At 47.1% G+C, this 288,358-nt stretch overlaps 1 protein-coding gene across 2 annotated transcripts; it reads right to left on the bottom strand.

Annotated features, from left to right (window-relative positions):
* Positions 1–86,331: 86,331 nt before the first annotated feature.
* On the bottom strand, positions 86,332–242,574 carry CHMP4B (charged multivesicular body protein 4B). Of its 2 annotated transcripts, XM_078652276.1 has the most exons (6): positions 242,333–242,405; positions 240,950–241,948; positions 175,354–175,531; positions 133,340–133,454; positions 105,029–105,155; positions 86,332–88,582 (listed from the first exon to the last, which is right to left on the bottom strand). In XM_078652276.1, exons 2-6 carry the CDS (start codon positions 241,131–241,133, stop codon positions 88,518–88,520), a joined length of 669 nt encoding a protein of 222 aa, XP_078508402.1. In that variant the 5' UTR covers positions 241,134–241,948; positions 242,333–242,405; the 3' UTR covers positions 86,332–88,517. The 2 variants fall into 2 exon arrangements, with proteins under 2 accessions (XP_078508402.1, XP_078508403.1); XM_078652277.1 differs by having other exon boundaries at positions 240,950–242,574.
* Positions 242,575–288,358: the final 45,784 nt, after the last annotated feature.

Raw genomic sequence — 288,358 nt, 5'->3', positions numbered from 1 at the left:
GACACCCTGAATCCTGTAATGCATTAATGGAGCTCATGGTTAAAAAAAGCCATTGACTACATGCGAGGAGGCGAGAAAAAGGATATTCTGAAAGTTATTTTGAAAGTTGTGTGTTCTGTTCAAAAAACGTATCCGATGTTTCTTTCCCTTGGTGATTGGAAATCCTGTTTTTGTGTTTGCATTACTTGATAGCTGGGAAAAAATATATATATATATATATATATATATATATATATATATATATATATATATATATATATATATATATATATATATATATATATATATATATATATATCATTACAACGTATATTACCTACTGGCGGTTGTCAGTAGGTAATTATAGTTAGGACCTAGTTTCCATAGGAAAAGCGTTTTTGTGTATGTATATGTAGAAGTACTTGGGCAGGATCTTTTTGAACCTATGGTGCCTTATTGACAGAGCCAGTGTGCAACCCAATTTTGCAGGCAGAAATGGAGTTAGTATGATCAGATGTACCACTGTGCCATCTAGGGGTTTTATGACAGATTTTTTTTAGTAGGATGCAAATTGTCCGCTAATCAATAGGAGATTTTGTATATATTGTTGTATGACCAATTTTATAACAATTTTATACTGATGCTTTTTATAACACCGTCAAAATCAACCAAACCTTAACTTATTTAATAATTTATTTATTTATTTGAGTTGTCATGCTGGTTTTAAATATTTATGACTACATGAACATTTATTGCGTATTTTGCACTTATGTAATGTACTCCCACAGTTGAGATTCAGCATTTACAGACTTTGTGGCATCAGGTTCACCATGGCAGTTTGTAGTGTAACTTCTATGTCTACTATGCACTTTTCACGTGTTCGCATTGCACTGTCACTTTAAAATTGAAAAAATGTTTCCGAAACGCGTCATGTGATCAAGGCCTTGGAGGAGGCTGAAACGCGTTATGGCGGTGGTGCGCGCGGGCGTTCCCTGAATAAACCCGTTTTCTGCACTATACCTGGGTCTGCCTTCTCGTCTTTGTATGCTGGTGACTTGAGGTGTTATGTTATGTTATATTGCATTTGTAGCACGCACTCTTACTCTAGAGTGTCCTGGCGCGGGGGAGAGCAGGGGTAGAAGCTGGAATCAAATTAGTGGATCATGCTGAACAGATGTGTTTTAAGCTGCTTCTTAAAGACTTGAAACTCCGAGATGAGTTGGAGATCAGTAGGGAGCGCATTCCATGCCTCCGCAGCCTTGACGGAGATAGACTGGCCTCCCATCCGCACTCTAAGGAAGCGCGGAACGACCATCCGGCAGAGATCCGCCGATCCCAGAGGGCGATTTGGCACATAGAAAGCTAAACGCTTCATAAGGTAGGGAGGGCCCTGCCTATGTAGAGCCCTGTGGGCCAGAGAAATCGCTTTGAACTGTACCCGCTGAGCCACTGACAGCCAGTGTAATTCCCGTAGGTACTGATGCGCGCTGGACCTTTTTGAGGCATTGAAGAGGAGCCTAGCTGTGGCGTTCTGAATAATTTGGAGCCTGCGCAGCAAGTAGGCAGGCAAACCTAGGAACAAAGCATTAGCATAATCCAGTCTAGACAAGATCAAAGCACGGGTGACCGCCTCCTTGGCTACTCTCGGGAGAAAAGGAAAAATTATTCTGAGTGCTTTGAGAGTGCCAAAACAGACCCGTCAGTTTTTTCACGTGGTCGCTGAAATGCAGGTCCTCACTAAACCAGATCCCCAGATTTTTTGCTGGCCCTCGCTCGGACTGCGGGCTGGGGTGGTCGGGAGGCCAAACACGGAATCGGAAGTCATCAGGGAACTGGCCATATAAGAGGACCTCCGATTTATCCTCGTTGCATTTGAGGGAAGCCTGGGCCAGCCAATGAAATACTGTGGCTAGACACGTCTGGGCAGCTCTCGTATTCAAATCAGAGCCACCCCAGGTAAAGAGCAGTTGCGTGTCGTCAGCGTACGCAATAACTTTAGCGCCCAGCTTCTCCGCCAAATAGACTAGCGGAGTCAGGTAGATAATAAATAGGAGGGGGCTTAGGGTGGAGCCCTGTGGCACCCCGGTAGCCAAGTTCCTGACAGATGAGGCACACGAAGCCATACAGACCTGTTGAGAGCGGGAATCCAGAAAGGATTTAATCAATTTCCAGACCAAGCCTGAAATCCCAACTGCAGATAACCTATCTAAGAGCCGCTGGTGGGGCACCGTGTCTAAGGCGGCAGAGAGGTCAAGTAGGATCAGGGCTGCCCTGCTGCCCCCATCTAGACACTCTCTGATGGCCTCTTTCATCTCCACCAATGCAGTCTCTGTGCTGTACGAAGTTCTGAATCTTGACTGAGCTGGGTGGAGCGCTCCTGATGTTTCCACAAATGCCTCAAGCTGCCGGAAGACCACCTTCTCACATACTTTGGCAAGGGCTGGAAAACATCAGGAAGGGTGCTGCTGATTTTTTATATATATATATATATATATTCACTAAAGTTTCAGGGACGTTATAGTTAGTTGGACATTTGACTCATATAAAACCAGAGAAATTCGCCTGTTCTAGTTAGTTGAGCTAACTATAACTTACGCGCCCGCAATGCACTGCTGATGATGTCACATATTACATCACTTATGACATGGTCAGTGACATCACTGATGACATCTCAAATGACATCACTCATGACATCACTCATGACATCATCCAGTGAATGTGTGTTTCTATAAAATGTAAATATGTTTTATATATATATATATATATATATATATATATATATATATATACTAAGGTGTATTGAAGAATGAATGCATTTAAAAGTGCCTAAAGGAATTATTTCGTATGTGCATGACTGACTGTATAAGTGAGTGATTGAACATGTTTTACTGAATGCATGGGTTAGGGACTAAACTGTGTAAAAATCTGTATTAGTCTCTCCATTGGTGTGTAAGCAACTGCATGGGTTGCTGAATACCTACATGAGCGTCTATATAGGTTATTCATTTGTTGTCTGAGTATCTGTATGGGGCCCTGAGTATCTCTGTGGGTGGGTATATGAGTCTGTGCATAGATGTCTGAGTGGGTGATGCAGTGGTTGTATGGATTAAAAAGTGCATCTGGAAAGGGCTGCATGGGTGAGTTATTGTGTCTATGGGTGTGTTGGTGAGTGAATAAATGTCTCAGTGGTATATCTGTGACTAACTACATATGTTTTAAGCCACTATATGTGAGTGATGGAGTATATAAATGAGCATACGTGAGACTAAGTTATTTCAAGAGTGGGTGTATAAATAAGGGTCTGCTTCTATCAGTGATTGTATAAGACAGTAAATATGTGTTCGGATCTGTATAAATAAGTGATGTGGTATGTAAAAATAACGAAGTTGGTGTGTATAACTGTATACATGATTAAATGGGTATGTGATTCATTCTTTGCATTACTGACTAGGCGTGTGAGTAACTCTATGGATGAGTAGCAGCGTGTGACTGCATGTATAGATGTATGAGTGCATATTATAGTCCTCTATTGATGAGTAACCTCATGTATAAGTGACTGGATGTGTGTGTAGACCTAGGAAATAGTGAGTGCTATGTAGTATATGGCATTCTTCTGTGTATGGTTTCAAAATTAGTAGTCAGCATTCTAGAATGGGTGTATCGAAGTTTATATTAGAGCATCAGTATGTGCATCAGATTGTCACGTGGATGATGTCATCAGTGATGTCATTTGAGATGTCATCAGTGATGTCACTGACCATGTCATGAGTGAATTAATATGTGACATCATCAGCAGTGCATTGCAGGCACGCGAGTTATAGTTAGCTCAACTAACTACAACAGGCGAATTTCTCTGGTTTTATGAGTCAAATGTTCAACTAACTATAACGTCCCTGAAACCTATGTCTTTTTTTAGTGAATTTCTATGGTTTTTTAAATGCTAATTCCTTACTATAACGTCTGTAAAACCTATGGGTTTTTTCAGTGAATTTTAAATGTTAATTTCATATTTTAATGTTTATAAAACCTATATTTTTTCTATTATATTTTGGAACTCTATTATACTTCTTTTTTTTTTTACTCTAAAAATCATGTAATGTTTTATATCTTCCCCAAAAAATATGTATATATTGTTTGCGGGGGGGAGAAAACTGCACTCCAATCCCGGTAGCGTGCCAAGCTCCATCACCACACGAATCCTATCCGCCATATTGCTAAACTCGTAAATGATGCGCATTTCGTAGCCGACGAGTTCGTGGCACCCCGTCCCACGTAACATCATATACGCATGAAGTAACCCCAAGTACTACTTTAGTATCCGACGGATACGCAGTACCAAGCCAAGCTTTACGTTATGTACGTATGGGGTCGCGCCTGCTGCGCGTTGCATATTCGATGAGTACACGCTGCCAGGCCGTGTTACATCACAGATGTATAGTATCACGCCGGGTACACCATTCCCTTTTTTTGTCTCAAAAGTATATCTAAATAACTTTAAACAGTGTATGAGAGCACGCGAAAATCTAAATTATTTTAAACATTTATATATTTCTAACTGTAATAAACTTATATTATGATCATATATTTTGTCAAAATTGCGTCAGGTGCGGCCTCCTTCCGCACTTGGTGTGCGATTGCCATGTGACCTTAAAAAAAGCATTTAATTGGTTCATAACATTTCCCATTGTAATAGTTGTACGACCCCACCCATTTTACTCATTCTCTACAGCGTTTGATGAGAGACACCTCTTCTGCTTAGAAAGCTTTTTTGAAAAGTGTTTTCCTGTATACACATATCTTATACTACACACAACATGCAACGATCATCTTGATCAATATTCATGCTCTGTACATTAGCCTTCCACCTGTGATTGCCATGCATCTCAAACGTTCCATCAAAAAACAAATATGTGTTACACGATGCCCCTGGTGTGTGTGTCTGCACATTATTGTGCTGCCTTTCGGCCTGGGTATTGGTGGCTCTAAGGTCCATCATCAGCCATGGGCAGACTGCACATCCTAGATCACATGTAATTTCATTAACGATAGTTTCCGCCCTCCGACACATGCTACACTAATCTAAATTGCACACTCTGGAAGGTCAAAACTACCAAAGAAACACACATAAGTACACTTCCTGGCCAGGCAGGAACTGAACAACGCCCAATTCCCCGGAATAATTATTCACACCCCTACGCTGGCCTGGTGTACGCAAGCCCAACCCACTTTGCATACGTATAAATAGGATAACCACAACGCCACACGTCCCTCTTCTTCCACACTACCTCAAATGATATGCCGCATCCACCTCGCATATCACAATGCGCAATAAAAAAAATCAATGGATCCATGAGGTGTACACCATCCTAGCAATCTACATGGGCTCTAAATTGTGAGCCCTACTGCCGGTCGTCTACGAAAAGGATCCATGAGGTGTACACTCTCCTGCAATCAACACTCCATCTGAATTGTGAGCACTGCTGCCCGTAGTGTTTGCTCATACAACAATGACAGCAGGTAAGCAAAGCGGCCTGGGTGCACAGGGCCTCCAACTGAGCATGGTGCGGTGAGAGGGGTGGGATGGGTGGGATGCATCAGCCAGACTGCGCACGTGCGAATAAGCGATATTGGCATGTGTTATGATGTGATCTTTGACCTAATTCAGTCACATCTCTGTCTCATTTTAAAGACCTGCTATACCATAAGGTAGGCCTGAGCCTATGGGCAGCACTGCCCTATAGACACCTGTTCAGGGCGGTTCTGCCGAAGGGGTGGGTTGCATCACTCTGAGTGCGCATGTGCGAAAAAGCGATGTTGCCGTGCACAATGATGTGATCTCTGACCTCATTCAGTCACCTCGGTCTAATTTTAAGGACCTGCTGGACAGAACTGTAGGCCTGAGCCAGCGGGCAGCGCTGCCCTTCAGACACATGGCGTTGGCTTTTAGGACACTGTAGTGAGCTCCTTACTAAGTGTACATGCACACAGGCTCCCGCCACTGCATTACAGGCGCACATTATGCTTCTAGCATGAGCTCTGTTCCTTTGTATTTAAACTTTGGCATAACATATTATTATTTAACCTTGTGTATTCTCGTGCACTCCAACTCCTCTTTGAACCACGATTACCACTAACAGTTGGTAGATCGCACTTGACTCCTATTTTCTATCAAGCTTGAAATATACCTTCATTTAACTCCAGACGTTTCCACCATTAAATTGTCTCCCTTTTCAGACATTCCATTATCTGCCACATGAAGGGCAGAGCGGGAGCTGACCCCACAATGATGCCCTGGCATTCTGACACCTTCCATCGTGGTATCAAGGCACCATCCCCGACCAGATGCCTGGTCTACCGTACAAACATACCCCGGACTAGGAGCTTGCACCAACACGTCGTGGGACACACCAGTTGTGGCAGGTGAGCAGTGACGCCTCGGTGTGCAAGACCTACAATTGAGCACAGTGCGGGGAAGGGGTTGGGGTGCAGCACCCTGGGTGCACAGGTGCATGCAAGCGATTTTCCCGTAGCTAATAATGTCGGACTATATTATCAAAGAACGGCGATAACATTATCACCACTTTAGCGACAGGAAACTGCCGCTAAAGCGATAAGGGGTTGATAATATGCCCTTGTGAATTCCCATAGAAGCCCAGGTTCACACCAGAACCTGGGCTTCTAAGGGAATTCACAAGGGCATATTATCAACCCCTTATGGCCGCTTTAGCAGCAGGTTCCTGCCGCTAAAGTGACGATAATGTTATCCCCCTTCCTTCATAATTTGGCCCATAATCTCTGGCCTCATGCATTTAATTTTAAGGACTTGCTGAACCACACTCTTTCTCGCAGACCCCTGCGTCCTAGACAAACGGGTGACGGAGGGTCAACGCTAAGGGCTGGGTGCAATAGGCCGACGCTCTGTCTCCTCATCCCTCTCTTCTTTTGACTCTCCCTCCCCTTCTTTTTTCTCCCTTCCACCCACTCCCCCTCCCTTCCATTCTCACTATGGTCTTTTCATTCAGACTACCTTTCTTTACCTCTTCCACATAGCACACATACTTATGTTTCATTTTTGTCTTGCAGGTTTCCTACGCTGTTTCCACTGGAGTCCAACCCACGCTTTTTTAATTATACTGTTCTATTAAAGTTATGTTTGTATTTATTTCTGTTTTAATAAAGGTTACTTTTTTTCAAATACATAACTGAGTGTATAGGTCTTATTTTTCTGACAACACTAGTCTATTATTTATTGTGAAAATCATCTGTTTATAGGAGATTTTAAAGGCAACATTATTTACTATTAGAGTGCACCTACCAAACATAATCTAACTGACTATTAGACAAATGAAGCCTGGGTAATTGTACAACTGCAAGAGTTCTATGAGTGTATCAGTTGATAACACCATAAGTACCGCCCATGTGATTACAGAACAAATAAGGCACTGCCTAGGACCACCGAGGCTTCAGGGACTGCCAAGGCCCACCCTGCATATTTAAATAAAGACCCGGAGTGTGGCAATCCCCGCACTTCAGTTAGCCTCGAACCCCCCAAACAATTAGTAAACAATACCCGGGAAGGTGGCGCTCCCCTAGGCTGCAAAACATCTCTGTGCCCTTCCGTGCCTAATTTACATGTGACATTAAGATCCCCAGTCATACAGAGACCCCGCAATGTAATAATTGGATTGGCCACGTAACATTACCCACCCACCAGGGGCCTCATTTAAAAGAACGGGCGAGACCCCGCTTTTTTTTTCTTTACTCTCCATTTTTACCATCCGCATCCCCTCTATTACAGCGATACGAGGTTTTCCTCCTCTCGCTTCAAGTAGTCGAACAAGTATTTGCTATCACAGTGTGGAAGTCATGCACCACCCTCTAATAGCAAACACAAATGTCCAGCGAATGCACACCCTGGGACATAGTACGAGCTGCACTTGAGAGGGCGCCCTCCCTACTACCATGATGCATTTGTTAGTATAAACGCATACTAACACTACTTACACACGTGTAGTACTTCGACCAGAATGTAGTGAAGAAGCAGAGGAAGCGCAAAATCTAAAAATATGAATCCTACCATAAGTCGGATGACCTAGTTCAATGAGCTGACGACCCTGGCTTGAGTAGAAACAGCTACACAAACAAAACGGGTCTTCAGCACACCGCAAGCAATTTTGAAATATTGGTGAGTGGTGCCTTCTTTTTGCCTTCTCCCACTCGTTTCCAAATTTATGCAGTGAAGAGGCAGACAGCAGTGGATCCAATAAGTAGATTTATTGCAAGTAAACAAGACACCTGAAACAAACAGAAGCAGAGAGCAAAGCAACTGTCTAGTCCAGCATATTTTGCACCGTGTACAAACTCCACAAGGTTCCCCTCATGACAGCCCTACATTTTAACATTACATACTGATGGCCATATTAAAATTAAAGTTCTGGTGTTAACATGGGCTTCTATTGGAATTCTCTATGGCATATTATCAAGCCCATTATCGCCATTTTAGCGGCAGTTTCCTGCGGCTAAAGTGGCAATAATTTTAACGCCGTTCCTTGATAATATGCCCCTTAGATTCTAGTAGAATTACATACTAACATTTCACTAAGACTTACAATGGAATACTACACAGAGCACATGACTTTACAGCAATGAGTTCATGGTTTCATCCACGAGTCTTGAGACCGGTAGGGGTAAGACTTTCGCTTCCAACTCCCTATATTGTATAAACGTATACTAACACTTCTTCAACAAGTATGCTACAGCACCCAGAGCACATCACTTTACAGCATTGAGCTCACAATTTAGGCTCATGGTTTAATCTTCACACTAGTAGGGATGAGTAATTCGCTTCCCACTCCCTATATACTATAAACGCATAATAACACTACTTACACACTTATACTACAGTGGCTAGTATCCTACAGCGCCCAGAGCCCATCACTTTACAGCAATCAGCTCTGTTTCATCCCCAAATCTTCACACCGGTAGGCGTAACTACTTCGCTTCCCGCTTCCGGTATACTATCAACACACAGTAGCGGTCAGTAGTTCGCTTCCCACTCCCTGTATGGTATAAACACCTACTAACACTACTTGCACAAGTATATTACAAGATATATATATATATATATATATATATATATATATATATATATGTTTTTTTAATATTCAAGTACACATCAAAGTCAGAAATGCAACATATTCCATCAACACACTTTCTAGAACATTCTACAACACGTGAAGGTTAAAAGTTCATCAATTTTTTAAACCTAACGATATTTTTTTGCAACATTTTCTCGAACATTTAACGGCACGTGCAGGTTAAAAGTTCACTATTGTTTTAAGTTCGAACAGTGCCTTCCAAATGCAAGTAGCAGGTGTGGTTGAGTTGAGCAAATTGTATCCTATAATATGTACTACACGTGCAAACTGCTTTTTCTTAACCAATCACAAACATACTTTTCCACAAAACGAATGTGCACCCTACTTTTAAAAAACAATGCTTTTCATCTCCCAATCACGTATCGTTTTGTATGCAAAAAGAAACTAGTTCCCCATCTTTAAATGTATCTCTTATTCTATGAGGAACTGCATGAGCTACCGACATCTTTCCATACCTTCCAGCCATACCTTCAAAATAATAGTGTGGATCATAGGACATAGCTATGTTTTCTGGTGCAAGAGGTATGCAGAACAGAGACGTATTGACTTAGACCTAGGTTTACAAAATGTGGACATTAAATGGTTTGGACAGAGAGGATTGAAGTGGCACAAATTGTTGCCTTTGGTTAAAACTTGTTTGCATCTCCAACACCCTGATCTCACGATTGTGCACTGTGGTGGAAACGACCTAGGCACATTGACTGGAGAAGATTTGGAAATGCTTATGAAGGACACCTTTGGACAACTGATGTTACTTTTGCATCAAACTGACTTTTTAAATTCCAATATATGCCAAAGACAGAAGTGGAAAATGGTCCAAACAATTTTGTTCTCAGATTGAAAAGTCTCGAAAAAAGTCAACAAAGCTGTCTCTGCATACCTCAGAGACCACAAAATGGGGTCCATATACAACAACAACAACACACATTTTGATATGGCGGATATATACAGAAGTGATGGAGTACACTTCACAGATCAGGGAAACCGGGCTTTCCTGAATAACTTGAAGCTGTGCATTCGCACTTATATAAAGCTCCAACTAATGAACACAAGGGCTCTTTTTAGAGCCACCCTATAACTTGCAACTTAGGCCTGCTGTTTTAGAGCCATATAACGCCAACTCCCGCACCCTCGCCAAAATGTATTCTCCACACAGCTGTGGCACAGAGGCCAGACCATTTCACTTTGCAGCACAGACCTCTCGCTTTGATCCCCAGCTCTACTCACCCATAGGGGTGAGTAGTTTGCGCTTTACAAATACCATATTGATTTACCTTCACGCTCCCTATACAACACCACCTAAGCACCATACACAAGCTACAATGTTCTAAACAAAAGTTCACCAAGTAGCTTTAACTACATGCTGACACTATTTGCCCAGATGTGGCACAGCGGCCAAAGCACATGACTTCACAGCATATGACACACAGTTTGGGCTAACGCTTTAATCCCCGACTCTGGCCTCAGTTTAGCAACATGAGACTCTAGACCAGAGGTCTTCAAACTTTTTTACTCTGAGCCCCCCTAACCAAAATGTTTGAGGTCGGGCCCCCCTCCAAAACTTTATGGGAAGGATTGGGGGAGCGGGAGGGACATGGCTGTGTGCAGGGAGCGGGCTTATGAGATGATTTCAGGAATACTTTTTCTATAGCTTATGAACCGCACCAAATATGAGACTTATAAAACAGCAAATGCATCAAACAAAAACAGATATCCCAAACAAACTACTCCCCATAATTGGGGTGTTGTGAGCCCCTCATACTCCTTGACCTCAATGCAACAATACCTGCTGCACTAATGATAACTGCATTCCTCAGTAGCAGGCTATCTCCTCTGCCTCTTTTACCTCGTCCCCACCATGATGGATCATCACCTCTGTCCTAATGCTTGAAAGAACAATAGGCTCTGATGCCCCTTTTTTTAAAGGTAGACAGTCATACTTGTGATGCAGTGGGCCCCCCAAATTCCTGGCCCCCAGTCCTGCTGCATCTGCTCCTTTATGATAACCAGCAGTGGCCACTTACACATTTGGCAGCAGTACCAGCTTCACTAATGAATGACCCTTTACAAAAAACAAAAACACTTATATTGTCACCTTCTTTGGGGTATCTCTCAGAAGAAGCGGTCTCTGGCCATTTGTAAACATAAAAATGAGTCTGCATATTCTGGCCCTTCTCTTTGACAATATCTTTGAACCTTGCTCCTTTCCTAGACCATTTCTGTGAGGCCCCAAGGATCGAGAGGATTAGGGCTCTGCATCTGAATGCAACCCTGCTGGCCTTCTACCTGCCACCCCAGAGACTCGGCTTTCACAAAAAAACTTCCCCTGAATGGTTAATACTGACTTTGAGATGCCGGTGCCTGAAACGAAGTGTGTGGCAATAGTGCAGAAAGTTAAAAAAAGAAACCGGCCTTCTTACCAGCCGTTAATTGATTGAGTCCCTTAAAGCCAGGGCCACTGGAATTATGAGTTTCTGCAGCAGCAGCTTTTTCCACATAATTATCAGTTTAGTGCATTTGCTACATGTTCCGGAGCAGTGGAAGGCCCTTTGCAAAGAGTGACTGGTAATCTTGTAGTTGCTTTCTGCTGTATTTGGGTTTTAAACTGGTACTAGTGAGGTGAAATATTTCCCATGACAGCGTTACCGTTAGTTATAATGACAAAATAATGAAGTAATGCTAACCACACAATGTAGCACATTGTGCCACATAATTTACCTTTTCTTGCCGCATAATTTAGTCAAACCTGCCACATAATGTTGTCCTCTTCTGCTGAATAATTCCAGTGGATCTGCTTAAATCTTTATGGTGGCAAAGATCTATCCTTTTTAAGATGTAATGTAAAGGAGTTATCAGCTGGGATCTGGAATAGTGGAGACACTTACAAAAATGTCTGCATTAGATACAGTTTGATTACTTATTACTAAAAAGTATATTTTGTAAGAACTTGTTTTATCTCAATCACTGCATCATTTTGCAGCAGTCTAGCTTAGAGTATTTAAATACTGTTTTAAAATAATGACGTACATATTCACAGTGCTTTCTGCTACAGTCTGGGACCTCATAGCACTATAAACAGGGCCATTGGAATTATGCGGCAGGAGAAGGCCAAATTATGCAGCATGGTTGACAATTCTGCAGCAAGCAAAGGCGAATTATGCTGCATATTTTGTGATAGCATTACTGCACTATTTTGCTATTTTTACACTTGTTAACATTGTCCTGGCCTTTATTGCCCCTCATAAGTACCACATTAACACCCACATATAGCAATAAGCAACAGAAAGGTGACCAGTCTACCTTTAGAAAGGGCCTTCCACTGCGAGGAAACATGTGTTGTTGCATTTTTAAATCTGCAAATTATGCTGCAGATGATGGATTATGTGGCAAATGAGGGAAAACCCTAACGATGTTTGTTTATTTATTTTTTATTATTATTTTTAAAGTTTTATATAGCGCTGGCTAGACCCGGAGGTATCAGAGCGCTTTACATGAGCATCAGATCATAGTTACAGGTTACATCGTTACAAAGGTTACACAGTTCTTAGAGCATGGCAACATAGTTACTTGTAAGGTCGAGATAAACAATAAGCACAAATACGTAAGGGGAAAAGAAGGCAAGGTGAGAGATTCAGGGGGGGTTGGAATAGGGGAAATAGACAGATAATGAAGGTGGGAAAGAGGAGGGGAGGGGAGGGTGAGAGTCACAGCATGGGGAGAAGAGGGGAAGGGTGACGGGGACACAAACCGGTAGACGAGTCAAGGCAACCTCCAAAGTCCAGTAAGCTGTGATCCTAGGGGAAGTGGTATCCCTTTCCTATCTCTATTGCGAGAGGCTCCCTTTACGCAGTGGACTCTCTCAGAGAGGTCTCTGAGACTCCAAGGCCTACATACTGGATCCTTCCCTAAAAAGGGGAGAGGGAGTGCTTTGGCAAGGGGTGCCATACCATACCTCAAGTGTGAGTGGCTCCCTTGGCGCAGTGGACTCACTCAGCGGGTTCGCTGAGACTCCAGAGTATAAATATTGGATCTTTCCCCAACAAGGGGAGAAGGAGTGCTTAGTCAAAGGGCACAAAGGACAGGGGGTAGGCAGAGTAGCAGGCAAGGGGAGAGATTCAGGGGAGAGAGGATAGGAGCTAGGGAGAGACAATAAGGAGAGACGAAAAGAAGTCTGCCTAAAGACCGACTGGGTAGGTGACGACCAAGGAGGGAATCAAATGCCCACCTCCCCAATAGCTAAACCAAGTAGCTCCATCGGGCATCAGACAAAATAGTTCAGTCTCAAAACATTGAGAGAGGAGGGAGGGAGAGACCTAAATAGAGGAAGGATGCGGTAGGAGACAATAGGAGAGACGATAGGAAGTGCAACAATGTTGTTCAACAATATACTAGATGAAAATCAACAAGTAAACATTAAATAAAACAATCAGCAATACAATTAGGGGAGGAGTGAAAGGCGAGAGAAAGTAGTGGGGGGTAGGGGACGAGAGGAAGTGAGGATAAGGGAAGAGACAACCATAGAGACGAAAGGAAGTCTGTCTAAGGTTCACAGAAAAGCAGGCTGGGGAACAAAGGGCAAGGGCATGTGAGGGCTGAGGACAGAGGACAGAAGCTGGAAAGAGTAGGAGCGGAGGGGGGGAAGGTTGCATGAGGTGCATAAGGTTTGAACAGAGGCACGTATCTCCTGCCTGGGGGCTATATTGTTGGGACCATGTTTAGATAGAGAAAGGTCCTGGGTGGGGGAAGGGAAATTGAGAGGAGGCGTATTGGGCAAAGAAAGAGAGGTAAATCAGATAGTCACGTGAGAAGTCAAGGGAGGGCAGTGTGTTGAAGCTGTGGAGGGAGAGACGTGGAAAGGGAGGAGTGGAAGGACGCTGTGTTGGGTAAGGGGAGGATTCGGCAGAGGAGAAGAAAAAAGAGAGGGAATGTGGTCACACGATGATATGAGAGAAAGAGGCCAGAGACATGAGATATGAGTCATGTAAATAGGTACAAAGGAAGCGGTAGTCAGACGGAGTTAGGAGGTAGTGGGAGAGACAGTAGTTGGGAGGTAGAAGGCAAAAGTTACCGGATGTGCGTTAGATTTGTCAAACAATTTTGTAGGGCCTGCCGTAGACAATCAGCAATACTGCTTTACATAATTGCTTGTGAACAAAGTAAAAAACATAGACCTAAGCAAAAAGAGAGAATAAAATTCCAAATCAATATATGAAGCATGGACCAGGGATCCCAAGGTGCAATAAACAGAGGTACTAGATGGTAAACAACAAAAGGACAAAGGTAAATAATATAAGCAAGTGGGAAACGGGGTAGTCAGGATAGCAAAGGTAAAGGAGACTAGGCAATAGTAGCAAAAGAAAAAGGGGGGGGGATTGACACAGTCCAGCGAAGCAAACAATTACAGCACAGCTACGTTTGGAGGGAGTTATAATAAAGCAATGTTGAAATAACCCTAGCAAAGCAAACAATCAATCCTCGCAAAGCTATAGAAGGAGAGGATCGCTAGGTTCAGGATCAAAAACATCGGGTCATCAATCAGCACAGATTTTCAAGGTGGGAGCATTGTTAAAAACAGGCCACAAGGTGGAGCTCCAGGCTAAGGAAGGGAGCAGTTTAAAATCTAAGGGAAAAGAGGCACTGTTATTCGAATGGCAACACGTCCATCTTGAGGGGCCTAGAAGTCGTCAGATCTCGGGTTTGGCACCATTTTGTAAGGCTAGTTGGATCACGCAATTTCGGTGCAGCAGGCCACTCGTTGCATCGTGGGGACGCGCTCCGTAGACTCCCTCAGCAATCAGAGGCGGGTGCCACAATGGGGGGCAGGGGGGGGGCAGAGACAAACAAACACAGAAGAGTAAAAGCAAAAACATGGGACGTTGCGTCGCTGGAGGACCGGCCGCCGGTATTCACCCTCAGACTAGGGATCATCGGTGTCCTGCTCCTGCTGAAGTCCTTCTTGAGTGTGATAGTGAAGGGTGAGAATGAGCAGTGAGTTGTTTGAATGCAGGGTGAATTCCCAGACACTTGAAGTTAATCAGCATGTTATTGATGTGGTGTAGGGTTTCAGATACAAGTTAATCTATTGCTATTATAGAATTAATCAGGGAATTTAGGGTGAAAGAAATAATGTGCTGATCTTGCAACATTTCCAGTCTTCTGATTAGGGTTGCCAGCTCATTATTTTGATGTTGCAGACATTACAAAAATAAACATTCACCTAAAGCCCTATTTTCAGCACTTACCTGTGCGTACTTTTAAAAGCAAATATAAAGCACGTTTAAATGTGTTCCTGGGCTGCCTGAAACCTAAAGCCCTATTTTCAGCACTTATCTGTGCGTACTTTTAAAAGCAAATATAAAGCACTTTAAAATGTGTTCTAGCTGCCTGAATGATTCATGTTATGTTATGTTATGTTATTTATTTTTTATATAGCGCACAGATGCCGCAGCCAAGTGGCGTCCCGGCGCTTAGGATATGGTAAAACACAACACAGTAACTAATGACCCAAAAAAGGAAGGAACTAGACTGTAGAAAATAGGAAGGTCTTCAAGGCCTTTCTGAAAGAAAGCAGATCAGGGATGGAACGGAGAGGGGCAGGCAAAGAGTTCCAGAGAGCTGCCGCCATGACGGAAAAAGAACGTCCACCCATTCTAGCTCTTTTAAAGCGTGGCACAATGGCGAGATTTAACCCCGAGGATCGAAGGGCTCTGGAAGGTACATAATGACAGATTATCTGCGAAAGAATAGGGGGGGAGGCTAACTTGAGAATTTTAAAAGTTAAACAGAGAGCCTTAAATTTAATCCTTTGCCCAACAGGCAGCCAATGAAGATCTTGAATAGTTCGGTGGGCAGAGACAAACTTCGGAAGGCCGACCAACATCCTGGCCGCCGCATTTTGCACCCTTTGAAGGCGGGCTAATTCAGCCTGATTAACGCCCAGAAACAGAGAGCTGGCGTAGTCTAATCTGGCCAGAACCAGAGCTTGGACAATGATCTGTCTGGTGTCCGCATCAAAAAACTTGAAGATGGGTCGAAGGCACTGCAGGGCACCAAAACAAGTACCAGCTACACGTTTAGTATGGGTGGTGAAGGAGAGTTTATCATCCAGCCATACCCCAAGGTTTCTGACTTCGGCCACTGGGGTGGGAACAGGGCCCAATTCAGGTGGCCACCATTGATCACCCCAGAGCCCACTTTCCCTGCCAAAGATAATGACCCCGGTCTTAGAGGCATTAAGTTGGAGTCGATTGTTCCCCATCCAGCCCGCCACAGCTTTAAGAGCGGACTGAAAAGTGGGAGCATCCATGTTGGACTCCCCATTGAGTGCCACCGCCAGCTGCGTGTCATCGGCGTATGACACCATGGTGAGACCAAAACTATGGGCGACCTCCGCCAGCGGTTGAACATATAAATTAAATAAGGTAGGGCTAAGGGCCGATCCCTGCGGGACACCCTGAGGAATAGGGCGAGGAGCAGAAACAAAACGAGGTGTGGACACTTTAAAGGTTCTATCAGTGAGAAAAGATCGAAACCACTCGAGTGCTCTCTCTCCAACTCCGGCCTCCTCCAGGCGGTGTAAAAGGATCTGGTGGGAGACCGTATCAAAGGCGGCACTAAGATCCAATAGGATCAGTGCCGCCGTTTGACCCTGATCCAGCATCTTCCTGATGTGCTCCACCACAACCAGGAGAGCCGTCTCGGTACTATGACCCGCACGGAACCCATTCTGCGAGTCATCCAGTATCTTAGCTTCCTGCAGATGGGATGACAGAATGCGATTAGCATGTGATTCTGCTAATTTAGCTAGCCAGGGGAGCAGGGAGATGGGTCGGTAGTGTTCAGATTTGGTGGGATCCAGAGCAGGCTTTTTGAGGATGGGAATGATGGTAGCCTGCTTCCATGCGCTGGGAACACTGCCGGTGTTAAAGGACAGCTCAATAAGACTGTGCATAGCAGGGTAGCAGCACTCAGCTAGTTCCCGGAATTGAATGGGTCTCATGGCGTCGTCCGGAGAACCGGATTTGACTTTCGTCGTCAAGGCTTTGAACTCCTCCAGAGTAGGACTGGGGATGATCAACAATGGTGTAGAGACCTTAGGTACAATAATATTCTCCCCGATAGAAGACTGAGAGAATGACCTGTAAATGGCCTCAACCTTTCCGACGAAAAACGAAGCCAGATCCTCACAATGAGCTAAGGAGGCTACAAGAGTAGTAGATTCGTTCTTTTTACTTGTAAGGTCCTTACATACCCTGAAGATAATCTTTGTGGGATTCGTGCTGTTCTTTATCTCCCGAGAGTAGAAGGCAGCCCTGGCAGAACAGATGGCCCGGTGGTACACTCTAGTGCAGGCCCTGTAGGCCGACTTGAGGTCCACGTCATAAGTTTTGCGCCATGCGCGTTCCGCTTTTTTGCAGGTAGATTTGAGCATTTTAAGGGATTCATCGTACCAAGGACTGGAAGGACTAGATCTGGTCTTACTCCACCTGGCCGGTATCAACGTATCTAAAGAGTGATTTAACCACTCGCAAAAGTTATCGTAGCCAAGAGAGACTTCAATGGGGGGGTGAGGATGGTGTTCCATCAGAAGCTGATGAAAATGCTCAAGATTCAAGTTTCTCCAGGGGCGTTTGAAAAGGACCGGAGTGTTGTTTCTAAGGGGAGGAGTGGAGATGTTAATATGGTTTTCGATCAGATGATGGTCTGTCCAGGCCATGGGTCTAGGTTGGAGCACTAAAATATGGGTAGCAAGATTCGTTAAAAAAGGATCTAACAGGTGTCCACCAGTATGAGTCGGTAGTTGCACCAATTGGTTTATTTGAAATGCTTCAAGATCCGCCAACAGGCTGAAAACTGGATTAGAGAGTGGAGCATCCATATGCAGGTTGAGGTCGCCAATAATCGTGAAATTAACTGTTCTCATGACTAAAGAGGAGACCATCTCCAAGAGACTATGACGAAAAGCGCCCTCGGGACCGGGTGGCCTGTAGATTAATAGTCCCGAGAAAATAAAATGGGGATTCACTGTGATGTTAAAGTGCGCTCTCTCACACCCTGCTATGGTGGTGGGCTTCCAAACACAGGGATAGCAAGTTTTCACCGCAACTGCGATACCTCCACCTCTAGCATTACGGTGGAGAGAGTGCATGGTGTATCCCAGAGGGAGGGCTAAATTCATAACAGCCATAGATTGATCGTGCAACCAAGTTTCGGTGAAAAAAAATATATCCGGATTATCATCTGTAATCAGAGAAAGTACTTCTTGATGATGGCAAGTCAGGGATCTAACATTCAGGTGAAATATTTTAAGAGTCGTTTGAGTGGCACCGCCTACCACCGAATCTGGCTTGCGGACACGGGGGGGTCTAGTTTGAAGACTTAAAATGGGCTGCGGCTTAGGAATAGTGAAGGAACAGGTGGGACACTGAAAAGGCCCACTTAGAGGGTCCAGGGCGCCATGGGGGCACTTTCTTACCTTAAGGCGCAGTAAACGCAGGGTCGCGGCCGATATCATCCTATGGGAGCCAGAGTCCCCTGCCATAGCCCTGCCTTAGCGCTGACGGGCGCAGACGGGCAGGACTCTGGCTTGACTGAAAATAAAAGGAACAGACAGAAAGTCACTTTCCAAATGAATACATACTTTTTTATTTAAGACCATATTTAGAGTCAAAGCAGGGTCTTTGCAGGCTCTTTAAACATACAAGGCTGGCATTTTTTCTATTGGCAACCCTTTTTTGTACTCCTTTTCATGAAATGCATTTTCTCACTACAGCAGTAAATGTATAATACAATTATAAGGAATAGGCAGAGTCGGGCCCAGGAAAAAGAAAAAAAACTAAGCTTCGGTAACCAGTTCCTGAAGGTATTTAAATGGTCTTTAAAGACCTGTGAAATACTCGGTTGTGCTGGAGTGTTAATAAGACTCCAGACACTGCCCGCCGAGCCCCCTCTGGCCTCACGGCAACTCTGAGGGCTTTGGAGTAAATGAAGACAGCCTGGAAATACAGCAAATAAACATCGCTGCACTTCCAGGCGTCTTCATTTACATGTGCTTGCAGAGGCCTTTGCGCCCCACTGGGAACCCATCCACGCCCCCCCATGGGGGCGCGCCCCACAGCTTGAAGAACTGTGCTCTAGACAATACCTCACATATATTCCGTACCCCAGGACTTTCATACCGGTACAGGTCAGTAGTTCGTCTTAGTAGTTATAAACACATCAGGACACTACTTCCACAACTACTGCAGCGGCCACAGCACATGACTTCACAGCATAAGACACACAATTTGTGCTCACGTTTTAATCCCTGAGTCCCGCACCAGCTCACCTTACCCGCATCAGATTCTATGCAATACCTCACTTAATTTCCATAGCCCACCACTTACACACCGGTAGGGGTAAATACTTCACTTTGCACCCTAAACACCCCACAGAGGTTACAGTGCTCCTACCCTCCTATTTCCCACTTTTTCCCCCCTTTTTCACCTTACTTGCTTCAACGGAATCACAAAATGGCGGCCAACACTTCCTAGTTGCAACCGCTTGCAGCCAATCAGCAACAAGCTTGTGCTTGTAACGCCTCAGCCAATCAAATGGTAGAATTCCCAAATATCGATATCTGTAAATTTCGATATTTCTCAAAAACTACTGAACAAATTTACACCAAATAAACAAAAGCGTGCTTTCTAGACCAAGACCCTTCTTCCTGACAAATTTGGGGTAATTCCGTAGTAGTAGACCTGTAGTCTTGTCTAAAGTATCCTTTGGAAATTAACATGGAGAAAACACATTTTGGGACCCTCCTTTTTTCTCAAACCCCCCCCCCCCCCCCTTTACGAATCACCACCAAACTTTCACCATAGGAGCTGATCTCGGGAATAGAATGTTGCCATTTTCCTATGGTAACTAGGTCGTAACTATAACTACCTACTGGCGACCGCCAGTGAGGGGGGGATGGAGGGAGGGAGGGAGGGAGGGAGGGATGGATGGATGGATGGATGGATGGATGGATGGATGGATGGATAGATGGATAGATATATGGATGGATATATGGATGGATATATGGATATATGGATGGATATATGGATGGATGGATGGATGGATATATCATTAGAACATCCTAAAAGGTACTTGCAATTTAGGTACATGGAGAAAATGTATTACCTTCGATATGGGTCATCCTAATTTATTGAATTGCCTAGGAATATGCCTGTAGATATTTATTTGAACGAGAAAAGAAACCTAATGAGTAGGCACAGGTCACTTAATAAATGTTTTTTAAACTATGACATGTGAGAGGGATTCCTCTTTGAAAACAGGAAACTTTAAGGTACATTTAAATAATGTATACACTTTTCACTTTTAGCAATCGAACGGGGATTACAGAAGGACTTTAAATGATGCAGTGGAACAAAATGGTAACCTAGAAAAATGGTGGTAAAAATGCACTGGTCAGAAAAAGTAATCCATGCTCTAGTAGCCAACTGGGCATAAAAAGAGTGGAAGGAAGGAATACATAGGAAGGAGGATGCCCAGGGAGATGTAAACGAAGGCCCAGTAGAAGCATAGCTACCAAGGTTTCAGATTGCTTATGTGTGGCATTTTCATAATTTAAGTGTAATTATGAGTGACATTCAACAACTATGAGTGACATTTTCTCACAAGCAAAATCAAGCAACGAAGAACTGCAAAACATATAAATAACAGACATTACACCCATTTGGGCAACGAAAAACTCAAAGTGACGTGAAAAGTTTCAAAGGACAATGTGGTCACACAACTCAATAGTTGACATCACATAGGCATTCTTTAGCCAAATCAATGGGGAAAAAAAAACTTTTCATGAACCTATCCCATACAATCAAACACAGTATTGATAATTCTGTTATTTCTCATATAAAGCTTTGTAGATTATTCTTTGTTCAAGAATGATTAGATTGTTATGTTCTTTTGAAACTACATGTACTAGGACCCCTCCCTTTTGCAACTTTAACTACCCAGGTCCTTGTACTTATTGGGTCAACCCTTATATGTAATAATGCCCCCACAACTATACGGCACAGGTGGCAGTGCAGCAATGAAAAGGGAAGATGCCGCCCACTGCCTCCATGACAGGGGCCAGTCAAGACACTACATTCTCGCTGCTACGTTTGTTTACCACGCACGGTTATGACGTGCCATGCTTTATGCCTGAGGGTCTGGCCGGGCAGGGCTTGAATAAATCAGTGTCAGAGATCAGCGCCAATAATTTTACAATCAGTCAGGAAGGAAAAATTGTGACTAAAGGTGACGTTAGTATCAGACAGCACTTCAGAGACTGGCAGAGGAGCACAGAGCAGAGCACACTCATTATCATTGCACGAGGCACTTAAATAAAGTTCCTAGGTGAGCATGCCTGGCACGCACCATGTGGTCACGGCGCTATAAACACGTGACTTTGTATTTCAGTGCGGCGAGTAGGATCACCACACTGAAATGCGTTAGTCTAAAACCTGATGCTTGGTACTTGGCAGGGCTGTAGAAGGCGTAAGCCGAAATGCGTTGGTCTGAGAGGAAGATAGTATCATTAGGGTGACCAACCATTCGTAAATTTAATGGACGGTCCGTTATTTTGGCATGTTGTCCGTTATCATTCCTTTAACGGACAGCATTTGTCCGTAATTTTGGGGATGGCAGCAAGCTGTGCTGTTCCCCTGGAGACGCCCTAGAAGTTTAATTTGCTCGCACTTCTCTCTTAGACTCTAAAGGCTGTGGCAGCCCTTCCTGACCTCGCAGAGACTGAGGACTGGCCCATTGTCATTCTGACTGAGGCTGATTGTCACATACAGACTGACAATGGGCCCTGGGGTAGTTACAGCAGGGGGTGTGCCTTTTCATGAATCTGCCTAGGGTTTGGCACTCTGCGTTTGTCCCTATGTGCTAGGTCCTGAATAAGAAATTGGATTTCACACTGATGGGCAAGCTGTGCATAAACTCCCTCAAAGTAAGCAACACCTTCCTCAAAGTAAATGTTCAGAAAGTATTTTTGTGGCACTAAAACAACTTTAAGGGTAAAACATGCAACGAATTAAATCCACAATCCACTTAAGTGAAAGGAATACTTTAATGATTAAAACAACAAAAACGTTTTTAAGGAGATCAAGATGTAAGATTATTAATATTTTTTTTAAAGAAAAACTAAAATGTGCCCATAGAAAGCAATGACGATCTCATCTGTCAATGTTGGACTATGTGGATTAGGTCACTGGGTTGTAGCCTGTAGGTACCTTTTCAGGTCAACCACAGTAATACACGGGTCCCAGCAGTTCACTGTAATCAACAGTTTTACTTTGGGGGGTCTTTTAAAGTATGGCTGGCAGCCCAGTGGGTCAGTGGAGGCCCTTCCTCCCCAACCATCAATTGTCGACCATGCTTACAGTGTACGCAGACATCATTTTGCCCTAAGAACTTCCACCAGTGCAGCAGAAGTACTTTTGTCAAAAGCAAAATGCCAGCTGACCTCCATGATATGGTGGCCAGTAGACATTTTATTTTGCAGACACAGACCCCCCTGACTGTTTTTTAGGTCTCGCGACCTATCGATGCGCGCATGCGCATCGAGCGGAGCGAGAATTCAAGTAGCGAAAATCATCATGAAACCACCAGCTTTTTGCTGGCGTTTTCATGAAGTTCACGTGAACCACGTGAACGCGCATCAGGCACTCCTCCCACACCTCACGGACATCTGCTCGCAAAAGGCTCTCCTCCCTCCCCACATCAAAGGCATCAATCACCCTCCCACAGGCTTCCCCAGCGCTGCCCCGCCCCCTGCTTCACGGCCAGGCCATCTGTTGGAGTTGGAATTGCCATTTTAATACGTGTGCCACTAGGAAACACTGCTAACAACGGAATCCTATTACCACGACGAAAGGCATAGTAACAGTTAGATATTAAAATACAATGTCGTCTCACTATTCCAGGCATGAAAACGCCCTGATTTTTTTTACTCTGAATACAGCATCAGCAAAGGCCATTCATGGGGAATGCAAAAACGCTCTGTTACATATTATATTTCTCTCTGCCATAAAGAGTAACTAAAGCAACTACTGTAAACAGACATGTAAAATTCAGCTTCTGTAAGACACAATATATTATTTAATTATATAGAGACTGATATTCGAAAACATGGTCAGATATGACATTTGTTTGCGATTTATTCAATCACCATTATTTCCGCATGCCTACACTATGTGCATAGAGAGCTCTCCAAGGCGAAGAGTTCACCTAGCGCTCAGGCATCTGTAGCACTATGTGCGTGCTGTGGTGCTAGGCATCTGCGGGTAATTACAACCCCTCCCCCGTGCACGGCCTCAGTTCACGCCGATGCGCTCATGTCACGCCAGACGGCCCGGAGCCACGCTGCTCCGAGCTGGGCGCAATCAAGCCTCTGTAGTCCAAGCTGAGCCCGGGCGCGCGCCGGAATGCGGAAACTGCGGTACCGAGATCAACACATGGTTCTTCCAGTCTGAGTGTGTGCCTCACAGAGGGTCCGAAGCCAGGAGGATCCTGCCTTCTCCCAACATCAGAACCAGAGGGAAATACATCACCGCATTCCTCTCCGAAAGTAAACACCACAAGAGCCATTTTACGTGCTCTAATCTCGGGGCTTACATCCAAACTAAACATCAGTGATTCTCTCCGCCTTATGGCTAAACCAGCAGCAAATTATTAAAACAAAGTGAAACTTTAATGTTCAGTGTTGTTATGGGAAATACGTTTCTTATGTCCTTAAACCGCTTGCCCCATGAGGAAAACAAGCATTGGCATTGCCAATAGGTCTCGCTTGTGGGACCTTATAAGTATTTAGTTTTGCAGCACAATATCCTTGTTGCATAATCGGATATTGTGCTGCAAAACTAAATACTTATAAGGTCCCACAAGCGAGACCTATTGGCAATGCCAATGCTTGTTATTTATGCAAAGTTAAACAACAGCAGCTCTAGCATGTAGGCAGAATTTTTTTTAAATAAATATTTTTTTTTATTTTTTTTGATATGTATAATAAACAGATATTCATCACAACTATAGCATCTGTCATGAAATGTACCTTCACAAAGGACATTGCTACATCAGCAAAGTCCATCCGAGCAGATCTTCCAGACTACTCTCACCAAACATGCCTGCTCAGAACCATGCACTGTAAACAAAATATCAGACTGGACAACCCAGTGCAGTAACTATATAAATAGATTATGATAATGTGAAATACCACAAAAACCTGCACAGTTGCTCAAAAATGTGCACATACTGAAAAACTGTGAGGTGCACGATTGTCAACCTAATCTAAACTTATTTTGACTTTTACTTATGTTGGTTGTCTATTTACTTAGTTATATACTATTGAGTGACCACCTCCAATGTGTCTGTAAAACGTACCTTTTGTCCCAAATTTTTGTCCTGTATTTTGATCTTCTGTCCAGAATTTTTGTCCTGAATTTTGACGCTTTGTCCTGGATTTTTACACTCACTGTCCTGAATTTGCACCCATGCCAGTTGTTCACCCTAAGTATCATATTGATTCTTGTAATGGATTTAATAAAATGAAGAAAAATTAAATAAACATCTATGGTGACGAGATCTACCATATGTTGAGTCGTGGAAGGTGACGACTCTTCGACTCTTCGTGTAAAAGATTTGGTGCACCCGAACCCTCGGGTGCCGGAGGGCGGGAACTGGAGCATTAGATGAGCGACAATACGGAGGAAGTCAGCGGAGAAGTTTGAGAAGAAGGGTCGCAGCACTCCGCCGAAGAAATTTCAAGAAGAAAACAGCTCGATAGGGAATCAGGAACTCCGGAGGTAAAGGGGTACAATCTGGGGCATCGTAGGGTGCTCGGATTATGTGCTATGCTATCTCTGCCTAGGGGAGGTCACATACCCGAATGCACACTCAAGCGATTGAAATGACATTTAAATGGCGTAGCTCCATACCAACAATAACCGCACTAGGAACTTTAATGAAGGAAGTGCGGGCCCCTTAAACAAATAGTAAGGGGATAGAATACCCACGACACCATCTCGCGATTCATTGAATTGGAAACAATTTAAAGAAACAACGAAAGAAACTAACACAAGATTCGAATAGCGAGAGATGCAAATACAATCAAAGGCACTAGAGGGCGCTAAAGACTTGGACATTAATTTACAAACTGAAAATTTAAACTAAAGCATGGCTAACGAGATTATTTATAACAAGCATTTGCAATGCAATAGGTCTCGCATTCACGCGAGTTTGAGCTATTGGCATTGTAAACAATGCCTTTTATTTATGTTTTGGGTTTTAAAACATAAATAAAAGGCATTGTCATTTACAATACTAATACCTTACACTCTCGCAAATGTGAGACCTATTTTTTTTTAAAGACTTTATTCAGCACCAAATACAATTCACAGAAGCTGTCAACAAACCAGAACAGTGGATGCGTACCAAGAAGCGACATAATATTTAACAAACTAAGGAGGTTAATGCAGGTGTGGAGAAGTTCTGACCTATTTCATTGCAATAAAGGGTCTTCACGACTGCTTGTTAGATATCAGAAAAAGAGACCAGCCTGCGACTTCTTCAAAGTAGTGAAGCAAACGTGTAAGTGTTGTAAATCACACAGACACAAAGTGTGAAGTGAAAGTTACATACGATACAAGCTATAAACACTAACAAAGCGCTCCAACACCTTTCGCTCTGTGATTACACTGTCGCGGCTCAGGAGGAAAAGCGGGCAAGGAGCTATTTCCTGCCCTCCCCGTAATTTGAGTGTACACTGTGGCATTGCGTAATGTCATTGCTATCTTTGGCCTAATAAAAAACACTCCAGCTGTAGTAGAGCCCTGGCTTCACCTCTTGGGGCAGGCTGTGCTTTATGGCAGGCATGGAGGAAGGGATGGATGGTCTTTCCTGCAGCTCCAACGTCATACAGTGCTGCTCCTGCTATTACTAGTGAGCGAGAGGCGCTGAGGTGGTGGTATTGGTGGTTTTGGGGGTGGGGTATTGGGGGAGGTGGTGGCATGTGTGTTATTGGTAGTGGTGGTATTGGTGTAGGTGGTCGTATTGGTGGTTGCGGTATTGGTGGTGGTACTGGTATTGGTGGTGGTGGTGGTAGTGGTGGTGGTATTGGTGGTAGTGGTGCCGGTGGGGCCCTGTGGATCCAGGCCTGGATCGGGATCAATGCCATTCGATCTTACCCAACCTTTCTCTGTGCCAGTCCGGGCGACGCCGTACCTGGCGTCGGCCTTGCCCCCTGCTGACGCTGTCACCATCCTCATACCCGAGAAGGACCCGGGGCCGGACCGACATCGTTCAACGTTGAATCAGACACCGGAGGGTACCTCTGTTCCCCTGTTCATCCATGGTGTTCCCTATTGCCCAGACAGTGGTGATGAGGATTAGGAGGGGTTGCTGGACAGTTTGGCAGATCAGCTTGAAGAGCTGGACTCGAGAGAGGACCTGGGTGACGCCAGTGGTCTAGACACTTCCCCAAACCTTGGCATGCTTTCTCCCCCTACTGTGTCTAGGGAGGAGAGAGCTTCCTATGCTGTGGTGGTGAGAAGGGCAGCCGAGGCCCTGGGCCAGGAGCTCCCTTCAGTGGCAGTCAGGACTAATCTCCTGACCGAGATGCTTCAGCCCACGGCAACCTCTTAGGAACCCCTTCTGCCCTTCAACAAAGCCCTAAAGATAGTTTTTATCACTAACAGTCTATTTCTCCACAGCAGCTATATTTGTTTTAAGATGGAGCTTAAGACAGGTTCCCACTCACTTTAAAAGAAAATTAGTATTCAATGTGCTAGTGATGTCCCATTGAACACCTTGCAATGCATGTAACCATTATAACTCCCATCATCTCCCTGGTCATCTCCCATGCTGCCTCAACACACATTTTTAGGTCAAAGCCTACCAGACAGTGCAGCTGTCTGGTTTACTGAAGGCATTTTATGGACACTATGATACTCCGCTCTGCAATTCTATGTTCCAAATTAAAATCCCTATTTATAGCTCATAGAGCAGTAAATGATAAAGGGCTCGAAAAACTTTGAAATCTGATATCCACTCACGTTACCCCACACCACCAAGGTCCTCCCATCTACACCTCCTCCACACCACCACAATCAAAAAATCTAGATGGGGAGGCAGGTCCTTTGCACACCTGATACCCAAACTGTGGAACGAGCTCCCTCTTGGCCTAAGAGCAACGCAAAATGAACTGTCCTTTAGGAAAAAGCTTAAAATCTGGTTGTTTCCCTTAGACCATTAACCCCTCCTGCGCTCATGACGAGCTGAGCTCGTCATGACCGCACCCGTTTGATGGAACGCTCGCACTCTGGGCTGATTCCCCTGCTGTGCTCAGTGTTCCATTAAAACGGGTGTGGTCATGACGAGCTGAGCTCGTCATGAGCACCGGGGCGCTGTGCGCGCCCCCCAGCACAGCGGGGGGAAACACCCCCACAGTGAAGGGGTTAATCTGCTTCATACCGATCTTTGCACTCATCATCAGCGTTGGGAAGCCTAAGGGCAGCCATGCGCTATACAAATTCCGTAATCTAATTCCACTTTGACACTCTACACTCCTCCATGCCACTCTACGACACTCCACAACACACAATACACTCCATCCCATTCTACTCTACGACACTCCCTGACAGTCTGGCCCCGGAGCCGCCAACATCGAAGGCCCAGGGCCCCCAACCAGCTCCATCAGGCCTGAGGGTGCGCCTGCAGATTCGGGCTACAGATACAGTGGAGGGCTTCGTAAAATGTACGAAGCTGGGCAGGGGACGCGCCGGCTCCCGGAAAGGGGGGAGGTGCGGAATCATCCCTGAAGTAGGCACTGGAGACGGAGCCTTAAAATGTCGATGCTCCGGATTCCACGCCGCGTCAGCCAACCGACGGGGAGAAGGTGAAGAGCTCTGGTGCTTCTTCACCGCCTTCTTGTGCTTTGACTTACTTGAAGATTTAGAAGACTTCGGATGGGACGAGGTGTAGGGGCTCTGCAAGCGATGTCAAGACCGCCCTCTCAAATGAGACCGGGAGCGATGCGGAACCGACCGCCAGGCCTCCAAGAGCTTTCGGGACCAATCCCGCAAAGACTTTGGATTCATGGTACGGCAGTCGGAGCACGAATTCTGGTTGTGGTCTTGCCCCAGACACCAAAGGCACATGAGGTGTGGGTCTATCACTGATATCAGCCGCTGACATGCCTCACAAGGCTTGAAGACAGTCCGATGATGGGACATTCCTCACACACAAGGAGTCGAAAACTCGAAAAGAAGTCAACAAAACTTTGAAAAAAGTTTTGTTAAAAAGTGATAAAGGGGTGGCGTGGCCTAGTGGTCCAACATGGCAGACGTGCTTCAGGCAAGCTCCCTTAGCCCACTCTATCATCCGTTAAATATCCTACCTTATTGGCCCTGTGCCTGCTTGGAAGACCTCCATCGACATCATTATTGTGGGAGGCAGCAGTGGAGGCTAACAGGGGTACCAGGAGGCGGGCTGGGCTGCAGCTGTGGCCTCCTGGTAGCGCGGCCTGGCGGAGACGCTGCGGCGGGAGCCAGGAGGTCATAACAAGACTTTGGCTGCTGCTAAAGGCTGGGGTCGCAGAAGAGAACCTGACGGGTGTGTCACCACAGAGAGGGTCCCCCAGGCGTATTGACAGCGCGGGGGACCTCGCCCCTAGAAAGGTCTACCGGTGGCTCTGGCTAGACCGTGAATGCAGCGATTGCATCGGAGGGGTGGAGACAGAGACAGCCTCATGAGCGAACCTCCACGGGGGAAACTGAAGGCATGCCCCCTGTAATCGGTGCCTAGATTGGGCCGCAGGAGTGGGCGGTGGCAGATGGCAATGCCGGGCCCGGCTTCCCGCAGGGTTGAGGAGTCTTGCCTGGCCCTGCGTCTGAAGATACTGCTGGAGGCGGGCCCTGTGGGACATTTTTTGCACAGTGGACCTGCTCCCCCTGGGGGGGGGAAATTGCGGAGGCCCGTCAAATGCACTCCCTGGCTCTGCTGGGTCACTGAATTGCTGCAACTGAAGACGGGGCCTGGGGGGCCCGAGCCTAGCCTACCTGAAGCGCATGTGGAGCGGGGGCCCACGAAGAGGATACTTTGATGCGATTGACCCTGGGGGGGGAGGCCATCTGCACTTATCAAAGAGAGAGCGATGTCTGGACCTGGGCTGGCGCCTGGGCCCAGCCTGAAGCAACAGAGGATTCAGATCAGAGGCTGGAAGGGGAGCGGGCACTCATTAGGCGTTGGATCAAGGTGGCTCGGCAGGCGCTAATCCTGATAATGCTGCGTTAATGGCTGCCATAACGCAAGCCAGAGATGCTCTGGACGCCAAGATTTGGGTGGTGGGCTCCGATGTCATGCTTATTAGGCAAGACCTCCGTAATGCTGTGCACCGGATCACAGAGACCGAAGTAAGACTGTGTGGGGTCAAGGATACCGCTACTACCCTGTAAAAGAAGGTGGCCACTCAGGAGACACTCACAAGAGGATTGGTGTCCCGTGTAGAAGATGCAGAGGACAGGGCTAGAAGGAACAATTTACGCTTTTTTGGATTTCCTGAGGGGTGCGAAGGCAATGATATGGTGCGCTTCTTAACCCAGTGGCTTACAGACTGGGTCCCTCAGACTCATTGTCACGATGCTTCATAATTGAGTGTGTCCCAGGGCATTACTACAGAAGTCACTCCCAGGCGCCAGGCCGAGGCCCGTCATCGATAAGATTTTGAACTATTATGACAGGGATGCGATATTAAAACAGGCCAGACAGAAGGAGTCCCATACATATGCCTCTAGCCATATCCTGATTTTATCAGACTACACCAGGCTAGTCCAACAGAGGCGACAATCCTTCACAGCGACTAAGGCCCGCTTGCGGATTTGAAACTCCTCTATGCGCTGCTGTTTCCGGCCCGGCTGAGAGTGGTATTTCGGTCTCGCACATTCTTCTCTGAGACTCCTACAGAAGTTTTTAGCTGGACGGATGAAACAGTGAAAACTCGGCTTAATGCAACGCCCCTCTTGGAATCAGATGCATCCTCTAGCGATGTAGTCCGCAGACAACCCAAAGTAAAGAGGAACAGAAGTTCGAGTTAAGAGGATGTTCCAAGTCCCACAGCAACTCAACAGTGAAATCCTGGCGCCCCAACATTAGATTGCAGCTTTTCTAGACAACTGACGCATAGGGAGACCACTTGAAATGCGGACACAGGCTAATGGGGACAGAAGAAGGGGGCTGGTACTCTTAATAGACTCGCCATAGTCTAAGGGAATGCCTGGTTATCAGGGAATTATTGGCGGGAATGGGTCGCAGGACCTCGTTGGGGTCAGCGTTTCGACCCTGCCACGATGGTTACTTCAACTGTTTGGAGGTATGGGGGGGGGGGAGGTGGGAAAATTATATTTGTTCTTTGTGCTGCACCAATATACCACCCTACAGTTACTTACTTAGCTCTAACTACACACTATGCTGCTGCTTGATCACCCACTGCTGGCCCCCTAGCTAAAACACATGCTCCCAGGGGTGGGCTGCGGACTGTCAACTGGAATGTGAGAGGGGTCTTGGAGAAAATAAAACAAGGCTCAATTCTCTGACAGGCCAAGCGATATCAAGCTGACATCCTGTTGCTCCAAGAGACCCATCTATTGGGTACGCAAACACTGTGCCTCTCTAGGTATGGATATATTCAGGTCTTCCATTTGGGCTTCACTAGGGGGTCCCGGGGAGTGGTGGTATTGATTCATCGCAGGTTCCATATGAGTACGATAGGTCATGGACAGATACACTGGGAAGGTACATTTTCATTAAGGTTACCCTATGTGGGGAACGATTGGTTCTGGGCAGTGTCTATGCCCCCCACCCTTGTTGTGGTCCCTGGTGGAGCTCCTGGCGATGCTTTGGTCAGAGAATCCGGAGGGTTTAGTGGTGGTGGGAGGGGACTGGAATGATGTAATGGACCCAACCAAGTAAAGATAGCGTGAGACAGGAATCCCATGCATGCAGAAGGACACAAGGTTGGGCTCTCTGGTGGAGGTGATGGGCCGGACAGACACGTGGAGGAGACTCCACCTGGAGGAACAGGGGTACACATATTATTCTGGGGTCTGTGATTCCTACTCCTGCGTTGATTATATATTTGTGCCTACCAGTGCTGCCACAGAGTGAGGACCACAAAGATCATACCAAGGGGTCTGTCAGATCACTCTTCGGTAGTGCTAGGAATACAGATGGGTCCAGAGAGACAGGCCTTCCGATGGCGCCTCCACCCTTGGTGGATGCGGGATGAACAATATCAGACACACATACAACAGGCAAACGAGCTATACTTGGAGGTTAATGTGGGTTTGGTGAATGCGGCCGGGACCCTGTGGGAGGCCATGAAGCTGAAGCTTCGGGCATAGATATCTCCTACTGCATGGTGTTGCGTAAATTCTGAGATCAGAAGCTCAACTGATAGATCTTTAGCAGCGCAGGTGAGAGGAAAACGGGGATCTAGCGCGTCAACAGCTATTACTTATGCAGCAGACTCACGCAAGTGAATTGCTGGACAAGGCCCAGCTGGCATGGCTGTCTTCTCGCAGTAGAATGTATCAATGGGGGAACAAATCTAGCAGACTACTACACCGCCTATGCCGAAGGGCTCTTCAACCCCAGTCTATACCCAGTATACTTGGCCCAGATGACAAGGCGCTAAGTGACCCCGCATTGATCGCCACTAGCTTTGCTTACTACTTTGCAGAGTTATACGCCCCCAAGGAGCTCCTACTGGAGGAAACAATACAACGCTTTATAAATGATCTTCTACCAAGTACTTTTTCCGATGAAGCTAGAGCGGACCTGGACACCCCCTTAACGACTGAGGAACTAGGCGCCGCATTGGGAGAATCAATTTCAGGTAAGGCGACGGGCCCAAATTAATTACCATGTGAATTCTTTGGGACCTACTTTGCCCAGCTGGGCCCTCATTTCTTAGCTGTCGCAAATGAAGCGTTGGAACAGGGCTGTCTCCTACGGGACTAGAGACATGCCAAGGTGGTTGTATTTCACAAGCCTGTATAACCTCCGGAGCCGCATACATCATATCGCCCCATATCACTATTAAATGTTGAAGCCAAAATACTAGCTAAGGCGCTGGCCAACTGCTTACAGCTAAATATAACAAAGTTGGTCCATCCGGATCAAGCCGGCTTTATGTCCCTGAGAGCCACGCGCCATAGTATTCGCCGAGCCCACAATGCCATAGCGGCTATTGATGCTTATGAGGGGCTAGCAGCGCTGCTGCTAGCGGATATCGACAGGGCATTTGATTCCCTCAGTTGGACATATCTGTTCTCTCTTTTGCGCTGTCTTAATATAGGGCCCAGCTTCCTATCATATCTCAAGTTACTATATACTGGCCTTCCGGCTGCGGTGCGGGTTGCGGGCTCCACCTCGCATACATTCCCATGGAAGACGTACCTGGCAGAGTTACCCCTTATCACCATATCTATTTGCTCTAGCGATGGAGCCTTTGACAGCATGAGTGGGAATTGATGCCCAGGTGTGGGGCGCATTGAGTGGTTGATCGGGGTCTCTGGCCCCATTGGGCTCTATGTGGACGACGTATTGTTTTTTGTAACATTCCTCTATAGGATGGGCCCGAGATTACTCCGTATTATGCACATTTTTTGAGAATCATTGTGCCTTTACATGAACCCCCGTAAGTCTACCCTATGGCTACTGAAAGGGGCTAGTGGATAGGGCCCCTGGGCGACGGCTGTAACAATTGCAACAGATAGAGTGAGGTATCTGGGTGTCTTTCTGTCGCCTTCACAACGCACGTCTTGGGATAGGTACCTCGCCCAATTCTGGGCACAGGTAAGGGAGGAGATCAGAACTTGGTCACACATGCCCCTATCTATTTATGGTAGATCAGCCATCTTTAAAATGGTCTCCCTTCCTTGTCTGCTCTACCAGCTGCAGAACCATCCCTATCTGATATTACAAGCCTGGCTTTGTCAAGTGAATGCAGCTCTGGACAGTTTTTGTGGGGGAGGGGGCACCGCCAGGGTTGCCTAGCAAACCTGTTTCCAGTCCACGTATTGCGGGGGACTTGCCACAGTCGATATTCAGTCCTATTATGCGGCCGAGCATCTATTGGTCTATTGGTACTTAACAAACTGTGGTATGGGGATAGGCGGGACCCAGCATATGGCGTGGAGCGATAGCTGATGGGAGACGTGACCCTCCACACACTCTTATATTCGGGATCGGTGCTTCGAGCCATGCTGTCTGCGACGCAAGTGGTGTTTAAATTATGGAAACAATCCCTCCGTAAAATGGGATGTGGGGTAGATTAACAGGTGAAACCCCTCTGGCTGGCTTCCAGGGATGGGATAATATTGGTATTTGGACATTGGGGGATGTCATGCGGGAATCGATCTTAAAAAATTTTCAGGATAGTCAAAAGGAGTATAATAAGCCTCAAACCCAATTGTTCAAGTGTCGGCAATTTCTACATGCCATCTCCTCCCACGTCTCGAATTTGGCTACCCTCCCTGAATTTAACCCAATTGAAGCCAAGGTGTTTATGGTAGACCTAGGAGATCACAAAATTGAAAAGATATACCATTCCCTTGTAACGAACAGCTCCACTACCCTAGACACACTTAGAAAGGCGTGGACGCTAGACCTAGGCCAATTAGATGGAGATAACTGGGCAGAGGCACTGGTGTCTCCGCGAGGTGCAGCGATAGCAACCCGGTTACGCAACCCGGTTACGCCTTATCCAGTTTAAGTCCCTACACTGGGTATATTACACCAGGCAGAGACTGTGGAAGGTGGGTCTGGTGGCATCTCCTGAATGCTTGATGTGATGTGGGCATGAGGATGGTTCTCTTATGCACAAGATATGGCATTGTACTGCACTCACAAAGTTTTGGCGAAGGTTATTGGTGTGCCTTTCAGAGGTCCTGGGGTGGGATGTCCCGACCTCACCACGATTAGGAATCCTACATATCACAGAGGGTATCAGAGGTAACATTTATAAGTGTCACTTACTGATGCTGGGTCTTACCCTGGCTAAAAGGGATATCGCAAGGCTGTGGAATGCCACTGCCCCACTGTCACTGATCACCTGGAAAAAGGGGCTAGACTTTTGTCTGGGCATGGAGCTGCTGGTGTTTAAGTCAGGGGATGCCTGCAGAAACATTCCAAAATCTAGAAGAGATGAGCCGAGTACCGGGGCCTTTGTCTGGAGCCTATACTCCCAACAGGAACACACGCATCAGTAGTGGTGCCGTGGGAGGCTAGATAATGGTGGGTATGAGAGGGCTATTTATGCATCTAATAGGGCAGCAATGTAACATAGACACAATGGAATGCGGCTTTGGTGCAATACACAGGGTATGGGTTCAAAATGTTCATGTTTTACTGTACAATATAACTCTCACGATCGGGGAATATAAATCAGATGTCAATATCAATAATATGTGGTGTAACATATGGCTTTCCCCCCCTGTGGTTGGGAGCTCCAAACTGTATTTGGCTATTGACACAATAACATTTGTTGATAAAAAAAAGTGATAAAGTGGTAGCTCTCTCAGGATCTGCATTAGGCTGGTGCGGAAAAAGAAGAACTGACATCCGCACGCAGAGACGGCAGCGAAGTAGGCACCTCGATGTCAACCCGATGACCACGATGCCGACAATGGATGTGGAGTTGACCGACGCCACCTATCGAAGTGCAGTGGTACTGCTAAGAAAAAAATCTCCAGATCCAGTCTGAAGCCTGGGGGTAATTCTGAGGTAAGAAATCTATAACTAACTGTTTCTTTCAGATACAAAGCATTATGTCCATGAAATGACATCAGTTTAGGTCTCTGCCTCTTTGCTGATTGCTGATTGGGAGTACCTGACCATCACCTCACCGCCTGCTTGACCTGCCCTGCTGCTTCGTAGTCCTCCCGCCGCTGCATCTCCCCTGAAAGCGGCCGCCAAGCGGAGGACTACAATCCCCAGGGGGCTGAGCGGCGCTACGTGTCTGCACGCGCCCGGAGGCGCCCTAAATCAAACCCCTCACCGAGGGAGCGGGTGTCTCTGCCTCTTTGCCGATTGCTGATTGGGAGTACCTGACCATCACCTCGCCGCCTGCTTGACCTGCCCTGCTGCTTCGTAGTCCTCCCACCGCCGCATCTCCACCGAAAGCGGCCGCCGAGCGGAGGACTACAATCCCCAGGGGGCTGAGCCGCGCTACGTGTCTGCACGCGCCCGGAGGCGCCATAAATCAAACCCCTCACCGGGGGAGCGGGTGTCTCTGCCTCTTTGCTGATTGCTGATTGGGAGTACCTGACCATCACCTCGCCGCCTGCTTGACCTGCCCTGCTGCTTCGTAGTCCTCCCGCCGCCGCATCTCCACCGAAAGCGGCCGCCGAGCGGAGGACTACAATCCCCAGGGGGCTGAGCGGCGCTACGTGTCTGCACGCGCCCGGAGGCGCCATAAATCAAACCCCTCACCGGGGGAGCGGGTGTCTCTGCCTCTTTGCTGATTGCTAGTACCTGACCATCACCTCGCCGCCTGCTTGACCTGCCCTGCTGCTTCGTAGTCCTCCCACCGCCGCATCTCCACCGAAAGCGGCCGCCGAGCGGATGACTACAATCCCCAGGGGGCTGAGCGGCGCTACGTGTCTGCACGCGCCCGGAGGCGCCATAAATCAAACCCCTCACCGGGGGAGCGGGTGTCTCTGCCTCTTTGCTGATTGCTGATTGGGAGTACCTGACCATCACCTCGCCGCCTGCTTGACCTGCCCTGCTGCTTCGTAGTCCTCCCGCCGCCGCATCTCCACCGAAAGCGGCCGCCGAGCGGTGGACTACAATCCCCATGGGGATGAGCGGCGCTACATGTCTGCATGCGCCCGGAGGCGCCATAAATCAAACCCCTCACCCGCATCGCGGGAGCGCCCGGGGCAAAGCCCGGGCCCTCTAAGGCCCTCCAGAGGCCGAAAGAGACCGGGCTGGGCCACCCCCCTTGGCTTTACCATTACACCGACAAAGGTAACCACTCCTCACGTTCTTGTATAAACTGGTAGCGGCCAACTATAGCACTGATGGAGGCCAAAAGCAGGGCTACGGCCAAAAAGACCCCTATGCATACACGATCAGAAACTAAGAAATTAACATTGGCGCCAACCCCACTACCCACCCTAACCGCAATTGACAGAATGTTGCAACAAACTATTGGGGTCGTAGTTAATGCAATTGAAAATACCGAGAGACGACTATCTCTACCACCAAGCATCTGCCTTATAACCCAATCCCCACAAGTAGTAAACTCACCTGCAAATACCTCAAATATAACAGATTTATTACATGACTCCATTCTGTTACAATCCTATGCAGGCCTGCCAGGGAATGAGTCGAATCAAGTTGATGCACTGCAACCGTTAGAACCTACTGTGTTTGCTGCCAGGGAGAGTAGATTGTCACTAATTTCGAACCTGCTAACAAGTGAGATACCCCAACCCTTAATAGTGAATGATGTTCTTAATGTCACAGCAGAGACGGATGGCTGTGGCATTAACGACATTATTCCTATAGCTGATTCATCTAACATCAGTCTGCTAAGTAGTGCGAGCGACCACGGGTCTAACCGGCCTAAACATAAATCCGCTCATAGTAGGAAACTGTTGGTCGTTAATAGGCTGGACAAGAGATATAGATATAAAAGAAAGAAAGTAATTCAAACACCACCAGAAAATGGAAGGGGGGGAGAGACACTGCAGCAGAGCGGAAACAAATGCCCAAAGGAAAATCATATAACCACTTAGCAAAACCTAACCCTAATTAACACAGATGGACTGGTACAACAACTAGAGAGCATGATAAAATCCCACATTGCACCAGTGGCTGAAAGATTAAAGGCCCTAAGTGGAAAAGTGGAGAATTTGGAAAAACTGGGTATAGCTAACTTAGATCTATTAGAACACCTTGGCACACAAGTCAAGTTATCTGCAATTAACGCACCAAATGGGAAACCCAGCAATAATAAGCCAAACAATGCAATCAGAGTACCTAGTATTCCAACCCCAGTAGCAACAGTAAGTGAACCGAAAAAGCTACTCACCATTGCCCCAAATATAACAATGGGCCAGAAAGCCGACGTGGGACAAAGGGAGACAGGAGGCCCCATTCATAACAACAAGAATTTGCCAGCACCTATGCGCCACATTAACAATATCATCCGTGCTACGATTAACCTCCCACCAGAATGTAGACCATATGTAGCTATCCTCGCTAATGTCCCTAAACTGAAGCCCACCCAATTCGAAAATCAGGAAACTTTGAAAAACAAAACCCTGTACTGGCTTGCCAAAAACTGTGGATTTCCAACACAAGGGGCAAATCAGATTATTTCCACGCAGAGAGTAGGATGGGTGGGACCGAGCAAAAAGGAGATAAATGGGGACTGTATAGTTATAACTTTCAGGGTTCCCGAATGGGCTAGAGACTCGATTTTAAATGCACCTATATCCTCTAATCACAAATATAATACTACCCTGTTTCCCCTAGATTATTTTTATAGGAATCAGTTAGGAAGACAAGTCACAATGCAGACTTTTAATCACCCTAGGGCTGTACATCTTAATCATTTCAATGTAGCCTATGAACCTGCACCATTGTATAATGTACGGGACAATTTCACAATCCCGATCTCCAACAGATTCCAGGTGTTTAGTTCACTAGAGGAGAATGAGTGACTGAAGGAATCATCTATAGTTTTGCATTCTGAAACTACTGTACCTGGTGGAATAGCCACAACTGAACAGGGGTTACGGGGTAAAATTGGGGCAGAAGGTGATAATGTGTTAAATATGACTAATAGTGATCAGTGTAAAAACGATGATATAATCATGCCCAATGCAACCATTATTACGGACATAAATTTGAATGTGAGTCTAGAAACACCACAAATGACTGATCATCTTGATCTTTTACAAGGCAGCCCGGTTGACTCCTTAAAAGTTATTACCTGGAACATAGCGGGAATTGCTGCTAAAGTAACTACTCCATTCTAGGATAATTTTATCATGTAGGGTTACGACATAATATGTCTACAAGAGACGTGGCATAGAGCACAAATTCAAGTCGAAGGATACACTACATATAGCGTGAATGCAGTAGCATCTTCGGCAGGCAGAGCAAAGGGTGGTTTATTGACTCTGGTATCTACTACCCTAACGGAGTTCAGCCCTGGTGGATATATGGAGGTGGGCCAGCATGCATCAGTCTTACGTCTGGTACATAGTAAAAGTAAGGATCTAGTTATAGTTAACTTCTATAACAATATTGTTGGTCCCAACCGGGGTATGATTGTATCGGACGTAGAGCGGGCAATAGAAGAAACACTTGCGTTATCAAGTAACCGCCCAGTAATACTCTGGGCAGGAGATTTTAATATTAAAGCATGTAGTCACGCTCAGAAGGGGATCTGTGGACATCGTGAGGAATACTCTGGTGGTGATAGCACACTTTTTAATCATTTTCCACACACTAATTATGGAAGTGCACTGAACAATCTAGTAGCCAAATTAGATCTGGAGCTACTAGAATGTACAAAGAATAAAAATAACGAGAAGTGCCCAACATTTAGAGGGAGAGATGCCCATTCAAACATCGTTCATATCCTGGTATCTAATGGATCCGTTTATTCTAATGTCTGGATTATAGAACAGCCAGTGAGTGATCATAACAGCATTACGCTGGAATTAATGGGTTGGGGCCCAAATACAAATGTGTATGGAAGACCTATTCAAGGGATTACGGCTGTAAGACCTAATGAATGGTATGAGGATCAAAATAGACCCTACACAATTTATGGTACATATAACTCTCAAATGCATTAGCAAGGTAGGCTATTGCCTAGCACCGTATCTGATCCCGTCCATTTTACTCTCCAACTTTCAGCAAATAACTAAAACAATTGAAAACTCCCTTGTAGCAAGAAATAGAAAGCCCAGGAGAATTAAAGCTATATGGTTTGATAAGCACTGTGCCCAGTCACTAAAAAAGCTAAAAAAAAGCGCTTGATGTTAAGCCCAGAGATACAGATAAAATTAGAGAAGAGCGCCTTAACTATAAGACTGCCTTAGCATTTAGAAAAAAAGAGTTGCAAAATTAAGCATGGATGAATTTGGATATGGCTGCAGAAACAAAAGATCATAAATTATTCTGGGAAACTTTAAACAGTCCCTTTTTAAAGAACGATAACATCCCTGAAATTACTTCTCATGTCAGTTGCCGCGCATGGATCGCCCACTTAACTGGGATTTTTAACTTCGATTTTAATCTAGATGGGCCAATTTTAATTGTAGACACAGTACCATGTTCTAAATGGCAGAAAATGCAGCTATCTGTGACCTTAATTGAGGTTACTGAGGCAATCAGAAATAGTAAGGGTGGCAAAGCCCCTGGACCTGATGGGGTGCCCATGGATTTTTATAAATATGAAATGACTCTATGGGCCCCAATATTGACACGTTACTTTAATGCGGCCATAGAAGATAGGCTTCCAGTAACATGGGGACAGTCAATTATTGTGCCGCTCTATAAAAAAGGTTCCAGGTCAGAAGCACGAAATTATCGTCCTATCTCACTCCTCGACTCGTCAGTTAAAATCCTCAGTCGAGTTCTATTAGTGAGACTGGAAGCCTGGGTTGAGGAAAATAACATCTTATCCCCAGTGCGGTACGGGTTTCGTAAGGGGATGGGAACAATGGAGCAGTGTGTGAACCTGGAACTTATAGTCAGCAAGTATACTAAAGCTAAAGATGGTAATCTATTCTTGTGCTTTGCTGACTTGAGTTCAGCATTCGATCTGGTGGAACACACACTGCTCTGGCCTGTTTTGATGACAATGGGTGCCCCCATTGAAATTATCCACCTTCTGGCCAGGTTGTATGAAAACTTGTCCAGTAAAGTCAGATTTGGATCAGATGGAGAGTGCAACCCCTTTTTTAAAATTAATAGAGGTATCCGACAAGGATGTGTACTTGCCCCACTCCTGTTTTCCCTTTTTATAAATCAGGTAGACCAAATTTTAAGACAAACTAATGCAGATGCACCTATTATTAATGGTAACCCAATTCCAATCCTTTTATACGTGGACGACGCGGTTCTTCTCTCCAGGACCCAAAATGGATTGCAACAATTGATTAATAGGTTTTACACATTCACTGAGAGTAGGAAGTTGAAAATCAATAAAGGAAAGACATTCACAATGACATGTGGCAAGAAACCAAGAAAATGTAGGTCCTTTTTTTTAGATGGGGAGAAATTAGAATTTGTTAGGAGTTTTTGTTACCTAGGCATCACTTTTTCAGGAGATGGGAGATGGGCCAATGAACAAGACAGTGTCCATTTTAAACTGGCTAGGAACACAAGTTGTGTTTTTAGATTTGCTGCTAAATTAGGGGGCCGCAGAATCCATGAGATGTTGTCAATATATAATTCAAGATGTATAACATCAGCCCTATACGGGGCCGGGATATGGGGATATCACGCCCAGAGTGCTAACTTGATTCAGCGTGGGGAGAATGCCTTCCTGAAACGATTACTTTGTGTCCCGGCTACGGCCTCAACTGAGATAGTACATAGGGAACTTGGCATAAATCATGTTAACGACTTAATTGCTTTACGCCCCTTGTTCCTATGGCGTTCAATCTGGGCAAAAGAAGAGACAAAATTCACTCAGGATGTGATTAATGATTGTTTAAAGGTCAACTGCCGCTCAAACATTCCTTGGTTATGTCACATACAACACTGGTATAAGACGCTGTATGGCTGTAACATCTTTAAAGACTCAACAACGAGGCCAGTGTTGTCTAAGCAGGAGCTTAAAGTCACATTCCTTAAATATATAGACGGGACCAGAATGAACAGATATGCAAAACAAAGTACGTTTAATTTCTATTTGGAATATAACATTAATGAAGGCTTTCAAACCTACCTTACCGTTGTTAGCACCAGTTCCCACCGTTTTGTACGAACCCGTTTGCGGTTGGGAATTGTGCATAATCTAGTGGCATTCCCTACAATTAAGAAACCCGGGACATGTTTGTGCCCATGTGATGGTAAATCTAAACAGAGTGGTTGTAATTTTTGGCTATTTTGTAATTTTTATACTTCTTTTAGAAAATGTTATCTGAAACCCATCTTTTTAAATGCGTAGTACAAAAACAGCGATGCAACTGATGTTTAATTTAGAGACCCCAGATGTATGTTTCTATGTGGCCACCTATATTTTAAAATGTATATCTGTACGGAAATCAATTATCGTATGAATTCAATCCATGACTGTGACTTTTATGCACTTTATCGTCGGTTTTGTACTTGATCAAATTGTTTTAACATAGCTAATTTTTGCACATGTGTCAGAAACTGAGTACCTCTACCACTTATAGCACTTTATATTGCGATTTTGCACATGTACTAATAGAAAAATGTACTGATAAACATTTTTAGATTGTTCGACATGTGCTGCTAAATATATGTTGTATTCTAGGAAGGATGGTATAGCTATTTTGCACTTTACTCTGCTAATTTGCACATGTACTATTAGACGTATGCACTAAATAAGCACTTTAAGAATGTCGGATATGTGCTGCTAAATTTATATTGTACATTAGTAAGGATGGTATAGTTAATTTTGCACTTTATACTGTTAACTTGCACATGAACTAGTAGACAAACGTACTAAAAAGCACTTTAAGACTGTCGGACATGTGCTGCTAAATGTATACCGTATTCGAGTAAGGACGGCAACCGGTAAACTAAAACTGATACAAATGTATGTTGTATTATAATTTTATTTTGCTTGTTGCTATATGGTTGTATTCATACACACCGAATAAAGCATTTTGAAATTGAAATTGACATCAGTTTAAAAAAATGAACTTCTTATGTGCAATGTGAAACGCTAAAAATGACGTTAACAGCTGTCAATCTTTTTAAGTGCTTATGCATCTGTCAGGAAATTACAGAAGCCAAGAAGAAGTTGGGTTCTGCTGTGCAGGAAGATTACATAATGGATACTCGAGTAGAACTCTGATAAGCTGCTGCTCTATTGAAAATTAGCCCTTGCACTATATTTTGTGATACCTTCACCCTGTGCTGACTTTTATATGGAATATCACATTGCATTTAGGGCTTGTAGTTTTGCTTTTGATATTGTTTATTGGCTACCAAAAACCAGTATTAAAAATGCGCACAGAGAGGAGGAGCTTCGCGCGCACCCAAGATGGTCGCGTGAGCACAGGGCTCCCGGACCCTCGCCACCTCCATCGACTATCCTGTACTTTATCCTGGTTCGGACGACGGGTGTTTATTGGCACAGTTCTACTGCTCATTTATTTGTTTCAGCGCACTTTTTTGGACTTCGGGGTCCAGAGCTACAGACTGTCGCAGTTTTCTGGCCTGCTCCATGGTGACGCCCCGCGCTATCTTGTCTCGCTTGCCGTCCAGTAAGTGAACAACAACGGACTGCCAGACTTGCGTGGGCTGGCGACCGCTTTCGGTTTCGATTCTTGTCCGGAGCTCAACCTGACTTTGTCGGCTCCGTGGACGGCCGGAGGCTCCTACACCCTTGGTCTCTCCGCTCCTACTGCCGATCTGTAGCGGCTTCCAGATCTGAGACTGGCACCACCTTCGCCCTTTTGGTCCTACATTTGCCACCACAGTCACCATTTTTACCCGTCAACAGGCGACCCGTACGGGTCCAGGATCCAAGATGGCCACCAAGCCTGAGAATGGGAAGCACGGGCCTAAACCGGGCGTTCAAGGGAGTGCTCTGCAAACGAACATTATGGACCGGTACACTCTAGCTAAGGGATCGCCGGGAGCAGCAGCTAAACCCTCGACGACAATGCCGGAGGACTCATCGATTGAGGACGAGCCCTCGCTGCGAGATCTCATGGGCGCCATCACCGGTATGAAGGCCTCATTGGGGCAACAATATGAGGCCTTGACTCTCAAACTGGATACGGTGTCGATTGATGTCAATCTGATCAGGGCGGACTTGGCGAAGACAAACGAAAAGGTCAAATCCCTGGATCTTAAGACCTCTAGCCTGGTCACCGACGTCTCTGACTTACAGGCTGAAGTCGGGAATCTGAGGAAAGCCAATGATTATTACTCTGGGCGCCTAGAGGACTATGAAAGCCGTGCCAGGCGCAATAACATCCGCCTGATTGGGGTCCCGGAATCATCGACTGCTGCCTCGACGGACCTATTGGTGGAAGACCTGGTGCTGAATCACTTGGCGCCCAAGGGTCTCAGCAAGTTTTTCGCTGTCGAACGTGCACATAGGATCCCCGGCGGCACACCTAAATCGGGTGCTAACCCTCGACCCATCATTGCGAGGATCTTTCATTTCCGGGACAGAGACGCTATCCTGCAGGCTTCGCGGCAGTCTGGTCCCATTGCCTTTGAGAACTCTACTGTCAGCTTCTATCCGGACTTTACACAACAGGTCCAGAAACAGAGGCTGGGGTTTCAAGGGGTCATGAAGAGACTCTGGGAAAGGTCTATGAAGTATGCCATACTCTTTCCGGCCCGTTTGCGGGTGGTACATAGGGATCGTACTTTTTTCTTCGACCATCCTGGGGTCGTGAGTGACTGGCTTGACACGCTGCCTACGGATCATGAACCTTTTGAGGACTCTGGCAAGTCGGAATTGGGCGGAAGGTGGCCCGACGGAGCAGGAGTAGCTGTTGACTTTGACCCCGTACCCTTCCCGTTGGCTTTGAACTGTGCTATGCTGTGTTCTTAATGTTTGCAAGTAATAGTCTTTTTGGGGGTGGGTGGGGGGTGAACGGGTCCTTTCTCCTCCTGGGTTTTCTTTTCGTAGACTAGTTGGGTGGTTGGGCGACAGGCACACTGCAAGTTTATGGGGCTCTTTGGTCTTCAGCAGGGGTGCGGGGTATAGTTGTTTTGACATTGTTGGGGGAACTGGGTTGTTTGTTTGAATTTTATTGTTACTTGCAAGGCGAAGGAAAGGCGCACTCCTGTTTTTTGCAGTTGCTCTGGGTGTGGGGCTGAACACGGGGATGGGGGGTAGGGGACTTCGGTTATTGTGTTGGAACGTGAACGGGTTGGGGGATGGGATTAAGAGGAGGGTGGTGTTGCAATTGCTGAAACGTTTGACTCCAGATGTTGTCTTACTGCAGGAGACTCATTTGCTCGGCAACAAGTGCTACGCTTTGAATAGGCGTGGTTATCGCCTTGTGGCGCACTCGGGTTTCACTTCGGGCTCTAGGGGGGCGGGCATTCTGGTTCGGACCTCCCTCCCCTTGGCCATTGATGATGTCATACTGGATGATAAGGGACGATACGCCGCCATTGTGGGGCGCTGGGAGGGGAAGGTTCTTATTCTGATTTCTGTGTACGTGCCCCCGGGCCTCCAGGCCACCACATTTGCTGATCTGAGTGGACTTATCCTGGGTCTCCCCGAGGGTCTGCTTTTGGTTGGGGTGACTTTAATGCGGTGGTCTCGGGGATGCGTGATCGTCACCCTTCCAGGGAACTGCCGAAGGCCCAGACTTGGTTGAGTGACTTCCAGGAGACGCTGGGGCTCACTGATTGCTGGCGGTTGCTTCACCCGGGACAGTTGCAATATACCTATCATTCTGGTGCTCATGGTAGTCTCTCGAGGTTAGATCACGTATTACTGCCCTCGGCCCATGCATCCCTCATACGGGAAGTTAAACATCTCGGACCATTCTCCGCTTTGGCTGGTGGTTGATGCACGGCAGGGTTCGGCGGGCCGAGTGGCTCCGATCAACCCCTGGTATTTGAAGGACCCCAGGGTCAGGGATGAGCTGGTTAAAGCACACGATTGTTATTTTGAGGAAAATGTGGGCTCTGTTTCCTCCCCTAGTTTACTTTGGGAAGCTTACAAGACGGTCATTCGTGGCCAGGCCCTCTCATTGATTGGTAGCGTGAAGTTGGCCAACCGTGCTGAGATGGTTCGACTTGAGGGGGAGGTCACGGCCCTGGAGGAGTGCTTGGAATCTGGGGTTACCGCTGAGGGGTTACATCTACTGGAGTTGAAACAACATGAATACAGAGCTCTGGTCACTGAAGCTGCTAAGGAAATGGGAAGGGAACAGCAGGGACGCCTGTATGATGTGGGTGATAAGGCTGGGAAACTGCTTGCTTGGTTGGATAAGAGGGAGAATGCAAGTCGTGTCGTCCCTGTGATTGTTGCGGAGAATGGAGAGTGTTGTACAGACCCTGTTGATATTGTTGCATGTTTTGCCGATTATTTCCGCGAGGTGTACTCCCAGGTGTCTGATCGATCAGAGCAGGACTCCCGCCTGCTATTGCGTGATATTGCACTTCCCCGATTGTCTGACATTGATAGAGATGCTCTGGATGCTCCGCCTACTGTGGACGAGATTGCCGCTGCTGTCCGTTCGGTCCGATCCGGCAAGGCCTCGGGCCCTAATGGGCTCCCCATTGAGCTATATAAATTGCGCCCGGATTCGCTAGCTCCTCATCTGCGCTCTATGTTTCTTGAGTCTTTGGAGGTGGGTTTTCTCCCGCCAGACCAGAGACTGGCCACTATTGTTGTCATCCACAAGGATGGTAAACCTCGGGATCGCTGTGCCTCTTTTCGACCCATTTCGTTGATTAATGCGGAACCTAAAATCTTGGCCAGGCTGCTGGCGACACGTTTGGCGACCGTTATTGGGGACCTGGTTCACCCTGATCAATCCGGCTTTATACCGCATCGTAACACGGCGCTTAACCTCCGAAGGTTGCATGGCGTCCTGGCACGGGCCGAGACGCTGCGTGATCCCGCCATCTTGGCGTCCTTAGACGCTACGATGGCGTTTGATACAATAGAATGGCCGTATTTGTGGGCGGTTCTTGCTAAGTTTGGTTTCGGTTCGGAGTTCGTTCGGTGGGTCAAATTGCTTTACGCCGGTCCCATGGCTCAGGTGGTGGTCAATGGTCGGGTCTCTGCGCCCTTTGCACTGAGCAGAGGGACGCGACAGGGCTGTCCCCTGTCCCCCTTGTTGTTTGCTCTCGCCTTGGAACCGCTGGCGGCCTGGTTGAGGTGGGAACCGTCCCTGAAGGGCATTAGATGGAATTCGGAGTTTGAGGACCGTGTATCTCTCTACGCTGATGATATTCTGCTTTATCTTACATCACCCCGTAAATCCCTCATTGTGCTGTTTGATGTCTTAACGTCCTTCCGCAAAAACTCGGGTCTTGTCATCAACTGGTCGAAGTCCTGTGTATACGTCCTGTCGGGTGCCGCCCCCCTTCTCCCAAGTGGTTGTCCTATCGCGATTGTGAAAGATGGATTTAAATACCTAGGCATTTTTATCACGCTGAGCCCTGCACTGCGGTTTGACCGTAATTTACTGCCCCCTCTTCAGCGCCTTCGGGCAGATGTGGTCGCCTGGGGGAAACTTCCTCTCTCTCCCCTGGGTAGAGCGGCATTGTTTAAGATGATGTCACTGCCCCGCTTCCTCTACGCATTGCAAAACACACTTGACGTTGTCCCGGCTACATACTTCCGTGAGGTTGAGAGTTTACAGAGACAACTGGTGTGGGGGGGTAGGCCCCGGATCGCCATTGCTAAATTGTCGCTCCCGTGGTACGACGGTGGAATTGCTTTGCCTGATATCCGTCGCTATTATTGGGCGTCTCAACTGGGGGCAATAAATCATTGCATGTATGGCCCTTTGCCGAATCCGGCCTTCGAGATGGACAAATGGTTGTTACCGGGGGGCGACTACAATAGAGCCCTCTACTCGAAACTCACCCCTCGCAACGTGACGGGCCCCACTAGGACGGCCGTCCAGGTGTGGCGACATGCTTCCATGGCGCTTGGGTGGACTGATAAATTGATTCGTGCCATCCCCCTGTACGCGTCTGATAGACTTGGCTCACTTTGGCAGTCCCGGGGGTTTGATAGGTGGGACTTGATTGGTATCAGCAGGATTGATGATGTTTGGACTAAGGGGAGAATGAAGACGTTTGAGGAATTGAAAACTGAGTACGCTTTGAGCGATCGCGAATTTTTTCGCTATGCGCAGGTCCGCCACGCGGTGCTCTCGGTCTTCCCTTCGGGTGTGGAGATTCCGGAGTCGTCCCCGCTTGAGGACAGGGTACTGGACGGACATGTTCCTGATAGTACGATTTCGCTTATTTATAAAAAATTAATCAACTCCAGGTCTGATCTCCTGTTTCGCCTTAGAGAGGTCTGGACTGGTGATGGGCTGGAGCTGGACGATGAGGACTGGCAGGCGGCGATCTCCTCCCCTAAAGAGGTGGCCATCCAGGCGCGCCTTAGATATGTGCAACTTAAAACCCTGCATAGAGTGTATGTCACTGGTCCCCGTTTGGTACACATGGGCTTTTCTGTGGATGGTTTGTGTCGGCGTGGATGTGGTCTCCTGGGCACCTTTTTACATATCATCTGGGAGTGCCCTGAGATAGTGCGATTCTGGACCCGTGTGCACGAGGTGATGAGTGAGGTTACGGGGGTGCAATCGATGCCGGAAGCTAGGAGATACCTGCTGAATGTATGGGAACCGAATGATTACTCCGTGTCGCAGCTTCGGTGGGTGACCTTGGGCAATATGATTGCCAAAAGAGACATTGCGCAACTGTGGGGCGCTCAGGGCCCGCCCGGGATTCGGAAATGGAAACAAAACATGGACTGGTGCATGTTCAGAGAAAAAACTGTATATATTTCTCGAGGTACCCCCCGAAAATGGGGGAAGATATGGACTCAGTGGAACACTTACCGTGGCGATATATGTGCCCCTCCTCTTCCTGACCCAGATGTTGCACCTACGTCCCCGTAACCCGAGGGTTCCTCCACATACTATTGTATACTGGTTGCAATTTGTTTCTTCTGCCCCCCCCCCCGTGAGACTCTTTCTCGATAGAACAAACGCTCATTGGATTGTCCTTCCCGCTCCAACACCATGTACTGCAACGTTGTGTATACTGATGTCTCTTTTTCTTCACTCCTTGCAAGTTGTTCGTGTTATAAAATCAATAAAAAGTTTTCAAAAAAAAAAAATTGCGCACAGACTAATTGCTTTAAAGGTCTGTGAAAGTGAGCTCTAGAGGAACATTCTGTTTTTGTCTTAAATGAGAGGTGCATCGCTTTCATTTCACAACGATTTTGCTGTGATGTGGGACAAAAAAGGCTGACTAGATTAAAGTTGCAGGCAGGACACAGGATAAGTGGATTGGTTTATTGGAGTGGCACTAATTTTTTTCACAACATAATTTTATTGTTGACAGCCATGACAACGAGAATGCCTCACAGGGCATCAGCAATATGCATAGAAGGCAACATATACTGATGTCAACATTTTTAACAATAGCATGATATCGGTCATTCAAATAATGAATTGCGAGGAAAAACTTTAACGAAACGACAAACAACTTTGCACATTACATCTGTTTGAAGAATAAGAGCGTCTCATATATACGGAGAGTTTTAGCCACCCATATTCACATCCAGCATGTGTACTATACATATTCCATCCAATACATTCATAGCAAGGATTCTTCAGTAGTAGGTGGGGAGGAAGGAGGCTCCAGATATAACTCCCTAAAATCTGCCCACCTTTTCCAAAATTTTAAGTGCTTCTGAGGGCACCCCCTTGCTTCGAAGACCGGGATGTTTATGTTCATACAAAAGTCTAAGCCCTTCTTCCATACCCCAATCAGCGGTGGGGATTGATCCTTCCAGGCCCGGGCAATGTCTCTTTTCACCAACATGAGGCAGAGAAACAAGAGGTGATGCTTGTACCTGTTTCCACCCAGATCCTCCGTAATATGTAGCATGGCTTATTTCGGGGAGGTTGGAATGTCCCATCCCAGAACCTCAGATAGACACGTAAACACCCCCCTCCAGAACCTTGACAGTGTAGGGCAGGACCACACAGTTTGCAGGAAAGTACCCTCCATAGACCCACATCGTAAACAATGCGGGGATGCGATTAAACCAGCACGCCCTAGTCGGTGCATAGTGTGATAGGCTCGATGTAACACACGTGCTTTTAATGCAGAAAGAGGGGTAGCAATGATAGATTTCAATACATGGATGCTTTGGAGACTTTTATAGACAGGTACGACTTGCAGCTGCATATAAGACTTTCCAGTAAACAAGTCTCCGGTTTTCTCCAGCTTGCACAATATTCACTTTAGACTGTTGTCTGTTTCATTTTGGATAACACTTTTGCGATTAAGGCTTGGAGGATGAAATTTGACAGTTCCCGGAGGGGCTATTTAAGTCTAATGTGCGGATGCCTGCACCCATTGTCACGGAAGCCATGGACCGCAGCCAGATCCATTCAAGACTGTTGGCACTAGTGCTCAAGTGCAGACAGTATATACCCCATGCTGCTCTAACACAGAAGTTGCTATACTGGGTAGTGCTGCCTAGAGTGCCGGACGCTTACTGGTCTAGAATTATGGATCTTAGACTGAGGTCTGATCATGCTAAGTAGCACACCGGTGGCTGTCTGTCGCCAGTACTCTCATCCTGTGTCTTATTTTTTCTTTCTCAAAGTTTTATATAGCGTGAACTTCGCCTGAAACAGGTATCAGAGCGGTTTACATGAGCACCAGTTGCAGTACATGAGGACACACTCTTTTTTGTTAGGCATGGGGAAATTACGTGATTTACCCAAAATCACAGGATGTTGAGCGTCGTTGCTGATTTTCGAACCCAGTTCCAGAGATTTTAAGTCCATCGCCCTAACCGTTAGGCTAAATGCTTGATTGTGCCACCTTTTGCATCTTTGTAACCGTTTTGAATCCAGTTTTGCAAGTATTCATTGTAAGATTGAACACAATAATACGAGTCGCACACTATGAGTGTGGGGAATTCGCGATCCGTACTCTAAAGTGCCATCTTGAAGGCTTGTAGTTCAGCTTGCTGAGCTGTACAATCTCCTAAGGATTGAGTTTTAGTGACCATTAGTCTAAATTTGCCATCGCGCCAATGACATTTAACGATCGCGCATGCCGCACTATAGGCTTGTTTACCTCCGTAGCGGGTTGAGCTGATCCGTCAGTATAAATTATACATTCATACTGTTATAGAGGCAGAATTTCAGTAGGCAGAGGACATTCCTGTTCGTATTGTTGAAATGCTTGTGTTTTCAAATATGGATCAAAAACGTATTCAACATCTGTTGCATTAAGAGAATTAACCCATTGTATCCATCTCAGATGTAAAGCTTTAGCATTTGGAATGCTTGCTTTTGTCACTGCCTCTAAGGCAGGTACAGGTGTAACGACCATAATCAGACCCTCCAGGATTTCGCGATTTGCAAAAAACCGCGAAATCGGCAGTTTTGTGAAAATGACGCGATTTTTTCAAAACTGCCCGCGAAATTTGCATTTCAGCCTCACAAGGCAGAATTTTGTGCTTCCCCAGTCGCTATTTTTATCTTTACGCCACAGCCTCCTCTCCAATTCCATGTAGTTAGAGCTACTAGGCCCGAGTACACTCTGCCCTCCCCCACCCATCCCCTTGCCCTTCTATAGAACGATCCTCACTCCACCCCACCCCTTAAATCCCTGATGTAGCACATGCCCGCCAAAAGATACTTAAAATTTAATAATTTTTGGTGATCACTAAGGGATATGAATCTTGTTTGTGCACAGCATTTAGACCATTGTGAGTCAGACAGAGGGTGCCCTAGATCCTGTTCCCAGGCAGCGCACAACTCAGCCTCCTGGGTAGGGAGCAAGGCCAGGCTTGTGTGATAGAGTTCAGAGATTAAATAATCACTATCAGTATTTTTATTAATCAATGTCAGGGGTGGGTAGTCATCTGGCTCAAAGAGGGATAACTGGGGATCTAGGCTATAAGTGCCCCCCACAGTCTCTGCAACACAAAATGGCCCAACAGGGGGGCGGTTTGAAAGAGTGCGTCTTCTGTTCGTTAGAACACACGTGCATTTGACCAGGATGTCTTGCGCGATAAGTAGCCAGGGTTACAGCTAATGGAAGAGCAGAATACAATAAATGGTCACCTGTCATACGTATCAACTGCTTCCAGGCCCAGGTACTTGTGGATAACATTTGGATATCTGTGGATCGAGCGGCAGACCAGCCAGCAGGATCTTTGCCAGGGGTGTCGGGCAGCCAGGTCAATTTCAGGCTTGGTGTAGGTTATCCAGGCATTGGGTGGTACCAGTGTCGGGCAAAACTACATTGTGCCACTAAAAAGTAAAGGTGGAAGTTTGGGACTCTGAAACCCCCATGCTTGTACGGAAGGACCATTGTGTCCCACTGATTCTCGGCTGCTTGCCCCTGCAGAGGAGACGTGATTTTGATAATGGCTATATGGCCCACCATTGAAAGAGGGAGTTGTATGTAGCATTCTATCGGACAGCTTATCCATAGCTGGGCCGTAGTTATGGGGTATTACTTATTCCCTGTCCCTATGGATATGTATCCCCAGGGATTTGGTAGAGGCGTTGCACCATAACAAAGGAAAGTCACTGTCAGTCCTAGTCGTCGCTGTTAGGGGGTCAGTTTATATCTAATCCTGATAGGGCTCCATACCATATTATTTCCTGTAGAATAGATGCCATGTTTTTGCTTGGGTGCAATACATAGAGGATGATATCATCTGCATAAAGTGTCATTAGAAGTGGACCAGGTTCAAACTGTTGTCCTCTGTGGATGGTGTGTGTCTGTAAGTGACATATCAGGGTGTCTAGAGCTATGATGAACAACAGGTGTGACAGTGGGCATCCCTGTTTAGTTCCCCGTGATAGGGGGAAAGGGGCGGTTAGTGTCCCCTTTAGTAGTGTAGAAAGAGCTGTGAAACCCAGAGGGAGGCTCATTTTGAGCAATATGTCTTGTAAGAACAGTGCTGGTAAATCAAATGACTTTTCAGCGTCTAACAGCCGCCATGGCTGGCACAGTGGGGGATATCCTGTGTAGCACCGCAGAGAGTGTACGTAGACTCAGGGCCATGGATCTGTGCGGGATGAATCCAGACTGGGCCGGAGATATTATTTGTTCAACTAGGAGAGAGAGTCAGGTCACTATAATCGTTGCTAAAATGTTGTTATCGAAGTTTAGCAGCGAAAGTGGCTTATAGGAACCACATTGGTGTGGGTCTTTCCCAGATTTGGGAAATAGTACAATCAAAGCTTCACGGAGAGTGGGAGGGAGTATGCAGCTTTACAGCGCTTCCCTATACAGTTCTATAAGATGCAGAGCTAACCGGTGTTTGCACGTTTTGTAAAAAATCCTAGAAAACCTGTAGAGGCCTGGCACATTTGAGTCATCCATGGTCTATTGCTTGGATTATTTCCTCTACTGTGAATGGTTCTCCTAGGAATTGCTGGCGCGTGGTATTGAGCCACACCATATCTATTTCTCCAGATATCTAGTCGTATCAGTGGCATCGTCCGTCACAGGGGAAGTGTACAGATCAGTATATAGGTAAGTATTTCACCCTGAAGGACCATTGCATTAGTGATGTAGGTACCATCGATCGTCAGAGGACAGTTATGCAAGATTGTCCCCTGGGGGGGTTGTAGCATCCTAGCCAGTATGCGACTGTCCTTTCCCACACACCTTATCTCCTGGCCATCAAGTACTTCCCCAGGCAATGGGCTTCTCTTTCGGCTAACTCATGAAAGTCAGCTAATAAGGAGGCTCGGCAGGGTAAGCGTGTCGAGGACTATTGTGATGTCTGGGACTGGTCAATCTCTGATAGTTTTTTCTCTATTTGGAACAGTGTGTTAAACAATTCTTTCAGAATCCCTGTATGTTTGGATATACAATTCCCCTCATATTCAACTTAAAGGCTTCCCACAGAGCGGCCCAAGAGTTTACAGTCCCTTTGCTTATTTCAAAATATTTTATGATAGTGCGGATCTTTGATTGAAATAGTTAATCTTGGCGCACCATCTTAAGGAATTTCCACTGTCGTTCAAAACCATCCGCTCTCAGTATATGTAGCTTCAGGAGGATTGGTGGGTGGTCCAGAAAGTGTCTAGCATGGATGGCAGCATTATGCGTCGTTTATTGCCAGGATTGTGAGGACACCGGTGGAGCTTAAATGCTATGTAGCCATCACGGTCCGCAGCTTGGCCACGCCCCGTGCAGCTCTTTCTTGACTCCATACCGCCCAAAAAGTGACGGAGCTGAGTCGCGTATACATCACAACCCTTGTGTGTTGAGGTCAGTTTATCTTTCCCCCTTCCGTGCCCTCAGACACGCAGCATAAACAACTGTTGGTTACAGTGTGCTAAGTGCAAACTTGGGACCCTTTCAGATGGTAAAGAACGGGGAAATTGAAGGGCAATGACGACTCTGCAGTTACATAGAGTATTTACCAGAAAGAGCATTGTCGGCGGCAAGTAACTTGTTCTACTCATTGATACCTCCAACTGCAGATTCCTCACTTTGGAACAGATACCAAAACAGTCCTTCCTCAAGGTAGAGGCTCTGAGAAATCGTATTGTACAACTGAGAGGGCAAAGTGTCCTTTTTGCCAGACTGGCCTGTCAAGGCAGCAGCACCTCATAACATGTGCACAGACACCCATGCGGTCTAGCTGGTATCAAGGATATTAAACTTCTTGCAACAATGCAGTGGTAGCAGCCATAAACCTGGTGAAATATGGCTCTCAGACCTTCCAGGAGAGCTTCTTGGCCAGTGCCTAGCAGATCTTAAAGAAGAGTACTATCCGCCTAGGCAAGGTTCTCCTATGTGTTTTTTTTTTAGTAATCAACAGGGAGGGAGGAGGGTATATGGTCCATTCTGTTCCCCAATCTAATATGCTATATTATCAAGTAGGAGAATGGACACTAGTAACTACAAAACCGTAGGTTCGTTGGAAACACCCTCATAAACGCTATGTCTATAGTGCGGTGTATATTGGTTCTCCGCCCGGCATACGCGTTATGGCATTATCATTGGGTGTCCAAATTAGTGTGGTATGCCAGCTTCAACCAGAGGCAACCTCTGGTTTAAGTAGTAGTGTCCAGAGATGAAGGGTGGCACCTCCAAAAAATAAGGTGAGAGGTATTGGCCAATTATAGTTAAAACACAAAACGTTCACAGTAAATGAACTTTAATAAAATGGTGAGGTTTTGCTGTTAAAAAATTCTTTGTGGGTATAACTCAAGATCGTGTTACTGGTTCTCTTTATATCACTTGTTTTACAAAGTCGACATGTTTCAGCTCCCTCGTGCCCAGCCGGGTCAGTGGAGCCTTCGTCAGGACAGACAATAACAAACAACAAAGGAAGTCCTTACACGACTTGTGCAGTAAACAAAAATGTGTTTTATATCTCAAAACACAATATTTCTGAAATTGTGAAGTTTCCTAAAATATAAAAGAAACAGTGAAAAGTATACATTTGTCAATGGAGGTGCACATATTAAACTATGTGCCAGGCTTTAAAATTGAATATACAAACCTTGAACCGATGCTACTAAATATGATGCGGGGTTCACCATTAACCAGCCATCACGCAAACATCCCTCTGAACGTATAGACCATAGTCGGTAACACGGGTCCAGCGCCGACCCTTTTTTAACTATGCAAGATCGGTAACGCGCTTGCAATACCGATTAGCGAGTCACGACTGAGCAAAGTGGAGTTATCATATATCAATCTATGCGAACCAAGGCAGACCAACACTTCTGTGTGCATGTAACCCACTGTCACTCCTTTGGCCTTACTTGTGAAAGGCATGAATACTATCAGAATGTATGCGGTACCTTTTGAAAATATGATTCGGTCTGGAACATAAGGAAGGACACAGTACTAGCTCAGTTGCCCGATACCATCTTCAGTAGCACAGAGACTAATTCACAGCCCGAATACGTTGGTAAATATAGCAAGAACAGAGAATTTTGAAGTATTAAACATTTATATCGCTCTCAAGTATAGCACCTCCCTTGGTGGTCCGATTTGGAACTGCTTTTCTGTTTAAGTGCTCAAATTAGGCACACCATATTCTAGATATTCCAAATGGGGAACTGTTAATATTGCCATATGTGCAACTCCATTAACAAATGTATACTTTTCACTGTTTCTTTTATATTTTAGGAAACTTCACAAATTCAGAAATAGTGTGTTTTGAGATATAAAATACATTTTTGTTTACTGCACAAGTCGTGTAAGTACTTCCTTTGTTGTTTGTTATTGTCTGTCCTGACGAAGGCTCCACAGACCCGGCTGGGCACGAGGGAGCTGAAACATGTCGACTTTGTAAAACAAGTGATATAAAGAGATCCAGTAACACGATCTTGAGTTATACCCACAAAGAATTTTTTAACAGCAAAACCTCACCATTTTATTAAAGTTCATTTACGGTGAACGTTTTGTGTTTTAACTATAATTGGCCAATACCTCTCACCTTATTTTTTTGGAGGTGCCACCCTTCACCTCTGGACACTACTACTTAAACCAGAGGTTGCCTCTGGTTGAGGCTGGCATACCACACTAATTTGGACACCCAATGATAATGCCATAACGCGTTTGCGGGGCGGAGAACCAATATACACCGCACTATAGACATAGCGTTTATGAGGGTGTTTCCAATGAACCTACGGTTTCGTAGTTACTAGTGTCCATTCTCCTACTTGATGATATAGCAAGGTTCTCCTATGCACAGCAGTCCCTTTCTTTGTTATAGAGAAGCCCCGAAAAAGCTCATCACCCACTCGATCTTTGGTACGGTCTATGTAAAAGCTTAGAGCTCTTTTGGGGTCCAACCAATGGAGCATCGTCTCATTCGGGGGTGAGCCTGAGCAAGGAGTGCTGGCACAGTGGTGGATTGCTCAACATGGAAAGAATTGACTGGGATCGACATGTACGCTTGCTTGATTCATTGGGCAGCGTTCATGAACTTCGAGTGGGCCGATCTGAGAGTTGCACCGGCACTTATGCGGGTACTGTGGATCTTACATGTGCTCTTTAACTTTTGTGGCTGGATTCCCGATTTCGTTAAATTATTCATGTGATAGTTTTGGTGTGATTTCGATTGAGTACATTTGATTCAGACAGTACAAACTACATCGATTAACTTCTCAAAAAGTCATATAGGGTCCTGAAGATGAGCTTATAAATCGAATAGGTAAAAACAAAGTAGACACTTGACCTTGGCATAATATTAAAGAGATAGCATTTATTGCAACTTTTGTTACTGTTATTTGTTGGACTTTCTTTTCTCTGCCATTGTTCCTTAGTTTACACTGTGAATTGTGTTATTAGTGATTTTTATTGTGTAATTGTGTGAGTACCCTTTGCTTATTCTATATTTATTCTGTTGGATATTATTTTTTTTAGTAAAAAGATGTTTTTGCAGTAATCATTGTTTTTTTATCTATTATGTTGGTTACCTTCTCAGACCTTTTCATGATCTTTGCCGGAGATTATGTATATTGTCTTAATTAAATCGTAGTTCATTTATTTAAAACTTTAGTAGCTGATTTTTTATATTTCTTGAACCATTGTAGCTGTTACAACGTGGAAAGAAGTCACAATTTCTAAGGAGGCTGCACGAATCACCAGCACCAATTTGTCTGGAAAAAAGGTGGTGTAGAACTGCTGCCATGAAAGTGCTTGTAGTTCACTTATTCAATGAGGTGGCATAATCGTAATGAGGAAGACAGTCTTCAAGGTTAAGAGATGCACCGAGCAGCTATGCAGCATCTTGAAGGGTGTACACATGATAAACATCATGGCCCAACGGTAGGATCACAAATGGCATGGGAGGAAACATGTCAAGTCTTTAAAGAACCTCTTCACAAGTGATCTGATCAAGGACAGTTGGTCTGGCATACACAGAAAGGCTGACAGGGCTGACAAATCTTTTAGTGGCAAATGCAAGCAAGACCTTGCTGGGCTAAAGGACAAAAAGGACATCCGACAAAGTAAGTCTGAATAGAGTCTGTATGTCAGACACAGCACCAGGTCACAAATGTGTTCCATCACCCAGCATAAATGGATTTAGTTTGTGGAGAGGTACCTGGCAGCAAGGACGAGAGCCACCACTTAAGGTGGCAAACAAAATGCAGTAAATTGCTGCCGCTGAATCTGTACACGAGGTATAAATTTGAAGGGGGACCTTGCCCTGCTGCTGAGAAAAGAGATCTTTCCAAAGTGACTGCCTGATTACAGGGCAGATTCTCAGGGTATGAAACTCTCTTGTCCCAATCCGGGGCCAAAAGGTCATTCCTGATCTTCTGCACTTTGTGCAGGAGAGGAAGTGGTGGGATAGAGAATAGAAGTTCCTTGTTCAATTTCAGCAAGAATGTGTTTCTTAATGCATGCACTTGCAGAAACTCCAAAGTGCCAAACGGTTGACACTGCATGTTACCAGATGTGCTGAAAGTGTCTAGTGCTTCTGCTGGCTAGGGAAAGACACTGTGCACCACCTCGAGATATCGCTGCCAACCCTGATCTGCCAGAATACATCTGCTTAGCTTGTGTGCCCTGACATTCAGGGAATCCACCAGTTGATTGTCAACCACAAAAACGCCTTGATGCTCCAACAATCTCCAAAGTTGTATGGCCTCCTGGCACAGGATTCAGGACCTCCACCCCACTCGGCTTGCAGTAGTACCACATGGTGGTGGTGTTGTCTGTGAGAACTTGTAACCAACCCCCCCTTCATGGCAGCAATAATGCCTCCTGTATAAGAAGAATGTATGCAGCTCCAAGAGACTGATGTGGAGCCAGGCCTCCACTAGAGATGAAAGACCTATATCTCCACTTCCGTCTGATGACCCACCCCCCCCCACCCCCACGAGCCATCTCCACAGCCTCCAGACTAAGTGTGATTGGTCAGGCACTACTGCAGATCTCGAGCTGTCTCTTTCAAAATGTGGATAGTGTTGGAAAGGCAGCCTTGCTGTTGGGCCAACTGGGATTTCAGGTTCTACTGCAGGCCATGCATGTTCCAGCTGGCAGGATTTGCAAGGAGCACATACGCACCTAAGAAGCTTCACAGACCATCACCTGGATCCAAGATCATGCCTGAGACATCAGCTGTTCTGGACTTATGGAGGAAAAGCACTGAACTTCAATGTGTCCCGGGTCACCCCTATGAATGTAAACCTCTGTGAGTGAGTCAGGTAGGGCTTTGGCTTGTTTATGGTGAAACACAACAATGTCAAGAAAAATCCAGAGGCGTTTGGAGGTAGTCGAGGACTGATTTCTCGAGCCTGCCTTCAGCAGCAAGTTGTTTGAGGTATACAAATACAAGAACAACCAACCTCTGAAATTGGGAAGCAACTAATGCCATCAATTTTGTGTACACTATAGGGGCATTGGTGAGGTTGAAAGGGAGCACGGCAAACTGAAAATTCGCCTGACCCACAGGTAACACCCTGTGGAAAACCAGAATGGTAATATGAAAATACGTGCCCTGCAAATCCAAGGACACCATTTAATCTCCTGGGTCCAAAGCAGATAGGGTCTCATCCTGTGTGAGCAATTATGAATTTACCCTTTTGTAAAAGCATTCAGGGATTCGTAAGTCCAAGATACGCTGGAGGCAACTGTCCTTTTTTGCAGCGTACAAATGAATAAAAGTGTAACAAACGCCATCTTTTTCAGAGTCTAGCGCCATAGCCATGGCACCCTTGGCAAGTAACAAGAGTACTTCTTGTAGCAGGATCGATAGATGTTGAAATTCGTTCTGGTGTGGAATTTTGGGCGGGGATAAGAGAAAAGGTAGGGCTTAGCATATCTGCAACAATTTGCAAGACCTTTCTGTCAGATGTGATGAACCGCCGATATGGAAGGATGTGTTCAATTCTGCCCCACACTAGTTGGGCATGTGCCGCTGATGGTTTGTTTTGTTAATCACTGTAGCAAGGGAAGAGGAGTTGGAAGACTTGTGAGCCTCCTGGTATGTCCGTTATCCACCAGATGCACAAGTTACTTACCTTCGGTAACAATATATCAGTAAGAAACAGGGTTTTGCGTAGCAGTACCCCTGCGCGTCGGTAGGCATCTTCTGCGGCTCCGCGTCCGTCGTTGGTGCCGGGATGACGTCACCGGAGTACTTGGACGCCGCCCTCGCGCGCCGACGTCAGTTCTTATACACAGCTTTTCCGCGCCAGAAACGCAGAGCCATGATAAAAACCGACACTGGTGCCATGAAACTAGGGCCCTCAAAGGGAAGAACCTTAACCCTACATATCGGTTCGCAGAACGGGGAGGATGGGTGGGGCGGTAAGGAATCTATCACTAACTACTGTTTCTAACAGATATATCGTTACCGAAGGTAAGTAACTTGTGCATCTGAAAGAAAAAGGTTAGTGTTAGATTCCTTACCTTACAATAGATACCCCAGCAATACCAACCCCGGTGGTGGGTCTGTGAACTAATGATCACACCAGAAAGTCCTGGAGAACAGAACGCCCGAAAAAGCCATCTCTCCGGACTTGGCTGTCCAGGCAATAGTGTCAAGCGAACGTGTGCAGCAAGGCCCACGTAGCTGCCTGACAGATGTCCTGCAAGGGGACTCCCCGAACCAGGGCAGTAGTAGCCGCCGTGGCCCGAGTGGAATGGGCACACAGCCCCACAGGAGGCTCCTTTTTAGCCAGTGAATAACAAGCCTTTATGCACAAAACGACCCATCGAGAAATGGTTCGTTTGTGCACAGCCCGTCCCTTCTTAGCACCCAGGTAACCAACAAAGAGCTGGTCATCCACACGGAACTGGCGTGTGTGATCCAGATAGAATGAAGTCATGGCTTGGCAGTTCGGGCTGGACTGTTCCCATGAGGCACAGGGTCAGACTGATTTGCATGTAGCCATGTCTGAACTGGGGTGGCAGAGTGGGCTAAAGAACGGTGATGGATTAAACCCAGATCTTTTGACTGGGTGTGTTTGATTGGTTCAGATGCTCCGTCCATTACCACCCCCTTTTGTACCAGATCGAATGAGAGCGCACGTTTTGGGTCCAGACGGTGAAGACTCTCTTCCTCTTTCGAGGGATGCGGAGACGAAAAGAAGGTGGGCAAGGTGATGAACTGCCCGATGTGGAAGGCTGTGACTACTTTGGGCAGGAAAGATGGACGCGTTCTCAAGACAACTTTGTCCAGATGGACAGAGAGGAAAGGAGGTTGAGAAGATAGAGCCTGGAGCTCACTCACTCTCCTGGCAGAGGTGATGGCAACCAGGAATGTAGTCTTAAGAGTTAGAAGACGAAGAGGGCAATTGTGAAGTGGCTCGAAAGGAGCGCAAATCAAATAAGTCAGAACAAGGTTCAAGTCCCACTGAGGCATCACGAAAGGGACAGGAGGAAACATGTGAGTGATGCCCTTCAAGAATCTATTTACAACAGGGGACTTGAAAAGAGAAGGCTGATCAGGAAGCCTCAAGAAGGCTGAAATTGCAGAGAGGTAGCCTTTGATAGTGCCCAGAGCAGAGCCATGCTGGGCAAGAGAAAGAAAGAGGAGAACCTCTGAAAGGGGGGCGGAAAGGGGATCCACAGCCTTTGCTGTGCACCATGCCACAAATTTGATCCACCTGCAAGCGTATACCGATTTTGTGGAGGGACGCCTGGCTGCCAGAATCAGATCACAGACTTCAGGAGGCAAGTTAAATGGCCTCAACTGTCGCCGCTCAATCTCCACGCATGGAGGTGAAGACTGGACAGGTTCGGGTGGAGGACCGTCCCCTGCTGCTGCGACAGAAGGCCCTCCTGAAGAGGCAGACGAATCGGGGGATCGACTGACATGCGGAGTAGCTCGGGACACCAGTATCTTCGTGCCCAGTCCTGAGCCACAAGGATGACTTGGGCCCGGTCGCGCCTGATCTTCTTCAGCACTCTGGGCAGAAGTGGTATAGGCGGAAAGGCGTACAATAGACTGCAGCTCCACTCGCAACGAAAAGCGTCTCCGAGCGAGTGCCGCCTTGGAAATTCCAAAACGCAGAACTGATGACATAGCGCATTCTCTTCTGTGGCTAATAGATCTAACCAAGGCTCTCCCCACTGCTGAAAGAGACCCTGCGCCGCGTTCGAGTTCAGACGCCATTCGTGATCCATCCTGCACCGATGGCTGAGTGTGTCCGCCCTGGAGTTCAGGGAACCTGCCAGGTGTTGAACCACCAGGGAGATGCCCTGGTGTTCCAGCCATTGCCAGAGGCGCAGAGCCTCCTGACAAAGGGTCCACGACGCCACCCCGCCCTGTTTGTTGCAGTGCCACATGGCGGTGGTGTTGTCCTTGAACACCCACCCTACACTTCCCCGAACAGAGGGAAGGAAGGCTTTCAGTGCAAGCCGGATCGCCCGCAGCTCCAGAAGGTTGATGTGGAGCCGGGACTCCGCCGGAGACCAGAGGCCTCTGATCTCCGCCTCTCCCATGTGGCCCCCCAAACCCAGGAGGGACGCATCCGTCACAACTACGTGCTCTAGTTGGGGTAGGGAGAGGGATCTGCCGCTGACCCAATCGCGGTCCGTGAGCCACCACTGCAACTGTCTCGCAGTGCCCTTTAAGATCAGGACGTGGTCGGACATGTTGCCCTGATGCTGGGCCCACTGAAACGTGAGGTCCCACTGCAGACCCAACATCCACCATCTGGCGTGATGCACCAGAAGGATGCAGGAGGCCATCAGCCGCAGCGTCAACCTGACCGAGACTCAGGATAAAGGCTGAAAGATCGAAATCAGAGCCTGAATATACCAAACCCGCTGTTTGGGAGGATAAACCCGAAACTGTGCCAAATCCAGAACCGCTCCAATGAAGAGGAGCTTCTGAGAGGGACACAGGTGTGACTTCAGCACATTGATGGAGAACCCCAGCAGGTGCAGGAGGTCGGCTGTAGTCTGGAGGTGGCTGACGACTGTCTGGGGCGAGCCGCCTTCAACAACCAGTCGTCGAGATAAGGGAAGACTGACACCCCTGATCTGCGCAGATGAGCTGCGACCACAGCCATCACTTTCGTGAACACCCGAGGGGCGCTGGTAAGGCCGAAGGGGAGCAGGTAAACTGAAAATGCTCGTGGCCTACCATGAACCGCAGGTAACGCTGGTGGGCCGGCAGGAAGGGGATGTGATAATATGCGTCCTGCAAGTCCAACGCTACCATCCAGTCTCCAGGGTCTAGGGCAGCTAACACCTGAGACAAAGTCAGCATCTTGAACTTCTCCTTCCGGAGGAAGCCGTTGACGTTCCGCAGGTCCAAGATAGGGCGTAGGCCCCCTTTGCCCTTCTTGGGAACCAGAAAGTAGTGGGAGTAACAACCACACCCTACTTCTGGCCCAGGAACGGGCTTGATGGCCCCCTTGGCCAAGAGGGCCGTAACTTCCTCTTGCAGGAGTTGCAAGTGATCCCCCGACACGCGGTGGTACTGCGGTGGCATGGCTGGAGGGGTCGCCTCGAAGGGGAGGGAGTAGCCACTTCGGACAATTTGCAGCACCCACCTGTCCGATGTGATGGTGCGCCAGAGGAGGAGGTGATGGGGAACCCTGCCCCCACTGGCGTCAAATGGGCCTGAAAGCTCGGACTAGGAAGGCTTTGAGGCGGATGCTGCGGGGGTGGATGTGGACTGGCCTCGCAGTTGTCCCCCTGGCACCTGACCACGTCCGCCACCACGCTGGATGTTGGTCTGCGGCCCGTGGCTGGCAGGACGTGAAGGGGCGCCCCTTCCTTGGCCACGAAAGGCAGAAGTTTGCTGGCGCTGGCCCGACAGGCCCAAGGACTTGGCCGTAGCCCTGGAGTCCTTGAAACACTCAAGCGCACTGTCTGCCTTGTCGCCAAAGAGGCCACGGCCATCAAACAGCATGTCCATGAGTGAGTTCTGAACATCAGCCGAAAAGTTGGCGGACCTCAGCCAGGCGTGGCGGCGAACCACCACAGTCGTGGAAATCGCCCTGCCCAGCGAGTCTGTGGTATCCAGCCCACATCGAATAGAGTACCGTGCTGCATCTCGACTTTCCGCAAGGGCTTGAGCGAGTTTTACCCGGGCCTCCTCCGGGCAATTTGGCAGCACGTCCACGACCGTGTCCCACAGAGAGTGGGTAGAACGGCTCAAAAGGCAAGCGGTGTTGACCGACCGCATCCACAAACTAAGTGAGGAGAACAGCTTCTTACCGAACTGCTCATACCTTTTGGATTCCCGATCCGGTGGAGCAGTCGGGAATGCGGTCTGGGAGTTAGAGGCCTGGACAACCAGGCTCTCGGGAGGGGTGGGTGGACAGGAAGCTAGGGTCGCCCAGGGCCGGGCGGTGGCGTCTGGCCACGTTCCGATCTACAGGGGGGCTTGTAGCGGGCCTGGACCAGGTGCCCAACAGAACGTCAGTAAGGGCCTCATTAAATGGCAGTAGAGGCTCCGAAGAGCTTGCCTGCGGTTTAAGGACATCGGTGAGGAGGTTAGTCCTCACAGCCGCGACCGGGAGCTCAAGAGCCAAGGCCTTGGCTGCCCTCATCAACACCACGCTGTGAGCAGACCCCTCCGCCGTAGCCACGGTAGGAGGGGAGACAAATCCAGTGTCAGATGAAGTGTCTAGACCACTGGCTTCCCCAAGTTCAACTGCCCAGTCCTGATACGACTGGCACTCCCGTGCCACAGGGTCCTCGGACCCCTCCCAATCCTCCTCGCCTTCCATCTCCTGATAGTCAGGGGCAAAGGATGGGGCTGGATCATAGAAGAATTGCTCTTCTCTTGGCGTCGAATGCGGCGTTGAGCGACGCCGGTCCGACGCCGGATCCGGACCGAGGGAAGGACCGGGGACGTCGTTGAGGGCGACACCCTGGGAGTCGGCGCCGGCATAGGGGTCCTAAGGTCGACCAAAGGCGACCCGGATCCGGATCCAGTGGGGCCCTGCAGCGTCGGGACCGAAGTCGTCGACAGTGCCGGGGCCGAACCACCCAACGGCGCCGGGGCCAAAGCCCCCGGCCCGCTTGGGCTCCCAGTTGGGGCCGCGGGGCCCGAAGGCGCCACAGCAGGACCCGACAGAGGAGAGAGCGACCTCATGGCCATGAGGAAGGCATCGATCTCCTCCGGCGTCGCGTTCAGCCCAGGGACCGGTGGGTATGGAGCTTGCCGCGGCGCCTGCGGCTCCGGTGGAGCCACGTGGGCGGTGTCGCCCGAACCCCCGGCCGCATTGCACGAGCTTTGGGGGGAGTCGGAAGAGCGATGTCGTCTCTTCGACTTCTTGTGCCTCTTACCTGAGGACTTGGAGCCCGACGAATGGTGTCAACTCGCCGAGCTGCGATGACTGTGGCCCCGCGACCGGTCCTTCGACCTCCTCCTCGACCAGGACCATGAACCGCACGGGGCCGACTGCCAGAGCTCGAGGCGCTTACGGGAACGCTCCCGCCTAGCCTTCGACGTCAAGGGCCGGCCGTCGGGGCGTGGTCGGCCCCAAGGCAATATAGGCACCGATGGTGGGGGTCGGTAACCGACATCAGGCAGTTACAATCGGCACATGGTTTGAACCCGGGCATCCCTATCGACACCGAGAGTCTACCAACTCGAAAAAGGATCCAAAAAGATCGAAAAAGTTAGTCAAAAAGTGACTAAGTACTGCTTTTTCCGGATCTGTGCTTGCTGGTGCGGAAAAAAGAACTGACGTCAGCGCGCGAAGGCGGCGTCTAAGTACTCCGGCGACGTCATCCCAGCGCCAATGGCGGACGCGGAGCCGCAGACGACGCCTACCGACGCACAGGGGTACTGCTACGCAAAACTTTCTGGATCCAGTCTGACGCCTGGGGATATTCTAAGGTAAGGAATCTAACACTAACCTGTTTCTTTCAGATCCGCATCCACTATCCCTAAAGAACTGGGCTATTTGCTGCATAACTGGATAGGAAGGAAGTCCCAGTATATATATCAGCTCTCTGAAGAACCGGGCCTTATGGGCCTGGCGGTGCAGGGCACGCCTTAAATCTCCGAGTTCACCTGCCTTGTCGGACAGAGACACAAGACACTCTGTTAGGTGTAGAAAACCAGGTTTATTAGCTGCAGCTAAGCACAGTTGTCCCAGAAGTACAGAGTAGGTTCTCAGGAGACTGCCACTTTACTACGTGGCGCACAATCATTTATAGCACACATATTTACAACGTATACTCCCAATGCATACAAGGCTGGCCAATAAGAAAAGTTGAAAAACAAGCTATCAAGTATCCCAAATACGCCCTTCTTTCAGACCCCATGTGTCAACCCTCACCACAAGTTAATCAGTGCTAGTGCCTTTAATCGAATTTGCAGGTGACAGGACATCTTTGTGTGCCTCAAAGGATAGTTGTGTAACAAGAGAATACAAGGGGAGAATAGCGAAGGCCAGTCAGATAAGATAAAGTAAGGAAAGAATAGAGAGAGACAAACAGTCAGTCGAGACAGGGATCAATCAGTCCAGACATGGATTAGTAGACTCGGCCAGACCCTGACATCGGCTTCGTAAACAAGGGCAGGGGGTTACTTTTTAACAAAACAGACACGTAGCAGCTCGAAACGGCAAAAACGCTCCGATCGCCGTGCTGCCTGAGTGAAGGCAATACAAAATGGCGACAAAACACAAAATGGCGGCCAAATGCGGAACGAAGTCGGAAACCAAAGAACCTCAGACCCTCCTTTTGCCATTACTCAGGCAAAACACAAAAGACTCAAGTTAGTCTGAGTCGATGTCAATGGCCATGAGGTCATCAAGCTGTTGCTGCAACATCATTTTAATGTGCTCTGTTCTCTGTGACACAGGTCTTGGGACCCGAATGGTGGTACAAAGACCACAGATGGCAGGGCCACACTGTACACACAGACAACAAGAGAAAAAGATGGCCAAAACCATTCCAAGGAAGTTTAATACCCTCCATCCCCATGTGGACAGTAGTCCCCAAAACCGTCCTATTACCGACCAATCTCCTGCATCCTGGTGAATCGACTCGGAAATTACGTGCAATTTAGAGATGGCTTGGTATACTGTAGGGGCATTATCAGGAATATAAATGCAGCAACTAGACCCAATCAATTTACAGACTCCTCCGCGATCTGCAAGAATAATGTCTAGAACCATCCGATTCTGCAAAGTCCGCCTGAAGTTCAGCTATTAGATTACTCAAGGCTCCAGAAGTCACATTTATGGTAGCCTGAACAACACGAACTGTCTAATGTTTCTGCTATTGGCCATTGGGCCCCAGAAAGGAAGGAACCCTTTGAAAAAGTACTCTCTCTCTTGTCCTGCTTTGTCTTTAGTATCAATAAGCCCTCTGCCATATCTATTTTTATGATGACCTGAAGGAGCAGTGTATGTCGGAGGGAGAAGAAAATCCACATAACATGTTGCTGAAAAGTTGGTGGGGAGCCACGTGTAGGCTCTGTCGTGGCAGACAAAATATGTGCCTTGAGATGGTACTAATGGTGAAGGAATCTGTGATGAATAGATGTATGTACGGGAACAAAAACTCTTTTCCTGTTGGTTTTTAATATTTTTACCATTTATCTGTAAACACAAATTTCCTCGATGAGGTATGGTCCAGATTGGTGATGATTTCCCTTGTCTAGCCTTATCTGTGAGGCTAGTAACATAACGAGTCACATTCCAACCATCATACACTCATTTCTCATCAACGGGAATCTTACCACTTTCGGCAACTCTAGCCATAGTCACTATTCCCTTTATCACAGAACTATGACTAAATCTGCTCCACCACCATATGGACCAACAAGAGGATGTCGAAGTTGATTCTCATATGCATTGGAAAACATAACCAGATAGGCCCAAGCAGAACCTTCATAAGAGAACGGAAGGACTAAATATGGCATCCCTTTCTCTGTGTTATGGGGCATGAGTCCACAAACCCAACAATCAGTAGTATTGACTGCCAGTTGATGCCGATGCAACAAATGGATGAATGAATTGTTGAAGTATTCTGTTCTTCTAATTTGTTCGTGTTCTGGGAGTGTATAAAACTGATGCGGAGAGGCAGTAGTAGAAAAAGACAAAGAGACAGAAGTAGGGACAGGTGCTTGCTGCATAGTGTAAACAACCCAACCCACACAAGCCAATAAAATACATCAACATATTAAAATGCACAAAGTTATGCCACATGGACTAAACAACAATTTTTTACATCCACTGTTCATTTTTCGCTTTTTATCATTCTTTTCAAATTCAATATCCATTCTCTAAGGCGTTGCTCATGGTAATCTTCCTAGATCACTTAGTTGTGGTTATTAGCCGTCCTATGACACTGCAAGTCCTGCAGACCTACTGTCACTACTCAGGTCACAGCCTAAGACTCCTACCGTGACCCTGTAACTTGATGGATGGTAAAAAGAATGTCTCTTAAAAGTGTAATCAGAAAAAGAAAAGGTTCAATTGTTCTTTATTAGTCTAGGTCTCAGGTTGTACCGAGTCTTGTCAGGTACCAATTGTTCACGAAACAAAGTTTCTGGGTTTGTCGTGTTCAATCGCAGATGTGACGGTACAGCTTCTTGCAACACATCATCGTCTTCTTTCTCAGATCTCATCCGATCCAGACGGGCACTACTGAAAGGTACCAACCGAGGGACCCTTTCGCCCTCACTATCACCTATACCCTTGCAGACCCACTGGTCAAAAGGCAAAGGCACCCTTTTGCAGTGCACGCCGTGGATCCAGTTCTTCTTTCCGACGACCTTTATTGCAGTACGTGTTACTAGAAGAACATGTCGAGGCGGCCCCCAGCGAGGTTCCAGATTCTTCTTCCGCTGAAAATTCTTCAGGCAGACCCAGTCTCCGGATTGGATGGAGTGGCCTGGGTCCGTGGAAGCCTCTGGCAAAGCGTTTTGCACCTGCTGATGAAGAACACGCTATTTAGTGGTGAGGTCATGCAAATAGTCAATCAACATAGGATACAGAATATCAGAGTACTTTTTAGGTCAAGGGACTCCCCAGACGTTAGCTGGGCGCCCAAAAACAACCTCGTATGGGCGGAGTCCCAAGCGAGAATGTACAGTTGTTCTCGTAGATAGGAATGCCAAAGGTAAAGCATCGGGCCAAGCAAGACCCGTGCTGGCCTGAATCTTTGCCAATTTGAGCTTGAGAGTGCCATTATAGCATTCTACCAATCCTGCGGACGGAGGGTGGTTTGACACATGGAATTTCGGCCTAATACCAAGGCCTGCACACACCTTCTGCATAATTTGGCCTACAAATTCACTTCCGTTGTCACTCCAGACAACTCGCGGCAAACCAAACCTCGGGAAGAATTCCCTCAAGAGGACTTTGGCAGTGGAAAAAGTAGTATTATCCTTTAGGGGGTAAGCCTCTATCCATCTGGAAAAGGCACACACCACCACCAGAACACACTTTAAATTATTACAACGTTCCATATGAATATAATCGATTTGTAATACCTCAAAAGGATACGTAGGGGGAGCAAAATGACCTGCCGGAGTTGGGGTTCCCTTTCCTGGATTATGCATCAAACAAACGATACAATGTTTCACCACATTTTCCGCACATTTAGGTATTCCTTCATTCTGCCATACTGGAGCCAGAAGTTTACATATCCCTTTCGCACTGATGTGGGCTGGACCATGCGACATAGTAACTACAGGCAATACATAGGCGTCTGGTAACAGCCAACGCTGGTGTTCTGACAATTCCGTCCAACACCCTGTCGCGTCCAACATTCCCGTACTTTCTCTCCACTTACTCAATTCCTTCTCTGTAGCTTCTTCTTGAATCATTCTCACACTTTCTATTGTGTCCTCACACATTCTTCCTTCTCTGACCCATCTTGCAGGGCCTGCAACATACATGCGACTTGTAGGATCTCTCGCTGGTCCTTTCGCTACCTCGTCCGCAAAAGCATTCCCGCGACCCACATCATCAGTGAACTTTTTATGGGCACTACACTTCACAATTGCTATCTGGGTAGGCAAAACAAGTGATTCTAAAAGATCATTCACTAACTGACCATGCTGTATTTTAGTACCATGTGAAGTAAAGAATCCGCTTTCTTTCCAAAGGCGGCCAAAACTATGGGCCACCCCGAATGCATATTGGCTGTCGGTGAACACATTCACTCTCTTCCCTTCAGCCAATACACAAGCTCTAGTCAAAGCTATCAATTAAGCTGCTTGGGCTAAATTCTGCCTAATACGTGCTGTCTCTACAACTGTATGCAAAGTGGTAACAGCATAGGCTGCAGTCGTTTTGCCATTAGGGAGCTTAAAACAAGACCCATCCACCCATAGGATCCCATCCGGGCCCACGAGTGTTGTATCTTTTAAGTCTATTCTGCCTTTCGTTTCCTCCTCCGTACGGAGAAAACAATCATGTTGTTCTTGGGTGTCTTTCTCTTCTGGAAGGGGTAACAGTGTTGCTGGATTCAAAGTATTACATCGCTTGATGTGTATGTGACTAGCCAAAGGCGTCAGCTAGTACCCAGACAAGCGAGCACTCGTGAGGTGTTGTGTTTTCGTTCTGTTCAAAAGACTATCCACTGCATGTGGTACCATAACCACGAGGGTGTTATCCAGTACCAATCCAGCAGATTGACGAATGGAGATCGCTGCTGCTGCTGTAGCTCTAAGACAACTAGGTAATGCCTTGGCTACTGGATCCAATGTAGCCGAAAAATAGGCACATGGCCGCTGTTTGTCTCCAAATTGTTGTGTTAAAACTGACAACGCACAACCTTCTCTTTCATGAACATAGAGTGTGAAAGGCTTACTGTAATCCGGAGTACCTAACACAGGGGCAGAACACAAGGCAGTACGTAAGTCAGAAAAACTCTTCTGACATTCATCAGTCCAAGGAAGAGGTTGGGGCGTGTCTTTCAAAGTAAGTGCCAGCAGAGGTTTAGCCAACAAAGAAAAATTTCAAATCCACTGCCTACAATAAGAGGTAATGCCCAAAAAGGCACGCACCTCCCTCTGTGTGGATGGTACAGACATTTGTGCAATTACTTGAATACGTTCTGGGGTCAATCCCCTTCCCTCCTTCGACAAGAGATGACCTAAGTAGGTAACCTCTTGGCGACAATATTGCAGTTTAGAGGGTGACACTTTGTGATGCATGTCAGACAAATAGCGCAACAACGAAACTGTCGCGTGCTTACAAACATCCTCTGAATCAGCAGCAATCAACAAATCATCCACATACTGAATAAGAGTGGCACCTGGGGGCAAAGTGAAAGCATCAAGCTGAGATTTCAAAGCCTGACTATAAATGGAAGGACTCTCACAATAGCCTTGGGGTGCACGTTTAAATTGGAAACTTCGGCCTCCGAGAGAGAAGCCAAAAAGATCTCTACTCTCCTCAGCAATAGGAATGCTGAAGAAAGCGTTCTTGAGATCGATAACTGAAAACCAGGCAGCCGAAGCAGGTATCATTGTGAGCAAGGCAGTGATATCTAGGACGACAGGAAACTGGGGCACAACAATCTTGTTCACCTCCCGAAGATCGATCACAAATCGCTATACAGGAGGCTGAGAAGAATCAGTGCGTTTAAGAACAGGTAGAACAGGACTATTGCAAACATTTCCTCTTGTTTCTTCAACCACACCCTTCTGAACCAAATCATAAATAATAGCCAACAGACCTCTTTCTCCGTCGCTAGAAATTTTATACTGAGGAATGCGTGGTAACTTAACATTAGGCTTGACAGTAACCACGTAAGGTGGAATTTGGAGCAAACCAACATCATTCGGACCTGTAGCCCAAAGCGTAGCAGGAAGGGAATGCAATTCAGGTGGGAATTGGTCCTTGGACAAATACATAGGAGAACCCGATTTCTCACCTAAAGTAAGATGTACACCAGAGGGGGAACAGTACAATGTTGCATGAAGACGTTTTAATAAACCCAACAGGTTCTCACCGCAACCAGTCGTTAAAATGAGCGGGCCTCCAAATCATAAGGACCAATTGAAATAGGCAAAGGGCAAGAAACCGGGTTACGAACTGGGGCGCCAGAGAATCCTACAGAAACATTTGTTAGGCCAGACAAAGGTGCCCCAGGGAGTTTGGAGTGAATAATAGAACTTATCATTGCACCAGTATCCAAAAGAAATGGCTCTGAAACACCCAATGCAACAACTTCAACATAAGGCCCATTCTGATCCACTGGAACTGATACGACTCCCTTACTTTGTCCATGGCTGTCCTAGCTAGAGTGAAAATCCTGATTCTCGCTCTCAACACAATAGTCGTCATTGTAGTATTGTGCAGATTGAGTATTCTGCTGGTCAAAATAATTCATAGAATTCTGGGGGGGAAATGAACGCTGTGTCTGAGACAATACACCTCACCCTCTACCTCTGGGCGCTGACTGAAAACTACCACGGCCTCGCGGCCCTGGCAATCCACCATTACGCTGCAATAAAACCGGACAACTATTCTGAAAATGACCTTCCTCTTTACAATAGGCACATTGATTAAGACCTAACGAAGGTCGTGGGACAAAATATTCAGGTTTTTGTAACAACCACTGAAACTGAGGAGGCTGTTGAAATTGGCGCTGAGCAGAGCGAGGAGGATAAGCCTGTTGCAAAAGAACCTTAGTTTTTAATTCTTTAGTCTTTTTCTCTACTTTATCCTTTTCCTCCTTATCCCTATTCTCGTAATATTGAGCAGTGGCTAATATCTGGGCAGATGAAGAAACAGCCCACGAACTTTCGGAATGTTTCAATTTATGCGACAATTCTGGAAGTAAATTGAATACAAATTTATCCACGAATAATCGCTGTCCACCCTCAGTACTCATATCTTGACCACTGTGGTCGATAAACGTCTCCTCGAAACGAGTAAAGAAATCGGAAAACCTCTCATCTTTCTTCTGTTTACATGCAGCCAACTTATCCCAGTTAACACGTAAGGCAGGCATCATCGTTTTCATTAAAGTGATGATTCTACCGGGCAATTCTGTAATCAGAGCATCGGGTTTAGCACCACCTACTTGTGCTGCATCCGCGGCAGCTATAGCAGCCCAATCACCGCCTAAAGCTTGATTGTGATCCTCCCTACGAATCCAAGCCCATAATGCTTGTGGGACTACATTTCCCATCAGCATATCAATATCGGCCAAATTCATGACGCACGCATCAACAGTCTGGGACAGTTCTTTATAATACCCAGCAGGGTTTTTACGAGGGTCCGGTAAAAACTGTTTAAGCGCCAAACTTCAGATCGTTTCCAGGGGACATGTACCGATATACGCTGGAAATGAGCAGGGACAGGCTGATTACCACCCTGAGCTGGAACTGCATCTCTCCATATCGGAGGAACTTCTCTCATAGGGTAATGTTTCACTTTTTGTCTAACTGCAGGATCAGGTTCAAGAAAAGCCTGAGAAGAAAATAAAGACCAAAAGTGATAAGTGTCCCTACGGCGTTCTCAATCTCAGAACCCACAATAAGTCCTTTATCGAATGTAGCCTGTACATCTAACAGACCCTGGGGAGCTAAACAAATTCCATATCCTTCCAACCTTTAACAAGAGTGTCACACATACCATTAAAAACATATCTCTGTCTGGGCGCATCCCACTGGTGAAAGGTGCTCATAATATCCTGCACACTATACTGTGGACCACTCATGATCCATTTGTGAGCAAGATTATCCAACACAATCCGCTCATCGGGACCTGGGAGTTGACTACGGGATTGTCTTCGAGAGAGAGCAGGAGTCAGGTTAAAAGATCCAAAGAGGGGGGAGAAAAGGCAGAAACAGTATCGACTAATCGTTTACGAGTTGTGGGAGAATCAGACAATAGAACGGGAGACAAGGTATTAGGCAAAGCAGAAGAGGGACTGTCAGTTACAAGAGGAACCGGGCGTAAAGGAGACTGAGGTACAGGAGTCGGAGGAACGGGAGTCGGTGGCAAAGGAGGCGGGGGTGGCAACACTGGAAGAGGCAATTGAGGAAGAGCCGGGACAAATGATGGAACGACAGGTGGCTGGACAAGTGGTAACAATGGGGGTGCATTAGCACCTTGTACATAGGGTGGAGGCAATCTCAACAAATGGGACATTAAGGGATCTTCGTCAAGATCCCTGCTCTGTGGGGAAGTAGGCAACACAGGGTAACATTTATCGATTGCCATACAATGCTGTCTGTCAGAGACTTCAATCGCCTGATCAATCTCATTATCTTTAAACTGTTGGGCAGCCTGTATAATCGTCATACCTTTCTCTTTCTTATCTCTTTTCGCCTGCTTAATTTCTCTCTGTTTGGCTTCCTTACCGCAGAGGCGGAAAGAATCAAACATTGCCGGTCGGGCTTTTCTTTTGAACAAAATTGCTTCTAGATTATCTAATATGTCAGACTCAAAGCTACCATTTCGTGGCCACTGCAAAACACCATCTTTCTTCGTGTATCGGACCCACGCTTCATTAAAGACAATGGGGCCAACACCATGTTTCGAATAGAGCTCATAAGTGGGAGTTCCAACCGGAGGAATCGGACAAGAATCCTCCAACCGGGAATCCTGATTACAATTAAAACAACAAAACTTCCTAAACTTACTAAGACCAGGCATGTTGTAAGTCACTGGTCTATTTACAAACTTCAAGGGGGTTAGAGCAAATCACACAGCACAAACGTACTTACCCCTTGGCTTCGGCTATTGCAATAGTCTAATAACAAACCCAAAGAAAAACAAATACTTAACTAAGTGTTCTCTCACGCCAACAGAGGTCCGTCTAACGTCTCGCAATACCAATCGTCACCAAAGGGACCAAGGCAGGGCGGAAGTCAGGGCAGCAGTCGTCTGCAGCCGTCGAGAAGGAGTAGCCGCGCTGCAAAAGACCTTCGGTCCACTTCGACATACAGGGGTCGCTTGACGTGGTTCGCGAATCCTCCAGAATTTTCTTGCGAGGCTCCTCACGACCCTCGGGCTGAACCGCTATCGCTGATCCCGCCCCACGTTGGGCGCCAGTTGAAGAACCGGGCCTTATGGGCCTGGCGGCGCAGGGCACGCCTTAAATCTCCGAGTTCACCTGCCTTGTCAGACAGAGACACGAGACACTCTGTTAGGCGTAGAAAACCAGGTTTATTAGCTGCAGCAAAGCACAGTTGTCCCAGAAGTACAGAGTAGGTTCTCAGGAGACTGCCACTTTACTACGTGGAGCACAATCTTTTATAGCACACATATTTACAACGTATACTCCCAATGCATACAAGGCTGGCCAATAAGAAAAGTTGAAAAACAGGCTATCAAGTATCCCAAATACGCCCTTCTTTCAGACCCCGTGTGTCAACCCTCCCCACAAGTTAATCAGTGCTAGTGCCTTTAATCGAATTTGCAGGTGACAGGACATCTTTGTGTGCCTCAAAGGATAGTTGTGTAACAAGAGAATACAAGGGGAGAATAGCGAAGGCCAGTCGGATAAGATAAAGTAAGGAAAGAATAGAGAGAGACAAACAGTCAGTCGAGACAGGGATCAATCAGTCCAGACATGGATTAATAGACTCGGCCAGACCCTGACATCGGCTTCGTAAACAAGGGCAGGGGGTTACTTTTTAACAAAACAGACACGTAGCAGCTAGAAACGGCAAAAACACTCCGATCGCCGTGCTGCCTGAGTGAAGGCAATACAAAATGGCGACAAGACACAAAATGGCGGCCAAATGCGGAACGAAGTCGGAAACCAAAGAACCTCATCTCTAGGATAGCCCCTAAGTTTCCAGAACCTGTCAGAAACTGTCTGGCAGTCCCAAACAATGCACTGTAGCTATGCAATCCTTAAAGTATTCCAAAGCGGAGTCCGTCTTATCTCTGAACAGGCAAGGCCCATTTAAGGGCATGTCATTTTGTGAAGCCTGTACATCACTGGAGAACCCTGGTGGACTTCATCCAGGCCTATATGCGAAGGACAACATTGTTACAGACTGCCCTATCAATTCAATCTGTGCTAGCCAGACCAATGCGGATAACATACTTGGCTGCACCCTTTCAGTTATGTATTATCTGAGCCAGAGAGTCCCAAGATCCTCCAGGACTCCTTGTAAGATCACACTAACCATGTCCAAAAGAGTATATATGTATTGACTCAACAAACTGCATTTAGTGATAACAGTGCCAGGCTGGCAGAGGAAAACATATGCTTGTGTGGCAATTCAGAAGGAGGGACACTGAGACTGGAGCGTGGTAGTGAAGGTTTTATTCTAATAAATGTCTTTTTTCTCCTCTGAGTGAGTCGTTCCCTGGCAAAGGCAGCGGGATCCAAGGTGTCAGCTAGGTTGGTAGACCTCCCGGGACTTGCACGTCTTCGCTTCCTTTCACTGGCGACCCGGTCGTCGTCTCTCGCGGTGTTCCAGCGCCACATGCGGGGAGAAAGAACACTCTTAGTATGGCGTTCGGGCTTAGCTTTCCCAGGGGTAACCAGGGTAGTGAGGACACCGGTGACTCTATTTACAAGTGAGCTGACTATATACAATGCAGTCGGACGGTGCATGTGAGGGAGCATGGTGAGGAGAGGTCGGGGAGGTAAGTGGTAGGGTTCAGGGAGGAGGAGAAAGGAAGGACGGGGAAACAAAAAGGAATGAAAAGGCAAGGAAAGTTATGTACAAATCTACAAGGAAGCGCCCCGCCTCCCCAGCCACTCTTCCACACGGTGGCGCACCTGGGAGAGCCACACTCCTCCGTGAGCGTGGTTGGGCGCTGTGTAGTATCGTTGGTCTCCTGGCTCTGCTACTCGCTCCTCCGCAATTCCTTCGGTCTTCTTCACTTCGTCTCGCTCTTCTCCTCCTCGGTGCCGGGACACCCCGCTCTTCCGACTTCCTGTCCTTTTAGCGAAGCCATTGGTTGCACGTCATCCGGGGGCTTGTCTGTGACTCCGAAGCTGATTGGCTGACACAGTAGTGACTCGACTGGTGGGTGGTCCTCTTCTACCTCGAAGCCGGCCCCGTAAAAGGAACAAGTCTCTCCTTTTGACTCGGATTGATTCCACCAGCTGTTGGATCCTGAGACGGCGAAAGAGAGGTAGGACGTGAGTCAGTGTTCCACCATTCTTGCACCGGGGAAGGGTTCGATTCCCGGCCCGCCTCCCCGCTACAGCTTGCCAAAGCATTAATCCGTTTGGATTCTCTGTCAGGATGAAGGGTCAGAAATAATGTAGGTTTTATCAGGATCTGACATGTGCATCGGCACTGTATCATACACTGGCGCTAGGGTGGCACAAACCACGTGGCTCTTGGCCAGGGTAGAAATCTGTACCAGAGTCAGTATGGGTGCAGTAACAAGTCCTGAGGGGACAGAGCACCGGTGAGGGACATGGTGGTGTTAACCGAATTGGAGCCCGCTGCTGTTCTATGGGGGAAAAGGTGCACCAGAGAGAGCCAGAAGTGAACTGAACATTTTCAGAATGGCCTATTTGATTACCTTGATCTGCTAAGAGGTCAATAACAGCTGGTGAAACTCAAAGTGAATCAGGATGAACTGAGGGTTTGGCTTCAAGGCTGGTGACCTCGACTAAGTTAAACTGACAGGTTGATGACCTCAAGCCTTCTCTTTGGAGTCAGACTGGTGGGATGGGGTTAAAGTCAGCTTCTCTTAATTATGCCTGCATTTGGACTTTACCTTATTGAAGGAATTTGAACAGGAAGAGGAGCGCTCACAGGAAAAGTTGTGATCAGAACTGCACGGAAAGCATGAACTGGATTTATGCAAAGGCTGCGATATACAACTTTGCCTCATGGTGTCCAACTTTCGTAGGGTGCATGAGGGCAAACTTCGTGTTATGTCCTGGGCCCAGGTACCAAAGGTTCACCATGTGATTCACATCTTCCTCCAGCAGTGATGGCATAGCATGCGTCCTGTTATTTTCTGGGGGGATATCATTTCCTAGCTGTTGGACTTGGCCTTTTCCCCCCAAAATTTTTCGCTTTTGACCCCCTAACTTGAATGTCTCCCCCATGGGATTAAACCTGTATAGGCCATGAGTGGTGTGAGACACCTTGTGAAAATGTAATTACCTGACCTAATGTGAGCACTTGTAAAATCCCCCATTTTAAAACTGCACTCCCATTTTGGAAATGTACCTGACTGAAATGTATTGTTTTTAAAATGGATGCCATGGCCATGGGTTTTGCCACTGGACTGACATAGGTCAGCAGTCTAGATAATATTACCCAGCTACCCCTAGTTTTGGAGGGAAAGCCTGGCACCCAGGGTGCTCACCCCCTCCCCTAGAACCAGTTTAGGCTAGATGTGCCAACATTCTAGAAGGTCCTGGCACTGCCTGGGAGGAGGGTATAAATAGGGAGAAGTGTCACCAGAGAGTCAGTCAGCGCTGGGACAAGGAAGGGAGGGGGACCTGCTGTGAGGTGCTACCGCCACATGGACCTGTGAGCTGGGCCCTGCACCCCTATAAACCCCCCCCGCTGCTGTCCCCATGGGCCCCTGACAAGGGAGGACTCTTCATAGGTCCCTGACGCTGTGGGACCTTGGACTACGCCAGCGCTGAGGGAAAAAGGTACCCAGAAGAGGAGGAATGCTGTGGGCTTGAACCCCCCAGGAGGTGAGGAGTGTGCCCCTGGGGCTGGCTGTGGAACTGTTCGCCCCCCCCTCCGTGAGGAGCCTACTTAGAAGCCCTGGTTTGCCTACCTAAGCGCTGTAAACTCCAAGACTGTTGCTGCCCTGACCTGAACTGTCCTGCCTGGAAAGCGCTATAATTTGGAAGCGCTAGAGAAGGACTGTGAGGAGCTGCGTGTCCCTAGAAGCCCTGAACTGCCTCTATTCTGTTGGGCAGAGGGAGGAGCAGTGCGCTGTGAATAGCGCCGTTTTCGCTGTTTTCTGAGGAGACTGGCAGCCTGTGAATAGCGCTGTTGTGGAGGCGCGCTTTGGGCCGATTTAAATAATTAATTAAAAAGGGAGCCTACCCCTTGTCGCAGCCGGAGATCACCGTCGCAGCCCGGGTGCTGAGGAGACTGTGAGGAGCCTACCCTCGCGTCATCGCGCTGTCGCTAAGTAAATAATTAATAAAAAGGGAGCCTACCCCTTGTGCCACCGGAATCACCGCCGCAACCCGGCGTCGTGAGGAGACCATCCCCCGCTGGGCAGCGCATCGTTGCAGCGACCCCCGGTGTCAGGAGGGGGCCGCCGAGGTGGAAAGAGGGCCGCGCTAGGCCCTGAGGCCGCTGTGTCCTGCATCACGTGACGGGGGCGTCCGGCCGCGTCATTGGCCCGCCCCCGCCAACGCTGCGCAGGGATTGGCTGCCGGCCGACAACCAGAGAAGAGGAGCCGAGTTTAAGCCCCGGGTCCCTGTGAGGAAGGAGGGGACCCGGGTGAAACCTGTGACTGGTGCGGGGCCCCCGTGGTCAGGAGGGAGCCCCGATTGGGAGCGACCGGAGCGGGAGGCCACCCCGCCGGTCTGTGCCCCGGAGTGAGGGGCCGGTGAGCTAGGCGGGGCCGGGGCACACTGTCGGTGCCAGCCCCGCCTCCCCAGAGGAAGCGACTCGCCGGCGTTGCGGGGCTCCCGGGAGATCGAAGGAGCCCCGTGTGAGGTGGGAGGAAAGCCGGGCGGCTTCCCCCACGTGTGCCAGGACACCGCGTGTGTCCCTTGAGGCCTCCCCGAGGCCGAGTTGAAACTCCGGGCCCCCGTGAGCAAGAGGGGCCCAGATGACTCCGCCTGGAAAGGAGTGCCTCGTGTGCTGCTGCAGGAGTACAGAGGGGTGAGCCTCGAGGCACGTGGTCGGTGCTTGGCCCCCCTCCACGGCAAGGAGAGTGAGCCCTGCAAGGGAAGAGGACAATCCAAGGAGCCCGGTGAGTGGGGCCTCAGCTGCGTGGTGGTTGGGGGGCTGGAGCCGGGGCACAGGGTCGGTGCCCGCCCCAATGACTGCACTAACTTTCTAGGTGCCCCGTCTGGCAGTGGGCACCTGCAACGTTGGGCCCCAGCGCAACGAGGGACCCCAGCAGACTGTGCCGGTTGTAGAGGGCCCTATATCTAGCCCATAGGGTCACCCAAGGAACTATGGGGGCCTATAGGGCGACTGTTAACTTTTGTGCCTAGGGGACTAGTCAGGTGTGTCCTGCCCCATGATACCTGTGTAGGCCTGATATTCCCCCTGCATGGGCACGCCCGAGGTTCTTAGGCCTGGCCTGATGAAAAGGTTTACGGTTGAGAAAATGTTCTACATCTGATGAAATGCTTTACATTGACCAAAATGTTATTTCCTCATGTAATTCCCTGCTTATTCCTGTTGAAGGAAGTGTTTTACCCTGTCTTATGTAGTTCTATTCCGGCCTGGTATTTTCAGGTTACCTGGTCAGGAGCGATGCATTTTTACGCCTAGTGTTCCTTGTAGGCGGATTATCCTACTAAGGAGTGTGCCGAATGTTAAATGCATTTAGGCTCTTGTGATATACCCACAAGGATGCCCCTAGTCACCTCCCCTGTTAAGGAGCAAGCCTTGCTGATTTGTTACAGGTGCTCCTGGCTATTATGTGCTATGATGCCCTGATGTTTCCTTTTACAGAGGTCGTGGTGGAGTGATAATGCAGGTTATGTGTATTCATACTGCTGGTATTTTGCATTACAGGGGTGGGGATTGGCGTTATAATGCCTGAGGTGTATTTATGCATAATGTTGTATCTTAGCTTTTCAGCCTACCCCCGAGGATGAAAGCCTGAGTTGGACCCGCCAGATTGGCCCCAGGTCTAATGTTAATTTAACCAACCATTCTTATTTCAGCATGGACTATGGACTCATCCCTTTTGTCCCATGTAAATAATTCCCCATGATGTACTTGGCTCTGGCGCCAGTTGGCGCCTTGTTGTGACTACCACTATTCTATTTCTTTTTACCTTGCAGGTTGGAGATAACACTAAACTTATTCTTTTCCAACCAAAGGTGGTGTCGTGACTCTTTTGTGGTGTGATTGGTGTGTCGTCTGTGGGTACTGCGTGAATGCTTCACATGTCCTCGAAGTTTGGCCTGCCCGCTTGATGCCATGCTACCCCCTTTGAGACGTGGGCAACCCCCATTTCCAACATTTGGTGGCAGAGCGGTGGGATAGGACTTGTGTTTGCGCAGTACCACAGCGGCCACGGGTTACACTGCAAATAGAGCTTTGGAGGTAATCCGAGCCTTGTTGTGGGGATTATTGTTGCTTCCTCCTGAAAGTGTTTGACAATTGTGTCCCCTTGTTCCACTGGGAGGGTGTGTCCCGGGTGTACCTCTCCACGATGGGGTTGATTTACCAGGAAGTGGAACTAATGGAGTACACCGAACAGGAGGTGATAGACTTCCTCCTGGAGAGAGGGATACCCCCAGTAGGGAACATTAGGAGGAATTTGTTTCTCTATGAGGCCCTCAAGAGGGGAGAGGCCTTAGAGGTTAATGGGGACTTGTCTGACTACCCCCCCGAAGTGTTGAAGGGTCAGTGGGTTAGAGACCAGAGTGAGGGCTCCCCATCCAGAACCCAGGGAGGTAGATGCTCCGATGAGGAGGAGGAAGAGTCTAGCAGGGCAGAGACGCCAGTAGCTGTGGAGGACACCGAAGATAGGGAGTCTCGCACTGGGTCCAGTCCCGGGGGCACTGCCCCATCCCTTTCCCTGTCCCCAGAAGAGTGGGTAGATAGGAGGGAGGAAAGGGAGTATCAGCTGGCGCTGGCAAAGCTCAGGCATGCCGAGGGCTTAGCGCAGCTGAGGGTAGAAGAGCAGCGACTAGAGACTGAAAAAGTCCTAGCGCTGGAGAGGATGGCAGAGGCGGAGAGGGCCTTCGCCAGAGAGAGATCAGCTCAGGTGGGTAGGTTGTCCCCTGAGAGTGGTTTTAGGAGTCTGGATTCACCGGAGAGGGTGGGATCCAGTGGTGGCAGCGAGTGTAGGTCCAGTGCAAGGAGTCCCACTCCCGAAGCCCAAGAGACTGTGCCTGATTCCCCGGAAGAGGAGGACGGGTTAGTGTTTAGGGGCAGGGGAAAGCTGTTCCATCAGTCCTGGGGAGAGTTCGAGGAGGAGTGTTGGACTGTACTGGAGGATTGGGTGGTGAGGAGAGCAGTGGAGGATTGGGAAGGGCTGTGCCATGCCGTTATCCGGGAGCACATGCTAAGGAGTTGTGTCCCAAGACTGCGTCACCATCTGTTGCAGTGCGGGTTCTCAGACCCCAGGGAACTTGCACGGGAGGCAGACCTCTGGGTAAGTGCCAGAGCGTCTGGGAAGACATTGGGGAGTGATCCAGGAAGGAGAGGTGCAGGGATCTTCCGACCCAGCGTGGCGGGAGAGGTGAGAAGCCCAGCTAGGTCCCAGGATAGTGGGCGGGTTGTAGGGCCTCACATCCCATCTAAAGGAGGGAGTGAGACGGGGAGGTGTCCCGAGATGCCCCAACTGCAGTCACAGGGACTGGAGAGTTCTTTTAGGGAACCCCAGGTTGGGAGTCTAGGCTGTCCCGGTGTGCCTTCTCGTGGAAAGGATCCCCTCATGTCAGGAGGACCCGGAGCATCATTAATTGGAGCTCCAGTGGTTCGGGGGTTTGACCAGTCACAGGGTTTAGATCCTGGACTGGGGTTCCAGGTTAAGGGGTTGCCTGACCTGGAGGGTGGGGTACCTGTAATTCAGGTCCCTACCAATTTGACTCCTAGGGGTACTACTCCCAGTGGGAGGGTGCGGAACTCTGGGAGGGGGTGCAGAGGGAGGAAGGTCTCTTCTCTGTCACCAGCTCAGCCACAGGGCGCAGATCCTGGGTTGGGTGGCCAGGGACAGGGTTTGCCTGCTCTGGTGGGAGGGACCTCTGTAACCAGAGTCCCCCCGGAAGTGACTCCCAGGGGTACTACTCCAGTTAGGAGGGTGCGGGACTCTGGGAGGGGGTGCAGGGAGAGGGAGGACTCGCCCCTGTCACCGGTTCAGCCTGTGGGTTTCGGCTCCAGGTTGGGGAGAGAGTTGTGTGAGGGTGTCCCCCAGCGTAGGAGATGGAGGAACCCTAGGAGGAGAAGTAGGGGGAGGAGAGCCTCGCCCCTAAGGGCTGGTCAGTCTGAGGGTGTAGACCCCAGATGGGTGGACCAGTGGCAGTTTGGAGAGAAGAGAGTGGTCCAAGGGAATTACAAGCCTGAGGCTAGAGCCTCCCACTCTAGGAAGGAGAGACATCCCACTAGGGAACACCAGTGGGGTGGTGATGTTGGTGAAAGGAGGGATGCGAAAAAGAACCATTGGGTTCCCGAGTGGAGGAGAGACTGCAGGTGCTCCTGTAGTTGCAGGCCTGCGTCCACCTTTTACCGCCCCAAGCAGGGAAGCCCATCAAGGCATTGATATGTCTACCCTGGCTTTTGGCTGGGGGGGAGTCGTGTTGGACTTGGCCTTTTCCCCCCAAAATTTTTCGCTTTTGACCCCCTAACTTGAATGTCTCCCCCATGGGATTAAACCTGTATAGGCCATGAGTGGTGTGAGACACCTTGTGAAAATGTAATTACCTGACCTAATGTGAGCACTTGTAAAATCCCCCATTTTAAAACTGCACTCCCATTTTGGAAATGTACCTGACTGAAATGTATTGTTTTTAAAATGGATGCCATGGCCATGGGTTTTGCCACTGGACTGACATAGGTCAGCAGTCTAGATAATATTACCCAGCTACCCCTAGTTTTGGAGGGAAAGCCTGGCACCCAGGGTGCTCACCCCCTCCCCTAGAACCAGTTTAGGCTAGATGTGCCAACATTCTAGAAGGTCCTGGCACTGCCTGGGAGGAGGGTATAAATAGGGAGAAGTGTCACCAGAGAGTCAGTCAGCGCTGGGACAAGGAAGGGAGGGGGACCTGCTGTGAGGTGCTACCGCCACATGGACCTGTGAGCTGGGCCCTGCACCCCTATAAACCCCCCCCGCTGCTGTCCCCATGGGCCCCTGACAAGGGAGGACTCTTCATAGGTCCCTGACGCTGTGGGACCTTGGACTACGCCAGCGCTGAGGGAAAAAGGTACCCAGAAGAGGAGGAATGCTGTGGGCTTGAACCCCCCAGGAGGTGAGGAGTGTGCCCCTGGGGCTGGCTGTGGAACTGTTCGCCCCCCCCTCCGTGAGGAGCCTACTTAGAAGCCCTGGTTTGCCTACCTAAGCGCTGTAAACTCCAAGACTGTTGCTGCCCTGACCTGAACTGTCCTGCCTGGAAAGCGCTATAATTTGGAAGCGCTAGAGAAGGACTGTGAGGAGCTGCGTGTCCCTAGAAGCCCTGAACTGCCTCTATTCTGTTGGGCAGAGGGAGGAGCAGTGCGCTGTGAATAGCGCCGTTTTCGCTGTTTTCTGAGGAGACTGGCAGCCTGTGAATAGCGCTGTTGTGGAGGCGCGCTTTGGGCCGATTTAAATAATTAATTAAAAAGGGAGCCTACCCCTTGTCGCAGCCGGAGATCACCGTCGCAGCCCGGGTGCTGAGGAGACTGTGAGGAGCCTACCCTCGCGTCATCGCGCTGTCGCTAAGTAAATAATTAATAAAAAGGGAGCCTACCCCTTGTGCCACCGGAATCACCGCCGCAACCCGGCGTCGTGAGGAGACCATCCCCCGCTGGGCAGCGCATCGTTGCAGCGACCCCCGGTGTCAGGAGGGGGCCGCCGAGGTGGAAAGAGGGCCGCGCTAGGCCCTGAGGCCGCTGTGTCCTGCATCACGTGACGGGGGCGTCCGGCCGCGTCATTGGCCCGCCCCCGCCAACGCCGCGCAGGGATTGGCTGCCGGCCGACAACCAGAGAAGAGGAGCCGAGTTTAAGCCCCGGGTCCCTGTGAGGAAGGAGGGGACCCGGGTGAAACCTGTGACTGGTGCGGGGCCCCCGTGGTCAGGAGGGAGCCCCGATTGGGAGCGACCGGAGCGGGAGGCCACCCCGCCGGTCTGTGCCCCGGAGTGAGGGGCCGGTGAGCTAGGCGGGGCCGGGGCACACTGTCGGTGCCAGCCCCGCCTCCCCAGAGGAAGCGACTCGCCGGCGTTGCGGGGCTCCCGGGAGATCGAAGGAGCCCCGTGTGAGGTGGGAGGAAAGCCGGGCGGCTTCCCCCACGTGTGCCAGGACACCGCGTGTGTCCCTTGAGGCCTCCCCGAGGCCGAGTTGAAACTCCGGGCCCCCGTGAGCAAGAGGGGCCCAGATGACTCCGCCTGGAAAGGAGTGCCTCGTGTGCTGCTGCAGGAGTACAGAGGGGTGAGCCTCGAGGCACGTGGTCGGTGCTTGGCCCCCCTCCACGGCAAGGAGAGTGAGCCCTGCAAGGGAAGAGGACAATCCAAGGAGCCCGGTGAGTGGGGCCTCAGCTGCGTGGTGGTTGGGGGGCTGGAGCCGGGGCACAGGGTCGGTGCCCGCCCCAATGACTGCACTAACTTTCTAGGTGCCCCGTCTGGCAGTGGGCACCTGCAACGTTGGGCCCCAGCGCAACGAGGGACCCCAGCAGACTGTGCCGGTTGTAGAGGGCCCTATATCTAGCCCATAGGGTCACCCAAGGAACTATGGGGGCCTATAGGGCGACTGTTAACTTTTGTGCCTAGGGGACTAGTCAGGTGTGTCCTGCCCCATGATACCTGTGTAGGCCTGATATTCCCCCTGCATGGGCACGCCCGAGGTTCTTAGGCCTGGCCTGATGAAAAGGTTTACGGTTGAGAAAATGTTCTACATCTGATGAAATGCTTTACATTGACCAAAATGTTATTTCCTCATGTAATTCCCTGCTTATTCCTGTTGAAGGAAGTGTTTTACCCTGTCTTATGTAGTTCTATTCCGGCCTGGTATTTTCAGGTTACCTGGTCAGGAGCGATGCATTTTTACGCCTAGTGTTCCTTGTAGGCGGATTATCCTACTAAGGAGTGTGCCGAATGTTAAATGCATTTAGGCTCTTGTGATATACCCACAAGGATGCCCCTAGTCACCTCCCCTGTTAAGGAGCAAGCCTTGCTGATTTGTTACAGGTGCTCCTGGCTATTATGTGCTATGATGCCCTGATGTTTCCTTTTACAGAGGTCGTGGTGGAGTGATAATGCAGGTTATGTGTATTCATACTGCTGGTATTTTGCATTACAGGGGTGGGGATTGGCGTTATAATGCCTGAGGTGTATTTATGCATAATGTTGTATCTTACCTTTTCAGCCTACCCCCGAGGATGAAAGCCTGAGTTGGACCCGCCAGATTGGCCCCAGGTCTAATGTTAATTTAACCAACCATTCTTATTTCAGCATGGACTATGGACTCATCCCTTTTGTCCCATGTAAATAATTCCCCATGATGTACTTGGCTCTGGCGCCAGTTGGCGCCTTGTTGTGACTACCACTATTCTATTTCTTTTTACCTTGCAGGTTGGAGATAACACTAAACTTATTCTTTTCCAACCAAAGGTGGTGTCGTGACTCTTTTGTGGTGTGATTGGTGTGTCGTCTGTGGGTACTGCGTGAATGCTTCACATGTCCTCGAAGTTTGGCCTGCCCGCTTGATGCCATGCTACCCCCTTTGAGACGTGGGCAACCCCCATTTCCAACACTAGCAAACTGAAGAAAAGTTTGGAGTTGTCAACTGTGTCCATATTTAAAGCAGTAAAATAAGCCTGAATGTAGAAGACCTCTGGGAATGTGCTGAAATGGCACTTGGGACAGGCAGAGCAACCCCCATTTATGAAGCGCTGCCTGTGAGATATAAAGTGCCATGCATCTTTTGCAGTACTTCAAACATCAACTATTGACTTGCACGTTATGAATCTCCATTAGGATACTTTAGACTAGAGTAATATAATTTCAGACAGATGTGCACTAAATGGTTATGGACCAAGTTAAATCACGTCCGGCTTGCAATTCAACAGTTCTTTAAGCAGAAAACAAAAGAATCAACGGGGATAAAACAGAATAAGATGTTCTTCATTTTCCGTGATAAATTAAATATTAACAGCAAATGCTGGAATAGTAAATTTCACACACACACACACACAATATTTCTACCATACCTTAAGTGAGCGGGCAAACGTGTATTACGCCAAAGCAGGTGGAACTGCATACAGTTTCTTTAATTTAAATCCACCCACCCAGTACTTTGTTGGACCACAAGCACTCAGATGCTATAAGTGACTTTAGAAAAAAAACTAAAAATGTATACGGTGTGAATGTACATTGACCAACAAAGTGCCATGTTCAGTTCAGAAAGTAGCCTGTTCAACAGCTCTCAAACCACAAGTCACGATTCTCAAATGTGTACCTACTCCAGAATCTTCCAGTTCTGAGAAACCCCCCAAAATGCAGATTTACAAATCTCAAATGTGAAAACGAACAGCTCAGTAAACACAGCAGCCACAATATGAAAACGAATCAGAATATTTAATTGAAAGTGCAAACCAGAGCTTCATTTGCATAAGTAAAATAAATGCATGTACGAGCCAGGATTATCACAAAATAGCAATGACAGTGAACCTCTAGGTGAAAATAAACACATTCTGCAGTTGGAATAGGAATAAAAAGGTCGCCTCCGATCGCCTGTGGAAATCTGCCCATTTTCAGATTCGATCAATTCGGCTTCATGGCAAAAGCAGCAACACTAAGAAAATGCCTGAACATAAACAAACTGAAATTGCAATATCTGTTACTTGCATTCACGCACATAAGGAGCAAATACAATTTTGAATAACTGAGTACATCGTTCTCTCATAAGTTTGGTGCCAAGGCTGCGCTGGTCGAAGTTTTAATTATGGTAAATTGGGATACAATTGCTGTGTTGCGCACCTTAAACTAAAGGGCATATCCGAAAACAAAAGCAAGTTTATGAAACAACGGTCTTCGAGTATAAGATGGCTTTAGGCTGTCCACATTGAACATTTCTAGTCAAGCTTTACTTGCTCTGTAGAACATAACAATACGTTACAACACATAGGCTTCAACAGTTAAAAAATAAACTCCTTGACTGTAAATGGTTTAGCCCAGGAGTACAATGTCCTTATATCTGTCATTTTAACATTGCCGCCTTTACAAATAAAACCAAATACTTGTGTTTCTCCACCTTAGGATAAATTCCTCGACTTTCTTGTGCACGTGCTGCCTATGTGCAAGAGGAATCCATTTTGTTCAAAACACCTAGCAATTTGGGAGGTTAAGAATATATGAAAAAAAACACGGTGCTATAATTTACCGATACTACATTACAGAAAAGCACTAAAATGCAAGGGCTACCAAGCCAAAGTAAAGTTAATCAGAGTCCCATAAAATACCGTCACAAAGAGCCCAACTCGGGGAAGTAAGCAGAGACTATCCTGACATTCAGTCATGGCAGATTGCCTCCATAGTACGATGTTATGGACCAAAGCGACCTCAATTTAATATATGTATTTTTATAGGGCAACAAGGCCATATTTATAGCAATCCGGGTGCTTGTTTTCAAATAACGCCATGTCCAATTGAAGGGACAGTGTAGTCCGTGAAAACTAGCCATGTGAATAAAGGTCAAAATCAGTGGGGAAATTCCAGCATGAGACAAAACTAAACTGTTGAAACAAAGGTGCATTAATGGACTGCATCACCAATTGGGGTCACTTAAAGGCATCATTTACAAAAATAAACATTTCAAACCTTTCAGAAAGCGACGTAGTCTATCTTTAAATACATTGAAGAGTGCAACCTCTGGATATTGCATGCAGAATGGATTCCTTTTCAGAGTACACGAGAGGTGAAAAGCAATGTTTTTAAGGCAGGGAATCCATCCAAATGATACAATCCAACACATCATTTCCCACGAACATCTGTGTACATGCTACACCGATTCCCTGGTATTTTCAAGGTGACTTTCCATCAATGCGATGAAAGTAAAGGCAGCATGAATAAAGTCCACTTCAAACAGAAATCTGCAACTTTTAGGATCGAGTTGGATTTTGAACAAGAGTTTGATTTTAAACAATATATAAGAAGATGAAAAAAAGTTTAAAGATATCATTTCAGGTCACGCGCCCCATCACGCCTAACTGTACCGGCTGCTCAAATAAAGTTTTGTTTTGTTTTGCAAATAACACCAATGCCGTGTCCCATCCACCCAAAGATGCTAAATAATCTTAAAACAACAAACTTCCCAACCTTGTGTATTCGACAGTGTGTAAAGCTAAGCCACGTACTCTTTCGTATGTTCATCCAGAGCAGTGCACCTCCCTAGAGGCTCCTATTACTGATGAAAAGGAGGGTATGCTGATAACTTCAGCAGCTCGCTAAGGAAGATCTCAATCCATGGCTACCCTGTCTGATGCCAAACATGATGATGCTGCAGAGGCGACACGTCCAATGGCAACCTTCAAAAACATGACTTTTCGTCCTTCGTGACATTCAGCTTAGAAAGCCACCGGCCACAAGTTGTCCTCCGAGTAAACCATGCCTTGCGAAGCCCCCACACGGTTTTGGGCTAAAAATAAGATAAAGATATTTTGAGTAATGTTTTTCTCCCTCACACCACTGTACACTGCCATCAGAAGAGGTGATTTTATTTCCAACCACGTTTCTGTGGTATAAGTTACATTCCGGCCCAAGCTTCCAGCTCCTTCATGTCCTCGTCATCCTCCTCTTGCTTCTTCTTGACTATAATGAGAAAAAAAATCAGCATTATTAAATGTAAAAAACACAACCATATATAAAGCATATTGAATTTAAAATGGACTGCTACATTTATCACATTTTTATCAACGATATTCCTTGCAACCAACTGAGCCGAATGGGAGCGCATACAGGCAGCCATAGGTATCACAGCCCTAGTACTCTAGAGACAAAAAACTCGGCCAGGTTTCCTGTGTGCGTCAGAATATTTCCAGTGAAAGCAATAACAATCTGCGTGGAAGGGAGTTCCATGGCTTTGGGGCGAATACTGAGGATCTACTCCCACCCATCCCTGCCTTATGAAACCTTGGTACTGCTAACAAATTGGCTTTAGAGGAGCGCAAAGTTCTTCTAGGGGTGTATCTGGTTATGCTTTTTACAAGGAAGTTGGGCGCTAGACCATGAATAGACTTAAAACTCTACTGCCTATTTTAAATTAAACACGCTATGCTACAGGGAGCCAATGAAATTGTTTAAACAAAGGACGAGTATGTGCTCCTCGGCGATCCTTACTCATCAGTCTAGCAGTAGCATTTTGAGAAGCTGGAGTCGCCTCAAATAACAATCGGTCAGCCCCAGGTAAATGCTGTTAGCACAGTCCAATTGGCCGCCAATAACTGCCTTCATGATCGTTTTCAAGGCTTCCAAGGATAGATATTGAACAAATGAGGTGAAAGAGCAGACCCTTTAGGGACTCCACAAACATTTGTTTCTTCAGCCTCTCTAAAGGGCAATGAACATACTGCTTGAGTTCTGTTGTAGAGATTTGAACTTAGCCATTTGCATGCAGTTCCTAAGAAACCGGCAGCTCTTGCCCGCTGGCGAAGAATCCCATGATCTACTGTAGCGAACAGAAGCGGGGTTGGGAGCTCACTGCCTCACATCCCAGCACAGTTTGCCCCTGTGCATCCTGGTAAATGCAGTTCACCATTAGCACTTCCTTCTAAATTAGCTGTAGTTTTTCACCCAAGTTGCTGCAGACATTGATGTATATCTCTAGACACGTTGTTTCTGGGTTTAGCACGTCATCAATAGAGAGCAAAGAAAAATCATCTGGGGTTACTGGAAATGCTGCCAAGTTCCTCTCATGACACAGTACCACTCACAGGCATAGGGGTGCATCACCAAAGCTCGTCAGCTTGCTGGCTCCAGGGAGCCTTATTACAGAAGGGGGTTGGGAGAACATTGCCTCACAGCCCAGCACAGTTCGCCCCATTGCATACTAGAAAATGCAGCACACAATAAACGCTTACTTCAAAATTAGCTGGATTTTTTCACCAAAGTTGGTGCAGACATTGAAGTATATCTCTAGAAATGTGTTTCTGGGTGTAGTAATTTTCAGGATACAAATATTAATGTCTTGAGTAGATTTATTAAGTTACATGGAAAGAGAGCCAGTATAGCAATCAACTGGCTCCAACAGACATTAACTCAAGAATGCCCACAGGACATTCTCAGGTAACCAAGCACCAGTAGATACATTCCAATAACAGCATGACATGAATTAAAGTGAAAGCTTACTACATTACCTTCCCTTCTCAATAATCAAAAATAAAAATAAAACTTGTGAAAAGAAACAACTACAAAAATATAAAAAAAAATAAAAGTTCATAACACCAATAAAATAAGGGACGCAACCCCAAACATCCACAACATCCATTATGTATTCTCTATATCTAAAAGGTCTAACAATAGAATGAGAACTCTTCCTAAGAACAATATTAGAAGCAGACTAATAATTACTCTTACCAGGTTGCTCCTTGCCAGAAGAATTAACTTTAGCAACTTTACTCAAGTTCCACCAAAACCCTCCTTGAACTTTAACAGCATTCCCACTTATCTTGATAACCTTGACAGGAGGAGCAACTTTACACTCCCCTTTATTAACATGAGTGGATTTCCTAATTCTGACACAATCTCCAACATTTAAGGTGCACAACTTTGCCCCTTTCTTAATGTCAAAGGTCGATTTTTGTTTCTCCTGAGTAATAGTTGCACTTTCTTTTGCAAAAGACATCAACTTTTCCACATCAGATTCATTTTTAACCCACTTTGACATCCAACCTGGACGAAAAGAAGTGTTCGGTTTCCTTCCCCTCATTAATTCAAAAGGGACAACCTTTGTGGAGGAATGAGGAGTGGTTCTGTAAAACCAAAACATGCTCCTAAGAGATTTGACAACATCACAATTCCTATCCTTTGCCCATCTCACGCAATCACCAACCACCCTATTCATCCTCTCCACAAGACCATTTCCTTGCGGATAATATAAGGAACTCTTACTATGTTTGACCCCAGAAGTAGACAAGAAATCTTCCAATTCTTTAGAAACAAACTGTTTTCCATTATCAGAAACAAGAATTTCCGGAAAACCTTCTCTGCTCCAAACATCACTCAAGAAATCAATGACAACTTTCGAGTCAACATCCTTGACTAATTTGAATTCTGGCCATTTTGACGCATAATCAATCATCACTAAAATAAACCTAGCACCACCACTGAGAGTCATATAGGGTCCCATCACATCAACTCCTACCTTTTGCCAAGGATGATCTGGACATTCCACCGGAATTAGTGTAGGAACACACATTATGAGAGATTTGTCTGAAGATTTGCAGATACTGCAATCCAAAACAAACTCATCGACCTCAGCATCCATACCTGGCCACCAAAAGGTATCACAAATGCGACGTTTAGTAAATGAACACCCTAAATGTCCCTCGTGAGCCCTGATTATAATACCTTTTCTAAACACTTGTGGTGGAATTATTTTTGTCATTGCGTAAAAGAATATCATCTTCCACAGACAACTCGTCTTCGACCTTAGAAAAAGGTTGAAGAGAAAGTGAAAGAACTTTCTCTCTTGGCCAGCCAGACCTAATAAAATTGCAAACTTCTTGAAGAACAGAGTCATTAGCAAAAGCTTGCATCCACTCCTCCTCAGAACAAAATTTAAGTTCAGGTATATCAACACTGGCAATAAGACAGTCCTCGCAATCCTCATCAATAAGATCAGCAAAAGAAACATCGTCATCAAGTGAGTTTGGAGCAGGAAACCGTGAAAAGAAATCTGCCCTTCCGTTCTTGCCACCGGGGATATGCTTAACATCAAAATGATATTATAACAACCTGCTCACCATGCGTATAATCCTGGGGGTAGAACACTTGGTTATAGTCCCACTCAAGATGTTTATAAGAGGCTTGTGATCCGTTTGCAACAAATATCGCTTACCCCACACATAAGAACGAAACTTATCAATGGCCCATGCACACGCTAAAAGTTCCTTTTCTATGACCGAATATTGCAATTCAAGAGCACGCAAAACTCTGGAAGCAAATCCAATTGTTCTTCCAACACCATTCTCTACCTGGGTCAAGGTGGCACCCAAACCCACCTGACTGGCATCAACCGTCAAACAACAATGTAAGCTAGGATCAAAAGGCTTCAAGATAGAACTTGCACTCAGACTGTCTTTGACCCTCTTAAAAGCAGAAACACATTCCTCACACCATTCAAATTTAATTCCCTTCTTTAACAAATTGCTGATGGGGCGAACGATGGTGGCATAATGTGGTATGAATCTCGAATAGTATTCACAGAGACCCAAGAGAGATTTCACACCTGTTTTATCTGTGGGAGTAGCAGCATTAGAAATAGCCTCCAAGAGTCCCGGCCTAGGCTTGATTCCATCTTGGGTGAGAATATGCCCTAAATATTCCACTTCTGTACAACCAAATTTACACTTCTCTAGCTTAAGAACAACCCCATGTTCTTGAAAAAGACCCAAAACTTTATGCAAGATCATATCATATGAACAAGAATCCTTTGCAAATATAAGTACGTCATCTTGGAAAACCAAAACTCCATCTACCCCACTGAGAATGTTAGACATTACACGCTGAAATACCGACGCAGCGGATGCTAATCCAAACGGCATACGTCGATACTGAAACGTTCCCAGGGGAGAGACAAAGGCTGTAAGATGACGTGACTCTGGGTGCAGCTCGATCTGGTGATAAGCACTGGCCAGATCAAGCTTAGTAAAAATCTTAGCACCTTTCGTAGAAGCAAAGAGATCTTGGATCTTAGGCAAGGGATGTGAGTCGACCCAAATTTCTTTGTTCACCGACCTTAAATCTACACACACACGAAGTTTGCCGTCCCTTTTTCTGGCCACGACTAAAGGACTAAGCCAAAGAGATGACTCCGTAGGCTCAATAACACCTTTCTCACAGAGCAGTTGTAATTCTTTGTCTAAATCTTCCCTAACACTATAGGGTACACCCCTTAGTTTATGCTTAACTGGCAGTAAACCATCTTTGACAATTATTTTGTGCTTAAATCCCTTTATTTTCCCAAGTTCCCCACCAAAAACTGATGGGAAAACCTTTTGTAGAGATAAAACTTCATCGGCACAATCAACAACAAGAATTTGGCCTTTAGCACCAGGCCTCAAAATCATCTTAAATAAACCCTGGTGGAACCAGCCCAAGATATCAAGACCCTTGACAGCTACATACATTTTGCCCCTTATCTTCCTTCCTTTGAAGCACAACTCATCTTCAAAATAACCTAGAAGATCAATCTTCCTGCCTTCATAAGACACTGGTGCACGGTCAGGAGGAATAAGAGGTTGTGTACCTTCCCAAGTTTCGCCGAAAAGTTTTTGCGTTATCATAGTTACTTTTGCTCCAGAGCTAACCAAAAGTTTTACAGATTTTGAGCCAATTTTAAAATCAGCTATGGGATCAACACAATCATTAGGATCTCCCACAACAACACTTTCAGTAACAACAGAAACAACTTCCCCATCAGAAGAAGAATCAGAATCAATAATGCAAACAGTGGATTTTTTAAAACTCTTTTGTCCTTGCCCCTTTAATTTGAGGCAAACTTTTGCGAAATGTCCAACCCTCTTACAATAATTACAGGTGACATTAGAAGCTGGACAATGAGAACCTTTAGGGTGAGATACATTACCACATCTTATACACATATTAGCATCAGTAGTATTAGGCTTGGAAGATTTAAATGACTTCCCAGGATTGTTATAACCACCCCTAACAGATTTCTTAGATAATTTAGAAGAATTGAAATTGATGGCATTCACAGGTTCAATAATCTTTTCCTCCAATTCCTTTAAAGAAACCATTGAAATTTTGATGCTCTTAGCGATCTTTATGGTTTCATCTAAGGAAGGATCACCCAAAGAAAGTAACTTTTGTCTTATGCTTTTCTCTCTACAATGACACGCAAATTGGTCTCTGATAAGCTGGTCAGAAAATTTTTCAAACCTACAATCCCCAGCTAATTTCCTCAAAGCAGATATATAGGAATCAACATCTTCACCATCTAGCTGTTTCCTCTTAAAAAATGTATGCCTAAGAACCATGAGGCTAGGCTGCTTGTCAAAACGTAATTTAAGTTTTTGCACAGTTTCTAAATAAGCACCGTTCAAAGGAGGATCCTCTACAGGAAGGTCAGGAAGATGTTTAAATACTGACCTCCCTTCAAATCCCAAAGAATGTAGCAATAAACATTTTTTCCTTTCTGCAGCAAACCCGGATGCACCTATAGCCCCTAAATATGTTTCGAAGGCATCATGCCACACTTCCCACCTAATGGCAGGCTCACCAGGAGTGTCTAAAAAAGATGGAGGAGGATTGACTGATTGCAAAGTACACATTTTCCAAATAAGAAAGTTGCAGGATTGGGTTAATAAATAATAAATAACAAATTGAAATAGTGTATACACATATGCAATATCACTGAAATATATGAAATAAATAAAAAATGAAATAAATAGACAACTTGTTAATCATGAGCAGTATCAGAGTATGAGGCAAGAGCTGTGTGCATCAGCGTGCACAAAACAACAATAAACAAAATCTGTACGAATGTGTTCGTAAAATCAGCTGTGTCAGCGTAGTATTCTTTATACGGGGTAAGTTGAAGGCAACAGCACACTGAGTAACTCTGAAGATTCTCACGAAATGAAGCTGTGCGCATCAGCGCACTGAATAACTTTGTAAATTGCCACAAATAAAGCTGTGCGCATCAGCGCACTGAGTAAACTTGTAAATTGCCAAAAATAAAGCTGTGCGCATCAGCGCATCGAGTAACCCTGTAGATTGTCACAAACAAAGCTGTGCGCATCAGCGCACTGAATATCTCAGTAGGTTGCTAAGCAACAGAATTCATGGAAGCGCAATGACGGAGTCAGGAGCGTCATGCGTCAGAGAGAAAAAAAATGTTACGTGGCTTGAACGCGGAGATAGAAGACAATCCTCGTGATCACAGAACGTAGGAAGAGGAGTCTTTAAAAAATGCAGGTACAGTTATTGTATGTTGAGCATTAAACAGGGTCGTATTTTAAAAACAAATAGAGATGACGCAACGTTGCAGGCAAAGTATAGTGAATTCTCTCCACTAAAATCCACCACCAGTACAAAAGTGTCTTCGCACAGGAAAAATGCCTTTTAAAGCTTTGTAGACACTGAATTTCTCGTTGAGAGCAAAACGAAAAAGATCAAATCCAATCGCTCAGCTAAACAATAAAAGGTCAAAGTACATAAATTCCAAAGGCAACAGTGACACCTGGTGGATGAATAAAATCCAGTAGAAACAGAGTCATTGGTGAGCACGGACAGAATAAATAATATATATACTGAGCTCAAAAACACAGCAGTAGGAGCGTGAAGAAAAAAAATGAAATAAATACGCCCTACCGTGACAGCTGAAGTTTTTGGATGAAAGTCAAGCCAATAAAAGTAGAAATAGACTGTAGAAGAATTCAAAGTGATTCAAACTTGATAGAAGAAAGATGAATCCGCTTCTTGATGAAATAGCTGCACATGTGGGTTCTCCATGTAACGATCGTCGCCACGAAAATGTAGTAATTTGCAGGATACAAATATTAATGTCTTGAGTAGATTTATTAAGTTACATGGAAAGAGAGCCAGTATAGCAATCAACTGGCTCTAACAGACATTAACTCAAGAATGCCCACAGGACATTCTCAGGTAACCAAGCACCAGTAGATACATTCCAATAACAGCATGACATGAATTAAAGTGAAAGCTTACTACACTGGGTTTAGCCCTTCATCAGTAGACATCCAAGAGAAAACATCTGGGGTTGATGGAAATGCTTCCAAATTCCTCTCAGGTCACAGTACCACACAGGCGCATCCCCAAAACTCGCTGGCTCAAGGCCGCTTTTAAACAGGAGGGGGTGGGATTACATTGACTCACTACACTCTAGTGGATCTAACGCTGAAGATAGATCTAGCAGTATCAAAGCCATAGTTTGACCTTCATTGAGATTCTTCTTCAGATCAATGACCGAAACCAGAACCGTTTCAGTACTGTGCTTTGGTCGAAACCCTGCTAGTTGAGAGTCCAGGAATATCACAGCTTGTGAAGGAGTACACATCTCCTGGGCTACAGGGGTTTCCAAGATTTTAGTACAATAAGAAAGCAATGAAATGGGCCTATATTTATTCAGCAATTCCAGTTTGTCATTCACCTGTTTCAGCAGGGGGAAAACTACCGCCTTTTTAATAGAACTCGGACCACCCCTGTCTATAGGAGTATTAAGCATGTTGTCAAGGGAATCGAATATAGTAGGAGCTAAAGCTTGCATCACTCTGGGGAAGATGAGGGGGAGGAGGGCAATTGGGCGAGCAGGTTTACATTTTATTAATTAGCCTCAATAATGAATCATCTCCCATAGGAGTGAACTCTTCCAAAGTAATATCTCCATTCATCTTTTCTCGTGGCTCTAACTAGTCCGCCAATGGACTAGAGTCTTTAATCAAGCAAATATTTTCAAGGAAGAATTCTTTAAACTCACTGCAACAAGCTTGTGAACCCACAACTGGATGACCAACTCGGACTATTGTCGAGGGATCCCACATGTTTTTAAAATCTCTCTCTGTGAGCTGCAGGCTTCACTAATCTTACTTTATTAAAAAGACTGTTTAGCTTGGATGATTATATATAGCTCAGTAACGCTGCCTTAAACATGGCTTTGTGTTCTGTCATGTAGTTTTTACGCCACTTCCGTTCTAGTTGTGTCAATTCCAATTGAGCCTTACTTAGCTGCTGAAAGAACTAAGACTATATTTTGTATCTAAGCTTATTAATCGGAGGGACCAGAAATAAAAACGCTGGGCTCCTTCCTTTGCAATATTGGTCAATTCTGGCCTACAAGTTTCCAACAAGTCCACCATCTTTTTCTTGTTCAATTTACGCCATATTCTGCCCACTCTTGACTCCAGTCAACACTGGGAATTATCAAGTCAAACTGGATATGGTGGTTTTCACATACACAAGCTTTGATACTGCATGAGCTCAGACAGCAGTCAAGTGTCCAAACCAAATATAAGATGTGACTCTTCAGGTGAGTGGATATATTTACATGTTGTATAAGCTTAAAGAAGGACATAAGTTCCATAGAGTACAGATTTTTTTTTTTTACAGTCCCAGAACGGTCTTCTGCCCAATAAAAAAAAATCACCTGAAATGATCAGTTTTTTATAATTAATCAATAAAGTGCAAATCAATTCATAGAAGAGGATAGGAAAATCCGACAAATAGTGCGGTGGGCGGTACGCTACCAAGACCGCAAGCCTGCTCTTAAAACTGCAGGTTAAATAACAAAAGGTTAGACTCCTCATTTAAGTCAGCCTGCAACTGTTTTGGGGCTTGTTTCCTTATTGCTGCAATGCCCACCCCTTTGCCAGCCGGACGATTAATATTGAGAAGAAAATAAACTTTTGGTGGAACTTCCAGAATCGACGGCATGGAAGACTCTGTAAACCATGTCTTAGAGAGTAACAGAACATCAGGCTGCAAGAAGGTAAGAGATCCAATATTTCTAGAATCTGTTTCACCAAAGAACTAGTGTTTAAATTGAAAAACCTAAGTAATTTATTAGCAGTCTTTCCAACATATGGCCCATGAGTAGAACTGCAGGGCTCTGTTCCAGGAAGTTTTCAAATCTTCAAGGCAGGCAAGCAATCCAATACACCTGCATAGGTGTCTTTCCAACATATGGCCCATGAGTAGAACTGCAGGGCTCTGTTCCAGGAAGTTTTCAAATCTTCAAGGCAGGCAAGCAATCCAATACACCTGCATAGGTTTTACGGCTTACTATCTTCTTCAACTTCTAAAGCTGGGCATCATATAAGTTAGTAGACCAGCATAGTGGCTGGCCCGGGGGACTGGCCAGATATGGACAGGCTTGCCTTGGGCGCGCCAGTGAGCGCTAACCACTACTAGATGAGACTCCACGTCTTGTCTCTCTCAGAGAACCTTTTCCACCCCTATTACTGGCTAAGTAAAAGCACGGTACGCCAGTGAAAAAGTAGACAGTGCAGTAAAAAATGAGTCAATCTAACAAACTGACCAGCTGCCTACAATACCATTTCATGCAGTGATATATATGTATTTTTTAAATCACAATTATTTTTAGATCCACGTAACAATGCCTTGGTCATGCAGTAAATTCTCCTGGGCATGTCAATTTGGGGAATGGGGAAGCACACAGACAACCGAAAATGAGTAGAAATGGGGACGCACAAAGACAACAGAAAATGAGTAGGAATGGGGAAGAACACAAAACAGAAAATGAGTAGGAATGAGGAAGAACACAAAACAGAAAATGAGTAGGAATGGAGAAGAACACAAAAAAGAGAACGAGTAGGAATGGGGAAGCACACAGACAAAACAAAACAAGTAGGAATGGGGAGCACACAGACAAACGAAAACGAGTAGGAATGGGTAAGCACACAGACAGACCGCTAGCCGCCATTTTTCCTCTTCGGCGCGGTCTAGTGGTTGGATGCTGGCCCCTTCAAAACGGGCCGCTGCGAGAGCCTCACAACCATAGTAACTCGAATATTTCTTAACAGCATTGGCTGCCAAAAACACCCGCTGCTATATTTGTTTTTAAAGCCACTCGCTGCACTTTACTTTTTAATCTGCTTTGCAGTTTTATTTATCTGTTGTTGTGGGAATTTTAATTCACTGGGAATTGTATCTGTGGAGGGCGGGGGAATCGAACCAGGTCTCCTTGAGCTCCGTGACCGCTAGCCGCCATTTTTCCTCTTCGGCGCGGTCTAGTGGTTGGATGCTGGCCCCTTCTAAACAGGCCGCTGCGCTAGCGCACAGCGGACGCGCCGCTGGCGCGGCGAAGGCGAGCCAAAGGCAAGCCCTTCTGCGCCGTCAGCGACCCGGAAGGGCCGGGCCGGTCATGCTGTCAGTTTCGTATTGGAGCCATCAAATGTAATTACATATGATAGGGACCACTTGGTAGCGCTTAATAAGGATTCGGCGTGCACACCTCATTCGGTTAGTCTAGGGTACAATGGTTCTGAGAAGTGCATATACTGTAGTTGGTCAGTGCGACCTGCGTTAAAAGAGCACAAAGTTAAATGGGCTATGCCTGCCCCGGTTAGGGGGACAAGAGGTCCCAGATATATTTTGGAGGCCTTCTCTATTGAATGTCCGGTCCCTGAAAAAACACGAATTTGAAAACTATTACTTTTTAAGTGATTCATCCCCTGACTTGTTGTTTCTTACTGAAATCTGGTTAATGGATGCTTCTGATCCCACTATCGCCAATGCGATTACTCAGGGCTACCAGATCTTGAGGAAGGACCCTCCGGAGGGAAGAGGCGGGGAGCTTGCTATTATATATAGGAGTTCTTTTAGCGGATGTGGAGATAGAGGGGGAGGAATGTCTGGGCTTTCTCTTAACCTTCTCAGCTCAGCAATCCATGGCAGGAGTAGTAATTTATAGCCCTCCTGGTCCGGCAAAGAATGTCCTGGACTCGATTAGCCATTCTATCTCTCCCATTGCAGCTAAATATATGTATTGTACGGTTTTGGGTGACTTTAATATTCACATGGATAACTCTCTGAAGCCTGAACCTATTAGACTATATGAATCTTTGGATATCCTTAACTTGAACCCGTTTGTATGTGGTGTTACACATGACAAAGGCCATATACTGGATCAGGTTTTTTCCTCTAATCACCTGGTCCGATCATTATTTGATCAATTTTAAAATCTGCTGAGTTGCCATAAGGCCTCAATCTTTAGATATAGCCAAGGCGAGTCATTGTTCTAGATCATTTCATTTGATGACACCTGAGGCCATTCAGTTGGCGTTGCAACAGCGGCCGATTCTCTTAAACGGCGTCTTGGAACGGGATGTAAAGACTTTAGAGGACTGGCTTCAGCAACAAGCCACTGAATTGGTCCCCTCTTGTGTGAGACCTGCCAAATTTACTCGAATCTCCGGCCCTTGGTTTTTTGAGGCTCTTAGGGACAGTAAAACAGCCTGCAAACATCATGAAAGAGAGTGGCGGCGGAATTATAATCTTTCAGAAAAACTGATTTACAAACAGGCATTGAACAATTATTATAAGAGTATACGCGAGGCAAAGAAGCTTTTTCTGTCCACAAAAATAGATATGGCAGCTAATAAGAGTAAAACTCTTTTTAACATTGTAAAAAGCTTCACCTCCCCTGCCTCTATAAGTCAGCCGTTTGCTCCCACAAGCGACTGGACGGAACGAATGGCCCTCTTTTTCTATGAAAAAATTAAACTGATCCAGGACTCCTTTGAAGTTCAACCACTGGATCGGGAGGGTGTTGAGGTCCCCCATTTAACTACCTGTTTCAGCACCAGGGCCTCCTTGTGGGAGTTCCCTAAGATTACCTTAGAGCAATCTCTGATGTTTGTGAAAATCCTGAAGTCTGGCTCGCCTACGGATCCTTGTCCAGCAAAGGTCTTATCCTCTCGAGCAGATGCAATTAATCCTTGCTTGAATACTATTTTGAATATGGCTCTACGGGAGGGGCTGATGCCACAGGTGGAAACATGCAAACATCCTTCCATTATTGAAGAAACCTTCAGCTGATCCTGAGGTAGCATGTAATTATAGACCTATCTCGCTTCTCCCTTTCTTTTTGAAGGTTCTAGAAAAATTTATCAACAAGGTCCTAACGAGCTTTGTGGAGACCAATGACTTGCTGCATTCTAGCCAGTCGGGTTTTCGAGCCAATTTTAGTACCGAGACGGCTTTATTAGAAGTTGCTGAAACTATTAAAGCTGCATTGGATAGAGGAGGAAGCACCGTTTTGGTGCTGCTGTACCTCTCTGCAGCTTTCGACACCGTGCCCCATACCAGACTACTGGAAAGACTCCGTTACAGCAGTATTGGAGGCACGGTGTTGAGTTGGTTTGCATCTTTTTTGACTAGCCTCTCTCAAACCATCTGGGTTCCTCCCTTCTCCGCGGTAGTCCCCCCTCTGAATGTGGGGGTGCCTCAGGGCTCCGTTCTGAGCCCGACGCTTTTTAATCTGTACATGGCCCCCAGGCCCTTCTCGCTGAGAGTTTTCGTGCTAAAATAGTGTCATACGCTAATGACACTCAGCTGTTGTTTACCTGTGAGAAGGGAGCTGAGTTTGATGGCAACTTAATTAACACTTGTCTCTCTAAAGTCTTCTCTTGGTTGAGTCGCAATCATTTAAAAGGCAACCCCGAGAAGTCTAAGATTATATTTTTTGGGCATCAGCCACCAGATATTTGTTGTCAGTCGTCTCTACAGTGAAAAATCTGGAAGTCAAGATGGATTCCACCCTTTCCATGAAGGCCCAGGTACACTCGGTGGCCGGAGTATGCTTTGAGTTGTTGAAAATGTTGCGAAATTTCCTCCCATTGCTTTCTATCCCATACATCAAGACAGTGGTATAGGCGTTGATAATGTCCAGATTGGACTACGTTAATTCCTTGTATCTCGGCCTGCCTGAATATCTTTTGAGCCGACTACAAGTGATCCAGAACTCAGCAGCCAGAGCCATTTTTCTGCTAGGCTCTAGAATGCAGACCTCCCAGCTTCTGTCTTCCCTTCATTGGCTTCCAGTCCGGAAGAGAATTCAGTTTAAAGCATTGGTCTTGGTTTTTAAAGCCTTTCATAAGATCGGAGCTCCTTATCTTAGGGAAAGATTTCAGCCTTATCTCCCTCAGCACTCCCCGAGATCCTCATCTCAACTTTTGATCACTACTCCCAGGGTGTTTCGGGCCCGCATAGGGGGTAGATCTTTTCACGCAGCTGCCTCACGGTTGTGGAACAGTCTCCCTTTCGGGATTAGACAGAGTCCTGACGTTCTCATTTTTAGGAAATGGCTTAAAACGTGGATCTTTCAGCTGTGAGCTGTAAGAAGTTTTGTTTGTGTTACTTGACATTTGGATGTTTTAGCGCCGGGACACTCCAGGGAGTAGCCGCACGCTCTATAAAAAATAGGTGTTAACATAACATGACATAGAAAACGAGTAGGAGTGGGGAGGCACTCAGACAATTGCGGGAACACTGGAGAGGAAGCACACAGACAACCGAGGGAGGGTGGATGGTGAATAACACGGAAAATGGAGGGAGGGTGGGCAGACCGGTAATCACACAGGAAATGGAGGGCGGGCGGGAGGGCACAGTGCATGATCGAAGGGCGGGCGGGAGGGCAACGTGCACGGATAAAGGGCGGGAGGGAGAGCAAAGTGCACGGATAAAGGGCTGGAGGGAGGGCAAAGTGCACGGATAAAGGGCGGGAGGGAGGGCAAAGTGCACGGATAAAGGGCGGGAGGGAGGGCAAAGTGCACGGATAAAGGGCGGGAGGGAGGGCAAAGTGCACGGACGAAGGGCGGGAGGGAGGTCAAAGTGCACGGACGAAGGGCGGGAGGGCAAAGTGCTCAGACGAAGGGAGGGAGGGCAAAGTGCACAGACGAAGGGAGGGAGGGCAAAGTGCACAGACGAAGGGAGGGAAGAGTGCACGGACAAAGGGAGGGAGGGCAGAGTGCACGGACAAAGGGAGGGAGGGCAGAGTGCACGGACAAAGGGAGGGAGGGCAGAGTGCACGGACAAAGGGAGGGAGGGCAGAGTGCACGGACAAAGGGAGGGCAGAGTGCACGGACAAAGGGAGAGCAAAATGCATGGACGAAGGGAGGGCAAAGTGCACGGATGAAGGGAGGGAGGGCAGCCAAAGTGCACAGATGAAAGGGGGGAGGGAGGCCAAAGTGCGCAGACGAAGGGGGGGGAGGGAGGCCAAAGTGCACAGACGAAGTGCGGGCTGGAGGGCAAAGCGCACAGATGAAGGCCGGGCGGAAGGGCAAAGCGCACAGACTAAGGGAGGGTGGAAGGGCAACGAACAAGGATTTTTTAGATCTTTTTTTTTAACACTTTATTTTCCAGTTATAGAATAATTGTCACATTGCATTACAAACAGCCATCTGACATGTCAATCAATTCGTGCCGGACAGGAACATATACAGCGATGTGCGTGAAATTACTCAATGTCATGGACCATCTCAACACAGGGGAAATCCAACCCCACCTCCCGCTCCCCACCCCATGTCTCCCAGTACAGCACAAGTAACCCGACTAGCGGCGTCTCCCACATACAGTGATGAACCACGGCCGAAGCCAACCCACCGACCTGGAAACGGAAGTCATAACACAAATAAAGAAAAACATCCCCCCAATCTCACCCACTCCGGCACCACACCAGCAATTGCCTGTGAGGCAGAGGCCCGCCCTGCGCTCTCAAAATAGGAAAAGATGAGATCTTCAACTAGACATTGACAGGGCCAATTTGAAGAGAATAGAATCATTAAGTTTGTTGAACTTCTGGCTCACTTGCGAGCTACAGGACTCAGAATTAAGGCCGAGACATTGCTCTTACCAGAAAATCAGAATGGCATTTTGTAGGGAATCTTGCTTGTACAATCAGGACACAAGCTTGGGCACAGTCATCTGTGGCTGTTTTCATATATTTTCCACAGCCCCACTACCTCAGTCATGAGAGACTTCATGGATAGCAGATGAATATGGCGGTAACGTGTGTTATTCCTAGAAAATAAAACTAAAGGTGTCTTGTAGGTTGAACTATGGGGAAAAACTGCTAATAAGGTCAGATGGTATTTTACAGAACATTGTCACAACGTTTTGGCGTTCATGAAGAAAGGTTTCAATCTCATTGCTCTCTACTTGCTTATATAATACATTGCTGTAACATCTGTCTGGGCGAGAACGGACTTCAAGTTGATCATTGGAAATAACAATTTGAGGGCTACAACTGCCCTAAATGCCAATATGCTACTGTGCAGGGTATGTTCCTCTGAAGAAAAGTGTCCTTGGATCGTGTTCACATTCAGAATGGAATGGTGGTGGGGGAGGAAGAAATTGTAGGAGAATATCAAGACCCACCCCTTGCAATCTGGTGACACAAATGATTCTTAGTTGCGGAGTAACTTGCTGGAAAGGGACACATTTGTGAATGTGGCCTTTTGGTCTACCAATAGAAGGATACCAGAGCTCTGCTTAGATACGTTAACCTTGTGTTGTCCCATTACCAGATACCGATTTACACTGCTCATCTTAGTACACTAGAACATGTTTCATGTTAGACCTTACATTAAGGAAGAGGATGAAAAAAAGCCAGTCTTCAGGAGGTGATCGGTCAATGCTTTATAAATATTCCCTTTTTTGTGGCTAGGCCGCTTCTACCCACATGCATTGTGAGGAAACCCTCAGTATGTGATTTAGACAGAACAGGCGGATTCTGAATTGGAAAACTTAGAAGTGCACTATGATACTTCCAGTGAGGGGGACAACGAAGTATGTTGAATAAAGCAGCATCTAGAGACACATACATTATCCAATCCTATGATAGGAAGGGAGAGGAAAGGAATCAGAAAAAAGAAATTGCAGATTGGTAGAACTAAACAGATATTTATTTAATTTTGAAATGGTCTCTCTCAATTAAGAATACAAGATCATGCAAATACTGCTCCCTTTCAAATACATCACTCTGCATCCTTGCTCGAGATAGAATAGCCAGTAAGCAATTTTCAAATCTGCCCACGCTGCACACAAGTATTTTTGAGAGCATTTAAACACATTAAAAAAATACAAACCAGAATGTGTATTGGTAATGTGATTCTGGTTGAAAAAAAACACTTATCTGTAACCGTTCAGCATCAAGGGCACCCACCAGATTCATAACCACTCTACCCGCCATTGGGGGTTGCATTCAATATTTTTTTAATGAAAAAGTAAAGGTGAAAATTGTAATTCTGGCACTTGGATTTGAGACCCCAAGCTTCAGTAAAGAATATGTGAAAGACCATCCATTATGTTTCAGTGGGTACTACAGTTTTAAACTGTTTTTGAATTTATTTATTCCTGTTGATGTATAGACTGAAAACATGGATGCAGGAAAAAAGAGAAAATTGTTTAAATTGGAAATGTGTGCATTTTTTAGGTCCAGCCTAATGGCAACGAATTCTTGTATGGTTGTGAAGCAGGAAAAGCATATTTTACTTTCAACCTGATTGGTCACTCACTGCACTCTAAATTCCATACCTGGTTTGACTGGTAATGACACTGAAGGGACATTTGGTAAAGGTACTGTCTCTGGGCCCCGAATGTCCAGCAAGTTCTTGTCCAATTCTTCTTGTTCAAGCTCCTCTAGCTCTGCCAGCAATTCATCCTTAATTGAAAAAGAGAGAGCAAGAAGTCAGTGCTGGTACTCTGATAAAAAAAGGAGCATTTGGAGTAGCCTCAATGTTCAAATAAACCATTATAAAGTGGAACAAAAGGATAGACTTGCATATTGTGTTCTATAATAATAAACTTTCATTTGCGTAAGTCTTTACTTGAATAGATTTCATTCACAAGTGATGCCCTACAGCTCCTAATGTTAGTATAGATTGGTAAAATATTGCTTGACCAATTTAAAATGAAACAAAAACAATACTACTTTGGTTTACAGAGGTTTGATCAGATATCTTTTTATCCAAGCTGTGAGGGGTGGAGGCAAGATACCGGATCCTACGTTTTCATGTGGAGTTCCGCCAAACCCCGTGAGATTCTGCAGGAACTGGAACCCATGCGGCCGCAAAAGGGTTATACTGGTTTGTTTAGTACTATCTGAGTTTTGACCGACACTGGCTGTGGATGCTACACTTTATGTGCAGGGGAGGGGTACTCAGTGGCATCTCGACTGGAGAAACATCACAGAGGAGCACATATCGATGTTTAGACAGAGGGAGGGGTGGAATCTGGATGGGTTTTGTAGATGGCTTTGGTTAGTTTTGGTTTCTGGACAGAGCAAGTTCACAGACACAACATTCACACACAACAATGCCTTGAGTATGGATGGGGCAGCAGAGGACTGACTCCAGAATCTGGGGATCATGGTTCGATCCCCGGCACCGGCGGCAGATTAGCCCAGTACCATGTGACTCTGGGCAATAGCTTGCTTAATCTTCCCGACGGCCCCCAGCGCCTAGAGACCCTTACGGGTGATTGTGCGCTTTACAAATGTGGATTATTATTCTTAAGGCCAAGCCACAGGTACTTGTTGCAGGGGCGGCGGTAGGGTCCCCTAGCAACACCACCACCCTTCTGGCCAATCTCGCCAATATCGGACTCAAACAACTGGTAAACACCCCCACCCACTACGCCGGACACACACTCGACCCAATCTTCTCCTCCAGCAAGCACATCTCATTCAATAACGCCACGGAACTCCTTTGGACGGACCACAGCTGAGTCCACTTCAACTACAGAAAAACCACGACCCACCACCACCCACAACAAATCCCCCGTAGAAACTGGAACAAAATTACCTCCGACCAGCTCACCACATCGCTTCACCTTAACCCTCCCACCAAATCGTTGGACCCAAATCAAGCAGCCATCAACCTCACACAATGGATCACCCGCAGCGCTGACGAATTAGCACCCTTGAAAAACCATCAAAACAAGCCAGGTAACAAAAAGCCCCCTGGATCAATGACGATCTTAAGAAATCCAAAAAGATCTGCCGCACTCGCAAAAAAGCCTGGCGTAATAACCCAACCACAGACAACATGACCGCCCTCAAGAACGCCACCCACATACACCACCAGCTGATCCGATCCACCAAGAAATCAGCATTTAAGGACCGACTCGACAACAATGCCCACAACAGTAAGGAACTCTTCAACATCGTCAAAGAGCTTACCAATCCCAGCGCCAACACCAACGATATCACTCCATCTCAAAACCTCTGCGACTCTCTAGCCTCGTTCTTCCACAGCAAAATCACTGACATACATAACAGCTTCGGTGACCTCTCCACCCCCCTTACCTCCGAACCAAAACACCCCACCACCAACCTTTACGCCTGGAACCCAATCAGCACTGAAGACACCATCCGTCTGATGAACTCCATCCACTCCGGATCGCCAACCGACCCATGCCCCCATCACATCTTCAACAAGGCCGACTCCATCATCGCACCCCAACTCCGAGACATCCTCAACTGCTCCTTCAACACCGCTACCTTCCCGGAAAGCTGGAAACATGCCAAACTCAGCGCCCTCCTGAAGAAACCCACAGCAGACCCCACCGAACTTAAGAACTACCGCCCCATTTCGCTCCTCCCATTCCCTGCCAAAGTCATTGAAAAAACAGTCAACAATCAGCTCGCCGCCTTCCTCGAGTCCAACAACTCCCTCGACCCCTCACAGTCCGGTTTCCGAGCCAAACATAGCACCGAGACCGCCCTCATCGCAGCCACTGACGACATTCGAACACTACTTGACAACGGAGAAACAGCCGCCCTCATCTTACTGTACCTCTCCGCAGCATTCGACACAGTCTGTCATAGCACCCTCATACAACGCCTCAGCAACGTCGGGATACAAGGAAAAGCACTGGACTGGATCATCTCGTTCCTCGCCGGAAGAACTCAGAGAGTCCGCCTCCCCCCATTCAGATCTAAGGCCACTGAAGTCATCTGCGGCGTACCACAAGGATCATCGCTCAGCCCCACCCTCTTCAACGTTTACATGAGTCCCCTCGCATCCATCGCGCGCCAACACAACCTCAACATTATCACCTATGCAGACGACACCCAGCTAATCCTCTCCCTCACCAAAGACCCAAACACCGCCAAAACCAACCTACACGAAGGAATGAAAGACGTAGCAGAGTGGATGAAGAACAGCCGTTTAAAACTGAATTCAGACAAGACGGAAGTCCTCATCCTAGGATCATCCCCCTCTGCCTGGGACGACTCATGGTGGCCACCGGCCCTGGGCAACGCACCCAAACCAACGAACCACGCACGCAACCTGGGCTTCATCCTGGACTCCTCCCTCTCGATGACCAGACAAGTCAACGCCATCTCATCATCATGTTTCAACATCCTACGTATGCTCAAAAAGATCTTCCGATGGATCCCCACCGAAACAAGAAAGACGGTCACCCAAGCACTTGTCACAAGCCGACTGGACTACGGAAACACCCTCTATGCCGGAACCACAGCCAAATTACAGAAAAAACTCCAACGCATTCAGAACGCCTCCGTCAGACTCATCCTAGACATCCCCGCCACAATCACATATCCGGTCACCTGAGAGACCTCCACTGGCTCCCCATCAACAAGAGAATAACGTTCCGTCTCCTCACCCACGCACACAAAGCACTCTACAACCTAGGACCCTTATACCTCAACACGCGCCTGACCTTTTACACCCCCACCCGCCAACTCCGATCGTCCAATCAGGCCCTCGCCGCAATTCCACGCATCCAAAGGTCCACCATGGGAGGAAGATCTTTCTCCTACTTAGCGGCCAAAACCTGGAATTCCCTACCCACCCACCTCCGCCTCACACAGAACCACCTCTCCTTCAGAAAACAACTCAAAACTTGGATTTTTGACAAGTAAATAACCTCCCCTCCCCCAAGCGCCTTGAGACCCTCTGGGTGAGTAGTGCGCTATATAAATTTTAACTTGACTTGACTTAACTAGGGACACCTATGGCTGGTGAGTTAAGAAAAATATTACTTATCCAGTAAGCATCGGTATGTGGCATGTAGGGTTGTAGCTTCACATGCCATGCATAAGTCCACCGTCTAGCAGGCAAGTCGTTTTTCTTTGAAGAAGTCTTTCAAGTCACGAAGTGTAGTGACTCCTTCTCGTGCCTGCAATGTGCATGGTCCTCGATTTCATTGTTAGATTGTTTTACACTTGGCAGGTGAGGATAAATTGTAAAGGATGATTTATCTCGAGGAGATGACCAAGCAAAAAATAGTGTAATGTATATAAGCGCAAACCACACAGGTGTGCTGGGCGCATGTAAATCTACAGCATTACATGCCACAAACAGATGCTTAATAGGTAAGTAACATTTTCCGTTTGAGGGAATGTGTGGCTGTAGATACACATGGATCGTAAACAGTTTTCCTCCCAAACCAGTGGCTAACCTGTGTGGAACCGCTTGGCCCACATCGGCTTGCTGACAGACCGTGACATCTAAACAGTCCTGTTTTGTAAATGTGTGTGGTGCAGTCCATGTAGATGCCTTGCATATGTCAGACATGGGTATATTGCCTAAAAAGGCCATGGAGGCTCTCTTTTTGCGAGATGAGTGAACCTGTGGAGGATATGCATAGTTTGTTTAGCTTTAGCATATCAAGTATGGATGCATTTTGCAATCCAACGTGAAATGCTTGCTTTGGAGATGGCCCTTCTCTTATGTGGTTTTGAGAATGCAACAAATAGTTATCGTGTCTTCCTAAATAATTGAGTTCAGTCAATATAGTACATCAAAGCTCTTTTTAACCCGTTGCGTGCTTATGACGGAACCACGCCGTCATGAGCCACGGGCGGCGTGTGCTCATGATGGCGTGGTTACGTCATGCGGCTGCCGCTCCGCCCACGCGGCATTAATTCCCCGCCTGTGTGGGCAAATTAATGAGCGGGCGAGGCTGTGACGGAACCACGCCGTCATGAGCACACACCACCCGTGACTCATGACGGCGTGGTTTCGTCATGAGCACCGCAGCGCCGCGCTCACTCCCTAGCCCCCCCCCTGCGCCGCGTTGAAATTTGCGCCGCGGCGAAGGGGTTAAATCAAGGGTGTGTTTACAGCCCTTTCTGTAACGGAATCAGGGTGTGGAAAAAAAAACCTGCCAACTCAATACATTGGTTTAAGTGGAACTGCGAGAACACTTTTGGAAGGAATTTAGAGTTGGTACGTAGTACCACTTTATATCTATGAAGTCGGAAGAACAGTTCTTCTAGAGTTAACGCCTGAAGCTCACTGACACGTCTGAGTGAAGTGATTGGAATGAGAAAAGTAACTTGCCAGGATATAAACTGGAGAGGGCACGGATGTAAAGGTTTAAATGGTGAACTCATTAGCCTTGTTAACACTACATTGAGGTTACAAGCTGGTGTTGGAGGAGTCCTCTAGAAAAGCTTTAATAACAGGGATTTTGAATAAAGAAGTTTATTCCCTGTTTTGCAGATATGTGACGCCCGTCGCAAGGTGTAGTCTTATGGAATTGGAGGCTAACCCAGAAGTTTGCAAATGGAGAAGGTAACAGACAACGTCTTGAGGCTTTACTGTTAAGGAGTTAATATCCTTTAAATGGCAATAGTAAACAAAGTGTTTCCACTTACCTGCATAACAGGATCTAGTAGTGGGTCTTCTTGCTTCTTTAAGAATATCCATACACTGTTGAGGTAGATTTAAGTATCCAAATTATAAGACCTCAAGAGCCAGATTGCACGATTGAGAGATCTGAGGTTTGGATGTCGTATTGCTCGCTGATTTTCGGTTAACAGGTACTGTCAGTTGGGAAGTACCTGGTGTGGAACCACCTAAACTTCTAGTAGTGTGGTGAACCAGGATTGTCTGGCCCATGTGGGAGCTACTATGATGAGTGTCAGAGACTTCTACCCAATTTTGTAAATCACAAATAGAAGCAATGGGAGAGGCGGAAATGCGTAAGCAAATATCCCTGATCAACCCATTCCCAGTGCATTGCCCTTGGATCGAGGTTGTTGGAACCTGGAGTCGAAGTTTGGGCATTTGGAGTGTTCTGCTGTGGCGAATAGGTCTATGTCTGGGTGACACCACTGTTGGAAGTATGGGTGGAGGACTTGTGGGCTGATTTCCCACTTGTGGACTTGTTGTTGCCACCTGCTGAGGAGATCCGTAAAGTTGTTGTCCATCCCTGGTAAGCACTCCGTTAAGAGATAAATGTTGTGTCAGAGAGCATACCTCCAGATGGTCTGTGCTAGATGACATAATTGAGGTGACCTGCTCCCCCCACTAAGTTTTTGCAGATAATACATGGTAGTCATGTTGTCTGTTTTGATGAGAACCACCTTGCTGCTAATGAGGTGGGGAGGCAAGACTTTCAGCGCTAGATGAACAGCTAGCAACTCTGGGTGATTGATATGGAGAGGAGTTTGACTGGGTATCCAGTGACCCTGTATAGTCAATTCCTTTGGCTGCGCTCCTCAAAAGGTGAGTGATGCGTCCATTGTTATGCTTCTCTCTGGAATTGGGTCTTGACAAGGCCATCCCTTTAGGGGATTGTTGAAATTCCAACCATACAGAGTGGTAAGCTTGACGGCTGATCAATACTAGATCTTCCAGCTAAACTTCCACTTGGGTCCATTGACGTGCTAAGCATTGTAGCAATTGGTGAATATTGAGTCTGGCATGAGGTACTATAGCTATGCATGGAGCCATGGTTCCTAGGAGATGCATGTCTCTTCTTCCTGTTATCTGCTGAAGAGGCTGACATTGTGGAATAAGTGTTTCGAAGGATTTAATCCTTGCAGTGTTTGGGTAAGCTATCCTTATGTGTGAATTGAGGATGGCTCCTTAGTAAGGTTGTATCTGAAGGGGTAGCATATGAGATTTGACTGCATTGATTGTGAAACCTAGTTGGTGAAGTAGGTTCATGGTAGTTTAAGTGTATTGCTGACACAATTTGATGAGTATTGCTCTTGATGAGCCAATTGTCCAGGTAAGGGAAAACATGGAAGTGAGTCACTACTACTGCTAGAGGAAGTAGTCTTCCACTTGTTCAGTGTGTAGTGGCACCTTGGGAAAAATGACTGCCCTACTTATTAGCTCGTTGTAAGGAGCGGTGTCATCTGGAGGGGAATGTTTTGCTGGATACAGATCCGGGTCAGTGGTATTTTGTGAATCTGATGATGTGTGTCCCAGTTATCTTGTGGCGGTATTAAAAAATGATCAGCACCACCCCCAACCCCTGTGAAGGAGTGCAATGAACCATCTGGTGTTTCGATGTCTTAAACTGGTGACATCTGTGGTGAGGGAGTGGGCACTCTAGGCAGTGGTGGTGGACTGGTGTGCAGTAGCTTTATCTTCTCTCTAATTTTAATTAGGTGGAACTGAGATTTTAAGTGCTTCCTCGAAAGAGAGCTGTCTTTTAGCAGGCTGTGCTGCAGAATGAGGAGGCCTAGTGAAGATACGTCCGCCATCAGAATGGATCATTAAATGTTTTTGAGAGAGTCTAATTCGTGATCTAGTCCCTGTAGTACAGGTATATAGTGCCTGAAGAATGGCATGAAAAAGCTTTCTTGGGCTCAGACGTTGGTTTCCCCACTGGAATTTTCAGTACTGAGCCCTTTGGTTTGGAGGCCGATTGTTTCAATGCTGTAGTGTGTTGTTTCAGCTCCGACTGCTTTTTCGATACCGAAGTTGGATGTTTTGGTGCAGATGGTCGGTCGGATCCGATGTGGTGGGCTTCGGAATGATGACCTGCGGCAGAGGCAGTTTTTTAGGGGCTATGCCTGGATGCTTCTGAAGCAGACTGTTGGTGCCGACCATGGCCCGAAGGCAGAGGTGGGCCAACGACAATCTTTGTCATATAAGGTATGAGCGGTTTAGCCGGCTGTGGTCTGCGTTGAGATGTATGTGGCACAGTACTTATGGGTTTTTGTCCTGGAGTGATGTCTTTCTGCTCAATCTCCGGCCTCGGAGCTGTAATCTGGAGAGATGTTGCCCTCATCTGCTGCCGATTGAAGTGCCTATACCTCGAGATCTTCCGAACCGAAGAGGTCCGGTGTGTCATGGCCAGCTCATTGATATAGTTGAAGTCTTCATGCTCTTCGATTTCGTAATGTCTTTTTGGATCGAAAAGACCTGCAGGCCTGGCAGGTTGCCTCCTTGTGTCTGGAGATAAGCACAAGTTACACACCTGGCGGAAATCGGTGCGGGGGAACTTGGCATGACAAGATGGGCAGAAATGTGGAAGGGAGTTGGCTCCATCACAATTGGGCGTCCACTAGAAAGAACGTTGACAAGAATTGCCGCCCGAAGGGTGAAGGCCTAAGTGGACCGGGGTCGAATGGAACCCCCGAAAAATATGGACGGTATTCAACTAGTAGCCCGACTGTGTTGACAAATAGCAGGAGCAGACATCTGAACCAGATGGTGTAAAAAAACAATCTAACAATGGCCTCGAGGACCATGCGCATTTCAAGCAAGAGGAGTCACTACACATCTTGACTTGCAAGACTTTTTCGAAGAAAAACAACTGGCACACTTCCGAGCCCAACACTAGATGGCGAACTTATCCTAAGCATGTGTATCTACAGCCACACATTCCATTAAATATATTCTCACTTGGAATGTCTTGGCCTGAGAGACTACACAAAGCGATACAGGGTCCAAATATACCTTAAATGGCACATGTACGAATTGCACACCTCCAGGAGACTCACCTTATAGACTCTGAGGCACATAAGTTGAGGAAGAAATAGCGGGGCAACTGTATGCCTCCATCTAATTATCCTACTGGGGGGTTGCCATATGGATAGCCCCAGGAGTGCCCTTTAGAATGCGGGAGGTATGTGCAGATGTTGAGAGCTGGTACCTGTTTCTCTCGGGGAAGCTGGAAGGATGAGACATTAGTTTCCTCAATTTCTTTGATGACAGAAGATTTTTCTGCTAGACATACTCCTGCCGAGCCTGGAGATGCTTCTTCTCTGGCCGTGCGACTTTGACTGCATCCTGGACGGAGACATAGACAGGCTCCCTCTTAGACAAAACTCAAAAACGGATCTGACAGAGAGACGATGAGGTGGGTGGATTTTGTGGATGTGTGTCGAGAGACGCATCAGAGAGGTAGGGAGTATACTGACCACTCAAAAGCATGACAAGGGTAGTAGATTGGAGAGAATACGTATAGCGCACAAACTAGCCGACAGGGTGGCAGCAGTTGATACTTGATGCGATTCCTGTCGGATCACGCTCCTATGGTCTTGGCATATTTGTGGAAAAGGACAGTCCCACCTATGACCATGTGGTGATTGCACCCGGAGGCACTGCAGGATAATGAATTCCAAGCAGTGACAGGCTTGAAGTGATACTCAGGGGGCAACTGGTGGTCCATAGGAGACAGGGCTAACAAGTGGGACTCCCTAAACGTGACGTTGAGAGGCAAATGTCTCTCTCTCTCTCTCTCTCTCTCTCTCTCTCTCTCTCTCTCTCTAGTATACGGCATCAAGCAACAGTTGGAGAGGAGACTTAAGACCAGGAGGATGCACTAGCTGGAACCCAGCAGGGGGGGGGGGTCAGTTGGTGTAGAGCAGATTGTTAGAGGCCTGATGGGTGGTGAGAGAGACCTGGGACAGACTTGACAAATTTACATTGAAGGCATGTAGGCAACTTTTGCACAGAGGTTCTTCGTCTTGGCCACCGCCTAGCCTGGCTATTCTGAAGGGAGAGACCAAGCTTCCTGATATCATCACTGCGGCTAAGAATGGGAGAATTGCCGAAAATAAAACTGCGATTAACAACGAGCTGCAACATTATCTCGACCGAGAGTATAGGCAGTGCAGCGACTGGAATGGGTCAGTAGGGCAAGAGTTCCTGAGGGTGCTGACGTTGCATGACTTGGAGCTCGCACAACTTGAGGTGTTAGAAATTACCCTGATCAGGGATGAGTCCAGGCCGTGATTCAGGCCCGGTCGAAATGTAAAGCCCTGGTCCCTGATGGGCTCCAGCTGGAGTTCTATGCTACTTACTCTGATGTGCTGGCAGTGTGCCTGCTTGAGGTTTATAACGATGCGTGCAAGAGGGGCTCCCTCTCTCAGACCATGCAGGAAGCTCTCATCATCATTCTCCCTAAGCAGGGTCACAACCTTGAGGAATTGGCATCCTACCATCCACTATCCATGATCAATATGGATGTGAAGGTCCTCTCTAAGATTCTAGCTAAAAGACTGCGAGGGGTAATTGGTCAGCTTGTACACAACGGTTAATGCGGGTTTACCCTCCAGAGAAGCACCCTTCTGAACATTTGCAGGCTCACTAACATCATGCAATCAGTGCAGGACTGCTGAACGGAAATGACAGTGGTAGCACTGGACATAGAGGAGGCATTCGACCCGGTCAATTGGGAATAACTGCAGCTGGTGCTGTCTCATGTCAGTTTGAGGGCACAGATGCTCAAATTGATAGCCCTGCTGCATTCTGAGCCCTTAGCAGGATTCACTCGAGACCGCTGGTCTCTGACAAGTTCGAGATACAACAGGGAACCAGGCAGGGTTGCCACCTATCCGCCCTGTTTGCACTGGCTATGGAGCCACTGGAACAGCATCTGCGGATTGAGATGCAGGGCTAGGGGACACGGGGGGGGATAATATCAAGCATATAGTGTCCCTTTACACAGTTCAGGCCTTGGTGTATCTGAGGAACCAGATGCAAGCAGTGCAGCTTTTGCTGGACACACTGTGCACCTTTGTGAACCTGTCAGGCCTTAGCGTGAATGTGGTCAAGTCCCTAGTTATCCCTATTGAGGGATGGGAAGGGGGAAATTGTGAGAAAGTGCCATCTTTCTTGCATTGGTGTGCCCCCACTTTTTTCTCAACTGCTGATGTGCTTTGACTGAGTGTGCCCTGTGTTCCTGCCATCCAGGTACCCAGGGCCTGTGTTCCTTCCCTAAAACTATGCTGAAACAAAAGACCCAATTGGCATCTCTGGCCACCTGTCAGCCCCTAGTAAATGGTACCCTAGGTACCCAGGGCATGGTGATCAGAGAAACCCCTGAGGGCTGCAGCACTTATTGTACCACCCTCAGGGGCCCTGTACCTTGGCACCCACACACTGCCTTTGCAGGCTGAGGGCCTAAGTACAGAACTAAAACAAGAGTCGACATTGCACACATCCCTGTGTGCCATGCCCACAGAACCCACTGCCCAGGCATACTTAAGTCACCCCTCTAGCTGGGTGCCTCATGCCAGAGGTGAGGGCACAGGCGTATGAGCCCTGTGCCCCTACAGTACACAGGGCCATTCCTGGGCACTGTAAGTGCAGTGATGCCATTAAGAGTATATGGTGCTGGGACGTTGTCATTACGAACTTCACAGCACCATAATGGCTACACTGAAGACTGACAAGCTTGGTACCAAACTTCTCAGCACATTAAACTCGCACTGATGCCAGTGTGGGATTTAATGTAAAATGCACCAGAGGGCATCTTAGAGATGCCCTCCAAAACCAGAACCTACAATCCACGATTGGGCTGAGTGGCCGCAGAGGCTGCCACACAGCTGACATGTTGCTGGACCCATGGGTGGAGAGCCCCCGCTCTCCTGGGCCTGCAACAGTGCACATCCTGGGCGAGGTGCTAGGTCTCCTCCCCCAGGATGGGCAGCGGGAAGCTTCAAAGGCATGCCGCCTCTGAGAGCTTCTCCAGACCATTTGCAGTACCCAGCAACTGGCCCCCACCAGTTCTACCCCCACATTGGCGGGAAGACTGGTGGGAAAAACTAAGTCAGGAAGGGGGTGTGCCAACCTTTGCCAACTCCACCCCTCAGGTGGAGGAGGCGAGGTGAAGCACGACCCCGGGCTCCGGCCATCTTGTAGATGGGGAGCCCTTCCCAATCCCAGCTAGGCTCCTGCCCCTCTAAAACAGGAGAGGAGCAGGCTACGGGGTGTACTCACCCCAGAACAGGGACCCATTAGTCCCTGCCCTTGCCCTGCCTGTAACGCCCCTAAATTTAGTATTTAGGGGCTCCCTGAACCTTCCTTCCTCAGATCCAGATACCAAAAAAGAAGAAGAAGACCCGCCGTGCAGCTGCTAACAACATGACAACAACTGACTTGGCCCCAGCCCTAACGGCCTGTTGATCCTGGAACCTGCTCCTGCCTAAACCCGGCGACCCCCGCGGACAGCAACCTTGGGACACCCAGAGGACCTGCCTGCCTTGACCATCTTGAAGATTGGGACTCCCATCAGCAGAGGCTCTGCTGCAACAACCCACCTGGTGCCCACCAGGAAGTTCCGGACCAGCCCACTCTGCACCAGCCGAGCCCGGGCCGGGCCAACCCGAACCAAGACCACGAGGACGTCCCCCCTGGCGACTGGGACCCGAAGTCCAGTGCCCAAACACCGAACTCGACGAACTAGCCGACGCCTGCAGACTCAGAACCAGGGGCCACCCCAACCGCGACCAGCAGAGGGTAAGCTTTTCCGACACCCAAAGACACCCCTGCACCCAGCGCCCTACAGCCCCCTGTGCCTCCTTTGGGGTACTTACCTGTGCTCCAAGATCCCATCTTACCTCTCGAAGTGCTGGTCGCCCCTGGAGAGTCTCCGTCCCCGAGCCTGCAGCCTTTGTTCCCCTTTCAAGATCCTCATTGGATAACACTGAGCGCCCGACGGCTCAAAAGCACCCAGCACCCAGCTGCCTGAGTGCCGCTGGCTGTGACCCCTTTGTCCTATCCTAATTCCCCCCCCTTGCCCTGAGCAAGGGACCAGGAGCCCAGCTCCCAGAGCCGCGTGGCCTGCTAGCCAGCAGCCACCAACCGAAGGCCCCCTTTCCCTCATTGGATATCACTGGGCCTACCTACCTCTGCACCCGGCCGCCCCTGTGCCGCTGGGATTTAACTAACTGGACTTACCTGCCCCTGGGGGACCCGAGTCTATCCCCAGAACCCTAACTTCACCAACCAAGTACTCCCCTGGAAACCGGTAATTCATTTACCTGCCACTGGATAACATTGACCCCTAGCGGACGCGCGCAGACCTTGGGTGATTATTGTGGGACCTGCTAGTGTTTACACAGCACTTAAGACTCGGCGCTACTTGGATTCCTTGCCAAGCTGTGTGGTAATAATTTTTAAACTGTTTGTGTTAAACCTATATTTTAATCTTACTTTCGTTCCATATGGTGCATAAGTCTGGGTCTCTACATATATACTCAGCTGCCCCTGTTTGTTCGTTTTTATTCTGAGGGCACTAGCCTGAGCACTCCTCTCCATCGGCTCAGCAGCCCTGGTGTTTTTAAACGTCGGGCTCACCTTCCCATTTCCGCTGGGCAAAGCTTCCTCCTCGCTGCCGGTGCCTCTTCATCACAGCCTGATCCGACGCCGGGTTTTCCCGTTCGAGCGGAGGGCTTGTGAGGAAACGAGTCACCTGACCATTCTCCGCCTGATCCAGGGGGGCGGAGCTCTGCCTGAGGCGGCACGTTGGTGGACTACAAAGCCCACATGTCATTCTGGTCGCGTAGCGGGCGCGTAGCGGGCGTGCCAGCGGCGTGCCAAAGGCAAGCCCGTCTGCGCCCGGCCGTGGCCAGGGGCCCGTGATGCTGCCCAAATCCTTACCTACACCTCCTCAGAACTTATGGCGTGCCAAGCGATGTGGCCTATTTCCAAGCATACACAGGCCAAGCTTGACACCTTGGGTCTTTTTTGTCCTTCCGACCCCCCTTCCTTGGTCCCAGCAGCTGGGGAAGTACATGATTCCAAACACAGTGGGAACTTATCAGCAGTCCCCTCCTCTGTTTACCCCCGTGGTATTTTCGGCATGCTTCCTTAACACTCGCTCACTACCAAAACATCAGCTAGAGACGTTCTGCTTTCTTGACCAAGTTCAACCTGATTGTTTATTCCTCACTGAAACTTGGCTCACCTCTGTATCTTCAGCTGATATTCGAGCGGCTCTTCCCGAAAACTACTATCTCCTGCTTTCAGATCGTGCGTCTGGTAAAAGTGGGGCGGTGTGGCTGCCATTATCCACTCAAGGTGGTCATTTTCTCTAATGCCCTCCCCGACGATCCCTGCGGTTGATTACTTGGTCATGAAAACTACGTCTGTCTCTCCCCCGCTAGTTTGTGTGTTGTTTTATCGGCCTCCCCAGCCTATGCCCGCCTTTTCTTCCTTAGTCGGTGAGATTCTCGCCAATTTGATAGTAAATAACTCGCGCATAGTGATCTTAGGTGACTTCAACTATTGGCCTGGTGACCCCTCGGAGGACCCTCACTCCAAGGAGTTCTCGGATTTGCTCACTGAGCTGAACCTGACACAATTGGTTCATATACCGACCCACAAGTTTGGTCATACATTGGACCAAATTTGGTCGGCTAATTTAGATATTTCTCTACTCTCGGTCCTTCCCTGCCTGTGGTCAGATCATTATTTGGTCTCCTTTTCTCTGTCACATAATCCCACGACTAGAACTCCCTTACCTACCAACATCAAAGTGAGAAATTGGGGGCGAGTAAACATTAATTCCCTTTGTTCCTCGCTTTCCACTTCTAGTCCGACTAACGTTGATTATTCAGACTCCTCCCTTCATGATCAGGCCTTAGCCAATAATTCCTGGCTTACCTCATCTTGTGATGATTTGGACCCCTGGCGGTCGATTCGGCTTAAACGCTCTCATGATACACAAAGATGGTTCTCCTCCTCTTTATAAGCAAAGAAACTTCAGCTCAGACAGGCAGAACGTAAGTGGCGTCCGCGCTACGATCCTCTTGACAAAATTATTTATTCTACAACTCTGAGGGAATATAAACATGATATTCTTACTGCTAAAACTCAACATTTTTCTGCAATGATTCTATCCTCTCCCAATAAGCCCAAGGACATCTTTTCCATTCTTACCAGTCTCTTTAAACATGACAGAGTCACTGCTAAACCTCTTCCTTCTCAGGACCTCTGTGACTCTCTTCACGATTATTTCTTTACTAAAATTTCTGCCATCAAACTCCATATTTCTTCTCCCTCGCCCTCTTTCGATCCTCCTCTGCCCCCTTCCAGTACACATTCCTTCACTCGCTTTCCACCTATCTTGACAGAGAATTTTCTCAGCTTGGTGAGTTCTACGAAATCTGGCTCCCCCACTGATAGTTGTCCCTCAGACATCCTCCGCGAGATCTTCTCGGTCTGCCCCGACCCTCCTCTTGCCCTCCTTAACAAATCATTGGCTTTGGGCATCGTCCCTAATCTCTTTAAATCAGCAAAGATTGTCCCTGTTCTGAAAAAGGTAGGGGCTGATCCGACTATTCCATCCAATTTTCGGCCTATTTCCCTGCTCCCCTTTTTAGGTAAAGTCCTAGAGAGATATGTTACTCATTGCCTTAGCTCTTTCATTGAGGCCTGATTACTTTGATCCTTACCAGGCTGGTTTCCGTCCTACTCATTCGACGGAATCAGTCATCCTCTCAGTTTTGGATGAGCTGAGCGTTCGTGCCAATCATGGATCCACTCAGGCCCTGGTACTTCTCGATCTGTCGGCCGCCTTTGACACGGTCGACCATCATCTTTTGGTCGACCGTGTCCAGCTTGCTGGCATCTCGGAGGTGGCCTTGAGTTGGGTCTCCTCTTTCTTGGAGAACCGTCATCAGGCGGTTCAGCTTTCTTCCTTTTCTTCTACTTCTCGAGCAGTAACCTGTGGTGTTCCTTAAGGCTCTGCTCTTCCCCCCCTTCTTTTTAATCTCTATATTTTTCCTCTAATTTTTGCTTTACATCACCAGGATGTCACAGTGTTTAATTACGCTGATGACCTTCAACACACATTCACGTTCTCTTCTTCTCCTGATTCTATTTCCCATTTCCAGAACACTATGATTTTTATCCAGGACTGGCTGAGCTCAAACCATCTTAAATTAAATCCTGACAAGACGAAATAGTCCTAATCGGAGGCTCATCCAATCCCTGGTCTTCTAATTTCTGGCCTTCCTCTCTGGCCCTGCCCTCTCTCCCGTTAAGTCTGTGAAAAGTCTGGGCATAAAAATCAGTGACGACCTTTCAATGCACACTCAGATTAGTATGGTCGTCTCATCCTGTTTTATATGTCCCCGCACTATTCGTAAGGTTTCCCGGTTTTTTACCACTGATGCTCTTAAATTTATTCTTCTTGCCCATGTCATCTCTCGGGTTGACTATGCTAATTCTCTCTACATTGGTATCCCTGCCTATGAACTACGGCGACTACAGCTTATTCAAAATCAGGCAGCTAGACTGATTTATAGTCGATCTAGATACCATCATGCTCTTCCGCTTATGAGGCAACTGCACTGGTTACCGGTTTTGCCCATAGATGCCTATTTAAATTAGGGTGTCTCATTTTCAAATCACTAGCGGGCTTAGCTCCCTTTTATGTAGCATCAAGGCTTATAACCTACACTCCCTGTAGAAACTTAAGTTCTTCCTCCAAGAACCTTCTGGTTGTTCCACGTTTTGTCAGGAAGAAACATGGGGGGCTGAGCTTCTCCTTTCAGGCCCCTCGATTTTGGAACTCTCTTCCTGATAACCTTCAATCTTCCCAATCATACTTGGAGTTCTGTAAAGACCTGAAGACCTGGCTTTTCACTAGAGCTTTTGAGGTCTAAATTGCTGCCCTGTTCTGCTGCCGGTCTGAATTAGCGCCATGAAACCTTTTTGGTGTACGTGCACTCTATAAATTCCCCCAAGTTCAACTCGAAAATTCTCTAAGTGTAAAGTTTTGAAAACTGGAAATATTCACATAAAATCAGCCAAAATCCGAATTCCGAAGTACTCACCTGTGACCAGGGGAGAAGCCAGTACTGTACCTTTTCAGCCCAGTACTGAACCGCAAAAGTAATCCCTAGCGGGTTTACTAGTAATCTGTATTTTCTCCATAGGAACCCATTGTCTGCTTTTCTATGAAATTTCTTCTGTCTACTTTTGAAAACTGGAAATATTCTTTAAAAATCATACGAAATACTGAAACACAACTACCTACCTGTTTTGAGTTAAGCTCCCAGTGCTGGCTCTAGGAGACCAGTGCTGGGTTACAAAAGTAACGCGATCGTACTTTACCTGCAACATGAATTTTCTCCCATTGAATAACATTGTCAGATTTACAAGTGTGAACTTTTAAAACAGCTTTATATTTATGAAAAATCACTACAGTAACTAAAACGTTTTTGCTAATCTGGTCAGCTTAGACCCCAGGACTGAATCTCAGATCTAGTCCTGGAACTACCAAAGTAATCCATATTGTAATCAACTGTACTTATATGTAGAAAACCCATTGAGCTCAATGCTAGTGTGTTTTAGGATTGTGTTGCTTACTACCAATACTGTAATCATTGTGTGCACAAACTTAATTGCTCACTTGCAAAGTATTTACATGAGTACTCCTAACCAGAAAAGTACATTTTTATAACTGTTGGTTCTAAAAATAAAACTATATCTGTGGATATAAACACAATTGGCCTGGAGTTCAGTCCTTGAGTGTGTGAAACCTTTTGCTGACCGAGTGGGTACAACAAATGCTTTACACTGTCCTCTGGTACTGCCTTACTGCTCGACCAAGCTACCACTTTGGAGAGTAAGGTCAGTTCTGACTAACCTCTGCTATACCTCTGGGGTTGGTGGACTCTATACACATTGTACTTCATTCTAGTCCAGTATATATAGAGCCACTTTCTCACAGTAATGAATTAAATAGGGCACGAAAAATCATTAAAAATTGCACTATACCTGGAGGTCTAGTAACCTACAAAATCCCCTTCGACTTAACTGAAATGCACTTGACCTCGAACACTGAAAGCTGAGCAAACGTGACGAGTTAACATGATTTAAAAGCATTTTTATTGCTCATTTACTTTGCGAGCAATAAAGAGGCCTTTAAATTTTGCCATCTTGTCACATTTCCTCTGCTTTCAGGTCAAGTGTCAGTTTGTCTTCCTACTCGCCAGAAAGGGCGAGCAGGACCTAAAAATATCTCGTCCTGAATTAATCTGACTCGCAAATGAGAGTGGTCGAGTCGATTTTTTGAGCCTAGTACTACATGGTGTCACAATTGCAACATGCTGCGCAAAGGTGCAGTGAGGGCTCTAATGTGGAGAAGAGGCTGTTGGCAGGCACAGTGGGAGAGGATGAACTGCCTCTTTGTCTCATTGCAGGAGCTCCGATATCTACACATCTACATAATGCGGCAGACCAAAGGAGTCAGCGATCCATCCAGTCCTGCGCCAGGCCCCTTTTTCTACACGCCTACCGCTGTGGTGGTTGAGGCCCTTTTACAGATTAAGGAGGTCATGTTAATGACAGAATGAATTGAGCGTGGTTGTGAAACATTGGGGAATGGTACATGTATCACGTCTGGGGAAGCAATAGATGCGTCCAATGTGGGCTCCAGCCAATTCTTACACTTTGCCAAACTCACAAAAATGCTAGTGACGCCTGGATGAAGCACAGACAATGAAGAAGACTTGCAGAACAGGAGACCAGGAGCAGCAGGAGTCTTCCTTGATTCAGTCTTGGTTCCAGGCGAAGTGCAAGTGCCCAGACGGTCGAAGAATGACTTGGTTTCTGTCTTCAGTCTTGTCCCACAAGGAATTTGAGGACACACCCACAGGTAAGTCCTTAAGTACCCTAGGAAGGGGGTTATGATCACTCAGGAGACCCTCCCAGTGGAGGGGCTGGACAGAGGGGAGGATATTCTCATGTCATTTGCACAGTTTCGTGCCAGAGCGCTTGGCTGGCTCAAGCCGGAGTATGCAAGGATGGCACCAAATGTGCAATTCAAAGCAGTCTGGTGGCGCTGGCAAGCGCCCCCAGCCCAATACACTAAGTCCTGTGTGTGAGGTGGTCACACCTTCCTGCAACAGGAAACCTATTGTTCTACCTTCCCCTTCTTGAGCTCACCTCAGCAGCAGGAGGGGAGAATCATTTGTGGGATCGGCAGCAGCAATAGCTTGCTGGCAGACCCTGAAAAGCTGTTACTGGGAGTCCTATAAGCTTCTTGGAGGACTCCCCCCGCCCCAGTGCATGGAATCAGAACCTCCAACACGGTAACGGAGTTGGGGTATGATTCTAACATGTTTTAATTTTTTTTTTAAATGTCTTGGTGTTTAATATTAATGACAGTTAAGCAAGCACATGTACAGCATATTCCTATGTCGCCCTTCCAAATGATTAGAAGGGTTGTTCGTGCGCAGAACCTGGTGTAGTGTGGTTTCTTTGTGGTTGTTATATTCTGGTGTGCTCCTGGGGTAACGTGCTCCGTTGTAGAATGTTATTAAGACTGATGATGTGGTTGCACTTCCTGTGTAGGATACGTCCCCCTGGGCACTTTACTAGCCCTATGTAGGGTTTGTACGTTGATCCTTGAGTTTTAACCTTGTGTTTAAGGAATTGATAGTCAAAGAATTCCATAGGAAAATTCCAATATTTATTTCATAGAGTTAATTTTTGTTCATCAATCCACTTTATACGTAGATTTAACGAACATCGTTGATTTGCAGTAATACACAAATGCTGTGCCAATGCATTTCAGGCATTCCGCCCTTCATCAGGGAACAATGCGGTTATTAAAATTAACAAAAAACATTGAGGAGACTATCCTGTTTTAATCAATGTAAAAGAACTAAACTAACAATAATCCTTTGTGGACGATTCATGTATGGTGAAAGAACTGTATTGTGTGGGCTCATCTCTTTATTAAAACGTGTGTTAGATCTTTGAAGGGTTTCGTTCTGATGAAAAAATGGGTGCACAGATGCCATTAATAAAAACAAGTGAGAGAGATATAAGAAAGCGGTAGTTGTGCGCAATTGAACTCTGCTGGTACAACCGCTGCTTTATCAAATGTTAACTGTGCGGTAAAGCAACATACAGCAGTTCCGATGCTGTGGGGTATTTTTGATGCACTCATAAAAATAAACATGCTGTGTTGGTTAGTAATGTTACCATTATGTTTGGGCGTGCTGCAAAAAAAAAGTGCTTGGTTTCTGAGACCCGTGAGATGAAGTTCGTCAAACACTTATGTGTTTTTAGAAAAGTTCAGATGCATATTCGGCCTTAAGTGGTGGTGATCACCTTGCGTGAATTTTGCTGTGTACGAAAATAGCGTACACGAAGGCTGCTTATAGTTTACCTTAACAAGAGCTGAAATGGTTTTCAAAATCTGTTGTCCGGTGATCTCGCCCGTCAACACGGTCACGGAGTTCTGATCCAAACGTGTCAGACGTGTGTAAGGTGGTATAAGTATACCGGTGATGTAGGACTAGTGCAAATACGAAAACACGGCGGCCATGTTCTAACATTGATGCAACTAATCTGGTGTTAAAACACCTTGTATTATAGACTACGTGGAAAGACCAAGGTAGCTCAATACGTTATTATGAATCAGATGGCTCTATAGTGGTGCGAGCCTGTAAATAAGGCAAATAGGAATACTATAAAGCTAATGAGACTAGTTAAAAAAACATATATTCTGAACTACTTGGAGAAATCACAAATGCTCAGTAAGTTGTTATAAGTCAGATCACTGTATTGTGGTGCAGGCCTATACATAAGGAAAAATAATATACTTAAAGTTATCTGGAGTGTAAACTCAGTGATACAAAGAATGTAGTAAAGTGAACGGGAAACGAGGATGAGCTCTTCTCATATAAAAACGGCAACCATATTATAAACGTGGATGAAACTGGTCAAGTAGATTTGAAAGGTGAAAAGAACAATCTTACAAGATAAACAATCAGGTATACAGGAGATACTCTATATGTAGCTGTGAAGTCAGTTCACCATTGTTTGGTGCAAACTTGTCGCTACAATTACATAAACAAGTTCTTAGAGCACCCTTGTTTGTTGAGCCAGAGGTACAGTTGTAAAGTTGGATCACTATAGTATGATGCAAGTCTGTCAAAAAAAATAGAAACATGAAGTGTAAAATAATTGAATATACATGTTATTTAAAGCACCCTAATTTGTTGAACCAACCATATACGTCATATAATAACAAAATAACCCATCATAAATCGGCTGGTCAAAAGACAGTCAGGCAATGATAAGTAGCATTGGTATTCCATGCGTTCGTTCATCCTGTGTGGTTTCAGGGCTTCAAGTTGCTTGATCCAGAAGTTTTCTCTCTGTAATAAATGTTTATTGTTGTCTCTGCCCTCAGTTTTAGTTATGATTTCCAGTATTAAGAACGTTAATTGATTGATGTTATGATGATGTTCCAAAAAATGACATGTAACAATAGATTTCATATTTTTGGTGCAGATGTTAGACTTGTGTTCGTTAATTCGTATTTTTATGTTTCGCTCAGTTTTGCCAACTTAAATTTGTCCACATGGACATTTAAGTAAGTAGATGACATTCATGCTATCGCATGTGGCTGTAACTCGCAGCTTGATGTTGTGACCTTTTCGTGGATGTGTAATGTTGGATCCCTGGATGATGTTATTGCAGTTGTTGCAGTTATGGCATGGTAATGTTCCTTTGTACGTAGATGCATCTGTTTTTATGGGTTGTTTTAGGATCTGACCAAGCTTGTGTATGCAAATATGGGGGGTCCAGAAAAAAGCTTGTTGAAATCCAGTTAGAGGGTTAAGATAGGCCAGTGTTGTTTTATAATGCGTTTATATGCGTTACTTAACGTTGAAAATTTAGAAACTATAACCGTGCGGTTACTTTCGGGTTTAGTGGTTTTTCAAAGTAGTTAATTTCGACTTTTTTGTTGGCATAGGTGTTTCGCTTGATCCAATGTTGTTTGTGGATATCCTCGTTGTATGAATCTCTGTGTCATTACTTCAGAGCGTATGGTAGATTTTTGAGAATGGGATACTATTCTTTTCACCTGACCGTTCACGGTCAGGGTGTTCCCAACTCATACTTCAGCCCACTGAGTCACATCTCTCACCCCAGGCCCACTAGCAGGCCTCCATGCCATTGCTATCCTCTTCCTGACCAGCACCAAGAAACCTATTTCCAACCTTCCGTTTGGGAGGTCGCGGGAAGATGCTCGACAAACAGACTTCAGCAGTCGAAACCAAGTGAACATCTCAGTGTGTTATTAGGTGTAGTCAACACCATGTCCCAGAACTGTCACAGTAGGTTGCATTCCCAGGTGATATGTATAAAATCTACATCAATATGGTCGCATTTTGGCCAGGGGCGTGGTCCTCCACCATATACTACTTGGAGCTTGTGGGGCATCATGTAGGTCATATGGAGATAGTTGAACTGCGTATATTTCAGCCTTGTATTTCTGGAGACCTTAATAGGGTACGGCAGGATTTTATTTCATTCTGAGTCCGCAATTTTCAGATGTAAACTGGTCCCCTACCGCTGGCACAACCGCACCAAATGTTTACAAATCATGTCAGAGAGGGAGACCAAAAACCACTTTACCAGGTGTCTCGCTGCACCAAGGGTAAGTAAGGATTGTAGTACCATGTGTGTTCCTCACAGCAATCCCCCCCCAATCCCAGAGCGTCCTGAAAGCATGGACTGAAGCCTCATATCTGAGGAACTGGCCAGATGGCAAGCCGAGGGCAGAGACCAACTCTCCGAAAGGGAAGAGTGCGCCCTGTTGTTAAAAGTCCCCCACCGTCTCCAGTCCCTGTCTGTCCAGGTGGAAAGCGTAAGCCCAGTGCATACAAAGAAGTTCCCTTTGTGACACAGCGCTTCCAACAATGCAATGCAGTGGACAGCAATAGGGTCGGGCGCGGGACCACCACCATCTGATCCACCAGACGAGCCAACAGCAGGCCAGTGGGCTTCGCGAGCTCCAAACAGTCCTGTCTCCCCCAGCCTCCGCCCTTCTAGACACTGCGCAATCCACTGTATTTGGGAGGCTAGGAAATTAACTCAAAATTCTGCACTCCCAGCCCGCTTTCCGCTACCGTCCAGCTGGCGAAACCAACAGGAGGGAATTGTTACCGGAAAGTTGATAAAAAAAAAAAAAAATAGAGCAACCATGAAAACATAACTATTTTTCACAACGAGCCCTGGGCCATTATGTGTCACTTTAGCGAGTACCATAAAAAGGAATGCAGGATCAAAGAGATCCGAGTGTCTTCCCAAGATTACCCTCCCATAGGTCTTCAAGTGAGTGGAAGCCCTGAATCCTTAAGTATCGGAAGGTGGTCTGAGTCCAGTTGAGATCTGCCAAGAGCTCCGGGGGGGGGGGGGGGGGGGGGGGGGGGGGGGAGATCTGGGGCGATAGGGAAGAGGCAAGTCTTCGTTTTGTTGACTCTTAAACCCGAAAGGCATTCAAACTCCTACAGGAGGACAAACTATGTGGCAGTACTTGTTTTAGCATCTGCCAAACAAAGGAGATCATCCGTGTACAGGGAGCTAATGTGTTTGTTTCCTCCCACAGTTAGTCCCATACCCAACCCACGCCATCTGAGCAGTTCTGCCAGGGGCTCAATGGCCAAGGCAAACAATAATGGAGATAAAGGGCATCCCTGCCTGGTGCCGCGAAAGACCCCTTATTGTGAAGACACCATTCTGCCAGTCTTAACTCATGCTGCAGAGCTCTCATATTGGCAGTTTCACCCACTGCCTCCAGCCATCTCCAAGTCCCATTTTTCGATTTAACTTCAAATAAATAGTCCCATCGTAGCTTTTCCAAGACCTTTTCTAAGTCGATTGACAAAATGGCTGCCTGTAGATAAGATTGCACTTTTGGGTGGTACAGCACAGAATATAATCTACGCAGGTTAAGTGAAGTATTCAGTGGCGGGATGAACTTGTTACGGTCTTCATGAATGAGGGTGGACACATGCAGGAGTAAACAAAGTGCCAAGATTTTGCTAAGCAGCTTGAAGTCCATGTTGAGCATATGAGCATAGAGAGTGGGTGGATGTCAGTGGTGCGGGCCCCCTGGTTGTTCTATTTAGGGAACAGGGTAACAATTGCGTCATGCGTTGAGTCGGGCAGCATCCCCAGTCTGGCAGAATCTGCATATAGGGCTTCCAGTCAGGGAGCCAACTTCAAAGCATATACAAATAGAATTCTGCAGGGAAGTGGTCAGAGCCTGGAGTCCTACCCGTTGCCATGCTTTTAATAGCTACACGAATCTCCTGCACTGTCACCGGGCCGCCCAGAACTTCCCTCGCCTGCTGATCCAGGACCTGGAGCCTTAATGTACCCAGGAATGCCACCTGGGCCTCGGGTGACACAAAGGGTGAAGTGCTGTATAAATCCTTGTAATAACAGCAAAACTGGTTATTATTTGGCCTGGTGCATAAATAGACTCCCCAGTACCTGATGTAACATGCGTAATTGGAGACCCGCGGGACTCTGGCCTGATGAGCCATGCCAGCAACCTACCAGGACGCCCCTCTTCTTGTGCTCTTGTAAGATACCCCCATAGTCGTGACAGCATAGGGTTCAAGAGCAGTATGGTAAAGCGCACAAGCCTCCTGAAAGCCCCCCAGGTCCGCAGCGACCGTGCCCTATACATTACCAAGGCTATGCAGCTGGCCCTCAAGCTTACCAAGCTCTTGGTGGAGGTCACGTTGTATACCTATGGATTGGCCTAAGCAATGCCTCCATATTAAAATCTCGAATCTCTCCCACTCCACTAACCCTGTGGAAACTGACCAGGAGTTATCAGCAAAGTAATTATATATAGTTTCTCCCACATTCTCCTGGAAATAAATATCCTCCAGGTTCAACTGATTAAGTTTCCACAAAGGAAACAATGGGCTCTTCTCCAGGGGGTCTAAAATCGAGACACAATGGGATGTTATCAGAAAAGGTGTGCCCCAGCTACTCGGTGTGATCTACAGAGTGGCTAAGCCCGCTAGAACACAAAAATGCATCCACACCTGTGTGTAGTTGGTATGTAGGGGAATAAAATAAATAGTCCCAACATCTTTGAGGTGTGTACGCCAAATATCTGTCAGATCTTAATGTCTCATCCTGTCACAGAAAACCTGTTGCTATACGGCGAGTCTGGTCATGATTTGGGGCATAAACACTACCAAAGGTGATGTCCAGACCAAGTTATTTCCCAGCCAGCAGTACATATCTGCCCTCCTCATCTATATATGTATGTAAGGGTTCAAAGGGTACACCCGCCTGTATCCATATAAGCACTCCTCTTGTGAATGCCAAGTAGGAGGTGTCAAATGACTGCCCTCTCAATCTACGGCGTAACTTCTCGACTTCACCCTGAATGAGCTGCGTCTCCTGCAGCATAGCTATCTGCACTCCCCGCCTCTGCAAGTATCTGTGTATGTTATGGCGCTTAGTTGCCGAGCCCATCTCCCTAATATTCCAAGTCATGAATTTTAACATACAATGTGCCATCACTGTATCAGATCAAGCCATATGGAGTCCCTTCCTTCCCCAGCCCGCCCATAATCTCACAACCAAAAGATCTGGAACCCGCCCTGTAAACAAAAACAAGCAAAACCACAAAAAAAATCTCTGATGAACATTAACTCCCCTACCCAAAAGCAGGTAGTGACAACGGTCCTGCAGGATTGGCTATATGGAAATAGGCAGCCTGCAGGTCCAATGCCCCCGTCCAGTCTCCAGGATGGAGGGCAGCCAAGACCTGGGTCAGTGTGAGTGAGGGTCTTGAATTTTTCCTTTAGGAGGAAGACATTAAGAGGGCGCATGTCTAAAATAAGACAAATACCTCTGTCCTTCTTTGGCACCAGAAAATAGCAGGAATACCAACCACAACCTACATCTGGTGCAGGCACCCTCTCCATAGATCCTTTGGCCAAAAGGGCTTGCATTTCCAGCAGTAAGATGGACAGATGCTCCTCCATCAGTCACTCTGGGGGCTGCAGGGAAGTGGAAGTGAAGGGCAAGGTGTACTTCCGGACTATCTGCAGGACCCACCAGTCCCACGTGATTGTCTGCCAACCTAGCTAAAATCACTAGGTGTCGGATTCTGAATCCACCTGGGTGGCTGTACTCCATTAAGTGCACATTAAAAAGGGTTTGGCAGGTGGGGCAGGGGTGATGGTGGTGGGGTGGGCGGGCCAGTGGACAGAGAGACAGGCTGACTCTGAACGTGGGGCGGAGGGTGCTGCAGCACCAAAACTGCTGGGCACCTTGCGGAAGCTGAATTGGCTGATGGTATAGTGTACCTCTGTTGAAGGGGAGAAAAGATCGGTAGGGCTGGTGGGGCATATCAGCCCAAGGGAGTGTGCCTCAGCCTTTCTCTCCTTAAACCACTCCAGAGGAGAATCTGTCTTGTCCTCAAATAGGTGAGTTCTGTCAAAGAGCATCTCCATAACAGACAAATGATCCATCGCCTGAAAAAACAGCTGTCTGCAGCCAGGCATGGCATCAAATGGCAATGCTGGTGACAATGCCCGCCCGATGGAATTGGTGGTGTCCCAGCCACAATGAACTGTGAACTTGGCTGTATCACGACCATCTTGTATGGCTTGGGTTAGGTCAGGCCGGAGGTCTTCTGAGACACCTTGGAGGATTTCAACCACTGAAACAAAGAGCATTGGAATAGCGTCCCAGGAGGCAGCTAGCATTCACAGATATAAGGGCTAAGCTAGTGGAAGAAACTAGTCTCTTCCCAAAGGTCTCTCCTCATTTGGATTCCATATCAGACGGAGCAGTCAGAAAGGTATTTGGGTTCGTCCGACTTGCAGACACCTGAACTACCAAGCTTTCATGCAGGGTCGCCCGGGGCAGGGCAGTCGTAATCTGGCAATTGACCTGGTGGCAGAGTAAGGTTTGGCCCAAGCCCCCAAAAGGGTATCTGTCTCACTGAACTACAAGAGGGGTCCAGTAGATGTTTACCCAGGCTGGAGCACTTTGGTCAGAACACTGGGTTTGACCTCTAAGGTGGGGAACTGGAGGTCAGGAACTGTGGCCGAAAGTGCAGGACCAGGATGAGAGGAATCTGGACTCAGGTGAAGTATCAATGGCACTGCTATTGACTTTACTGAATGTCATCATATTTCCAGTTTTAACAACCACATCATAATCACTGCCTGAATCTGTGCCAAATAAGGCATGCATATGCCCTTCTTTGTGGAGGTGGCAAGTCCAGTGGTTGAGGTGGCGACTCGAAAGCAGAGCACGGACTGGGTTGAGATCACAGCAGTGCTGACTTGGAGTAAAAGAGCACAAAGGGCACCTCGCCATCTGGCGTCCATAGAGTCAGCATCGGCATTGAAGCTCCAGAACTGAGGTAGAGCCAGAAGCGGAGTCAGAATGGGAAGTGGAGGAGGCCCAATGGTGAATTCGGAGGTTCCTACGGGTGCTCTGGACAAACCTGCCAGCAGTATGCCATATGGAGGGCCTTTCTACTCCTTGAGGCCCGAAAGCTTGCCAGAGAGAGTTGGTAATGATTCGAAGAGCTGGAGCATGGCCTCACAGAACTCTTTGATCTGCCTTGCTCAGAATATCTTAATATGGTGACCACTCAATGTACAGCTAGAGGGTTACTGGTGTTTAAGTGTTTGGAATTACAAATAGTGGAACCCATTCTCACCACTCAGCCATGAACTTCAGCAAGAGCGGGGACGTCCTACTAAGCGTGAGCAGTGCAAAATGGCACACAAGCAAGGGTAGGGAGTAAATATTTCACGTAAAAAAAGGTACCTACTCACCTGTCGGATAGCACCTCAATGCTAGTTCAACAAAATAGAGGGGCTCACCGAGGCCCACCAGCACTGGTGGAATGAATCCACACTCACCTACGATCAAAAGGCACTGCAGGGCCTACACATTATGTGGATACCACCCAGGCATGTTTAAGCTTCTGGCAGTTTCAGATGTAGTGGAGTTGTAGGCTGCACAAACGATGTCATGCAGGGGCTGGAGGTTAGTTTCCTTTGAAAAGTTCCACCACAGTAATGGTTCGTCTCACCTAGAATTGTGTTGCTGTTGGTCAACGAGATAGAGTCCATTTTTCACCTCTGTATTTGCTGTAAAGGATTCTAGTTGATGACATATGTATGGTGTTAGAGCCGCTGCTGGTAGGTTCTTGTGAAGCAGCTGCTTGAATTAGTTCTCCCCCGTTCAATATAAGTTGATGTATAGAAGTTATTCAATACTCAACAGAGAATGCAAAAAAGAAAACTGTGCCAAATGCAGTCTATTTGTGGACAGGAAGGCATATATGTCATCAACTCCTTGTGTTCGCTGTGCTGTTATTACCAGCATTTTTTGGGGTGGGAGTACTTAACGCTTATCTAACCCCATCCCTCTACCAATGGGTTCACTGGTTATTTTCAGTACACAAGCTTATCTATTGTCAGTTTCGAGGGAACCAGAGGAACCAACGTTTACATGCGGTGACCAAGACGATTGGTATTCTATGACAATTAACATAGTTTAATCAAATGAAGTGTTAATAAGAAGAGTGGAATAAATAGATCCCTAGTCCTAGATATCACACATGAATCAACGTATCAGAAAACAATGCAGTGTTGCAAAGGCTAATCCTCTATAGCCTACTCAATTGAAGAGAACAGGCACATCAGCTTACAGAGAGACACTACTTGTTTAATAGACACAAGCATATATTTATATATTCTGTAAGCCTAATATATTTTGTACTGGGAAAGCCAGCATGCAGCATTCTTTTGTTGTATATTTTATATAAACAAGAAAACCAATACAATCTCGGAAACCTATAAAATTAGTATTTAGTAAGCCAACTTCCAATATTAATGCATAGAAACAGGTAAGTTCAAGTATTCTAAGTAAGCAAAATAAGAATTATTTATTTAAATGCTAGACTAAAGCATGCAGTGACCTAATTCCTTAAGAATTGATGTGGCAAAGAAATATTTTCCACCCATATAACCAAGACAAGTCTTCAAAAACCTGGAAACTTAACATTGCTTAAATTCTTACTTACATCGTCCATCTCTTCTCCAAATCCTACAGGTTTTGAAATGGCATCGGAAATCTCTTGTGCCAGCTCCTGCTGGTCAGCAATATCTTGCATTAGCTCATCTACTTTATCTATATCCCTAAAACAACACATACATTGAGAAAATTGTTAAACGGGAGTTGAAAACAATCTGCCACTATATTAACAAAAACAAAACCCATACAGTCTTCACTAGGAAAATATAAAAACTATATCTCATACAGAGTTTGATGTTGAACACAGAAATGCTAACTGTAATCCAACTTAATGTACAAAAGCACTGTGTTTAATTGTTCAACCTATATACAAATAAGCAATGGCAATGCCAAAAGGTCTGGCTTGATATTTTTCTATAATGTATATGGTAACTGTTAGCTTTGTGGATGAAAACTACTGAAAAAGAAGGACCTTGTCTTATATTTGTGCACACTTGTACATTATATTGGAATGGTCATATCAGATTATATTTACCACTAAAATTAGAACTACAACAATACAATGGAATTAAAAAAATTATAGGAGGTATAAAAAAAAAAGTTGTGAATGTAAAATTAAATAAGTAATCTTATCTTGAACAATCTTGTAAATGTACAGCAATATAAAATTAGCAAGCCGGAGCCAGGGTACCCGACTGAAATATAACTCCGCCGCCCTCAGCGCAGTCAACACCAGACGACCGCCCGCCTGCTACCGAGCCACCCCGAAACGCACCCACGGACCCTTCACCTATCAAGCCTGCAAATTCGCCTGCCTCCGATTCTGCCACCCGCCAGCCACGCCAAGCAACAACGACAACCACCTCAAGTGCATCCTCAACACCCGATCCGTCCACAAGCACGCCGTCGAACTCTGGGACCTCCTCGACTCAACACCACCAGACGTCGCCTTCCTCACGGAAACCTGGATGAACACGTCCTCGGCCCCAGATATCGCCATAGCCATCCCGGGCGGCTACAAGATCACCCGGAAGGACCGCACCAACCAAACCGGAGGATGAATCGCCATCATCTACAAGAACACCATCAACATCACATCCAACGCCAAAGACACACTCTCCACCGCCCAACACCTACACTTCCAAATACACACCGACCCCAAGACCACCCTGAGAGGAACGCTCATCTACAGACCCGCGGGCCCGCGCACACAATTCAGCGAAACCATCGCCGACCTCATCAGCCCGCAAGCCCTAGCCTCACCAGATACATCCTCCTAGGGGACCTGAACTTCCACCTAGAGAAAAACAACGACAACAACACCACCACCCTGCTCGACAACCTGGCCAATCTCGGACTCAAGCAACTGGTGGACACATCCACCCACCGAGCCGGCCACACGCTGGACCCCATCTTCTCCGCCAGCAGCCAGGTCTCCTTCATCAACTCCACAGAACTACACTGGACCGACCACAGATGCACCCACTTCACCTTCAAAAAGAACACATCCCACCACCGCACACAACAAATCCCCCGCAGATGCTGGAGCAAAATCACCACAGACCAGCTCATCTCATCACTAAGCCAGAACCCGCCAGCCGACACCCCTGACACCAACAACGCAGCCCACAACCTCGCACAATGGATCACCAACTGCGCAGACGACCTTGCTCCACTGAAGAACCCCCCAGGCAAGACCGGCAACAGGAAAACATCATGGTTCACAGACGCCCGCAAAGAATCAAAGAAATCCTGCCAGACCCTCGAAAAAACCTGGCGCCACGTTCGGACTCCAGAAAACATGACAGCCCTCAAAAACGCCACCCGCGAACACCACCAGCTGATCCGCACCACCAAAAGGACATTGTTCAAAGAGCGACTAGACAAGAACACCCACAACAGCAAGGAACTCTTCAGCATCGTCAAAGAGCTCTCCAACCCCAGCGCCAGCAACAACGACATCACACCGTCACAAGACCTCTGCAACTCCCTCGCCACGTTCTTCCACCGTAAGATCGCAGATATACACAACAGCTTCGGACCACAGACTCCGCCTCCAGTAACAGAACCAACGACCCCTACCACCACCCTCAGCACATGGACACCCATCAGTACTGAAGACACCACCCACGTCATGAACACCATCCACTCCGGCTCCCCCTCTGACCCTTGCCCCCATCACATCTTCAACAAAGCCGACAGCATCATCGCACCCCACCTCCGGAACGTCATAAACAGCTCCTTCACATCAGCAACCTTCCCGGAGAGCTGGAAGCACGCAGAGATCAACGCCCTACTGAAGAAACCCACGGCGACCCTAAAGACCTCAAGAACTTCTGCCCCATCTCTCTTCTTCCCTTCCCGACCAAAGTCATCGAGAAGACCATCAATAAACAGCTGACCGCGTTCCTCGAGACAAACAACTCGCTCGACCCGTCCCAGTCTGGATTTCGAGCAAACCACAGCACCGAAACCGCTCTCATCGCAGCCACCGATGACATCAGGACCATGATGGACAACGGAGAAACACCCGCCCTCATTCTCCTAGACCTCTCGGCAGCATTTGACACCGTTTGCCATCGCACCCTAATAACCCGCCTCTTCCACACTGGGGTCCAAGGAAAGGCCCTGGAATGGATCACCTCCTTTCTCTCTGACAGAACCCAGAGAGTCCGCCTCCCTCCCTTCCGCTCAACGGCCACCGAGATCATCTGCGGCGTACCCCAGGGCTCCTCGCTCAGCCCAACGCTCTTCAATATCTACATGAGACCCCTCGCCGCCATCGCACGCAAACACATCAACATCATCTCCTACGCCGACGACACCCAACTGATACTCTCCCTCACCAAGGACCCAGCCACCGCCAAAACCAACCTCCAGGAAGTAATGAAAGACGTCGCAGAATGGATGAAGCTCAGTCGCCTGAAGCTGAACTCAGACAAGACAGAGGTCCTCATCCTCGGACAATCCCCCTCCGCCTGGGACGACTCCTGGTGGCCCACAGCACTGGGCTACGCGCCTACTCCCACGGACCACGCACGTAACCTGGGATTCATCCTGGACTCCTCCCTCTCGATGACCAGGCAAGTTAACGCCGTCTATTCATCCTGTTTCAACCCCCTGCGCATGCTCCGAAAGATCTTCAGGTGGATCCCCACCGAAACCAGAAGGACCGTCACCCAGGCCCTCGTCACCAGCCGACTGGACTACAGAAACGCCCTTTACGCAGGAACCACAGTCAAACTCCAGAAACGACTTCAGCGCATACAAAACGCCTCCGCCCGACTTATCCTCTACATCCCCCGCCACAGCCACATATCCACCCACCTAAGAAACCTGCACTGGCTCCCCGTCAACAAAAGGATCACGTTCAGGCTCCTCACCCACGCACACAAAGCGCTCCACGACAAAGGACCCAAATACCACAACAACCGCCTCTCGTTCTACACCCCCACCAGCCAGCTCCGCTCAGCCAGCCTCGCCCTCGCCACCGTGCCGCGGACCCACAGAACCACCGCCGGAGGAACGTCGTTCTCCTACCTGGCCGCAAAGACATGGAACTCACTCCCCACGCACCTTCGACTGACCCAGGACCATCTCACCTTCAGGAAGCACCTCAAGACCTGGCTATTCGAGCAATGACAGCACCCCTCCCTTCCTTCCTTTAGCGCCTTGAGACCCTCACGGGTGAGTAGCGCACTCTACAAATGTATGGATTGATTGATTGAAGGAAAATAGTAGTGAATGAATATTAATGTTAGGGGAAATGTATTAACTTTAAAAAAAATAGTTTTTTTAAAGTAGATTTGAAGTCTTTTAAGTGTTGATTTTGTGTTTCTGTAAAGTGCATTGTGAACATTAAGTGTAATGCTTAGCACCTTTTAATTTGTAAGATGTGTAGATGTTTGTGCTGTGACAGGCTTAGGATATGCTAAGTATGCTATAGTTTCCTAGACTCTTTTTCCCAAAACTACAGCTTCAGGGTAAGAGATAAAAGAGCTACAGGTGTATGTAATGTTTGATAGGTTAGGTATGGTAATTATATGGCACGGTAGGCAAAGAGTAATAGCAGTGATGGGTCGGTAGGTAGCTAAACTAGTTAAGGTAGACATCGTGAGGTGAGTAGGTATGGTAAACACAGATTGTAGGGTTGGTATGGTAGGTAGTTACGCTATATTGGGTATATATGTAGTTTAGAGATGGAGGTAGGAAAGGCAGGTAGAAATTGCTGGTAGAAAATGCAGGTACGGTCAGAGTGTAAATGTGTTAGGGATGGTAGGCAGGGTAAGGGAATCCTGGTATGAAAGAGTAGGTACGTGGGTGTGTAGGTATATTATGTTAAGCAAGGTAGGACAGAACAGTTGTCATATATTACATTTTACACTATTAAGGCATTTGTAGACTTGTTTACAAATCATAGTATTGTTAAAGAGAAGAGCAAACATGTACGGTTATAAATAATGCACATTTTTCTTATAGCAGAGTGATTTTAATTTAATAGTAGGAGCTGTAAATTGTTTAGCTGGTTCCCTGCATTTCTATGTCAGGACCGGAGGCTTTGGATTATGCATAACCTTTCTTCCAGAACAATTTGGCACTACATATCCCATGAGTCCCATAACTGTCGACCAATGCCAGCTCATCATCTCCATGTAAAATAGCCCATAAGGAAGTGCGCTCTGGTTTGCTAAGACTTCTTGGGTATATTCTAAAAGCTTCCCTGGGAATGCATTCCGCCGAGTGCTTACCATTGCCTTTGTGGTTTGTAACTCACATTTGCTTGCATTCTATTTGCTAGCTTTAATTGTTTTAGGCTGTCCACCATGAATTAGTCCCTCCTGTGAAGCATAGCCTATGCACAATCACTCCTTGTATTCTTCCAGGAGTGCCCCTGTAAACAGGCCTTTAAATTATGTTCTTATCTTGGCACATTTACTGTGCATTCAAAGACTGAGGTTCACTGTCAGGCTCTGTCTTTCAGGGAGCTTAGTGTTTACTTTCCTTTCTCTGACTTAAAAGTGAAAGCATTTATGTGACAATCTTGCTGATTAACCATGTGAGAGGAAAGGCTGTAGGATTTTACTTTTACTAGCACACAAATGTTAAAAGTCTGTAAATAATTTATGCAAATATTTCAGAATATATCAGAATTAAAAAAGCACAAATAAAGCACATTTTTGTAATTCTTCAGTGTGAAGGAAACACATATTTTAATAGGAAAAAAACAAATACATACACTAGGTAAGGACCTTTCCTTTTTTTTTTTGTTGTTGACATGTTACCGTTTTTAGGTCTCGGCTAGCGTAGGCTGCGCACATGTGCAGTCTCGCTGGCAAGATTGAATGATTTCGAGTACGTTTCACTAGTGAGGTTAAGCCCCGCCCCTCTTTTCCATTGGCTGGCGCCACCGTTCATGCTAAACGGTGGCTAGTCATTGGAAAAGAGGTGTTAGTGACGTACTCTTTTCTCTTTTGAAGCCGTCCCACTTGGACTGGCTTCCTTGACTTACGTGTGTGAAAAAAAAAGGTTTCTTATCTTCTTTATGGGGCGAAACAGATGGCCCCATAAAGAAGAATAATAAACCTTTTTCCACACACCTAATTTAGGGCCAAGCCCGTCCAAGTGGGACGGTTCTAAAAGAGGAAAGTCTACGTCATGCCGAGCGCTTGTTCCGAGCGCTTGTTTAATAGAGCTTCTCTCTGGCTTGAAAACCAATGACAGACCCCCATAATTTCTGACCCCGGCATAAGCAACCTCTACCGCACAGTGAGATATTACAGGCAGGCAACGGCGTAGGCAGAGTGCATTGCCCGCGATTCCTGGAAGTCCTTGTAAGCAGAGAAAAGCGGGCAGCGACGAGTGCTGAGCGCGCTGCCGCGAGGAGAGCTGGAAATCGGCCAGCGGCATTTAGGCGAGCTCGCTGCTAATTTTTAGCGGGCCGAGTAATTGAGGTAAAATACCCTTTCTTATTTCACAGACGCACCCCACACAAAACACGTCCCACTGCCTGGAGCGCACATTCACCTCCCGGACATTAAATGCGGCAAATTACGTGATTTTCCCCCTGCTTCATATACACGTTTCCAGGCTTTTCCCCCTTCCCGCCGTCTTTTGTGAGTCAATATACACGGCATTAAATTGGATTTTGTGTACACAACTTCACGCGCGATATACTCACCCAGTTCGTGTATTTTGTTGTATGCTGGGATTTTTAGTCCTGTTTACCACCAAAAGAGACCGGGCAGCACGTAGAGCACCCCCCGAGGCAAAGACCACCAGCCCCCCACAGCCCGCCAGCATGTAGGAGGGCTCGTCCCGCCAGCAGGGCCCTCCCAGCGAAGACAGCGCCACCCCGAGGACAGTGACCACCATGGATATGATCATGAGCCCGCGGGCCGCCTGCACCTCGGGCGCGAGAAGTAGTCTTGCCGGTTGAGGCCGCAGGTCCGCTGGTGCGTGGACTCCACCTCGCTGCAGATGTCCCAGATGCCCTGATGCTCTCCGAAGTCCGGGGCTTCGCCGGTGATTTGGCTCTGCTCCCGCCAGTCCGGCGCGAAAGTGCAGGTCAGGGCAAGCACCAGCCCGCAGGGGGCCAGCACCATGCTGACGATCATCGCCGCCAGGGTGCGCATGCTGCCTGCGGCTGGGAGGTCTGCAAGGAGGAGCAGTGCAGGGCTGCACTGTAGAAACGCAGCTCCCTCCACCTGTTGCAGCTTCACCACTTGCTGCCGGGAGTCATGTTACAGTCCAGAGGCTTTCTCAGGTAAAGATGGTCTCTCAGGAGTGTGTACTCCTGCCTCTTGTTCTGTGGCCTCCCCTCGGGTCGCTGCCCTGGGGCTGCCTTCTCTCCGTGCTCCTGTGCACACTTCCTTCTGCTTCTTCACACGTCTCCCGTACCTCTGAGCGAACCCAACCCGACCGGCCAGTCAGAAACTGCAGTGGTGACTGTAGTACAGCAACAGGAGGATGGGCAGGATGGTGTGGGGTGAGGGCGCCTCTCTCGATAAACACCTGCAGGGAGCTACTTCCCGCAGCCACAGCTGAAAGATAACACTGTTCTCTGTAGAGCAGCACGGGCAGTTGGACCGTGTCAATGTCTTTCAAGGAACTATTAAAAGCCCAATTATGAATGTAGTTTAGCACCTAACAGTATTATATAAGTTTTTCATGTTTGCCCCGTTGCTACGCCTGACTCGTCAAGTTATATATATGTAATTTCATCCGTTACAGGACCACCCTATAAGTTTGCAATTAGCTGTGCCTGCAAAAGGCACGAGGGCTTCAGAACATAAAACATATAGCTGCAATTAGTAACCCTTTAGAATTTGAACATTGGCTGCTTCAGTGAGGGGTTGCGACCCGAAGATAGGAGGAGGTTATGACTACTGTAATGCAACTAAAACATGTTGACCTAAGCCATCATTTCTCAGTGTCTCATTGATGAAATGCGTTTCGTTCTACTCTACTTAAGTGACAAGCGCAGACAAACACACAGGCACGCACAGACAGACTCCCCGAAGTGACAAGCGCAGACAAACACACAGACACGCACAGACAGACTCCCCGAAGATGACAAGCACAGACAAACACACAGACATGCACAGACAGGCGCCCCGAGGTGACAAGCACAGACAAACACACAGGCACGCATAGACAGACTCCCCGAGTTGACAAGAGCAGACAGACACTCATACCACACTGTTCTTTACCTCCACATTCCTCTGTTGCTCCACGTCCCTGACAAAGCAACACAAGCATTTGCAAAGCTAGCTGGTCCAACTTATGCTGCCAGCCTTTTGACTTTGTCAATGTATGTTGGTTTTTGTAAAACTTTATTGTTTGGGACCAACAGTTACCTTAACCCCTTTCCATGGTGCCCCACTGACAACAAATGCTCTTTTCATCCGGTTATAGCAGTGTGTAAGGCTGAATGAGGAGAGTTAATATAACACCCAGGATAATGTACTGCATGGCTAAATACTTTTAAGTTTCCTAAAGGCGAGACCGTTGCATTGCAAATGCTTGTTTATTCCTATTGCGTTTCTGCCCAACAGTAAAGGAGGATCTGGTAGCTTATTTTGAGCTGGGTATTATTGTATATGTAGTTAGTATCTGCTTGAATGAGCCTGTAAAGGATAAGGTGTATGGGGTTTGTGAATAGGAACCTCTGACTTGACTATCGACAATCCATACTGGTTCTTTTGTGGTCCCAAGAATATTTGCCCTTACTTATCAAGAGAAGGGACTTACACGTTTGATTATTATGGGACTGTGGCGGGTTACGTACGGGTGTTCAGAATACCGGAACATTTCGGAAGACCATTCGGTAGTAGCTTTGATCCATGAACTGATCAGTGAAAGATTATCGCAAGGCTGGCACTTAGAAGAGATTTTTCTTCCGGAGTGGTTAAGATCCCATTCCCCAAGGAAGCCTTATGTAAGGTTAAATGCGTTGGCCGCGTCCTTTTGAAAAAATACTATAAAGCAAATTGATTAAAATCACCAACCAAGACATGAAACCATCTATTTATTTGTTTTTTGAATTTACGATACTGATAATCTATTTGTAGTTGCCTCTCTACTTGTATACAATCCATATCACTAGGTTGTGTGTTTTGGGATTTGGATGCCAGATTTCTCAACGGTTCGAAGTGAGCAGGTCCAGCCAGATGGGGAGCTTCTGGTGGGGAACTACTAAGAGATTTAGTAGCGTCGTATACCACGGCTAGCACTCTAATCTAAGGGCTACCCGTATGAGATGTTTGCCTAAGTTTCCGAACCAGAAAGGGAGGGAGAGGCGGAAAAGCATAGGCAAATATCCCTGACCAATTAATCAATAGACACAATTGACATAATTTACAAAATTCAATGAATTGATCAAAAAACAACAAACGTTGGATCCACAGAGTTTTATTCACTGAGGGATCAAATGTAATGAATACAAAATGCAATTTAACAACTGTATTAAAGGTTATACAGTGCCCCGGGAGGGAGGAAGGAAGTGATAAAGGTGAGGATAAGGTAGTGGCGGGATTGTGTGACAGTAAAATCAAACATTCGAAATTGCGTATAGCTGTGATTCGTCTAACAGCAAATGCCAAAAAGGCTAATAGTAACCAAAATTATTGAAAGACATATTCCACATGGTATACTAGATATACATAGTTCAGGCGTGGAATTGCCACAGGAAGAAAAACAGTCGACGTTTCGACCCTCTTATCAATGCAGGGGAGGTTGAAATCCTTGCTGTGGGGTCTTCATCAGGACCAAGGGGTAGGGGCAGGTAACCTAATGTATAAAGGTAGAGTAAACTAAAATTAAAATTAGAGGGGTACAATTCCTGCCTCTTAGATTATCACAATGGTAGTTGGTATAGAAAAGCTAATAATGGGAACCTAGTTGAGGTTAATACTGGAATGAAATATCTATAACGGGGTATTTAGCTCATAGACAAATTAGTCGCTGTAAACACAGTAATGTGAGACAATTAATATTACAAGGATTACATTGGTATGGAACGCATCTGTAAAGAAGGACAGTGTTGTGTGACTATAACTGTTAAAGGAAGGACTCGAGTATCAAGATACAAAATGGGGCACGGATCATGGAGGTGAGACATGGCACACAAGTGACGTGGCAAGGTTAGTAACTAATAAAACCAGCACGTCAAGATGTTAAATCACAATGGAGGCAACATAGCGCACGGTTAGCAGCCCTCCAAGGGGTCAGAGATTGATTGTAGCGTCGTCAAAGTCTGGCGGCACCTGGGTAATAATCATGAACTTTATGAGGAACTAAGAAAATACGATGCGGTAATGGTCATTTAAAAACAAATAACGAGGCTTACCGATCGTTGAGCGAGACACTCGCTCGGTGCTAGTTACGTAAGGGACGTCATGGGGATTGAATCCGTAGTTAATCTGATGGAACAAGACAGGAAAAAAGAAGAAGAATGACCCGCAGTTCACGGATAACCGCTAAATAATTACTGTCCGGGACGTAGTGATACTCACTAGGAATGAACTAATCAAAGCGCTCGGTACGGGAGAGTGTAACGCGAGCTCTGTTTCCTGAATACTCAAGTAACCATGGTGATGAAGTCACATGGTGCAATGGCAGGTAATGAAGCTCGAAAACAGACTCAGTCACATGAAAGTATCCTGGGACATTGGTAACAATCGAATACCCAGATAGTTTAAAAATTCAATATAGAACGCGTGGTAGATATAAATAAAATTCCAAATTACAAGTACAGTTAATTACACATCACAAGGAATTAATCTAATCGGCATGGCGTACCTCTCTGACATGAGGGTAAAGCACATTGCGCATGTCAGAAAATTGAAACTTTGACAGAAGGTCATGACAACCGGTTCTTAGGCAATGACACTAAAACACGATAGATAAGTTATAAGGCATTGATACTGAGACACGCATGAGTCAGACGGAAGGTCCATCAAACAACAACAATTAATTAGCATGGCGTACCTCTCTGACATGAGGGTAAGGCACATTGCAAACTTAATCATATTTAAGGGCCGATGTTAGGGCAGTAACATTGGGCATGCAGATATCCCGGTGATTGATCAACCCACCCAGGGTCATGTTAAGAAATAGATACACTTCATCATGGCAGGGTGGCTAATTGAGAGAATGAACTGTCATGTTCATTAAGGCCAGTAGTGATTGAGTCAAAAAAATAGATCCATTTAAGTTCACGGGTGTTGAGAATGTCAGAGATATTGCCACCTCGTGGTCCCAAAGTTGCTTTTTCAATGACAACCCATCGTAGACTTTCAGGGAGATGAGAGTTCAACTTGAAATGGTCCACTAGTGGTGCACCAAGGGTCTCACAGCGGATCCGGCTCATGTGTTGTAAAATACGAGCTTTGACTTTTTGTTGCGTTTGGCCAATGTAGATTTTTTGACATGGGCAAACGATGGCATAAATAATGTTGTTTGAATTACAGTTGCTGAAGGATTTCAGCTTGACTGTAAGATGGTGATGTTGGAATTCCTTGGTTTGGATTACAGAGTCACAGGCTTTGCAGTTCCCACATTTGAAATGACCAATGACAGGTGGCAGGTTCCACAGGGAGGTAATAGTGGGTTGAGTCTCAGAAGATAGAAAGGAGCAAACCACATGGTCCTTTATACTCTTTGCCTTCTTAAATGCATGCAATGGTGTCTCAGGTTGTTGGATATCCTCGGATACCAAATGCCAATGCTGATTAATGATACGTTTGATCCTGTTGCTTTTGGTATTAAAGGTAGTGACACAAACAATGCGACTGTCTTGTTGGTTGATTTTGTCTTGGGGTGATAGTAATTCCTCACGGGGATAGAACCAAGCACGTTTGCGGGCTTTCTTGATCAGACGTCTCGGGTATCCCCGGCTGAGCAGTCGACTGGAAAGCTCCTCTGATTCGGAGAAATAATGATCTTTGTTGGAGCAGTTTCTCCGTATTCTTAGAAACTGCCCAAAGGGCAGATTGTCGCGAAGTGCTCGCGGGTGGTGACTGCTGTAAGCCAAGAGAGAGTTTCTTTCAGTCTGTTTGCGAAACAATTTGGTACATAGTGAGCCAGCTTGATGAAAGATGGTGACATCGAGGAAATCAATGGTGTCACTGTGAGACTGGATCGTAAATTTGACATATTGAGATTGTTGATGCAGCCAAGTGAAGAAACAGCTTAAAGTATCTTGGTTGCCATTCCAGATTATTAAAATATCATCAATATACCTCATCCAGAGGCCAATGTGGTCTCTGAATGGGTTCAATTGATTAAGGACTGAGTCGTCTTCAAAAGCTGCCATATACAGTATGGCTACATCCGGAGCAAAGGGGGCCCCCATCGCTACGCCGGATGTTTGGAGGTAGAATTTGTTATCGAATAGGAAAAAATTGCGAGTCATCGCTATTCTTAGTAAAGCAACAATAAATTCAGAAGGAACTTGTACCGGTGCAAGGCGTTTTTGAAGGCATCTTGCAATCACTGTCAGTGCTTCTTGTTGTGGGATGCAGGTGTATAGCGAGACCACATCACATGTAGCAAGTCTCTGGATTTGTGGGTCATAAGATATACTTTTCGAGCTTCATTACCTGCCATTGCACCATGTGACTTCATCACCATGGTTACTTGAGTATTCAGGAAACAGAGCTCGCGTTACACTCTCCCGTACCGAGCGCTTTGATTAGTTCATTCCTAGTGAGTATCACTACGTCCCGGACAGTAATTATTTAGCTGTTATCCGTGAACTGCGGGTCATTCTTCTTCTTTTTTCCTGTCTTGTTCCATCAGATTAACTACGGATTCAATCCCCATGACGTCCCTTACGTAACTAGCACCGAGCGAGTGTCTCGCTCAACGATCGGTAAGCCTCGTTATTTGTTTTTAAATGACCATTACCGCATCGTATTTTCTTAGTTCCTCATAAAGTTCATGATTATTACCCAGGTGCCGCCAGACTTTGACGACGCTACAATCAATCTCTGACCCCTTGGAGGACTGCTAACCGTGCGGTATGTTGCCTCCATTGTGATTTAACATCTTGACGTGCTGGTTTTATTAGTTACTAACCTTGCCACGTCACTTGTGTGCCATGTCTCACCTCCATGATCCGTGCCCCATTTTGTATCTTGATACTCGAGTCCTTCCTTTAACAGTTATAGTCACACAACACTGTCCTTCTTTACAGATGCGTTCCATACCAATGTAATCCTTGTAATATTAATTGTCTCACATTACTGTGTTTACAGCGACTAATTTGTCTATGAGCTAAATACCCCGTTATAGATATTTCATTCCAGTATTAACCTCAACTAGGTTCCCATTATTAGCTTTTCTATACCAACTACCATTGTGATAATCTAAGAGGCAGGAATTGTACCCCTCTAATTTTAATTTTAGTTTACTCTACCTTTATACATTAGGTTACCTGCCCCTACCCCTTGGTCCTGATGAAGACCCCACAGCAAGGATTTCAACCTCCCCTGCATTGATAAGAGGGTCGAAACGTCGACTGTTTTTCTTCCTGTGGCAATTCCACGCCTGAACTATGTATATCTAGTATACCATGTGGAATATGTCTTTCAATAATTTTGGTTACTATTAGCCTTTTTGGCATTTGCTGTTAGACGAATCACAGCTATACGCAATTTCGAATGTTTGATTTTACTGTCACACAATCCCGCCACTACCTTATCCTCACCTTTATCACTTCCTTCCTCCCTCCCGGGGCACTGTATAACCTTTAATACAGTTGTTTAATTGCCTTTTGTATTCATTACATTTGATCCCTCAGTGAATAAAACTCTGTGGATCCAACGTTTGTTGTTTTTTGATCAATTCATTGAATTTTGTAAATTATGTCAATTGTGTTTTTTGTCCACACTGGGACCCCCTCTTCTTTGTAACTATTCAACCCAGGTCCCAGTGACTATGATTGGGTAACCCACCTACTTATAAACCACTTCGAGCAGACGGCTGTCTGCGAGGTTTCTTTCCTTCTTTTCAAATTTACTTTGTATCTTCACAAATGGTAGAAAGAGAACTCCTGTCCTACTCTGAGGACTACATAGACAAACTCCTGGAGAATCCTGAGAATATTTTCTTCTCCTCCAACATTCCATCAATTGACTTCTCATTGAAGGACAAGATCTCGCGTCTTGAGAAGAAATTGGTGCGGACACGGTGGCATGGCCATTTGCTCACAAAATATTTGAAAGAGAATATTATCCCTGTTGGTCTCCAAATTAAAATTGAACCGGCAATCTTCATCGAAGTCCCAAAATTTAAAGAAGGGTTCAGTCACATTTCCAACAATTGTTCGCGCCATTGGATGGTGCTTGGTGTTGAAACTGCAGCTGACCAAGTACAACAGATTTCCTCTGAAATCAGGGCATTGAAAGCCGAGATCGCTGCTGATCCTAATTTCGCAAGTGCCAAGGATACACTAACCAATTTGGAAGCCACCCTGAAAGATTTTGACTTAACCACTCAGAACCGGAAACTTGAAAAGCTGGCCCGTGACATTCGGTTATACGACAAGAAAAAGACCTACCCATACCTACAAGAGGACTACTACCGGCAAGACACTCAGGGTCGCTTCACCAACAGAGGTCGCGGTGCCTATCGGGGAAGACGTAATTTCCATACCTTCTCCGATTCATCCTACAGCTCCGAAGGCGAACAGGACCAAGCCGGTCACAACTATTACCAATATCCAGACTACAACTACCCACCCCACCAAATCTCTCCTTTTTTAGGACAGGGCCCGGGCCCATGGCGACCCCCCCGAGGCAGAGGCAACACCTGGCCACGTGGCCAACAACAACGTGGCCCACAACACAACCAGACCAATTGGGATGGTGGACGTGGCCAAGCCCAGAAGCAAGTTCGCTTCCAACCCGAACAACAAGGCGAGAGGGTGACACGGAACAAAACTTACCGCTGGTAGAAATCAACGATACCTCAAACCCAGTGTTGAACATATCTCAACAATCACTCACTAATGCTGAACTTCAAGTACTGAGCAAAGGACTGTCTTACGTTCCTACTCACAAACCAGACAATTTCATTATACGAACCGAACTTTACAAATTCTTTCGAAAGATTCGATTAAAATACTTCTTTCGCAACACTGAAGCACAGTCAAAGCCATCTGTCACAGGCTTTCGACCTCCATCAACCTTTGTCCCATATGCTAGCAGTATGTCCAACCAGATCTTAGCATATGAAGCGGTGGTTTGGCGTGATGTCCAACGAGTACTCCAGGACAGAACCTTTATAAGACATAACACCAGCATACTTGAGAAGACAGCTTTACAGACATTGGCGAATAACCGACAAGTTGTGATCAAACCCGCTGACAAGGGTGGCGCCATTGTAGTGCAAGATTCATCCGCCTACAAAGCTGAAATCCTACGGCAACTACAAGACGATTCATGCTATCAACTACTCAGATCCGATCCGACCAATTCCGCTGCACTTGAAATTTTGGAAGTGACCCAGGCTGGCTTTGATTTGGGAGTTCTGTCCGAGAATGAATTTCTGTTTTTGAACAATAAACATCCTCGCCTGGCAACACTGTATACCTTGCCGAAGATCCACAAGAACCCGACTAATCCACCTGGCCGTCCCATTGTTTCCGGATGTGGGTCCATTCTGGAACCACTAGGGAAATATATAGACTTTTTCCTTAAACCTCTGGCTGAATCCACTCCATCGTATCTACGAGACACAATGCACACCATCAACCTTGTGGAAAGTATGTCTTATGACCCACAAATCCAGAGACTTGCTACATGTGATGTGGTCTCGCTATACACCTGCATCCCACAACAAGAAGCACTGACAGTGATTGCAAGATGCCTTCAAAAACGCCTTGCACCGGTACAAGTTCCTTCTGAATTTATTGTTGCTTTACTAAGAATAGCGATGACTCGCAATTTTTTCCTATTCGATAACAAATTCTACCTCCAAACATCCGGCGTAGCGATGGGGGCCCCCTTTGCTCCGGATGTAGCCATACTGTATATGGCAGCTTTTGAAGACGACTCAGTCCTTAATCAATTGAACCCATTCAGAGACCACATTGGCCTCTGGATGAGGTATATTGATGATATTTTAATAATCTGGAATGGCAACCAAGATACTTTAAGCTGTTTCTTCACTTGGCTGCATCAACAATCTCAATATGTCAAATTTACGATCCAGTCTCACAGTGACACCATTGATTTCCTCGATGTCACCATCTTTCATCAAGCTGGCTCACTATGTACCAAATTGTTTCGCAAACAGACTGAAAGAAACTCTCTCTTGGCTTACAGCAGTCACCACCCGCGAGCACTTCGCGACAATCTGCCCTTTGGGCAGTTTCTAAGAATACGGAGAAACTGCTCCAACAAAGATCATTATTTCTCCGAATCAGAGGAGCTTTCCAGTACACTGCTCAGCCGGGAACACCCGAGACGTCTGATCAAGAAAGCCCGCAAACGTGCTTGGTTCTATCCCCGTGAGGAATTACTATCACCCCAAGACAAAATCAACCAACAAGACAGTCGCATTGTTTGTGTCACTACCTTTAATACCAAAAGCAACAGGATCAAACGTATCATTAATCAGCATTGGCATTTGGTATCCGAGGATATCCAACAACCTGAGACACCATTGCATGCATTTAAGAAGGCAAAGAGTATAAAGGACCATGTGGTTTGCTCCTTTCTATCTTCTGAGACTCAACCCACTATTACCTCCCTGTGGAACCTGCCACCTGTCATTGGTCATTTCAAATGTGGGAACTGCAAAGCCTGTGACTCTGTAATCCAAACCAAGGAATTCCAACATCACCATCTTACAGTCAAGCTGAAATCCTTCAGCAACTGTAATTCAAACAACATTATTTATGCCATCGTTTGCCCATGTCAAAAAATCTACATTGGCCAAACGCAACAAAAAGTCAAAGCTCGTATTTTACAACACATGAGCCGGATCCGCACATAGGATGCACCACACGCAGCTAGGGTTCTAGATACATTACACCACACACACGAATGCTAGTCCAACAGTTATTGAAATGTTTCCCCCTCCCCCTCGTATTAAACTACCCAGTTATTCCCTTTGGTTGACACAGAGGCTGTTCATACTGTACACTTGATAATGCTCGATCACCCTTCCTCATTTGCATTTCACATAAGGCTGATTGGCTGCGCCCGTGACCAGGAAGCGGGCACCCAGCGGTCCATGCGACAATGGAGGGTATGATGCTGCCTCTACCCCGCTGCCACATTCATCAGGGGACTCCACTTCAAACAATGACTGTTGACTTTTGTGACCACACTGGTCCCTTTCTGCAGTGCTACGAACTGCGAGCACTGCAACATGAGTCAATTCCTGGCAACGTCACCTATGGACTAATGCACTTCCACCAGCAACTGTTTATTTTCACTCATGTACAACTGACATGTCAACATGTGCTATTTGCTGGATACCGTTTGTGGCAATACTTCATTGTTATGACACTGTATGAATAACTACTGGCTTATCTGTGAAACTAAATAAAGTTTGGGACCGTTGGTCTTAAAAAAAAAAAAAAAAATGAGCCGGATCCGCTGTGAGACCCTTGGTGCACCACTAGTGGACCATTTCAAGTTGAACTCTCATCTCCCTGAAAGTCTACGATGGGTTGTCATTGAAAAAGCAACTTTGGGACCACGAGGTGGCAATATCTCTGACATTCTCAACACCCGTGAACTTAAATGGATCTATTTTTTTTACTCAATCACTACTGGCCTTAATGAACATGACAGTTCATTCTCTCAATTAGCCACCCTGCCATGATGAAGTGTATCTATTTCTTAACATGACCCTGGGTGGGTTGATCAATCACCGGGATATCTGCATGCCCAATGTTACTGCCCTAACATCGGCCCTTAAATATGATTAAGTTTGCAATGTGCCTTACCCTCATGTCAGAGAGGTACGCCATGCTAATTAATTGTTGTTGTTTGATGGACCTTCCGTCTGACTCATGCGTGTCTCAGTATCAATGCCTTATAACTTATCTATCGTGTTTTAGTGTCATTGCCTAAGAACCGGTTGTCATGACCTTCTGTCAAAGTTTCAATTTTCTGACATGCGCAATGTGCTTTACCCTCATGTCAGAGAGGTACGCCATGCCGATTAGATTAATTCCTTGTGATGTGTAATTAACTGTACTTGTAATTTGGAATTTTATTTATATCTACCACACGTTCTATATTGAATTTTTAAACTATCTGGGTATTCGATTGTTACCAATGTCCCAGGATACTTTCATGTGACTGAGTCTGTTTTCGAGCTTCATTACCTGCCATTGCACCATGTGACTTCATCACCATGGTTACTTGAGTATTCAGGAAACAGAGCTCGCGTTACACTCTCCCGTACCGAGCGCTTTGATTAGTTCATTCCTAGTGAGTATCACTACGTCCCGGACAGTAATTATTTAGCGGTTATCCGTGAACTGCGGGTCATTCTTCTTCTTTTTTCCTGTCTTGTTCCATCAGATTAACTACGGATTCAATCCCCATGACGTCCCTTACGTAACTAGCACCGAGCGAGTGTCTCGCTCAACGATCGGTAAGCCTCGTTATTTGTTTTTAAATGACCATTACCGCATCGTATTTTCTTAGTTCCTCATAAAGTTCATGATTATTACCCAGGTGCCGCCAGACTTTGACGACGCTACAATCAATCTCTGACCCCTTGGAGGACTGCTAACCGTGCGGTATGTTGCCCCCATTGTGATTTAACATCTTGACGTGCTGGTTTTATTAGTTACTAACCTTGCCACGTCACTTGTGTGCCATGTCTCACCTCCATGATCCGTGCCCCATTTTGTATCTTGATACTCGAGTCCTTCCTTTAACAGTTATAGTCACACAACACTGTCCTTCTTTACAGATGCGTTCCATACCAATGTAATCCTTGTAATATTAATTGTCTCACATTACTGTGTTTACAGCGACTAATTTGTCTATGAGCTAAATACCCCGTTATAGATATTTCATTCCAGTATTAACCTCAACTAGGTTCCCATTATTAGCTTTTCTATACCAACTACCATTGTGATAATCTAAGAGGCAGGAATTGTACCCCTCTAATTTTAATTTTAATTTACTCTACCTTTATACATTAGGTTACCTGCCCCTACCCCTTGGTCCTGATGAAGACCCCACAGCAAGGATTTCAACCTCCCCTGCATTGATAAGAGGGTCGAAACGTCGACTGTTTTTCTTCCTGTGGCAATTCCACGCCTGAACTATGTATATCTAGTATACCATGTGGAATATGTCTTTCAATAATTTTGGTTACTATTAGCCTTTTTGGCATTTGCTGTTAGACGAATCACAGCTATACGCAATTTCGAATGTTTGATTTTACTGTCACACAATCCCGCCACTACCTTATCCTCACCTTTATCACTTCCTTCCTCCCTCCCGGGGCACTGTATAACCTTTAATACAGTTGTTTAATTGCCTTTTGTATTCATTACATTTGATCCCTCAGTGAATAAAACTCTGTGGAGCCAACGTTTGTTGTTTTTTTGATCAATTCATTGAATTTTGTAAATTATGTCAATTGTGTTTTTTGTCCACACTGGGACCCCCTCTTCTTTGTAACTATTCAACCCAGGTCCCAGTGACTATGATTGGGTAACCCACCTACTTATAAACCAATTAATCAATAGAGCATTGCCTTTGGATAGTAGATGTGGAAACCTGGAGGCAAAGTCTGGGCATTTTGAGTTGTCTGCGGTTGCGAACAGATCTATTTATAGAAATCCCCATTTTTGAAAGTAAGGGAAAGGACCTGGGGTGAAGTTCCCTCCCATCCGGGGATTTGTTGCTGCACTCTACTGAGGTGATTGGCAAAGTTGTTGTCTGTTCCTGAAAGGTATTCCGCTGACAGATGAATGTTATGAAGTAGAGCCCAGCATTAAATGGTATGCAATAGGCATGAGAGCAGCGGAGAGTGGGTTCCTCCTTGTTTTTGTAGATAGTCTATGGTTGCTATATTGTCAGTCCGGACTAGAACAAACTTGCCAATGAGGTGAGGTAGGAACCCTTTCAATGCTAGGTGAATAGCTTGAAGCTTTAGGTAATTGATGTGGAGAGTCTGGTGTTTGAAATCCCAGAGAACCTGGACTGTGAGGTCTTGTAAGTGTGCACCCCAGCCTGTGAGAGATGCATCCGTTGGCAGGGTGAGGTGAGGTGAGGAACAGGGTCTACAAAAGGCTGCCTTTAACAGGTGGTTTGTGTTCCACCAGTGCCCGAGAGTGATGTGTGCGGCTGTTTATCAACACTACATCTTCTAACTAACCCTGTGACTGATACCAATGTTGTGCTAGGCATTTCTGTAACGGACCCCTGTGACGTCGAGCACAGGTTACTATGGCAATACAGAAAGCCATCATTCCTAGAAGAGGCATGACTGTGAATACTGTGAGTTGCTGATTGATTTGAAAATGAGCTATTAATGTTTGGATATTTTGAATTTTTGCTGTATTGGGATATGCTAATCCTGGTTGCATGTTTAGAATTCCTCAGAGATTTGGTTGGATTTGTTGAGGTTGAATGTGAGATTGTGTTATATTGACAGTGAAGCCCTGTTGATGAAGCAGATCTATGGTAGCTTGTGTGTGTTGCTGGTATAGAGGAGTACCTGCTTTGATAACCAGTCGTTCAGATAAGGGAAAACATGGATGTTTTGTCTGAGCAGATGTTTTGCTACTACAACTGCTAGGCACTTGGTGAACACCCATGGTGTAGTAGTGACCCCGAAGGGTATGACTTTGAATTGGTAGTGCATGCCTGCCATCACAAATCTGGGTATTTGTGATTTGCTGGGTGTATTGGAATAAGGAAATAAGCGTACTTTAAATCGAGAGCTACAAGAAAGTCGCCTTGTTGAAGAAGTGGGATCAAATCTTGGAGTGTGACCTATGAAAGTGTTCTAATGGGATGTAGTGGTTTAGGGTTCTTGGATCTAGATAAGCCGTAAAGATTTGTCCTTGGGAATTAGGAAGTATAGGGAGTATACTCCTGACCCTTGATGGTGGAGAGGGACAGGTTCTATAGCTCCTTTGAGGAGAAGAGCTTGAACTTCCTGTTTGAGTAGTGTTTGATGATCTGGTGATAACCTGCGAGTGTAAGGTGACTTGTGGTAAGTGTGGTAATGAGCTCCAGACAATAACCATGTTGGATAATGTCCAACACCCACTGGTCTGATGTTCTCGACTGCCATGTGGGTAGAACATCTTGTAAACTACCCCAACAGGTGTTATATAGGGGGAAGGTGAGGGAAATCACTGCTTGCTTGCAGGTGTTCCACCGCGTGGGGAAGCACAGTTGCCTTTGGTATAGTTGTCCCTGTAGTAACTTCCGGATGACGAATATGGACTTTGGCCACATTGGTACAAACGGGAAGCCTCTAAAGATGCAGGTTTAGAGCCTTCACGGTCACTGGACTGGCAAAAGGAGCCTTGTGGTGAAGGTGTCTGAAGGGCTCCCATGGCTTTCGTCATTTCGGGTCCTTTTTAATTTTTTTCTAGGGCCTTGTCAACTTGGTGTTCCTTAGGAAAGGGATCTTTTAGGAGGGTTTGTTGAACCTTTGGCTTACAGCCTGAATTACACAGCCAAGAACGACGGCGGAGTAGGATGTTTGTGTTAATCCCTTGTGCTGCTGTGTCGGCAGAGTCTAGCGCACAACATATAGAGGTATGAGAAATACGTTTTCATTTTGCAACAAGTTCTTGTCCCCTTTTTATGTGCTCAACTGGGAGATGGTGGAGGAGCTCCACCATCTTGTCTCAGGTCAGCACAGTCATATCTGGCCAGCAAACCCTGCAAGTTGGCAATATGCCTGTGGTTTGCAAATTGGGCTGCTACGGTCTTTCCTGCTGCGTCAATGCGCTTGCTCTGCTTGTCGGGTGGGGATGCATCATCACTAGATTGAGAGTTTGCTCTTTTGCGAGCACTGGTGACTACTAGTGAGTCAGGTGGTACTTGTCCTCTGACATATATAGGATCTGAGGGAGCGGGCTTGTATTTTTTGACGACCCTTAGTGTTATTATATAGGACCCTTCAGGGTGACGTTACATCCGTTTTCTCATTGGCAAGTATTGTGGCCTCCCATGTGTGGATGATAATGTTTTAAAAATAAAATCCTCCTCTAGGGGTTCTTTGTGTAATTGGACATCATGGACAGCAGCAGCAGCCCTTTACAGGATTTATGGGGTGTACTGGATATAAGTCAGGATCAGTGCCATCCGGAGGGTTCACATCGTATGTGTTCCAGGGGTGATTGTGTGGTGGTGTACCGAATGTGTCATCCGTCATTTGTGTCCACTAGTGCCATCACCGGGAGAAACCGGAGGTGAGTTGTCTTGAGGATCCTCAATAGACTGTGGGCGAGATGGCGAGTCTGGGGGTAGCGGCAGAGGTGTTGGTGGTGAAAGTGGTCTGGTAGCCTTGTCCATCTTTTTGTTTTCTGGTGGGGTAGATAAGTCAATAGCCTCTTGAAAAAAATAGTGTCTCTTTGATGCTGGTGTTGAAATCGGAGGCTTTGTGAGGATGCATCCAGTTTGAGGTTGAATTTGGATCTGTTGCCGTTTAGCATCTAATTCCTCCTGTAGTTTATAGAGAATTGGCTCAACGGGGTTACGACAGTTTTTTCGGGGCAGCTTGGAAGGTTTCAGTTTGGCGCCATGTTTGTGTTCCGGCGCCAAAGTTCCAGTAGGTTCTGAAGCTGTGGATGTTGACTGTCAGCTCAGTACCGATAGATGAGTAGGTGCTGGGGATGTCAAGGCCAAAGGCTTCAGCTGGTGCTTCGGAGCCGAGCCGGAGGGTGGGGCTTCCAAACCAGTCGCTTGGTGTGGACCATGGCCATGAGGCAGGGGTTGTCCAAGGACCTCTTGCTGTAGATGTGGCCAGTGTCTTAAGGTGTTCAACATGGGGTTGTGGGGCAGAGGGTATATTAGTCACTGCTTCGACCTCCAGTATGGTATCCGTCAGTTCTAAGTCTTGTTTGTACTGGGATTCCAAACTGTCTTCAACAGCCTCTACCTCAGCTACGGAAGCCGTGGGTGGTGGTCTTCACCAAGGTCTTCATGACTGAAGAGGTCCGGAGTGTCTTCCGTGATCCTCCACTGCAGTGTGAGCCAGCGTGCCCGACAATCACCGACGTCTTTTTCAAGTAGAAAGCATAACAGGCTTCTCAATCCACCTCCCTTTGTTCCTGTGACAAACACAGTTTACAAACCGGTTGGGAATCGGTGCGTAAGTATTTTGGTTGGCAGAGGGGGCAGAAACGGAAAGGTGTCCGTTCCATCACCAGCAAGGCTATTCGTGGAGGACCTAGTAGAGTGGCGGTTAGAAGGCTCCTAAGTGCGAGCCCCTGGACGAGGCGCAGCAGAAGCGGTTGTTCCTAGATACGCAGAGTGGCAAAGCACAATCAAAAACAATACCTGCATGGGTTGGAGTGGATTGGGAACTGAAGAGAGCACAAGCACATACGTCTGAACCAAACGGCGGAGAGAAATTCAACAATAGAGTCAATGCCCATTCACATTATCACCAAGAGAAGTCACTCGATCTTGTGACTCGAAAGACTATGAAGAAAACCAACTTGCACACATCCAGACCCAACACAAGAAGGCAGGAGTATGCAAAACGTGTGTATCGACAGCTACACATGCCTCAAACTGGTAATTTCAATAAAAATGTGTTGTGTGCAATGGCTATGCACCATTAAACCATGCACACTTCACTCTACTGTACGACACTGTCATTCCAGTCTTCAGCACTCTAGTCCACAATACACTACTCTGCTCTATGCTACTCCACTCCATGCCATTTTATGTCACTCCACGACCCTCTATGCCACTCCACTTCATGATACTTTAATTCATTCTGAGCTATGCCACTTCACGTCACTGTGCAATAAGACGCTCTGCAGCAATACAGACACTCTGCAGCATTATGACACTCCACTTTATAACACTTTACTCCACTCTACGCCACTCCACAGCACTACACTCAACAATACTTTACTCCACTCTCTGCTATGACACTCTACGACCCTCCATGCGATGCCACAAGACTCTATGCCCCTCTTCTCTACGCCCCTCCAATCTACGCCACTCTATATCACTTCACACCACTCCACTCCACTCCCACACCACTCTCCTCTACAAACTTTTAGCCATGCTGAGCAGCAGCTACACTGGTGTACAACATGACTAAAGGCACATTTGCAAAGCCAATAGCACTTTAATAAGCAAGCCCGACTGGCTTTGCCAATGCTGGTTCTTCACTTCTCAGCTGCCAGATAACTGCTTTTCTTTATGGGGTGTTACTATGAGAGATGCAGGTCAGAATTTAGGATTATTTTGCTTCTACTGGGCTTAATGTTTTCCCACTGCAGCGCGCTCTAGTCACCTCGTCATCTTTTGCTATTAAAGCGAGAGAAGAACTTAACCTAAACATTTGCCATGAAGAAACAGCTCCCAGTCCAAACACCTCTTCTTTGGGTCTGCACGAGTGAGAAGCGTTGAGGAGGCTCTCTTGGGGCCTTCCGCCACGGGAGGTGTTTTTCCGCTCTGCTCATCATCAGCATGAGCTGCGGGCCTGGGCCATGCCGTAACAAACATGTCACACTAGAGGTTGTAAGTAATACGCTTCAGAGAGGCGCGTCTCGCTCATAGGCAACACTCCCTTTCCAGCAGGAGACGCACACAAGTTTAAACGATTCCAGCCTCCATCCTTTTGTTTTGGTGCATTTTATTATCCAAACACAGCAGTCTTGGTAGAAAGTATAGATATAGCGTAGAGATTCTCCTTCACAGCTTGTGCCCATTGTATCCAAGAGCTTGCTTAGGGTTAGGCACAACTTACTGTGTGCAGTGGATCAATCCAGTCAGAAGGCCTGTGATCAGTCTCGCACACATTTTCCAGGTATTTGGTATCTGCGAAAATATTTATACGTCACACCTGCACACCATGGGAAGGTACAAGAGAGGAGACAGAGTAGGAGTACATGTTGAGTGACCAGGTGATCCTTCCTCTAGATGTGGATGTTGTTGATGCAGTATGCTGATTACTTCAAAGGGCAGTGTCTACTGCCCTGGAGCAGACCGATTATTTTGCGGTGACTAATCGTGCTTTGAAACCACCATTGAGAGAAGGTTGGTGTTAGACCTGGCACCATTTTTGCTGTTGCCTCATGTGTTTTTGCTGGTGTTAGATGCTTTGGGCACTGTGCCACTGCTGTCCAGTGCCACAGTGCGAATGCTCCCTACTGTAAATTGATATATGGATTAGTGATTCCATGATTGGCTTGTTTGATTTACTTGTCAGACCCTAGTACAGTGCACTGAGTGTGCCCAGGGCTGCAAATTCAAATGATGCTGGTGGGCTTGCAGCACTGGTTGTGCCACCCACAGAAGCAGCCTTGTGAAATGTGTCTAAGGTCTGCCATTGCAGAGCCGGCGTGCAGTCTGGTACTGTCATGCTGATTGGGCAAGTGCCCCCACTTGCCAGTCCCTAAACCTTCCCTTTTCTTCATATTAGACACCCCTATGGTAGGCCCAAGGGCAGGGTGCATTGTAAGTATAAGGTAGGACAAGCCCTGATGTGTGTGGCATGCCCTAAAAGTGAATGACAGCCATTTTAGTTTTTCACTATTGCAAGGCTACCTGTTCTCCATAGGCCAGAATGGGCTGTTAGAATATTACATCTAGTAATCCTAACTGACTCAGAGAACATGGTAGAAATTCGAGTTTAGTATGCCTGGGCTCAGAATGATAACATACATCTTTTAGTGAAGTTGGTTTTACCATTCTGTGTTTGAAAATACCACTTTTAGAAAGTAGGTGTTTTCTTGTCTAACTATCCAAAGCCTGCCTCTGCTAGGTTGTGTATTCCTTGTCTGGTGTTTTTGAGTGACAAGGCTGGGGGATTCCAAGAGACAGAATGAGTCAGCCCAGTGGTGACTAGAAAAATCTGCATCTAGATGGGTGGGAGGAGTTGCACCTGGGACCTGAATAGGGCTGTGCTGCCTTCCACAATCCCGGCTCCACCTCCTGGGGTGCGGCTGATGTCTCTGCCCTGCACAGTGAATGAAGAGAAGGAATCTTGTCGACAAAGTGGTCCAAGGCTGTACTTTCCCTCCACAATGCTGGCTCCGACTCCTGTGGGTCGTCTGATGTTTCTGCCCTACACTGTGAAAGGAAAGAAGGAGTCCTGTAAACAGAGTGCTTCAGAACTGGTTTGGATTGGGCAGACGCCCCTCTGCCCTCAGAGGACAAAGGAGATTTTGGGGTATAAATATTGGGACCCTGATCCCAAGAAATTAGATCACTTTTGGACTACAAGAAGAAACCTCTGCTGAGGAGAGGAACCTGAAGAAACTGAGGAGAGACTATTCCTAAGCGGAAGTGCTGCTTAGGGGATTGGCTTACAGTGGTTGCCCGACTGCCAAGGAGAGGAGAAAGAACTTTGTGTTCTTTACTTTCAACCTGTGAAGGATCTCCAAGGGCTTGGAAAAGAGCTGCTGAAGTCTCAGGGACAACAGACTTCAACCCCCAGCCCCCCAGAGTTCTTTGGAAGTGCCTGCGGCTGTTTTGGGCCTTCTGAGGGACTGGGTGTCGCAAGGAGTTGTAAGCGCGACTCAAAGAGGAAGAAGCGTGTCGCCATCGCTGCTGCTGCCGTCGCATCTCTGAACAATGGTGTCGCCATTGGAGCTGTTTTGCACCGCATCGAGAGAAGCGCCTCGCAACGAAGAGGAAGCGTGTCGCCGTCGCACTTCTGAACAAGGGTGTATCCACTGTGGCTGTCGTATTACACTGCAACAGAGAGAAGTGTCTCGCAACGAGGAAGAAGCGTGTTGCCGTCGCTGCTGCTGCTGTCGCATTTCTGGACAAGGGTGTCGCCGATGTAGCTTTCGTATTGCACAGCATCGAGGAAAGCGCCTCGCATCCCCAGAGAAGCGCGGCGCCGTTAGAGCTGCTGCCGTCGCATTTCTGAACAAGGATGTCGCCGCTGTAGTTGTCGCATCATCCGGAAGCTTTTCGCAAACGACGGAGAAGAGTGTCGCAGCTGAAGCTGTTGCCGTCGCATCACTGAACGAGGGTGTCGCAGTTGCAGTTGACGCATCGAATCGAGACTTCTCGCATCATCGGAGAAACGTGCCGCATCTGGAAGATCTTCACGTCTTTATTTCTTTGCACCGGAATTTTGCCGCATTTCCATCGCTGCAACATTGCTTGTTGTGGAAGCGCAACACATCGTAAGGTACATTGACGCAAAGTGTCGCATCTTAAGAACTGAACTAAGCTAAAACTACCATCTTAAGTAGAGTATTGGGTATTATTGTCGTTTATGGTCTTGTGTTAAATCTATACAAAGAATACTTATTTTTGATAAACCTTGTCTGGTGTCCATCTGTAGTGTTGTCTCTTGGTTACTGTATGAGGTCACAAATGCTTTACACACTATGTCTGAAATAAGCCTGTCTGCTCGTGTCAAGCTACCAAGGGGGTGAGCAGGGGTTATTTAAGGAGTGTACCCCCTTACCGTGACTAGAGGCAAGGGTTCCTATTTGTCACAAGTACCTACCTGTGCCAACTAGAGACCCCCAAATCTAACATTGGAGGACAGCGGTGAGGATTCTTGGCTTGCATTTGTGACTCATGTACAGTGATTGGTGAACACTACTTAGTGAGTGCAGACCATAACGCAACCACATACTTTTTGGAAGATTCCTTTTTCGTGAATTTTCTATTTTTGAAAGATGCCAGATTCAATTATCATGGGAGATACAGAATCCATAGCCTCTATTGATTGTGATTGGGAAGAGGAGAAGTACAAAAATACAAAGTAAGACAGCTGAAGTACTTCTGCAAGAAATTCAATGTTTCCACTGCTGGATTCAAAGTAAAAGAGGAGTTCTACAAGGCGCTGAGGGCCTGGGTAGAAGCAAGGAAAACCCCTGAAATTGAGGAAGGGGATGACCATGACTGACTGACTGAATTATTTATTAAGCGCACTTATGCCGAGGCGTCTTGGCGCTATAGAAGGAAGATGAACGGGACTGCCTGTTAGACCATAGAGAAAAGTCAGGTTTTTAAAGCTTTTCTAAAACTGGTCCGGTTTGTATCAGAGCGTAGCGCAATCGGCATGGTGTTCCATAACTTCGCTGCCTGGTAAGAGAAAGACTTTCCGCCCCATCGGACTCTCCTGATTCTAGGCATACAGATCAGGTCCAGACTGCTAGATCTTAATGTGCAGGGTGGCACATAGCGAGAAAAGAGATTTGTCATGTCCTCCGTCCTTCTTCCATTAAGGGACTTAGGGACTAGACAGAGGGCCTTAAATTGCACTCTACGTATGACATGGAGCCAGTGGAGTTGCCGTATGGCGTGCGATGTCGGATGACGTTTAGGGAGCTCTAGCAAGACTCTGGCTGCCGCGTTTTGAATTGATTGAAGTTTTGCAACTTGTTTTTCCCCAGTACCAAGGTACAGGGCGTTACAATAGTCTATACGGGACAACACCAAAGCTCCGACCACTGTTTTCCTCAGTGTGAATGGAATATATGGCAGGATTTTCAGAGCACCTTAATTGTAAAGAAACAGGCCGATGTAACTAGACTGATTTGGGCGGTACAGGTTAGTTCTTTATCAACCATAAATCCCAGGTTCCTAGCCTTATTTGCTGGGACAGGACATGTGCCAGCTTCTGGAGGCCACCAAAGGTGACTCCAGATGGAGGGTTTTTGGACGAACTCAATCATCTCGGTTTTTTCAGTGTTGAGTTTTAGAAAGTTCTTACTCATCCAGCTCCTTACGTCTAGGAGACAGTTACGGAAGCGCTCTGCTGTGGCCTCCACCGTCTGAGAAAGTCACACCACTATCTGGGTGTCGTCGGCATTAGATACTAAGTGCAGACCGTAAGATTTTATACGTTTCTCCAGTGGGGTGACGTACAAATTAAACAAGGTGGGTGAGAGCGCAGATCCCTGGGGGACGCCACCTGGGAGAAAGAACTCTCCTGATTGGAGGCCCTCCCAGTGGATTTGCTGTACTCGTGCTTCTAAGAAGGACCTGAGTAGCATTAAGGCAGTATTTGTGATGCCTACTGTTCCGAGCCTGTCTAATAGGACCCCGTGACTAACGGTGTCGAATGCCGCCGTCAGGTCCAGCAATATCAGAGCAGCTCTGCCTCCTTCGTCTAAGGTTCTACGAATTTCCTAAGTGGCCATAATTAAAGCGGATTCCGTCGAGTGACATGACCTAAAGCCATGCTGGGTAGAGTCTAAGATGTTATTTTGGTCTACGAATTCCATTAAATCCTGGTTCATTGCTTTTTCAAGTAACTTGGCCGGTAGGGGGAGGCACGATATCGGGCGGTAGTGCTTGGATTCCAATGGGTCTAGGGATTCCTTTTTCAAAATGGGCCGGATACATGCCTTTTTGCAACTTTGAGGAAAGACTCCAGAGTTTATTATCACATTCAGTAGAGGGGTCAGAGTTGAGCTGGTTGCCTCAGGGTCCAGTTGGAGTATGTAAGGAGGACAGGGGTCCAGGGGTGATCCTGATTTGGTCTGGATTAACAGATTTGTGACCTGATTTTTGTTTAAGAGGGAAAATTGGGAAAGATGATTTGCAGGGGATTCAGTCTGTTCCCTATGGTCGGTTGCTGTTGTTGTTGACTGATTGTGGAGATCATCATAGACAGCTTGTACTTTATGTTGGAAGAACAGAGCCATATTGTCCACAAAATTCTGATCAGGGGCAAAGACAGCGTCTTGAGGACACTTTGCCAAATTTGAAACAGTTTTAAATAATTCTTTTGAGGAGTTTGACGCCTCTTGAACTTTTTTGGGAAAGAAGGCCGATTTGGCCTGTTTTATCTTTGTTTTATATTCAAGTAGGACCCTGGTATAGTCTTTCCTATGTTGGATGCTGTAGTCGGATCTCCAGATCCGCTCATAGTGGCGGCATTTGAGTTTTATTAGTTTGACGTCAGCAGTATACCATGGTGAGGTAACTAGTCGTCTTCTAGGTTTCTTTAGTTCCTCGGGGGCCAGCGCATCTATCGCCTGGCTGATCCATGCGTTGAAATTAATTGCCCCACTGTTACTTTCTTCGATTAAGGGGGCATTTCCTGATAGAATTTGAGTAAGTTGGTCAGCTTGAATGCTCTTCCAGGATCGCGTTTTGGCTGGAAGCGAATAATCCCTTCGGCGGGTGATCGGAAAGCTAGTTTTTAAATTAAAGAAGATGGCTGCATGGTCCGACCAAGGAACTGGCAAGACAGATGTTAACCTAATATGGTCATTATTAGTAAAAATGCCGTCGAGCGTATGGCCCGCTCGATGCGTGGATTTTGAAACTATCTGTTCCATCCCAAAACCTTGGAAATTATCGATGAGGGTGGCCGCATCAGTATCATTATTTGCCTCTAGATAGAAGTTAAAGTCACCTAGAACCGTGAAAGTGACAGTATCGAGGCAGGATTCAAGGAAGGTTTGAAGCGCTCTAATGAAAGGGGCTCTAGGTCCCGGGGGCCTGTATACCAGTAGGCCTGACAACATTTCTTGATTTTTATCCTTGATGCTAAATGTCATAGCCTCAGCTTCCAAGCCTATTTGTGGGAGGGAACGTTTACGTTTAGCTATGAGCGGGAAATTAGCGCGATTCCGCCCCCCATTGCTCCTGTTCTGTCAACCTGTGCTACTGAGTAACCGGTAGGGACAGCGATATTCCAGTCTGGTCCTGACGAGTCAGACGCCCAGGTTTCCGTAAGGAAAATCAGGTTGGCCACGTTATCTGTTATTAAAGTTTCTAGCTCATATTTATGTTTAGACATGGATCTTACATTTAGTAGAATACTTTTTATTATTTTGTGATTGTCATCTGTAGGCCCCACGGCTGCATCTGTGTTTACACAAGTGGTTGCTGAATGTACAGCTGGAAGGGCCAGTGGGCTCAGGAAGAAGGAAGGCACCTTCCCCCGCAGGTAGTAGTGCTTCTGGCAGGAGTATCTCTCCAGAGGAGCTGGAGAACAGAGAGAGATCTAGGAGGCACGAAATGGAGATGACCAAGTTCAAGGTGAATAGGCAACTGGAGATAGAAAATAGGAGATTAGACATAGAGGATGAGAAATTACAGTTTGAGCATGAAAAGGTTTTGAGGGAGTTGGAGTTTAGAACCAAGTGTTTAGATGTTACTCCCTCTGGTGGCAGCATACCGTCAGTGCCTGTGGAAGCTAGAGTGTATATTCCCAAAGATGTGGTGAAAGAATTTTATAGAAATTATGATATTGGTCAGTGGTTCAGAGCCTATGAGGTAGCCATGTCTTCCCACAAGGTCCCGGAGAGAGATTGGGGAGCGGGGTTGTGGGCAAGGTTCCTTAGTGAGGGGCGGGACACACTGTTCGACTTGCCTTCTGAAGTCCACAATTCATACAGCCACCTGAAGGATGCATTGATGACTAGGTATGGTTTGACCCCTGAACTCTATAGACAGAGGTTCAGGAAATGCAAGAAGTTAGAAAGCAGTACCTGGGTAGAATATGTTACTTTCTTTTGCAGAGCATTGAATGGTTGGGGGAAGGGCAGCAAAGTTAATGATTTTCAAGGTCTCTTTGATTTGATTGCATTGGAGCACTTGACTGATAATTGTTTTCCAGAGCTGTGCCAGCACCTGATTGATAACAAGCTGACTAACCCTAGGAAGCTTGCTGAGGAGGAGGACTGCTGCGTTAGTACCTGGGTCCACAAGGTTCACATGGGAGACGCAGGTAAAGGGTAAACAGAAGGAGTTCCATAAAGGGCCCGAAGTTGTCCCCAAGGGAACCAAGGGAAAGGTTCTCAGCCTCCAACTGAGAGAAAGCAAGGGGTCCCAACAGGTAGTCCTGTTCCACAGGGGTCCCTGAAATGTTACAAATGTGGGGACCTAGGTCATAAGGCGAATGTTCCCAGGTGCCGACTATTTGGGAAAACAGCACCCACTGGTGCTCCACCCCGCCAGATGGCTAGTGTAGCCTTGGGGAGGAGATTGAAGTCCAAGGTGGGTGGGGTCCCGCAGAAATGTCCCTTGTCTCTTTAGGAGACTGTGAGATGATCCCAGACACCCAACTGCCTGGGAACACTGAGAAATATGGGCAGTGGGTGGCCATCAATGGCCGCAAGGTGGAGACTCTTAGAGATACAGGAGCCAGTGTGACAGCTGTCAGGTGTCACCTGGTGTCTCAAGAGCAGATTGTCCCTCATGCATTTTGCCGAGTTGTTGCCACTGACAACACAGAGAGCCATTGTCCAATGGCTTAGGTTCTCTTTGAGTGGGGGGGGTCTCTGGTACTCTTCAGGTAGCTGTGAGGCCCACCATGCCTGTTGACTGTTTGTTGGGGAACGATTTGGAGAGCTCACCTTGGGGAAAGGTGGAGAAGAGTACTCCCTTGAAAATGGTGGGTCTGCCTGACTGAGCATGCGTGACCACCCGGTCAATGTCAGCCAGTAGGGGTGCTCAAGAGGACCTGGAGCCTGAGAGGGAGGCCCAGGAACCTGCCTCAGAGAAAAGTGGCAGGGGGTGCGGGAAACCGGCCCCCGAAGTTCCCACGGCACAGGAGGAGGTAGACCCTGGGGCGGGGGAACCCTGGAGCCTACCGGGGAGCAAGTAGCTGAACTGGGGGACCTGCCTGAGCTGACCCATTGGCAGCAAGAAGGAGGCCCCTCCAGGGAAGAATTCTGTCGGGAGCAGAGAGAATGCCCTTCTCTGGAGGGCTTGCGGCGACAGGCTGCAAGCCAGGCAGCAGGTGATCAGTCCGGATCACATTGGATCTACTGGGAGAATGGTCTCCTGTATAGTGAGCCTGGGTCAGCCCCTGTGCTGGGGGTACCACAGAGTCCCAGAGCCTTCCTACTGGGGCTGGCTCATGATGTGCCGTTGGCAGGACATTTGGGGCAGGACAAGACCTTTGAGAGGCTTGTCACCCACTTTCATTGCCCCAAGTGCGCAAGAGTTCAGACACTCATTGCAGGACCCGTCAGACTTGCCAGGCAAGTCGAAAGAGTGGGAGGAAGCAGAAGGCTCCTCTCCAGCCATTCCCTGTGGTCAGTACCCCCTTTGAGCTGGTGGGGATTGACATTGTGGGGCCACTGGACCCCAACACAGCCATGGGCAACGCCACCCAGTACCCGAAAGCCATACCTCTGAGGACAGTGACGGCCCCCGTGGTGGGACGTGCACTGATGGGAATTAACTCCCAAGTGTGATTCCCTCACGAGGTAGTGTCTGACCGGGGGACCAACTTAATTTCTAAGTATATGAAGTCCCTGTGGCGGGAGTGTGGGGTAACTTAGAAGTTCACCACTCATTACCACACCCAAGGAAATGGGTTGGTTGAAAGGTTCAACCGAACCCCTAAGGGCATGATTATGGGTCTTGAGGAACCTACGAGGCATAAGTGGGACGTCCTCTTACCATGCCTGTTGTTCGCATACCGGGAGGTGTCACAGAAATCTCTAGGGTTCAGTCCCTTTGAGCTTCTCTATGGACAGCCGCTCAGAGGACCTCTGAGTCTGGTCAAAGAAGGCTGAGAGCAATCTCCCAGGAAACCTCCCCAGGATGTATATAGCTACATGCTGGCCTTCAGGAACCAGACTCGGTGTTTCAGACAGCTCACTGAGACGAATCTGGAAGCCAGCCAGGAGGAGATGAAGCGATGGTATGCCCAGAATGGCACTCTGGTAGAGCTTCAGCCTGGTCAGAAAGTGTGGGTCAAGGCCCCATTGGAGCCCTGCGCACTCCAAGATAAGTGGACCGGACCGTTTGAGGTTGTGGAGCGCAAGAGTCCAGTTACCTACTTGGTGGACTTGCGGTCTCCCAGGAACCCCTTGAGGGTCCTGCATGTCAACCGCCTTAAGCCCCATTTGGAGCGGTCCGAAGTGGGCATGCTCTTAGCAACAGTTGCTGAAATGGAGGAGGAGACTGAGCCTCTTCTTGACCTCCTGTCTGCAACAGAGCAGCATGGGTCAGTAGATGGTGTTAACCTCTCTTCCACCCTGACCCCTGAGGAACAGAATGACTGCCGCCAGTTGCTGGGACAGTTTTCTGACCTGTTCTCCCTGGTTCCTGGTGTCACAGATTGGTGCGTCCACGATGTGGACACAGGAGACAGTCTACCTGTAAAGCACAAAACTTACATGGTAACTGACAGGGTGAGGGCTTGCATCAAAGAGGAGGTCTCAAAGATGCTTGCACTAGGGGTGATTGAGTCCTCTAGCAGTCCTTGGGCCAGCCCAGTGGTCTTGGTCCCGAAGGCTGCCGCGCCGGGTGCCACACCCGAACTCCGGTTCTGTGTGGACTACCGAGGGCTCAATTCAGTCACGAAGACTGACGCGCACCCTATCCACAGAGCTGATGAGCTCATTGATCGGCTAGGGGCTGCACGGTACCTCAGCACGTTTGATTTGACGTCTGGGTACTGGCAGATCGCCTTGACGGATGGGGCAATGGAGAGGTCAGCATTCTCCACATCAAATGGGCATTTCTAGTTCCGGGTTATGCCCTTTGGGATGAAGAATGCCCCTGCCACCTTTCAGAGGTTGGTCAACCAGGTGTTGGTTGGACTGGATGAGTTCAGTGCCGCCTACCTGGATGACATCGCAATGTTCAGCGCCAGTTGGGAGGAACATCTGCGCCACCTCTGGGAAGTGTTGTTGGCGCTGCGGAAGGTAGGCCTCATGATCAAGGTAAGTAAGTGCAGATGGGGCAGGGTTCCGTGGTGTACTTGGGACACCAGATTGGGAGAGGGCAGGTGGCGCCCCTACAGCTGAAGATTGAAACCATCCTGGCTTGGGAACCCCCCAAAACCCAGACAGAGCTGAGGGTCTTTTTAGGACTCACAGGGTATTACCGGAGGTTTGTCAAGGGGTATGGCAACATTGTTGCACCCTTGACAGAGCTGACTTCCAGGAAGCAGTCCAAGAAAGTGATTTGGACTGACACCTGTCCGAGAGCTTTTGAGGCCTTAAAAGCTGCCATGTGCACGGCGCCCATGGTCCTGGCACCCAACTTCTCCAAAGAGTTTATCGTTCAGACAGACGCTTCAGAGCATGGTGTGGGGGTTGTTTTGTCACAGATGAATGAGAAGGGCCTAGATCAACTTGTAGCCTTCATCAGTAGGAGGTTACTTCCATGGGAACAGAGGTGGAGTGCTATTGAACGTGAGGCATTTGCTGTGGTCTGGGCACTGAAGAAGCGGAGACCATACCTGTTTGGTACTCACTTCCGGGTTCAGACAGACCACAGGCCCCTCAGAAGGTTAATGCAGATGAGGGGTGAGAATCCAAAGCTGTTGAGGTGGTCCATTTCCCTACAGGGTATGGACTTTACGGTGGAACACCGCCCTGGTACAGAACACGCCAACGCTGATGGTCTGTCCAGATTTTTCTGCCTTAGTGAAGAGAAGGGTAGTTCTCCCCACATTTCAGCTGGAGGGGACACATGTTAGACCTGTCACCATTGGTGTGGGTCTCCCTTCCATTTTTGCTGTTGCCTCATGTGTTTTTGCGGGTTTTAGATGCTTTGGGCACTGTGCCACTGCTGTCGAGTGTCACAGTGAGAGTGCTCCCTACTGTAAATTGATGTATGGATTAGTGATTCCATGATTGGCTTTTTTGGTTTACCTGTCAGACCCTAGTACAGTGCACTGAGTGAATAGAACAATCTACCCTTAACCTGGTCACTCCACTCACCGCACGGCCCCCGTGTGCCCTGGTCACCGCTGCTGTCCTTCTTGCCGCCACTCCTGCTGCCTGGGCTTCCGCCCTCAGGCCTGCCCCTCGCGGCTTCCTGTGCCTGCTTTCTCCCGCCGCTGCTTTTTCCCGCCGCTCCCTCCGTGTCAGCTTTTTCCCGTCCTTGTCCCCCCCCGCTCACCACTGCCGCCCCTCTGCAGCCCCGCCCCCCTTCTCCCCGGTCCACATTCGCCACCCCGCTCCCGCCTCCCAGCTGCTCCTCCCTCCCACTTCGCTATATATGGCGGGGACCGCGCGTACGCGCAGCCCCCACCCTCAACGCACTCAAACCCGGCCGGAACCCCGCCTGCTACCGAGCCACCCCGAAAGGCATCCATGGACCCTTCAACCTGCAAAACCTGCAATTTCACCTGCCTCCGGACCTGCACCGCACCCGAAAGGCCAGGCACCAGCAACAACCACCTCAAGTGCATCCTGCTGAACACCCGCTCCGTCCACAGACACGCCGTCTAACTCTGGAACCTGCTCGACACAACATCACCAGACGTCGCCTTCCTCACGGAAACCTGGATGAACGCCTCCTCAGCGCCAGACATCGCCATAGCCATCCCGGACGGATACAAAATCACTCGGAGGGACCGCGTCAACCAGACTGGAGGAGGTATCGCCATCGTCCAGAGAAGCATTATCTGCATCACGACCAACTCCGACGACACCCTCACCGCCGCCGAGCACCTTCACTTCCAGATACACACCGACCCCAAGACCACCCTCAGAGGCACTCTCATCTACAGACCCCCGGGACCACGCACACAATTCAGCGAAGCCATCGCAGACTTCATCAGCCCTCACCTCCTCAGACTACATCCTCCTAGGGGACCTCAACTTCCACCTGGAGAACAACAATGACAACAACACCACCACCCTGCTGGACAACCTCGCGAACCTCGGACTCAAGCAACTGGTGAACGCCCCCACCCATTACGCCGGCCACACGCTTGACCCCGTCTTCTCCTCCAGCAAGCACATCTCCTTCAGCCACTCCACCGGACTTCATTGGACTGATCACAGCTGCGTCCACTTCAACTTCAGGAGAACCACGACCCACCACCACCCGCAACAGGTTCCCCGCAGGAGCTGGAGCAAGATCACCGCCGACCAGCTCACCGCCGACCAGCTCACCACCTCCCTCAGCCAGAACCCTCCCGCCAACACTACGGACCCCAACGAAGCAGCCCGCAACTTCACCAGTGGCTCACCAACTGCGCCGACGACCTCGCACCTCTGAAGAACCCACCTAGCAGACCCGGCAGCAAGAAAGCCTTGTGGTTCACCAACGAACTCAAAACCTCCAAGAAAAACTGCCGCACCCTCGAAAAAGCCTGGCGACACGACCAGACTACAGAAAACATGACAGACCTCAAGAACGCCACCCGCATACACCACCAGTTGATCCGCCCCACCAAAAGAACAACATTCAAAGAACGACTGGACAACAACACCCACAACAGCAAGAAACTCTTCAGCATCGTCAAAGAGCCCTCCAACCCCAGCGCCGGAAATAACAACATCACACCCTCGAAAGACCTCTGCGACTCACTCGCCTCGTTCTTCCACCGCAAGATCGCCGACATACACAACAGCTTCGGCGCAGAGACCACGCACCCAACCGCCGAACCAACGCCCCCCCACCACCACCCTCTGCAACTGGACCCCGGTCAGCACCGAAGACACCACCCGCACGAAGAACACCATCCACTCCGGCTCCCCTACCGATCCCTGCCCCCACCACGTCTTCAACAAAGCCGGCTCCATCATCGCACCTCAACTCCGGGACATCATCAACATCTCCTTCACCACCGCCACCTTCCCGGAGAGCTGGAAGCATGCCGAGCTCAGCGCCCTCCTGAAGAAACCGACAGCGGACCCCACTGACCTCAAGAATTTCCGCCCCATCTCGCTCCTCCCTTTTCCTGCCTAAGTCATCGAGAAGACCGTCAACATACAGCTCGCCGCCTTCCTCGAGACAAACGGATCCCTCGACCCCTCACAGTCCGGTTTCCGAGCTAACCACAGCACCGAGACCGCCCTCATCGCAGCCACCGATGACATCAGATCCCTGCTCGACAACGGGGAAACAGCTGCCCTCATCCTCCTGGACCTCTCTGCAGCGTTCGACACAGTATGCCACCGCACACTGATACAGCGCCTCAGCAACACCGGAATCCAAGAGAAGGCACTGGAATGGATCATCTCGTTCCTCGCCAGAAGAACCCAGAGAGTCCGCCTCCCCCCGTTCCTATCCGCAGCCACCGAAGTCATCTGCGGCGTACCTCAAGGATCCTCGCTCAGCCCCACCCTCTTCAACGTCTACATGAGCCCCCTCGCAGCCATTGCACGCCAACACAACCTGAACATCATTTCCTACGCCGACGACACCCAGCTGATCCTCTCCCTCACCAACGACCCCGCCACCGCCAGAGCCAGCCTACACGAAGGAATGAAAGACGTCGCCGAGTGGATGAAGAACAGCCGCCTGAAACTGAACTCAGACAAGACGGAAGTCCTCATCCTGGGATCATCCCCCTCCGCCTGGGACGACTACTGGTGGCCCCCTGCCTTGGGCACCACCCCCAAGCCGACGGACCACGCACGAAACCTGGGTTTTATCCTGGACTCCTCCCTCTCGATGACCAAACAAGTCAACGCCATCTCGTCATCCTGTTTCAACACCCTGCGCATGCTCCGAAAGATCTTCCGATGGATCCCCACCGAAACCAGGAAGACGGTCATCCAGGCCTTCGGCACCAGCCGACTGGACTACGGGAACACCCTCTACGCTGGAACCACAGCCAAACTACAGAAAAGACTCCAGCGCATACAGAACGCCTCCGCACGACTCATCCTGGACATCCCCCGCCACAATCACATCTCCGCCCACTTGAGAGACCTGCACTGGCTCCCCGTCAGCAAAAGAATCACGTTCAGAGTCCTCACCCACGCACACAAGGCTCTCCACAACCTGGGCCCCAAGTACCTCAACAACCGCCTCACTTTCTACACGCCCACCAGCCAGCTGCGATCGACCAGCCTCGCCCTCGCCACCGTCCCACGCATCCGCAGAGCCACCGCCGGAGGAAGATCCTTCTCCTACCTGGCGGCCAAGACATGGAACTCCCTCCCCATCCACCTACGGCTGACCCAGGACCATCTCTCCTTCAGGAAGCAACTCAAGACCTGGCTTTTCGAGCAGTAACGGACCCCTCCCCTCCCAGCGCCTTGAAACCCTAGCGGGTGAGTAGCGCGCTTTATAAATCTGTTTGATTGATTGATTGATTGATTAGAATGTGCTCAGTATATTTTTTGACCGGGGCACAGCACAGAAACTGCACTGGTTTCAGTTTTGGATTATTTAAGAATGTTAGTGGACAAGGCTAATCCAGCTGCCTTAGTCCTTCTTTAGTCGTCCACAATTTATGATACTGTTCCTCATTCCACCCTTTTAACCAGACTGGCTGAGATTGGGATTGAAGGACCAGCATTACAGCGGTGGAAGGCTTATCTTGAGGATCAGAGTCAAGCTAAGTATCTCCCTTCATATGTGTTGTCTTATAAGTTGGCAGGACAGGGAGTACACAGGGGTCTTCTATCAGTCCAACCCTGTTTAATATCTTCATCCGCCCTCTGTCCCTATTGCTTGGGTCTTTAGGTGTCATCTAATGAACTACCTTCATGACACACAGCTTGCTATAGCTCTGGACAACTTCCATCAGTGTATGTCCTCTGTCACCTCCCTGCTGAGACTTCACCTGCTAAATTCGCGAAGCACTTTGTTTTTTTCTGGATAATCATTTGTTTTTGGAGAAACAGGCTAATCATCTAATCTCTTCTTGCGTTCTCCTGTTAAGGTGCTCAGAAAACTTGTTCAGTGGCTCACTCCCCAGGCTCGTCAGATTCTGACACAGGCCACTGTCAGAGGTAGCTTTGACATAATAAACTCTTTGTTTCAAAGAGTATCTCACAGCGTTCAGAAGAAGCTTCAGTAAATTAAACATATTGCCAATAAATTTGCTCTTTGTTTACCAAGCTCATCTTCTGCTCTCAAATCTCTTCACTGGTTGCTGGTAATTAAAAAAATATTTGTGTATATTTCACAAGGTTCTTCACTGAGCAGGCACAATTTATTTGTACAAGAAATTTAAGTTTTATGTTCCAAGTCATTCTCTTTGTTCTCAGGATTCTTTCCTTCTTTATATTCCCAGAGTCAATAGAGTCTGCCCTGGCGGTAGGGCTTTTTCTGTGGCTGCCTCTAAATTGTGGAATTCAATGACTCTCTGCATAGGACGTCGAGTTCCTAATCAAATTTAGGAATGCCTTAAAGACCTGACTGTAAGCCCACTGACTTGTTTTCCCTTGGTTTTCTGTTCGACTATTTCTTCTACTTGGCAGTACATCTCTTTTATCTAGCGCCCGGACACATATCTGGTATTCATGCGCTCATATAAACCTGTAACCCAACAATGGTTTATCCAAGCGCAGAAAAACAGCTTAGTAACAAAAATTGGAACATCCTGAAAACAAGTAGTCTTAGTTTAGAAAAACATTTGTTTGTGTTAAGCAAAATCTTGTTTAGTACATAGAAAGCACCAATGGGACACAGGGAGCTTATTAGTACTCCAGGGTCACAGAATCTACATGTTACGGCAGTGTGTTGCCTCCTGGGTCTGTTGGCCTTCATCAGGACCAAGAGATAAGATCAATTTTACATAAATGAATTCAGTCCTAATTAATGATTTATAGTGATAATGAGTTCATCTTGAACATATACATACAAGTATACGTACATACATACATACATTCCAATTTACTGTAACCAGGTTGTTGTCTCTGGCCAGGCTTTTTAATGCCTCAACAGGGCACGCGAATGAGCCATCCTTGTAGTCACATTTGGTGTACAGGCAGAGTGTCTTCGATTTACCAGTGTCCTTTATTCACCCCTGCACATTGGTACATTCCATACCCCTCTTTTAATTCTTACCAGGGAAATCATGTATACACATATTGAAGGGGTTATCCCTAGGTAATTTGAACATACTTACATCTTATCCCTAGCAATATCAAGAGCTCCCTCTGGAAGACTGAACCCATCCAAATGCACTCTCGTTTTGGGTGAGGGACTATTAGGAAGCATTTACAGACAACCTGTGAGTGTGACTCCTTTTATAAACCCCTTAGGGTTTTCTTCATAGGAAAGTTACCCATTGTTACCCTTACGCCTGTGCAGACAGTTAGCCTTATTTAATGTACAGTACATTTAGCCTTCTGGGAAATTATAAGGCCACCTCAAACTCTTTCCCCTACCCTTATTTTACTAAATAATATTGCCTTGCATGTACAAGTAGGTCCCTTTCTATTTTAAGATTTCAAAGGGAAGAACTTTGTGTCTAAATTTACCACGTGACTTTATGATTTAAAATATGAGGAAAACATTAAAATCGCAGCATAATTTGTATACATTTTAGTCTGCTTAGTGTGACAATTTTATTAGAATTCAAAGGGGGAGGCCCCTTGATTTTTCAGCGGGGGTAAGCTAGATCCACCCCCTTAGGATGAGTAACAGTCATTTACATGGATAGTGTGCACACACATTTTGTTGTTACATGTGGGTTTGCAAGGAGATTGTGAAACTCACACCTATCAATTCAAATTATTAACAATTACCTCAATATTGAATTTCTATTAGTTCTATTACCAAGTGCATACAGTATTAGAAAATACAGCACAATGTATGGAGAACTAGGTTATGTATGCATGCCTCCTTTTTAAACATATTTGATAAACACCTACTCTGGTGATTAAATTAAAGAGGGCTGGTCCTCAAAAAAGCCTCTAGCATCTAATTTAGGATGCGCAAAAAGGCTGACAAATGTCAACATTCCCATTAAGGGTTGAATATTTCCTCTAAATTTTTTCTTCCACCCAATGGGGACCTTAGGAAAATATTTTCTGATCCACCAGGGGGTGGATTGAACAGTTCACCTCTCTACATTTTCTGTACATTATTATCTCCACAACGGAGTATGGAGATCCCCATGTCCACAAGATTGAACTTCTTGTTTTCCACCCGGAAGAGCTTCCCTGCATGTTCAAGGTATAAGCTCACATTGGTAGTTATTTCCATCAATGTGAGGAGCAGCCCTTTGATGAAGCTTGACACTTACTGGCGGGTGAGGTTTCTGCCCTTTAACAACTGTTGTTCCCTCGATACGTTCACACTAGGTCCACTATTTCTAATCATCTGGGAACCCTAGCTCTATGATCAACTATGGACCGCCATCTTAGCACCATTCCTTACTTTCACCAGATATTATGATGGCAATAGCTCCATTAAATATTATGGCAGAAATCAGTGGAAAAATCGAGTGACCCAACACTGGCTGAAGTGTTCAAAGGAACATTACCATGGACTTCAACTAAAATGACTATCCGAGCATAGGAATGTTGCCAGAAAAAATTCTGAACAATTTCAGTTACATTAGGGGGTCTGACACATCTACAATTAATATCTGCCAATTTCTCTCTCTCCAACTGTATTAGTCCCATAAATACAGTTCTGCAGGTAAGCCAGTTGTGAAACACTGACAACTACATCAATTATTGAAGACTTCTATAAAATGCACTTTAATCCTGAATGAATTCACTTTCTGACTTCAACTTGGAATCACGGACGTGTGCAGTAAGGATAAATAATTGCTTACATGTTATCGTGAGCAGCTTTCATGGCCTTGGCAGCAAATCCCATGTTCTTCAGCACTTCAGTGTTCGTGTTGGCATTTTCAAGTGCTTCCCTCTGGAACTCTATTGTTGAAAGTGTGCCATCTATCTGTGCAAGTTGCTTTTCATACCTCTTCTTTCTCTTCAGTGCTTGAAGGGCAGCTAAGCAAAATCAAATGAAAAGGAAATACATTTAATTAGAGATTGTTCATGTTTATATGTGTAAAATATTGCTAGGAAAAAACCTGCACTAGGGCCCCACCTCCGTCACTAACTCAATACTGAAGAGCTCTATAGTGGGGCTTGAGCTGCTTGTAAACCAGTAAAGAAACATTTGCAAACAGAAGTATAGCAATGTTACATCCTATTTCCGGAATGTCATTTATGCACACCTCGACAGCATCTACTACCAGATTAATATGTACAGAAAACATTAGAGGGGCTAGAGAACAGCCTTTAAGAAAATGGGACTGTAATTTCACCTGCTGGACCTCTGTATACTCTTGCAGAATTTTCATCATGGAGCCTTACCAAGATATACAACAGTCCCTATGGGATTCCCTGGGCATGTAATGATGACCATAAGAAGTCGCTAGGGACTCTATCAAAGGTGGAGTGCAGATGTACAAATTCAAAATTAAGCGGTTCTTTCCTGAGGAGCAGATATTTGAGAAAGAGTAAATAATACCTAAATACCTGACCTATCTTACTTGTTTGGCAGTGTGAAAAGATTTTCTTACTCCACCCAATTTGCTATGCTTCAAAGAAGAAGACGTGAAAAAATAGCTTGAATACTGTCTAGGAGACTTATAGGGTGGTAATTAGCATGATCATTTTTATCTTCTCATAAGGATTTCCACCAAATAACAGGTTATGAAAAACATTTGAAACGGTTGGGTGAGGGTAACGAAGAATGCAGGAAGATGGATGCACACTGAAGAGAGGTGAATCGCCCAACTGTTCAACAGCTGAACCACAATGCCCCATTCTCATCTGACAGTGTCCCAGGACTTGAGGTATCCCCCCAAAAAACAGATTTGTGCCTTCTTCTGGTGGCAAAGCATAATGTGGAGCTCACAAACTTTAGGTTGGTGTAGATGTGGGACCCTATTCAGCCTTGGTAATACTATGTAAGAGGGCTCTCTGACAGTGCTGTGTGCATAAATCCCTGCAGCTACACTACAAAAACTATGATAATTTGTATGTATGTATATATGTATATATCTTTGTGGCATATATATATAAACTGAACCAGTAAGAAGGACCATTATATAGGGTAAAAGGCACATTTCTGGTGAACAAGCAATTGGAAGAGTAACTGGATTCCAAGAGCCAGATTTTCCTGAAAACGTAAATAAGCTAATTTTGTAAGCACTATATATCAGAGGTGTGGTTCAGTGACCTCTAACTCACTGGATATAAACATTTAGTTTCACGAGTACTACAGCAACCTATCCTCAGAACCTCCTGCTAATTCCCCAGATGGGAGTAGTGCAGATCGCTACTGAAGTTAGGAAAGACACTATACAACTCCTAATTAGCAGGTTACAGTTCAGGCCAAGTTAAAAGACCCAAGAGTAGCAGGCCCCGAAGCCCTTCCAACATAATCCATTACGGAGGTTCAATCATCAAGATTAACTTTAGTCTTTCTGAAAAGGGAACTGCTAGCAAAGGTATCCACAATAATGTTGGAAGGTTCAATTATTCTATTCCCTAAAACGTTTGTTGTCATAATTTGTGGCTCTAATCGCCAATATCATTAACACAGACAACATACTGGACTATGCATTTGAACTGGTTTATCACTAAATTGGTGTGGGATGACCACACATGTTAAGAAGACATATTCTTTCAATATCATTAGGCACCTACACCTTAGCCTCCTCTATTTTCAATGATGATATGGGTCTTTATCACAATAATGAGAAGGCATTTTGGTCTATCCAGCACAAGGAGGCTCTAAATTGACAGGTTTATTTTTATTTACTTATTTTGAAGGTTTTATATAGCGCTAGCTCCACCCTGGGGTATCAGAGCACTTTACATAAGCAATGGGAGTACACAATAAAAAACAATCATGGCAGTTGAACGATACAGGTTATGCAGGTGCTTAAACCAATAAAAAATACAGGGAGTAATATAGGGAACATAGTGACTTAGAGGTACATAGAGATAGAGAAGCAGGTTGCCGGAACTAGAATGTTATTGTAAAAAGCAAATTTAACAGAGTCCCAAGGAGTATTCAAAGGACAAAGTGGGTAGTGGGTGGTAAAGAGATGGGGAGGGGTCTGAGGAGGGAGAAGGAGATGTAGTAAGAAAGGGTATCTGGGATTGAGTTTTTAGTTTCCCCAAAATTTAGTGAGCAGATGGGTTTTAAGGTCTTTTTTGAAGCTGGAGTAGAAGGGATTGCAACGAAGGTCTTTGGGTAGGGCATTCCAAATGGTTGGGGCCTTACCAGAGAAGGGGCGAGATTTCGAAGCAGCTTTCTTGAGTAGGGGGCGCATGTGAAGAAGAATGTTGGTGCTTCTCAGTGTTCGGGCACAGCCAGCTTTTTAAAGTTTAGTTGAGAGGTAGGATGGGGTCTTCTGGTTAAGGGCTTTGCGAGTAATACAGGGAATTTTAAAGGAGGATCTGCCTTCGATGGGGAACCATTTGAGGGACTTGAGGGCAGGGGAGATGTGGTCAAAGCGACTACAGTTAGCAGTTAGCCTGGCGGCGAGGTTGAGAACGGATTTGATGGGGGCAAGGTGGACTTTGGGGGTGCCAGATAGAAGGGCATTACCATAGACTATTTTGGACAGAGCAAGAGACTGGATAATTAGTTTACAGTCTTCGGCCGGGATAAAAGGTTTGATTTTTTTGAGATGCCGGAGAGTGTAGAGTGCACTTTATGCTGAGTTCTTGACATGGGAATTAAGTGTGAGTTTATTGTTGATGGTGATACCGAGTGATTTAACCGAGTCGGGAAGGGAGAGAGAGCAGTTTAAAGCATTAAGGTCGGCGATCCATGATTCGATGGCGAGTAGGTTGTTTTTGAGAGAGAAGAGGATGATCTCAGTTTTGTTCGGGTTGAGTTTCAGATGATTGTTGCGGAACCAGGTTTGGATCTTGGTTAAGGCCGTGTTGAGGTGGAGGATATCAGTATTGGATTTTATTTTATAGTATAATTGGGTGTCGCCAGCATATAGGTGGTAGTTGATTATTTTCTTGTTTTGAGTATCCGGGAAACGGGTTCCATAAAGAGGTTAAAGAGAGCGGGAGAGAGGATGGATCCTTGCTGGACACCGAGGGAGACAGAGGTTGGGTTAGAGAGGCAGTTTTGAATTTTAATTTGTTGGGTTCTGTGTTGAAAGTAGGAAGTGAACCAATTAAGGACAGTGCCACTGAGGCCGACATGATTTTTGAGTGTGTTGAGTAGGGTTGGGTGGTAAACTGTATCGAATGCCGCGGAAAGGTCAAGAAGGATGAGTAGGTAGGTCTCATCCAGGGATGTGGAATTCCTATAGCCCGACGCCCAGGACATATTGTTTGGGGTCAAGGGCAACAAGTTTTAATGTGTATTTTGTCCTTGGGGAAAGTAGGCCCAACCCCCTGCAGCACAAACCCTTTGGCTGCCAGTTTGCAGTACCACATTAAGGATCAGGGAAGGGTAGTGCCTGTGGTTAAGTTAATATTTGTGTGCATGTGTTAATGCTGTTCAAACTTGTATTTATGGGTCATTAATTGAAAGCCTTTATTATTAGGGTGAGCGCTCTAAGTAAATGTACGTTCTGACTGCACTACTGACAGTGGTTCCAGTATGAAAATGTGTACACACGGTTTCAAGGTTTCATGATGCACACAGAATGCTCTCTGATTAGATGCAAATATTTTCAGAAGCTTGAAAGCAAGATTAATGTTTCTTTGCTTTCAATATAAAATGTTCCTAAAAAATGAAAGTAGGGAAAAAAACATTCTGCTAAACTACTGTAAAATTTCAGGTACCATTTCATTGCAGCATCATTTAGTAAAATGTGTTGATGCATGCTAGTATTTCTCAAAAATATTAATATTGGAAAATTTGTGTAACCAGTTTCAATAAGATTATGGGAAACAAAAATAAAAAAGCCTTGGCAAAGCCAGTAGGTCTGACATTGGTGCACAGCGTTTTAGTTTTGGCAATACGTGACTTGTTTTGGTATGGCTTTTGTAAAACCTTATTGATGTGAGAGCTGCCGGGCCCTCGCCATTATAACAAACATTGGCAAACGCCAAAATTGTTTTTGGTCCAAAAAAGCACACACTGCGACATTAGTTACTAGCACTGAACAAAACTACTTTGTGTACTGATATGCTCCTTCCGAAAGAGCAGAATGCTGTCAATCACAGTGAAGCCAGCCGATACTGAGAGAGAGAGAAATTTAATAAACACAAAAGGTGACAGTTAACGCCAGACCAAATTAGGGGCCCAATTGAAAAAAAGTCTCAAAAGTGCACCTTTGGTATATGGTATTGGTGAATTCACAAGAATTTACATTATAATGTTTGTGAACTGCATTTTAGCATGAGCAAATAAGCATGTGTAGATATGCTCATGTGAAAACCTGGATGTTTGAAAGTTTATTTTCCCTCCAACTACTTTTTTGCCAACTCTGAAAGAAGGTTTACGTCTGCCACTCTCAGGAGTAAATTTCCAACATTTCTCAGTATGAGAAAGATTAGAGAAGATTTGTTGAAAACCCTTAAAACATACAAGTTAGTAGGTTTGCACAGACTCAAAAGGGCATTCCAACCCTGGAACTACTCCTTACCACCATCATCAGTCCCAGTATGTAGATCTGCGGAAACGTGGCAACATAAAATGATTACTAGTATTCAAACACTACTGTGGTATATGCCCTGGCATAACCAGAGAGGCTATATAAGAGCTCTTATATAATGAGATTACTGCCATAATTTGTGGCAGCACCACATGGCACCAAAGGGACAAGTGGATTTTGTTACAGGACAAGTAGATTTATGAAGCAACCTGCCCCATGGACAAGTAGATATTTTAATAAATTCCACACCCCCGTCACCCTTGTTCAGGGCTAGGTCATCAGCTATATTGAGAAGCGCGGTTTCCGTGCTGCACCCTTTGCGAAAGCCAGATTGAAGGGGGTCCAGCAGGTTGAAAGTGTCGATATGTTTGTCCAGTTGGAGAAGGGCGCATTTTTCCAGAGGCTGGAGAGGAGGGGAGGTTGGAGATGGGGCGGAGGTTATTAGGGTCAGTTTTGGGATAGGAGTAATTTGTGCGAATTGAAGGGAGATGGGCACACTCCCTGTAGAGAGGGAGGCGTTGATGATGTTGGTCCAGTAGGGGACAATGACATGTTTGAGATCTTGGATGAGTGCGGAAGGGAGTGGGTCTTTGGTGTGGGAGGAAGGTTTGGTTTTGGCTAAAATGTTGAAGACCTCCTGTTCAGATACAGAGTGGAAATTAAGCCATGAGGCGTTATTTTTAAGCAGAAGGGGGTGGGTTCCAGCGGGATGGGGGAAGGGAGGGAGTTAGAGGGGGTAAGGGAAGTATACAAGGGGAGAGGGGGAAGAGGTGAGGGCTTCAGGGGTGGGCGAGGGGTGGGCGAGGGTGGAGCGTCAAGGAAAGCGCGGTCTATTTTTGCAATTTCTTTTCACAGAAAAAGTTGGCGATTTCTTCGCATTTGCTAGTTGAGGCCACTGGGTTAAGGGGTGCAGGGTTGGTTTGGTTTCTAATAATGTTGAACAGTTCTCTAGGTCTATTTTTGGCGCAAGAGAGTTGAAGACGAAAGAATGACGCTTTCTCTGAAAAAAAATAGTTTTTTGTAAGAGGATCTCTCAGTTCTAAGAAGGGCAAGATGGGATGGGGAGTAGTGTTGTCTCCATGTTCTTTCCGCCAGTCTCAGCGAGTGTTTTTCTATATTACTATATTAAGGTCTAAGGTGAACCATGATTTAGAGGGGGCATTTTTTTATGTTTTAGTTTTCAGAGGGGCTAGTTGGTCTAACACCTCGGTGACAGTTTTGTTGAAATGCTCTGTGAGATCATTCGCATTTGAAGAGGGGGGGTGAGACTGAGTTGAGAATGGAGTTTCTGTTCCAGTGCGCCAGGAGGGATTTGTTTAAAATTTCTAGTAACAATTGTAGCTTTATTTATTTTTATTGGGGCTGAAGGGGCTGGGGGGATATTGTGAAAAGAATCAGATGGTGGTCAGACCAGTCGATGGGGGATGATGTTGGATATGGATGGAAGATCTGGGTTGGAGATGACTGCATCAAAGATAGCTCCTTTGGTGTGGGTAGGGGAGAGGCAAAGTTGCTTGAGGTCACTAATCTCAAAGAGATTGTTGATGAGGTTGATTGTCGGGTCATTGTGTTCGTTCCAGTGGAGGTTGAGATCTCCAAGGAAGAGGTTTTTGGAGCTGGAGAGTAAAGATTTAGTTAGGAGGTCAGAGAATTCTTCAGCAAAGGGAAGGGGTTGACCAGGAGGATGATAGATGTTATGCATTCGTATTGGGGGGGGGGGGGAGCATTTCATTTTGAGTTTGACGCCTAAGTATTCGAAGGTTGTGTAGCCGGTGTTATTAATAGGGGAGAGTTGAAGTTCTTTTTTAAAAATGATTGCTAGGCCACCCCTTATTCTTTCAGGTCTATCTCTTCTGACGATAGAGTAGCCGGGCAGTGTCAGAAGGTCAATGATGGGTGTTGAGTGGTCTTTGAGCCAGGTTTCAGTGAGGAAGGTGATATCAGTGTCTTCATCAAGAATTGTTTCAGAGATTTCTGTCGCATGAAGGACAGCTGAGCAGCAGTTCAAGAGCATGCAGGAAAGGGGTTTGGGTTTAGCGATGGGGGGAATAATTGAATACAAGTGAGTTGGGGGGGTCTCGGGGAGTTAGGAGACTCAGGGATTCTGCTTGTCCCCAGAATAACACGGATTTTGGTGTGAAAGGGTCGAGGTTCTTTAGATGGGGGGGTTGTTGAGATAGGTGAGTCAGAGCGCAGTGAGGTCAGGGGTTTGAGTCGGTGTTGGAGGTTCAAAGGGGTCTGTGGGAGCGGGAGAGGAGTGGCGTAGTTAACCCATGTTTGGGATATAAGTGTTTTCGGGGGTTAACATAAAGGGGGTGGAGGCGGGAGGGGCGGGCAATGGGTATGTAGGATTTAAATCGATTGAAATATTTTCTGAGTAGGGTAAGTTCGGTAGCTAGGGTAACAAGATTATCGTCCAAGTTACTAAGTGTCTGGCTGAGGTTAAGAAGGAGGGAGGTGGGGGTGGTAGGAGTGGAGGGGGTGTTAGGGGCAGAGTGACTAGAGAGATGAGGTTGACATCTTGGTTTAGACGATTTCACTGGGGGGAGTTGCGTGGGTAGGTTTGTGTTTAGAAGAGGAGTGTGGGAGGCCGGGGGGGTGTAGAATGGCCCGGTGTTGGGAGGGACGGGAATGACGTGCTATGGATTGGAGGTGGGTGTTTGGGAAGGAGGTGGAGCCGACGTGAGCATGTGAGGTGTGAAAGGGGATGTGGTATCCGCGTAGTGGGTGGGTGAGAGGTTAGAGGAGGGCAGGGTCAGGACCCGGGGAAACAGTCGTATGCGGATGGTTTAAAAGGCGAGGGGGGGTGTTATTGAGGTGAAAGGGTGTTAGAAGTGGATGGGCATTAGGGGATATGGGAAATTGAGGGAGTAGGTTGGCGGAGAGGGGAGGATATTTCCAAAGAGGTAGGTAAAACAAGCGCTGCGGAGGGGGGAGTGTCATTACAGGGGGGAAGGGGGAGTGTCGTGGGGGTGTGGCGTTAGTTTCTGGGAGGTGGAGGAGAGTTTGGAGTAGGTGTGAAGGGGAGCTAGAGAGGGGAGAGGGGACAGGATTGTGGTAGGGGAGGCTTTGGGTGAGGTTGACATAGAGGTTTGGTGGAAGCCCAGCAAGATAGTCTAATAACAAGTGAGGGATTAAGTCAGACGTTCCTGGAGTATTATGAAGTTATATTCTGAAAAGGGAAATCAGTTGCTTCCACCTTTACTTTAAATCTTGGTTGTCAAACCATTAGTCAACACATTTCAGTGGTGGGGAGATCTGGTTTAGTCGTTTACTAATTGTTTGCCAGTTTTGTAAAGCACTGACAAGACTCTAGCATTAACACAGTGAATTACAGATCAGTAAATCCATGAAGTTTGTATAACAATTTACAACTTTCATATCTGCTGGAGAAAAAAATATTGGCAGTTTTTAAAAAGGTTAGAATACATGAACAAATATAATAATGAACAAAAGATTGTAGAGTCCAATACATAGTGGAGTCGGAGTACCCTAAAACTGCAAATTCATTAAGGCTACCAAAGTAAATGCTGCTCGGAGCCTTGTGTCCAGGACATCAGCAATATGTGTGCATTTAAACGTCATTAGAAAAGCAAGATTTTCAGTTTCTTTTTTAATGATTTGCAGGACAGAATTGTCCTGGTGTTCAGGAGGATGAATTCTAAGTCAGGATCAGGCGGTGAGGATTAGGCATTTCTTTCTGCTTTTATTTTAAACAGCAGCCATTTCAAAGAACTAACAATCAATAAAGGTCTTAATTTCCCATGAAACCTAGGGAAACGATTAAATTTAAACAAACAATGTCCATTCAACCAGGACACTCCCGCCGCATTAACTGGTATCCGACTCTCTCTTTCTTCGCTGCTGCAGCCAGTATAAGTTAAGTGTGGAGATGCATTCTCTTTGTTTTTTTCCATCATCGCGTTGGTATAATTCCATTGCTTAGGATTGATCATATGTTAGGGCGTTGGTTAGATTTGAATTGTTTTTGAGTGTATTGATTTTTGTGTGAAGACTCTACCTTGTTTACTTCTTACTTTGCACAGTGTAGGTTGTTGTTCACTTGTGTGTGTAGTCTTCTTGCTTTGTAAGGATAATGGCTGCTCGCAGGATGACTGCTAAGCAGGTTGTTAGTTTGCTTTTTGAGTCTTCCTCTGACCATGGTCCAGACACTGACTCCGATTCGGAGCATGAGGTAGGTGCAGAAGATTCAGGCAGTGAGTTTTCTCTTCGAATGGTATCATCGGATGATGATTCTTCTTCTAGTGCTGATGAAGTGCCTGTGGTAGAGAGGGACATTGATGTGCCGGTAGAGAGGCAAGAGCCATGTGAGCGGCAGCCTAGGTCCTCAAGGTTTCCCTCTTTTTCTCGTCGGGAAGAGGCAAGTGTGGTAAAGGCTGCGCCCAAAAGGTTTCACATTGCTGTGGTGCGCCAAGGGTTATCTGGTGCTGCTAGTCTTCCTGTTGTAGAGCAGCATGAGGCATCTGGTGCTGCTAGTCTTTCTGTTGTTGTTGAGCAGCAAGTGGCATCTGGGGATGCGAGTTCTTCTGTTGATGTTGAGATGCAAGAGGCAGCTGGGGATGTGAGTTCTCCTGTTGGTGTAGAGATGCAAAATGTATCTGGGGATGCTAGTATTCCTGTTGGTGTAGTGATGCAAGAGGCATCTGGGGATGCTAGTGTTCCCGTTGATGTAGTGCAGCAAGAGGCATCTGGGCTGCAGGCTAGGGTGGCTTTTTCTCCCGATGTTAGTGATGACGTCTGGGTTGCCCCTGGCATGGTGCAGCCGGAATTGCCAGACTTCACTGGTGTTCCAGGGTGTAGAGTGAATACTGACAATTTTTTGCCAATTCAATTTTTTCAGTTGTTTTTTGACGATGAGTTTTTGCAAGAGATTGTGGAGCAAACTAATTTGTATGCAGAGCAGTATTTGAGGGACCACAGTGCCAGCCTTAAGCCCCATTCTAGAGCTACCCATTGGTCTCCCACATATGTTGAAGAGATGAAGAAGTTTTTGGGATTAACTTTTTTGATGGGCTTGCTAAGGAAGCCATCAATGTCTTCTTATTGGTCCACTAGTCCCTTGATGGCAACATCTATATTTCCAGCAGTTATGACTCGTGATCGATATATGCTTCTTCTTCGCATGATGCATTTTGTTGATAATGATTTAGCGGTGCCACGCGATCACCCGGATTGTGACCGTCTTTTTAAGATTCGGCCTGTCCTTGATCACTTTGTTGATCGTTTTCCTGAGATCTTTGCACCTGGAAAAGAAATAGCTGTGGACGAGTCTTTGGTATTGTTCAAGGGCCGCTTGGTTTTTAGGCAATACATTCCTAGTAAGAGGGCACGCTATGGAATCAAACTGTATATGCTGTGTGACAGTGATACTGGATATGTTTATAATTTCAGGGTGTACACCGGTAAGGATTCCAGTATTAACACTTCTGCTTGTCCGTCCACTTTTGGAGTGACTGAGAAAATTGTGTGGGAACTAGGTAGACGATTATTTAACAAAGGCCACCATTTATATGTAGATAACTTCTACACTAGTGTGCGTTTGTTCAAGGAGTTGGCCAAAGTGGGCACTGTTGCTTGTGGCACGATGCGCAGTAACCGGAAAGGTTTCCCAATAGAACTTGTTTGCAAAAGGCTTGTGCGGGCACAGTCTACTGTATTGCGATGTGGGAAGCTTCTAGCTGTGAAGTTTTCAGACAGGAGAGATGTGTACATGCTGACTACTATCCATGACGAAAGCACTGAAGCTCTGCCTGTTCGGGGTGAGACTGCTGAAGTGCGTAAACCTGTGTGCATTTTACAGTACAATAAGTACATGGGTGGTGTTGACAGAGTAGATCAGAGGTTGGAACCTTATGCTGCTCTTCGAAAGGCTTACGTTTGGTACAAGAAGTTGGCTATCCATCTTTTCCACTTGGCATCCTTTAATGCTTTTGTTGTTTTCCAGAAATCTTGTCCTGAGTCAAAGATGCCTTTTGTTAAGTTTCAGGAGACTATAATAGGCAGCCTTGTACTAGTGGAACAGGCAAGTGTGCCAAGATTTGGATTGGTGGAGGAAGTGGCTAGACTGAAAGATCGCCACTTTCCAGAATACATTCCTCCGACAACTGCAAAAGACAATCCCACTAAAAGATGTAGAGTCTGTTGGCGAAGAGAAGTGCGGAGGGAGTCTCGTATGCACTGTCCTGACTGTCCTTCAAATCCTGGATTGTGTGTGCCAGCTTGTTTTAAATCGTACCACACACAAAAGAAGTTTTGGGAGTTTCATTGAGCTTGTAAGTGTACTGTCTGGTCTGTATTCTGTAATATTTTTTAGTCTGCTTTAAGGTTTGCATTAGTGCAAAGCATTTAGTTTTTGAATTTGTGTTAGCAGATTTGTAGGTTTCTACATTTGATTTGTGGTATTTCTTTAAAAAATTCTAATTTCGATGGTGGTGTGTGCAGGATTGTGCTTGGATTGTTGGTTTGCGTGGACTGGCGCTTGGCTGGTGGTGTGCGTGGTCTGGTGCTTGGCTGGCATAGTGTATGGATTGGAGTTGTGCTGGGGGGGTGAGTGGATTTTTGCTTGGCTGGCGGAGTGCATGGTTAGGTGCTTGGCTGGTGGTGTGAGTGGATGGCGCTTGGCTGGTGGTGTGCGTGGTCTGGTGCTTGGCTGGCATAGTGCATGGATTGGAGTTGTGCTGGGGGGGTGCGTGGATTTTTGCTTGGCTGGCCGAGTCCATGGTTAGGTGCTTGGCTGGCGGTGTGAGTGGAGTGGTGCTTGGCTGGCGGTGTGTGTGGAGTGGTGCTTGGCTGGCGGTGTGTGTGGAGTGGTGCTTGGCTGGTGTTGTGTTGTGTTTGTGGAGTGGTGCTTGGCTGGTGGTGTGCGTGGAGTGATGCTTGGCAGGCGGTGTGTGTGGAGTGGTGCTTGGCTGGTGTTGTGTTTGTGGAGTGGCGCTTGGCTGGTGGTGTGCGTGGAGTGATGCTTGGCTGGTGGTGTGTGTGGAGTGGTACTTGGCTGTCGGTGTGCGCTGAGTGGTGTTTGGCTGGCAGTGTGCATGGTCTGGTGCTTGGATGGTTGTGTGGGTGGACTGGCGCTCGGCAGGCGGTGTGTGAGTAGTTACTTTCTGTTGGTCACTACACACACTGCTAGTTGAGTGACACTCCACACAGTCCATCATTTTGTGTAGTTGCAGTGTCAGAAATGTGGACGTGTGAAAGTGATGGGCCCTTGAATGGCGCTGTTTGCTGGTGTGAGTGTTCAAATGTGATGGGTCCGCGGCTGGCGGTGTGAATGTTTTGTATGTGTCACGCGTACGAAAGGTGTATGAATGGCCTGTAAAGAGGTTGGTGCCTTGACGTGGCTTTACAACTCACGAGCTGTGAGTCAGTGGTTCAGTTTATCATACTTTCAATTATACGCAGTGCATTTCATTTTTGATGAAATTACTTGCGTATCCAATTGTATGTACTGAATCATCACTCACCCTCGTGCCAAATCCAACCAGTATGTGTGTGTGCTTGCGGATTAGATGGGTGTGCAGTAATAGTTGTTTTTTTTCTCTTTCTGCATTAGGGTGTACCTTGTCCCTTATTGTGATTGTTGTAATGTGTTGCTTTTCCATTCGGATGCTGTCAATGGTCTAGTTTGTATCAGGTATGAAAGGTGCGTGAATGGCCTGTAAAACGGTTGGTGCCTTGTCGTGGCTTTACAGCTCACGAGTTGCGAGTCACTGGTTCGGTTTTTATGCATTTATTTATTGACAGACCATTTCATTTTTTTGAAATATCTTGTTAATAAAATTTTATGTACTGAACCATCACTCGCCCTCGTGCCAAATCCAACCTGTATTTGTGTGTCTTAGAGGAATAGATAGCCGTGCTTGAATGTTTGACTTTTGAGTAACTCTGTTAAGGTGTGGTATCCTTTTACTCGGGAGAACAAGGGGAACGCAGGGTGGTAGGACATTCTTGCCGGCACGGTGATCCCACGCTAAAAAGTTTGGAAAAGTGCTATTTTTACCTAATTTAAAGGTTTGCAAGGAGTTCTTGGTAGGAAAACATTGGGGGACCCACGCATGCCATACATCCATGAACTCTCCCGGGTGTCTAGTTTTCAGAACTGTTTGGGTTTGCTACTTTCCAAAGAATACCACCCAGCCCCGAGCCAAAAACTCAGGTGCCCCCCCAAAATCAAAGTTATATTGCTTCAGGGTATTTTAAATTCTCCACCGTACGATTTGGACCTTTTCCTGTTGCAGCCACTATGGCTACCCACGCAAGTGAGGTACCGTTTTTATCGGGAGACCTTGGGGAACGCTGGGTGGGAGCTAATTTGTGTGAGCCCAGTGATGCCACGCTTTCCCAGACTACAACGTGTGAAAAAATTGATTTTTTCTGCTAATAATGAGGTTTGCAAGGGATTCTGGGTAAAGGAACGTTGGAGGATCCACGCAAGCCATACCTCCTTGGAAGCCCCCGGGTGTCTACTTTTCAGAAATGTGTGGGTTTGGTAGGTTTCCCTAGATGGCTGTCTCGCACGGGGCCAGAAACCCAGGTAACCCCTCTTGCAAAAGCTGGTGAATTTAACAATGGTGAAAATGTTAAGTTCACCAGCTTTTGCAAGAGGGATTACCTGGGTTTTTGGCCCCGTGCGAGACAGCCATCTAGGGAAACCTACCAAACCCACACATTTCTGAAAAGTAGACACCCGGGGGCTTCCGAGGAGGTATGGCTTGCGTGGATCCTCCAACGTTCCTTTACCCAGAATCCCTTGCAAACCTCATTTTTTGCTTGGAAAAAATCAGTTTTTTCACACGTTTTAGTGTGGGAAAGCGTGGCATCACTGGGCTCACACAAATTACCTCCCACCCAGCGTTCCCCAAGGTCTCCCGATAAAAATGGTACCTCACTTGCGTGGGTAGGCATAGTGGCTGCTTTAGGAAAAGGCCCAATTCATACTGTGGAGACCAAAACATTACCTTTAGCCAAATAATCTTATTTTTTGAGGGGGTCACCTGAGCTTTTGGCCCGGGGCTTGGCGGGCATCTTTGGAAACTACCAAACCCAAACAGTTCTGAAAACTAGACACCCGGGGGAGTCCAGGGAGGTATGGCATGCGTGGGTCCCCCAATGTTTTCCTACCCAGAAACCCCTGCAAACCTGAAATTTTGGTCAAAAAACCCACTTTTCCGTACTTTTTTGGGTGGGATCTCGCTGCCGGAACAAATGTCCTACCACCCAGCGTTTCCCTTGTTCTCCCGAGTAAAATGATACCTCACTTGTGTGGGTGGGCCAAAGGCATGTGACTCAGGCTGGGGGGCTTAATTTGTAAAACTTAAATATGACTAAAAACTACTTTTTTCAAAATTCATTTTTGGCGTGTTCTGCTTTGGGGCACCCACACAAGTGAGGTATCCTTTTACTCGGGAGAACAAGGGGAACGCAGGGTGGTAGGACTTTTTTGCCGGCACGGCGATCCCACGCCAAAAAGTTTGGAAAAGTGCTATTTTTACCTAATTTTAAGGTTTGCAAGGAGTTCTTGGTAAGAAAACATTGGGGGACCCACGCATGCCATACCTCCCTTGTCTCCCCCGGGTGTCTAGTTTTCAGAACTGTTTGGGTTTGCTACTTTGCAAAGAATACCACCGAGCCCCGGGCCACAAACTCAGATGCCCCCCCCCCAAAATCAAGGTAGTTTTGCAATAAAGGTAATGTAAATTCACCACCGTACGATTTGAACCGTTTCCTGTTGCAGCCACTATGTCTATCCACGCAAGTGAGGTACCATTTTTTTCAGGAGACCTGGGGGCACGCTGGGTGGGTGGAATTTTGTGGATCCACGCAGATTCCAGAACTTTCCACCACAGAAATGTGAGGGAAATGTGTTTTTTTGTCAAATTTTTATGTTTGCAAGGGATTCTGGGTAACAAAACCTGGGGGTAGGCAGACGAGTCACCCCATCCTGAATTCCCCTGGGTGTCTAGTTTTCAAAAATGTATAGGTTTGCTAGGTTTCCCTAGATGCTGGCAGAGCTTCGGCGCAAATAGAAAAGGTAGTCTTTTTGTCCAAAGCATGCTAGATTTCACTGGGAAATTCAGGTGCGACCATGCTGCGTTTTGCGCTGTTTCATGTCGCAGCCACTATGCCTACCCACGCAAGTGAGGTACCATTTTTTTCGGGAGACCTGGGGGCACGTTGGGTGGGTGGAAATTTGTTGATCCACGCAGATTCCAGAACTTTCCACCACAGAAATGTGAGGAAAATGTTTTTTTTTGTCAAATGTTTAGGTTTGCAAGGGATTCTGGGTAACAAAACCTGGGGGTAGGCAGACGAGTCACCCCATCCTGAATTTCCCTCGGTGTCTAGTTTTCAAAAATGTATAGGTTTGCTAGATTTCCCTAGGTGCTGGCAGAGCTACGGCGCAAAAACAAAAGGTAGTCTTTTTGTCCGAAACGTGCTAAATTTCACTGGGAAATTGAGGTGCGACCATGCTGCGTTTTGCGCTGTTTCATGTCGCAGCCACTATGCCTACCCACGCAAGTGAGGTACCATTTTTTTCGGGAGACCTGGGGGCACGCTGGGTGGGTGGAAATTTGTTGATCCACGCAGATTCCAGAACTTTCCACCACAGAAATGTGAGGAAAATGTGTTTTTTTTGGTCAAATTTTTATGTTTGCAAGGGATTCTGGGTAACAAAACCTGGGGGTAGGCAGACGAGTCAACCCATCCTAAATTCCCCTGGGTGTCTAGTTTTCAAACATGTATAGGTTTGCTAGGTTTCCCTAGGTGCTGGCAGAGCTACGGCGCAAAAACAAAAGGTAGTCTTTTTGTCCAAAACGTGCTAAATTTCACTGGGAAATTGAGGTGCGACCATGCTGCGTTTTGCGCTGTTTCATGTCGCAGCCACTATGCCTACCCACGCAAGTGAGGTACCATTTTTTTCGGGAGACCTGGGGGCACGCTGGGTGGGTGGAAATTTGTTGATCCACGCAGATTCCAGAACTTTCCACCACAGAAATGTGAGGAAAATGTGTTTTTTTTGTCAAATTTTTATGTTTGCAAGGGATTCTGGGTAACAAAACCTGGGGGTAGGCAGACGAGTCACCCCATCCTGAATTGCCCTGGGTGTCTAGTTTTCAAAAATGTATAGGTTTGCTAGGTTTCCCTAGATGCTGGCAGAGCTTCGGCGCAAAAAGAAAAGGTAGTCTTTTTGTCCAAAGCGTGCTAAATTTCACTGGGAAATTGAGGTGCGACCATGCTGCGTTTTGCGCTGTTTCATGTCGCAGCCACTATGCCTACCCACGCAAGTGAGGTACCATTTTTTTCGGGAGACCTGGGGGCACGCTGGGTGGGTGGAAATTTGTTGATCCACGCAGATTCCAGAACTTTCCACCACAGAAATGTGAGGAAAATGTGTTTTTTTGGTCAAATTTTTAGGTTTGCAAGGGATTCTGGGTAACAAAACCTGGGGGTAGGCAGACGAGTCACCCCATCCTGAATTGCCCTCGGTGTCTAGTTTTCAACAAGCATTTGCAATGCAATAGGTCTCGCATTAGGAAAGTTTGAGCCATTGGTATTGTGAATTAAATGTTTTTTATTTAGGTGTTGGTTGTGAAAATAGCTATAGTAATAGCTAAAGTAATAGCTTTGTCATTTACAATTCCAATAGTTTTAACTTTCACAAATGTGACACCTATAGCATTTGTAATGCAATATGTGTTGTATTTTCACGAAAATCCAAGAACAGAAGTGAAATATTAACATTTTTTTGTGACATTTATAAGACAGACGTTATTGCTGTTCGAGTACTTTACGCTGGTGTTTGGATTCCTGTAAATCCCCAGTGTTGCAGGGTGCTTAAGAATTTTGTGATCACAGTGGTCAAGGTCAGGTACTCACGCTGGTCTATAAGGAAAACATTTACTAGAAACACAAGATATGAAGACAGTCCCAAACTAACACGTTTTCACAAAAACAAACACATAACAGAAATAGGTCAACACTTAATTGTTCTTATTAAAATCGTTTAAGTAAAGTGTTTACGTACACACAACTCACACAGAACTGCAATAGTAATGCCCTAGTTTATCAGGTGGCATTCAATTGAAAGCAGTACATGAAATAGCAAGATGATTTGCAGCCTCTGCTTTTAGAGAAAGACACAAAGAAGATGAGAGAAACAATACTGAACAATACTGCAGCTGTGTAGCCATTCAACATAAAGGGTTAGGGGTGATCTTAAACTGTTAGATAAAACAGAACTATTAGTTCCAATAAAACTTGAACTATTACACTGTTAAAAAATAAACACACTAAAGTACTTCAACAGCAGCAATTTTTCACATTTCAGCATAATGATCTAATACAAATCTAAGCACACGTGCAGGCAGATTTCTCTGGGGATGAAACATTACTGACAGGATTTCTGGAAAAAATGATTGAACATGACACATTTTTACATTTAAAAAGCGAAAGCACACACTAAATTGTAAAGAAAAAGGACAGTAAAAAGAAAACATTCTTCACCTGATGCCCTCAATCAATCTGGCACAATCTGTTTTCCCCCCATGGCTGCCTATAAATCTAGAGCACGGATGTAAACACGCATACACTAGACTAAACAATGGCTATAAGCAGCCCCAGCTCACTCTCTCTCATGCACGTCCCGTGCAAGACTGTGGGAAAATCGCACCAATGACATGGAGGAACTCAAGTGAGGTTTTCTGAAAACAACCCAGAGCTAACAAGTATGTAGAAGGGCCTGGAAGCTTTCAAGACAGAGTTTTTAACTAATACTTGGCACGAAGAAAAGATTTATGTGCCATCTTTGGCTAAAATACTCAAATTAATTACCCAAAGGGGCAAAGCACCAAAAGTGTAAAGTCCGCGCTATATAAAAATGCATAAATACATGAAGAAATAAATACCGCCTTCGGGTAAAGTCCGCGCTATATAAAAATGCATAAATATATGAATAAATAAATACCGCCTTCGGGTAAAGTCCGCGCTATATAAAAATGCATAAATACATAAATAAATAAATACCGCCTTCGGGTAAAGTCTGCGCTATATAAAAATGCATAATTAAATAAATAAATACATACCGCAAAACATCCTCGTTACTCTGCCGGCCTGCGACCAGGAAGTCAGGCAGGCCGGCGCGACAACAGGAAACAGGAAGTAGGAGGGCGGGAGCCTACCCCGCCTCCCACGGAAGAGCCGCGATTGGAGCCGTGTTTGGAGCACCGGAGCAGGCAGGAGCCTACCATGCGCCCCGGTGCCGAAGGAGGGAAGAAGAGTCCTGCTGCCGGGCCTTGCAGCTGAGGAGAGGAAGCCGGTGAGTGCGTTGCTGAGCTGCGGGCGGGTGGGGGGAGCATGTACGCGCGCACGCGTGCGGGGGGGGCGGCCTGTGTATATGTGTGTGTGCGTGCGTGTGTTTGTGTGTGTGTGTGTATGTGTCTTGGAGTGCGTGTGTGTGACTGTGGGGGAGGGTGTGTGTGTGTGTGAGCGAGTGTCTGTCTGCGATGTGTACGGCGCGGGACGAGACGTGCGCGTTCGCGCACACGAATCCAGCTACAAAAGCTCGCACACCCTACGGTCCGTCCTTCCCCCCAGAGTGATCGCTACTGGTCTCCAGCTGGATCCAGCGAGACCCAAAAATGTATAGGTTTGCTAGATTTCCCTACGTGCTGGCAGAGCTACGGCGCAAAAACAAAAGGTAGTCTTTTTGTCCGAAACATACTAAATTTCACTGGGAAATTGAGGTGCGACCATGCTGCGTTTTGCGCTGTTTCATGTCGCAGCCACTATGCCTACCCACGCAAGTGAGGTACCATTTTTTTCGGGAGACCTGGGGGCACGCTGGGTGGGTGGAAATTTGTTGATCCACGCAGATTCCAGAACTTTCCACCACAGAAATGTGAGGAAAATGTGTTTTTTTGTCAAAATCTTAGCTTTGCAAGGGATTCTGGGTAACAAAACCTGGTGGTAGGCAGTCGAGTCATCCCATCCTGAATTCCCCTGGGTGTCTACTTTTCAAAAATGTATAGGTTTGCTAGGTTTCCCTAGGTGCTGGCAGAGCTAGGGTGCAAAAACTACAGGTAGGCACTTTGCCAAAAAAGGGTCAATTTGTAACTGCAAAATGTAGGTGCGACCACGTTGCATTTTGCGCAGTTTCCTGTCGCAGGCACAAGGCCGACCCACACAAGTGAGGTACCGTTTTTATCGGGACACTTGGGGTAATTCAGATTTGTAAATCAACTGTTATTACCAATTGAGCTTTCATGCATTTCTCCCTTTGAATGAAAGACATTGTGTAAAAAAAAAAATCTTTATGAAAAATGACCAATAATTCTAATGCTAGTATGAGTATTCCCAACTTTGAAAATGTGCAATTATATACTGTTTCTGAACTCTATAATTTGTACCCAATTCATAAATACATAGGTGTCTTTCATACAGATTATTCCATGTATACATTTTCCAAGACAAAGTGCACTATACCCAGTAAATGAAAAAATACCATTGCAAGTTGCTGCTCAGTTTTTGGATCTGGGTTCGTCGGGTTCTTGGTGAAACTACAAGTCCTATATATCCCCACAACCAGGAAGGTCTAACGGATGTAACGGTATATTGCTTTCCAAGAGCTGTCAAAATTAGAAAAAGTTATAGGTGAAAACGTTGAGACAAAAGGCAGTTTTTTTCAACAAATTTTCAAATATTCCAATATCTAACTGTTAGTTTCTATAACGAAACCTTCATGGATTTAGACAAATGACCCCTTTCTGAATTCAGAATTTTGTCTACTTTTCGAAAATGTAAAGCTTTCCAGGATCCATTATTGCTTTCAAACTTATTTCTACCATTAACTGGAAGGAGGTGGAAAGCTCTAAAAATAGCAAAAATAGGCTATGTCCCAGAAAAATGCCAAAACTGAGTGAAAAATTTCGGTTCTCTGACAAAAGACTGTCATTCTCTGAAAGCTGAGAAAATGGAGATTTCAGCCCCACAAACCCTTTTGTGATACCATTTTCAGGGAAAAACCCAGAGGCTTTCACTTGCAGCCCGTTTTTCCCATTTTTCTGAAAAAAACAAAAAAATCACTATATTTTGGTTAATTTCTGGGACCCCTCCAAGGGAATCCACAAACCCTGGGCGCCTTTAGAATCCACATGATGTTGGAAGAAAAGGACGCAAATTTGGCGCGGATACCTTATGTGGTCAAAAAGTTACAAGGGCCTAAGTGCGCACTACTCCAAAACGCCAAAAAAAGCCTTAGCACAGGAGGGGAAAAGGCCTAGCAGCGAAGGGGTTAAACCCTGGCTAGCCTGGAGCTGAATATCCTTCGGGGTAAAGCAGCAGATCTATTGTCCCTGCGTGAACAGTGCAGATAGGCCCAGGCTGTCCGTGTCTCTTGCCCGTGTAAAATAAGTGTCTGTCTGCTTAGGTCTTTGAGACCAATTAAGCCTGCAGTGACTGTACATGGCGCTTGGGTTGCCTCTCAGGGCCACTTTGTTTTTATCCTTCCCCCACAAGGCTGTTTCTCCTCACAGGTGAGGTTGACCTCTGTCCCCCCTCTAAGACTCTGTGCTCCTTCTTACCTGGTGGGTGGCTACCCTTACTTACCTCTTGCAGTCTCCTGAGATACTTACCTCATAGAGGGTTTTGATGATTATTACGAGGAAGAGGAGGACATGCAGTATTTCCCGGTCACAGGTGACTTATATGACTCGTGGACGCCTACATCGTCAGGGCGGTCCCGAAGAAGTGGTCCCTCTGGAAAAGAGAGTAATGGACCTGGCACAATACTTCAACCCCTCGCACCGAGGGAGGAGCTTCCAGGGCCTTCAGCCCCATAACCTCCAGAGCTGGTCTCGGATTCCACTCCAGAGAACCAGCGTAAATGAAGGGGGTGTGGTGGGGGAGGGGACCTGGACGCCTTTGAAGCCCCATGGCAATACGTTATGCAAATTTCACTGTCCTAGGCGATTTTAATCTGCACCTAGAAAGTGAGATCTGCCCTAATACCAGAAATTTCAGGGAAATTACCAACTCCCTCGGGCTAAAAATCCATAATAAAGGCCCTACCCATCAGGCCGGACATACCCTCGACGGGATATGTTCTAATGCTACCAACTTAACCACACACCCCCCCTCTACCCTCGCCTGGACCGACCACAAACTGGTGCCTTTTAATATAAGTTATGAAAATAGACCCATAAAAGGTCAAAACACCACTACCCCCCTTGTCCGCAACTGGAAAAACCTGCAAGCCAGCCCTAATCTACTATATCTAGCAGAATCCACTAAACCGACCCTCACAAATGACCCAGACACGGACAATACTCTGTTCAATGAATGGATGCTTTCAATAGCAAATACGCTTGCACCATGGAAGAAGGGCAAAAACGCAAAACGAAAGTCAGCTCCCTGGTTCACACCCCAACTAAAAACCATGAAAGATAAGTGCCGGAACCTAGAGAAAATATGGAGAAAGCACTATAAAACAGAAGACCTGAAATCCTTTAGATTAGGGTTAAATTCCTACCACCTACAAATAAGGGTGGAAAAGAAGAAGCACTATACGCACCTTATTGAAAGGGCAGATGACAACCAAAAATCTATTTTCTCTATAGTTAAATCTTTTACTCACCCTGCTATCCTAGACTTGGAAATACCGCCTTCACAAGAACTGTGTGACGACATCGAAGAGTACTTTGAAAACAAAATAAATGAGCTAAAAAACAATTTTCTGACTGTATAGCCCAAGACCCCCCAGCCCTTAACCCAGGCCCAAAAGCAGAACTCAACTGCTTCAAAAGAATTAGCTTAGACGACTCGAAGAAGGCTATCCCGTCATGTAAATCAGGATCCCCTTTCGATCCGTGCCCGCCTAAAATCCTGCACGCATTAATTGAGATTGTGAATCCGGTCATAAATCAAATTATTAACTCTACCTTTGAAACAGCAAAAATTCCTGATCTTTGGAAAACAGCCGCAGTCAAACCCCTCCAAAAAAAGAAACTATCAGACCCCACCGTACTCTCCAACCTAAGACCCATCTCTCTTCTTCCATGTCTGAGTAAAATAGCGGAAAAATTGGTGAACACTCAGCTAAACGGATTCTTGGAAAGTGCCAACTGCCTTCACTCCAAGCAATCAGGTTTTAGAGCGGGGCATTCAACAGAATCAGCACTGCTCCACACCACAGACACCTTGAAATGGGCTCTAGATCAAGGTAAAGAGGCAGTGCTGATTCTGTTGGATCTCTCCGCGGCCTTTGATACGGTCTCCCACAACATTCCGATAAAGAGACGGACACAAATAGGAATAACTGAGAAAGCCCATGAATGGTTAACCGCATTCCTTAGAAACAGGAACCAGATCGTCACTTTAGGCAAGTATAAATCCACAGGGAAACAACTGTCCTCAGGGGTCCCACAGGGATCCTCCCTCAGTCCGACCCTTTTTAACCTATACATGTCCCCGCTGCTCACACTGATTGACTCCTTCGACATTGAAGCAATCAGCTACGCAGATGACACCCAATTAATTCTGACCCTGGATAAAAATTCCACCGCGGCAGAAGAACATTTTCATCACTGCCTCACCTCAGTCATGAAATGGATGGAGTCAAACCATCTCAGGTGCAACAGCTCCAAGACAGAGATTATGCTGTTCGGAAAAAACTAACAACTTCAACCCCACCCTGTGGTGGCCTAGAAATTCAGATCCACCGCCCGCCACAGTGGACACAGCCAAAAACCTAGGTTTCAAATTTGACCCCACGCTTTCCTTCCACAAACAGGCACTCACAGTTGCAGGTACCTGTTTCCAAATTATAAGAATGCTGAGAATTTTTTTTGATCTACTACCCCTGCACGCTAGGAAAACGGTTGCAGTGGCCCTGATTTTATCTCGCCTCGATTATGGCAATGGTCTTTATGCAGGAACAAAAAAAATGGTGATAAAACGATTGCAGGTGATTCAAAATGCCGCCGCCAGGCTGGTACTAGGTCTCCCCAAACGGTCATCCGCGACGGATGCCCTAAAAACCCTCCACTGGTTACCAATTCATAAAAGGATCTTATTCAAGATCCCAACCATCACCTATAAAGCCGCCATTGGTAGTGGGCCACACTATCTTAGAAATCATCTGAGACCGTACAAAACTAAACGAACTCTGCGGTCTTCCAATGAGAACTTGCTCATCAACCCCCACTTCAAACTGAAAACCCGAGGAGGAAAAACCATAGCCACACTAGGAGCAAAAGCCTGGAATCACCTGCCCACCCAATTAAGACACACCAACAACGAGCCCATGTTCAGAAAACTATTAAAAACTTGAATTTTCAGCACCTCCGATCAGGAAATCTTAGCACTAATCCGATCCTTCTGCATTCTTCCTCTCTGCACCTTGCCCTTTTCCCTCCTACCTTCCCCTCAGTCTCTGTCACATAGCGCCAAGATGCTCCTTGGAGTGAACGTTGCGCTCTATAAATACCTATTTCATTCATTCATTAATTCATTCAATTGACAGATTGAGCAGGCGTTCTTAGGGACTAGGCCTCTTCCTCCACTGGTGGAGTCTCCAACTGACATTCCGCCAACTTGCGAGCCAGGCTTGGCAACTTCACCGCAGCCATCTGACGAGTCCCCTATGGGGTCCGATGGTGAATTGGACCATGACTGGTCCTGGCATCCTCCCTCTGTGCCTCGGAGTCCAGCCAAGTGGCAGAGGCCCCACGGGACGCCAATTCAGAACTCTTGGAGCCCGAGGAGCTCTTTTATCCCGCTCCTCGGAGTGGATCCCTTGTGAGAAGGTAGCCAAATAGGTGGCCAGACCGCTGTGTAAGCCTTCAGACAAGGAGGTATGCTCCCTCCATAGGGCGGAGTGCCCCCAGCCTTCGTTGGAAGGTAAGGTGGCGGTCATACTTGAGCTCGATGACCGGATGACAACCTTTTTAACCAAATATATCAAGGATCCAAAGATGGACATCGATCAGTCTTGGCAAACGTGCCAAGAAAAGCTGTTGGACAACAAGGGCCCCTTGGTGAAGACCTGACACGTGGAGGATGCTAGGGTGTCCGGGGCCTTGATCCCACCTGATGTCCTCTGCAGTTGGGCACATAGAGCATTATATTTCTCAGTATTGCCACCTGGGTCATTTCTACCGAAAGGCGCAGATAATTGTTCATTAAACTAGACCCTAAGTTAGGAAAACTGGCCATGTCAGAGGCAGGCCAGGTGGCTCAGGGCTGGCTCTTTGGCGATCCTTTCATCAAGGAGCTCAGCAAATGTATCTCCACCTTTAAATCCCTGGATAAAGTCCAGTCGCCTGTAAAGCTCATTTTCAATGCGCAGGTGTACTCTGAGGCCTGCTGTGGTAGGGGGCGCTCGGCTGGCTGTTCCTCTCAGTCAGCCTACGGCAGAGACCAACAATCTCAGAGAGGACAGTGGCAGGACTAGTCACGCTTCGGAGGATTCTACCCTACCAGAGGTTGGTCCGGCACAGAGGACAACGCAACGGCTCCAGAGGTGGTGGAGTCTCCACAGTCCACGGTGAGTTCTTTACTCATCTCATGCTACTGCCTGGGGGGGCGGGTTGGCACAGTTCCTAGACAACTGGCGGGCCCTTACGGACAACGCTTTGGTGCTATAAACAGTGCAGGGGTTTCACGTGGAGTTCTATGGCTCTCCCATCCACGTGGAGTTCTATGGCTCTCCCATCCACGTATCACCGGAAGGAAGTCTACCCTCATCCAGCAGGAGGTGCAGGAGCCGTTGTTGAAAAGAGCTGTTCGACATTCCTCCCCACACCCCGCAGGGTTTTAAAGCAATTTTTTCCAGATACAGAAGCAGTAGGAGGTCAGCGGCCGGTGATAAACCCCTGGGAGTTAAACAAGTGGTTGGTTTACTTCCACTTCAAGGTGAAGGGTATCCAGCTGATTTGGTACCTCCTTCGTCCGCACGACTGGGTGGTCAGTCTGGACCTCAAGTGCGGATACCTTACGGTCTATCTTTCTGCCGCACCGTTGGTTCCTCCAGTTCCAATGGCAGGGCCAAACCTTCGAGTTCAACTCGCTTCCTTTCCGCCTGTCGTCAGCACAGTGGTGCTTCACCAAGTTCCTCAACTGGTGGTGGAGCGACTGACAGTTCAGGGCATCTGGATGATGGTGTACCTGGACAACATGCTGTTCATGAACCAGTGACCTGGCGTTGTCTCGCCAGCTGCAGTGTGCAGTGGAACACCTTCAGTCTCTAGGATTCGTAATCAACCAGGCGAAGTCCAGTCTAGTGCCCTCCCGCTTGATCACTTTTTCTGGTTTTGTGATCCATTCTGTGGAGGCCACGCATAGTCTACCTTCCAGGAAGATGGTGAAAATCTGTCACGAGGTACAACAGATTTTACGGAAACCCTAGACCTCCCTGCGTAGCATTGCCAGAGTGGTCGGCCTCTTGCTGGCCTCGATAAAGGCCATTTTCCCAGGCCCTCTTTATTTTCGGGCCCTCCAGAGGCTCAAGGCATCTCACCTACGACAGAAACTAACACCAGCAAGTGCCTTGGTCACAGAAAGCAATGGACAAGCTCCATTGGTGGCTCTCACATATGGAGGTGGGAACGGGTGTGCCATATTTGGCTCCCACACAAGTTCAAGATCGAATCAGACGTCAGAGGTTCGGGCTGGGGAGCCCGTTGTGGAGAGTTCACCGTCAGTGGTGGTTGGACCATCACGGAACGGTCTCTTGACATCAATTGTGTGAATTTGATAGTGGGGTCCTTCGCGGTCTGGTGTTGGACCAGGGACAGAGTGCAGTCCTGTGTGTCCTGCTCAAAATGGACAATGTAGCGGCGGTCGGCTACATCAATCACCTTGGAGGCACACGTTCCAAAGCCTTGGCATACCTCGCCAGGAACTTCTGGGAGTACTGCCTGGACATCAGGTTTCGGTGACGGCAGAATCCCTCTCGGGTTCAGCCAATCAGGGACCGGATTGGCACTCCCGCCATCTGCAGGATTCTAGTCTTTGGAGATTGTTTCCTCCAATACTCCAATCCCTGCTGTCACTTTGTGGTCCTTTCATGATCGACCTATTCGCATTGAAGCCGCGATCATCAGCTTCCCCACTACTTCAGCTGGAGGCTGATCCGGGTGTAGTGGCCAAAGATGCTCTTCTCCAGGTTTGGGCATCGGAGCAGGGTTATGCCTTCCCTCCCTTTGCCATGATCATAAGGTTTATGACGCAGGTGCGAAGAAAGAAAGCGAACATGGTGGTGATCACCCCGGTATGGAGATCACAAGTGTGGTCTCCATACTAATATTTGACCCTCTGATAGAGCCCCTGCTCCTCCATGACCCCCACTGCTCCGGGTCTCTGGAGGCCATAGTCAGCGATATTGCATACAGAGTTTTGTGTTTGTTTCACACTGCATAACGGCTTCCCTCACAATGCTTTGTGAGTGACTCGTGCTTCCTGCACTCGGCAGATAATTACTGTGCATATTCGGGGCTCTGCAGGAGGCACAGTGATTAGAGCTGCCTTGAAAGTTTCAAGAGGTCTCAGAAGCAGACCTGCTGGCTGAGACACTCTTGGTTTCTCTGCAAGTCTGTTTCATTTTTGCAACATTTCGTCTGTCAGCCTCTTAATTTGTAAATGCATGAAGACATGGGGGACGGCAAGATTCTTGTTTCTAATGCTATGGCCAGCTCTACCCCTCCCCCTCCCCCTCCTCCAATGTCCGGCTCATGGAAGAATCTTGCCTTCCCCCAGTCTTCATGCATTTACAAATTAACAGGCTGGCGGAAGAAATGTTGCAAAAATGAAACAGACTCGCTGACTAACCAAGAGGGTCTCAGTCAGCAGGTCTGCTTTTGATGCCTTTCTCTCCCACAGGATTTTCTCCCACCAGTCTCTGTCTCACTTTTTATCCCCTACGACAACTCGCGTTTCCAATATTCCCACTGTCTCTGCTTAGTTTCACAACTAACCCCCATCTCCCCACCCACCTCGCCTTAGGATGTTTCTAGGCAGTTAGACGAGGTGTTTGTAAACAAGACCGCGTCTCCTCCACCTTACTAAAGCAAAACAAAAACCCCAACACTCATGGCAGCACCACAATAGCTATACATGGGCTTAATTTAAACTGGTGTTTGCCGGACTGCTTTTTATCAAAAGGCATCTACAAAATGCCATATACCAAGCAATAGGGTGGTTTATAAATGGGCTTTTTAAATTTAAGGTTTTTATGAATTTGCTGTTTGTAGGGTGCATTTTTTTCTTACAGCCCTACCCTTCATTGGCTTTTTTCACGCTTCACACTGGCTAGGTTAACTTGGTAAAACATAATGTACAACAGATAGCCTTTGAACTCGAGGCCACAATGCACGCCGCACCTTAACCCCCTTCTGTTCTTTTTTCTCAAACTGAGTAACCATTCAACTCCATCTGTTTCTAAACCCCCCTTCTGTTGTCCCTCCTCCAGTTCATAACCTACTAAGCACTTTAAATGTCAGCCGCGGGCATGTAACTTGCCGATATATATATATAATAACGTCATATACATTCAGCGCGACGGGTGTGGAAAGCTCTATTGTATGGGTAAAGGCAACCCAAAACAGACAACACAAAAGAAACAGAATGGTTCTGAAGAGGTGCAGCCAGTTTGCTTGTTCAGTATACCTGAGGCGCCTCACCCTATCCGTCTGTGCCTCAAGCGCCTCACCCTTTCTGTACTCACCTCAAGCTTCTAACCCACCGGTCTATATGCCTCAGGCACCTCACCAAGTGTATATATTCCGAATCCCTCCTCATCGTCTCTTTGTATAACCTGGCTGTGCTCAAGCTCCTCACCTCTCGTCATATATCTCAAGCGCTATATCACCCTGTGTACATGCCTCGAGTTCCAGCTCACCGTGTATATATTCCTCAAACTGATCCTTATTGTATAAACCAGCAGAAGCTTCCTGAAGCTCCTCACCCCTCACCTTGTATATATGCCTCGAGCTCCTACCTTGTACCACAACCACCACCACTAACACCACCACCACCAGTACCACAACCACCACCACCACCAGTACTTCCACTAATACCACCACCAGTACCACCAATACCATAGCCAATATGATCCCAGGAGAAATAGTTACATTTGAAACAAGCTTTGGCAATGCAATAGGTCTCGCATTAGGAAAGTGTGAGCTATTGGTATTGTAAATGACATTTTTTTAATATGTGTTGGCTTTGAAAATATCTAAATTAATAGCATTGTTATTCACAAAGCCAATAGCTTACACTTTCCTAATGCGAGTCCTATTGGCTATGGCAATGCTTGTTGGTAGCAAGCAAGGACAGTGCTGTTGTGGTGCTGAGTGATGATGTGGTTGGGCTGAGTGATGTGGTGGTGTCCTAGAGTGATGTGGTGGTGCTCCTTAGTGATGTGGTTGGGCTGAGTTATGTGGTGGTGTCCGCGAGCGATGTGCTGGTGTCCGCGAGCGATGTGCTGGTGTCCGCGAGCGATGTGCTGGTGTCCGCGAGCGATGTGCTGGTGTCCCAGAGTGATGTGCTGGTGCCCGCGAGTGATGTGCTGGTGCCCGCGAGTGATGTGCTGGTGCCCGCGAGTGATGTGCTGGTGCCCGCGAGTGGTGATGTGCTGGTGCCCGCGAGTGGTGATGTGCTGGTGCCCGCGAGTGGTGATGTGCTGGTGCCCGCGAGTGGTGATGTGCTGGTGCCCGCGAGTGGTGCTGTGCTGGTGCCCGCGAGTGGTGATGTGCTGGTGCCCGCGAGTGATGTGCTGGTGCCCGCGAGTGGTGATGTGCTGGTGCCCGCGAGTGATGTGCTGGTGCCCGCGAGTGATGTGCTGGTGCCCGCGAGTGATGTGCTGGTGCCCGCGAGTGATGTGCTGGTGCCCGCGAGTGATGTGCTGGTGCCCGCGAGTGATGTGCTGGTGCCCGCGAGTGATGTGCTGGTGCCCGCGAGTGATGTGCTGGTGTCCGCGAGTGATGTGGTGGTGTCCCCGAGTGATGTGGTGGTGTCCCCGAGTGATGTGGTGGTGTCCCCGAGTGATGTGGTGGTGTCCCCGAGTGATGTGGTGGTGTCCCCGAGTGATGTGGTGGTGTCCGCGAGTGATGTGGTGGTGTCCGCGAGTGATGTGGTGGTGTCCGCGAGTGATGTGGTGGTGTCCGCGAGTGATGTGGTGGTGTCCGCGAGTGATGTGGTGGTGTCCCCGAGTGATGTGGTGGTGTCCCCGAGTGATGTGGTGGTGTCCCCGAGTGATGTGGTGGTGTCCCCGAGTGATGTGGTGGTGTCCCCGAGTGATGTGGTGGTGTCCCCGAGTGATGTGGTGGTGTCCCCGAGTGATGTGGTGGTGTCCCCGAGTGATGTGGTGGTGTCCCCGAGTGATGTGGTGGTGTCCCCGAGTGATGTGGTGGTGTCTCCGAGTGATGTGGTGGTGTCCCCGAGTGATGTGGTGGTGTCCCCGAGTGATGTGGTGGTGTCCCCGAGTGATGTGGTGGTGTCCCCGAGTGATGTGGTGGTGTCCCCGAGTGATGTGGTGGTGCCCCCGAGTGAAGTGGTGGTGCCCCCGAGTGATGTGGTGGTGCCCCTGAGTGATGTGGTGGTGCCCCTGAGTGATGTGGTGGTGCCCCTGAGTGATGTGGTGGTGCCCCTGAGTGATGTGGTGGTGCCTCTGAGTGATGTGGTGGTGTCCTTTTACATATAAATAAAAGGCATTGTTATTTATAATGATTGAGTGACAGGAGCAGTGCTGTGCGCCACAATTATTAGATGTTTTTCGTGAAGTCTGGGTGGTCGAGGGGGAGGAGGTTTTAGTGTGCAGGACATGTTTTTGATACAGTGGTGTGTGCCTGTGTGCGTGCAGTGGACCTAGAAAATTAGTGACATGCACGCACATTTATATGTGCCTAATGGCTGAGTAGGACGTGTTTATTATTAACTACAGTGCATGTGTATTGACCCCAGAAGGATGAAAGGCACAGTGGCCCACAGGGATTTGAACTTTTGACCATTAGGTCAAACACTTGTGAAGCAGAGGCATTACTCCACAGCATAGATACCTACTAATAGCAGGTGAGATTCCCCAGTGTACCACTGTATGAGTGGGTGTGCAGACTAAGGAACAGGAGCATTGTTGTGCGCCCTGTGGCATGGGGTGTTATCCGTAGAGTGTATGTGCCCGTGTGCTGCTATGAGCATGCAGACTGAGTGACCGGAGCAGTGCTTTGCGCCACAAATATTAGATGTTTTTCGTGGAGTCTGGGTGTTCGGGGGAGGAGGTTTTAAAGTACGGGACATGTTTTTGATACAGTAGTGTAAGCCTGTGTGCGTGCAGTGGACCTGGAAACTGAGTGCCATGAGTGATGATGTGCGCCTTGTCGCGTGGGGTGTCATCCATTGAGTGTGTGTCCGTGACGGCGTGGGTGCAGACTGCGGACTTAAAAGATGTAAATAAAGATATTCCCCAGGTAGAGACGACCCATATGCCTGTCTGAAGCAGGGCCGGTGCTTGTTATTTCAAACGCACAGTGCTTTTGACTTTTACCCATTCTGTGACTAGGGGGAAATGCATTGGTACATAAGGGCCTTGCTAACAGGGCAGACTTAGGCACAATTCAAACACATTCTTTGCATCGACCGGAGAATAAAGAGAGACAAATTAAAGCCCAGCCAGGTCCTATCCTGTGGTCTACAGGTTAAATTCACATACCTGCAGCCAGCGCAGGGTGCCGCCAAGCTATCTCACCGAAAAGGGATATTACAATTGAAAATTAAAAGCGGAAAGGAATAGGAACAGAATTGCGGTTTGACAGAGGGCACTACTTCCGAAATTCCCTCGGCGCAGCACGCTAGCGGCAGATGCGGCCTGAACCCAGAACCGCAGTCTGCTCCAGGAAGAGGTGTGAAAAGTTAATTCTGGCGCCGAAAGCTCTGCGTGGGCTGAGCAGCAGCTCCTGTCGCGCTTCTCACCTCCGCCGAGAAGCAGACAACAGTTTCCCCGTGCTTCCCATCCCACACGCACCCGTGGCCAGAACGGCCATCTCCCCCCCCTCAGTGGGTTTTCCAAAAAAAGCACCGTGTGATGACAGGTCTGGGATAAGGCCCGTCCCTGCATCTCTACAGTGTGTTCCCTCATCCTACAGCGCATACAGGAATTGATCCAGAGGCCCGCGCGCGCCACTGATGGAGCCTAAAATATATGGCAGGGGGTCACAGTACAGTTGGCCCAACCACAGTGAGGTCTTCAATCCCATTTTGGGTACAAACGCGCATCTGTGTCAAAAACAGGATTACAAGTAGACCTGGGCAACATTGTATTTACGTTGGCGAACTTCATAAAATGTGTGATCTTTAAGTTAAGCGAAATGTGCATCATTTTTCACTTCTATTTTTAACTTTCTGTTCCAACTAGCCTCCTACAGGTATCTTGCAAGACTTTTTTTACACAAAGCACAGACTTGTACGAATGAAGTTACGTGAGAAACCACATTGCACATTAAACAAGTGAAAGCCCAGGGGAGGGAGGTGCACGGGGCGGGGCTTACGTGTAGAGCGGGGAGGACAAGAAACGCGAGAGCAGAAACTGAAAATAAGCTGCGGTGGGGGCAGGAGGAGCGCGTCACCAGGTACGAGACTCCTCCTGGCTCGTTATTACAGCGTTGGATGGCGGCGGCGGCAGGGAGCGGAGACACCTTGCTCAGTGTGTGGCCAGGGAGCGGGCAGCGGCATGGGGCGCGATTGAAAGGCATGAAGTGAAGCTGCGGTCGGGAGTTGGATTAAAGCAGAGGACCGGCAGCAGCGGAAGGCAAGCTCGCTGTCTACTGTAGTGGTGAGGGGGGCGTGCGTGCGTGGCTGTGTGTGCGCGCGTGAGCGGGGTGATGGGGGCGAGCATGTGTGTGTGCGCGCGATTGAGAGCGGCGAGAGCCTGTCTTGCTGTGAATCTGACACAGGGGATGGGCACGGCGCCGGGCTGGGGGTGCGCGCCCACGAGGTGAAGTCGACGCTCGTGCCCGACCCCTGTCTCAGATTCCCAGGAGACAGACGGCTATAGTTGTCGAGCTAGACGCATGCTTCGCAAGCGTATTCTAGCTCGACCTAAAAATGGTACTTAAAGACCTTTCATCACTTGAGAATAAAAAACGTTTTATTCCCTACATCATATCCCTGGAAGAGAAAAAAAGCCATTGAGACTTTGAAAAAGAACAAATCCTGATTATTAAATCAGCAGATAAGGGTGGTGGAATAGTCCTGCAAGAAAGGGAACTATGCAAATCGGAAATTTTGCACCAACTGTCTAATACTGACCATTACTGCAGTTTGCCCACCAATACCACCAGGGATTTGCAGATGCTGATTCTTCAGATTACCACCAAAGCCAAATCAGAAGGTTTCCTAAATCAAAAAGAATTTCTCTTTCTGAATGTAAAGTCACCCGCACTGGTGATATACACACTTCAGAAAATCCACAAAAATCTCACTAATACCCCAGGTAGTATCTGGCTGCGGGTCCATTATTCTTCATTTCCTTCATTAAGTTTAAGACAACTCTTTCTGAATTCGCTTGCGCTAGTATCTGGCTGCGGGTCCATACTCGAAACAGTCAGCCAATACGTGGACTACTTCATAAGGGATTTTGTACCAAAAACAGAATGCTATGTAGGAGACAGTATGGCAATGATCAACTTAGTTGAACACCACCCTTTTGACGCAGAGTCTGACATCCTTTATACTATGGATGTTGAATCCTTGTACACAAACATCCCGCAGGTCACGGCATTGACTGTCATCCAACAGGTACTTGACTCCAGACCTCGCCCCCACACTGTTCCCATCCTTTTCATACTCCAACTGCTTGAACTCTGCCTCACTAGGAATTTTTTCACTTTTGACAATGAATACTATCAGCAGGTTAAAGGTACATCAATGGGGGCAGTCTTTGCGCCAAACCTAGCCATACTCTTCATGGACCACCTTGAAGTGATCACAATCCTCTCTCCCAGCAACCCATTTTTGACAAATCCTCAATCCCTTTCCTTGATCTAACCATTTACCACTCTAACGGTGAATTACTCATGAGGGTATATAGGAAAACCACAGAGTGAAACATTACTACGCTACGAAGGTAATCACCTGCGTGCACTACGTGACTCCCTACCATACTCCCAATTTTTGCGGATCAGGCGCAATTGTTTTCTAAAGATGACTACTTTCATGAGGCCTCAACTTTGTCTACCAAGTTACGAGCGCCTGGCTACCCTAATCGACTTGTGCGCAAGGCCCTTAAAAGAGCATGGTATTGCCCTAGGGAAATTCTCTTATCCCCAAAACCCAACACAAAACGCATGGTGTGTGTTACCACATTCTCACCAGTTTCTAACACTATTCGCAAATCTATTCTAAAACACTGGACTATCTTAAATGCTGGCACCAGGAGTATTGAAAACCCACTTTTGCATTCCGTTAAAGCCGCAATATAAAAGACCATCTAGCGAGAGCAGCTCTTCCCAACCCCAAACCTGCTTTAACTCTTGATGCACACTGGGGCTTGGAACCATTGACCAGGCATGCCAAATGTGGCAATTGTAATGTTTGTGATTTTACCATTGAAGAAAAAAAATTCACCTTTAACAATGTTGTAATTAAGTCAAAATCGTTCTCAAATTGCAATACATGTAATGTAATTTATTTGATCCAATGTCCTTGCCCAAAGATTTAGTGTGGCTAGACAAAGCAGAAAGTGAAGACCCGGATTGGCCAACACCGCAGCAGAATCTGCTGCAATACCCAGAGTGCTCCCCTTGTAGAACATTTTGCTACTGTAGGCCACAGTGAAGAGGACATTAAATGGACTGTAATCAGTGTGGTGAAACCACCCCGAGAGGTGCGAACATTGCACAACTTTTAAACAAAGAGGAACTTAAATGGATTCTCCGCACTGGAGGTATCAAGAACGGACTGAACAGAAATGAAGATTGGACCACTCTACTTTAAGAGTCCCTTGTTATACTGTTTTATGCCCCCTCTTGTCTCCAGAACTGTTTTGTACTCTCCTCTTCTCTCAGTTAACAGTCTGCATACACTAAGAAGCCCATTGCTTCCAACGATCCCTCTCGGTTGTCATATATTTCCCAAAACGTTATTCTACTGAATTGGTTGTTGCTTATTATCATACTATAGCCGTTCTTTGGCCACTCGTTTTTACTTTCTTTTCCATCTTCTTTTCCCTTGTTGCGCGTGTATCTCTGGAGTAGGCTTTCTCCTATCTCACTTGCATCCGTCCCCCTCACCCAACATGGCTGCCATCTCGCTACGTAGCTAGCACACACATCGCATTGGCACTGCTATTTAGTAAGCGCCTCTCACGGCGTCAGCGTCCTGCATCCCGCCACCAACTTCAATGATCCTTTCTACGGTAAGCACACGATGACGCCCCCCCATGCTCTTCAGGTTCACTTCAACCTTAACCTTCTTCCCTCCCACAGGTCTCTCCATCCACCGCCACCGAAGACTACAGTCGCTGCTTCACCATTCCTTGCAGGTAAGCGTGTCGCTATATTCTATTGGTTCCCTTCACTCCCTGCAACCAGCACTTCCCTAATCCCGCTGTCTCCCTTACCAGCTTCAATCGAGGTAACCGCGTTGTGCATAGGCACCTCGCCCCTCTCCACCCATTCCGGCTGCCAAATCAGGGAAGCGACCCCCTTGCTGAGTTTGCAGGCATCTTTACACGCCCGCCGCCATGACCTAATTCAGTGCTCGTTACACCCCCAGGCCCTTCCTTGAGCTACTGTAGACTCAACCCCAGTGACCCGCGGAATTACGCCATCCTGATTCCACCAGTGCCCCACAAATAGGTAAGCGCCAGCCCAATTCTCCCATCCTTGTGCTACCAATGTATCTTATATCAGCATTGGCTACACCAACCCCGGGGTAGCATTACAGGTACAAACCATCATGTGCACTCCCGTTTTCAGCCACCGTCCGCCGCCGATCACCCTTCCTCTTCTATTCACATTTTTTAATGATTATGTTGCATGCTCATATTATCACTCTATCCACGCACTACTACACCGCAGAGCGGTTATCTGAAATTCGTCGCATCAAACCCCACGTCAATTTCTGGATTCCCAAATGGGCCAGTTAACATTTCTACCTTGTTAGTTCATTGTGCACCTACTTGATTGTTTGCCACCATACGCTGGTATGTGCACAAGAGCGCAATAGGATTGCACATCTCTTATCTATTCATATCTAAAATTTATTTTCCTTGCCTCTTTTCTCTTAAATGTTTTACAGGCACCAATTTTTCAGGCTTGTATTAGACCATCCTGATGATGATCCTAGTATTATGTTAAAGGATTAAAACGTCGTCCACTTGCTAAAACAGCTTGCACATTAATCTATTTTGATAAAACAAGTGCAGCGGCTGTCGTCTCTAAGCTTGTTCTAACTATTTGCATTTTACACAAGTAGTTCTTGTCTTGCCTGAATGTTTTCGTTTAAATGTACATGTTTTGTGATTGTGTAGGACGCAGGACTGTGTCCCACTTTATTGTTACGAGTTTATTTTTTTGCTTTGATCAATTATTAAGTTCACTGTCCGGCTGGACAGTAGCAATATAGCACCGATTCTAGTCTATATTAATCACATCTCTATCCGGCTTCTTTATAAGGACCAGAATTTACTTAAAATACTAAGATCGTCCAGGGCATTCTTTCTTATTTCTACCTGTCATGAGTAGATAGCTTCCTTATAAGAAGGTCTCTCAATGGGATAAGAAACCCCTTTAAGTTGACTTTCTTAATATCCCGACTACAGGAATTAGCCAGTAGGAAGCAAGGAAAATTTCAACTGTAACGCTTGATAGGTTTCCTCCTCTTCAACAGTCTCACACCACCAGTCACCCACAACTACAGTCTGCAGGATTTATCTATAGGGCTTTACCTACCATGGTTTACTATCCCTAACTTTGGGGCCGATTATGATCGCGGATAATCCGCAACCTCCGGGCCGGCTGAAGCCACCGCCAGCCCGGAGGATGCGGATTAACCGCTGCGGACTGAAAAAATACCGCCCGTCAGATTAGGATGGCTGGGGGATATTTTTTCCGTCCGCAGCTTTTCCGCCGTGGTCGCCTTCCGACCGCGGCGGAAAAGCTCTAACATGGCTGGCGGTGTCTATCAGACACCGCCAGGCATATTAGGATGGCGGCGGTCCTATGCCTTTCCACGGCGGCATTTCCGCCGTGGAAAGGCATACGGTATTTTCTTTGGGGTCCCGTTGCGGGCCCCCATGGGTGAAGGGGGGTGGGGGTTGCACATGGGGGGTACCTATGGTACCCCCCTGCCCTTGCGTGCACGAAGCGGCAGGCACCACCGGTGCCTGCCGCTTCGTGCATGCAAAGGTCAACATGCACTTTTTAACCTTGCGGCGGGTGCTGCTTGAAGCAGCATCCTCCGCAATGTTAAATGTAGGGGATGTGACCGCCAGGGTGGCTGTCAAATCCTAATTTCCTTGGAGGGACCGCCGCTGCCCATGCGGACGGTCCCTCTTCCTCGGGGGTGGCGGACGTCCGCCATCCTAATAGGGCCCTTTGTGTCATGCTCCACTTCCTTAACACCTGAAGTGCAACATCTAAGGTACTAACTCACAGCTACCCATGGCACAGGCTATAAATTGAGACACTTGAAAAAATTTGATTATGTAGCAGTGGCATTTTCTGCCTAAATACTAATTCACAGCACTCGCTACAGAATCCAATGTCTGCTGCACAATTTGCAGGTATTAGAAAATAATTTTCTAACCAAAATGAATCGAAAACTTTATGAACAAGGTGAAATGCCACGCCAAATGTTTTGCAAAGTTAACCAATCACCTTTTAGCTACTGGGTGCTGTAATTAGACATTAAAAGGGGTGAAAATTTAGCTCAGTTAGCATAAAGTATTGTTAAAAATTTGTGACATGGATAACGTTGCCCCCTGTCTGCACAGATTTGCACAGATTTGAAACTGACATCTCCCATTGGAAGCCGCTCCTGCTATTCCTGCTGGGTAGAGATGCGCTGTTCAAGATGATCGCTCGTCCCAAATTCACATACATTTTGCAACTTATTCCCTATTCTGTGCCGGTTGTGTTCTTTCGGAAAATCAATGACCATGTGAGGGCGCTGCTTTGGCTGAATGGCCTGCTACATGTGGCTCTCCGCACCCTCCAGAGAACCACATATGATGGGTGTAGGAAGGTGGATACCTGACTATGGTTACCCCAGATTTTTTGCCTTGTGTTTAGCTGGTTTTCGACTTAGTTGGGCTGGGTTCCTGCTAATCAGGGCCCCAGGCTATCTGCTCTCTCTATAAAATGGACTCCATGTACCTTAGGTACATACCTAATTGGATATTGGGTCATTCTTGTGAGTCCCTGTACAGAGTACCATAGGTATCCAGGGCATAGGTGCACCCAAGGCCTACCAGGGGCTGCAGCATATCTTTTGCCACCCCTGGCTGGCCATCCAAACTGACACAACTGGCTGATCACTCAGCTGGGGCAAGGTCGTGTAATCACCCCTTGCTTAGGTATAGTATTCCTATACCTATCATTATATATAGACACATATGCACCTATAAGTCACTTCTATGGCAGGCCTTAACAATCCTGAAGGCAGAGTGCTTGGTTTTATGTGAGATGGTGCTCTAGCATGAGCTGAGCCTGTCTGCAGCTTTCGGAACCATGTCCTTATAGCTGTTCTATGATATTGCCATACCAAATACTCTTAAGTGCATTATAATCCTCGCGGCTGAATGCTAACTTTGGTTTGGCTTTATCAAAACATGTTGTGCAAGGTGTCATACGCTTTGGAATACTACCCCCTCACCAGTTCTGGCGACGGGGGCAGCATTTCACCTTTCTAGAGGGAGAAGACATGTTGTTCCTACTAATCCCGGTTAAAGTTAACCAGACCCTCAGCATCACAAAATGGATGCTGCTGCCACAGACACAAGTCTGACCTCCTGCTGCTGGGAGCCCTTCCAGCGAGGGAGGCTTGGACAATAGGTTTCCTGTCTTGGGAGGTGCTAGCACCACCCCAGACAGGCCATAGTGTACTGGGGCAGGGAGGGCTGAATGAAATGAGACACTGCCTGGGGCACACAAGGTGTCCCATGCATAGTACGGTTCAAACCGGTGCTGGGGCACTCCAGCCCCAGCTCTGGCACGAAACTGGACAAAGGGAAAGGGGTGTAACCACCCCCTTCCCTGGTCCCACCCATAGGAGGGACCTAGCAGGTAATCCAGCCCCTAAATTTGGTATATAGGTAGGAGCAGAGTCCTAAGACTTTAGATTTATCCTGATTGAAATTTGAAACGAAACTCTGGACCTTCGACGTTCTACCTGAAGATAGAAGACTGAAGAATCTCCCTTGTGGTCAAGGAGTGACCACCCTGTGCAAGCAGGCACCATCAAGTGATCAACGTTTTTCTTTGTCGACGCTCTTGCCGGAGCCCGGGCACAGAGCCTGACAAGACCCGGACTTCCAGACTTCCAACAGCCCGATCCACAGTCACAGCAGAGCTGAGACCCGTGGAGGCGACGAGAGATGTGGGACCGGCCATCTTGGAAAGCAAGCAAATTGCTTTCAGTGGAACTTCTGAGGCACCCTCGAAGTTGTGCATTGGGGATTGAGAAGCCCCAGCCCCGAGCACCAACTGCACCGAAGATCAGCCCTCCACACTCCACGAGTTCTGCGTGGGCCCTTCTGCATTTTCCTGCTCTACGCGTCTGTCCGGTCACTTGCCCGTTGGCTAGTGGCCTCTGTGACGACAAACCTTTCAATTTACACTGCTGGTCTGGTTGCTCCAGACTGGCCCCTGCTTCCTTGAAAAAGAGAAGCCCAATAGACCTTGCTGGTCTGATCCAGAAGCCATCTTCGATTCCTGTGTGGGTTGACTTTGCCAAGGCTTGTTGACTCCAATCCAGAAGCAGACACCGCCGACAGCGAGAGCCTTCGTGGGACAGTCCGTATCCAGCTCCTGGTCGTCGTCGACACCTCCGGGTCCACGTGGCCGCAGAGACAAGCTTCACGACATCACCTGATTGCTTCGCAACATCGACTGGTTCCTTCCTGGTCACTGGCTAGTGACCCAGACTCTGTCCCTCTGCTTTCAGGTACTCTTCATCCTCGATCCGCCCTTGGATCCACCCGGACACTTCTCTCCTGGTCGCCTGCAGCATCTTTCTCCAAGGCTCCTTTGGATTCAGCGGCGAAACCAGACACACTTTGACACCTATGCACCCGCTTCCTGTGGGTGAGTAAACGCGAGTACTTCGGTGCTCCTGTAGCTATTGACTATCCTAGTGTCTAAGTTTTGAGTAGCTTTCTCCTAGTCCATCCGGAAGGGACCTAAAAGAACTAGTTTCCAATTCTTTCGTTCCCATTCTAACTCTATGGTAACTCGCGTGTGCGTAAAGACACTGCACGCGCATCCTGTGGGCCTCCTGCTCCCTATCCTTTGGTAGTACAGCGTAGCTCCAGCGATTCTCCAGGCCCTAGGCCTTTCCTTTGTTCGTGACGTGGTTCTTATACCACTATTTTAGTATATAGTTTGAAGTGCCCCTAGGGCATTACTGTATTTTGTGCACCTTATTGTATGATAATTGAGTATCTTGTTATGTGCTTGTGCCTCTGACCTCATAAAGAGTTCCGAGGATTAATTTAGTAATAAATACATATATTTTATAAATATAACCTGTGTGGTGTCCTTTCACTTGGTATTAAAGGGATTGCATATGGTAAAACAGCTGGCTTCACATGACCTCTTGAGTTTAGCCTAAGACTGCTTTGTCCATGCTACCACTAGGATAGCTGGTCTATACGGTTGACTTTACAACCATCACCATAAGGGTTGTTTGGACTGATACAAGGTGCCCACTAGAATAGTGGACATCACATATCAGGCCACCTTCTCACAATGGGGAAATAGCCCTAGCAAATGTTTGCAGGTATAATGTAGCTGCTCAAGTTAGTATTGTGTAGGAGTGGGCATTTGCGGTATTAGAAGACCCAGCTTACCCGCACAATCGCAAAGCTCTAGACGCCCTGGGCTATCTCCATGTGCTTTATGGCGACTGAAGTGGTGGATTCGGCTTGGTGTTCCCTACTGATCGAAATCAAGTAGGATAACAGAATGACATCCCCCCTAAAAAAATCCTTTAGTGGTAGGTACGAGGCTAGGGGGCAGTATCATCTCTGCAGGGTTTTAGGAAGTGGGACAGTATTGTCCTCTCCACTCTGGGTGATGTTTGGAACGCCAACAGTATGGTCCCGTTTGCCCACCTCAGAGAGAAATATGAGATAGCACCCTTGCAGCTCTTCAAATAACAGCTGAGGTTCGCCTTGCAAGCGCAAATAGCCCATTGAGAGACAGATATTAGACAGCCATATGAAGGCCATAGCAATGTCCCTCATCTATAGATAACTTATTAACAAGACACAGGGGAAGTTAACACATTTAAGGGAAAGTGAACACATTTAAGGAAAAAATGTCAGGTGGATGTATAGGACTTGGATGATGAGGATTGGCAGGAGGGACTACAGTTTCCCAGAGAGTTGGCTGTGCCGGTAAGGTTTCACCTGATTCAATTTAAGATTCTCCAAAGAATATACTATAATAGGATACTCCTGTGCGAGTGAGGCAGAGTTGTGGATGACACAAGCTAGGGAGCGTGTGGCCAGCGGGGATCCTTTCTGCATATATTGTGGTGGGATTGCCCCAAAAACCACACATTCAGGGAGGGGATGCGAACTTGTCTTGAAGAAGCCATTGGACTGCCCATAGAGCGTCAGGCCTCATTGAGATTGCCAAAGAGTGTTGGGAGCCTCTGATCTTATATCCCATCAAAATGTTTCGGGAATCTTTGCTTTCGGCTGGCAAAATGGTAAATTGTGCTTAGATGTGGGGGGGGGGGAGAGTGGCAAGACAGCAGCTGCGAGACTGGACTTGGGAGATGGAGGTGTGTTGTGTCAGGGAGAAGTTGCCATATGAGGGTCAAGGATGCCCTAAGAAGTTCAAGATAGTGTGTGGTGGTTGGTCTGCGGGTTGGTAAGGCGTGGGAACTGAGACAAATACTATAGCACCAGGAGTGGGCTGTGCACCGTGACGATGCAGTGGTAACAGAGGCTCGGTCATTTGGAATGGACTCCTTAATGCATAATGCCCTTGTACGAGACTGTAACCTTGCCCGAATAGGAGGGCCTGTATCCTTGGTCAGGGTTGAGAGGAGGGGCCAGATCATGCATCCCTGCTTTGTTTTATTTTTGTCAAAACTGACTTGTGTATGGTTTATATAGACTGTTAGAACTGGGGGTCTCTAGTTGGCTGAGGTAGGTACCTTAGGCCAAGTAGGGACCCTCGCTTCCACGTCAGAGAAAGGATGGACACCTTCTCAGATAGCCCCTGCTCACCCCCTCAGTAGCTTGGCACGAGCAGCCAGGCTTATCTTCAAGGCAAATGTGTAAAGTATTTGCAACCACGCTCTCAGTGACCCTATGATGACACCACAAAAGGACTCCACACGAGTTTCATAGAAAAACAAGTATAAGTTTATATAAAAAATATACGATGAGACCACATGATATAAATCCAACATATGCACATTTGTAATAATCCTCCTGGCCGGTTATTAGGCCAGCAAGCCCTTGTAGGTTCTTGCAGTATTAATTAGAAATTCTCGATGATCAAATGCAGCCCTAATGCAATGCTATGCAGTTCGTAATGCAAGAATCAGGCAATTCGTGATGTTAAAATAATGCAGTTCGTTATGCAACAATCAGGCAGTTCGTAATGCCAAAATAATGCAATTAGTAATGCAACAATCAGGCATTCGTAATGAAAAAGAATGCAACGCGTAATGTAACAATTAGGCAGTTCGTAATGCAAAAAGAATGCAATTTGTAATGCAACAATCAGGCAGTACGTAATGCAAAAAGGAATGCAATGCGTAATGCAACAATCAGGCAGTACGTAATGCAAAAAGGAATGCAATGCATAATGCAACAATCAGGAAGTTCGTAATGCCAAAATAATGTACTCCGGCACCGTTTGCAGTGCTCTGGACGGTCTCTTTGCCACTCTTCCTGACTCGCGGTCAGCTACTGCCAAAATATGCCCCCAACACGGTTTACGATGGAAAACAAAGTGTAGCTTCACACTCCGGCCTGAGTACTGCCACTCCTCGGCAAGTATGGGCCACAATACGGACTTCAGTGGAGCCTCGCGCTGCAAAGTGGGGAAAGGCCGAGAGCGTTTCACTCGTAGCCAGCACCCCGCACCAGGCGGCGACACACGCACGCTCGCTGAGCATTACCTGGGGGGGGGTGCGATCTCACTCTCCTCGTGACTTGGGCTTCTGACGCAACTTCATTGATCTTGGGCAGTGGAACACCCCCCACCCAAAACGGGGATGGTTCGAGGTCCCTCCTTGGCAAAGGCAGGCTTGGGCTGTCTGCACAGCTCATCTGGGGATGCCGGTCTGGGCCGATGGCAAAGACAAATGCCTCAGGCTGCAACAGGACACACGCACACAGTGTCGCTGAGTCTCACTTAAGCTCCGGGTGCCCACTATCAAAGGGCAATCCTCACGAACATCTCAGGCTGCATGAAGCACGCGCACACAGCGTTGCTGAGACTCACTTAAGCTTCGGGTGTACACTATCACAGGGTAATCTTCACAAAGGTCTCAGGCTGTACAAAGCACACACAGCGTCACTGAGACGCACTTGGACTCCGGGTGCACACGATCACAGGACAATCCTTATGATGGTCTCAGGCTGCCCAAAGCAAACGCACACAGCCTCGCTGAGACTCACTTGGACTCCGGGTGCACACGATCACAGGGCAGTTCTTACGAAGGTCTCAGGCTGCAACAAGAACACGCACACAGCATCACTGAGACACACCTGGAAATGTTTATGTTCCAGAGTTTCCACAACAGGGAGCTAGCTCTCCTCGGGCCCTTGGGGTCAAGTTACTTCAGAACACAGCAAAGTCCTTTCAAGCAGGGGGACACAGCACACAGCAAAGCCCCCGAGCCTCTCCTTGGTTGAATCAGTAAACTGTAGGCCAACCCCAGAACACACAGCAGGGGTCAGTCCTTTCCTTCAGTCTCTTCAGCTTTTTCTTCCTTGGCAGAGGTTCCTCTTGACCACGAAGTAGTTTCAATCCTTTTCAGTCTTGATTAGTCCATTGTTCAGGGGTTTCAGCTGTCATAGTTATACCCCTAAATGTCTTTGAAGTCTTTGTGTTCGGGGGCACTGACCCCTGTCCAAACCAGTTCTGGGTGTCTCCCTGCCAGTGACACCTTCCTTTGACAGTGGGGGTCTGGATCCTCAATCACTCAGCAGGAGATGGAGCCATTGCTTTATGGCGGCCGCCCAGGCCTCTTCACCTCCAGGGGCTACTCCTCTCCCCTACATTCCAGATGCAGGTCAGCCTGTTGCTGTCTCACCTCCTCCACTGGGTCAAGACATTCCCCAGATCCTATCACTTTCAAATCCAGACAGTCAATCCACAATCAGGCAAAGATGCGCAGAATTGTTAAAACACCAAAAAAACAGCCACTTCTAAAAGCGTGGTTTCTAAACACACAATTCAAAAACCACCTTCATATAAAGATGTATTATTAAATTGTGAGTTCAGGCACACTAAACGTCAGCTCTCCATCTTAAGCCTTTGGGAAGATAGGATGGAAACATAGTACACAGCCTTCCCCATTCTGTCCTATGAGCAAGATGGCCTTTTAACAGTGAAAAACGAAACGGAGAGTATTTCACTGTAAGGACATGGTACACACCTCAGTACATGTCCTTCCTTCCACATACACTGCACCCTGCCTAGGGGGGGTACCTTGGGCCTAGCCTAGGGGTGTCTGATGTGCATAAAAAGGGAGGACTAAGGCCTGGCAAGTGAGTGCATATGTCAGGACAACAAGGCAGTTTAATAAACTGCGCGCAGGCACTGCAGTGGCAGGCCTGAGTTCTCTCTTGCTACTGGTGTGGGTGGCACAATTAGTGCTGCAGGCCCACTAGTTATTACAACAATGGGTTGGGCCTATACTTACGTCCAAACTAGGCTACCTTAATACTAAGGGAAATAGAGGGGGTGTAGCATTTGTGTTACCAGCCCTGGTACACAGAGTGCACCATACTAGGGACTTTACTAGTAAAACAAATATACAATTATGGACAACCAATTACCATTAAACTTTATACAGGGAACACTTGCACTTTGACACTGATCAGCAGTGGCAAAGTGCCCAAAGCATCCAAGTTGGCAACACCATGTCAGAAACAAGCATTTACAATGCAATGGTTTTGCCTTTGTTAAAGTTAGAGCTATTGGCATTGCTTTTGACACTCTGCACTCTGAAGCTCCACTCTGAAGCTCCACTCTGCACTCTGCACTCTGCACTCTGCACTCTGCACTCTGCACTCTGCACTCTGCACTCTGCACTCTGCACTCTGCACTCTGCACTCTGCACTCTGCATCTGCACTCTGTATCCCCACTTATTTTTTTAGGATTTGTTCCCTGACTATAACCCACCACCAAGCAATGCACATACCAGTCTGCTCCCAGCCTGCCCGCCTCTCTGAGGGACACATTTCTACACACAACCGCATTCACGCCAGTGAATGGGCGAGCCGGACAGGGCACGCGGATCGTGAAAGGTTGGGATTGTGCGATTCAAGTGCATTTAACGTAACATCATATTCGCATGCAGGGTTTCCGGATTTTTAGAGGTACAAGCTGTCTTCATGACTAATGAATGTTATGCCCTGTACGTTTCCTGTTAACCGGTATCTTGGTCCCGTTTGTTTAATTGAAACTGGCCAAGACTACATCTCCCACAATACAACAGGTTGATACATGAAAGCTCAACACTGAGGCCGTCTTGAAGCCCTATATTTTAACAAGCCATAACGGTAATGTTTCATTTACTATAGAACTCGAGATGCCTCATCGCACCCCCGGGCAGAGCTGTGGGTGGGACCTGCGATCACAGGCTCGAGTCCCGGTTCTTGCTTCGGTCCTCCCAACCCCAAGGCTGGTGACATTTGCAGCGCTTTGAAACTGCCCTTGCGTTGAACAGGCATTTTACAAGTAGCTAAGATATTTGCAAACTTTCCAAATTCATACATTTCTATGTCAAACATTAAGTAGTCCGTCTCTTCGCTAGTTTGCTCGTCAGGACTTTGCCAATGCTGTGCACTTGAAGGTGGCGCGAGTACTTGTACATTCGGTAACTTGCAATGCGCAGCTTGTCGTAGTGTTAATGAATGACAGATATAATGGGGTTGACATTGACCGTACCACACGTACAGACTGCGATCAGGCCTACTTGGAACAGGGCATCAGTGCAGAAGATCAAGGAGGCCCTACTGAGGGCATGCCCTATGGGTACTGGCTGAAGGTGAGTGGTGCTCTCTGCCAGTGAAGCATTGCCATGCCCAGAGATTACCACGAGCAAGGGAATTTTGGCTACAAGGCATGTCTGCAGTGTATAGGCAGTGAACTTGGGAAGGCAGTGGTACCACTGCGAACCACAAATAGGCAAAGTGCATGCTTTTTAAGGTTTTGGATACTAATTATAGCTTCAGCAGTTGTTTCTCGCAGGAATGAGTTCATAGTTACAAATTACGTATTTTGCATAATTTGCAACCAGTTTGAATTATGGATTTCAACAAAAGAGAAGCTAGGAAGGCGTATAGTACACTCCAGGATACAGCACTTTATGCATTATGGTCACGTTTGCAAAGCACTCACAAAAGATCAAGGGAACATTCTAGATGATACACCACATTTTGTGGCCAAAAAAGACTTCGGTATATGACCACATAGAACTGAGAGAGTGCCTAGTCAGTGTCATGCTCGTGTAGATGAAGCAGTGATGATGGTGAGTGCGTGTCGGAGAGAAGCAGATATGGGGAAACGCACACAGTTTGTTTTCTTACCTCTACCAGTACACCACAGCGCCTTGTGCCGTGTTCGAGAATGTCAACGTGTTTGAGGAAAGGGCAGTAAAGAAAGTTGTGAGCTCAGAGCATATGCTGCACTAACTCAATGATTCATGATGAGGTGAAGCAGGAAAAAGAATCGAATGTGCAACATTAATAACATTTTTCAGAAAAGCGACAGTGCTTTGTGAGGTGTCGGGCAGAAAAAAAGACCAAGGGACCCATCAGATCCAGGTGTAGAGCTGGACTCTAAAGCAAGGGTTTCAAGCTTGCCAACAGACACATTGAGAAGACTCCGAGAGCTACAGGCACATTCAGTTAGGAGAACGAAATGTGAATGAAGGGTCTTACACAACTTGTACTCACACAGTTGGCTGCAGCGCTCCAGTAAAGAGAGCAGACAGGCAGGCAGGGTATCGCTTGGCGCACACAATGCCCGCACCCTCGGGGACTTGTCTTCCAGTTACAGATGAAGCGCCCTGAAGCCTAGCCACTTGGGACGGCTACAATAATCCACAGAATAACCAAGTGCCCCGTGCCACTGTCCTACCTGCCTGGTCTCCGGGCTCGGACCGATCCGGCTGTCTCCTCCCAGCTCCCTTCCCCCTGCAGCACATCCTCCCTCCCGGGGTGCCGTTCTTACCTGCTGGACGGGGGTGTTGGGCCCCAGAAACCTGCTGGAACCGTTTCGGTAGGGTGAGGGGGCCAGGAGCCGGGTCCGTGTGGAGTGCAGCCGCCGCGCTGAGTCTGTGTCCGGGCTCGGGGAAGGAGGAAGGCGGCCATGAGGAAACAAGCGGGAGGGGGCGGGAAAGGGATTGACTGCGCCGTGTCGGACGCGGCCTGCTGATAATGAGGCGGCTCTGAGCAGCTCTCCCGCTGGAAATGAATTCTTTCTCCGATGTCTATCTCAGAGAGGCACCAAAAGGCACGAGGCTGCTTCCTGCTCGGAGAGGCGACGGTGCTGTCGAAAGACCGCCTCGGATTGAACTGAAGGACCGGGAAGAGGGGGGGGGGGGGCAGCTGGGGTGTCTGCAGAGAGAAACGAGGTGTCTGCGAGGAAAAAGGAGGTGTCTGTGAGGGGGTGATGAGAAGTGTATGCGAGCGGAAGGGGGTGTCTCCAAGGCGGAGGTAGAGTCTGCAGGAAGAAACGAAGGGAGGTGTCTCAGAAGAGAAGAGGGGTGTCTCAGAGGAGAAGAGAGGTGTCTCAGAGGAGTGCGGGAGGGGGCGGGAAAGGGGGAGGAGAGACGCTGACGACGGCCTTGGAGCAGGAAGGGGGAGGAGAGACGCTGACGACGGAAGGCGGGTGCCGGCAATGCCGGACCAGACTCGGGGGCGTTCCCGGCGTCCCGTGACGTCGGCAAAAGCCAAAGAATGTCGGGAACGCCCCCGTGTCTGGTCCGGCATTGACGGACAGGCCCCTCGTCCAATGGCAAGGCTCCGTTTACGGAGCCAGCCAATCAATGACGAGGGCCGAACCAAAGCCACACTACTGTTCTCATCAGGTTTTCGCCTGCGCCGAAAAAGATGCGCAGAGCGCATCTTTTTGGCGAGGCAAAACCTCAAAAGGTCTAGGGGAAAAAGCAAAAGGTTTAAGAAACTTTAGCCAAAAAGGGCCAAGTCCAACATAGACTACCAAAATATACATTAAAAAAACTAAGGCATTAAAACATCAGAACACTGTGCATAATCTGCCTTTTCTTGCAGCATAATTTGATCCTCCACTGCTGCATTTATCGAAGGACTGTACCCAACACCTTCTAGACATCTCTTTTCTTGTCTGACATATCAAGACTCGACTGAGCAAGCTACAAAAATAATCCATCTAACTTCTTACCTGTTAAATGTTTAACTGGAGTAGTTGGAGATGTGTATGCTGACCCTATTCTTCAGACTGCTGTGCCAATGGTTGTCACCCTACATGTTTGAAAAATCCCTCAGCACTTTGAGACATCCATGCATGCAGACACTGGCCTGTAAACAATTTTGAACAAGCCAGTCATGCCTGCATCCAAATGGAAAATCCATACTTGCTCTGGCTTACATCTAACCAGACAAGAGACAAGTGCCTCTAGTCCACACTAGTACTAGAGTCCCACTACACAAATGATACGTTACAATGGCATTTTCACAGTAGGCTTGTGTGATGAGGGCTCAGACTGGTGTACCTACAAAGTATTTCTTGCTTTCCAATAGCACATGTGACCCAAGTAACAAAATCCTCATTCATCACCCTATGAAGACATCTTTCCGTTCCACTGGTCTATTCTTCCGGTCCAGGCAACCATCTCCCTCCACTTAGATTCCATCAATGAAATGAAATGAAAACATGCTTGCTAAAGCGCACTGCGGCCAAGCGGCTACCTGGCGCTGGGGGGGGGGGGGGGTAAGTCGGATTCTACAGTGCTACCAGGGGGCTAAACCGGGAAGGCCTGGGAAAAAAGAAAAGTTTTTAAAGCTTTACGAAAGGAGGGATAGAGGGGGATGGACCGAATGGACAACGGAAGGCTGTTCCAAAACTGGGGGGCCAGAACCGAGAAGCGGGTACCACCGGTTCGAGATTTGCGGAAACGGGGTACTTGGAGAAGAAGATGAGATGAGGAGCGGAGAGTGCGAGTGGGGGTGACTAAGGAAACAATAAAGGCAGGGGCGGAGTGAGTGTAGGCCAGATAGGCTAAACAGGCTAGTTTGAAGAAGGAACGGAGGTGCACCGGGAGCCAGTGAAGGGATTTGAGGACAGGGGTGATGTGAGAGAATTTGGGGAGATGGAAAATGAGACGGGCTGCTTGATTTTGGATTGCCTGTAGCCGTCGTGATTCGAGAGCTGGGATGCCAACATAAAGGCAGTTCCCGTAATCAAGACGGGAGGTGATGAGAGCCATGATAATCGTTTTAAGGGCAGTGGTAGAAAAGAAACGGGAGATTTTCCGAATGAGGCGGAGGGACAAGAAACAAGATGAAATATCTGAGCTGATTTGGGCATGCATGGAACGGTCGTTACTAAGCTTAATGCCCAAGGTGCGCACAGAGGAAGCAGGTGAGGGAGGGGGGCCAAAGGAGGGGGGCCAGTGGGAAGGGGACCAAGGGTTGGAGGGACCACCCGTGAGGACAAGCTCCGTCTTGTCCGGATTCAGCTTCAGATGATTCGAGATCATCCAATCCGAAATAAAGACTAGGGTAGAGCTGAGAAAAGAAGGAGAGTCAGGGGTGGACAGATCAAAGATGAGCTGAAGGTCATCCGCGTAGTTGTACACGGAGACCCCCAGCTCCAGAAGAGAAAAAATGAGAGGGTAGATATAAAGATTGAAGAGAAGAGGGGAAAGAGAAGAGCCTTGAGGAACTCCGCACGCAAGAGGGCGGGGAGGAGCGGAGAATCCTGCAAGATGAACTGCCTGGGTTCTGCTCTGGAGGAAGGAAGCTATCCAAGAGAGTGCATCACCTCTGATGCCGGCTGCGCTGACACGGTCGAGAAGAATGGCGTGGTCGACCGTGTCAAACGCAGCCGACAAGTCAAGGAGCACCAGCGCCTGGGGAAGGCCAAGGTCCGCCTTACCCTTGAGCTCATCCAGAACGGCGGTGACAACAGTCTCGGTGGAATGGCCGGGGCGGAAACCCGCCTGATGGGAAGCTAAAAGGCAGTGCTCCTCGATGTGAGAGGACAGACAAGAGGTGACATGTCTCTCCAGGATCTTTCCCAGGTAAGGGAGAAGGGAGATAGGCCTAAAGGTAGGGGGTGAAGAGGGATCCAAGCCCGGTTTCTTGATGATAGGGAGGACAATAGCGGATTTGAAAGAGGAAGGGACGGAACCGAGAGCCAGGGAGGAGTTGAGCAGAGTGAGAGGGGGGCCAGGACAGAAGGTGAAGAGGGTTTGAAGGATCCGAGCCGGGGCACAGTCAGCTGGGGAGCCGGACTTAACTTTAGCAAGCAAAATAAAAAATTGTTCAGAGGTGATGGGGGGAAAATGATCCAGCAGCAAAGGCGGCGGAGGGGGAGAGAAGGTAGCTTGAATTTGAGAAACTGTGGAAATATTGTTTATGATGAGAGTGATCTTATCAATAAAATAATTGTTGAGAGTTAGGCAGAAGGACTGAGATGGGGCAGAACTGATATTTGTGCGGTCAGAGGTAGCAAGCTGCTTGACCAGAGAGAAGATTTTGCGGGGTTTATTGATAGAAAGAGAAATCTTCTCTGAGAAGTAGGCTGTTTTGGCAGACACAATAGCTTTCTTGTAATTGTTCAGCAACAGTTTGCGAAGCAAGGGGCAATATTTGCGTCTCCAATGGCGCTCCGAGCGCCTGAGACTAAGTTTGAGGTCTTTTAGTTCGCACGTGAACCATCTGTTGGCCTCGTGAGGCCGAACAGATTTGACTTTCTTAAGGGGAGCCGCGATGTCACAGGAAGAAGAAAGCCAAGAGCTGATAACATCAGCTTGGGATTCAAGGGGAAGATCCGTCAAATCAGGTGCTGTGGAGGCCAAGGAAGAAGAAAGAAGAGCAAGGTCCGTCTTGCTCCAGCAACGGACTGACACATTCTTGGTGAATGGAGTTTTAACAGGGGAAGCAGAAAAAATATTAAAAGAAATCATAAAGTGATCCGACCAGATGCAAGGAAGGATGGAGGTAAGGGAAGGGAAATTTGGCGGCGCAATGACCAAAGTTGGTCGAGAATACGGCCCTTGTCGTGGGTAGGGAGAGTGATGTGAGGAGAAAAGTTGAGTGACTGAAGAGTGGCAGAGAAGTCTTTGGAGGCAGAACATTCTCTGGGATCATCGGGCCAGTAATTGAAATCCCCAAGCAAGATTACAGACGAGTTGTTAACTGCCAGGGTGGCCAATAGGTCCTGGAGAAGGGGAACAAACTGAGGCATGGACTGAGGGGGACGGTAAACAAGCACAAAAGTGAGGGGATCAATGAGATTAATGGACCGGGCAACCAGGAAGTCCACATGAGGTATGGGAGGGTGGTCAAGGAGCTGGAATCTGAGCGTTGACCGAATGATCATTGCCACACCGCCACCGGCTTTGCCCGCCGGACGGTCCATGCGGAGGGCATAGTAGGTGTCTGGGAGAATAGCCAGGAGGTCAGGAAGTGAGTCTGTCGTGAACCAGGTTTCGGTGAGAAAAAGATAATCAGGGGAATCTGTGGATAGAAAGTTGAAGAGTTCGATTTGGTGCTTGACTGCCGACCGAGTGTTGAGCAGACAAGCGGAGGCTGCGGATGGGGAGGGAGACGGGGGAGAATAGTCGCTTGGGCAGGAAGTAAGGAAGTGAAGGGAGGGGAGAGGGGAAGTGAGTCAGGGCAGGGGGTAGCGAGGACACCAAGTGAGTCGAGGCGAAGTGTCAGTGAAGGAGAGAGAGGGCTGGGGGATTCAGTGCGGTTAGTTGGGTGGGGGTATATGACAAGGATCGAGCAGCGTCTGTGGCCCCTGGTCCCGGCCGGTCGCGGACGGGCGCAGACGGGCTTGCCTTAGGCGCGCCTTCGGCGCGCCCGCTGCGCCCGTCCGCTGCGCAGACGGGGAATGCACATGTTTTATGGGGCCGTTGAAGGCGTGGCCAGGTAGAGTGGGCGTGGCTGGGGGAGCGGCTCGCTGAAGGCGGCGAGCGAGGGGTCCTGGGGCCGCTGCAGCGACTGCCTAGGCTGCGCGGACAACTACCAGGCAAGGGAGAGGTCCCTGAGTGAAGGTGAGTTTAAAAGTAAAAAGCGCGAGGCGAGCGCTGGTAAAGGGCAAACAGGTTTTAAAATCAGGGCTTAAGGTGTAGCTCCCGCGGAAGGCAGGGGAGAATCCAGACTGATTGAGCTCGTAGTCAGCTCCTGTTGTTAAAGCCCAAAGTGGGCGTGGCCAGGTAGAGTGGGCGTGGCTGGGGGATCAATACATTGTATCTCTAGGTTCTCCCTATCTTACTTTGCAGACTTCAGCTGCCAAATTTCAACTATATCTGCGAAACCACGACTGCATCAATGCTGCTCTTCAAGAACTTGGATTTCTATGGCCAAGTGTATTCTTCAAGGCTGAAAACTGTCATTCATGGTGCAGGCAGAATTTCCATGCAACACAAAAAGTTTACAGTCCCGAGGTGGTTCCTCATTTCAATACAGATTACCAAACTCTGGAACACCATCCCAACACTCAGTAGAAAACAGACTCCTCACTTGGAATTCCAAAGAGCTGTAAAGGCTTTATTATGCGTGATACAGGCCTGAAATAAAGAAGGGCCCATTAATTAACCATCAATTGATACTACAGTTCACCAAATAGACTAAATTAACACAAGAGGTGTGGCGCCGCGGCCAGGGCGACTGACGCTGGAATCTGGGGACCACGGTTCGATCCCCGGCTCCGGCGGCAGGTTAGCCCAGCACCATGTGACTCTGGGCAATAGCTCGCTTAATCTTCCCGACGGCCCCCCAGCGCCTAGAGACCCTTAAGGGTGATTGTGCGCTTTAAAAAAAAAAAAAAAAAAAAAAAGGAAAGTACAAAATATAACTGCCCTATCACTGTCTTCTTTGCCAGTGCAGTGCACATTCCAAGTGCCAAGTTTACAACTGGCTGTTTGTTCACCATCTACCGGAGTCAACGCTTCTTACACAGGCCACACTATGAACGCACCCACTGCCAAAACAAGCGTAATAGTTCTAGTTGCTGGACTCCAGTCAACGTCAATGTGCTTCTGGCCTTCAACATTAGTAGCATTGAGCAATGCAATAAAATTATCTAAAACTCACCCTTCCAACTCTTTGTGTTTGCCAAGAAAACTACACACAAATTAGTACAAAGCGGACTCAATTACACAAACCTTGACAATGTTGAATCTCAACTGTTACTAAATGCCCAGTTACGCTAGATTCACGCTAGACACCAACCACACACTGCCACAAATGTTTTTTAAAGTATCTCTGCTACTAGCACTATCTTATAAAGAAGAGGAATCAATTTCTTCCAGAAATTTACTTCAGAAATGTCTTTCAAGTCTTTATAACTTTGTATCTGGGTGTGGTAACAGGCTCCTCTATGGCGTCCCAGACTCCTGAATGGCTCCCTCGATGGCATCCTACATAGCACAGCAAGACCCATCTTGCATTTTGGGCCTGAAGAAATATGGACACATCACTGATGGTGAGGGTACTGCATTGGCTTTCCTTGCATGCCCTTACCCTCTACAAAATCAGCTGAATTACTTCATAAGACATCAGGAGCAGCACCCCCACTTGTTTTACAGACGAATTCACCATATATAGTGGCTCCCTGCACTCCCAAAGCTAATACACCATGAGCCTGAAGGATAACAATTTTTGCAGAGAAACAAGCATTAGCAAAGCCAATAAGTCTGGCCTATGCCAGAGCTATTGGCTTTGCCAATGTGTTTAACCATGTTGTACACCAGAGTGGCTGCTATTCAGCATGCCAAAATATTTGTGGAGTAGACTGTAGTGGTGAGCATAGCGTGGAAGAGAGTGGTGCGGCAAGGAGTAGCAGGGAGCAGAGTGGCATAGAGCAGAGTGTTGTGTGTAGTGGAGTGATATTATGCGCGCTAGGACCCTTATGCGCGCTAGGACCCTTACGGTTCTGGGAGGACTCTAAACAGGAATTATGTAATATGCTGGGAAGTGTTAAGGTGTGGTTATAAAAGTTCTGATGCAAAGGAGTGCAGTGTGTGAGTGTATGCTGAGAAATAAAGACGCCTGCTACAGAGTTGTGTGTGTGGTGTATTCATGTGCATGCTCCCGGGCTGGGGAAGAAGCTACAACTGGAGACGAGGATGGGATACGTGCCCCAAGGAAACAAGACTGCTCTCCCTGAGAGTTTGTAACGGTACAGCGAACTACTCATGTGTGCCACATGTGCTCTGAATCGATGCAAAGTAGTCTGCAGTTGGCGCACGTGGGGTCTAAGCCCCGCTCCAGCCCGTACATAGCCATCGAAGAAGTTGAAGGCCCTGCAGAGGAGCAGTGTATTCATTTGCATGCTCCCGGGCTAGGGAAGACGCTACAACTGTTGACGAGGATGGAATACGTGCCCCGAGGATTAGAAAAGCTAAAGGCAGAGACAACCAGGTACGAGAAACAGTAAACTCACTCTACAATCTCCGGTCGGGCGTGACAGCCCAAGCTCAAGCACAAAACTGGTGCTTGCAGAAGTTGCACAGTAAAGAATCCAGCAACAGTTGTTGAAACGGCACGTGCTCTCATGGGCTACAGAAGAGTGCGCAAAGCATGATGTTGTCGTGTTTCTGAAACCACCACCGCCATTCGAGACAGTAAAAAAACAGAACATTGGTGCCAGGTGGGCTGCATGGAACGAAACGTTCCATGACTTTATAGATGTGCTCGAAGACGACGAGAAGAAAATCATTAAATGTGTTAAAAAATCGTGCCTGTGAGGGAGTGAAAGAAGTGCTAAACAAAGTCTCACAAACTGATGCAACATCATACCAAAAGATAAAAGAAGCCTTGGAAGCCAAGTTCAAACCAAAGCCAAATGTCGACCTTGAAAGGCAAAGCTTCAACCAAGCACTACAACAGGATGGCGAAATGACGGATGAGTTTTTTTTTAAAAGACTCGACACGCTTATCAAACACTAAGTTCTGTTACTTCAATGATGAAGAAGCCATGCGACTCGGAGTCCTCGATGGTTGTCTTTCAGAAGACGCATGCTGAGAGACACACTAAGTTTAGAGAAAATGCTAATGGCTGCGAGAGCAGAGGAACAAGCAGATCGACAAGCTGCTGATATGGAAGCAGAAACACCGCACAATGAATCGAAGTTGATCATGAGAAGCAAGCACAAGTGCAAAATAGATGCACACAAGTCAACATCTAAGAAGAAGAAAAAGGTATGCTTCCGATGTGGGTTCTCTCTTCATCATTAAGGTAAATGTGCAGCCATGGGACAGATCTGCAAAGGCTGTGGGAAAGAAAACCAATTTCATAATGGTCTAAAAAGTGAAAGAGAAGCAGTCCTGCTGTGCTCACAAGGCGAGACATGAGTTACGACAAGTAGAAGCCAAGCAAAGTTGATCATCCTCAATTTCGTCATATAAAGAATTTCCACATTATTATTAAGCATGAGTAAAGAAGACAGATGTGCATTGATGATATCAACTAAGGAAAGACATTCACATGTAGGAATGACTGCTTGCAAAGAAGAACCAAAATCAAAGAAGAGTCACCAAACGAAGAGACAAGATTACTTCAGACGCTGTCCGAAAATTACATTAAAGTCGCCCCATAACCTTCATTATAGACAGTGGTGTGTCAATTAATATTGTATTGTAATTGCATTTATATAGCGCTTACTACCCGACGAGGCGTCAAATCGCTTTTTCCTGCAGGTAGCACGCTACTCCGAAACCCATAAGGATTAGTGTTGAGTTAGTATAGTGAAATGTGGAAGTAATTGGAGAGGTGGATAGGTTAGTCGGTTATTTGGATTGAAAATGATAGCAGAGGGATAGTGAGGGAAAAAAGGTTAGCATTTATATAGCGTTTGTTACACCTAATGAGGTGTTGAAGCGCTTTCTTGGCGAGTAGCACACTACTCCGGAACCCATAAGGATTAGTGGTTAATTAGTATAGTGAAATATGAAAGTAATTTGAGTGGTGGATATTAATCAGTTATTTGGATTGAGAAGGATAGCAGAGGGATAGAAGAGGGAAAAGGTTTGCATTTCAATAGCACTGGTTACCCCTGATGGGGTGTTGAAGTGCTTCTTTTTTTGGCGAGTAGCAATATCATGCCAGTAGCAAAGCTAAATAGCCGATCTGTGATATGCTTTATCCAGTCAAACATGAAGGTATACTGTTGGGCTGCTTCTAAAACATTAGTCACGGCTTGTTTATAGCAAACGTGCGATATAAAACTACGTAAGTACAAGCAACAATTCATATCCTCAAGTGAACTTCATTGAGTGCGTGTCTGCTCAGTTTTGCCAATGCTGATGACATGGGTCAATGTCACTCAACTACAACCTCTGTGCTCAATCTGAAATTGGGAATCAGTTCCAGTCAATGTTTCATGGCCAGGAAGACTCAATACAATGAAAGTGCAACTTCATATCAATAAGGACATTTGCCCTGTTGCCCAAAAACACAGCAGAGTCACTTTTCATTTACAAGTAGCCGATGAGAAAGTAGTAGAAAGACTGTTGAAGCAAAATATCATTGAAAGCTCCACCAGTCCTACGCCATGGGTCTCACCCATAATCGTGGTGCCAAAAAATGACAGTGGATGTGTAGTGCGCATTTGTAATGATATGTGCCACGTCAACAAAGCAATTGAGAGAGAAAGACATCCTGGTCCTCACAAAGCGGACATGATCATGCAACTGAACAGAGCCAAACTCTTCTCCCGTCTTGACCTGAACAAAGGATATCATCAACTCGAGCTGAGCGAGAACTGTACGTACATTACTACTTTTTAGACTCAAGTTTGTTTGTTAAAATACAAAAGACTGACTTTTGGAGTGTCTTTGCCACGGAGATATTTCAGGATGTTATGCCCAGAGTAATTAAACCTGTTACACATGCTTTCAATTACAGTGATGACATACTGTTATTTGGGACTACACAAATGGAGCTTGACAAAGCTCTTACACAAGCGTGCCAGTTACTTGCTGACGCAGATCTGATAGTGAACGGAGCAAAGTGTGAGTTTAACAAAACCAAACTCAGATTCTTCTGGCACATATTCTCTGATGGGGGAAGGACTTCTAACCCGGATAAAGTGCAAGCACTGTCATCTACTTGCCCTCCACAAGATGTAACCATGCTGCGGTCCTGCTAAGGCATGGCAAATTATTGCTAATATACATTCATGATTTTGCTACAGTGAGTGCCCAATTGAAAGACTTAAAGCGAAATGGCTCATTCCAGTGGTTTTCTGAAAGCAACCAAAGTTTCAAAGAAAGAAAACATGCAATTTAGAATGCAACTGAAATGGCCAATTTTGACACCAAATCACATACTGACATCACAGTTGATGCGAGCCCAATGGGGCTATGGGCAATTCTTGCTCAACACGAAGGCCATCTGAATGCTCAGAGACACATTGTGGCCCATGCCAGTAGAAGCTTGTCTAAAACAGAACGTGCCTATTCTCAGAAGTAAAAGTAGAGTGTGACTGTAGTGTGGGCCTGCAAACATGTTTAAGTGTTTATATATAGAAAAAGTTTCACTGTCATCAGTGACCACCAGGCGTTACTCACTATCTTTGGAAACCTGAAAGCCAAGATGCCACCTTGTCTGGAGAGATGGGGGTTGCCACTGCAAGAGTACAACTATAGAATTGTACACAAAGCAGGGAAAGATCAAACCCCTGCAGTCTAAATTTCTCGAGTGCTGCTACATCGCCACACTATGGCTTTCAAGGAGGCTGAAGAGTATCTCAATTTAATTGGAAGGTTCATTACTCCAGCAACTCTAGCCATTGAATATAGCTGCTATACAAAGTAGATAAAGACATGCTCATTCTCAAAGACCTCATTACAACAAATTCTTGGAAAAAAATAGTGGACCCTTGGCTGATGATATTGAATTCCAAAAATACAAACATGTACAAGATGAACTATCAGTCACCCAAGAAGGTATCATATTGAGAGGCTCGATAATCGTCACACCTTCGAGGCTGAGACAGCAAGTCATTGAGCTAATCCATGAAGGACATTGTGTCTACCAAAAAAGCTCTAAAAGACAGTGTGGGGCTCCCTGGTTTAGATCAGAAAGTATGCCACCTTTGTGTTGAGAAAAAACTCAAGGCATGCCACCTTTGTAATGGTCTGTCTCCCAAAGTGACCCAGCATCCAATAACAATGTCTGACCTTCCTGCACATGCCTGGGATTAAGGTGCAGTTGACATCTTTGGGCGTTTAAGAAATGGGCATCATCTTATAGCAATCATTGATGAAGATTTTCACGTTTTGCGTTGGTGGAAGACTTATCATCAACAACCAATGACAAAGTCATTGAGAGGCTAGCTGACATAGTTGCAGAGTGGGGCATCCCTGCTATTCCCAAATCTGATAATGGTCCCCCTTTCAATAGCAAAGAATTCAAGGAGTTTCTTGATCTAATCAATGTCAAGCATCAAAAGAATACACCTCTCTGGCCCAAAGCCAATGGTGGTGTTGAACAATTCATGGGTACCCTCAATAGGATAATTCAACAGGCAGCGATAGAAGGAATCGATGTCAACCAAGGCATGTGTCAAGCCCTTTTTGCCTATCGATCAACTCCTCACTCCACAACTGGTAAGAGTCCTGCCACCTTGGTGTTTAGGAGAGCCATCAGAACCAAACAACCAAATGGATATTGGATCGATTGATAAATGCTGATAAGGTTTGTGACACAGACACTTCTCCAAAGTGCAAAATGAAAACATATGCCGATCACTGCCAACGCGCCCAGGAAACAGTCTTCAACAAAGGGGACTGGTCAAACAGAAAAGGAACCGGAAAAGGATGCTCCGTTTACTGTCGACCCTTTGAGGGTTGTAACGTGTAAAGGACACACAGTGGCAGTGCATCGTCCTGGAAAGTCGATCACAAGGGACTAGTCACATTTTAAAAACCCCTACCTCTATGTTTGTCAGCTTTTGAGATTACCAGTGAGCCGACCTGGCTTAAATATCTAGATCAGACATCTGAGCTTATGTCTTCGGTGCATATTCAAGGTGCACCTCAACTACGTCATACCACCAAATCTGGCAGACCAGTACGAGCACCTCAACGATTTATTGAGGAACTATGATAAGGATGTCCATACTTTTTATTTAATAAAGGGGGAGATGTAGTGTTGTGATATTAAGTGAGCTAAATCCAGTATTTGTAAAGTGAAAACACTTCTCCAATTAAGGAAAAAGCTGAAGAGACAGGTCTTTAAAGATGCAATACCTATATGTACACGTTTGTTCCAAGAACCCACCTACCAGTCCCATCGTTTGTTGACTGTATGCTTGCCTTTAACCAACCATAAACAGTAATCCACCACCTATTGGCTAAGTTTAGGCTACACAAATACATAATATAACACATCAAACAATTCAATGGAATTCTGCGGTGCTTGGATATTGGTGCAGTGGAGTGGTGGAGTTAAATAAGTTATTTTTCTTTATGCTGTTTCTTGGAATCCTGAAGCTCCCGTGTGTGTTTTCAGACAACGGGCCACATTTGTCAGCTCCTGCATGTGGATTGCTTTCGTTCTGAGCAGCAACATACAGGGCAAGGGGCCTTTGCTATTTTAAATTCCAGCCGGGCCCAAAATAAAGGCCTAAGTTAAGGGACCATTGGGCCTAGTTTTCTTCCAGTATCTGGGCTGGGAGCTATCTGGAGCCTCACACCTAGATGCAAATGCAATGGAGGGGAAACACAGACACATAGCTTTTTATTATTTCGGAAGGACTTAAAAGAGGCACATTTTTAGGTCTCGCCTAAGCATCGCTTTGGCGAGATATTTAGTGGGGCTAAAAAATGCTCCCAAAGTGCGGATGGGGCACAGTGCATGTGCGCCGGGCGCATGCACCATTTGTCCGCCTGCTGATCACTTTCACGGCCGCTTTGATGTTCTCAGTGAGCCGCGCGGCCGCGAAAGTGATCAATCACCATTTGCCATCCTAAGCCCTTTACTGCTTTGCTTGTTGGTATTGTGTTCCACCTGAGTTTTATTCTGCTCGGAGGCTACATTACTCGCACCACTTCTACTCTACACTAAGTAGCCCTCCACCTCTCATTACACACAGTCCGAGGCCACCGAAGTCATCTGCGGCGTACCACAAGGATCCTCACTCAGTCCCACCCTCTTCAACGTATACATGAGCCCCCTCGCGGCCATCGCCCGCCAACACAACCTCAACATCATCTCTTACGCGGATGACACTCAACTGATCCTATCTCTCACCAAGGACCCCAGCACCGCCAAAACTAACCTACACGAAGGAATGAAAGAAGTCGCCGAATGGATGAAACAAAGCCGTCTGAAACTGAACTCAGACAAAACAGAAGTCCTCATCTTAGGTAAATCCCCCTCTGCATGGGACGACTCCTGGTGGCCGGAAGCCCTCGGAAATGCACCCATCCCGACAGACCACGCACGGAACCTTGGCGTCATCCTGGATTCTTCACTCTCAATGAACAAACAAGTCAGCGCCGTATCCTCTTCCTGCTTTAACATTCTTCGCATGCTCAGAAAAACATTTCGCTGGATCCCCTCCGATACAAGGAAAACAGTCACCCACGCTCTAGTCACGAGCCGACTGGACTACGGAAACACCCTCTACGCAGGTACCACCGCTAAACTCCAGAAGAAACTACAACGAATCCAAAACGCCTCAGCCAGGCTCATATTAGACATCCCACGCAACGAACACATCTCTGGTCACCTTAAAGACCTCCACTGGCTACCCGTCAATAAGAGGATTACTTTCCGACTGCTTACCCACGCACACAAATCACTCTACGACATCGGACCAGATTGCCTCAACTCTCGACTGTCCTTTTACACCCCCTCCCGACAACTTCGCTCTTCCAGCCAAGCCTTCGCCACTGTACCTCGCATCAACAAGACCACCATGGGAGGCAGATCCTTCTCATACCTGGCTGCCAAAACATGGAACTCACTCCCCGCTTACCTTCGCCTCACCCAGAATCACCTAGCGTTCAGAAAGCAGCTTAAAACGTGGATATTTGACAAATAATCCTCCTCCCCTTTGTGGAAAAGTAAATTTTGCCATGTTCTGTGTCCCTACGCCTCATCCATCATATGTTATGTGTGCATGACCAATATGCATATGTTATTCCCCATGTCCGATTAATGACGCAATTACAGTTGTGTCCACCTCTAGTATGTCAGTTTCCAGTCCTCGTGAATACTACGAATATTAGGCCTATGTCAAGTTATGTTGCCACGTTTCTCAGTGTGCACGATATTCCATTATAAAGTCCCCGTTTCCAGGCCTCAACAGGGCCCGGACCACAGATTCAGCTCCTGTCTCCTGAAAGCCTCGCTGAGGAGCGATACAGCCCCCACCTGTATCCTCGACCCTTCACTTACTTCCTGCCTCGCAGTGCCCGGTGCAGCTTGGCTCTGCCTCTGAGTCTGCCAAGAGTATGTTATGATTCCAGCTATCAGTTCAGTCCTCCTCTTCTGCATTCCTAAGCTACTGAACTGCATCAATAGTTTCCGTCATTGTCTAGCCTTCTCGTCTCCATGTTAGAGAAATACTGTATTTAATGGTCATTTAGTATTCTTCATCACGCACTACATGTAGAATAATGCATGGTCCAGTCTTAGAATCAAGTTAGCTTTTCCCCTCATGACTTCTAGTTTATATCAACATGTTCCCTAAACATTAGATACCAGATAGGGTTTAGGTACATGTCGCTCCGACCCTCCAGACTTTAGTCTCTGCTCCTAGCACAGAGTTCGTAGCCCCCAGCTTCTCCTAGTAACACGTCATTGCCAGTTTTCGCGCACCATTAGGTTAGAGGTCCCGGCTCCTTAGGTAGCCCCCTCCTATGTTTCCGCCCATTCATGACATATTCTGTTACGTTTGCATCACATGTCTATGTATACTCCCAGTTACACCTCTTTTCACTGTTATCTTTCGCGACTGCTACGCGTCACGCCTTCTGCTCCACCCACTGCTACGCCTACTGCAATGTAATGCTATGTGTTGCGCTATGTATATAAGTCAATGTATTATTATTAAAAGTTGGCGCGCTCATCCCAGACCTAGCCCCAGCAGCTGCTGGGCCTCTTTTCCCCTGCTGGGCCCCAGTCATCCTGCTGGGCCCTGTCATTCTGTTCCTATGCAGGCTGTCCTTATGCTGTAATAAACCTGCAGAAACTCCTACTACCTCGAATCTTGACTCTTATTTATTGAGCTATCTGTTATGCTATAAGTCTAGTCAAAAATAGGGTATTATTTATTTATTTACCACACCTTCCTAAGCGCCTTGAAACCCTCTGGGTATGTAGTGCGCTATATAAATGTTATGACTTGACTTGACTTGACCCAGTGCTCCCTCCTCAGTTGTATTTTTGATATGTTGCCCTTCATTTGCCATGATGTACTGTCTGCCGTTGATGGTTACGCTGTAAAATATAAATATCCCAGGATGTCCACATGTCTTTCTAGACTAAAGAAACTGCCCCTAATTCCACTGTTTCTTGGTTTGTTTGTTTTACTGGGAATTTAGTATTTTAGAGAATTGCCTCATACGTTCATGGTAGTTTGGGTTACACTTTTAATGTTACTAGCATATCCACTTAATTGTTACATGCCTTGTTACATGCTTATACCACAGTACATGGAGCTAATTTGTTGCTGAAGTTGACGCCCTTCTCCTGACGTCATATTTTATCCATGTTGCCAAAGGAATCACCTCTGTGTCACAAGAGTCTAATTTGCCTAAACACACTGTGCACTCACACAGTGTGCCCCTCACACTACTTTAGGCCTCACACACTGCGCACTCACACACTGTACCCTCACACTACTTTAGGCCACACACACTGCGCACTCACACACTGTGCCCTTACACTACTTTAGGCCACACACACTGCGCACTCACACACTGCGCACTCACACTACTTTAGGCCAGACACACTGAGCCCACACACTACTTTAGGCCACACACACTGCGCCCTCACACTACTTTAGGCCACACACACTGAGCCCACACACTACTTTAGGCCACGCACACTGCGCCCTCACACTACTTTATATTATGTTATGTTATAATTTGATAGAGCGCAAACAGCTGCCCCAGCAAAGAGGCGTCCCGGCGCTAAAGAACCACGAAAACTCAACGGAGGACAGAAGGAAAAAGCGGGGGACCTAAGGGGAAGGGAATAGGTAGGTTTTGACTGCTTTCCTGAAGGCAGACAGATTTTCCAATGAGCGAATGTTCACTGGCAAGGTGTTCCAAAGTTTGGCTCCCAGCACCCTGAAAGAGCGTCCACCAGTACGGGCTAGCTTTGTGCGGGGGACCGTCAGTAAAAGTAGGCCTAGAGAGCGCAAGTTGCGCTGTGGCACATAGGGTGTGAGGAGTGGCCGGAGAAGTTCTGGGCGTCCAGTTTTAAGGATTTTAAAGATCATGATGAGAGCTTTAAACTAGATTCGAGACTCGATAGGTAGCCAGTGCAACTTTCGGATTGTAGCTTTGGCTGAACACCTGCGGGGAAGCCCGACCAAGGTTCTTGCCGCGGTGTTCTGCACGCGTTGCAGTCGTGCTATCTCCGCTTTGTTGGTTCCCAGAAGTAAGACATTGGCGTAGTCCAAGCGGGAAAGAATTGTGGCTTGGATAATCATTTGGCGAACCTTGGAGTCGAAGAAGCAGAGTATGGGATTGAGGCTCCTCAGCAGGCCCACACAGGTGGCCGCTACTTTTTTTGTGTGAGTCTGGAAGTTAAGTGAGGAGTCCATCCAGACGCCTAGGTTTTTGACCAAGGATTTAGGGGGTGGGATGGTGCCCAGCGACGACGGCCACCAGTGCTGGTTTCCGAGGAGCAGCACCTCCGTCTTGCCTGAATTAAGCTGCAGGCAGTTGTCTGTCATCCACTGGGCCACAGCAGCCAGACCATCCCTGAACCTTGCGGCAGAGGTAGAGGGACCCTCGGTGAGAGTGTTGGCCAGCTGCGTATCATCGGCGTATGACACCAGCGTGAGGTCCCATTCTCTGGCTACTGCGGCAAGTGGTTGCACATATAGGTTAAAAAGGGATGGGCTGAGTGCAGAGCCCTTTAGGCCACACACACTGCGCCCTCACACTACTTTAGGCCACACACACTGCGCCCTCACACTACTATAGGCCACACACACTGCGCCCTCACACTACTTTAGGCCACACACAATGCGCCCTCACACTACTTTAGGCCACACACTCTGCACCCTCACACACTCTGCACCCTCACACACTCTGCACCCTCACACACTCTGCACCCTCACACACTCAGTGCCACATAATTATATGCTACATAATTACACTGCACTCAATGCAACATACACTCCAACTACCTTTCAGTGCCACATAATTATATGCTACATATTTACACTGCACTCAACGCAACATACACTCCAAATACCACTCAGTGTCACATAATTACACGACACATAATTACACTATCTATCTATCTATCGCCCTCACTCTATCAACCTCCCTCTAGCTATCTATAGCCCTCCCTCTAGCTATCTATAGCCCTCCCTCTAGCTATCTATAGCCCTCCCTCTAGCTATCTATCCCTCTCCCTCTAGCTATCGCACTCACTCGATCTATCACCCTCCCTCTAGCTATCTATAGCCCTCCCTCTAGCTATCTATCCCTCTCCTTCTAGCTATCGCACTAACTCTACCTATCGCATCACCACAGCATCACTCAGCACCATCACAGCATCACTCAGGGGCACCACAACATCACTATGCGCTACCACAGCATCACTGAACGCCACAGCATCACTCGTCGCCACCACAACATCACTCAGCGCCACCACAGCATCAAGCTGTGCAACCATTCAACAACAACTGGTTCAAATATGTTCTCTCAATGTTTCAAGCTTTATTAGAAATGTCACAAAAAGATGTTAACATTTCACTTCTGTTCTTGAATTTGTTACAATAAAATACATTGAACATAATCTTCACAAAAGTTACTTACAAAAGTTTAAGCTATTGCCATTATAAATTACAATAACTTTTATTTAAGTATTAGTTATTAAAAGAATGTAAAGCCATTGTTATTTGTAATATCAACACATCTAAATCACAACACATATTGCATTATAAATGCTATAGGTGTCAAATTTGCGAAAGTTATAACTATTGGCATTATAAATGACAAAGCTATTAATTTTGCTATTTTCAAAACCAACACATAAATAAAAAATGTGTCATTTACAATACCAATAGCTCAAACTTTCCTAATGCAAGACCTATTTCATTGCAAATGCTTGTTTACTTTATTCAGCCCCTGTATATAAGAGCTAAGCATGCACTCTAAGAGTGTCAGATGTGTTGGTCTGTCACGGTATTTGCACAAAATTTAAATAGTACTATCTGATTTATTTCTTTTATAGCGCTACTTATCCCAATGCAGAGTGGTGTCAGAGTGCTTTACATCACACATACATGTACAGTGACAATAAAGATCTATCATCTGCAGGTTATGATGTGCTCTGCATGAGACATATCAACCGTCCATGCTACTTTGATTCTAAACTGGGACTAGACAAAACACAGATCTCTGCAGCAAACGCGTCAACCTTCAGCGTTTTCTTACCATTATTATTCAGAGATTTACTGTGCACAAAAAGATCTCTGCAGCAGGTGCCTTAACCCCACCATAAATATTTTAAAATTAAGATGTTGCAACCAGTTATGCATAACAGATTTACAGCCATGTTTCTCCTTGTGGCCAATTTCTTTGTGGCAGAGTTTAAAAAAATAAATATATAAGTTGAGGCTCAGATTTTGCATTAGGGTTGCGTCACTTTTTTGACACAACCCCAACACAAAATGTGATTTGCTAAATATTGTAATGCGCTACAATTTTCTCACAAAAGACCTTCTAAAAAAGTGTGAGGGCTACAAATCTGATGTCGCTTCGTGTGATGCTACATGCGAATTACCGCGCCATGTCAGCTGCCAACTGCCAAACTTGGTTAGTGCCCCTTTCAGTTTTTGGGGGACTTGTGGCCTGGTGTTAAGGAATGATTGAACTGTATTAATTGTGGCGTGTTGTGGTCTCCGAATCGGGCATGTGTGATGTTCTACCCTTACCTCTCTTATTCTTGGTGCCGTGCTTCTTGGCGCTCTGTAGCTCTTGTTCAATCTTCTTCTCCAGAAACTCTTGTTTCTTGCTCAGCATCTCCTCTGTATCCCGCAGGCGCTGGATGGCTTCTTGTGGGGTAGGGCCTTTGCCCGACTTCCCAGCCGTACCAAAGAGCTTTCCGAACACAGACATGGTGAGGCTTGAACAGGGAGGAGAGGCTCAGTGTGTGCGGGATCTATCTGGTACACGAAGAAGAAACCACGTTAGTAACACCGGGCCGCTCCCCGTTAAACCTCCTGGTACGGACCCAGCCCCTCTCTCAGCTGTGCACCCCTTCCTGAATCATCTCTTTCAGTCCCCGATTTCCTCTTCCTGACAGGCTCCTCCACCGAGATTGCCCGGTCCCAGGTTCCGGGGCCGCCTATTGCCCCTCCTCTAGCTTCTGTCTCCACCACAACCAAAAGATGCAATTCTCGTACAGATCTCTGACGTCTAAGGAGCGCCAGGCATATAAACCGAAGAACTGACTTCGTAGCTTGCCGTCACTGCTAAAGGCTTCGGTAATCTGCGCATGCCCGTAGCTGACCCTGTACAGTCAAGCAGAACATATTCGTGTCTCCAGTCTATAGAAAGATTGACAGGAAACATTGCCTGATCCTAAAATGGCCACCGCTCAATTTATACGAACGTTGTGTCGAGCCATCGTAACAAAATTAGGACAGCAAAGCAAATTGGATTTTGTACTTTTTTTTTTTTTAATGGTGGCGCTTGGTGCCGCAATATTTGTTGGTGCTCGGCCTCAACTGGCCTTCTGTAATGCAACTGCATAACTGCTTGGACATCGATTCTCCCCGGTGCACAGAAGGTTACGCATAGACCGCTGCACATTCTTCTCAATGTTCCAAGTGTACATCTAAGATGGCCGTCTGATGCCGTGACGCACAGCGAGCATGCGCTATGACGACATTTGTTTTGCTAGCGTGGTCCTTCTACTTCCTGCTTGCATGCTGAGAAAACAGTCAGTGGATTACATGAAAGTACCCCAACAAGCATTTACACTGCAACGGTCTCGCCTTTGCAAAGGTTAGAGCTATTGGCATTTTAAATGACAAAAATGTTATTTATGTGTTGGTTGTGAAAACAGATAATCAAATGGCATTGTCATTTACAATGCCAATAGCTTAATCTCTCGCAAATGCGAGACCTATTGCATTTGCACCCACACACACGGAGAGCCACACACACACACACAGAGACCACACACACACAGACCCACACACACACACACAGAGCTACACACGCACACACACAGAGCCACACACACACTCAGAGCCACACATACACAAAGCCCCAGAGCATAATTCCAAGAGCCAATGTAGTTTAAAACGTACTTGTGAAGATCCGGGGCACCGTCGAGGCGCTGACAGCTCATTTGCCACCGTGCGCCCGGGGGTCCATCACTGGGTGCTGAGGTAAACACCCTGCATCACGAGGCCGAGACTTAAAAAAAGCCCCACTACTCCCGCCCTTCCTTCCGTAATGTGAATAATAACCTGGAATGTACGTGTTCTTTGCATTTTATTTCTATGCAGCACAATCAACTCCTTACACGACTGCATCCTGTGCACAATTCAAATCTTTTCACACGGAGAGTTAAAGTCCACATTTGTAAAGCGCACAAACACCCGTAAGGGTCTCTAGGCGCTGGGGGCCGTCGGGAAGATTAAGCGAGCTATTGCCCAGAGTCACATGGTGCTGGGCTAACCTGCCGCCGGAGCCGGGGATCGAACAGTGGTCCCCAGATTCCAACGTCAGTCGCCCTGGCCGCGGCGCCACACCTCTCCCGAGAGGGGGGAACATGACTTGGCCCCTTGGTAATGCGTGCCTGTAGCAGACAAGTGATAGGGAGTGGTGTTGAGGGCAGAAAGCAGGGCAGGAGGATTATTTTTCCTGCGTGCGTTGCTGCAGCTGACAGGTGATAGGGAGTGGTGCTGAGGGCAGAAAGCAGGTCAGGAGGATTATTTTTCCTGCGTGCATTGCTGCAGCTGACGGGTGATAGGGAGTGGTGTTGGGGGCAAAAAGCAGGGCAGGGGGGCTTATTTCCCTGCATGCATTGCTGGAGCTGACAGGTTGTAGGGAGAGGTGTTGAGGGCAAAAAAGCAAGACAGGAAGCTTATTTCCCTGCTTGCATTACTGCAGCTGACAGGTTATAGGGAGTGGTGCTGAGGGCAGAAAGCAGGGCAGGGGGTTTATTTCCCTGCATGCATTGCTGCAGCAGACAGGTTATATGGAGTGGTGCTGAGGGTAGAAAGCAGGGCAGGGGGCTTATTTCCATGCATGCACTGCTGCAGCTGACAGGTGATAAGGAGTTGTGGTAAAGGCAAGAAAGCATGACGGGGGCTTATGTTCCTGCATGCATTGCTGCAGCTGATAGGTGATAGGGAGTGGTGGTAAGGGCAGAAAGCACAGGGCAGGGGGCTTATTTCCCTGCATGCATTGCTGCAGCTGACAGGTTATAGGGAGTGGTGCTGAGAGCAGAAAGCAGGACCGGGGCTTATTTCCCTGCATGCACTGCTATAGCTGACAGGTGATAGGGAGGTGCTGAGGGCAGAAATTGGAGCAGGGGGCTTATTTCCCTTCATGCACTGCTGCAGCTGACAGGTGATAGGGAGTGGTGGTAAGAGCAGAAAGCAGAGGGGGGGGGGCTGCTGCCCCTACATGCATGGCTACAGCAGGCAGGGGCGGCGGAGTGGTGCTCAAAGCCCGAGGTAGCGGCAGACGAGGCGCTGCCACCACATCCGTGACTGAAGGGGGCGGGCCAGTGGGGAGGAGCTGGGCGGTGGTATACTGTGGAGGTGTATACCGAGGGGGCGGTATACTGAGGGAACAGTGGGGCTTCTTCCTTCATCAAAATACATTGTCCTTGGCGACGGCTCGGTGGGCAGGAATATGACGTGACATGGAGATGTGTGTATGGATGGGCCGGGTTACGGAGGGTTAGCATGCTGAGATTTCCTACTTCGAGAAGGCTGTTCTGCGGCCGCTGTCCTGCCTCAAAGACAAGTGCAACAGCTTGGCAGGCTGGAAAGTGTAGGAACAAAGCGCAACATATTTATTTATGCGATTTTATATAGTGCGGACTTTACCCGAAGGTGTCAGAGCGCTTCACAAAAGAAACAGTAATGATACATGATGAGAAAAATTACAAGTGAACAAATTACAAAAGCAAACGTTAAGGTACATGAATCAAAAGTGACACTAGTGAGCAACCAAAATACATGAGGTAGCAATCGGTACATTACAGGAGGAAAAAGTGATATGTGTGCAGGTTACAAAAACGTACAAAGTACAAGTAGAGGTATAATACTGCAATAATGGCAGGCACTCCAGCACAAGAACAAACGTTACGTAGGCAATGGTGGCACTTGTGCAAGTATCTAAAGCAAACAAAAAGTGAGAGGTAGCATACAGTGTATTACAAGAGAAAAGAGACGTGTGCAAGTTACAAAAGGGTACCATACACAGGTACAAGGATAATACTGCAATAAATGGTAAACACTCAAACTGCCAGAACACACTGGGAAGGCACTTCCATAGTCATGGACAATAGAATTTTCAATAATGGGAGGTCTTCCTTCAGATGATAGGGAGGGTGTGAATTAGATTTGGAGGTGTCTTTGGAGGAGGAGAACTTTGAGGTCAGTTTTGAAGGCCTGGGAGGAGGAGGTGGTCCGGTGCTGAGGCGGAAGTGAGTTCCAGATTCTCACTGCGTTGCCTGAAAAGGATTGGGCCATCGATCTTTCCTTCTTGAAAGTGGGGGGTTCAAGCAGTAGATTTTCTGCATTAGGAGATGGTCTTAAGCCTCCAGACAGTTTCAGTTTATTCGACAGGTAGCGGGGAGAGGGGGCGTGCAAGGCTTTGTTGGTGATACAGGCAGTCTTGTAGATAGCTCTAGCCTCGATTGGAAGCCAGCGAAGGGTGGATAACAACGGTGTGATGTGGTCGCTTCTTTTGGCCTCACAAATGAAACGGGCTGCTGAGTGGAGGACAGATTTAAGGGGGGACAGGTGGGATTTGGGGAGGCCAGTAAGAAGAGAATTGCAGTAGTCCAGTCTGGAGAGGACCAGCGATTGCACCAGTGTTTTAAGGTCATGCTCCGGGAAGAAGCGACGAACCCCCCAAAGAAGACGCAGTTGGTATCGTGCAGATTTTGCAATGGAGTTGATGTGGGGGATTAGATTGAGTTTGTTGTCGAGTACGACACCAAGAGATTTTGCGCTGTCGACAATGATGGGTTTATTGTTAAGTAGATTCATCTGCTCCATCCATGATTGAACCGGGGGAGGAGAGAGTGAGGAGGAGAGGAGGAGGAATTCAGTTTTGGAGGGATTCAGAATCAGTTGATGAGTTGACATCCAGTTTTGAATGGAGTCGAGAGTCGAGCTTAGGATGGCGAGATCATGAGTGGAGGCAACCTTGAGGTAGATTTGAGTGTCATCTGCGTAGAGATGATAGTGGATCCCGGATTTACTTAGGAGATTTCCCAGTGGTTCTAGGTAGAGATTGAACAATGTGGGTGCAAGTATAGAGCCTTGAGGAACCCCTTGACCTACCGCCACAGGAGATGAAAGACTGTTCGCTATTTCGATCATTTGGGATCTATCAGAGAGGAAGGAAGCAAACCATTTAAGCACAGTGCCCTCCATGCCCATTCTCTGTTGCAGTGTTGAGGAGAGTGTCGTGATTGACAGTGTCAAAGGCTGCAGAAAGGTCGAGGAGAATTAGAAGACAGGACCCCCCCGAGTCGAGAATCCTCAGCGCGTCATCAACCACTTGCAATAGGGCTGTTTTAGTGCTGCAGTTTTGGATGAAGCCGGACTGACAATTGTCAAGAAGATCATTGTCCTTGATGTGACGAGAGAGTTGTTTCGCTACACATCTTTCTGTGATCTTCGAAAGAAAGGGTAGGTTAGTGATGGGGCGGAAGTTGTTGAGGTCATTCGCATCAGCAGTGGGTTTTTTAAGCAGAGGGGTGACCTGCCCAGTTTTGAAGGAGACAGGAAGGGAGCCTTGACAGAGGGAGAGGTTAACCAGAGTGGTCCAATAGGAAAGAGAATGAGAATAGAAGTCAATGGCAATGGCACTGGGGATGGGGTCAAGAGAATGGTTGGAGGGCTTTGTTTCGAGGATGCACATGAGGAGGGCATCTTCAGAGATGGTGTCAAAGTTCTGCCAAATGGCTAAGGATTTGCGCTCCTCTGGAGGGGTAGGATGAGCGACCTGAGCCACAAGGGATTTCACTTTTTCGTCAAAGAATATAGCAAAATCCGCTGCTTTCTTTGTAGAATCCTCAAGCTTGGAGGTTGGGGGAGAGCGGTTAGGAACCTTGATGAGATCGAATAGTTTTTTGGGTCTATTTTTGGCAGAGTCAAGGAGGGTTCTGAAGTGCGATGCTTTCCCAAGGAAGATGTTCTTGTGGTACTTGGATCTTGCTGAACGAAGCGTGGCCAGATTATCAGTGGAGGGCGCTTGTCTCCATTGTTTCTCCAGGAATCTTAGTTGCTTCCTTTCTTCATAGAGGGATTTGTTGAACCAGGGTGCTGAGGGAGTGGGCCTTATCTTTTTACTCTGGAGAGGAGCAATGTTATTGATTTCGACTGCAAGGACTGTGAGGCATTGGGAGGTGAGTTTGTCAACATCTAGGTTCGGGTCTAGCCTTGGAAGTGATAACAAAGCTGATTCACAGTGGGAGACAACGTCAATATTTTTAGCATCACGGAACCAGGAGGTAGCCCTCTTAGGTTGACCAAGAGTTATAGAGTGTGATAGGTGAAGAGAGAATGGGATGAGGAGGTGGTCAGACCAGTCTACATGAATAGGGGTAGTGATAGAAAGCATGTCTGCTTTAGAAATGACAAGGTCCAGGATTGAGCCCTTAGAGTGAGTTGACTCTGTACAGTGTTGGATAAGATCATTAGCAGAGAGGAAGGTGGCAAGCGAGTTCGCAGAAGAGTCTTGCGGTGAGCCCCAGTGGAGATTGAAGTCACCTACAAAGGTCGGATTGTCACTTTGCGAGTATTGGTCACTGATGAAGTCAGTGAGTTCCTCCATAAACGAAGGGCCGCTACCCGGCGGGCGGTAAATGACATGGAATCTGATGGGAGAGCGGTGGTGCAATTGTAGCTCAAGAGAAAGGCATTCAAAAGTGTGGAAGGAGCTGAAAGGAAAAGCCTTCAGTTGAAGGGAGTTCCTAAAGATGACTGAAACACCTCCCCCAACACTGTCAGTTCTGTCATTCCTAAGTAAAGAATAGCCTGTGGGTAGTAGGAGATCAAAGATAGAGTGAGAGGTATCGTTGAACCAGGTCTCTGTGAGGAAGAGCATGTCTATTTCGTGAAAGGTGATGGTATCGGAGATTTCAAGTTTGTGTTTTACTGCAGATCTGCAGTTGTGGAGCAGACAGTGCAGCTCTGTGAAGACTGTTTTGGTGACGGGGGCACTTGGGCTCTGAAGGGTGATTGGGATATTATGTTTATACGAGGGTGCTCGGGAGGGTTTAGGTGGATGCTTGGTTCTGACAGAGGAGTTGGTCGGAATAGAGTAGATAGTAGGGTTACTGGGAGGTGCAGGTGCAGAAGGGAGGCATTCAAAGGCTTGTGTGAGTTGACGAAGTTTGCAGACGACAGGTTCAGCTTTCTGGGCAATATACTAAAAGCATGCCTATTGAAAGGCGGTATGCGATGATGTGGTGAAAGTGTATAATGATATGCTACGGCACATCTCATGTGCGTAATACACAGCATCGCATTAAACATTAAGCATTAGGCAGTATACGAAGGGACTGCGTCTTTCGAGGCGGGATACTGAGGGCTGGTGTAATAAACGGTTGTATGTTGGGAGGGGGTATACTCAGAGGGTGGGATGGCGAGGTGGTGCCACGCAGAGTATAGTGAGTGTTGTATACTCAGGGCGCTATGTTACGAGTATAACGAGAGGCGCTATACTAAAGGCCGTATAGTGATCGAGGGTGTAGTAACGTGTGAGGAGGCGCAGTGTAAGAGGCATGGCATTGATGCGGGGTATCCCTTATCTTAAGTGTATACACTTAAGATAAGGGATTCAAGTTTAGGCACGGGCAGGACAAACGTGCCACCCCTGTAGCACGCTTACTTTAAATATTTATAAGCCATATTAAAAATTGAATTAGTAAGCATATAAAAAAAAGGGAGTGCTCCTCTCAACCAATTTAAACATTGATGCGGGGTATGCCATGAAGCAGAGCAGTGAGGGGCGGCATATATAGAGGCGGTATTGTGGCGGTCTCCTTTGGTGATGTATACTATATGCTCCGAGGGACAGTACACAAAGAGTGCTATGAGAAGCGGTGTGTTGGGGGTATGAAGGGGTGGTTTGCTGAGGGCCCGTATACTGGATTGGGGAGGATGGCTTGTACACAGCCTCCGCCAGTGATGGGAGAAGGCGCAGCAGAGCGCGGGGCATCTGGGGTCAGGGGTGGGCGGCGGAGTCCGGTGACGGGAGGAGTGGGGGGTTGGGGGCTGGGCAGGGAGAGCCCGGGCATGGACTGGGGGCTATAGAAAGTGAGAGGGCCCATCCGACTGATTCCCTTGTTTTTTTTGTAGCGCTGCATGCGTTTTACGGTGGCTACAAGGCTCTTGCGCGTCATATTTTACATTCCTGGGTAAGGTAGGGGGGACCAAGGCACAGTCACTGAGTGCTGTCACCACCGAGAAGAGACGGCAACCAGTGACTGTGCACCGTCTCTCTAGACCGCCGCCCCTTCAGTGCGATAACTTATCCCTTTAGAGCCAACCATTTTTTTTTGCGGCCTTGCATTTCTATCTACCCTTCCTCCCTCCCTCCATCTCGCTCTCCCTCCCTCTCGCTCAGCGCCGAGGCCGAGCCCCTGGCACAGCTTTGCAACAGAGGCCCTCAGTAACAGGGAGAGTCGATTTACACAGGTAGCAATGCAGCCTCTAGACTCTGCAGCCTGGGCCTACAAACAACAGGCAAACATGGACACAAAGAAATGCCATAGCAAAAATATATGTCTAACAGTGGAGCTCTTATGGGCCACCATGTGCACGGCTCCAGGCAAATACCAGATCAGGCCTCTTTGGTTGTTAAACGATTGACAGTTATCAGACCCCCCAGGATATAGCGGCATGGATTCGCAAATTTAGCGGCACAAATATGGAAATTTGGCGGCACAGATATTGAAATTTAGCGGCATTTTTGCAGCATTTTATTTTACTAATAATCATTCATTTTGAGCCTTAAATCAATGGAAACCGTTTTAGCAGAGTATTCCACTTTGAATAGGCAACCTGGAATATGGAATAGAGGAAGCAGCCCACAGGTGAAGGCTGTTATCCCTTGGAAATGCAATTCTCCATTTGCTTTAGCATAGCCTGGGATTTCTTCAGGCAGCGCAGCCTTTGAGACGGCTGCTGGTCGGAACGCTGCTCAGATAAAAAGCCTTCTTGAGACTGGCACTTTTTATTCTCAATCACTGCCTGCACATACAAAGCAATGGGCACGACTGCAATGAGGGTGAACATTTTCCTACTAGGGTGACATTACAATCTCTAAAAAACACTGGAGGAAAATGCAAGATGTGCGGAAGGGGGCCGCACATCAGTAGGGGCTGAGGGGGGCCCCATCAAGGACAGGTACGCCTGGGGCCCCCTCCCCGCACCGCGTGGGCTGCGGGGGGCCTTTGTTACGCCCCTGATCTGCTCTCCCCTCTCACTTTATTACGCTTTTCGTACCCCTTTCATTCACTCTGTACTCCCTTTCCCTCATCCTGGGTGAGCTGAGGGGTTTTCAGTGTAAGGCGCCGTCATTCCACCTTTGTTCTGCGCCCTGCGGGTTATCCTGCTTTTCATTCAAAGAGGGGCAGGGCGAAATTCACAGGTAAGGGCTCCCTAATTATCTGTCTAATTGCTGCTATCCTCATGCAGATGCAGCGATTAGGCCCAGAGACACGGACCAGCCGGCAGATAATGATCAAAATCCCCTGGGCCTCCTGGGCCCCCTGGGCCTCCAAACTCTGTAGCTTTTGAAAGCGCGAGGCTCCTTGGCTGCGAGCCGGCGCGAGGGCCCTGGCACTGTTGTCATGTGGGCACGTGTCTGGCACACAATCTGTCACTGGTGTGGCATCAGTGTAGTTTTGGTTCAGGGGTCTCTCCCATGAGGTTACCAGCTTTCCATCACCGAGTGGAGTCTAGTGCACCTGCACCCTTAGTCGTGCGAGTGGATCTGTCCCTGTGTCAGATGAAGCCCATCTTCAATGAGCCGTGGGTGCACGCGAGTGTGAGTGCTCGTATTCATCTGTGGGGCGGCACGGAATCACTAACGAATCTTCTAGAATGGCAGGCATGCCTGTTGCCTGTCTGTTGCGTATGTGTGCAAGACAACCGGTGGCACCAAGTGCTAGGCATATCTGGGCATGTGGGATGTGTGTCCTTCCAGTGCTCTTTGTGCATTGAGGTGGACGAGGGGCCTGAACAGGTAAGGAGTGTGTGTAAAACGCCCCTCCCCCCCACACACACACATGTCTCAGAATCTCCCACATATGCCAACGGCTCAGCCTGGCCCGGGGCGCCGGGCCTGCCGCCTCCAAGGCCAGGCCGTCAGGAAGAGGGTCTCAGAGATGTCACATCCACTTATGGGTGGATGGAGGCAGAGTAAAAGCAGTTAGCCTAGCGCCGGCCCTGACGGGATAAACATCTCTTCTGCGGCTCGCGCACACCCCTCTGCTGCACGGGTCCCGATTTCGCGGCACTTTAAAAAAAATCGCGGCACTTTAACAAAAGTGCCGATTTTGCGGCAAACCGCGAAATCGCGATATCCTGGAGGGTCTGAGTTATGACCCAAATCAATTAACTCTTGTTTGGTAAAACAGGAAAGCCTTGGCTGCCCCTGCCAGAGCACAATCCCCATACAGAGCAACAACGCCAATGCTCATTTCGTCTCTCATTCAGTGAGGTTTACACATCAATTGCTTTAATTTTAGTATAATCGCGGCACTCAGGCATTACTTTTAAAATGTTATAAGTAAAGCGCGGGTGCCACGATTATACTAAAATGAAAGAAATAGATGTTTTTTCTATTTCTTTCATGTTTGTATAATAGCAGCACCCTCGCTTTACTTATAATATTTTAAAAGTAATGCGTGGGTGTCGCGATTATACCAACATGAAAGATATAGAAAAAACATCTATTTCTTTCATTTTGGTATAATCGCTGCACCCGCGCATTACTTTTAAAATGTTATAACTTATGCGCGGGTGCCGCGATTATACTAAAATGACTTTATGGGGCCATCTGGACCCATAAAGAAGATAAGAAACCTTTTACACCAGCAGTAAGTCAAGTAAGCCAGTCTGAAAAGGACGGGGCTTAGACAGAAATAAGAACGTCACTAGAGCCTCTTCTCCAATGGCTGGCCACCGTTTAGCATGAACGGTGACGCCAGCCAATGGAGAAGAGGGGCGGGACTTAACCTCGCTAGTGGAAAATACTCTATGTAATTAAACCTTGCCAGCTCTACTGTGCATGTGCGCAGTCTTTCGCAGGCCAAAACCTAAAAACAGCGTATGGCCAAAATTAGACCACTGACTTAAATCTTCTATCGTAGGCCTGTTACGATGTGCAGTGACTGTGATCTGGTAGCAGGGGCATGGAGGGAAACCAAAGCAGCTGTGGAATAAAATATTTTCTAGCCAGCGCGCATGGAGGGATACCAAAGCAACTGTGGAATAAAACATTTTCTAGCTAGCGCGTCAAGGACTTTCCATTCTAGGACATGGACGTGAGGGTAATGCCTCTCATTACTTTACTAACATAAAACAGCAGCCAATAAACTTTAAAATAGCATAACCCCAGAAGGACAACCCCCTCCTTAGTATGCACCAATCACATAGTGCCCTCTAGTATATATGTCTTTAATGCAATACTGCTTCCTCTTTCTTTGCGAAAACCTTCAAACACAGTCCTTAAACTTGACCGTAGAACCTTGAACTTCGCCAATTCCTTCTTCGACTTGAACCTGAACTCAACCACAGGAACTTCTTCTATTGATCCAAATTGGATTTCCTCTTGACTCCTTAAGCCGGTTTATTCTAACCCTGGGCGTAGCTCGCAGAGTTTCACTTTGTGGAATTCCTCCGGAAAACTCTGGGAGATTCCGCGTAGTTCCGCGGCCTGGCTGAGTGACTTGACGATTGCAGTTCTTTGTCAGGACCGGAGGCTCCGATTACGCTTTTCATTTTCTTTACTGAAAATTTTCAGCAGCCAATCAAATGAAAGTAAAAACAAATAAACACTACAATACCCATGAACACTCACTGGGTATCACAAGACAACCATAGAGTAACCCCTATAGAGTACAAGAGAATACAATATCCTTTTTCTTTGCTACTCATTGCTTTTGTCCTCTTTATATTCATCTTGCATGATTGATTACTTTGTTAATTTTGCGCGTTTCTAGATTAACTCTGGTGCGCTCATTTTTGCAGTTACATACATATGCTGTTGTGCTTGTGTCTGTTCGGCCGCCGCTGTTTCTTGTCGGCTGTGCGCGTGTGCCTCGCTGTTCTTTGTTCGCCATTTGCGGTTCCTCAGGGAGCGTTATTAACCTCCCCGTTCCGGGCGCTTGGTGCCCGCGTCTTTCAGTTGTGGAGCAAGAGTTACGGGGCGAGGATGCACATCGTCTATGACATGCAGTCTTCTTTCTGGCTTTACGGGCGGCCCGTACCGCGCATGTGTGGCGACCATTTTACCCGGTTTGTTGTTTCTGGGTTTTGAAGGAGCTCGGGAGCAGCGCTGCATTTGCTCTTTACCCACTAGCCTGTGCCAGTCCCCAGTGACGCCCAACTCTTAATTCGGTGAATTTTGGGCTGTATAATAATCGCAATAGGCATTGCCTAGAGTGTTTTTTTTCTGGGCAAGCCCTCCCTCCACATTTTATTTTTTTGCATGCACTCTTTCTTAAGTGCTTGTGGTGCATTGGCTTGTCTGGGGTTTACCACTTCCTCTTATTGACTCATTGTCTTACATTTGCACTGTGTTCAGCGCAGTTATTGACTGTTGGTTCCACACTCTCCTCCAGTGGGTATAACTGTCACTTACAGGTGTCAATATGTCTGAAAATTATTATGATGAGGAGTACATTGATGAGGGCCCCTCTGGATCACTGGAACACAAGCTTGTCGAAGCTCTTGATATGGGAGTTCAGGACTCCGTTAATAAAGCCCTGGTCAGGGCTATTGAACCCTTGAAGCACCATTTATGTAATTACGCCTTGCAGCAAGGGTGGCTACCAGGGTTTTCCAGCCGTTCCGCCTCTGGCGGGAAGGGTGGAAAAAATCCTCATTCCTCTGACTTTGCCAGACTAGCCAAAGCCTTGTCTAATGACCATTCATATGGTACTTCTTCCTAGGACGTCCCTTCTGGTTCACCTCAAGGGGATGATGGTGATATTTCTTCTGGTACTGTTTCTGAACCGGAGGCTTCCCCTCCTCCTGCTAATAAATTGCATAAGGAGAGTTATGTGGATGCACCCTCCCATCCTAGATTACTCACCTTTGACCCCACGGAGATTGTTCACCCTAATTCCTCCTCATGGCTTCCCCCTTCTGAAGTTGCTGAATATGTGCAGTCCCATATTCGCCAGGCATTTGAAAAAGATTTAAAGGCGCGCTTACGTTCTGAATGTCCTAGGCCGGACTTGGCTGACAAGGTGGCAGACACACCGGAGGTGGACCCCTCAATGCTCACTTATCTCAAAAAGTACTCTAAGGATCCTAAGAAGGGATTTTATCGAGCATGGATGTCTTGTCAGGATAAGTTGCTTGATTTGACAGGTCCCCTTACAAAAATATTGGAGCTGGGTTTTAGGGCAAAGGAACCTGGGTACGTAGTTGATTCAGATGAGCTGATCGGATGGGCTCAACGGGCCATTTGCCAATTAGGTAACGCAAACTGCGCTATGTCTTGCGAGCGCCGTCGCTCTGTTCTTTTGAAGCCTGACCCGAAATTAGCAGAGCTATCTACATCTGATTCTGGTCCTATGCCTCGGGGTCTTCTTTTCGGTTAGCCTTTTCTAAGGGAACTGACAAAGTTTGTTGCCACCTTCAGTGGTCTTGACAAAGCGCAGGGTTCCCTCAAGCGGGCTTTTCGTCCGGTTTTTGGCCGGGCCTGACGAATACGTGGGCGGTCGTTCGGGTGTGGTTTCCAGCAAGGCACCCAGCGTGGCTACACATCCCAGCGTGGAGTATATAAGGATTCCAACTCTAACTCCGCCTCCTCCTTCTATCCAACACGTAGAGCTAGAAACAAGTTCAGGACAGGCTGTTAAGAGGTAACCAGGGAGGACAACAGGATGCCGCATCTTCAAGTGAGCTTGATTTCCTTTTCAGAAGTGATATTGGGGGGCAGGATAAAATATTTTCTCCGCAATTGGCAAAAAATCGCGCTGGATGCATGGATCCTGGACACAGTGCAGGGTTGCAAAATAGAGTTCTTCCATACTCCCTCTCAAACTCTCCTTCCATGACCAATACTTTTTTCCCTTCAAGATCAGACCTTCATTTCCAGTGAGATAGAATCTCTACTTCAACAAGCATTTGCAATTCAATAGGTCTCGCACACAAGTTGAAGCTATTGGCATTGTAAATGACAATGCCTTTTATTTATGTTTTGAACAAAAATAAAAGGCGTTGTTATTTGTAATGTCAATAGCTCAAACTCGTGTAAATGCGAGACCTATAGCATTGCAAATGCTTGTTTTATACAGCGCTCCACCACCCTTAGTATTCTTGGCTTTAAGAGGGGGTTCCCAGCAACCCCCAAGAAGAAGAAAAGGACAACTGAAACGTGAAGACGCCATGCAAGAAACCTAAAGGCAGAGAAGACGTCCTCAATGAGCCTCCAACAGAAGGGATACATTTCAGTGTTTTCCTGAGGATTGAATAAATCTACAACGCACGAAGGTCCAGAGAAAGAGGATTCTAACACCCTGTCCATCAGTGTCTGGAGGACAGCCCCGGGGCACCAGCCCCCACCCTTCCAAAGCCGCCAGAGAGAGGGCCTGGTAATGCGCCCCTCTCTCTCTGGTCTCTACAAGTGAGCCCCACAGAGTGACCAAGGACTGAATGGGCATGACACCTCACTAACATGGTCAGTCATGCCCTGTGGGTGCCCTGGGCTAGGCTGGCATTGCCCACAACCTCCTGCCGTATGCTGAGATTCCCATATGTATCTTCCTCGTGCACTGCCCCTTCCCTTCAGGGCTCGGAGACCTCACACGCAGACACACACGGATAGTGCGTGCCAGGGGCCCGTAATGCTTCCTTCCCGCTAATGTGATAAACAGCCCCCTGCCGCAGCTGCCATTCCAGCTGCAAGACAGTAATCCAGTTATGGAGCCATTAAGGGGAGAAATCCGCTTAATGGGCCTTCAAGGCGCCTCCTGAGTTGAGAGCGGTCTGGCGCGAAGTGAATCTTCTGGTGGGCTCCTTTGGGATTCGCTGCCTATCGCCCCGCCAGATGAATTGTTGCATTCTTCTCCGCATGGACAATGTGTCAGCGGTTCGTTATGTGAACAAGTTGGGTGGGATGAGGTCCCAGATTCTAGCGGAAATTGCCAAAGATTTCTGGCACTTTCGCCTTCAAAACAAGCTGTTTGTGGTGGCGGAATATCTTCCGGTGTGCAACAACCAGATTGCCGATTGGCATTCTCGTCATTTCCGGGATTTCAGCGACTGAAGACTCCACCCTCGAGTGTTCCGGTCGCTGAATCAGATATGGGGTCCTTGTCAGATCGATCTATTTGCCTCTCGACTCAAAAAGAAAATTCCTGCATTTTTCAGCTGTTGTCCGGATCTGGAGGCAGGCCACGGATGCCTTTCTTCAGGTTTGGCTGTCAACTCTGTGTTATGCCTTTCCTCCGTTTGTAATGATTCCCAGGGTCCTGGCCCGGACCAAAAGTTATCAGTCAGAATTGCTTCTGCTCACTGCTCTTTGGAGGGCTCAAGCGTGGTTCCCAGTACTTCTGGAAATGCTGTGTGCAGTACCGATCCTTCTACCCCAGCGGTGGAATCTGTTGCTGGACCCTCTCAAATCTCCCCATCCTTTGATAGCTTCAGGTCAACTCATGCTGATTGCTTGGTGAATTTCGGGGATCGCTGGACAATCCCAGGCCTTTCGCGAGACGCTACCCAATTTATCAGCGAGGCTTGTTCTCCCAACACACACAAGCGTTATTCTGCAGCCTGGAAACTATGGTGTGGTTGGTGCTCTCAACGGGAGGTGGATCCCGCTACAGCGCATGTCTCCTTGATGGTGAATTTTCTTGCGTCCATCGCCTCTTCAGGTCTTGCCTATTGTACTGTAAATAATTTTCGGTCAGCCATCTCTGCGGGTCACGTGCCGGTTGATGGTAAACCGGCTGGTGAACATCCTTTGATATGCAAATTGCTCAGAGGTATCCGGTTGGTAAAACCACCTTGTCCTAAATATTCTGAGCTATGGGAAGTTTCCACTGCCTAACGGTTCTTGGACGCCTGGCCTTCCAATAAGTTTCTGTCCCTTAAGCAACTTTCTGCAAAGCTGGCTATGCTACTTTGTCTAGTGTCTTGTAAGCGGGTTTCAGACATCTGCGGGCTAGATCTAGCGGGTCGTCGATTTTCTCCAGAGGGTGTTACTTTCGTAATCACCAGACGCACTAAATGTAACACCACTACTATTACTTGTCCTGTTTTTCCTGATAATCCTAACTATGTGTGGTACATTGTATCCGGCATTATGAGGTAAGTACTGCAGAATTTTGGCAGGATATGGGAGGTCAATTATTGATGGCTCTACAGAAACCATTTCACCCAGTAACCTCAGCTACCTTAGCAAGATGGGTGCGCTGGCTCATGGGCGAGGCAGGAATTGATGTTTCAAAATTTGGTGCACATTCAGCTTGTGGGGCTATGGCTTCTAAAGCTTTTTCTATGGGGGTCAGTTTACTAGATATTATGAATGCAGCTGATTGGTCTTCTGGCCCTACATTTAAGTCTTTTTATTATAAACCTATTGTGAATATTGCATCTGTTGTGGTGGCCCAGCTTTAAACAAGCATAATCGGAGTCTCCGGTCCTGACAGAGAATTCAAAATTTGCTAGCATACGTGACAAGAATTTTCAATTCTATTTTTTTTAATTCTAATTAAGGACACAGATGCGAGGATTATCCCACCCATGATTCTGTATTGTGATTTATACTTTGCCTTAACTGCCTTGAGTATATCTCTTATACTGTATATATCTTCTGTTTTTTACCTTTTCCTTTCTGATGTAAGACACTCTTGGAGGGAGTAAGGTATTACGACTCTGTCTTTGCCTTTCAGGTTCAGATCTCAAATAAAGTTCGCTGATCTTCGTCTTTGGAGAATTCTTCATGGTCTCTACATGATCGAAGAGTTTCATTGGAGCAAGTTTCAAATCTACTGTTTGCAGCCTGTTGGCCTGCTGGTTTTCATTCAGAAGAATAATTTCTCCTTTCAAGTTGGTTCACAGATGTAGGACTATATTTCATGAACTTAACTGTTTATTTATCACACAAAGAAAGAGGATATGGTATTCCCTTGTACTCTTTATATAAGGATTACTCTATGGTTGTCATGTGATACTCAGTGAGTGTTCATGGGTATTGTAGTGTTTATTTGTTTTTACTTTCATTTGATTGGCTGCTGAGAATTTTCAGTAAAGATAATGAGAAGCATAATCCTCGCCTCCATGTCCTTAATAGAATTGAAAATTCTTGTCACATATGTTCGTAAATTTTGAAGTCTCCTTGAATTACATTCAATTAATGCAGTCTATTTGCTTGTAAAATATTGGCTACGTGAAATAGCTATTCTACTACACTACCTGTTGCCGGTAGATGGTGCAATTGAGTTAAAAATGGATTGAATAATTACTTCTTAAAAGCGATGATCTGCATTTTATTTTCACGATCATTTAAACTAATTTTACTTAGCCTGATAAACATTTTTACTATATATTTGCAGCTGCATTTGCCTAATGTCATTTGATTTTAGGAAAATAAAATAAATCAGCGGCGAGGACCCGTATTTCAAAGCATGGCGAAGAGTTATATATTTGCTTCATATGCTTAATCCAATACAATCTATTACAAGTAGTCCCATGTCTTCAGAACTAATTTCTTTGTGCCTGGATTCGGTTTGAGACATTGGTCCAGTTCACTGCAGGGAAGGGACATGGGCTGTGAGCGAGACTGCAAACCACGCACACACAATTAATCTGCACAGCAGAAGACTAGAGAGAATCGAGATACATCGGGTACCAGCACAGCATGCACCAGCTGCTCGCGTGCAAGTTGTGTGCTCAGAACAGTGCAACCCCGCGTGTGTGGAAGAGGTGTGGTGCCGCGGCCAGGGCGACTGACGCTGGAATCTGGGGACCACGGTTCGATCCCCGGCTCCGGCGGCAGGTTAGCCCAGCACCATGTGACTCTGGGCAATAGCTCGCTTAATCTTCCCGACGGCCCCCAGCGCCTAGAGACCCTTACGGGTGATTGTGCGCTTTACAAATGTGGACTTTACTTTACTTTAAAGGTTACCTTCAGGGCACGAGTCCTAAACAGAGAAGTGGGGGACGCTGTCACCGGAAGTGATGTCACGACCGGAAGTGACGTCACGAAAGGTGCGCTTCGATCTCGTCTCAGAGAGGCCAAAGAGTGAAGTCCAGCTGTTTGGCAGGGGCTACGGCGTCCACCCGGTAAAATAAGTGGGGGGATGCCGTCCACCCGCGTGGTACCCAGACTCGAGCCCTGGTTACCTTACCTTCATGTAGTACTAGTTAACCGTGGTGGCCAGACTCTTAGGTTAGCCTCCTCCTCTGCTGTCTTCCTCATGCTGCACACTGCGCTGAGTGTCACTTTTCTCTCGGGTCTCAGACTGTCAGACCCGGCCTGGTGGGGCAGCCCTGTGCTGCTGTGACCGTCGTCTCGTGGGGCCTGGCCGCAGCATGTACAAGCAAGCACAAATTGAAGTATGTTCATTTATAGTAAGAGTAGGAATGAGTGCTATCAGATGTTTTCTATAGACTTATCTTTCATGCGAACATTTGATGTTGTAAAGTGTTCTGATAACTTTGGATCTAGCTATTACTATATAATAATCTCAAATAAATAAGCGAAGGTTGCTGTGCTACTGTCTGTGTGTTACCTGTTCTGTGTGAGGGAAGCGCATACTGCTGCTGCCTCCAACACATGGCTGTGGCCGTAACGCCACATCCTCTCCCATAGGTGGTACTATTATTCAATTTAGGCTGAAGACTTGACGTTTTGGAAGCTAAAAAGTGTACTATTTTACGTAATTACCTCTTAAAGTACCCCCAAACAAAATACAAGTTAAAGGAGTAATTATTTTAAAATGGGTTTGTCTCTGAATCTCCCTCTTATTTGTTTCCAAATGTTGACAAATATGCTGTAGATGAAATAGAAGTGGAGGTTGTCAGACTCTATTCGGGAAGGAGGGAGGGGGCTTGAGGGCTATGGGGTAAACGGGGGCTACTAGGCATTACCTTTGGGAGCTGCTTAAAATACAAATTAGAGGGAGCAGTAATTAGCACATAATACTATTTCTGTCTTTCTCTATCTCTGTGTTTTCTACTATTGTAGCTTTAGCAGTGCCTGTTACAAGTTGCAATGTCACAGTGGTGATGGGTCATGAAAATGAGTAGCATTAACACAGGTGCTCAGTTAACCCCCTTCCACTATCTGTATATTGAATAGAATTTAGATTCATGCTTCAAGTGGTTTCTGATGACTATTTCTGCATAATTTGAGAGTTGTGAACTTGGGCTGTTTTTTGGGCTGAAACTGGTCTGGTTGGGCTTATTTTGGACTTATATTTGAGCGGCTTTGGGCTTGGGACGGGTCTAAAAACCTGGCAACACTGGCTGTGCAGCCTGTTTGGTTTGGTTGCCATGGAGAAGGAGCAGGACGTGTGTTACAAATGCTTGGGGTCAGTCCTCTCTCATTATCTGTGTCTGCACATACGCGATGAAGCTAAATCAGAAATCTTTGCCGATAGGTTAATCGAGCTGCAGGCAACAATAGAGTCTCTGCCTTACATGTCCTTGTGCACGCGACACTGGGCGAACATTCTGGTGAGGGGGACTTCATACACCGGGGATCAAAGCTCAGATTGCTAGCAAGCTAATAGTGTTGGCCAGGTTGACACTGTGGGTACCTAAAGTGAGAGACAGTAGCTTGCCGTCCCCGTTAGGAATGGATATATACTTCATCAGAGTACTAAGAGTTGAACGGTAAATGCGACTCTTTGCCTTTGATACACAGGCAAGAAAATACTTGAGAGAGGGAGGCGGGCGATCGAGAGCCTGGTGAGCTCGTACTGTCCCTACTCTTGAAGAGCGTGACTCCAGGTTGCCATTTCAGAAATGGCATCCCGGAGTCACGCTCTTCACTTGTCTGCACTGAGTTTGGGTTATCCCCCATTTATCTAGCTATGTCATAACTAATGTAAATTGAATCTCAGTAATTGCCTAGGAAATGTTTCCGCATTGTAGTATTACCCTGTCCTGGGAGTTCCATATACTATACAGGGGGTCCTTGATATTTTCATGATGTACTTTTGTACCTCCACAATTGGCTACTGGTATGCCCCTCTAAGCCCCTAGTATATGGTACTGAGGTGCCCAATGCATAGGTACATCAGGGGTCTCCAAAGGGCTGCAGCATGTTGTGTGCCACCCATGAGAGTCCACTCAAACTGTGACTACTGGCCTGCCATTGCAACCTGTGTAAGCTGGTGCTAACACCACTTACGACAGATATACCTTTTCTTTTATCTGAGGTCACTACACTTAAAATCTATAAGTCGCCCCTAAGGCAGGCTGTTCAATCCTGAAGGCAAGGTGCTGGGTTATAAGTGTGGGGGTGGTCCTGCATGAGTAGGACACCCCTACAAACCCTGGAGTTGATCTCCAGGCTTTTCAAGTGCGGTCAGCCATTTTAATACATATAGTGGCCCGGGGCACGAGTCGGTGGTTATACGCGGGGTACACGGCGTCCACCCACTATTTTCACAGGGTGGACGCTGTACCCCCTGCTAAGAAGTTGGGCCTCACAGAAATATGTTGAACTTGTCCCAGGGAAATTTTGAAACACTGGGACATTTTCATCAGCTCTTGCATGTTGTCTGATTTCGATTCCCAGCAGCAACATGCAGGTGGCGAGAGGGGTTATTTTTTTTTTAACAATTCTTTTTATTAAATGAAAATAAGACAAGCATTTACAATGCAACGGTTTCGCCTTTGTAAAAGTTAGAGCTATTGGCATTGTAAATGACAACATTTTTATTTATGTGTTGGTTTTGAAAATAGATAAATAAATGTCACTGTCATTTACAATGCCAATAGCTTAATCTCTCGCAAATGCAACACACAAACACAGACCCACACTGAGTCCCACACACATACATACCTACAGAGCCACACGCAGAGCCACACACACACAGCCACACACACATACACAGAGCCACATACACAGACACACACACAGCTACAGACACACACACACACACACACACTTCATCCACCCACTAAGTCCATATAAATTACCATAGATAAAAATTGTTGCAACTGTATAAGATGATAGTGAACGTATTTGGATCCAATTTGGCATGAACACAGAAACACTTGAACTCAATGCCCATCCAGGACTACATACTTTGAGAAGAATCTCATAGTAATATATGAAGCAGGGATGCAACCTCATATTCACTTAAAGTGCTTCGGCAGTAAGACAAAGAATCTAGTCTCAGGTTTTAAAAAAAAATACTTTGCTCTGTACTTGTAGAGCTCAGCTAAAGGATGCACAGATGCCAGATAGAATATGTTATTATATCAAGCTTGCTATGATGCATCTGCCCCCTGTTCTGTGTTCTTGGCTGCCATGGGTGCAAGACTGGACAATACAGTTGGTTTGACCCCAAATTACTGCAAACTTGTAAAAACAGCCTTGAAGTAAAGCCACACAAAAAGCTACTGACCAAAGTGAAAAGAGATCCACCAAGCCAAAATAAATGTTCTTTCTATGCTGGTTTCCAAAGGAAAAGTATTTAAGTGTTTGTCAATTTCATGGGGTTCCTGTTAAGACTAGCTAAGCACAATACTGTCTTTATTACTTGCTATCAGCATTAATTAGGTTGAGCCTGGGCGGCACAGGCGCTGCTCTGTGAGGCGTGCTGTATTAGAGTATGTACATGAAGCTCCACCAACTCTCCGCCCATATTTTTCATTGGCTTGTGACACTGTCTTTTATAAAGGCTGGCTTCTGCATCGTTAATAGGCTTGTTAGTCCCTCCCTAGTACCGCCTTGCCTTTATTTGTAACCTCCAATGAGGACTGGCCCTTTTACTTCTGTTGTTACACGGTATGTATTATTTAGTGTGTAAGCACTATTATCTTTAATGAGTTTCTCTTACTGCAGACACAAAATGCTTTCCTGCAACATTCAGCACACCATGCACGCTTTCACTATCCTAGTAACCCAGGACAATGGTGGCAGCTTCTTGGAAGTGAAATAGGTCTGGCATTTACAAGAGTTTGAGCTATTGGCATTGTAAATGACAATGCCTTTTATTTATGTATCATCAAAACAGATAAATAAAAGGTGTTGTCATTTACAAAGCCAACAGCTTAAACTCTCGCAAATGCGAGACCTATTGCATTTCAAATGCCTGTTTATACTTTTATTTCATTTACTAATTAGTTCGAGCCTCAGAATTACAATTTAAAACGGAAAAAAAACAATCTTCCTAATAATTCCTATATTGTCCCAAGCGAAATTTGTGCATACTCTGTGCTGGCCTACTTGAAACTGCACAGTGCTGCAGCGCCCTACCTGCAAGAAAGAGTCTGGGACTGCGCAGAGTGCACCCCTCCTGCTAAATGAGATGGGGGGGGAAGTGAAAGGGCAGAGAAAGGGACAAAGAATAAAGAGAAAGGGAGACCGAGGGATGGGGCCAGATTAGAGAGGAAAATCACAATTAAAGGAGCAGGACAAATGGAGAAGGAGAAAGGGAGAGGGAGAAGGTGAAAGAGGTAGAGGGATAGAAAAAGGGAGGGAGGGCGAGGGATAGAACAAGCCAGTGAGCAAGCAGTACGTTGTTCCCGTTTCTTTAACGACAGCAACTTTACTTGCTACAAGCATTGCTAATCTACTTAACTGGTCACACAAGCCCTCGAAAACTGGCCTGGCCAGGGTGGCAATCAACAAGATACCAGATCGCGGAGACTACTGCATAAGAAGCAGTTCAGTTCACTTATTGCTAAATGTTAGGTAAACATGGCTGCGATACAACATATTTTCACAATCGGCGCGTTACACAGTCATTCATTCACCCACTGAAAACTGTTACGCATAGATGAACATCTGCTCCAAACGAGCAAAGGACTATTGATCATATCCAATAGAGGAAAACCCCGTGTACTTCTCCAGTGACGGCTAAAAGTAAAAACTCTCCAATGATCTCCTAAGATCAAACGCAATTAACCTGAATACTAAATCTAACCGGATAGATTGCATACTCTCTACTAATCTCACACACACATAAGATACAACTGTTGTTTTTTTACAGCTCCCAACAAAGGAGTCCAAATATCACGGAAACTGTATTAGCACTACACACTCGAAAACATAACTTAAATTGGTGGAAAAAGTAAATATGTCAATGGAGTGCGATAAACCTCACACCCCAAAAAAAAAACACTAAGCAAAACTTTCTATAGATGTTTACAAAGGCTGCAAAATACACTTTGCACACCATTAGTTTATACTTGCCGTCCATCCTTATCTAGTTGGCCTTTCTCTTGCCTTTTGCTCCCTGGTTCTATCCCCTCCATTCCAGCGTTCCGCCACTTCATTCGCACCAACACGTTACCCTTTCCCAACATTGCCCATCTGCTCCCTCTACTTAATTCCACGAAAGGGTGTGACACTAACTGTCCCAAAACAAGCATTTCTTGATGTGACTATGCACAGATTTGCTACATAAGGCGTGAATTACACCAATTGGCAAACTGAATACTTTGCCCTCTCAGCCTCCGTTTCCTATCCTTACAACTGTCACTCCACACACTCTATGTATGCCCTTACGACTAGTGATCTCATACGTATTCATTGTCATACGTGCTACTCACCAGGGACTTGCACATAGAGCGACCCGAAAGCACATAGATAGATGCCGGCAAGTGCGACTAAAAACATTCGCCGGGGAAGCCGGGTGTCCGCCATGGTAGGGAGTAGGTGCAGGGGGCTCAGAAACACAAACTCCTCGCCTTCAGGACAGCCAACGCGCCACGCTGGGATTCGGCAGCAGGAAAGACGTGGTGGGTTACAGCAGTTCTATGGAACGCGCGCACGCTCTAGGGGCGTGGCCATCGCCCCTTTGAAGAGAGAAGGAGGACTCAAGCAAAAACACAGTGGAACGGAACTCCTTCAGTAATAAATGTTGCCAGTTAGAACGTGGGGCCAGCAATGCATTGTACGATGTTGTGTTAAAGTTCAAAACGTCATATAGCGAACCACGTAATACAAGCTGTACTCTTCTTAGCTTTTAACCCATTAGTTTGCTTCAATTTGCCACACACAAGATGGCGGAGATTCTACGGGCGCTATAGTTGAGGTCTTCACACGCGCCACACCACAGACAGTCAGTATCTCTTGTCCCGCACTGTTGACGTTTGATCATTCGAGCGAGCGGGAAAAACAACAAGAAACAGGGGGGCAGAGGCTCCGGTAGACGCTGCTCGGAAAGCACAGCGTCCTGTAGGGATTCGGGGGCGTGCTCTCCCCTTCCCATTGGCTGGAAGGTAAAATTCCAGCCAATGGGAAGAGGAGAGGGCGTGACTTAAAAAAAGACACGGAAACGCCCCCGAATCGCGTCAAGGCGGGCCCTGAACTGAGTGACGCTCCTCTCCTCCAATGGCTGGCCAGGATTTACGAGGCCAGCCAATGGAGAAGAGGGGCGTGTTCAGCCCCCATACTACAGACAAAAGATTTCGGCTCCGCCCACTGCTTACGCAGTGCGACGGTAGCCGAAACCTAAAAAACGAAAACAATAGCATCAGGTGTATTACAATTGACATCAATGTGAGGCTCAGTTTGTCTTACCTACAGAATCATGACAGACAATATACATAAATTGGGGATCATGGGGACGCCTGTGTCGCAGCTTCTCTGCTCCGCATCGGGGTGTACATAAATCACCACGGTGACTATTCCAAGCCCCCCAAACCTTCTCCCATTTTTCCGGACAACCCCTGGCTACATATACTGCCCTCTCCCTAAACATACACCAATCCAGGTCCTCAGTCCATTTAAGAATCCTGGGTGGCCGACTGGCTCCCCACAACTGAGCAATGTTTCATTTCGCCACCATATTTGCCAATGACACCCATTGTCTCTGGTACACATTCAAGTCTGTGGGCTCCCAAACATTAAGTAGACATCTCCGGGCCTCTGTTCTCATCTCCTCTCCCATTACTTCTGTGATTTCATCATGTATCCCTGCCCAATAGGTCTGTATCTCCTCACAGTGCCACAGGATATGCATGAAGGTGCCAAGTTCACCACAGCCCCTCCTACAGTCCCCGCTTACCAGCCTGTCCCATATGCAATAATCTAGGCCCCGTAATATAAGTTCTATGCAGGATCTTAAGCTGCACTAAGCGGAGCCGCATTTGAATCGCTACTACTTTAGGGGAAGAGACAGCCTCCACCCAGTCCTCGTCATCTAGTTCTAATCCATCCGCCACCCACCCCGTTTTAATCTTATCTAACGGGTCTTCCATATTGTTTACCAACTTTCTATAGATTAAGGAGATAGTTTTCTCGGGGATGTGACCATCTAATACGCGGTCCTCAAGAGGAGAAGCCTCCGGGAGTTCCGCACCTCCGGGTATGTGGGTCAAAAGGGCATGTCTAACCTGCCGATATCGGAAATGTTCATTATCATTTAAGCTATACTGCTGCTGTAAGGTTTCAAATGTGTACACACCGTCCCTCCCCCACACAGCCTTAATCTGACTAATCCCAATAAGATCCCATTTCTCAAACCCTTTAGACCTCCACAGACTTCCTAGTTTCTCCGAACTGAACAGGGGGGTGGCCGATGTTAATCTGCCCTCCCATCCCAATCTTCTGGTAGCAGAATGCCAGACCTGCACGGCATGTGCTGTTGGGCCCATCAGCGGAAACCTCCCGAATCTGGCATACAGGGCTTTGACAATATCTCCTCCCGGCGCCTGCCCACGATCCATAGCATACCCTGGGTCCCAAGGGGTTCCATAATGTGATTTACCGCTGCCAGATGGGAGGCCCAATAATACTTCCTCAAATCTGGGAGACCTATACCCCCATTGTACCACGGGAGGGTTAATTTGGCAAATGCTATGCGGGGCCTACCATCCCAAAGGATCTGCCGTTGAAGTCCTACGACTTCCTTAAAATAGGAAAGAGGCACCGGGTCTAGCGTATTTTGAAGAATATATAAGAACCGAGGTAGCGCCATCATCTTAAACAATACCGCCCTCCCGAGCAAAGATAGAGGCAGAGCCCTCCAACGTTCCACATCTTTCCTAAACCGCCGCAAGGGGGGTTCCAGATTATTGGCATACCTCACTTTCGGATCTAGTGTGATATATATACCTAAATACTTAAACCCCACCGGTTCAATCTTTATTGGGCACGACTGTGGGATTACCGGCGGTTCTCCTGCCAAGACAAACAGCACCGACTTTGACCAATTGATAGCAAACCCAGAGTATTTGCCGAATACGGCCATAACATCCAGAAAATTGCTCAGGGACACCGCGGGGTTGGTGAGGTAAAGCAAGATATCATACGCGTAGAGCGAAATTTTGTCCTCCCAGTCCGGTGTCCACCGCAAGCCACGTACAGTCTGGTCCCATCGGACCCATGCCGCCAGAGGCTCCAACGCCAGCGCAAAGAGAAGTGGGGACAACGGGCACCTCTGTCTAGTGCCCCTCACAAGGGAAAAATCCCCTGACTTACAATTATTTACAATAACTCTAGCTAGGGGGGCGGCATTCAGCAGCCGAACCCACCCGATAAACTCCGGACCACAGCCCAGCTTGGCCAATACCGCAAGTAAGTAGGGCCATTCGACCCTATCAAATGCCATAGTAGCATCCAGAGAAACCAAAACCTCTGGCTCTAGTATCTTTTGGGAACCACCAAGGATTCCATGTACCCTCCGCAAATTCAGGGCCGTACAACGACGCGGCATGAAGCTGGACTGGTCGGGATGCACCAGGGTCGAGATAACCTTTACCAACCTGGTAGCGAGCAAATCTTAGGCTCACCATTGAGCAATGAGATAGGCCTGCATGAGGAGGGGGATGTCCTAGGCTTTCCTGTCTTATAGATAACCACAATATTTGCGATTCGTTGGTCATATGGAAGTTGACCCAGTTCCCTACTTTTCAAAAACATGGCTCTTACATGCGGGGCCACCTTATGAGCATTTAATTTATACAGCTCAATTGGAATCCAGCTGGGGCCCGTTGCCTTTTCTGATTTAATACCACGAATTGCTTGCGCTACTTCCTCATCTGTAAAAGAGGAGTCCAGGTATTTCCTATCCTCCTCCGATAAACTCGGCATATCGATATCTTTAATCATCTCTCCATTTTCGGCCTCTGTAAAACCGCCTGCCGAGGTATACACGTCCCTGAAATATGCCGAAAACTCATCCCCAAACGCCTGTGGGTCTGTGATTTTGTCAGATCCCGACCCTTCTAGCTCGGGTACCAACCTGGAGGTCCATTCCCCTCGTTCCAACCAAGCAATCAATTTACCTGCCTTGTCCCCATGTTCATATATACGACTTTGGGTGGCCAGATTGTTAGCAATCGCTCGTTCCCAGGAGAGGCTGTTATACTCCTCTTGCTTTCATTTCAGCTGGTGGAGATCCTTCTGAGCGGTAGATTCAGCAACTCTCTTTTCCAGGCTCTCAACCTCTGCCTCCACCCTGTCAACCTCCGCCTGGCGTTTCTTCTTTTTGCCCACTATTAGGGAGAGTACCTCACCCCGAAGCACCACTTTATACGCCTCCCACAGTGACTGCGTCGAATCAACTGTGCCCATATTCTCTTGGAAGTAGCTGTCTGAGACCCGGAGTATCCCCTTCCTGATGTCTGGGTCCTTCAGATGCCATGGATTAATCGGATTCAGAAAAGGGGGTGGTGATGAACAGAGTGTCTGAATTAAGCAGACCACTCTTACCCAGTCCAAAGATCAGGGCTTGATCCATCACCGTTATTTAGCTCACTGCCCCATCCCAGCTCAGAACCTGGCTATATGCAAATTAGTCTGTCCCTGGCCCAGTGCATCATGGGAACAGGGCAGACCAAACTACCAAGCCAATTCTTCACCAGAAAGGAGACAAGCTACCGGGGACCGGTTTCTGGCATTTCAGCCTCGTCGGCCCGGCTTGCTTGAATCCTGATGGAGCAGTGAGCAAGGGACTCATGTCTGAGTATACCCTGCCACACCTGTAGTGGCCAAAAACGATTCAGAAAAGGGGGTGGTGATGAACAGAGTGTCTGAATTAAGCAGACCACTCTTACCCAGTCCAAAGATCAGGGCTTGATCCATCACCGTTATTTAGCTCACTGCCCCATCCCAGCTCAGAACCTGGCTATATGCAAATTAGTCTGTCCCTGGCCCAGTGCATCATGGGAACAGGGCAGACCAAACTACCAAGCCAATTCTTCACCAGAAAGGAGACAAGCTACCGGGGACCGGTTTCTGGCATTTCAGCCTCGTCGGCCCGGCTTGCTTGAATCCTGATGGAGCAGTGAGCAAGGGACTCATGTCTGAGTATACCCTGCCACACCTGTAGTGGCCAAAAACGATTCAGAAAAGGGGGTGGTGATGAACAGAGTGTCTGAATTAAGCAGACCACTCTTACCCAGTCCAAAGATCAGGGCTTGATCCATCACCGTTATTTAGCTCACTGCCCCATCCCAGCTCAGAACCTGGCTATATGCAAATTAGTCTGTCCCTGGCCCAGTGCATCATGGGAACAGGGCAGACCAAACTACCAAGCCAATTCTTCACCAGAAAGGAGACAAGCTACCGGGGACCGGTTTCTGGCATTTCAGCCTCGTCGGCCCGGCTTGCTTGAATCCTGATGGAGCAGTGAGCAAGGGACTCATGTCTGAGTATACCCTGCCACACCTGTAGTGGCCAAAAACGATTCAGAAAAGGGGGTGGTGATGAACAGAGTGTCTGAATTAAGCAGACCACTCTTACCCAGTCCAAAGATCAGGGCTTGATCCATCACCGTTATTTAGCTCACTGCCCCATCCCAGCTCAGAACCTGGCTATATGCAAATTAGTCTGTCCCTGGCCCAGTGCATCATGGGAACAGGGCAGACCAAACTACCAAGCCAATTCTTCACCAGAAAGGAGACAAGCTACCGGGGACCGGTTTCTGGCATTTCAGCCACGTCGGCCCGGCTTGCTTGAATCCTGATGGAGCAGTGAGCAAGGGACTCATGTCTGAGTATACCCTGCCACACCTGTAGTGGCCAAAAACGATTCAGAAAAGGGGGTGGTGATGAACAGAGTGTCTGAATTAAGCAGACCACTCTTACCCAGTCCAAAGATCAGGGCTTGATGGATTAATCGGAGCCACCCTGCCGACCGTTGGCTGTCCGAACTCGACCTGCAGCCACACTGGAGAATGATCTGAGACGCCTCTACCCAGGTACCTCACTTCTCTGACCGAGCCCGCGTCAGCCGCCGGTATCAAAATATAATCTAACCTGGACATGCTGTTATGTGCGCGGAAACATGGGTAAAATATTTCTGGGTCGGATTACGTACCCTCCAGCTATCGACCAATCCGAGGGTCTCAAGGAAACCCGGGAGCCACCTCTGTGATTGTGCTAGTACACGTTTCGGGAACCTATCCATTTCCCCGTCTAGCACTGCATTGAAATCCCCCCCCCAGCACCAGAAGGCCCAGGGGCCGAAAAACTGAAAGTATCGGATTGAAGACCCGGCGGTACATAGATTGACAGGAAGGTCACTATCTTACCTCCCAGCTGGCCCGAGATCCCCACATATCTGCCTCTTTGGTCCACCCAGGTAGCCCGAACCTCCAATGGGAAGGAATTCTTCGTAAGAATACCCACACCCTAGACCCTGATGTAAATCCGGCTTGCACCACTAATTTTTATCCCCCTTTATGGAGGGCCATGCACCGATTCCCAATAAGATGTGTCTCCTGTAACATTACCACTTCTGGAGAATGTCAACTAATTAGTTGACTTACCATCCCCTCTTAATCTTATCTCCCAAACCGTTGACATTCCAGCTTAACACTCTTATCCCCGATCCCTGATTAATACGTGACTTTTACCCCTCGCCTCTAGCTCCAAACTGCATGTCGACACCTGACGCAAACAACATAAACATAACAAATCCCCAATTTGAAATTCAACTAACCCCCAGATCCTCCCTCCCTCCACCCCTGCTTATGGCTTATGCCCATCCCCAACTGGCAGTGTGCCTGTCGCCCCACACTCAAATTTAACACACTAACTTAATATAGTACCGGGGAGGAGAAGTGATGTGGTATGCCCCTCCCCCAGCTCTGTTCCTAATATGTATTCCGGAGGCACCCCACGCCCCGCCATGGCCCCGCAGCCACCCCATCATTGGCAACAGGGTCAATTTCTCAAGTGACCAGTGTCACAGTGTCTCAGTTCCGCCCGATCTTCCCACTCGCCACCTTGCTGTCCACCATCTCCCTCCCGACCGTGATCCTCTGTCTCTGCCGAGTGGAAGCAGTCAATCCAATGCACGGCAACCTCCGGGTTATCAAAGAACCAAGTCTTCCCTCTTGCGTTCACTCTCAACCTGGCCGGGAACATAATTCCATACCGTAGCCCTTTGTCTCTCAGTTTCTTCTTTACCGGAAGAAAGCTTTGACGTTGCTTCTGCACAAGTTGTGTGAAATCCGGAAAGAAGGATAAGGAGGCATTGTCATACTTTAGAGGCCCTCGTCCCTGAGCGGCCTGTAATATTGCATCTCGGTCCCTGAAGTTGAGGACTCTCGCAATCATCGGGCGGGGAGGGGCTCCGGGCCTGGGCCTGCCACCAGGTACTCTGTGAGCCCTTTCAACAGTAAAAAAAGTTCCCCAATCCCTTAGGTTTAAGATGTTTAAGAATAAGATCCTCGACAAACAGATCTGGTGACGGTTCCTCCACCCGTTCCGGAACTCCGAGGATGCGTATGTTGTTGCGTCGGGCCCTCCCTTCAAAATCATTCAGCTTCTTATCCGTTTGAACCTGATAGGCCTTCAGATCACGTACCTCCTGTTGGAGTTGTGCAACATCATCCACCAGGCTGGCAGTCTTTATGTCCAATGATTTGACCTTTTCATTCGCTTTGGCCAGGTCAGCACGTATTCGGTTGACTTCTATTGTCTCTGTATCCAATTTACTGTCCAGAGACCCCATCTCCTGTTCCAGCGTAGCCCGGACCCCTTCAATGGCCGCCATCACATCGGAGAGTGTTAGTTCCGCCGGCGTGTCCGGGGAGTCTCCAGTCGCAATCTGGGATCTTTTGACTTCGACAGGTGAACCCCTGGGCAAAGTATACCTGTCCAACTTATTGGATTGGACCGGTTTAGCCCCTCTCGCGGATCTAGACAGACTTTTATGTGGGTCCCCCCTAGCCGCCATCGTTACCTCGTCTCCGTTGGACTCCCAGCTCAGCACCGCTCCCAGCCGATTAGGTCAACGACTAAGAACAAAGGATGAAGAATTCCTAGTGATGTGGCCAATATTGCTGGGAAGGGCTTCTACTTCCACAACCTAGGATGGTAATTGTCCTCACCAGTCAGATGCCCACAGGGTAGCACTGAAATTGCCGCTGACATTGGGGGGGGGGGGGCGGCGGGCCCTAATTATCACTGTCTCAGGGTCGCTCAGCAGGATAAGTACAGCAGAGCCATGCCCCACAAACGATACCCACTGTCACCGGGGCCTTAAGTCCGCAGCACCAGTACTCAAGGGTCAGTTAGGCGTACGCCCACCCTAGGGGGCCGCACACCGCCCTAGTGACACGCTAGCGAGAGTTCTTCCCCCAACGCCGTACCTCTCACTCAAAACCCGTTGCCAGACAGGGCGAGTCAACACTGGGCAGGCAGGCAGGCTCGGCAGTTCCAGTCAACAACGACACCGAGCAAGCCTACACAGATGTATCTTCACCCCGGGGGGGGGGGCGCACTCGTCCTCAGCTGCATGCCAGCAGCAAACCACCCCTCAGTATTTTGCCGCTCACCTCTGGCCGCCTGAAAACGGGGGGTGGGTCTCTCCCAGTCCAAAGTCACGCCGCTCAACCCGAGTGAAGCAAGCCGGATCTCCGCACTTCCGGTCTCCAACCTCTGATACTGGCACATCGGCAGAGCTGGCATCAGGCTCCAATATCGGGTGTCACCCCTGTGGTTAGCGACCCCGCCAGTTTTAAGGCGCCGCCAATCATTGCCGATGCGGTCGGTCCGCGGGGGCCGCCACAGCCCGCCCGCGATACCTCTGCAGAGTCCCTCTTCCGCTCCGGTCCCCATCTCCCCAGCGGGACCAGAGTCTTAATGCGGGCCCCCAGTCCGGCCGCGATAAGCAGGCAGTGACTCTTCGGGTGAGCCTTACTCGACACTCGTGGGCCTGCCCGGGCACTTCCGGTCGCCAGCACCGCTGTTGTCACACTGGACGCCAGCCTCGTCGACACTCGAGCCCCGGGGCACCAGGCAGCCACCTTTGCCTGATATAGCAAGAGCCCCTGGCACCCCCGCAGGACCGGAGAAACGGTCGGGCAGTCAGCGGCGCCGCGGAAAGCAAGCGGCGCCCACCAGGTTCAGGATGAGATTCAGGATAGGTGAGCTGGGGGGTTAGCTACGCGGAGCTGTGGTCTTAAGCGGCCATCATGCTCAACGCGTAGCTCCTCCTCCTTCGGGCTTATTTATTTTATTTTTTTTTAACCTCCAGCTGGGCAACAATAATGACAGAAGTTAAAGGGCCATCAGGCCTCCTTTTCATTGAGTATGGGAATGGAGGCGTCTTGGAACCTCACAAATGCAAATTCACAACTAGGAAACAAAAGCGCAAAGCTTGTTATCGCTTCAAAGGTACTTAAGAGATGCATGCATTTTACTTTGTTGTATATAACTGCATGCACTGTAAGAATGTCAGATGGGTTGGTCTGTCTCAGTATTCACCCAAAAAACAATTTAAATAGCACTATTTTATTTCTTTAATAGCGCTACTCATGCCAATGTAGAGAGTTAGAGCGCCTTACTTTACATACACATTATCCATTCCAAATAAATCATGTAAGTGTGTAAATGAATGTACAAGATGTGTTACATGAGACAGTGAGGGTTACAAGGTGTAGGGTTAAATACCCTTCATAGCTCACTGTTGTCTAAGTGAAAGATTACAAATATTAACTGAAAGTAACAAAAGGATCTCTTTGTTCATAGCAGTAATCCACTTACCTAGCCACATAAAATAAAAATCTGTGATCTGCATGTTACATGATGTGCTTCGCAGAAGACAATTTAAAAAAAAATATTTTATTGCATTTTCAATTGGCATATGTTATAACATACACATATCAGAGCATCACTTCCAGTGAGGTCACTTCCTGTGATGCCACATGGAATGTCAAGCGCTGTGGCATCATGCACTTTGGATAGCACGCATCATGATGTCACTTGCAGACTGCCTGACTTGGTCAGTCCCCCCACTTCTTTTTTTAGGACTTGTGCCCTGATAGTGGCCATCCGTCATTATGCAATGGCTAACTATATAGTGTCTGTGCCGATCCTGGCCATGTTTGGTATCAAACATGTTGGGATCATACCCCAACACTGTTTCTGATATTGGAGCTATGATTCCATGCATTGGGGGCTCCTCTGGGAAGCCCCCAGCACTCCCGGTAACAGCCTTCCAGGGTCTGCCAGAAAGCTAGAGCTGCTGCCGACCCCAGACGTGATTCTGTCCTCCTGCTGTTGAGCAGAGCTGAAGCAGAGAAAGGTAGAACAATAGGTTTCCTGTCACAGGGAGGAATTGCCACCTCCCAAACAGGACTTAGTGTGCTGGGGTGGGGGCGCTTGCCAGCGCCACTAGACTGCTTTGAAGGGCATACTCCTGTTGGAGCCATTTCAGGGAGCCCTTGGCTCCCGCTCTGGCATGAAACTGGCCAAAGGACTTGGGAGTATCCTCTCCTCTGTCCAGCGCCTCATCTGGGAGGGACCCCTGAGTCGTCTTATCCCCTTTCCTAGGGTATTTAAGGGCTTACCTGTGGGTGCGCCCTCATATTTGTCATGGGACAAGCCTGAAACCACACCACTCTTTAACAGTCTGGACACTTGCCCTTTGCCTGGGACCAAGAGAGCAGCACAGAAGACTCCTGCTGCTCCTGGTCTCGCTCTTCTACAACTCTTCTTTGTCTGTGTCTCTGCTTCAGCTAGGATCTACAACAGACCTGTGGGCATCAAGGACACCTGAAGTAATCTTCCTTGGATTGAAGGAGTCACTCTCTCATCTGCAGGCACTGCAACACAGCTGATCGGTCTGCTTCTGGTGCTACTGCAACTGCCTTGAGGTCTGACCTGCCCTCTCTGCTATTTAGGGGCCAGTATCCCTTGTCTGAACGGCTGGGACTGAACCCCGGTGCACCGCGTCGACTTGCCGGTGCCAAGGCTTGTTGGCTCTGCACTTTGAGATCTTTGGGCTGCAAGAAGCTCCAGCCTCCAGCATCTCTTTCTGCCAAGATCAGCACCCTCACTGCATGCTCTGCAAAGAAGGCCTTCCTCTATGGTGAGCTGCTCGAGGTCCTCTTCCAACTCTTGAACCTTTGGCCTGTAGGTCATCTTGAAGGTCTCCTCCTGCCTAAGTGGACTCCCCAGCTTGATTAGAGCCTACTCTGACTCTTCTGCTTGTGGTGGGTCCCTTTGACCTTGCTGGTCCCAATGTTGCTCTTTCTTAGCTTTCCATGCCTGTTGCAGCTGCCAAGGGTTGTTGGTGCTCCCACTGGACAGCGACCTCTAGGTTCTCGACTTACGAAGTGGAACAGCTCATGCACTGCTCCTGGTCTTCTTCAGTGTTGCCTGATCCTCACAGCTGCAGAGACAAATTCACTGTCATCACTCCTGCACCTTCGGTCATCAGTGGGCATTGCTCTTCTGTGCCCCCTGGTCACCGCTGAGTGGCAAAGACTCTGTACCCTCTGCTTGCAGGTTCTTCTCTTCAAGAATCCACCCTTGGATTCCACTGGACTCTTGCACAATCTTTGCCAACGGCATCTTTACTGAAGTCCTTCATTGTGGTCTGCAGCAGTTTCCGACATCACATTGCACCTATGCACCCTGCTTCCCTGGTGTATGTATCCTCATTCCTGGGGTATCCATGGGTGGGGTGACTCTACAACCTTCTGTCTTCCACAGGGTTTCTTCAAGGTCCACTGGGAACGGTCCATCCTTCTTCTTAAAAACTGCAACCGCCACTTTCCCATTGACTTCTATTGAGTATGCTGCTGTACTTCCACTCTGCACACAGCCTCCGTGGGGTTCCTGGGTACTAACCTGAGTTCCTTGTGTCCCCAGCTCTTCTGAGTCTCTTGATCAAAGTCCCGACTTTGGTCGCATTTTGCATTCCACTTTCTTAGTATATGGTTTGGTCTCCTCCTGGATACCACTGTGTATGGTGCTTACTTACCAATTTGCAATTGTATGTGTATTTGTGTTGATATCTCTGGGTAGGGGATATACCAATGTCTTACTGAGTGTTGTCTAATAAATAAACATATTTTTATTTAGAAACTGTGTGGTTATTTTTAATTTAACCTACACTACATGATCTGGTAAAACAAGCATCTTAACACTCCTTCTGGATAAGCTTGAAGGCTGCTCTCCCTAGCTACTACTTAGAGAGCTTTCTATGGTTGTCTAGGACCACTAAAAGCACACTAAGGATAAGGGTTGCCCTGATTAGTGCAAGCTGCTTCACTTAAATAATTGTGCACCATATTCTAAGCCAGCCTCCTACAGATGATGAAGTTCAATTCCTCATAACTAAAGGGGCGGTGACACAAACGTCCTTGCATCCCCAGGGGATTTGTCAGTACCATCTTTTCGATACCCGAAAAGGATCAGGGTTTTCACCTGGTTCTTAACCTAAAGAAGTTCAACTCTTGGATTGTGTAATGCCACGTCAAGATGGAGGGCACGCATTTATTATTTAATCTTCTACAGAAAGAAGACTGGTGTACATGCTTAGATCTCAAAGACACGTATTTGGCAGGTCCAATTTTCACCCCTCATTAGAGATTCTTACATCGGTGGCACAAGTTAATACCTAACGCCCAGTGGTTCCCAAACTTTTTTCGTCCCACGGCTCTCTTGACCCATTGGCCATTGTCTGTGGCTCCCCACTGTTAGTTTTTTTGGACGGTGGGGTGGATGTAAGTCTGGCCTCGGAAATACTTCTATTTTTCTCCCTGAAAATAATTGGGATGAAGGTATTATAATCATATATACGCATGGTGTTTTGAATTAATTACTTAGGTGATGCCTCTAATAACATATTCATAGTTACACTCTTTTTTAGAGTACCCTCTCCAACTTTTTTAATCCTACTTACAGTGCTAGATAGCACCCCTATGCATGTAGGCCCCTTTGCCAAAGTGTTTCTGCGCTTGAAGAATATTTACTTATACGTCCATTTCTACCCATGCCATACGTGCCAACACACCTGTCTCAGCAGGGTGACTAACGATTTTTTAAACCACATACAGCTTTATTTTTGCTGTCTCCTCCCTAAAATTGCCTCCAAATCAATGCAAGTGAAATACATTCCTCAATGTATTTATTTTTAAACTGCCCTCTTTCTTGCTTCCAAATGTTGGCATTTTGCCATGGTGTTTTACTTCCCTGTGCGCAAGGAGAGAGCAGGCCTGTCTGGAAATGTGTGTGTACTTAAAGGAATGTGTACTGGAAGTACTATGATTCAAGTACAAATGTCAATACTTAATCATATTTAGTGTGTTTAATAAACAGGACAACTGTACTTTCCTGACAACTTGCATTAGTATAAAATGCATTTGGAAAAAAAATATATATTAACGAGTCTAACAAAATTAATCAGGCATCTTCCGCTTACTTTGAGAGTGTTGGAACATGGGGATCCAGTGAAATATGGAGGTCATCTCCCTCAACATGCCATCAATTAAGCACTACATTTACAGCTTTAGGCATTTCACTTACAAATCGACATCATACATTTGTTTAATTAGTTTAACTGAAGCCAACAGACCCTTCAACATTAATGCATTAAAGTGCTTGGTGTGCGGCTCCCCTGGCTGAGTTTGATGGCTCCCCAAGGATCCCCGGTGCACAGTCTGGGAACCACTGCCTAACACCCTTTGGCCTCTCTTCGGCCCATTGGTGTTTCACCAAGCTTACTCGACCGGTAGTTCAATACCTTCGGGAGCGAGGAGTACAGTTGATCATTTACCTAAACGATATTCTTGTCATGGCACAGGACAGGGAGACATTACTCCTTCATTTATCTTGGATGGGACATCTCCTTCAGGATCTGTGGTTTGTCCTCAACAGGGAACAATTGGTAATGGTACCATCACAGTTGTTGGATTTTCTGGGCTTCCAAGTGGACTTGGTCAAGGCTCAACTTCTCCTTCCCTTACAGAAAACGTTGTCTATCAAGTAGGAATTGAGAGAGCCCTTGCCTCTCCGACTATATCCTTGAAGACGCTTACTCACCTAGTAGGACTATTGGCTTCTTTCATACAAGCAATTTTTCTGGGTCCCCTACATTATCGGGCCCTTTAGCAATTGAAGATTCTACATCTTCGCAAAGGTCTGTCTTACTCCGAACAGATCTCCTTGACCGAGGAGGTCAAGACGGAGATGTCCTGGTGGCTGGAGCACATGGATGACTGGAACGGCAGGGCCGTTTTCACTTCAGTCCCCAAGGTGGTGATAAAATTGAATGTCAGCTATTGGGGTTAGGGAGCTTGTTGTGGCTCGGTAGAGACCAGGGGCAGGTGGTCCTTGGTGGAACTCTTGCTTTACAACAATTGCCTGGAATAATTGTGGCAGGGTCCTTTGTGATTCATACATTGTCACTGCACAAAGTGAGTTGTTGTACCCTATTCAGGATGGGCACTGTATCAGTGGTACGTTACATCTACTGAGTAGGCTGGACGAGATCCCATCTGCGGGAGGAGATAGCCAAGGACTTTTGGCACTATTGCCTCCAGAATCAGATTTCAGTGACAACGTAATGCATTCCGGGTTCATTCAATGTGTGAGCAGAATGGAATTCCCGTTTTCTCAGTGACACCAGTGATTGGAAATTACATTGCCTGGTGTTTCACCTCTTGAACCTGTGCATGGATCCATGCTCAATGGATCTTCTTGACTCACGGCTCAACACACAACTTCCACAATACTACAACTGGAGGCCAGACCCTCGAGTGTTGAGCAGATGTGTTTCTCCAGGAGTGGTCGGCGGGTCTTTTGTATGCATTCACTCCATTTTTAATGATCCAGAAGGTATTGGCACAGGTGAGCAGACCGATGGCGGAGGTGGTCCTGATTACCCCTCTTTGGAAAGCCCAGTTGTGGTTTCCGGTGGTGATGGAGTTATCCTGTGCCCTTCTGATTACAGTACAGACCAGACCGGATCTTCTGGCGGATCCGGCGGCCGTCACCAACCACTAGTGACTATGGGGTTCTTGTGACTCATGGTGTGGGGATTTTCGGGCGACGTTGGGAAATGCCAGGACTTTGATCAGATACACTGTTCTTCTTATCCAAATCTTGGGCACAAATGCTACACATCCGCCTGAACGTCGCCGGGTTTCTTGGTGTGGTGAACAGGATGTGGATACCATGTAATTCGATATATTAATATCATTGTGAAAGTTCTGTGAGATCTGGCCACACAAAGTTTGGCTTATAGAACGGTGAATAATTTCTGTTCTGCTATCTCTGTGGGTCATCCTCATCTGGATGGTAGACCCGTGGGGAGCTACCGCTTGTGTGAAAAGTACTGAGAGGATTAAGGATGGTGCATCCCCCGCAACCAAAGTATTCTACTTTATCGGACGTAGATGTTGTTCTGAGTTTTCTCAGAGCCTGGCTGGCTAAGGAACATCTTACGTATAAGCAGTTATCTGCAAAACTTACTTTATTGTTGTGCCTCATATCCTGCAGGAGGGTTTTGGAAGTTCAAGCCTTGGATTTAGTAGGTAGGGTGTTTACTTCCTATGAGTGTTTTTTTCCATATCTTAAAGTACTAAGACTGATTCAAGATGCATTGTTTACCCGGCTGTTCCTCATCAACCTAAACTATGTGTGGTTAAATGTTTGATATGTAATAAGGACAACACTTGTGACTTACGAACTGATCGAGCAGGACAGTTACTTATTTCTTTGCAGAAACCTTTCCGCCTTGTCTCCTAAGCAACTTTGGCCCAGTGGATCAGGTGGATTCTGGCAGAAGCCGGAATTGATGTGTCTTGTTTTGGAGCACATTCTGTGAAGGGGGCTACGGACTCTAAAGCTTTTTCCACTTGTTCTCATCTTGAGGACATTATGGCCACAGCGGACTGGTCTTCTGGCTCGACTTTTAAAGTGTTTTATCACAAACTAGTCGTGGATGTTGTATCTAATATTGTGGCACAACTTTGAACTAGCATAATCCAAAGCTGCTGTTCCTGACCTAGAATAAAAAAAAACTATTGCATCAAGAATTTTCAATTCTATTAATGACACAGAGGGGAGGATTATCCCACCCAGGGACTGCATTTGTTACTTTCTGTCTTATTATAATGTCATATTTTCCTGTCATGGGTGATGACTGTTATGAACGAGTAGACACCGTGCTACTGCTATTCTTTTCTTTTCAGGGGCAGATACAAAGGCGACCTGAGTCAGCCTGTTTCTTCGTTGCCAGTGCTGGTGTTTATCGCCGGAGAAGAATTCCCTTCGCTATTTCCATTGTTGCCGAGTTTGAGGAACGAGTCCTGGTTCTTTTTGGGTTTGAGGTTTTGAGTTCGAGTTGGAAATTACTTTTGAAATGGCTTCAGAGGATTATTGACAAAGAAAAGATGAGGAATTATCGTGATTTGGCTTACATAATACACCTGACCCCAGTGATTGGTGGAAAGACTGGACTACAGGGGTTCAAGGCAAGTGTAGTTTTTCTTAATGTAATGTTTTGATTGGCTGATGTGTTTTCTATAGTAAAGAAAGAAAAGCATAATCCTTGCCTCCGTGTCCTTAATAGAATTGAAAATTCTTGATGCGATAACTAGATTTTTTTAAAATTAAGATATAAAGAGTGCGTGAAGCACCAAAGCAATCAACACCGTATAACCATTAGACACCAAGCCACATTTACAAGCTTCAATGGCAATACATGAAGAGTGCACTTAACTAGCTGCGAAGCAGCAAAGAAAGAGGAAGGGCATGGGATGTTGAGGTGTTATATAGGGCTGGGTCTCTATGGTTGGCCAGGGGACTATATGAAGTCACGGGAAATGTAGTATTTCACAAAACTTTATTGTGGTTGCTGTTTTTGAAGTAGTAAAAGAAAGAGAAGCACAATTGGAGCCTCCGGTCCTGACATGGAATGAAAATGTTCCTAGCTAAAGAGAAGGAATGTTTCAGTTCCAATAAGGACAAGGAGGCAAGGATTAATTATTTCTTTATTTCAACAGCAGCATTAAAAAAACTTAACCAAAAACAGTAAAGCCACACCACCCACAAATCCCATCAACCATAGGGGAAGTAGTCCCCATGGTATCTATAGTCCGAACACAGTTCAGCCCATCACAAATAATCACATGACGTCCCTTCCGCTTTCTCGTCTTCACTGGAGGATGTTAAGCTAGAGTCGCCGTCCTATTCAAACTTCTGATCATTGCCTACAATATAGAGGTAACCCTGTTATCTTATTCTTCAAAAAACTACTGATATGCTAACACTCTTCAAACCAACCTTATTCAGAAAACAATATCCCAAAGCATTTATGCTATTGCAAATAATAACTCAACTAATAGCTACTAATTATATGAGCATATTACTTACTGTCAGCGAATCATCCTGGGAGGGATTGAGATAATAGGGATTTCTAAATGCGGGATAATCGTCGGCTCCTTGTCCTTAATAGAATTGAAACTTTCCTTCTTGTTAACTAGGATATTTGTCATTCCATGTCAGGACCGGAGGCGAGGATTATGCATGTTCAAAGCTTACTTACAACCAGAGAGGCAGCCTCCAAAATGGGTTTGAAGTAGAACTTCTTCCAGGTAGACTCAGGAGACCAATCAGCCTCACTCATAATATCTTCCGGCCTACCACCTACCTGAATGGCCTTAGATACCATGGCCCCTCTTTTGGAGTGTGCACCAAATCTATGCACATCCACACCTGCTTCTGCCGTAATCCACTGTACCCACCTGGAGATGGAAGGAGAAGAAACCGCTTTGAAAGGTTTCTGCATGGTGATAAGGAGCTGTCTGTCCCCAGGGGGTCTGACCTCTGAAGTCATATCCTGATAAACCTTAATACATCTGACCACACACAACGTAGGATGCTCTGGAAAGGAAGGATAAGATACTGACCTGGTATTGGACTTAGTTCTCCTGGATATAGTGAAAGTGACTCCCTCTGGAGTAAAAACTCTTCCGGAGATATCGAACGTACTCCCATCCGAAAGTCGCTTGCAAGAAATGAGACACAGCAGTATAGCTAACTTTGCGTAAAGCTCCTTACAAGATAAATATTGGTTATCCTGCCAATCAAGAAGCAGTCTCAAACCCTGATTAACATCACACAAGCCAGAATATCTAGGCTCTGGAGGTTTAGATACCCTTCATTAACTTACATAACCATGGGTGTTCCCCTGCTGGTTTACTGTCAATCTCACTGTGTCCCGCTAAAGAGGCCGACAGAAAAGATTTAACGGTTTGATAAGCCAGACCAGGCTGAACTAATTCTGCTAGGAAGTTTAGGACGTGAGTAACTTTTGCCCCCAAGGGATCCAAGTATTTCTCCAGACACCAATGATGCCATCCTCTCCAAGCCGAGTGATACCTCTTGACTGTACCTGATGCCCATAACTGATGGAAGAGGGTTGCAGCGTCTGTCAAAAGTTGTTCGTCCTCTCAGCATCCCCTGAAGTCCTCCATGCCGTAAGAGACAGGTGTCCCTGGAGGACCAGAGCATAAGAGCAGCCCAGAGGGTCCTTGAGAATTGAAGGGAATGTGGGCAGTTGTATCGGGCTGTTCCACAATAGTTCCATCAGCCTTGGGAACCAAGCCTGGGATCTCCAAATCAGCGTGATCATCACTAGGGAAAGTACTTGCTGCCGGACTTAAGCCACTATCCTGGGGATCCTCATGAAAGCGGGAAAGCCCAGAGGGTCCTTGAGAATCAAAAGGAATGAGGGCAGTTGTATTGGGCTGTTTCACGATAGTTCCATCAACATTAGGAACCAAGCCTGGGATCTCCAAATCAGCGTGATAATCACTAGGGAAGCTGCTTGCGCCGGACTTAAGCCACTACGCTGGGGATCCTCATGAAAGGCGGAAAGGCATATGGGCGATCCTTTGACCTATCCTGGAGGAAGGCATCCACTGCTTTGGTGTTTGGGTGCGGTCTCCAGCTCACGTATCGTGGAAGTTGGTGGTTCTGTCACAAAGTAAAGAGGTCCAAGTTGCAGGTGCCCCATCTGTCCATCAAAGTCAGGAAGAGTGCCCAATCCAGTTGCCAGTCACTGTAGTCAGAGAAGTTCCTGGATCTCCAATCCTCCACCATGTTTTGCAGGCCAGAAAGGTACTCCTCTGGAGGTAATAGTGCCAGAAATCCTTTGCCAGGTTCGACAGCGTCTTTAAGCATGAGCAGCCTAGTCAGTTGACGTATTGGATAGCCGAGATGGTGTCCATCCAAGGCGCAGTTTGAAAAAGGAGGTATATTGCTTTCCTTGCCCCTACAGCGACTATGTCTATGGACATTGGGGTTTCTGAAGCCTTGGATTGCTCTGCTAGTTGTATGATCTGGGTCAGGGGGCCTACAACATCGAGGAGCTTACCATCACAATTTCTCCAGGACCGATCAATCCCCTTCTTGGGCCTTACATGTATTTGGAGAAAAAGGTGCACAGTTTCTCATCAATTTACAGCGTGATCCCCATCTTCCCTCTTAGTGAAGGTCTGGGGCATTCTTCCCGGAACCTGGTCCTAACCTCTTTCTCTAAGGGTTGGCGGATTTTCCACGCCACATATTCTGCCACTTTGGCATCAGGGGTCCACTCTGCCGACCTGGGATGGTATATCTCGGCAGGGTTGAACATGTCTGACTGGCCCCCACCCCCCTCTGGGAACTCCGAGGAGTGGGAACCCGGATGCCAGGGATGGCCCGAGTCCCTGTCCACATCGGATGAGAAATCCTCCACTGACTCCCCTCCCCTCCAAAGAGAAACCTGCCATTAGGGTCTACATTTGGGGCAACTGTGTCGTACTTTTCTCCGAGTTCGCCTTCCTCCCGGCAGGGGCATGTTTCAGCGTTCGCGCACTTTTCTGGAAGGCTTCCCTGAGTCTATCAAAGTCTTTCAAGTGTTCCGCCTCATGCTTTGTGGCCTTTTTACTCTTTTTCTCCCTACCTGGCAGCTGTTAGGTCCCATCTCCACCTGAGCAGGGTCGCTGAACACCCCCGGGATGCTCTTGGCCAACCTATCCACTTGATCCCTAAGGTGGGCCAGCGCCCATGAAATAGCCTGTGATAGAGCCTGGTCTACCGCAGGCGGGAGGCGTTAGAGCTGTCATTCCTCTTCTACCTCCTGGACAGAGGAGTAAACATGGTCCCCAGAAAAGGACATTTTAATTGAGGGTGTGAGCACAGAAAAAAATGAAACGCTCCTAAGAATTCACAGAGGGCAGATCCCTTGCAGGTGCTCGAAATCCAAAATGGCTGCAATGTCAAAAAAGAAAAAAGTCCTGTTTCTTCAACCACATTGAGGGCTTCACTGCGTTGCGGTGTCAAGTCAGCAAGGGTTGGTCGGGTGAGGACCGAGTCACTTGGCTCAACTGGTCCTTTCCCCAAATGCGTTCAGAACGCCGATGAGAGCACTCGACGGAGCTGCCTTGCTTAGCCTCAGCACAGCTGACAGGCCACACTGTGTGCGGTCGAGCTACCGCTAGGTCCACGTGGGGCAGGGTAGTAGACGTGCTCAGGCCAAAGCCTAGTCTGCTAATCGGGGGACAATACCCAAATACAGAACAATGATCAAGTCACAAAGCACAATAATGTCAATTTGCAAGTTAGATAAGACAGGAATGATAGGAATGCACTTAACTGACGAGCAGTGAAGAAAGAGCAAGCAGAAGGGACATCATGTGTTTAAATGCGATGGACTGTGATTGGGCTATGGTTACCATGGAGACTACTCCCCTCTATGATTGATGGAATTTGTAGTCTGTTATGCTTTATTGTTTTTGTTTAAGTTCTTTTAATGTGCTGTTGAAATAAAGTGAAGATAGAAATGCATAATCCTAGCCTCCGGTCCTGACATAGAATCTACGATATTGCTCGAATTTTCAGAGATAACCAATGGGAGGCAGGAGCCTATCAGCCAATCCCAGCCGTTGTAGCTTGGAAGGTGCAACTCTTGGTAAACACACTACAACCTGCAGTTATTTTCAGCTTTACTCAACTATCACTTGACCGGTGTGCAGCGTCCTCAAGTAAGTTAAAACTTCATTTTTTTGAAGTTCAGCCTTTTATGTGCAGAAGCGACTCAGTCCTAAGCTACCGATAAAGAGGCTGTGGTATGATGGCTTGTGACATCGATATTGGAATGTAGGTATTTCAAGAATCGTCATGTAATTTATCTTTATTAGAATGTGGAGCATGTCACCTCCTTTGTCATGTAGAATGTTGATGAGAAGCGACCGGTATCTGGTGACTGCTGGATGCGCTTTTATCTTCTGCGCCAATAGGCCTTATTTAATTTTTATTTTGTATTCATAAAGTTTTATATAACGCGAACTTGATCCGAAGGATATCAGAGCGCTTTACAATTTGAGGCAAAGGTAACAAATCAGAACATTAGTCTAACATGGGGAATCTAATGGGCATTGAATAAACTAGTACAAACATAACAGCTCAATATAACCTGAGTGCACAAGTAGGAATGGGCTATGCGATGGAGCATAGAGAGATAAGGGGAGTACATACAATAATCATATACAGGAATAATGACCAGTACCCAAAACAATAATCGAAACAAGAGTCAAATGGGGAGTCGAAAAGGCATTGAATCAAATGTTGAACATCTAACAGATCATTCATACACCTGGGTGAACGAAGAATGTGGTAGACGATGGAGCATAATGACTCTAGCATGGAGCATGATTCTATTCACATTAACTATCAAAATTCAAGACATAAAAAGCACAACAAGCTCCTAAGGTGACACTCCTTTCTGCATGCCCAAAACCCCAGACCTCTACTCCTTTGAACAACAAAGCTTCTATCAACATTCCAACAGCATTACAGCAAAACAGCAAAACAATGCTTAGAGCAGTGGTCATCACTGCCCCCACCTGTATCATTACACAGCACCTTATAAGTATTTAGTTATGCAGCACAATATACTTGGGGCAACAACATTAACTGTTGCATGGTTAAACACTTATAAGGTCCCAAAGGCGAAAGCTATTGGCTATGCCAATGCTTGTTGATATTGTAAATCTTTGTCCTCTAGAAAGCTTTTGAAGACATCAGCATCTTGATCAAAAACACCTCAGGGTGTTAAGTCTGTGTGGTAAGTGTTGAAGAATGTGGTCTCTGTGTTGAGCGCGTACGTGTTTTGGCTCTAAATTGATTATGTAAGGCAATCATCTTGACTGGGCTGTAATTCAATTGTGTATCATTTGCAATGGCATCATTTGTTAAGCAGATTTCAACAGCAGTTGCATTTTGCCATCGTAAAATAGAATTCTCCGAGTATCCGGCTCAAAATATTGTGATGCAATGGGCGTAGTATAAATATAATGTACTATTAGTTATAAATATAAAGTCAACAACTGGGCAAATATGAAACTGCTTAGAAATGCAGAAAATGCTGAAGACTATATTTAGATTATCCATCTTGAATTCATATTCTGTGTTTTATTTTGTTTTAGATAATTTGTTTTCCTCAGTTATTATTATTTAACTTGGATCAAGAAATGTGTTAAGGTGTTATATGGCTGGGCTAGTGATGAAGGTTGTTAAATATAAAATTCACGTTTTCTGCCTTGCAAGAAAGCTTGTCAAGCAGCGCATGCGCTGCTCTACGCTCGACCTAAAAAAGGATTCTCACAGGAAACAGCCCATAAGGCCATAATGGTGCTTGAGACAGGACCAATGAGAATGGGCACAGAAGAAAATGGCCTAATGATTTTTGCCTCGTTTAAAGAAATGAGGGCTGCTCCCGGAAAAATGTTCCTTTCCCCACAGACCTCACGTGCCAGTGTAATTTCCTCCTCTGTGCACATTATTCTGTTTTATACATGCCAGTGTTTAAAAAAGTTAATAATGGAGAATTAGTGTTAAATTATTTTGGTCAAAATATTAAACAAAATAAAAACCTTATTAAACTGAAAAAAATATATATAAATACAAGCAGGGGTCGCACTCTTTAAAAAAAAAAAAACTTGTGCAAACGCAGGTCTATCATCACCATGTTTAAGTCCAGATATATGACTACAAGGAATTCACATGAGTTTAGGCTTGAAAACGGCAAAAGATGCCACTATCTGGGAGTACTCCTGGTGATCACGATACACGTTTATCACGCAAGTGCACATTCACTTGTTAAAATGTTACTTTTCAGGGGACATTGCTGCGCACGTATCCCTCGTCATCGCGATCACGGTGGAAACGAAAGTGATTGTGATGACGTGCTAAGCAATGATTGGAGAGGCGGAGCGAGGTGTGTGTGCTTGTGCACGAAACCCCAAGCTGGTGGCCTGCGGGTAGCACTTTGAAAAGCCCCTTACTAAAGTTGAGCATTTCAATGGTGACGAGTTACTATTGCTGGCCCACTGTGCATGGATTCTGTTAGGAGGAGAGTTCATGTATTTTGCCCTGCCAATGTGCTTACTGATCGGAGAGGAAATTCCAGGAGTTGTGCCCTGCCATCGTGATTACTCATCGTGCTGTACCGGTGAATGCCGTTCCAGGTTGCACAGATTTTATGGATGGTTTTGGTGTTTTCTTTGGGGATTTTGCCTGTGCGTTTATTGTTGGAGCCGTTTGGCAGTGCACACTGGATCGCCGTTTGTTCTTTCTGGCTGACCTTCATCTTCTCCATTGTCATGTGAAGACTGAGGTTCCACGTCATCACTTGGGGAATCAAGCTCCATCAGCTATAAATGGAGCATGCAAACAACGCTCCTGGGTGGCCATCTTTAGTTCCCATTCGTTTGTGGCATATTACTTCGGTTTCGGCAGGATGCTTTGCGCGGTGTAGGTCATTGTGTGTAAGTGATACGCACACTTTTGGATTTCCTTTAAAAGAAAAAAAAGCCTGTTTTGCTCTATTTAAGTTTGACACTTTGTGTTTCAGTTTGGTAAATGTACTTTCATTTGTGATTACACTGCGTGTCACTGATACACACACTTTTTTCTCCACACTAGTCCGCAATTTTTGCTGTGATTACTTTGCGTGTCAGTGATACGCACGCTTCTTTCTCCACACTAGTCAGCAATTTTAGTGGATATTTTGTTTTTCTTTTTCATACCAGTGATGTACACATTATATTTTTTATATTATTCTCTCATGATTCAAGGTTGTTAAAGCTACATTGATATTTACATCTTGACTGTGCATGCGTAGGTGTAAATTATTAAGTGCTAGTATATTCACTTATTTTATATATATATAATTATATATATATTATATTTTTTATTCTTGTCTCTCTCCTTTTTTTCTTATTACTTTAACTTTCTTGTTTTTCCTCTCTTTTCTTTTACTTTTACAAGCTATTATGGCAAATTCACAGTTATGCAATCATCCCGCAACATTATAATTTTACAAGTGCCAGGCAAGCCAGCATTAATTTGGAAAAAGTGGTTTAAGACCTTTCAGAACTATCTTCTTGCTACTGATGGTAATGGCTTCTCCGCTGACAGGTAAAAAGCAATTTTTTTAGGCACAGCAGCAATTGAAATCTTTGAAAA

The sequence above is a fragment of the Lissotriton helveticus genome, chromosome 7 (assembly GCF_964261635.1).
Source record: "Lissotriton helveticus chromosome 7, aLisHel1.1, whole genome shotgun sequence".
NCBI lineage: Eukaryota > Metazoa > Chordata > Amphibia > Caudata > Salamandridae > Lissotriton > Lissotriton helveticus.
The sequence above is the reverse complement of the archived record's forward strand: the minus strand, read 5'-3'. Positions and strand labels throughout refer to the sequence as shown.

Coding starts and splice junctions, on each gene's coding strand:
- CHMP4B (XM_078652277.1), bottom strand. CDS start 241,133: ATGTCTGTGTTCGGAAAGCTCTTTGGTACGGCTGGGAAGTCGGGCAAA. Junction 175,532..240,949: donor CGGCACCAAGAATAAGAGAG/GTAAGGGTAGAA, acceptor GATTTTGCTTAG/CTGCCCTTCAAGCACTGAAG. Junction 133,455..175,353: donor AAAGCTGCTCACGATAACAT/GTAAGCAATTAT, acceptor GTGTTGTTTTAG/GGATATAGATAAAGTAGATG.